This window comes from Sturnira hondurensis, unplaced genomic scaffold (genome assembly GCF_014824575.4).
Source record: "Sturnira hondurensis isolate 20B ecotype Veracruz unplaced genomic scaffold, ASM1482457v3 Scaffold0002039, whole genome shotgun sequence".
NCBI classification, from domain to species: Eukaryota; Metazoa; Chordata; class Mammalia; order Chiroptera; family Phyllostomidae; genus Sturnira; species Sturnira hondurensis.
In genome coordinates, this window is record NW_028074670.1 from 2,643,158 (window position 1) to 2,931,515 (window position 288,358).

Sequence of the window (288,358 nt, forward strand, 5' to 3'; positions counted from 1 at the left end):
TGTAGAAAAATTGGTGAGCACGTACAACAAAATCCTTGCCCCACTCTTCTGGGAAAATCAGTTTTAATGTTTTAGTGTGTTTTCTGCCTTGCAAACATTTAACATTTTTTTAAGGTAATACATTCTTTTTTGGTTTTGAAAAGATCTTATTTATTTGATATTAGAGAGGAAAGGGAGGGAGAAAGGGAGAGAAACATCAATGTGTGGTTGCCTCTTGCCCTCCCCTCACTGTGGGGTCTGACCTGCAGCCTAGGCTTGTGCCCTAACTGGGAAGCCAACCAGCCACCCTTCTGTTTGCAGCTGGCACTCAATCCACTGGGCCCCACCAGCCAGCACATTTTTTTCTATGCATATTAATTTTCTCCCAAATTAGAACCAGTTGGTAAATAGTTTTGTATCCCGTGGTTTAAAATTACTGTTATGCTATATACATTTTTTTAGTTGCTTGAAATCATTTTGTCAAAGCACCAGGCTAGGTGCTTTGTGGAGAGTGATTTAAAAAAATGAAATGCCCTGTCCTGGTTGGTTAAGGTATCTCCAGATAGGCCATGGTGCGGTTTCATCCCTGGTCAGGGTACATGCAAGAATCAATCAATGAATGCATCAATAAATGAAACAACAACAAAATTGATATTTCTCTCTTTCTCTAACAAAAAAAAATTTTAAAGCCTTGGTAGGTATGGCGCTGTTGGTCGGAGCGCTGTCCTGTGTGCCAAAGGGTCATGGATTTGATTCTGATCCAGGTGTATGCTTGGGTTGAAGTTTCTGTCCCCAGTGAGAGAGTCAGAGTATGTGCAGGGAGGCAACTGATCAATGTTTCTCTCTCTCCCCCTCCCTCTTCCTTCTTCCCTCTGTCTAGAATCAATAAATGTGCTAGGATAACGATTTTTAAAAAATAAAAAACAGCCCTGGCAGGTGTGGCTAAGTGGATTGAGAGCCTGCCTGTGAACCAAAGGGTCGCTGGTTTGAGTCCTAGTCAGGACACATGCCTGGATTGCAGGACTCCCCATTTGGAAGTATACAAGAGGCAACCACACATTGATGTTTTTCTCCCCCACTTTCTCCCTCCCTTTCTCAAAAAGTCAATAAATAAAATCTTTTTAAAAAAATAAAATAAATAAAAAATGATAGGCTCTAACTTAATGGAACATGTAATCTAGCGGGACTCACAAATATTAACTATTTACACAAATGTGTGTGTTCAAAGAAAAAAGTACAGAAGCTTGAACTCTGTTGAGGAAGGACCTTTGAACTGAGGTCTAAGGAGTGTAGGTATTTCCCAGGGGAGATAGAAGGGAGGAGGAGGATGAGCTTTCCTGGCTGAGTGTGCAGGATGTGCAAAGGCCTGGAGGCAGGTGGGAACCTGCTATTTTTGTGTAAGTCTTAAGAAGAGGGTAGGACTGTCAGACAACAGAAAACAAGGAGAATGACTCAGGGAGGGGGGCTGATTAAGAAGTAAGTGATCTGAGAGCTGTCCAGAGCATATGTCTTTATGGGACACTGACAGACCTAGGCAGGCCTAGGAGGAATGGAAAATCACCGTGGGAAACTGTACCATGGGAAACTGCCTGCCTGGGAAATGGCCTGTAGATCCTACCCAGGACAAACAGACACCCAGCTAAGATTGGGCTCTGAGCCTTGTAGGCAAGAGGGGGCTGGAAAGAAGTATTCCAAGTCATGAATGGCAGGGACCTACATCCAAGATTGCTCTATCCAGTCAAGCTTTCATTTAGAATGGAAGGGCAGATAAAGTGCTTCTCTCATAAGGCCAAGTTAAAGGAGTTCATCATCACCAAGCCCTTATTACATGAAATGTTAAAAGGACTTATCTAGCACTTCCGCCAAGATGGAGGCATAGGTGGAAACACTGTGCCTTCTCCCACAACCAAGTTTGAATACAACAAAGGTTTGGAGAACAAAGACACAGCAAAAAAAAAACAAACAGAAAACTGAGTTATACGGAAGTCCAACAACCACTAACCGTTCAATGGGGACGGTAAGAGGGGCGGAGCCGGCAAAGAGCAGGGTCGGGCAGGACAGATCCCCCGACCTAGGCGAGCAGGCAGCCCGGACCCAGTCAGGGTGTGGGGCAGACTGACCACGGTCGCACATTCTCACATAGTGAGACGGACCACGCAGGCCCCAGGGGGCGAGGGCTGACGGCGGTGGCACACTCGTGTGCAGTGGGACAAACGCTCGGGCCCGGTAACAGTAGCAGCTGCAGCACCTGTGGGGGCCACGGCGGGAGGCGGCAGATGGACGCCATAGTTCCTCGTTGACCCCGCCCCCACATACAACGTCACAACCCAGCGACTTAGTTGCCCTGTTCTAGTGAACACCTTAGGGCTCCGATCCTGCTATGGAGCAGGCACGAATAGCCCAAAAGATGGCGCAAGAAGAACTCAAAGTCCCAGAGCCAATAACTCTAAGCGACCAAGAAATCGCCAGCCTCTCAGAAGCACAATTCAAGACACTATTTATCAGGATGCTCACAGAACTGGTAGATTATAGTCACAAATTAGAGGAACATATGAAGGCTAAACTAACTGAAATGAAGGGAGATGTCCAGGAAACCAATAGCGATGGAAAGGAAACTGGGACTCAAATCAATGGAATGGACCAGAAGGAAGAACGAAACATCTGACCAGAAAGGAATGAAGAAATGAGAATTCAAAAAAATGAGGAGAGGCTTAGGAACCTCCAGGACATCTTTAAACGTTCCAACATCCGAATTATAGGGGTACCAGAAGAGGAAAAGAAACAGCCACGAGTGGAAAACGTATTTGAACAAATAATAAAGGAGAATTTCCCCAGTCTGGCAAAGGAAATAGACTTCTAGGAAATCCAGGAAGCTCAGAGAGTGCCAAAGAAGTTGGACCCAAGAAGGAACACACCAAGGCACATCATAATTACATTAGCCAAGACCAAAATGAAGGAGAGAATCCTAGAAGCAGCAAGAGATAAGGGAACAGTCACCTATAAAGGAGTACCCATCAGACTGTCAGCGGATTTCTCAAAAGGGACCTTACAGGCAAGAAGGGGCTGGAAAGAAGTATTTCAAGTCATGAAATCCAAGACCTACAGCCAAGATTGCTTTATCCAGCAAAACTTTCATTTAGAATGGAAGGACAGATAAAGTGCTTCTCAGATAAGGTCAAGTTCAAGGAGTTCATCGTCACCAAGCTCTTATTATATGAAATGCTAAAGGGACTTATATAAGAAAAAGAAGATGAAAAATGTTAACAGTGAAAGGACAGCAAACTCACAGTTATTAACAACCAGACCTAAAACAAAAGCAAACCAAGAGGTTTGATCAGGAGTGGAACCATAGAAATGAAGAACACATGGAGGGTTAGCAACAGGGGAGTGGGAGGAGGAGAAGGGGGGAGAAGGCACAGAAAATAGCATAGATAGTAGGTAGAAAATAGATAGGGGGGAGGGCAAGAATAGTGGGGGAAATATAGAATCTAAAGAACTTGAGACACGTGGTTATAAACTAGGGGGGGAGAATGGTGGGGGAGGGAGTGTGCGGGTGGAGGGGAATGAAGGGGGGGAATAGAACAACTGTAATGGTATAATCAATAAAATATATTTTTTTAAAAAACGGACTTATCTAAGAAAAAGAAGATGAAAAATACGTACAGTAAAATGACAGCAAACTCACAATTATTAACAACCACATCTAAAACAAAAACAAAAACAAACTAAGCAAACAACTTGAACAGGAACAGAAGCAAAAAATAATAAAGATCACATGGAGGGTTAGCAACAGGGGAGTGGGAAGAGAGAGGGGGAAAAGGTACAGAGAATAAGTAGCATAGACAGTAGGTAGAAAATAGACAAGGGTAGGGTAGGAATAGTATGGGAAATGTAGAAGCTAAAGAACTTATGACACATGGACATGAACTAAAGTGGGGGAATGTTGCGGGGAGAGGATGTGCCGGATGGAGGGAAATGAAAGGGGGGAAATGAGACAACCGTAATAGCATAATCAATAAAATATATTTTTAAAAAATTGGGATCTAGGCTCGGCCTATCTGGCATAACAGGATGCAACTTTAACCCGTGGCTGACAAGATGTAGGGTCAGTGGAAGTGGTACCGAGCAGCCAGCTCTAGCATATTAGACTCTAACACCCCAACCAGTTACCCTTCATGGGTTTTTGTGTGTAAAAACCCTGCCCTAAGAACAACCAAGCGAGTCTTAACCTCCCTTGGTTGGCTCCACTTCCCCTCTTATTCCCCGCTAAGAAACCCTGCTCCTTTGCTGCCTGCATCCGTCTGGTTTCTTGAGTGACTCCGACTTAAAGGGCACAAACACAAAAGGGCATCAGAAAGTATGCCCGTTAACTCAGACTGATGTGCAACTCCAACCAAAAAGGGCCACAGCTGCCAGGGGCAATTACGCTCCCCTGTAGCCTGTTGAGTACAATATTTGCATGCAGTTCTAGGTAGTTGAAATTCTGAAGAGACTGCTCATGGCATAAATACAGTTTTCAGGAGCAAGTACTTTATTTTGTTTTTTTTTTCAGTTTTATTTTTATTTTTTTAAATATTTTATTTATTTATCTTTAGAGGGGAAGGGAAGGAGAGAGGAAGGAAACATCAATGTATGGTTGCTTCTGGTGCATCCCCTGCAGGCAACTGACCCCTGCCGGAAACTGGCCTGCAACCCAAGCATGTGCCCTGACTGGGAATCGAACCGCGATCATCTGGTTCACAGGCCCGCGCTCAATCCACTGAGCTACACCAGCCAGGGCTTTTTTCAGTTTTATTTTTTTATTTAATTTTTTTATTATTTATCTTTTGTTCAAGTACAGTTTTCTTTCTTGTATTCCCAGTCCTGCCCCCCCAGTGCTCCCCACCCCCCTCCCATCTCTGCCCCCCATCTTAGTTATTGTCCATGTGTCCTTCATACTTATTCATGTGAGTCCATCCCCTTTTACTCTGTGCTTCTCTCCCCTCTACCCTCTGGACCCTGTCAGCACGTTCTGTATTTCAGTGTCTTTGGTTACATTTTGCTTGCTTGTTTGTTTTGTTGTTTAGATTCCTGTTAAAGGTGATATCATATGGTATTTGTCTTTCACTGCCTGGCTTATTTCGCTCACTGCCTGAGCATTCGCTCAGCATAATGCTTTCCAGTTCCATCCATGATGTTGCAAAGGGTAGGAGCTCCTTCTTCCTTTCTGCAGCATAGAATTCCATTGTGTAAATGTACCATAGTTTTTGGATCCAGTCATCGGCCAATGGGCATTTAGGTTGCTTAAAAATATGGATCGCATTTGCGAGTCATCCATGCGCAGGGGCCATGCTAATCTTCTCTGTATCGTTCCAATTTTAGTTTATGTGCTGCCGAAGCGAGCACTATTTTGTTATTTAAAAACTCTTTAATATGCTTCTCAATGTTTCTCTGTTGTAAGAAAATCTCTTCCTCACACCCCTGATTACTGAGGAGAGAATAAAGATCAGAGAAAAGGGCAAAATCTTTACCAAACTGCTTGAGAACTGTGATTGCCTTGGCCACAGGAAGTGAATTGGTAAACAAATCTGTGTCTAAAAATCCTCTCCAAGTCCCATAAGTATGTGACTAACATTAAAGGACAATGGTTTCGGGGCAGGTGCACGTGCAGGGGTAGGAAAAGGTGAGTCGTTCAGCCTGATCTCGAGTCCTCATTACTGGGCAGGACAGTAAACAAGGGTCCAGATTCTGAAGTTTTGGAGCCATACCCGGGGTTTTATATGTTTTATCTTAATAGTAATGAGAAATCATCAAAGAGGTTTAAGTAGAGAAAAGATATAATCCAAGTTGGAAATTTTCGAAGATTAATCCGGTTGTAGGGTAAAGAATCTACTCTTGGATGGGGAGGGAAGAGTGGATTTAGGAGTTAGTTGGTTAGGAGACTGTAGGATTAGCATAGGGACAGCGAGGCAGAAGGAAGTGGTAGGACTTAAGATACATTTGGGAGGTAACAGCAATAGCCCTTGGACATGGATTGTATATGGGGGGGTGATGGGGGTGTCTATGGGGGTGTGGAGCAACAACTTTCAACCTTTTTCATTTCATGGCACACAAAAACTAATCGCTAAAATTCTGTGGCACACCAAAAAATATGTTTTTTTGCTGACCTGACAAAAAATAGGTATAATTTCCATTCATTCATATAGGAAGGCTATTGTTGTACTGGCTGTTGTCATTTTTTAATTTGACCATCTAAGGGAAAAGAGGCCAGTGCCATTGACTAAATAGTCAGGTATGGCATGTTTTAAAATTTTTTGTGGCATACCGGTTGCAAATCGCTGATGTGAAAAAGCAGATTTGATGGGGGGAGGGGGCACAGTAAAGGAATCTGCTTCTGGTGTGAGCGAGAGTCACGGGGAGATGCAAGTGTGAACATGGAGTTCAAAAGTCAAATATAGGAACTGTTTTTCTAACTAATTTAAATATTGTTCAAAAAAACATGATTGATAATGATTTCATACAGAGTATTTTCAACCACTCAGGTGGTTGGGTGTTGTCCCACAAAGTGAAAAGTCAAAGGTTTGATTCCCAGTCAGGGCGCGTGCCTGGGTTAGGTCCAGGTTAGGGTCTGTGCAAGAGGTAACTGATCAATGCTTCTCACTCACATGGATGTTTCCCTCCCTCCCTTTCTCCCTCCTTTCCCCTCTTTCTAAAAATAAATAAGTCAAATCTTTTTAAAAAGTAATTTATGAATTGATCATAATTTTTGTGAGTTCCCTTGTTATTGGAGATCTGGGTTATTTTCAATGTTTCACTGTTAGTTATTTTTTCTCAGGTACTGTACTGGTTTGGTACATTTTAGGGTGAGACAGACCCTCAAAAATATTAAGCAGCTTGCTTAAACTCATGCTATTATCTTACTCAACCTCTGATAGCAGTGAGTTTTCTTTAAGGTTTTATTTATTTATTTTTAGATAGGAAGTGGGGGAGGAAGGGAGGGAGAGAAATATCAATGTGTGGTAGCCTTTCACATGCCCCCAAACAGGGAGCTGGCCAGCAACCCGGGCACGTGCCCTGACTGGGAATTGAACCGGCCAGGGCAGCAGTTGAGTATTTTTAACCTGCCAATTTGATAGGACAAAAATAGCCCCTGTTACTCTTTAATATTTATTGGACAAGTAATTCATATGACTTTGAGCAATTTACTTAAATGCTCTAAGTAGGTATCAATTTATTCATTATGAAATGGGAATAAAAGTGTTGAGAATTGGATAATTCATATAGAGTACTTAACACAGTAGCATGTAATTAAAGCTCCCCAAAGTTATTATTATTATAGTCATTATATAAAAATTAAAAATAGCCCTAGCAGGAGTGCCTCAATGAATTGAGTGCTGGCCTGTGAACCGAAGGATTGCCAGTTTGAATCCCAGTCAGGGCACATGCCTGGATGGCAGGCCAGGTCTGCAGTTGGGGGTGCACGAGAGACAACCACACATCGCTGTTTCTCCCCATCTTTCTCTTTCCCTTCCACGCTCTAAAAATAAATAAATAAAATATTTTTAGAATTAATTTATTTTTAGAGAGAGTGTAAGGAAGAGAGAAAGAGGGAGAGAACCATCAATGTGTGGTTGTCTCTAACACGCCCCCTAGAGGAGACCTGGCCTGCAACCCAGGCATGTGCCCTGACTGGGACTGGAACTGGTGACCCTTTGCTTTGCAGTCTAGCGGTCTATCCGCTGAGCCACACCAACCAGGGCAAATAAAATATTTTTTTAAGAAACTAAAAATAAAAATAAACCAAAGTAAGAAAATAAAAATATCCTGTAATCCAAAGCTATTATCACGAAAATTTTGGATCTTTTCTGAATAGGCATCTCTCTGCACATAACTTATTAACTGGAAAAAAAGTAAGTTATAAAACCACAAGTACAATTCTTATCTTACAAGCTTATTTGTAGCTTTGCCGGTACAACTAGTCACATCATTTACTTTCTGAAATAACCTTTTCTTTTTATTGTTTTTAAACTTTATATAAGTGGTGTTAGACTCCATATCCCATTGTGATTTCATTTATGAAGAAACATTGTTGTTCAAATCACTCGGTCCCAACACTGAATCAAAATACACCTCAATTTATTATATATTCCCCTTTCGGTGGACGTTTGTTTTGTTTTTAGAATTTGCTTTCTCTCTCTTTCTTTCAGATTTTATTTATATATTTTTAGAGAGAGGGGAAGGGAGAGAGAAAGAGAGGGAGAGAAAGATCGATGTGCACGAGAAACATCAATCCATTGCCTTACACACTCACCCAACTAGGGGCCAGCATGCTACTTAGGCATGTGCCCTGACCTGGAATCAAACCCACAACCCACCAATTGCAGAATCCACTGAGACACACCAGCCCAAGCTGATTTTGCTCTCTTAATGCTTCTGCAAACATCTGGTGTGTTGGTCCATGCAAGAGTTTCTCCAGAGTGAATATGCTTTGTTCCTCCGTGGTAGCTTCCTCCGTACACCTCTCACCACACCATCGGTGCACTCCTACTGTTTGTTCTGCAACAGAGGATACTGCACGTGGCCGCCCCGCTCCACCTCCTGATAGACCCTCCTGAAAGAGAAGTTATCTTTCACCTGTGTCTCAGGAAAAGCTGTTCTTGGTGACGGCACAGGTGATCCACAAGAGTCCATGGCATGTTGCAAAATATGTTACCATTTATCTGCTTTTGACAAGTGTGAGCCTCTATTTCAATGTGTGTTATGATTTCTATTCCTTGTGGCATCTTTAATTTTTCATCCAACAGAAAGCGGATTACAGGTTGGGAACTGGGTGGCCCTGGACTCTGGCAGAGGAAAGATGGATGGAAGCAAACTGGAGTATCGAGAGGAGACTGGGTAGTGTGGCCTCAGTTTTGTTGATATTCTAAGAGGCAAGGCGGTCTTTGAGAGTGAGGAAGTGGGAATTAAATTGAGGGCCTGAGACAAGAGTTGTTTAGAGGATTAGGAGAGGGACGTGACAAACAATGAGTGTGAAAACTGAATGGTATCGAAGGCCTGGCTGTTCGGCACCTGGATCTACGGTGGTACCTATTTCACGTGTGTGGTTTTTCTCCAGGCAGTGCTTTTACCTGGGATAGGAGTACAGAAGGCACATTTTAGCACTAACTTCTAACTCATACCAATAGTAGTTTAAGGGAGTAGTAGGAGGTAACTTGAATAAATATTAAAATTTCCTTACACCCCTGCCTGGTAAAAACACTCGACAGACTAGGGAAAGAAGGGTACTTCCTCAACCTGAAAGAAGGAATGTACAAAAACCTCACAACTAACATTATACTTAACGGTGAGAGCCTGGATGCTTTCTCCCTCAGATAAGGAACAGACCATGATGTCTGCCCCTACGACTTCTATTCACTTTAGGACTGCAAGTCCTGAGGACATTAAGGCAAGAAAATAAAATAAAGGCATCCAGATTGAACAGAAGAAGTAAAAGTATCTCCATTTGCAGATGGCATGATCCTGTGTCAAGAAAATCCTGAGCATTTGCTAAAAATTTATTTTAAATATATTTTATTGATTATGCCATTACAGTTGTTCCATTTCCCCCCTACATTCCCCACAACCCTGCACACCCCCTCCCCACTTCCCCCCTTTATTTCATGTCCATATGTCACAAGTTTTTTAGCTTCTGTATTTTTCATATTATACTTGCCCTCTCCCTGTCTATTTTCTACCTACCATCTATGCTATTTATTCTCTGTGCCTTCTCCCCCCTTCTCCTCCTCCCAATCCCCTATTGTTAAACCTCCCTGTGATCTCCATTTCTATGGTTCCACTCCTGATCTAGCTGTCCACTTAGTTTGCTTTTGTTTTAGGTGTGGTTGTTAATAACTGTGAATTTGCTGTCCTTTCACTGTTCATATTTTTCATCTTCTTTTTCTTAGGTAAGTCCCTTTAACACTTCATATAATAAGGGCTTGGTGATGATGAACTCCTTGAATTTGACCTTATCTGAGAAGCACTTTATCTGTCCTTCCATTCTAAATGAAAGCTTTGCTGAATAGAGTAATCTTGGCTGTAGGTCTTTGGATTTCATGACTTGGAATACTTCTTTCCAGCCCCTTCTTGCCTGCAAGGTCTCTTTTGAGGAAATCTGCTGACAGTCTGATGGGAACTCCTTTGTAGGTGACTGTTCCCTTATCTCTTGCTGCTTCTAGAATTCTCTCCTTCATTTTAATCTTGGCTAATGTAATTATGATGTGCCTTGGTGTGTTCCTCTTTGGGTCCATCTTCTTTGGGACTCTCTGAGCTTCCTGGACTTCCTGGAAGTCTATTTCCTTTGCCAGACCGGGGAAGTTCTCCTTTAGCATTTGTTCAAATAAGTTTTCCACTCATGGCTGTTCCTCTTCCCCTTCTCGTACCCCTATAATTCAGGTTTTGGAATGTTTAAAGATGTCCTGGAGGTTTCTGAGCCTCTCCTCATTTTTTTGAATTCTTGTTTCTTTATTCTTTTCTGGTTGTATGTTTAGTTCTTCCTTCTGGTCCACTCCATTGGTTTGAGTCCCAGTTTCCTTTCCATCACTATTGGTTTCCTGTGCATTTCCCTTCATTTCAATTATTTTAGCCTTCGTATGTTCCTCTAATTTGTGACTATAATCAACCAGTTCTGTGAGCATCCTGATCACCAGTGTCTTGAATTGTGCATCTGAGAGGTTTGCTATTTCATGGTCGCTTAAAGTTATTGGCTCTGGGGCTTTGAGTTCTTCTTGAGCCATATTTTGGACTGTTTGTGCCTGTTACATACGAGGAGCAGAGCCCTAGGTGTTCACGAGGGGGGGGCAACCCAGTCGCTGAGTGGTGACGCTGTATGTGGGGGCACGGTCAAAGGAAATCAATGGTGGGGCCCTTTTGCCTCCTCCCGCTGCAGGGGCCACACGGTCCATCTTACTGCTCACTCCTTTGCTGGGTTTATCTGCGCGCATGAATGTGCAACCACACTCAGGCTGCCCCGCACCCTCACTGGGTCCGAGATGCTACCCTGGCTGCCTGCGCGCCTGGGTCAGGGGATCTTTCCTGCCTGACCCTGCTCCGCTGCTGGCTCCGCCCCTCTTAATGGTCCGGGTTGAAAGGTTTGTTGTTTTCAGACTTCCGTATAGTTCAGTTTTCTGTTCTTTGGCTATGTCTTTGTTTACTAAACCTTTGTTGTATTCAAACTTGGTTGTGGGAGAAGGCAGTGTTTTCACCTATGCCTCCATCTTGGCGGAAGTCTATTTACTATAATTTAAAAAGATGCACTGATACATACTACAACATGGATGAACCATGGAAACACACCGAGAGTCAGTGAGAAAGAACCACATACTGTATTATTGTACTCAGACAGTATGTCCACAACACACAAACCCAGAGACAGAAGGTAGGTTAGTGGTTGCCCAGTTCTGGAAGAAATGGACGGTGACTTCTGAAGGGTATATATGGGGCTTCTTTTTGTGGTGATAAAAACATTCTAAAATGGACTGATGATAGGTACAAAACTCTGAACACACTAAAAACCACTTAAGTGTACACTTTAAATGAGTGAATTATGTGTTATATGAATTATAGGTCAATAGAGCCACTACAAAAAAACCAGCTGGTTGGTGTGGCTCAGTGGACTGAGCGCAGGCCTGCAAACCAAAGGACTGCCGGTTCAATTCCCAGTCAGGGCACACGCCTGGGTTGCAGGACAAGTCCCCAGTAGCGGATGCACAAGAGGCAACCACAGATTGATGTTTCTCTCCCTTCCCTTCTCTCTAAAAATTAATAAGTAAAATCTTTAAAAATTAAAAAAACTGTGGTGTTAGGCACTATGCAAAGCAGAGGAAGGTCGCCTCTCCCATCTCAGCAATTCTCGGACAAACAGAAGCAGAGTTCCTCCGTGCAGATCTCAAGTAATGCTGACCCGTTGCTGTACATTCGAGCGGGGCTGGATTCCTCTGGTGGTATCATGCCTTATATCCTTATCCAGTGAGTGCTGACCCTCTTTGCACGTCCACAAAAACGTAGCACAGGGCACAGTATGAAGAAGGGAGCTTCATTCAACAAAGGGATTAAAACACTCAGGAAAGGTCTTGCAACTGCAATTTTATTTTGTGAAAATAAACAGCTTATTGGGAGTTCAAATTGCTCCAAAAATCCCAAAAAACAAAAAAGAAATACACACAGAAGCATGTGAGGTGATGGGGGAGGGAGGATGGTCTTTAGAACTTTGGCAGACTGTGCCAGCATGGACCCAAGTGACAGGAGCCAGTCCTTGGAACAGGTCCTGGCCACTGCTCTGGGACTGTGGAGGGCTGACCTTGACTGGTAAAGGGGTGGAACACAGACTTCATCACTAAGGAAGTGGCAGGCACCTTGAGTCCCTTTAAATGCAGGGAAGAACCACTTCAGAGGACCTTTTCCCCCATCAAAGCTGGGGGCTGGAGGTTAGGGGCCACTGAGGGAGAGGGGGTGCTGGTGGAGACGAACCAGACAAAGTGTCTTCTCACATGGTACTCTGCCCTTACACTGGGCAGAGGACAAGGAAGATGAAGCCAGGAACCCGTGGAGCTGAGCAAAGGAGAAAAACTTGGGTGAGGTAAAAGCTAACGTCCAGGGACGGGGTCTAGATGAAGAAGCAACAGGCTAGAGCTTGCAGCAGCAGCCGCCATGCAGACCGGATGCGGGGCCGGGCACGTGGGGACAACGGAAGAGGGAGGAGGCAAGTACCAGAGGTAGAGAGAAGGGGATCTTTGCCCAGGTCCATCCACCACTGCACGTATGGGAAGAATGACGCACTACTTTTCAACTCTCTTTCTTTTAAAGATTTTTTTTGTGGGTTTTGTTTTGTTTTTTAAAAAAGCCTTACGATCAGCTACTGGTTACATCTACAAAATGTAAAGTACTGTGGTTACCAGTCACTTTACAGAACAGTCCAGAGTGGTCAAATATTGACCAATAAAGTTTCCTTTTTTTTCTCGCTTCTGAATCATTACTACTCGATGGGTCACTCAACAGCCTGCATAGGTCACAGGGCAGCTTAGTGAGCAGACTTGGTGACCAAGGAAAGAGGCTGGGCCTGGAGTACCGGGAGGGCCTGGTGGGCATGGAGCGTGGCGGGGAAGGAAGGCGGGGAAGTCAGCAGAGCTGCGGGCACAGACCCCAGGGGGAGGGGCCGGGAGAGGAGTGGGGGCTGGCTGCCCATCTGGGCAGAGGATGTGGCTGCAGCCTTAGCGGACAGGAAGGCAGCTGAATGAAGAGCCAGCTGGGCCCGGGTCTCTGGCTTGGTGGTGAGGGAGAGAGGCTGGGCTTGCTCTGAGTGGGTCGCAGCAGGGGCAGCCGGCGAGGCCAAGGCTGCGGAGGGGGTAGCCGGGGAGTCCAGCATGCTGCCATGGGAAGAGGCAGGGCTGTCACAGGGCTTCTCAGGGGGCAGGTACTGAACACACGGCTTCTTGCTTTTGGAGGCCAGAGTACCTAGGGGGAAAAAGACCACGAGAAAGTGAGCAGCTAGTAGCTCAGGTGAGGCAGAGGCTGCAGAAGAGGCCTGGCTGTACACATCTTCTCTGGAAACAAAAGAATCCTTCCAGGGTGGAAAGCGAGGAGCTGAAATGATGTCCAAGGCTTTCAGGACTAGAAAGTTGCATCCAAGGACAGCTAGAGTGCAGAGACGGGGCAAAGCCACAGTGACCAAGAATGATTCAGTGTCTGACTGGAGAAGACAGCTCATCACCTTCCTTGCCTAAATCTCATCCTTTTGAGGATGGAGCTCCACTCAACTGGCTTTAAAAATCTTTAGTTTATGGTACGATCAGAGATGGTGTAGCACCTGCTAAGCAGCATGCAGTACAGTGGATTTTGCATCATATACATTATTTGTGTGTGCTAATATGTAGATGAATACACAAATTATGTAGATACAAGAAAGAAAGAGAAAGAAAGAAAGAAAGAGAGACGAGGAGCCAAAGTCCTTTAGAGGGTAGCAGCAGCTTCACGCTTGTCCCGGAGTGAGCATGAGATGGAGGCGTGACCTAAATGCTTGTCAGAGCGGGAATACCTCCGCACCAGGTGCAATTCTGGTGTACGGATTTTTGGCACAAAGTGGCCCCTAAACTGACACAAACTATTCTTGTGTTTGACCAACCCAAAACACTGGAGGCAAAGGTGATTCTGTTGGACTCACTGCCAGGAGGTATGTCAGTCTCTAAGGTGCTGCCTTCCTAAGGGAATTTCAGCTACATTCAGTTTTTACCTCGTGCATTGATTTTTTCAAACCTCCCACTGAGACACAACTGAAGTGAACGCAAAAGCTCCTAAGCTTCAAAGTGAGAAAGTACTTGGGATCCAATCCTGCCCCCGCCATTTTGCCAGCACAGTGACTGGGAAAATTTCTTAACTTCTCTGAGTCTCTTAATTGGCCGTCTCTAAAAAGGCGGTTAATAGTAACACTCACTTGAGTACACGTGTGAGGCAGCAGCCCCGAAAAATGGCAAATGGCAGCTGTTGGAATCCAGCACCGTCCTCGCACCCACCACAGACCCGGGGACAACACGCGCGGGAGGGGGCGGATGTGACAGCGGGAAGGCAGAGAAAAGAGGCAGTGACCTCCTCAAGACTCACCCTCTGCCTCTTGGGCTTGCTGCTGGGACTGGGTCTGTGACAGCTGCTTTTCTCTCTTCCTCTTCTTTTTCTTACCCTAAAAAATATGGCCAAAGGAAGAGGTGCCTGAGACAGAGCAATTGGCTTTTCAGGGTGCTGTCCAGATAGGAAGCAGGGCACCACCAGATCAGACGGGCCCCGCCCAGGGGTGCCGCCCTCCCCACCCCCTGCGATCCTTCCTCTCTAATCCTCTCTAAGTTGGGTGTCCTGCTCTTTGGAGGGCCTCCCTGTCTCACTGTACTTCAGGCTTGTTTTTCCATCTCTCTCCCTAGCACGGTGGTTCTTGATCTTTTCTTGAGGTGTCCCTAGGTCCCACTGAAAAGTCTAATACAGCTACAAACCCACTTGCTGGAAAAAAGCAAACAAGAACACACATACAAAAACCTGCCTAGTTTCAGGGAATTATCAGACATGCCGGCTGAGGTGCATGCACTGGTCTCTAAGCCCCAAACTAGGAACCCCTGGCGGAGGACATTCCACCGCCGGAGCTAGCACACGGCTCACGCTGCTCCCTGAAGTAGGGAGTTGCAGGATGGGTCCAGGCCAGTGGAAGGGGCACCAACTTAAGTCTGTTGTCAGGACATCAAAACCATGCCCTCGTTGATCTCCCCAGAACTGAAATGCCTTCTGTATTTCTGTAGAAACACAGGCATCTCCCTGGCCTTAGGAGTCCTCCATCCATGTTGCGGATTTCCCTCTCCCCCTTCCGCGTGCCTGTGCCGCTCCTGGGGTCTGGGTGGGCACGTACGTAGTTGTCCCGGGCTGACCAGGTGGGGTAGAGCTGGGAGTGAAGCTGCCGCTCCTTCCGGGCCAGTTCGTAGTACTTGGCCTGCTCTTCTCGGGACAGGTTGTGCCACTGTGGGAGACAGGGCCAGAGAGGGCAGGGAGCAATGAATGCAGGGGACAAGGCCCATGCCACCTGGAGGGCTAGTGCAGATCTTACCTTTCTTCCCAGGATCTGGTTAATGGCTGCGCTTTCCTTCAGGGTGCACTCAGCCACCACCTTGGCCCTCATCTCCTTCATATACAACATGAAGGCATTAAGAGGCTTCTTCACGTGGGGTTTCTTCTCTTCCTCCTTTTTCACCGTGACGGGTGATTTCCTGGGAATAGGTTGGCACGTGTCAGCTGCCATCCAACTCCCCAGTCCCCCCCACCTCTGTGCTGCTAAGAGCCCACTGCTGGGAGGAGGGGAGATGAGCTGCCTAATGCTAATTCAGGTGGCTGCTCTCGGCACCTGAGCATCTCCCACTAGTAGCCCCAATTCTCTGGACCACCTAGGCCGTATTCTATGAAAGGAGAACTTCCTGAGGAAGGGGCAGAGGGTGGTGACGACAGCTGGGATGCACTGGCGATGGTGATGGAGAGGACGGGGCAGGACGCTTTGGCAGACGCAGGGGTGGGGCTTCCCTGCCCTTCACAGCCTGGTGCTCCGCTCAGCTCTGCCACGGGTCAGCCACGTGGCGGCGGGAAAACTTCTTTCTGCGGGTAGGGAAGCTAAAAGCTTTCTCTGACTCTCTTGCAGCCTCTAAATCCTGACTGTAAAACTTTTTCTTTGTCTCAGAGAGTCAAGGGGGACAGTTCCCAGGGGAAAGGATTTGGCTGAGGGAGGCTGCTGGGCCACCCTCTAAACGCTACTAGGAGAGAAAAATAAATAGCAACCGTCACCCAGAGACTGGCTACTCACGCGCTCACGGCTGGGCTCAGGCTGGGGGGTGCTGGCTCCTGCTTGACGATGGGGGAGACGATGGCGGGGTGGGGAATCCCTGAGGTGGGCAGACCAGGATGGGCCGGAGCCACCATGTGAGGGGAGAACCGACTGGAAACCAGGCTGTGCAGCAGGTTGAAAGGACACAAGAGGGATTCGGGCTGAACGTCTGTCACCCGGCAGAGGACGTGGGTGGCTCCCTGCCTTTAGCGCAGGGGCACGTATATACCTCTGCGGTGGCCGGGTTTGAGGAATGGACGGCCATTCACTGACCTTGCCGGACAGACCAGTTCAGGGAAGCACCCAACAAGCCTCCCCTTCCCCCGCAGGGTTCCTATTTCTGGTGCTGGAAGCCAGTAGGACGACAAACAGAAAAGAAGGTGTCACGGGTCAGAGATCACAGTACACAACGGGAAAACAAGGGCTCGTGTGGGCTGCATTTCTTTTGTCATCAGAAGTGCCGCTGTCAGGTAGAGCCGGCCCCTGTGGCAGAAGTCCCCTTCTGCTCCCCGCTCCCCTGACATCATTTCAGGAAAAATCAATCTCCCAGTCTCTGGCCTCAGCGACTATACTCAAAAGAGCTTCAGTGGACTTTCCACCGATTCCACCTTTTTTGGGGTCTATACACGTGTGTGTGTGCACAACTGCAAAAATCCAATGAGCTGTATTCCTCAGATGTATGTACTGTTATGTTTATCTTCAATGAAAAGCGGGTAATACGGTCATCTCCATGAATCGGACTGCACCAGAAACACTGAGATCCACAGGGCTTCCAAACTCAAAGGCAAGGCAGGTAGTGCAAGCAAGTAAAGCAGGCCAGATGCAGTACCATGGTCTGGTGGTGGGTTCTGGGAAAACTACAGAACCCCTAAGAAGTGGTTCTCAGAGTGTGTCCAGATCAGACACACCAGGAGTTAGGTAGGGGGAAAAAAGCTTTAGGGCATAAAGGCCAGCATGTGGGGCCACGTGACCAGAGGGTTGCATGCTAGGGCTTTGAAATTCTTCTCTTGGAGAGATCGGGAAAGGGTGACCCTGTGGGCATGAGAATCCTTCCCACCAGGGAGGTGGGAGAAAAGTCACGTCTGGGCCTCCTCGTTTGCTGCCAGGAGAAGGCCGTTTAACGGTCAGAAGTGGCAAGGACATTGGCAGACAACCATTCCCTGCACTGCCACTTTGTGTCACAGCCCGCCCCTGGACTCACCTGGACATTGAGGCGTTCATGGCGAGGGCAGGGTAGGGGTGCCGGAAGCCCCCGGGAGGAAGGGAGTACATGGGCTGTCCTTGCCTGCAGGGGTGAGGAGCAAGGAAATCTGGTCAGCATATTGGGTAAAATGGGAGTGTTCAGGACAGGGAAGGAGAGGGGCTGGGGAGAAAGATGAGAAATAAATGGCAGGAAGTGGGAGGTAAGGACTGGGAGGAACCTGGGGGGGTGGGGCAGCTGGAGGTCGAGCAGGCAGAACTGAGCAGGAGGAAGGCACGAGGTAAGAGAGGCCCCAAGTTTCCTTACTGTGGGACGAGCCAGCCGAGGGGGTGGGGGATCTGTCCGACAGCCCCAGGAGACAGTGGGTAATATGGAGACAGCTCAGACGGGTGAGGAGGCCTGGGGATTCCTGCTTCCAGAGAGAGACGTGTCAGACTGCTCCCTGGCCCTACCGAAGCACTTCACAATAACACCATCTGGCTCCTTGCCCCGGGTCCCCAGGTGCTCTGGAGCGCGGAAGACCCTTTCCTTCGTTATCCCCGCCCTGCCACCCCCTAGCTCTGCTGGCCAGCTGGTCAAGGACATATTCAGGAAGGCTGGACTAAGGCAGTCTCTCTGGCTACACGGATCCCATCTCTGTTGGCAGCATTAACTCCCAGCTGCTTACACGGGAGTCAGGATGGAAGAGCGGGGCAGGAAATTCTGCACGGACAGACCTGAGCTCACTACTTCTCTAGGAAACCTGCCTCATCTATGGAGAAACAAACTTTGGATTCCAAGCCTACACTTGTCCTCCTTTTTATCTGTAAGTTGCAGTAATTGTTTCTCTAAAGAAGGGCCCCCCAAATACTTTGATCCACAGTAACTCTGCAGGAATTTCATGAAGACTATGGCTCCCCAGGACAGATGGGTCTGGTGAACAAGTTAAAAAGGAGCTGACTCAGCCTTGCTGCTTTACAGCCTGGCTAGGCCCAATTACCTGAAACATTCAGGTTAGAGTAAAGGTCTTGGTCTAGGGAGGCACCGCCTGCAGTGTGCTAGACTTCAAGGAGAATAAAAAAAGACACTCCCCCGTCCAGCGGAGCTTGTTTCCCCCCCGAAGTGTTAAGAAACTCTAAAGTAAAAGAAACAAGGACTGGGAAACCCCAAACAGCTGATGAAGAGCCAGGTTCCATCTCACTTAATTCCCTTTCACCCCGACAATAACCCTGGGGTGTAGCAGAGGGGGCAAATGAGGAGAACCGAAGTGGCTGAAGTTAATGGTTAAGGCTACAGCCAACCGAGAGTTGGAGACGTGAGTCGAACCCAGGTCAAATGGGTGCTCCCCGAGGAGAGCGGCCCGCCCCCTGCCCCCCCTCTCGGAGCTCGGCCCAGGCCCGCCCCTGCAGCAGTAGACTCACCTGTTTTTGGATCAATCTCAGGGGAGAGGTGCGTGGGAGGGGAGCCGGGGGAAAAGTGGTCGTTGCTGTAGGTGATGAGGGGTGTCAACGGGTGCATGTGATGCGGGTGCTGAACAACAGGAACTTTATTCGACTGAAAGATGGAGAGAAAAAGACTAGGGACAGTTGCCAAGGACACGGAGAGTAAAATCAGCTGTTATTTACCACATCGAATTTGTGCCAGGGATTTTCCAGGCGACACCCCCCTCAATCCTCCTACAGCCCCTGAGAGACAGTCGCAGAGGAGGCATCACACCCACCTTCCAACCAGCCGGCTGTCACTTCCAGGCCGCACAGACACAACCCCAGGGCACTTCCAGTCACACCCCACTCCGCTGACCGAATCACCCCATGGTTTCATTTGAAACGCCAGTGAATGGAAGGGGTGCATACCGTTATTTATATAACTACTGAGAGAGAAAAAACCCTGGCACACCACGGACATATCCCGATTTCAGAAATGTTAACAATGGGAATAACCTGCATGTCCTAGAATCGGTAAACTGAATCGATTTTTGAAATGCTTTGGAGCAATCTAACAGTTAACAATAGGACCTTATAAAAATAGCTGTAATTTACCCTGCACTACAAGCACAGGGCTAGGCTAATGCCTGGTCCCTACTATATCCTACCCAAGGAGCTATGATTATGGCCACCTGAGGATGAAGAAACTGAGCTCGGAAAGCTCAAGTGACTTAGCCTGGGACACAGAGCTGGTAAGTGGAAGAACTGGATTCACATCACCATTTTCTCTGTAGTATCAGCTTCCCCCAAAGCCTGATCAAAACACCTTGGTCAGAGGGAAAGGCTAGACATATTTTTTTAATTCGTCTGTTTAACAAAGAGATTTGTAAAAAGGATGGTGATATGGAGGCAGCTGAAGGGCTTGAACTCCAAACTGCTGTCTTAAGTTTGAACTTTCCATGTCTTAGATTCCAGAAGCCCTTTTTCCCTTTCACGTGGTACCCACTTGGTACTCACAATGCAAACTCCAGTCTGTACACCTCCTAGACAGCTCTGTGCTGGCGGCAGTCATAGTCCATTTTTAGTATGTGAGGCAGAGATGAGAGGTAAGAGTCCTGGAGCAAGGCCCAGAGCCCAGGGCTCCAGACCTGCAGATGTGAGGCTGAGAGTTCAGACCTTCTCAACCACAGCCACTAGGTGGCGCTGGCACCGGGCTGGGCCCTGCAGGTAGCTGGTGTTGAACAACTTCCTATGGTTCTCCCCACAGATAGCTCAGAATTATAGAATGACTACAATGAGACAAAGAAACAACAAAAAACTCCTCCATGATAAAAAAAAGACTAAACAAAAGAATACCAAAATACAAAATATAAACAGTAGTTATGTTTGAGTGGTGGAACTATGGGTGATTTTGTTTTGTCTCCCTTTCTGTATTTTCTAACTTTTAACTATTATCTAGTTTTTTAAATATTTTATTTATTTGTCTTTAGAGGGGAAGTGAAGGAGAGAAGGAGAGAAATATCAATGTATGGTTGCCTCTTGCAAGTCCCCTGCTGGGAACTGGCCTGCAACCCAGGCACGTGCCCTGACTGGGAATTGAACCACGATCGTGTGGTTCGCAGGCCTGCACTCAATCCATTGAGCTACACCAGCCAGGGCTACTATTATCTATTTAAAATGTATACTTAGAACAAACACAAATTTTCTTAGAAATAAATAGAAACTATGTTATAAAGCATTAGAAACTGCAATCACCCCAGCCTTATCCAGTCACTATTAGCATTTTGGTGTGTCTCCATTAAGTTAGACATTTTATGCATGTTTTTACTTACATTTATTTATATTATTTATAACCATATTTTTAATTAGAAGATTTTTCAGCTTTACTGAGGTATAACTGACAAATACAACTGTAATATATTGGAAGTGTACAATGTAATGATTTGGGAGATATATATCCATTAAAAAATGCTGAATAGTATTATGAAATCCTGACTGCCTGTGTGCAGTTGATTTTGGCCTCATCAGGAGGTGGCAAGTGGCACTGAATGAGTGACAGAATCAAGTAACAAAGCAGGAAAATGTCAGTTCCATTTGAAAATGTAAGGTATCCTTACTTAAATGCTGTTACTACAGGCTTCCAGTAGGTGGCATCATTGTCCAGAATATGGAAAGCCGTACGCTATTCCTTGGTCATGGTGAGTTGGAAGATGTGGTTAGTAAGGGAGACTGGCGGGCTCTTTAGGGCTGATTCAGGAAAGGCTCTCCTTGGAGGCCACCATCCCAGCAAAAGTTCCAGCTCGTTTTCTCCTCAGCTGCCTTCAGGACAAGGATGTCCAGAGTAGGAAAGCTGGGAACCTCCCTCCACCTCACAGTGGATAACCCAGTAAACAGCACACACAAGCAAAGGCACAAGCGTTCACTCAGCAAGGCAGCTGAAGCCAGCTTTCTCCAAAGAGCATCTCAGAACCCTCTTGGACCTAAATCCTTTAGTCTAGTCAAGCACACCCAACTCTTCCCTAGTCTAAGTGCTTCGTGCGTCAGTCTGTTTCTAGATTTGGTCCAAGCCCAAGTTCTTTAAACTCCCATCCCAGAGGAAGCAACATATCCTTTCTCCCACTGATTGGAACTTACTTTAATTTTTTTAATTTATTGATTTTATAGGGAGGAAGGGGGGAGAGAAGAGAGAGAGACAGAGAGAAACAGACTAATCATTTCACTCATTTATGCACCCATTGCTTGATTCTTGTATGTGCCCTGACAGGGGATTGAACCTGCAACCTTGGTATATCTGGATGACACTCTAACCAACTGAGTCACCTGGCCAGGGCTAGGACTCATTTTCAAGCTCCAAGTAGAGCCAACAGCACTCAGCTCCACCACAGATCCAGGAGCTACCTCTCAGCAGCTTGTGTGAGGCCCTCACAAAGCCTCCTGGCTCCTAGTGTTCACTATTTGCTTTTCTTCCTGATTCTCATTTCAGAGATAAGAAGGGCAGGGTTTGCAGCAAAGGCAAAGATGAGTCTCACCTGGGTGGCATCACTTACAAAGCAGGCCCCGACTGGCTGGCAGACCGCCCATGAAACATATTTGGAGTTTCACTGGTTCACTAACTAGACCTAGATTTTATTTATTTAAGAAATCTTTTCTATCTTCAGTCGGTTATCTATCTACTGATAGAGGCAACCTTTTTTCGTGACTAGACGTGTTTTCAAGACTCTGCTTAAACACAGGGCTGGGGGGAAGGAAACTGGAATTGTTCCTAAAACACCAGCCCGTTCACAGAATTGTAACACATGGGAGATCGGGATCTGGAGTGGTTGGGGGCCAGCAGGGGACCCGTTTCCCACAGTCTGCTGAGAGTGCTCATCTGTGAAGGAACGAGCATTTCCCAGGGCTCCCGGGCCACAGCTGCTAGACTCAGGGTTTCTCTGGTTCTCATATCTGGGTCACATCGTCAGCTAGGCCAGGCGTCTCTCAGTGTTTTTGATCATGCAACTCAATCAATAAAAAATGTCAGTTTTGCCATGTTCTTGTTGGTCTGTGCTGTTATTAGTATTTTAAAAATTTACTTATTGATTTCTTTTTTGTTTTGAGAGAGAAGGAGAGAGAGAGAAGAGGGCAGAGAGGGAGAGAGAAGGGAAGACAGGGGAAGAGAAAGAGAGAGATATCAATTCATTATTCCACTTATTGATACATTCACCAGTTGATACTTCTTTGTCCCCTGACAGGGGATCGAACCCCCAACCCTGGTGTATTGGGGTGACAGTCCAACTTAACTACCTGGCCAGGGTAAAACTAAGTCGTCTGTGAATCCATGGAGCAGGGCTCAGGCGACCTGCCCTATATGCTGCCATGTGCTTTGAACACCAACACGTAAGTGAAGCCCCTGTGTAACTGACCCCCCCATGTTGCGAACAGTCAAGGGGGAGTTCTTAGATGAAAACATATAAAGGACAGTGTCCCCCCCCAACTCAATAGGACACCTATGTGTGTTCCCTTCAGACATAATTAGACTCACTGCTCAGACTACAACTTCCTTTGCATGTGCCCCATTCCAGCTCCTAGAAAAGTCTCACTTACACTCCTTAGCCATCTCCCTCCTATCCCCATACACTGGCACACCACTTCAGTAACTATTCCTTCCACCTCTCGAGAACTCATCAAGTACTGGAAGACAGCTACCTGGTTCTCCAAGGCCTTCTTTTTATTTTCCTCACATGCCACAGCTTCTGGGCTCCTCACTCTTTTCTGGCCACCTGTTCATGCCACAGGTACCAAGTTGCGCAGCCAGAAGGCCGCAGGCTGGCCAAGCAGACAACCGATTCTGCATCCCTGAAGGCATGACTCAACTGCTGAACTAACTGGCCCTCCAGAATACACACCCTATTTGCATATTTCAAAGTTGCTAAGAGAATAGTTCTTCAAAGTTTTCAACACAGGAAAAAAAATTCTGTAACTATGTGACCAGAAAAAAAATCCTGAGGTGCCTTAGATTACATTACATGAGGCTGAAGGGTGGGAGGAAGAGACGAGAGGTTAATCAGTTCACAACTGTGGGCCAAAACCGATAAAAGACGGCACCCACCCTGAACTAGCCCTGCTTCACCTTCTCCCACCCCTTTATCTATAGCAAAGCAACTTCCATCTTTCTTCCCCAAACTCACTGTATGAAAGAGCCTATCAGCACCGGGACGGCACTCACGTCTGCTCCATCAGGCCTGCTGCCCTGGTTCTGACTGCCCACCCCAGGGCCTGGCCTTCGTCGGCCAGCGTGTGGCTCGACAAAATCCTCTCTTTCGTAAAAATGTTCGGCTGTGAGAGTTTTTGTGTGACACATGTGTGGTGACGGACGTGCACCAGACTTACTGTGACGATCAGTGCACAACACGTACAGATACCCAGTTGCCGCGCCGTACACCTGAAACTAACGCAGCGCAGTAGGTCAGTGATACCTCAGTGAGTTTTTGTGATACCTCAAAGAAAACTCAGATAACAACAGTAAGAACAGCAAGTATTTGTGTTGTACTGACTGGGCCAGGCAGTGGTCTTGTGGATGCTCTGGAGAATCTTGTCTATTTAGACAAAACACCTGTCCTCACAGTACTTACATTCTAACGGAAGAGGCAGGCAATAGACTAACTGAATAAACAATATATTAAATAGTGAAAAATGCTTAAGGGGGAAAACTAAGCCAGGGATGGCAGATAAGAAATGAAGGGAGAATGGGTTGGAAGTTACACAGGTTGGCCAGGGAAGGCCTCAATGAGAAATAACTTTCGAACAAATGCCTAAAGAAGTGGGGAGCTAGATGTGTGGACAGGTGAGGGGAAGCATTTTGGAGAAGGAACACGAGTCGAGTGGTTTTGAGGTGGGCATATGCTCAGCACATCAAGGAACCACAAGGAGGTCAGGGGACTAGAGAGAAGGAGGAGCAGAAGAGGGTCTATATTAATATGTTAACAAGTATTTCTGGAGCTCCTAATACATGACAAGCAGCGTGCTACAGGCTATGAAAGATAGAAAGACCAGCCAAGAGCCTCCTCCTCAGGCAACAGTGGAGATAAACTGCTCGGGGCACTGGAGTGTGTTCCGGTCCTTCCAAGCAGCGGCACTTTGAGGTCTCTGCAAATGGGATGGGGCAGAGAACTCTGAGCTAGATCTTCCCCATCAAAGCTCTCTCTTTCTCACTGTTTGCTGACATTAATGTTGCAAAAGAGAACCTGACATTACCTTTGTTTTTGTTCCTTTGGCCCTGGCCATTCCCCCCCACCCCCCCCACCCCCCCGCGCTATCATAAGTGCTTGTGGGGAAAAAATAAATCCTTGCAATTCAAATTGTTGCTAGGTAAATGTCAATGTTCATTTACTTTGCAGAATTTGGGTAAGCTCTTCCAATCTATAAATTCAAGGCTTTGTTCCTTAAGTTCACTCTGACTTTCATCTGTTGCCTTCTTCATTTGCTTTGGTCTCTCCTCAAGAACATTGTTTGCAGACTTCCCTCCCGTTTTTCTCCTCTGTCATCTTTCTCCGTGTTATCAGTGCACAGATTCGATTTGCCAAAATGTCCATTCGGCTCCGCACTAAGATTAATAAGCTGGGAGACAGGAGTGAGGATTCCCCAAAGCTAAATCTCAAGAGCAGGAGCTAATGGAAGGAATGACGGAGGCAGGTAACCATCGACCCTTCCAACACTCTGGGTGAGCGTTTGGTGAGAAGTGGGACATTCACAGGGCTCCAAGGCCTCTCCTACAGAGCACTGCAGTGGGAAGGCATGCCGGACACCACTGGAACCCAGGGGTCACAGTGCATGTCACCGGTATGGGACAAATGGACACTGCAGGCTGCTTCCTGGTATGATGCGCTCTGCACAACATCAGTGCGGTGTGTTCTTGCCAAACACACCGAGGAAACAATCAGATAAACCCAAATTGAGGGACATCCTCAAAAAGCCAAGGTCAGGTCAGGAAAGACAAAAGCAAAGGAACTCTGCTAGGTACAGGAGACTTGAGAGGCTGCGCATCTAAATGCAATATGATTCCGGACTGATTCCAGAAACACACACACACACACACACACGGCTGTAACAAACAATTACTGGACCATGTACCCAAACTGGAATCTATATTGTGAGATAGCTAATAATACAAAATGTTACTTTCTTGATTTTGGTAACTGTACTGTGGTTGCCATAAGGGAATATGTATGTTTGGTCAAAGAAAATACATCTACAGTATTCAGGGCTAAAGGGGCATAATGTCTCCAACTTACTCTCAAATTACTTAAAAAACAAAACAAAGCAAAACCCAAACCAGCGTGTGTGCACAGAGAGAGAGCAGAGGGGAGCACTGGGTACAACTTTTGAATCTGGGTAAAGCGTATATGGGAGTTCCTTGTATTACTTTTGCAATTTTCCCGGATGTTTGAGATTACTTCCAAGTAAAAGGAACACCGTGCGTGCAGTAAGAACTGAAATCAGTACCGGAGGTAGGACAGAGCAGTAACGTGGTGAGCTCTGGAGTCATTTTGGGTCTGCACAGGTGCACTGGTAAGAAGACGGAGACACTACAGGTCTCAAGGGAAACTACAGCCAGGATTTCCAGGCCAGGGCGGGTGTGCCAAGCACTGGCTGCTCAGCCCGGCGGTGGAGCAGCGGGCCAGCCACTCGTGAGAAGGAGGGTTTGTAGACACTGGCTTGACAACCGCTCACGGGACACGGGGCTTCGTGACCTACTTCTGAACGTGGCCCAACGTGTAATGCCGAAACAGGGTGCTTGCCTTCACTGAAGGGAACGCTTGGTCATCATCCAGGAGCCAAGTTACAAGTGCACGTGCACAAACAAGATGGAAATGCTGGGTAACAGAAGGTTTGTGAGTTGTGGGGCGATAGGTCTTTTTCTTCACGCTTTGGCATTTCTCCAGGGGTTCTACACAGTTCGTGAACTACTTTCACGGTAAAAAAAGATTTAATTTAAAGATGTACGTCCTGAATGAGAAGTGGGATTGGACCCAGGAGTAGAGAGGGGTTTTAGGAGGGGTGTATCAATTCTTCCCCAAACCATTTATTCTTCTAGTCACTCACGAGTGTCCCCTGAGCACCTCACGTGCACCAGGCATCGCGGCAGGCGCTGGGTAACATGAATGTGAAGAAAACATGCAATCGCTTCTCAGAGTTGGCCACGTTCTGGAAGTGTGTCTGTTTGTCTTGCACGGCCGGGCAGAGCTCCAGGGAAGCCGTGGAGGGAAAGAGGGGCGGGGCACACGGGGCCGCGGCAAGGGGTTGGTTACATATAAAAGATCGTTGTTGCTTAGCTTTCAGAGCTTGTTTTGAAGGCACAAAATCCAAGGGGTAATGACACTTAACTCCATCCCCACACTGGCCCGGTGACAACTTGGTTAAACACGTCTCTGTGAGAGGTGGCTGCGACCTGACTCACTGACTCCCCACAAGTCTGCAGGCTGTTTGCCTCATGTGCCCTTCTCCCAGGTCAAAACTCATCGGAGAATAACTGGCTCATGGCTCCAAAATGAATTTAATAGTCAAGTCTTTTCATTTTTCTAATAAAAAAGCCAGTGTCCAAACTTCCATGACTATTTCAGTAACCTTCAAGTCCTGCTTTTGCCTCTGGCCTGGAGAATCCAGCCCCTGGGATTGTCTCTAGAACCCCTTCCCCCTTTAAGGCCTTCCATTTGCAGGCAGGGCAGTGTTTCTCAACGCCGCCTGCCCCTCAGAACCTCCTGGAGAGCTTAAAACACTAAGATGCCAGCCCCACCCCCGATTAAATCATAACCTGGGAAGAGTAGATGCTAAATTCCATAGGCTCATTATCTCTATTACCGTTGCAATCCATCCATTTGATCTGGCACCTAATTCAGGACCTCATCACCTCTTAGTCTGCTAATTAAATGGCATTTTAATTGTCCTTCCCCCTTTTAATAACAGCCGTGGTGGTGGTGGCAGCGGCGGTGGTAGCAGCGATAGCAAGCTAGCAGTTGCTCACGGCTTACTTTGTGCTAGGCACAATGGTAAACTCATTACAATGCACTGGCTCATTTTCGCACAACTCCAAGAGGTCAAGTCCTTTTCTAATGCCCATTGATGGGTGAGGAAACCAAGGTAAAGAGAGATGAGGTAATCTGCCTGACGCTGCACAAATAAAGGCGAAGCTGGAGTCTGAACGCTCCGTATCACACAGCTGCAGCATACACACTGTCCTTCCCCAGTACCCCAGGCACTGGAATGAGATGCTTGGACTCGAACGTCTGAAACGGTGCTCTTTTTCCAACCTGTAGAATTTCAAGTCAGTGATAAGGTTTCCCCCCATAAACGTTCCCTAAGTTTTTGAGTCCTGTTTCTGGTTTCCCACATGAGACTGCGGAATATGATAACAGGCACTTTACTAGAAACGTATACATTTTTCTATCTCTGAGGGACTTTATCAACCGTTCATGCTCTATTCAGGGAAAGTACGAAGCCCCGTGAGGCTGGATTCAGATCTGCAGAGCACACCTTTTCAATTTGGCAGGCAGAGCTAGGGGTATGGAACCTTGCTGAGAATTTAGGAATTTCAGATATTTTTGTGTCACACCAAGGTAATAAATGAGGATGAGCAGCTGACTTATTGAGGTAAAGAGTCTAGCCCTGGCTGGTGTGGCTCAGTGGATTCAACGCTGGCCTGCGAACCAAAGGGTCGAGTGTGGGATCCATTCCCAGTCAGGGCACAAGCTTCAGTTGCGGACCAGGCCCCCAGTAGGGGGCGCATGAGAGGCAACCACATAGTGCTGTTTCTCCCCATATCTTTCTCACTCCCTTCCCCTCTCTGTAAACATAAATAAATAAAATCTTAGAAAAAGAAAAAGAATCTATAAAGGATATGGAAGCTTAGAGAAGGCAAAGAACTGACACTGAAATTATAGAGGCAGAGGATTGTAAAATACTGTCAGGCGTCATGGAGAAGAGAGAGCAGGGAAAATGACTGGACTTGGGTATTAGACGGCAAGTGGAGAGGTGAGCCAGGCTACAATGGGTTGGCTGAATAAATGCCACAAGGATGGAGGTGGAAGATCTAACTCTTGTGTAAAAAGTTGGGTAGGAAACATGGGAGTGGGGTGCGGAAGGATAATGCTCACAGGTAGAAGCGAGCTGGACACAGGCCTCTTATTTTATCTATCACACATGGGCTGTTCTGTGTAACAGGAAGGATGGCAAACTCAAAGAGTGCACGTGCTGGTTTTAAAGGGAGCTCACTTCTCTAAAAGTAGATGGAGATTTTAGACAATGTGTAGAGAGATGGTATGTGGAAGAAAGAGAGGAGGGGGCCCTGCCTTCTCAAAGTCTGGAGTGGGCTGCAGGATGCTGCAGAATGGAGGTGGGGGGCAGCAAAGACTTGAAACGGTTAAAGAGAGCTGGGCTGGGAGAGAACAGCCAGGTCTGTGGTAGGGTGGATGTGGGATGTCAGGTCCTCTACTGTGACAGGCTCTCACCACTAGAGGGCACCTGTACTTTGTGCTCAGCCATGCGAAATAGGTATCTGGAGGGGCATTCACCACCCTGGCCCGTTTCTGGGATGTTTGTTCAGCTCCTGGGATGCTCAGCGGCTGCTCATGTCTGATGACTGGCCACAGAACCTTTCACGGGCAGCCCGCACCAGACGGCTGGTCCTGCCACTCACTGTTGCTTACACAGTCACTGGCCTCTCCTAGACAGCGTGCGGAACGGTGGTCCCCAGCTGTCTCCCCAGCGGAGGGCTATGACAGCCATCTGAGAACTACAAGATGGTGCTCTGTAAAACACCACGGGCTTTGCTCCCATAAGTGCCCTCATGATTACTGGAGATCAGAGACTCATGGCATCATTATCTATCTTTATATATACCTTCTTTCTCTTCAAGTAGATGCTAAGCTTATAATGAAAAAGAATTATCAGGACTATCTTGAAATGTCTCGAATGCAAAGAAATAATATAACTGGGATTTGCTTTAAAACCACCTCGTGTGCCAGGAGGGGAAGTGTGGGGGGGAGGGAAGAGGTGGAATTTTCCATAATAAAGTTTTGAAAAACATTGTGCACTCCCAGGTCTCCTTATCTGTAAATGGCTAGGACACGCCAACTGGGCTTCCTTTTCGCTGCGCCTGCTGTGACTCTGAGACTCACAGTACAGGGGCAACACCAGTTAGCTCATGGGGTCCGTAGTCTGAAGGCAAGGATTGCTCTTAAGAGTCCTAGAAAGGAATGCAAGATTCCAGGATCATCTCTTACTCGCTTTCCATTTCAGTCCGGTGCAAGTCCTGAGGTGGTCAGGAGACCTACTGGGGCCCCTCCGTTCCTGCCTCCCAGGACCATCCAGACTGCTCTCTGCAGCCTGTGTAGCCACAGGCCTTGGAGGAACCCTGGCTGCCCCATGGGTTTTTCATGTGCATGTGTCTTACTTCACTCTTCCCTAGAACACACTGTAGAGAAGAGTTGCTTCAACTGTTGCCTACAGCTTCTCAAGGGAGAAGCAGCGGCTGAATGAGCTCCCACAAGGAAGGACAAGCACCACTGCCCAGCATAAGGGCCAGGGTTACCAGCCAGGGCCAGACGGCCTTTCCAATCACACACGCCCCAGGTGGGATGCTGCTGAGGTGGAAGGGGCAGGGAAGCGCACAGCCTCGCTGCTATAGCCCTGACAGCTGGGCTGCTCACACACCTGAGGCAACACCACCAGGTTCAGAAGCTTCGGGAGGGCGGAGGGAGGCAGTGACAGACAAGGTGAGCGAGAGTGTTCGTTCCTTCAGCACTTTGAGAGACAGACTTACCAAGTGTGCCGGGGACGGTGACCTGGCGTCTTTGACTGTAGCACTGGAGGGGACATCCAGGAGGGGCCATTTCATCTGCAGGTACTGTACGGGAGACAGAAAACACGAAGCAGCTGGTGAGCAGAGGAGGAACCCTGTGGCGGGGCTGCTGGCGAGTCAGAGATGTGATTCGCTGTAACGGTACACGCCCCATGCTGCCCGAATGGCCCCCATGAGGCAGAACATACATGCGTAACCACCACTACCACCAACAGCTCCCTGTCATTTTGGGGAGCACACACAACCCTACAGTGACCAAAATGTTCAAAGAGCCTGTTGGTGACGGTCACGTCCTCCCTGCTGTAGTCCTGGGCAAGCAGGGCTCAGGAGGGAGGAAAGGGTCTCAGACGGTGTTCCTGCGCCGTCAGTTCCATGTCCTACGGTGTCGCACGCAATAAGAAATTGCCTCTCCAGAAGGACCCGGTGAGTGGAAGAATAAAAACCATCTGCCTGGCACTTGCACAGTCACGGGTAATATCTATTCACAGTCAAGGTGCAGAACTTACTCCATTACAGTGTTTCTCAACCTTGAAAAGATAATCCAGTCCACACCCTGCCTTTTACTATGCATTACTGCAGAAGATCCAAACCAAACAGTGAAACAGCACGCGCGCGTGCACACACACATCCTTTAAACAAACGAAGGCTTCTCCTCAACCCTGGCGTGGCAGTCTTTGGCAAGAGTCCGTGGAGAGAGAGGCAGGGAGGCCCTGGGAGAGCCCACCTGCACGCAGGGCTCTGGAGCCCAGCGTCCAAGGGTTTAGGTTCTCACTCTGCCAGGGCGAGTGGTGTGACCCCAGGCAAGCGCCATAACCCTGAGTCTCAGTTCCTAAATCTGTAGAGCAAGGCCATTGTCATTAACTTTACTGGTTGTTAGAAGGATCAGGGACAGTGTCAGGCACTGAGCACGCTGCTGTGCATATGAGAGACCTCTGATAAACGGCAGCTGTGATTTCCACAAGCAAACCGTCAGTCCCTGCCAGCAGCGAAAGCACGCGTGTTGTCTTAGTGTCACGCTGACAAGGCGCCGCTGGGCAGCAGACCGGCCATGCAGACTCGGCCGGATCCCTGAGGCTGCTTGGAAAATGAAATCTCTAATAGGAAATGGTGGCTCCAGCAAGAGTTTCACACAGAGACAAAAAGAAGTCTTCGAATCATCTCTTGCTCTGGCCACACAATTCCAGGAAAAGTCATAGTTTGGCCTTGACTACGTGCACCAGATTGGATGGAGGGAGTGGGGCGGGAAGAGGCCGGGCTTTCCAAAAAGCATCCACGGGCAAGAATGACAATCCAAGGACACGTCTGCCAGGGGCTGGGGAGTGGCAGGCAGTGGACGAGACTGGCCACGTGGGCTGGCTGCAGGAGGTCTGCGGTGAGAGTGCGTGAAGGTGTGGGGCCCAGGGAGTAGGGACGGTCTTCCCACCCTGGGTCCTCCAGCCTGCTGCAGCCCGAGCCTCGCGCAGGGTCTGACTGACCTGTGTGCCCGACCTCTGGTGGTCCGATCTACCTCCACCCTCCCCACCCCCACCCCCCTCCCTCTCTACCAGAGCTGAGCTGGGATTTATTTAAATGTTTATGGCAAGTTTAAAAATCCCAACAAATATTGCTATCATTAGTTAAAACTGATATTCTCGATGAATAACATTTTTGCCACACTGTCAGTTTTCAAAACCTTCTGACACACACACCCCAGGTCTCCACAGTCTCCTACTGTGGCAAGTTCGGCTGACTGTCCCAAGTTTGCAGGCAAGCTGAGGGAGGTAAACGCAAGGTAAGCAGCTTGGCCCAACTTCATGGCGAGAGCCCGGGCAGAGGTCTCTCAGTCTCAAATCCCATACTTTTCACTACAACATGGGTCTAAAGCTGTTCAACGACACCAGCTTCTTTTTAAAAATATTATATTTATTTATTTTTAGAGAGAGGGAAAGGGAGGAAGAGGGAGAGAGAAACACCAATGTTCGGTTGCCTCTCACGCAACCACCACTGGGGGCGTGGCCTGCAACCCAGGCACGTGCCCTAACTGGGAATCAAACCGGCAACATCTTGGTTCGAAGACCTGTACTCAATCCACTGAGCTACACCAGCCAGGGCACACCACCAGTTTCTTAAATACCTCACCCCGCCCCCACCCTCTACTCTGGTGGGCTTTTCTCTCTCCTTTTCTGCCTCAAACAAGGTTGGCCACCCAGGAGCTGAATGAAGACGTACACATCAATGATCTGTTGGGACAAATAAGGTGGCCAGAGCTTACCCTTGAGTGTTAAACATCACACTTATTTCCCTAGAAGCAACTACCAGAATATTTGTTTTTTGAAGTTGAAGTATAATCACAAATATCAGGCACTAAAGAAAAGTGTCCCCAACCCCCAACACTCCCCTCAAAGCACAGAAGGCTCCTAAAATCCATCAGCTCTATGGGCATCTGACTCGCTATTCAGAATCACAAAGACGCATGCTGAGCTCACGTTGCTCCTGTCGGCTTGCAAAGGCTGTTCTTACAGCATGAGGGGCGGCCCAAGGAGCCTGCCTACACCCTAGTTTGGGACACTGCTGGAGCGCTGGGTCTCACCACACGACCTCATGGACCATCAGGCACAGAGGCTCCTAGGGTTCTAACACAGGCTTTCTCAACCTTGGCTCTCCTGACATTTTGGGCCAAACAGTTCTTTGTGGGGGGCTGTCCTGTGCATTGTAGATGTTCAGCAGCATCCCTGGCCTCTGTCTACTAAATGCCAACACCCCCAATCCTCCTGTCCACTTGTGATAACCAGAAATGCTTCCAGACTTTGCCAACTGTCGCCCGGAGCAGCACAAATGCTCCTGGTGAGAACCGCTGCTCCTCAGGGTGGGGAGCTGGTACCCAGCATACTTTGTGTGGTGCGATGGCCTGTCTGCGGCGGCACTGGGGCTACCAAGGTACGAACGTGCGATAAACCACACACCACTCACGGTGAGAACTTCAGTAATAGCTACTGTTTGGGGTTGTCTAGCACGTGCTTAGGTTTCACCTAACTACCCAGAAGCGTGGAGTTCTGGTGGGAGAAGGAGGCCACATGGGCCTCACGGTCCACTCTCGTCCACTGGCTTTATTTATTTTTTAAAATTTTATTGAATTTATTGGGGTGGCATTGGTTAATAAAATCATACAGGTTTCAAGTGCACAAGTCTAAACCACATCATCTGTATACTGCACTGTGTGTTCACTCACTCACTCTGAGACCTGCAAGCTTCCAAGGTGGGTGTCCACCACGGAAGCCTGGGCCCCTTGCCGATCCGTCAGACAGCTGAGGAGAGCTGGTCCTGGGCATCCTGGGCACCTGTCTGGCCTAGGACCCCTCCCGCTCCAGCCCATCCTGGAGGCGGAGGGTGCGTGTGTGCAGAGGATATATTCTGGAGAGAAGTGAAATGGAGGGCTGTCACTTCCCCTACTGTACCTTTCTGCCTTTTTAAGATTTTGAAGTAAGTAATGAGGGTTGGGGGTGACATGGACCTATAGAGAACACTGGTGCCCCCTGCAGCTTAGCCATGGAATGCCTCTGGAGTGCCCTTCTGAGGGAGAGGAGCACTCTAAAGGGACAGCTTACCTTCCCAGAACCATGCACACCCCTGTTCTCCTCCCTGAGAAATCTGGAGGTGGCCGGGTGGTTCTGAATCCCTTGGTCAGGTACAGCTTAATGTTCAGTGGAAATAAACTTCTTGATTGCAATTCTCACATAAGCCAGGCCTAGGATACCCCAGGGGAGCCACTCATTGGTGGGAGCACGTCCTTGGGGATGAAGAGACATGTAGCTGAGATGAGGATGTTTTCACAATAATGGCACGCAGGCAAATTAAAACTGGTTTTCCTGAGGCCAGTCTGGGCTCTGTCAGCTGGGCCCTGACCGGTGTGTCGTGGGCAGGCTGCAGTCTGCAGGATGGTCCAGCCACCGCCCTCCTGCGGACGCTCCATGGAATGTGAAACACAGGACCTGGGTGGAAGCGGTGCATCCGATGGCCAAGGCACGGCGATGGCCACCGCTTGTGAAATGTCAAGGGGGTAAGGAATCTCCCTGATACTCAAAACCTGAAAAACACCCAGAACCACCCAAATGGCAAGTACACCACCCTTGATTTACACATGCTGCTTAATATGCTACCGCGTGCTGTGACTCTTGAGACAGGACAGGTATACAGTCCCCCAATCTTGCAGAACCTGGGAACTCTTTTTGGGAACAGGGGCCCATGGAACACACTTGGGGAGATGCCGCTCTTGCAGTCCACAGTGAGGTACTGGGAGGCTATGGTTTAGACCCTGATAAAAAGGCTTCAGCTCCTTTTCACTGGAGCCGTTTCTGAGTCTCCCCGCATCCAGGAGACGTGTGTGTGCCCAGTGACGGGGGTCCTAGCACTGAAGCCTCTGTGTCTTCCAGGTAAAACCTATTTGGTCAGAGTGGCTTGTTTGTCCCTGCAGTATTCTGCGGAATGCTAACCACGAGTGTTTTAAGATTTCTACTTCAACATTCCTACGAAAGAAGGAACAAAAGTTTTCTTTCTTATGACATCTTTGTCAAGTGTGGCTTTGGAAGTTATTTTGGCTTTATAATTTATAAGGGGAGCTGCTCTTACTTAATGTTCTGGGCCCCTTTCTGCATCCTGGACCCCTGTCCAGGCCCTCCTCGGGGTGGACGCTTGGCCAGGTGGGCTGGTTCTGCCCGACTCAGGCCTGGGGAAGGGCCTCGGTGAAGGGAGCTCCCAGCGGGAGCCAGAGCCCCCCCGCCCCCCACCCCCCAAGTCCTGCAGGGAGGCGGAGACTCGGTCCTACAGAATTCCCTGCTTAGCTTGAAGACTATACAGCAGATTAATTGCAGCTGTGCCCTGGAATTTCCCCAACACGCAAATCTTCATGATGTAAAACAGCTGGGAGGAAATCCCAGCATGCCCTGTACAGAGGCCGAACTGCCAATGAGCTACGGGGATTAACCCTCCGCCTCCCAGGAGGTAGGGTCGGCCCCTCCCCCAGCTTGCGTGTGTGTGGACAGGACTGTGGGTGAAGACGCCCGCATTCTCCCCATTCACACGGTCTCACAGAAAACCCTTTAAGTGAGGCCTAGGCAGGAGAGGAAGCAAAGCTTCAAGTTACAGAGTCAACAGCACTGCTCCCAGGAGGGGCGCACTGCAGTGGGAAGCAAGGAAACGTGTCATCCCCAAAAGCTTCCCAGGTGAGAACACCCCACCCCACAGAATCCCTTCTGCTGCTTCTTGGTGGGAGGAACAGGCCTGGTGCAGAAAGAAACAGCCCTTTTCTCTAGCTGTCCAGTCCTTCTTGCCTCTCTGGTCCCCGAACAGTAAACAGACTCTGGGACCCCAGAACCAGGACCCCTTTGATAAAGAGAAGCTTTCCCACGCTTCCCTCTCAGAAATCGTGCTGTGCACACAGCCGTAGGAGAAAACGTCCTAGGAACCCAAGCTTGCAGATGGACATCTGCCCACCACAGAGCCTGGAGGACACGGTACTCTCCACTTCTTCTTAAGGCAACTTTTAGCATTAGGAGTCGTTATAAATGGCAACGAACAGATGCTCTGTTTCTCCTTACTCTCTATTTTGCCACAATTGGTGATGAAATCATTTCTGGCCAAGAATCCTGTTAAGAGTTTAGACTCCTAAAAACCAGTCTACCATATCTCTCCCCTGCTACAAATGCTTCCTTGGTTGGTTGCTAGGTAAAGGGGTACGTACCAGTCATTCGGCCCACCTACCATTGCGCCTCAACCCTCCAGCGCCCACCCCCAGCACCAGCTGCACCGAAGTCCTTAGGGATGGAGCCGAATTGCGCAGCTGGTCCCCAGCCCAGTGTATGCTTTTACTGGTGGGAAACTAACTCATGCTCCAAAACCCAGGGTCTCAGTCACCTTCCTGGACAAGCCTTCTCCGCTCTCCACAGAAGTCAGTCGCTCTCCCCTCGGTGCCACAGCTGTGCTGGGCGTTCCTGTGGCACTCAGCATGCGGTGTTGTCATCCATTTATGCACTCTGTCCTCTGGAATGTAAGGTCCTCAAAGGTCATGCCCGCACCACCAATTCCTCACCCGGAAACCAACATTCACGACGTGTCTGTCCCTCCTTGAGCCCCAGCACGTTATCAGCGTGTGAGCCCGTCTGTAACAATGGTTTCCACGTCTGTAACAATGGACTGTCCGGCCTCGTCCGAATCCTTTCGTGATGTGGAGCGCATGCAACGGACCCCTTTCACTCTTGAGTGATATAGGTTCTCACATTAACTGGCTTAGCATTGCCAAGAATTTGTAAATGCAGCTCGGAGGCTGTGGTGCCCTTTCTCTGCCAGTTCCTGGAGTCCTGTTTTAAGATCTATTTTCTGTCAAAATGGACATGCGTTATTTTAAATTTGAAAACATACCAATAATGAACAATGAACTCATCAGTAAGGAGGTAGAAGGGTTCCCCAAGTGGGAACAAGTGTTTAGTTTGCAGGAGTCACTGAAGACAAACAAAGTATTAGGAGAACTGGTTCCCAAACACGAAGGCTTAGACAACGTTCCAGGAGCAAATGAATAAAAAAGGGTTTACACTCCTATCCTCTATCTCCTTTCCTAAAAAAGGCGAGTAGTTTCCGTGCTTCGTCTGGGGAAGGCGCTGAATCCCAGACACGATCACTCTCTTCGTTTCACTCAGGTGTAGAAGGTGGGTTCCTTCTTGGGCTTTCGTTGATTGGGGACTTGCTATAAATAAGTCCATAGACTGCCCTAAAATAAGCTACTTTTTGATTAAATATGACAGAAATCACTTTCTGTGGAAAAGTCATTTAGAACCACACTGTTTTTGCAGTCTTTTAAACCAAGGAAGTGACTTTTCTCTAACATCGGCCACAGCATGTGGCCACTGACGGCAGAGGGACTCACTCCAACAGGGCTTCATGGCTGAACAGTCAACTCAGAAAGAGGGGGTCGGCTGGGTTTCAGCTGCCCCACAAACACACATTTCCTCCTGTTTCTCCCAATAGCTCCCTTTCTTTCCCGGATGGCGTCCAAGTATTCTCTACCCTTCTCATTTCAGAGAATCTGTCACCTTTGCCTGCCAGAGTCGACCAAAGGTTTGTCTGTAAAAACTGGCTTCTCCCACAGGCCAGTTTCCAGTGTTGGAAGAAGGGAGCACAGGAGGCAAGAGACCAGGGTTCCGGGCTCTGGGCTTGATCCTCTCACCTCTAAAACGGGGATATTTTACTCTATCAGCCTGGTGGCCGGGACCGGACGGCCTCCTATGCAGAAAAGAAAACCAAATGCAGCTGCCTGCCTGCCTGCACCACAGTGGGTTCCTGGGAGAGGGGACTGGGCCGAGGTGTCAGCCAGCAGAGGATCGGGAGTCCTGGCTGATGCCTGTGCAAACTGTCTGCCTGAGGAAGTTACCGCGCCTTACAGAACTTCTGGCGTCTCCCCTGCAGCCTGAGAATAGCAGCACCTACCACCCGGCACAGTAATTATCTCAAGTATGTTGGCCACTTAGGAGAGAACCAAACACAGTGCTAGGCATGTGGTGAGCTCTTGAGAAATATGTGGTTAGTCAGTAAAAGCTATTTTAAAAAATATTTTATTTATTTTTTAGAGAGAGGGGAAGGGAAGGAGAAAGAGTAGGAGAGAAACATCAATGTGCGGTTGCCTCTCATGTGTCCCCTACTGGGCACCTGGCCGGCAATCCAGGCATGTGCCCTGACTGGGAATCGAACCAGCGACCCTTTGCTTCACAGGTCCATGCTCAATCCACTGAGCTATGCCAGCCAGGGCACTAAAAGTTATTTTTGTTCCACAAGCCTATGGCCTGCACCTGACCCCAGGACAGGGAAGAGCTGATTAGCATAGAGTTTGGCCACTCACTCATCTCTGGGTGCTTTCTGATGAGTGAGGTTCTGTTTAGCGGTAAATGCTTCTTCGTAACTGGCTCTTGAAGCAAAAACACAAACACAAACCCTGCTTTGTAGCACGTGCTGGTGTCCTTGGGGTAAATACTCCCACCATGGATGATTTCAAGCAATGCTGGGGAGTGGCTGATGGCAGTGCTGGGAAGGAGCTCTGCCCAGGGAGCAGCGGGAGCTGGGCTGGGCCTGGGTCCTGCGGCAGAGACTGCTGGCTCTGCTCAGACGGCTCTGGAAGGCTGACACGCAGGGCCTCGGGCTGAAGTTTCTCCATGGCTGCCTGGCCCTTCCTCCTCTCCGGTTGATTTGGGCCTTGTCACAGCTGTGTCTGGGGTATGAGGACAGCACGCCCCTCCCATCAGGTGAGCCCATCTGTCCTGGCCCCTACTGGCCTCTGCCCTGTTCTCTGGACCCCCCACACGCCCCCATCTTGTTCACCTAGCAACAAATTAGCGCTGATTCCACAGCAGTATACAGACGGCTGCCTCACTGTGAGAACAGCTGCGCAGTGTTCCTCCGCATGGAGGTGCCCGAGCTCTTGGACATTTCCATGTTCACAGACAGGTAGGTGCTTCCCACTCTTTCACTGCGACGAATATCCTCCAACACTCATCCTTTTGTTCGTGTATGAATCCAGTTGTGGGATATGTTAGGTTTTGAGAAGTATTACCAAATACCTCACAGTCTACACGGCCACCAACAGCACAAGAGAGCTTATTTCCCATAGCTATGCCCACCCAGTGGTATTCAACTCATTGATCTTTGCCAAATTGGCAGGTGGAAAACAGTAGCTCATTGTAGTTTCAATTCCCATTTCTTATTGTAAGTGAGGCTGGGAATTGTCAGATGTACATGTTCTAATTTGAAGGCCAGAAAAAAGATGTGTGTGGCCAAGAGGGAGTGGGCTTCCAGTCTCCCGGGGTCAGGGATGGGTGAGAATGCAGTCTGCGGGGGCAGAGGCAGCCAGGGCTGAGACATGCAGGGGAGGGATCCCTGTGGCTCCTCACACTTTCCACAGGACTGAGCAACCTCTACTGCATATGACCTTCGCTCAGACGGAAGAAGGGCAGACAGATAGGCGTGTATGAGTGGGGGGGTGGGGGGCGGGCAGGGCCCTGGCAGCCATGCGTGTGGCTGGGCAAACCGGGCAGCTGGTGCACAGCTGCACTTCCTTGCTCTCCCTCCTCCCCTGCCCCGTTCTGTAACAGGCAGCTTCCACCTTCTCATCAGCCGTCACCAATGGCTTCCATTCCAGCGCCTCTGCCTCCATTACTGCAAGGCCACGGCGGACTAAGGAAAAAGAATAAAGGCAACTGACCTTTATCTGCCAAATTCTACTGGCATCTCTTTGGCCTCATCTTGTTTGGCAGCTCTGGGGAAGCACGCTTCCTGCCTGGAAGCCCCCTCCTCCTCGTCTGCTGCGGTTTCAGGTTCCGTGGGTGGGCCCCCGGGTTGATCAGTGTTTATGGACCTGAATAAATGTCTTGGGCAAACTGTTCAGTGAGCAAAGCCAGTTGCAGAGCTAGGAATGGCAGTCACCGAAACGTGTTCACTGGGTTTTAGCACTGCAGGCAGTTTTCTTACTTTTTCCTTTGTGCTTCTCTGACTCATCTGAAATTTTTACAATGACCATCGCAACAGCAGGCAAAGCGATTAAAAGTAAACCTCAGATTAGTTATTTTCATTCCCCTAAACCGAGCCTTCCCTTTACCCAACTAGAAGCCTCCAAATCGACCCCAGTATCTTGGAGCTGCCTCCCTCACCAGCTGTTGGCCTCCACATTCTGTTTCTAGGGCCGAGGGGTTCACCCCTCCCTGTTTCACATCTGGGCCCCTGCAGCAGCCTTCTGTCTGCGTCTGGGCCCCTGACCCCAGACTTTCTATCCAGGAAGCTCTTGGGAGTTTGAAGGGGGTGGGTGGTGAGCTGCAGGTCACTTTGCCTCAGGATGACAAAGTGTCTGCGGTCCACACCTCAGAGAACAGGGTGGCAGGTGGGAAGTAAGGGGTCCCAAATCCTCTTCTGCACCGTCACCATGGCTCCTGTCTCCCTCCCCATGTGGGCGGCCCCTAGAAATACCTTTCCTAGAAATACCTTTTCCTAGAAATACCTTTCTACAACATCCAACTATGGTCCTTAGAGCTACTAGGTGGCTTCTGATTCTCACAGAAAGACCTGCCTGTACACAGAACTGATGAAGACACAGTGAGCGTGTGGCACAGGGCATTCCACGAAGGTTTAGGGGCACCTCCTACCTAAGGTGGTTGTCGATGTCTAGGACATCTCATGGGAAAGATTTTTAAGTGCATGAATAACTAGAACATAAGCCAGCAAATGACAGGTTAGAGAAGGGAAGGATTACAGTGAGTAGGATTCTCATGGGAAAACCAAAGATTTTATAAAGGGGCAGCACCTAAGCAGGGGAATACAGGCAGGGTCCACTTCTACAGTAATCTCACTTTTCAAAGCACTGTATGCTGATTGTCTCATTCGATGTAACTGACCCCGAGACACAGGGAAAGCAGGTATTATCATCCCCACCTTGGGGGAAAGGGAGCCTACTGGGAGCTCCTGGATTCACGCAAGGTCACGAACTAGCTGATGGTGTGGCTAGCAACAGAAAGCAGGGCTTTACTTTCATGGTATGATTTGAAGGGTATGGGGGGGGGCGCTTTTTGTCTTCTAGAAGCTGCAATCTTATCTTGGAATCTTGGGATAGCAAATATGGGGTGTAAGTGCTGCCACCCCCACCCGAACCCCCTGTACTTCTGACAGTCACTCTTTCCCAGGCGTGCTGGGAAGACTTCAGGATCCTCAACCCAGTATACGAGGCAGCCACTGACAGTTGGCTAAACTTGACCTGTATGGCACAGTTTATTTGTTCTTCCGATTCAAGCTGGAAGGTTGGGAGATACCCCCTCCGGCTGGTGAGCAGAGGCCACAAGCAGGCCTGGAGCACTCCTCCCCTGGTTGGCACACGGGGACCTCGTTCCTAGACAGATGCGAGGAGCCATAAGGAATGTGGCTGGACAGCGGAACCAGTTATGATTTGCAGCAAGCCCATTGACCAAAAGCGGGCCTGGGAATTCTGAAGTATATGGATTTTCCCCGTGGGAGGAGGAGCTGGAAAGCATCCCAGGTATTGAGGAGAAAGGAAGCAGGATCTGTGTATAATCAATGGGGAACAGGAAGTGCTTATCAAGGGCCAGTAAAATACACAAAGGAACTGCCAGGCGGCCTGGAGCTGCCTCCCAGTGCTGAGCTTGGAAGGGTCTGTCTCCAAACCCTTCTCCATCGGGCCGCAGGCCTATCAGTGGGCCAAAGTCAACAAATCCTGGGCACCAGGAAATGGGAAATGTCTGAGGAGGTCCCTCAATAGATGGGCAGTGCTGGGAGAGAACTCTGACCCGACAGGCAAGAGAGGACGCCAGGAATAGGGACACACCAGCCACTGCTACGCAGGGCCATCCCTCCTGAGAGAGAAGCCTTTTAGCACAGGTTCCTGCAACCTTTCCTAGAGTGTGTGGAAATGTGTGCACGCAAGGGGGTTAGTCACTCACAGGGAGCCGCAAAAGAATTCTGCACCCATACTAAAGTAAGGGCACAGGAAGCTAGGATAGGACAGTGGAAGAAAGACTAAGAAATTAACATTTACTTAGAGTATGTGGGCATTCTGAGTAGATACTTTATATGGATGATCATTGCACCACATTCCCAATTCCCATCTCAACTCTACTACATAACATCTGTTTTTTTAGTATTTAAACTATTCACTCTAATAGGCATTAAAACAAATAAACACACACACACACACACATACATAAAAGGACAACTTTGCTTGGATTTTTTGGATGCTGCTGCTTACAATGAAGCTTCATTAAAATTTTTTATTGATTTTTTTCAGAGAGAAATGTGGATTTTTCGTTCCACTTACTCATTCATTCATTCATTGGTTGCTCCTTGTACCTGCCCTTCCTGCGGTTGCACCTGCAACCTTGGTGTATTGAGATGATGCTCTAACGATTAGAGCTGCCCAGCCAGGGCCGAAGCTCCATTTCTTAAAAAGATTTTATTTATTTATTTTTAGAGGGGAAGGGAAGGAGAGAAGGAGAGAAATATCAATGTATGGTTGCCTCTCATGGGCCCCCTACTGGGAACTGGCCTGCAACCCAGGCATGTGCCCTGACTGGGAATCGAATGAAGGTCCATTTTTTTAAAAGTGAGAAAAAGTAAGTCAATTCAAATAAAAAATTTAAGCAAATAGTATAGTGCTGTGTGGCAAAGATGATGGAAATAGACGACCCCTGAGGACCACTATGGGAGAACCACGTGTTGATGGTTGTCCAGAGGCTGCAGTGAATTACAGGTGAGTGTACCTCTAAGAACCAGAAGAGGTTCTACACACAAACTCAACAGCCAACATGTCACTATGTTCTTCCCGTATGCATATTTCCACCCTCTTGTGCATTAGTCGGTGAAAACCTCAGAGTCTTTCCCTCCACCCTCTCCCTGTCTGCTGCCCAGCCAATCACCAAGTCCTGTCCACTGGCCGCCAGTGTTTTCTCCATCTCTGCTACCCCAGACCTTGCAATGGCTCCCTAACCCCTCTCTCCTTGTCTTAGCTCAGTCCCTCCTCCGTGTTGTTTGCACACTCTGCTTCCCCATGGCCTTCCTCCCCGCCTCTCCCTCTAAGCTTCTTGGCTGCAGGAACCGAATCTTATGTGTCCCTTGGGTCCCCACAGCCCTCAGCCCGGCACATCATTTGTGAGAGGTCCTTGATGACTATTGCAGGGTGTTCCAGAGTTTACTGAATCAGAGACATAAATGTCCTAGTCAGGTCCAGGTGGAGATGTAGCCGAAGACCAAAGGCCAAAAGCAATCAGTGGCCTTGTTCTTGGGGTTGTCACTGGAGACCCCCTATCTTGCTGGCCAAAAGTGAGAACAGTGAGAACCAGAGCCTTCTGGGAAGGCAACAAGTAGAATGAATAGGGCTGTCCACTGCCAGAGGGGTAACCTACCAGTCAATAGAGACTTCATTTACTTAAACAAACAAGATTGATCAAATCAAACACATATTCACTAATATCATATCTGCTTCCAACTGTTTAAATATTTCCCCCTACAGTTTATTTATTGATTACCAAAAAAAATAACCCAATATATACTAGCTCTTCTGTAGCTAAGGCCATGATGCTGGTACTGTGTGGCTCAGCCTTGCTGTGGGACAGAGTGTTTTTGAAGTTCACGTTCTGTCTAATATTGGCACCACCTCAGGCAAGCAAATAAATAGGTGCAAAAGCGACAGCACACTGTCTGCACAGAAGAGTGAACAGATTTCTTTAAATGTCATGTTTACTGATTAGTTGCCTTGTGCCAGGCACTGTACCAAGGTAGTTTCATGTGTTATTTCATTCTACCCTTGCAACCTTGTAAGTCAATGCTATTATCCTTTGGAGCGAACAGATGAAGAGACTAAGGTCCAGAGAGGTTCGGTGATGCACTGAGCACAGTCTCATCCCAAAGGCTACGCTAGTAACCCTTTCATGATACTAGTGCTGGAAGAGAAAAAACCCACATCATTTTTCCAGCCCATCCTGGCATTTCTCAGAGATGGGCACTCAGGCCACTGGCAGAGCTGGGATTAGAACAACCTAGGCATCCTGGACCCTAGCGGCATAAGAGCTGGATTGGATCAGGTGATATTTTGCAACCAACATATAAACTATCGGGTAAAATATAAAAATAATTGGAAGGAGGTGAAATATCACCCTAAGCAAATCAATATTATGAATGCCAATCTGCAACTCATATAACACACAACAAAGGAGTGATTGTATTATTCAAGACTTCCTTATGGAGAAACTGGAAGACCTGTGTGGCCATGGCTCCACATTGCCCCCTGGTGGTTCCCATGCATGCACCGGAAGCAGGCTAAACCAACGATGGGGGAACAAAGGCTCTGGATTAGGACACATGCCCTATTGCAAACCACATTAGGAAAGGCCTCGGATATCCTAGAGTCAGAGGCCTACTGGGTCAGACAGTGAAGATCCTGCAGGGCCAGGCACTTACCCAAACACTCAAAGACAATCTCTGGGCTCCACTTCCATTTGTTTGCAGAATTTAAGATAAAAAAGTTATAAACTCAGTCAAAAGTTAAATACTTTCTTTAGTCTGTCAAATTGCCAAAGACTTTTCTCCTCTTTAATTACCTTGGGCACTTACTTGTTCGTTCCTTGCTTGCGGGAGAGTCAATTAGCAAACCTTTCTTGTGCAATTTGGAGGTATGCATTCACTCTTCCAAAGGCTTACACCCCTGGAATGTGTCCTCAGGAAATAATTAAGGATGGGAGTGAAATACAGCTGCAAGAATGCTTAGTGAAGAGCTATTTTAAATAAATAGCCACAGGTGTTGAGTATATTATACTAGAGTTAGGATATCTGAATTTATGAAGTAAATGAATAGTTACAGACATGAAAAGGTGTTTACTACACACTTTGTGTAAAAAGAAAAAAGAAGATACAAAACATGTATAGAGTCCCACTTTTATAAAATTTTTATTTTTATAAATGTGTTGAACAGAGGTTTGGAAGGATATACACTAAGAAGTGAGCTGCACTGACTGACCTCTGACGACAAGATTTGGGTGCCCCCCCCATCCCTTGGTTAAACCTATATTGCTTTTAAAAACAAACATATACAATAGAAATCATTTTCACTTATTTATTTATTTTTAAAATCCTTACCCAAGGATAGGTTTACTGATTCTACAGAGGAGGGAAGGGCGGGCAGGGCAGGGAGAGAGAGAGCAACATTGATGGGTTGCCTCCTGAATGTTGCCTCTGTTGGGGATCGAACCCCTCACAACTGAGGTATGTATCCTGAGTGGGATTGAACTGGGATCAAACCCACAACTTCGTGGTATATGGGATGATGCTCCAACCAAGTGACCCACTCCGGCCAGGGTGGAAATCACTTAAAAAAAAGTTTATCGATTTTAGAGATTTTATGTATTTACTTTCAGAGAGAAGGGAAGGGAGGGAGAAAGAACGGGAGAGAAATGTCAATGTATGAGAGACACATCGACCGGTGGCCTCTCACACACCCCAAATCGGGGACTTGGCCCACAACCCAGGCACCTGGAGTACATGGCACTGGTCTGCTATGTGCCAGGCACCATGGTTTGCCACTACCTTAAACCTTGACCAGAATACTATGTTACAGAGGGATGATTGTATGGATAAGGCTCAAAGTGGAAGTTCCTGGTAAATATGGAGAATCCTCAATCTGAGAGCTGCGCTGGTGGTGTCTCATGAATTAGCCGTTAGAGGGGGACACAGGAAACATCTGCACTGTGATTGCTGCTGGTGTCATTGGGCACATTCACCATCACAGCCAGCACCTGTACATTCCTAATGGTGTCAGCACATTACAGGCTTCATTTCTGGGTTGGGAGACGGGCTGCAGTGCATTCCCCTATCTCTCCAACCAAATCCGGGGACTGGTCTTGGAGGAATTTCAAGCACCCAGGCTAGGCTAGTTGAGATGGGGAGCATAGATGGTGCATTTCAGAGAGCCCTAAAACCATTTCTTGAATCTCATGTTGTTTCCTGGGCGGCCTGGCAGCACATGAACTTAGGCATGGCCGGTGTACAAGCCTGGTTACAGAACCTAGCTTCCACCAGCAGCTGTTGGGGAGAGGGGTGGGAGGTGACCAGGCCTCCCTAGTGCCTGTGTCTGATGACCCCAAGATCCCACATCTCTGCCACTTTCTTCCAGAGACCCCGGTTCTTAACCACTGAGTCTGAATGGCAATCGCTGAACTGAGTGACAACTCCATTTTCACATCTAAGGCTGAAGAGCCAGACTGGGTAAGTGTGGCCCTTCTAAGATCACTGACCAAACTCTATTTGATCCCCTTTGATTTTCTATGCTGTATTAAATGCCCCAAACCACTCATCAATTTCAAGGTCAAAGATGCCTACTTAGAGTCAGTCACTCAAACACATGTTGCGTTAAACTCCAAGTCATGGTTTGAGTGGGTCATTAATTTGTTCCCCCTCAACCTCCACTTTTCCCCTTAAAGAAAATCAGTGCCAGACTTCCGGCCAAGATGGAGGCATAGGTGGAAACACCGAACCTCCTCACACAACCAAATTTAAGGACAACAAAGATTTAGAAACAAAAACACAACCAAAACAGGCAGAAAATTGAACTGTACTGAAATCCGACAACAATGAACCATTCATCAAAACCGGTAAGAGGGGCAGAGTCGGTGGCTGGCAGGGAGGGGTTTCGGCAGGAGAGAGCTGGTGGACTGACCCAGGTGCGCAAGCGGCAGTTGCCATATCCCAGGCGTGGGGTGGCAATAGGCAGACCCAGTGGGGGCTCAAGGCAGCTGGCTGACTGTGGTCACACATTCATGCGCAGATAAACCCGGTGAAAAAATGGACAGTGAGACAGATTGTGCAACCCCGGGCCCCAGTGACAGGAAGTAAAGCCTAAAAGCACCAACTGGAAAAACTTTCAGGGGTTGAGGTGCCAGGAGAGGCTCTCAGCCTCACAGAAGAGTTCGTTGGAGAGACCCACAGGGTCCTAGAACGTACACAAGCCCACCCACCCGGAAACCAGCACCAGGAGGGCCCAATTTGCTTGTGGGAGGTGGCAGAGAGAACGTCATTGCTCCCTGTTCGACCCCCCTCCATATACAGCATATTAGCCCAGCAACTGGGTTGCCCCGACCTGGTGAACACCTAAGGCTCCACCCCTCATACACAACAGGCGTAGCCAGACCAAAACATTATGGCTCAAGCAGAAGAACAGCTCAAAGCCCCAGAGCCAATACTTCTAAGTACCCAAGAGATAGCCAGCCTATCAGATGCACAGTTTAAACACTGGTGATCAGGATGCTCAGAGAACTGGTTGATTTTAGTCACAAATTAGATAGAAAAATGAAGGCTACACTAAGTGAAATGAAGGAAAAAAGAAAACTGGGACTCAAATCAATGGAATGGACCAGAAGGAAGAAAGAAACAACCAAACAGAAAAGAATGAAGAAATAAGAATTCAGAAAAAATGAGGAGAGGCTTAGGAACTCCCAGGACATCTTGAAACATTCCAACATCCAAATTATAGGGGCACCAGAAGGGGAAAAGGAACAGTAACAAGTGGAAAACGTATTTGAATAAATAATAAAGGAGAACTTCCCCAATCTGGCAAAGGAAATAGACTCCCAGGAAGTCCAGGAAGCTCAGAGAGTCCCAAAGAAGTTGGACCCCAGGAGGAACACACCAAGGCACATCATAATTACATTAGCCAAGATTAAAATGAAGGAGAGAATCCTAGAAGCAGCAAGAGATAAGGGGACAGTCACCTACAAAGGAGTTCCCATCAGACTGTCAGCAGATTTCTCAAAAGAGACCTTCCAGGCAAGAAGGAGCTGGAAAGAAGTATTCCAAGTCATGAAATCCAAAGACCTCCATTCAAGATTGCTCTATCCAGCAAAGCTTTCATTTAGAATGGAAGGGCAGATAAAGCACTTCTCTGATAAGGTCAAGTTCAAGGAGTTCATCATCACCAAGCCCTTATTATATGGAATGTTAAAGGGACTTATCTAAGAAAAAGGAGTTAAAAATATGAACAGTGAAAGGACAGCCAACTCACAGTTATTAACAACCACACCTAAAACAAAAGCAAATTAAACAGACAGCTAGATCAGGAGTGGAACCATAGAAATAGAGATCAGATGGATAGTTAGCAACAGGGGAGTGGGAGGAGGAGGAGAAGAGGGGAGAAGGTACAGAGAATAAGTAGCAGAGATAGTAGGTAGAAAATAGACAGGGGTAGGGAGAGTATAGTATGGGAAATGTAGAAGCTAAAGAACTTGTGACCTATGGACATGAACTAAAGGGGGAAATAGGGTGGAGGGGGTGTGCAGGGTGGAGGGGAATGAAGGGGGGGAATGGGACAACTGTAATGGCGTGATTAATAAAGTATGTATGTATATGTGTGTGTGTGTGTGTGTGTATATATATATATATGTATATGTATATGTATATATAAAAAAAGAAAATCAGTGCCATTGGCCAGAGTCCCACAGCTGGGTGGGGTGGGCCCCTGGCTGCTGTTATTTCTTCCTTATAGTCTTTTTACAAAAACCCAAAACACACACTGTGGTCCTTTCCCCCTCTTCTGATGCCTTGAGCCCCTGCACTCTGGCTTCCATTGTTTTTCTTAAGGTTACTGCTGATCTCCTAACCAGCAAATTCAATGTCATCTTTCAGGGCTCTTCCCTAGGAAGCCCCTCAGCTTCTGTGACACCCCTTCCAGCTGGTTTTCCACCCCCCGCCCCGCCCTTAGTGTCTTGGCCCCCCCTTGAAATGCTGGGGTCCCAGTCCGCCTCCGTGTGCAGTCTTGTCCACCCCAGGCTGGTCATTACCCACACAGGGCACTCTTATCCTTGAAGCTGGGCCCAGCTTCTCCCCTCACCCCTCATTTTCAATGGCCTCCTCTGCTGCCTGCGGCAGGCAGCTCCATCCCACGCATGCTCATCGAAACCCAGCACCGACCCTGTTTCCTAATATCCAACAAACCAGGACTCATTTGAAAGCAAACATGTTTAACAATTACCCTGGATGCGATGGTTAATATTATGCGTCAATTTGAATGGACCATGGAGTGTCCAGGTGTTTGGTTAACATTATTCTGGGTGTTTCTGTGAGGGTGTTCCTGGGTGGGAGTAACATCTGAACCAGCAGACAGAGTACAGTAGATTGCCCTCTAATGCAGGTGGGCCCATACAATAAGCTGAAGGCCTGATTACAACAAAAAGGCCGATCCTCTCCCAGGTAAGAGAGATTTCTTCCTGCCTCATGACCTTAGAACTAGGACATGGGCTTTCCTTCTGATTGTGGAGACAAACAAACAAACAAACAAACAAAAACCCCTGAATATCAGCTCTTCCTGGGTCTCAGGCCTGTTAGCCTTCAGAAGTCATTCTGTCCTGATTCTCAGACCTTTGACTAAAAATTAAGCCATTGGCTCTGCAAATTGTCAAGTTGTCCCACAGATGTTAGGACCAGCCCATAACTGCGTGTGTGGACACACACCTCACCACACACAAACCCCCACTGGTTCTCTTTCTCTGGAGAACCCTGACCAATACAACAGACAACCAGCGTGACCCAGGACAGGTGGTCACCGTGACTGCTGTGTAACTTGGGGATGATTTGGGTTTCCTCTCTCCTTCTTTCACCCCTACATCTGCTGGAAAACCAGGCCACTCATTCTAACTCTGAAAAGTCTCTCAACTCGCTCCCCACCTTCCATTCTCCTCATTAATGTCCTGACCTCCGCAGTGACTTTTGGCCCACCTTCCGCCTGCAGCCCTTCCCCAGGCCAGCCCATCCTCCATGCCGCTGACAGGGTCTGAGAGCGCCGGCAGCCCCCTAGTGCTCGCAGAATAAAACCTGCCCGCCCCGTGGACATTACTGCCCAGGCCTACCCTTTCCATCTCCAGACACCTGTCCCCAACCCCCAACAACACCCTCCCCCCAAGTTCCAGCCACCCCACAGTACTCTGTTCTCTGAGTGTTCCACTGTCCATGCCCCTGAGCTTTCTTGGCAAAAAGCTGCCGTGGTTTTGCTAGGGGCTGGACAACGCACCTTTGGCCAGTGTCCCAGGTGCCAGCAAGGGGCTCCTCAGGGACCTCAGCTCTCCCCAGTTGCATTTGGAAGATATATAAATATTACAATGTATGGGGGGGGAGAAGATAAATGGAGATAGATAGACAGACAGACAGACGCTAAGGCCTTTCTTACACAGAAACAAGGCCTCGTGGTGGAATCTCCGATTTCTGGGGTTGCACGTTAGGGGTGAGAACAGGGTATATGTGAAGCCACCGGAAGCAGCAAACACCGAGCGCTACTCTCCAGTTCCCTGCTCTCAAGCATAAAGCTCCCCCGGCCCCAGGCAGTTTAGTCACCCAAGGGAATACGCCAGAGGACTGGCTTCAGGATGACGCAGGCACCAACTAACTCCGGGTACCACAACCCACGGCTTCGCTCTCCAGTTGCTTCTGGTTCCCAAGATACCCCATGGCCGCTGGGTATCCCCCACGTACGTAAGGGCTCATTCTTCAGTTTCTTTTCTTTCCATTTTTGCAATATCTTTGGGGGAAAAATCTTCCCGGGAGACTCGGAACCTGGATTTTTAATGAGTCTTTGATGACAGTGTCTGGAACCGCCACATCTTTACTGGGGACTTGAGACACACACTTTCTTCCAAGCCACAGCTGCCGAGCCCTGCAGACAGCTCTCTCCCTCCCTCCACTTGGCTTGTCCAAGGCCCGAGGGAACCGAGAGACTTCCTCGGAAGAAGAGGCCCAGAACCTACATAATTCTCTGTTTAGCTTCAACAATATCTACTTCTACTCGCCCGGATTGCTTAGGCTGGCTTCTGGTCACAGCCAGAGCACATCATCTACCCTCACGATCTCCGTCTAGACCCACGAGTGTGGCAGCGTGCACTCCACACCTTCCTCTGCTGTGCCGCCAGGACCCAGGTAGGGCAGGCCCTCAGCAGGCCAGTTCCATGGGCCTGCGCTCCCAAGCCTCATAATCACAAAGCCACTGAGCATGCCCTTTCCTTTAAGGCCCACATGGAGAGTGGCCACAGAGCAGGGCATCCCAGTCTGGTGTGTCCGATGCATCTCCGTGGAAACCCAATGCCCCCACGTACAGACCTGTGGGCCTCCTGGCACTATAGTTAACCTTTATGGTAGGTTTCAGGGGCTTAAATAAGCCTACTAATATTATTAGAAGTAAACTTTAAAGCTCTGGCTTTGGAGCACACCCCCCACACACACACACACCAGCAATAATTTCGTACAAGTCAAAAACTGTAACAGTGTCCTTGAGTACGCATTCAACTACTGCACAGGGACTCTAAACAGCAAAGATACTAATTTAAAGTGGCAGAAAGATTACTGCAGGGGATCTCAGAAGACATAACAAGTAGATACAATGATCAAGAGTAAGCAAATGCTTGCTAATCGCAATAAACCCCCCAAATCCCAGCAGAACTACTTTTACATCCTGGCATTGAGGACCACTGTGTTAGAGGTTTGGCCACTTGGATGTAACTGTTCTTTCTTGAAAGAGCTGAGGTGATACCGAGCTTCCCGAAGGCAAGAGGGATTTAAAAACAAAACAAAACAGAAAACTTCTGTATCTGTGGCACAGGCCACAGCACAATAGTCAACACATCTGTTAAATGACCACTGAACCGTCTTAACAAATAGCCAGGCCTGAACTTCACATACAAGGTTCTTTAAATCACGAAACCAGGAACAGCAACATCCCTTCTTCAGTTTCAGTCCCAGCCTCCCCACCTGTAAGGTGGAGGCAGCCACTGAGCAGGGCTGTGCTGAGGCTCAGATGAGGAACAGCACAGGAAGGGCTGGCTCCTTGCGGGCACTCAACAGCCTTTAGCCATTATTACCATTTCTCCCTGTTGATGTTGTTATAACACTGTGGACAGAGCAGTGTCTGCCTTAACGAATGAGTGTGAGTTTGCAAGGACTGCCCCTCAGGAATGTCTTAGTTCCAGGTGTTCTGATCAGACTCCAGGAAACGGGGAAGTGAGCAAGTGGTACTTGGTGCAAGCCCCAGAAGTCTGCTGGGGTGCGTGTCCCTCTCCGAGGCCCCTGCTCAGAAACCCCCTCGGCCAGCTCTGCCCCTCCCCTTCTCCTCCTGATTCCCCCTCCCGGTGGTACCCCACAGTGATCTGCCAGCATTTGTTACTGTCCATTGTTCAGGAAAAAAAATGAATCAAGCTGTGACTTGAGACTCAAATTCAACTTAAAAAATTGTTAGGTTCTAAGGGTGTTATTCATCCAACTATTTTCCAAAAGATTATTCTCTAAGGAAAAAAGAAACAGAAAGGCTGGATCTCAAAAATTTTCAGTCTCCATTATCCCACGGACCTCTATACCCCTTGAGACACAATTTTCAATAGTAAACTGGGCTGAAGTTTGAGGGCAGGGCCTAGAGAAGCTGTGTAATTCCTATCACCAAAGACAAACTCAAATTCTTTCACAATGTTCCCTGGGGCCGGCCCTCTGCTTTCCAGGGCCAAACCACTGAAAGAATAAATGAATGCAAAAAATTTGCCTCACAGCAGCTGAACACTAAGATTTGCTACAGATAAATTCCCAAGCAAACCCACCCCAAAGATAATAAAAATGAGGGCTGGGTTTATTGGGCTTGTTAAAGGCTGGCTGCCTGACTTTCTTTGGGGTTTGGATATGTTCGCATGGAGGAAGGGCTTCCTGACGCAGCAGCTGGAGGACACCAACCCAGGCCCCCAGACACTAACTCATCTGCAGCCAGCATCGCCTCTCATTCTGCAAATACTCACTGTGCACCCAGTGTGCTCACGCACCGTGCGAGGTGACATGGGGGAGGGAGAGGCGATGTAGCTCAGGAGGTGGTTTCAGATGGGACTTGTGCCCATGTGGTAAGTGCCACCGAGCACATACGTTTGTGCAATGAGGTGGAGAGGTGGGGTTTGACGTGAGCTTTGAAGAATGGAGAGTCCAGGCTGCCACCCAGACAACTTACACAGCAGGGCTGTGTTCTAAAACCGATGTATTCATAAAGAAGCAAAGGTCCTCAACTGAAAGGATCTAGGACAATGTTTTCCTGGAAGCAGCCACGGAGTGGGTGCCGGGGTCAGTGCTTGTGCTTAGGGAAGGAGGGGCACACCAGTGGGCCCAGGACAAGAGCACAGATGTGAGCCCACATGCTGACGTATTGAGGGTAGCTCAAGCTAACCAACTGTTACATATACTCTTTCTCCCACCTTGACAAATATACCTTTCCAATAAGATGAAAAGGCTAGGGTCAAACTTAGAATTCCTAGACTTCTGAGTTCTGGACTACAATGTGCTTTCTGTACCTTTCTCTTCCATCCCCAGGTCCATCCTGTACACGAGGTCTCAGGACCACACATGGAAACAGCTCCAGGCAAGCCAAATGTCCCTGGTCATCCCTGAACCTAAGGGGACTTTGTCCATGTCCAGGAGAATAGAAGGCAGGAAGCGACTGGCGCAAGCCCCGGAGTCTCAGAGACCCATTCTTTGCCTCCTGGGCCCCTCGGATGCTCTATCCCGTGGGGAAGGCAGAGGCGGAGGGTGGCAGAGCAGGCCTCTGAAGTGAGGACCGCTCCTGCTCAGGCCCAAGAGCGACAGTGCACACAGGGAAGGGCTCCATTCACCGGATTGATGCGCAGTGCAGCGCTCTGCGGTTTTGACTACGCTAGTGCTGCAGGCTAACCTTTGCCCCAGATCGCAAGTACAACAGCATTAGTTTCCACGTAATCCTCTCGTCAAGCCTCTGAGTTTGGTGTTGTTGTTATTCCCATTTCATGTGTAAGGAAACTAAGATTAGAGAGATTTTAATTTAACCAAGGCCACACAGCTAGGATTTGAGTCTCGTGGCCTAAAAATACTCAGAGGAAAATAATTTCCTGATCCTGAGTCATGGAATCAGAGCCAGAAGGAGCCGTGCAAGTCATCATGTTGAATCCTCCCAACATGGACTTGGTGGTGGGCAGCGGAGCGGAGAAATTGGGGCTCTCTGCCTGCTGGGCGGACCCGCTGTGCAGTGGACACAGGATCCCTGGGGTGAGCCGAAAGCCACCCAGGGCAGGACGAGTGGCCAGGGCAGCCCCACAGCTGGTTCTGAGGGGTTCTCACCTAAAGCCCCTGCAGTGGGAGCTGCCTGACAACTTACATTCCAAAACCACGCAGAGCTCACAGACCCGCGCCTGTCGGGGCACTCAAAGATGCCCACGCCACTGGGCAGCCCTGTTCTCCTTCCCATGGCCGTGCTGGCCAGCAAGGCTTTGCTGGTTGGGAAAGAAGATACCTTTTCTTTCTTTTTTTTAGCTTTTTAAACAAAGGTATAAAACTTACATACTTAAGTGCACAAATCCTGTGCACATGTGGCTCAGTGAAGTTTCAACATGTACATATTATAACACAACCACTACCCAGACCAAGATAGACAACGTTTTAAAAACTGACCGCAGATTGTAGAAGTAACACACGAACACATTTTCCTTGGCAAAGCATTGACACACAACACACAAGCTGACCCCCCTTCAAAGCCCCTCCNGCCCCCCCCCCCCCCCCGCTCTCCAGCGAGGCCCCACTATTACAGTTCAGCGTGACCAGAAGGGGCTTCTCCCTCAGTATTCCCAGGCCTCCAGGCAGCAAGGCAGCCTGACCAAACAGGTTTGGGATCTTCAGGAACATTCATTCTCTTATGCCCACCCCTACCCCCATCTAATCTCTGCAGCAGATAGGGAGCTGTAGATTCCCACATGCACCCAGGAGAGCACAGCGGCCTCACTGAACATCCTTCTGAGGCCTGGGGTACAGGGAGTCCTCCCTTCCTCTCAACTTCGAGGAGTCTCTCTCTCTCAACATTTGACTGCTGCACACAAAGGGGGCCCCCGGGCGCCCAGGCTGCTGGGCCAGCACAAGGTACAGGGGACTGGGGGCACGCCTAAACCAGAAACTGCCCGAACTGGTTACATTCCAGCAAGATTAGCACAAGCCTGGCCTGCTCCTGAGCCCACCCTCCCTCCTCGCCCAGACCATGAACAGGATTTTTAACTATTTCCCTCCTACTTGCTGTCCTGCTTCACAAGCTGACAACGCTCCCTGCTGTTTGCACATTAACCTCCCATTTGCCAGGCAGCTTCTCAGGGGCTGCAGATTAACACCCACCAACCAGACAATGGACTCCAGACAAAGGCCCCAGGCGCCAGGCCCAGTCAGTCACCGTGAAGCAACCACTGCCCGAGGGACTAGCGAGGGCTGGCTGTGCTCCCTAACACCGCCCAGTCCAATTGGTGACTGAGTTCAGGCCTGAAAGGAACCCCTGGCTCCCAGGAGAGGCCTGCAGGGACCGGGATGACAGCGCAGGGATAGGGAGCCCTCGGGCAGGCCTGGGACACCACGTTCTTTTCTCCTTTCTCACCGCCTAATCGGGTCCTCAGGGGATAGAGCAGGAAGCAGGTGATGCTGGCCCCTGCCCTGAGGCTCCCGGGGAAAGTGCAGCCCCAACAGAAGCCACTGGTAGACAGGACCCCACTCCAGTGCCGTTTTCTTCCTCTTTTGCATGCAGGTGCACACGCATGCAAGGACTTGGTAAAAGCAGCGGCAGGTCAGGGCGGGGAAAGGGGAAACTGGAGCAGCACGACACAGGCCTGGGATTAGTGTTTAAAGAAGCTCCTCCAGGTGATTCTACCACAACCTTGGGCAGAAGCAGAGCCTCTCAAAGCAGAAAATTCATATGAATCTGACTGGGGCCTTATTAAAATGCAGATTCTAGGTCAACAGGTCGTTGGGGGCAGGGGGAGCCTCAGAGGCTCCCCGGTGAAGCCTGTCCAGGGCCACCTGTGTGGACCAGGACTGAGACAAAGGAGGCCCCCAGGAGGCTAGATGCTCTCCCCGCTCCAGGTGGTGGTCTGGCTCCAGTTTCAGCCCTTCCCTCCAGGCAGCCAGCCCCAGCTGTGCACCACTCTGCTGGGGGTCCTTCTTTGTATCAGGGCGACCCCCATGACAACCTGAAGTCCATCTTCTCTTGACCTGGAAGTTCTGGGCCCTTATGAGAAAACTTTCAGCTTCGTGCCTGCCTGTAACTCCTAGTTTAGGCCAACAAGACCATTTTTCTGATCCTCATTCTGTTCATGGTACTAACACCAGACGTGTGAGAGGGGGCGGGGTGCAGACTGAAAGGAGGCTATTGGGGGTAGGGGTGGGAACGGGCCCCAGCGGAAACAGAAACCAGAGTTCCAACCCTGGGGCAGTTAACATACAAGAAACTTAAGGGCAATTAAAAAGCAACCACCACAATTAATATGGTTTACACAGGCAAAACTCATTAGTGTGGGTCGGGGTGCTGGAGGTAGCCATTACAGGGCAAGCCCTTTCTTTACAGATAGTGCAAATTAATTGCAAACAAGACTGCAATGGGGATATTTAAAAGGCTGTGAAACAACCTTTGAGCCCACAGAGGAGGTGAGAGCGCCGCTGACCTGTGGTGGACACACACAGGCCCTTGCTCAGGGGGCCCTTGGCCAGCCTGGCTCAAATTCCTAGTGAAGTTCAGATGCAATAACCCGTGCTCCTTTAGAACGGTTTTATAACTTAGAAGACTCCCCAATTCACAGTGACGTCCACCCTACGTCAGAATGAATCGCCAGGGCCCCCCTGTGTGCTGCTCAGGGTGTCACTTCATAGTCATTGCTACAGAGGAAATCTGAGCGCGGGCTTATGTTTGCAGGGGCAGCAGGTCTACAAATGACAGCCCCACACGAGGTGCCGGAGGAGCAACCTCGAACAAAGCATCATGATGAAGGGCTTCTCCCCTTCACCTGCTCCGGGACCCTCAGTTTCCTCAAAGCTAGTGGACTCCCCCCGCCCTCCCCAGCGCCACAAGCTTCTCCAGGCTAAACTTCCAGAAGACCCAAGGGCTCCTGCCGCCACGCCCTGCCTCCTACCCCCTGCCCCCTGCCCCCTGCCTGGTTGCAGACCAGGGCCTGGCCAAACCAGGACTAATCCCAAATGTTCCCTTGGTAAAAGGCACCTTTCTTGAGCCTTGGGTTTTCACTTGTTAAAAAAAGTATTAGTATAACTCAGTGCATAAGGTTGTGTTGAGGTTTAACTGAGCTACTATTTACAAGCACAGGGCCTGAACTAGGTGAGCCCTTATCATGGTAACACGAAGTAGGAACTTTTTTTAAAGATAGGGGAGATGGTTTAACACCCCTCCCCCTCTTCTCTGAGGCTCCAAAGCACATCATGCTTCTCAGGAGACTGACCTTTCTCTGCCTTGAGGTCAGTTCTGCTACTGGTCTTGTTGCCCTGACAGAGGGGCAGGCAGACAGCACACAGTTATGGTTCTGGAACCTCTTGTGATGCTCCACCCACTTGCCCTCAATCAGTAGGAACCTGGTCAGTACCTGCATACTGGTTTTCCAGCATGGACAGTTGGCACGGGACAAAGCACAGACCACACCAGGTGGGTCCAGTGGCCTCCCAGACATGGCCTGTCCCCCACGGGAAGCAGGTGGCTTCTGCCCTTGGGAACAATGGTAAAGCAGGAATTGCATTTCCGACCTGGAGCCGGATTCTTCATGACAATTACCACCGACACCCTATTTTTAAAAATCTAACTAAACAATATGTTTGCCACTCCTGAGTAATCGCAACCCTCTGAAGTTCAGAGACCTCTGATTCTTCTTCAGAAACACAGACCCCTAACGTTTATATTCACTGCGACACAGGCTACGAACGCACTGTTCAAGAGTCTCATTGCACAGTCCACCAGGTCTACCTGGTTTTCGTGGAAGTGGGTCATCTTCCAGGTCGTGACATGCTTTGGTTGGACAATAATGGTCTCTTTTGGGGGTGGCGTAAGTCTAATTTTAGGCCTTCTGAGAAACTGCTGTGTTGTTCTCCCCAGGCCTAACTTGCTACCGTAGGCAACAAAGGTCAAGCTTGTAGGTTTCAAAATCAGAAAGCACCTCTATTTCCTTGAGGTGTCATCTGTTTAGCCCTAGAAGGTTCAGCCCGCCCTTTTGGGCCCCAGCAGTGTAGGACTAAGCCTCCCCGTGGAGCTGGAAGGGCTGAGAGGGGCCCGGTGAGGACTCCTGCACAGGGGTGACCCTTGGTGGAGGCCCAGGGTTTTAGGGGCACTTGTGCAGGCTACTAGGGACCCACTGCTTAGTGAGATCACACTGTTTGTGTGCAGACAGTTCTGGAACTGTTTTTCAGAAACGGCTGTAGGAACAGTAGCTCCATTCCACACACCACTCTTTCCTGGCTTCCCTCTTCCCCCTCTTGGCTCTGTTCTGCCACTACCTCCCTGCAGCCAGGGACTCCCCAACTCCCACGGGAAGAGCTGTGCTGGGGCCTCTTGGAGGGGTCACACTGAGACTCGGGTGGGGGTGTGGCAGGAAGTGAGCTCATTCTGTGTTGTCTGCCTGGGGAGCAGTCTGCGAATTGTAACAAGGGTGTAACTGCCTGCAACGTGGATGAGTTATATTGAAGCTCGGTGCCGGCGCAGAGGCCGGTCCGCACAGCTAGGCCATGGCTAGAGCTGCAATAGAAGGGAACCACTGGAAACCAGAGGCAGCCTACCCTGGGGGTGGGGTGGGGTGGGGACCAACCCCAGGGCTTCCTGTTTCCCTGGGTGATCACTCACTCTCCTTCAGGCCTTTGCTATACTACCTCCATCCAGCCCCTGGTCACTCGCCTCTCCCTGAAGCCACACACGAAACTGGAACACAGTGGAAAGCTTCTGGAGTTTTTCACTGCAACCAGAACCAGAACGGGAAACTCAGCTAGTTTAAGGGGCAAGCAGTACATAGCTTCTTCTTCTGGCATTTTTTTCAGATTTTTTTAATTTTTAAAAATATTTTCAAATATATTTTATTGATTATGCCATTACAGTTGTCCCAATCTCCCCCATTTATTCTCCTCTGCCCTGAACCCCCTCCCACCCACATTCCCCCCCTGCTTAGTTCATGTCCATGGGTCATACATTACAAGTTCTTTGGCTTCTCCATTTCCTATACTATTATTAGCCTCCTCCTGTCTATTTTGCACTTAAACTACTATTTATGCTTCTTATTCTCTGTACCCTTTCCTCCATTCTCACCCCTCCCCCCCTCACCGACAACCCTCCATGTGATCTCCATTTCTGTGGTTCTGTTCCTGTTCTAGCTGTTTGCTTAGTTTGTTTTCGTTATAGTTGTTAATAGTTGTGAGTTTGCTATCATTTTACTGTTCATTATTTTTATTCTTCTTTTTCTTAGATAAGTCCCTTTAACATTTCATATAATAAGGGCTTGGTGATGATGAACTCCTTGAACTTGACCTTATCTGAGAAGCACTTTATCTGCCCTTCCATTCTACATGGAAGCTTTGCTGGATAGAATAATCTTGGATGTAGGTCCTTGCCTTGGAATATTTCTTTCCAGCCCCTTCTTGCCTGTAAGGTTTCTTTTAAGATATCAGCTTACAGTCTTATGGGAACTGCTTTGTAGGTAACTGTTTCCTTTTCTCTCTCTTGCTGCTTTTAAGATTCTCTCATTATCCTTAATCTTGGCTAATGTAATCGTGATGTGCCTTGCTTGGTGTGTGCTTCTTTGGGTGCAACTTATTTGGGACTCTCTGAGCTTCCTGGACTTCCTGGAAGTCTATTTCTTTTGCCAGATTGGGGAAGTTCTCCTTCATTATTTGTTCAAATAAGTTTTCCAGTTGTTGGTCTTCCTCTTCTCCTTCTGGCACCCCTATAATTTGGACGCTGGAATGTTTAAAGTTGTCCTGGAGGTTTCCAAGCCCATCCTCATTTTTTTTGAATTCTTGTTTCTTCATTCTGTTCTGGTTGAATGTTTCTTTCTTCCTTCTGCTCCAAACCATTAGATTTTAGACCCGGTTTCCATCCTTTCACTGTTGGTTCCCTGTACATTTTCCTTTAATTAAATTTTCATAGCCTTCACTTTTTCCTCTACTTCGTGACCATATTCAATCAATTCTGTGAGCATCCTGATTACCAGTGTTTTGAACATCCGAAGGTTGGCTATCTCTTCTTCTGATAGGTTGGCTATCTCTTCATCGCTTAGTTGTATTTTTTCTGGAGCTTTGATCTGTTCTTTCATTTGGGCCATTTACTTTTTTGTCTTGGCACACCTGTTATGTAGTAAGGTGCAGAGCACTAGGTCTTCACCAGAGTGGGGCAACCCACGTTACTGCACTGTGACACTGCATGTGGGGGAGGGGTCCGAGAAGGAACAACGCCTCTTGCTCCACTCTCTGCCAGTTTTCAGTCACTTTGCCTGCTTCCCACAATCAAACTGGGCCCTTCTGGTGCGGACTCCTGGGTGGGTGGGTTTCTGTACATTCTAGGATCCTGTGGGTCTCTCCAACAAACTCTCCTGTGAGGCTGGGAGTTTCTCCCACTGTGGCAACGCTCACAGGTTTTTTCAGTCAGAGGTTTTGAGGCTTTATTTTCCTCTGTGCTGGAACCTTGGATTGCATGTTCTGTCTTGCTCCCCAGTTGTTCCTCTGGTTTATCCGCATGCAAATGTGGGATGGCCACAGCTCAGGTTGTCCAGCCACCACCTTGCTGCGCATCCTCTGCTATCCAGCTGCCTGTCTCCATTCCCCCATCACCTGGTCTGGATGAAATGTTTAACTTCTTCATTGTCAGACTTCCATACAGTTGAGGGGCTGTTCATTGTCAGACTTCCAAACACATGCTGAAGGGCTGTTCAGGGCAGCTGGAGAAGAGAGTTTTTTTCATGCAACAGGCCCCTTGTAACAACCACCCTGACCCTCACCTCTTCAATTTTCCGGCAGTTCTGGTTGATTTTTTGTTTTTAAATTTGTTCTTGTTCTTTTGATTGGACTGTGCGAGGAGGCACAGTGTGTCTACCTATGCCCTCATCTTTGCTGGAAGTCCCTACGGCATTTTTCTGAATCAAACACCAGTCATAGGGAACAATCAAGAAACAGGGACACGCAAGAGAGATGAAGGGCGAGTGTCTCATACGAAGCTATTGTCTGATCCTCCCCTGTTAGCTCTCTATCCAGCTGGCCCCTACGGGGCACTGAGAGAGGAAACCAGCACCAGGCAGGGGTCAGAGTCTTGGATCTGGCCAACTCTGCCCAGATAAGCAGTGTGATTTAGGCAGGTCTCTCCCCCTGTTGAGCACAGCCACTAGGAAAAAAACCTTTACTGAAACACATGCATTACCGTATTCTCAGACTATAAGATGCACAACCCCCAAGTTTGGGAGGAAAAGGGAGGTGAGTCTTATAGTCCGAAAGTAGCTTACCTGGGTCACTCTGTGTGGGGGTCAGCAGTGGTGGAGTGGGGTCTCAGGTTATTAAATATTTTACCACATTTTTTTCTTCAAAAATTTCCCTCTATTTTCCTCCTCTAAAACCTAGTGTGTCTTATGGTCCAGTGCATCTTACAGTCCTAAAAATATGGTAAGCACCCATTGTTTAAACTATATACACTGCACAATTAAAGGCAGAGATTTTTTAAAATTTCTTCTCCACAAGCCTTCTCATTCTGAGTGATGAGAATGAGGGTTGATGAGCATTCTACACAAAAATACTACCCAGATATGGGTCATTAAGTGGGGCAATGACTTCCCCACTTCTTACACTATCTTCTTCTTACATATTCCAAAACATTATTCAGATGCACAATAAATTTCTTAATTTTTCTTTCTGCCCCTAAATTGCTAAATTAGACCCAACCCACAAACCAACCAACCAACCAACCAACCACACAACCTCCTGACTACAAAGTAGGACATCTGTTTCACTCCTGCATGGGGGCTGGCGGAGCTTTCGCCCCCTGCTGGTGGCCTCAGGCCATGGTCTCTGCATTTGGCCCCTCACGCTCACCTCCTGTTTAATTACTTCTTCAACACCTTTTTGCTGCTCAGACTGAACAATGAGTAAGTACCCTTCAGAGATTCCAGTTTCTGCTTTCCATTTTGCAAGTGGCCCCGAAAGGTCTCTCAAAGGTTATTTATCTGTGGCCCAGATGTGCCCAAGTCCCTGCATTTAGAGCTTCCTTTGGAGAGGACAGCACAACTTGGGAGCTTTTACTACACATGCAAAACACAAAATCGTGTGCTACAAAGTTACCCAGGCTTATTAAAAACCCCACTTTTGAAGGAGGCTATGTTTAAGATCTTATCACTGAGTGTTTTTTAAAAGGCCAAACTACCCATTCACGGGTGCGGCAGGGGGAGGAGGCCAGGGGTGAGGTTGCCTGCTCTCACAGATACCTCTCGGGGGACTGGAGCACCCCGGCACTCGTTTTTTCAGCATCTCTTTCCAACCCGGCCTTCAGCACTGCCCTGTTGGTAGCTTGGAATGGGCCGCAGTGGGAGTGCTCAGACCATGAAAATGACAAACACCGCACAGTAGGACACCCTGCTCCCCCAGAACAGGCCGCTAAACATCTACTAGCCAACACTGCTTGTAACACCCCCATCACTGACTGAAAAGAAGCATTTATTGAGCATTCATTTAGACACTGGAACCCGAAGAAGAGCTGAGTAAGCTCAAAATATAGAAAAATAATGCTAATACTCCACAAAACCATCCTGTCTTGTACTGTCTTTGCACATGCAAACTCACTCAATCCTCACAACATGGTGGTGGGTACAGAATTCATGTGTTTCTTTTTCACAGATGTGGAAACCAAGGGCTCTGCCCTGTCCTGGGAGCCTATGGGTTCTCTATGAAAGGCCTGGGCGAGGCCCCTGTGCAGAAACCTCACAACAATGTGCCGCAGAGCTCTGACCCTGAAGTAAATGATTTTATGGGGGCTTTGTGCCAGGAAGGGTTCTTGGAAGTGGCAAAAATTATGTAGGCTCTGAGGAAGGTTCCCAAGACCCCAGAAAGGCAGCTGAGGGGCTGTTCAGGGCAGCTGGAGAAGAGAGTTTTTTTCATGCAACAGGCCCCTTGTAACAACCACCCCGACCCTGCCTGGCACACTTTGTCAAGCCAAGCCAGGGAAACCCCTTACACTTCTGGAGGCGAGAACAGGAAGGAGGCACGGTGTGCAAGCATGAGAAAACAATACATCCTTAGATTCTCACATCATGGTTTCCCTGAACCATCAGGGAAAACCCGACTCTTACACCCTCAAACATCAAGAACCTGGGTGTCACCAGAGCAAACACCCTGAAGGTCTCTGCTCACACTGCACAAGAAACGGGGCCCACTTTTCCCAAGCGTCATTTTCCTACTGGGATCCAAGTTGGAAATTCTGGAGGGAACTGCTTCCTGCCTTCAGCACCCAAAGAAAGAAACTGCAATTACTGAATAACAAAAATTAAACTTTTAATAGTTCAAATAAAAAAAAAATCCTCATCTGAGGATATGCTTATCACGTTCATAGATTTTAGAGAGAGAAGAAGGAAGAGAGGGAAAGGAAGCCAAGATGGGGTGGGGTGGGGCAGAAATTGTCATTGGGTCATTGGTTGCCTTCTGTACGTGCCCTGACTGGGGATTGAACTTGCAACCTTCTGGTGTATGGGATGACACTCCAACCAACCGAGTGACCAGGCTAGGACACAGAAATTAAACTTCTTAATGCTACTTCATAGGATGAAAACAGCCATCCTACAATCAGACATGAGGCTGGGCCTTGCCTGATTACACTTGGGAGACACAGAAACCCAAGTTCACTCCCCTTTCCCCTTCTTCCTCCTGCCCCCCTTTTCTGCCCAGGGAATGAGTCAAGTCAGTCAACAAGTATTTATGGAGCGCCCACAGGATTGCAGAGTCTGGGAGGAGACAGAGGTTGCTGGAAGAAGCCCAGGACCGTTCTCATTTGAGACAGTAAAAGGAAATGTCAGTCCTCAGGCCAGGTCTAAACAGGGCAGTAAAGAACTGACTGCCACCGGGGGTGGGTTTATTCTGGACCAGTCACTCACTCTAGGCTGAGTGGCCTCAGTTATCTTGAGGCCAAAGTGGGTGGATCTTCCATGAGCCATAATCATGCACATTTTTGGAGAAATGTAAGCACAATGCAACAATCTTGATGGTTTTGGGGTGGGAGTTGGGGGCCGACTGAGATGCTCCTTTTCCTCCAATTCCCAAAGGGCCCCCACAACAATCATAATTAAACAAATGTTGTCAGATGTTCACCATTTTCTCCTGTGCGAAGGTAAATGCGAGGGAGCTGGAGGGGAAAGGGCAGGAAAAATCTTGGGTCAACAGATACAGCCTTCTGGGGGGCCTGACCCCTGGAGTTTGGAGACTGGGTTGAATTACTTGGTCTACAGCCTTGTTCCTCAAAATGTGCCCCCTGGGGCAGCAGACTCCATGTCACCTGGGATTACGTTAGAGATGCAAAGTCTCAGGCGCCACCCCAGACCCACTGAAGCAGAACCTGCATTTCAGCAAGCTCCTCAGGTGACTCCCACGTACGGGCACGCACGACACAGCAAGCCAGATAACCAGACAACTGTTCATCATCAAAGCCTGTAGGTGCCCCGCAGTCACACTTGGGGAACACCTGTCCACCATATCACAGGGGACCAGCTAGCAGGATCCTAGATTTTCTGTTCACACAAAAAAGCAACCATCAGTAAAGCCTAAAGATTTCGAAATACGCCTCCTAACTTAAAAATAAATCACCTGGAAGGATCTGCATCAATTGCACATTTGTTTCATTATCATGGGAAGATACCTGGGAGTCCAACAGTACTCGAGGCAACCAGCCTCAAGGCAGCTGGTTTCACATCTACATCACCTTCAAATAACAGTGCACCCTGGCCTGGCCTAGATTTTCTTCTGCTTTAAATATTCAAGTAGGTTTGAACAAGCTTCATGGTTACAATTAGGATCACTGCACCTGGGGAAGTCACTGCAAACCCCTACACATAAATATGGTGATTTTAATAACAAATAACACATTTGGAGACTGGTATATAAGTCTGCAGGCAGGCAGAGGGAGCCACTGAAGATGTTCATTTGCATGTTCACAAAGGAACAGAATCCAGCTGCAACATTAATGCTTAATTTGCTGGAGTCACAGGGCACAGAGGCGCCACACCATGGGCACGCTCTAAACTTAACGCTGGTTTTCAAACCCTCGCCATGTCGACTGAAACTTAAATTTAGCTGCTTGACGAGACTGGATTTTATTTTAGTTTTTCCTGTGAAACAGTGCAAATAGAAAAAGTCCATGTTTAAGTTTTGCAAGTTAAATACAAGTATCTGAATAGATCTGGTGCAAAGGTTCTCAAAATATTCCCTTTGGCACAGGAAAAAATGAAAAAAAAATTGTCTAATTGGAAGAGATTTCTTTTTATCAGGCACTGGAATTTAAGGACTTGGTTCTAGCTCAGCTGTTGCTTTCTGGTCTCCTATATTTGTGTTCAGTGTTTAAGGTAAAATATGAGAAGCACCGTGGCCTTTAGGAAGGTAAATCTTCTGAAACAGGATGCATAGGGGTGAATATGTGTGTGTAGGGGGAGGGACTATAATAGTGGTCATATTCCTGTACTACAGTAATAGAAATCCTATAATGTTTTACATGCACTGTCCTATGTGTAATATGCTGTTATAGCAATAGTAGTGTGTGAACCTGGACGTTGGTTGTTGGGGAAACAGGGTCCTGGGAAGCTCTGCCCACTGCATCAGTTTCCCCAGGAACTGCTTGAAATACATGGGCTTGTGAAGTTCCCTGTGGGGGTGCAGACCTCGTGCAGGAGAAAGCAAAGAGAACTTGGTACTAGCACAGTTGACTGTGTGTTGTGAGGAAAACAGCTATCAAATCCTCTAACTTAAATGGCATGTACCTCACTGAAGGGCTGGCATTCACACCTATGGTGACGACAGCCACAGAGCAATGTTCCGGTCCTACAAGTGACCAAGAGGGAAGGAAGGCTGTTAGTCACCCGGATCTACGGAGCAGATGATGGCCCAACTCTTCTAGGGGAAGCACGTATCAGATAACAACTGGATGGCACGATTTCATGAGGTACAAAAATACCCTATTAAATGCTTGGGAGTCCTTAGGATTCCAGTTCTACTGAGTCTTTGGCCCATCTGTTATTAATAAATGCCAGTGGCAATATCTGTGAATATACTTGTCAAAGGGGCTACTTCCTTTCCTCTCCCCCCTGTAGCCCCCCGCCCCTGGCAAAGGCCAGATGTGGAAATGAGGAGACTGTGGTTGAGAGCCTGGCCCTGCCCGGGGCAAATCTGTTACCTCGATAAGCCTCAGTTCCTTGTCTATTAAACAGGAGCAATCAAACCAGCTTCACTTAATTCTTCAAACTTTTCTGAGGATCAAATGAGAGAACGGATTGAGTCCCTAGGTGTGTCAATCAGCCAATAGGCCAAGCATCTATGATATAATCTGGGACATCTGTGGGTGAGGCTGCACGTGGCGGGGGGGAGTTCCCTTCTTCACTGTCATAAAAGGCATGTGACACTCCTCATAGCACTCCCCCACCCCAGGCCCCCGAACAAGCTTGCCTTTAAACTTTTACACGTTTAGAATTCATTAAGCAATTAAATCCATTTTGATCTAACTGAATTTTCCTTTGAGGGCAGCCTAAGGTTCCTCTAAGCCTGTAAAGCTTATTTGTAATTGGAAGCCGAAACTCCACCCCCCTCCCTTGTGTTGAGGCGTCCATCATCAGTTTTCTTCCAAAGCATGATTTAAGCTCCCTGGATGGCTCTGTTACATCTGGAGGCCAGAACCAAGCCGGGCTCCACCACTAGCAGCAGCAATAATAACACCACTGCATGGAGTCAACAGTGCGGATGGTCCTGCCCTAAGCCACTAGTCAGGAGGAGCACCTGACTGCCATTCAGATGGCGAACTTTCTGTGGGAAGGCCAGCTGGCCAGTCACTCAGTAACCAAAGCCAGCCCTGCACTGCCCACAGGGGCATGGCTGCCCTCCGATGCTTTCCATCTGACAGACCCCCTTCAGCGTGTGGCCAACCATTGGTTCATATCAAAGAGGCCTGATTCTGCGACTCGAAGATTCGCCACTGCGGCTCCTTGTCCTCTATGGCAATGACTCTTGAGGATGGTGATGAACCTCTTTCATTAAACCCTCACCTCATGTGGCCCTCAAGCAGCACCTGGCTCAGGTGCTCCTTCCTTCTTCCTCCTTCAGGGGCTGGCTTCCTTGGCTTCAGGAATTCCCGGCCCTCCAAGTCTCCTCCTACTTCTGTAGCTGCTGCTTCCTGCTCTCCTTGGCCAGTTCCTGCTCTCTTCTCTGAGATGTAAAAGCTGCAGTGCTCAGGGCTCAGGGCTCAGCCCCAGGGCTTTCCCTCCCATCCATTGCTGATGACTCAAAAGTCTCTCCCATCCAGAGCTCTTCCCTGAAATCAACTCAGTCGCCCCACTGCCCATCACTGTACTCACAGGTGCCCCAAAGCAGCCCAAATGCTGCCAAGTCTCGAACGGAACTCCTTGCTGTTTTCTTCCCAAATCTGTTCCTCCCCAGCCTCCCTCTCTTCAGTTAGTGGTACCTGCATCCTTCTTGTAGCTCAGGCGATACCAGAGGATCTTCTTCCTCTTGCATCTCATCATCAAATCTCGCCACTTCCCCTTCGAAACAGATCCAGAATCTGACTTCTCCTACTTCTATTTCTACTGCCACCATCGAAATCACCTTGTCCCCCAACCTGTCTCCACTGTTCTTCCCTTGCCCCCATAGTCCATGGCTATCACAGCAGCCTCAGAGCTGTTAAAACGTGGATCAGATCACGCCCCCTCTCTGCGCAAACCCTTGAATGCTCCTCATCTCGCTCAGAGCACAGACGTAAGTCCTCACCCCATTCTGCGAGGCCTCTGTGACTGGCTCCCTGGTTCCTCTCTGACCACATTTCCTTGACTGTCTCCCCCACAGACCCTGTCCCCTCAGCTCCAGCCCCACTGGGTCCATTTGTTTCCTTGAACAAGTGGACCTGATCCTGAAGACCCTTGCACCTGCTGTTCCCTCTGCCTAGAATTTTCTTCCCCCAGGTGTCTAGACAGCTGGCCCCCTTTGGTTTTTACTGAATAGTCACCTCCCAGGGAGGCCTGTAAGTGTTAGTTAAATGAGTGAATAAACCAATGAAATGGCGGGCTTCATCTTGAGCCCTCAGTGGTAGGCCCAGTCCCACACTCTGCTCATCTGTTAGTTCTGGATCCTGAGCCCTCTGCCACTACATCGCACACCTCCAGGGGGTGCTGTTCACAATGGTCCACGATGAGCAATGTCGCATCTCTGGGGGCCGACTCTGCTGGCCTGTACACGTCCTGAGCACAGGGAGTGTATATGTGTAGTTGGCTCCTCATAGATGCAGGGCACACAGAGTAGGTGGTCAATATGTATCTACCGAATGAATGAGCGAACCAAACATGACCTCACCTTTCACACTGGACAAGAATCCTGCCCTCTCAGACCTGTATCGCTGGGCCTCAGGCCTGCCTCTTCGGCCAGTTAGCTCTCCTTGTCCCACCTCCACCCCAGACATCTTCCCTGGTCTCCCTCCCTGCCTTTCCTTGCTGAGTTCCCTTCACCTCTGAGGCTGTTCAGACACAGACAATGATTTCATAGGAGAAATGAGTTCTCTCTGCATTCAGTTTCAAAAACAACTGGATCCTCTGTGAGTCATGTATACACACAGCTTCCCCATGTAGAGTCACCGAGCCTTCCCCAATCCCTTCCCCTTGCATAGGTACAGACATGGGCACTATGTCGCATGACGCATTCCCATTAGTCAGGCACAACATGACCCTTAGGAACTCAAAGTGTGGAAGCCACATCTGAGTTATTAAAAAGCCCACATTTAGCTTCACCCTTCCCGGCAATGAGTTACAGTAACCGAATCTTCTGGATCGTCTGTGGGTGGTATCTGAAGATACCGCGTGTTCCCTTTCATCAAAACACAGAGGCAGCGAGGGCATCTCAGCACTTAACGCCACCAAGGAGTAGCCATAACACGTTATAAAATTAGTTCTTCTGAAACAGCATGCCAACTGTGAAAATAAGCTGAGGGTGGAAAAACTGGAGCTGAATGCACAGCAACTTTGCACATGTTAACCAAGATACACGAGGCTCATCGAGAAGCCAGCGCAAGTCACGGATTACGGCGTAACTACCACGTACTGACACTTGGCTGTGCTGAGGACTGTAAGGTTTGTAGGAGGTGCCGCCTCGAGAGGTCAGTAATCCAGACGGGGAAAGGGAAGAAAAACATGCCTGTTCACTCCAGTTTAAAAAAAAAATGCAGCAGGGTACCAGGAGAGTCTGAGGCAAAGTAGCTGCGTCTGACAACAGGGAAGCAGAGAAAGCGGGGAGATCAAAGTGTCAGGGGACACTTCTTGAAGAGGACGGAACTAGAGATTTGCAGAAAAGAAGTGGAGGAGGCGGCGCACCCCGAGGAGCCTGAGCAGAGGGTGCTGCGAGCCAGGAGGCTCAGGGGAGAATGTCTTCAAGAAGCTTGAGCCTGGGGAACAGCGCTGGCCTCATCACGCTTGCCATCTGCACACTGTCGTCACGAACTGCAACGCTGAGCCCTATTCCAGGAGAGGGAGGACGGCTGGAAACGAGCCTCAGTGGCCACTCCCTAGAGGAAAAGTGGACACAGAGCAGAGGGCAGCTCCTGAGGCCAAAAGAGATAGTGTTTGTCTCCATATTGTTATGATGGCCACGTTCAGGCTTGGATGAGGAAGCTGTCAAAACCTCAGGGCAATGTAGGATCAGATCATTCTTTCCTTTTTTTAGGCATCCCACAGAAAAAGGGAAAGAAATCCTTAAGTGCCAAGCACCCATGTGCTCACAAACGGACAAGTGTGCATTTGGCCGGGTGCTGACATTCTACTCGCTGGTTCTTTCTCTGACACGGGTTCTGCGCCGGCAGGTGGCAGCCCGGGGCCGGTGGGAATGCCCCGGGAAGGCAGCAGCCACGGTGCTTCCAGCCTCGTGGTACCCGTGGAAGAATTATGGGAACGGGTCAGGGCTGGAAAAGACTTGCTGGCGACATCTAGGTCTCTCTTCCCCTGGGGTTCTGTAGGGAAATGTTTGGTTTGATTTGAAATGGCCCAGATAGTGGAAGAAGTTTTCATCAGCTTCTTAAAGCTAGAGGTTTTTAGAGTCTAGGTAATGAAAAAGATTCCCTCGATGGGGGGTGGGGTGGGGGGGTGGAAAGGAAAAAGAAACCTGGAAGGAATATTTACAGAGAAATACAAACAATTCCTAGACCCATGTAGTTCATCAGGCCCTAAAGCACAACTAAGAGTCCTAACAGAAACTGTAATGAAAATACTAAAACAGTGGCTGTATTTAATTCTTTTTTCAAGTTTTTAAGGGAGCCAATAAAATAAAAATACACCTGGGGCCTGAATTATCTTACACGAACAAGATTACTTAAAAACGCGTCCAGTACTCTGGGCCAAAGAAAGGGACGAACACCCTCCCTCCTGCCCCCCTTCCTCCAGGCAGCTCTGTGAGCCGGTCAACAAACTTCCTCTGCATGCTACCACGCCGAAGGCCTGGAGGACAGGGCACTCACAGAGGCAAGTGAGAAAACCCTAGTGTTCCAACTTTGGTTCCCACACTGAAAAGAAAGACCAAAAAGTGCTGAGCTCCGAAAGATGTGCTATATAAAAACGTTGAAAAGGAAGACAAACCCTGTAAAGGGTGACCTTGGGCGTGCCCTTCCCAATCGAGTTAAATGTCACTGCCCTGAGAACTTGTACTTTCTGATTTCCTGATGTTGCAGAATCCAAAGCTGGCAAAACGAATTAAAACCCTCCAGCTTCCTTCCTTTCTCCGTTTCCTTAAAAACGAAAACAAAAGCCACAGATTTAATATCTCCATTAAAATACAACTTAACAAAAAGCATCACACACTTTTATTCTAACCACGGATAGAAGAAAATGACCTTTCTCTTTCATTTTTTGGCAGATTACTTTTTCAAATTTCAGTGAGACACTAAATTCTGCCAACACATCTTTATTTAGTCCATATAGTTCATGCGTTATTTTGAGCAATTTGTGTTTTCATGAAAACAATTGATTTCTTTGTTTCTAGTGAGAGGGGAAGGGAGGAGAGAAACATCAGTCAGCTGCCCCCACGTGCTCCCGACCAGGGACCTGGCCTGCAACCCAGGCACGTGCATCCTGATGGGGAATCGAACCAGCGACCTTTCCCTTTGCAGGCCAGCACTCAACCACTAACCACACCAGCCAGGGAAAACTTGTGGTTTTAAGTGTTGGCTGGGTTTCTCGACGATCTCTGTTGCTATTAGAATCAGGAGGGAAATTCCCTCATTGGCCCTTTTACTCCCAATCACACCTTTTGGGATGAGAACCTAAGGTTTATGACCCAATCTCCATCACAGCCTCCAGGCTACCTCTCCCATGAGCCCACGGGAGGGAGGGAGGGAGGTGCAGGCACACAGGTCTCCACTGTGCAGATGACCAAGGGGAGGCTCCCAGAGCCGTCACTCACAGGTGGTTTCTGAGCACTTGAACTGACAGCGCTGTGCGTGTAAAACATTCAGGAAACTTAGTATGGAAAAAGAATGCGAAGCTTCAGTAATAATTTTTATAGTGATTATGTTGATATAACATATTGATAAACTGGGTTAAATAAAATACAATATTAAATTAAGTTACTTGTTTCCTTTTCATTCTCTTTTTAATACGACTATCAGATAATTCAGAATTACCTTGGTAGCTCATGTCCTATTTTTATGGGACGGCACTACCCAAGAGGCGTTGATTCAGAATCACGCAGTGGGCCTGAGGCAGACTGGGGCTAAACCCATTGCTCCTGCTGTCTGGGAGACACAGAGTGTCCCAGAGCTTGGGGAACGGGCCGAGCTCTGCACACTGACAATGGCATACACAGCACCCAGGAAGGAGGGGAGGGGCTCTGCCTCTCCCAGCAGCAGGTGTGAGAAGGTATAAGGACCCCAGGGAGGGCAGGGCCCCCCACTGCGTGGATGCTGGGTGCGGTGGAGGAAGTGGGCTACACACACCTCCAAGCAGGCACACAGACCAGTTCCTGTGCTTTCCTTCCACCCCTTTTCTGTGCAGTAGCTGGAAAATGTTTTTAAATTTATGTCAGAAATCATACCTTGTCCCCTCACCCCAGCTGATAAATCCTCCAATCAGTTCACCTGTCCTTAGAATAAAATCCAAACCCACCATTTGATCGGGCCTCTTCCCCTCTCTCTGGTTTCATCTCCTACCTCTGCCCTTACTCCATGGCCTTCTAACTGTCCCCTCTGCAGGGACACCCTGGCCGTGGATCTCCCCACTGGTTGTCACTCCCATCTCAACTTTCCCATCTCCTCCTTGGCAGCCTCCCTGTCTCCTCAAATACTACCACGCCATCCTGTCATAGTTGTCTGTGTTGTTTTATTTTCATTTATCTTTTAAATCCTCACATAAACAGAGGGAAGGGAGAGAAAGAAACATTCGCTAAGGTGTCTTCCATACACACCCTGACAGGGGATTGAACCTGCAACCTTTTGGTTCACCGGACGATGCTCCAAAGACTGAGCCACCAGGCCAGGGCAGAGTTGTTTCATTTGTTCGCTGTCTATCTCCCTGGGGGCGAAGAGCTGGTCTATCAGGTTTCCCACACAGACCTCAGATCCTGTGTCAGTGAGTGGCTCCCAGAGGTACCCCTAAGCCAGTGCTGAATGAAGACTGAATAAAAGGGACCCTGGGGAGTGGCCCCTAGCAGTGCAGGTGGACTGGTCCCACCACAGGGGCTAGTCTTTGCTAAGATGCTGCATTTCACAGCCCACCCTAAGAGCAGTCCTCCTGATCTGCATTTCAGAGGAAAGTGAAGTTCAGCTCCGTAGTGCCTGTGAGGGCTGGGGTTCCAGCCCTGGTCTGGCTCCCAGGCAATGCTCCTCCCTCCACTGTTGCTGTGTGCAGCCTCTTTGCTCCAGCCCTTCCCCCAATACCTGGAAGACACCCCCCAGTGAAAGATCCTCAGCCCTCCTACCTCTCTAAGGCTCCTGAGGCTGCTAAGGCGTGACTTCTAGGCTCCGCCCCCTCCTCCCAAACCCCTCGTAGGACAGGAAGGGCCAAGACAGGGGCCATTTCTTCTCCACTGGCTGATGAACGCTTTGTAAATAGGGCCCAGTCTTACAAATTAATCTCCACCCACTTGCCTCTACCACTGCACAGGATGGTCCCAGGTTCACAGGAGGGACCTTGTAATCGTTTGCTGCTTGAACAAAGGACTGGGTCAGGAGGAAGAGCCTTTCTTCATGTCACCCCAATGGTGTCCAGGTGGAAAAAGTCTCACCTGGAACGCCACCACCTTTCCCGCCTTCCCATAGCACCTTTCCATCAGACAAGTAGGCCCAGACTGTTTACACTTTTCGCAACTCAGTATCACCCCTACTTTTGTAAAAAAGTGTGTCCTCTCTATGTGAAAAACCTGGTGGCCTGTATATGGCAGACCCCCACGCTCTTGCCTGCCCCTCCCCCAACCCCTGAGAATCCTCAGAGGGCTCTCATAGAGGCCCTAGGCCTCTGGGCAGCTCCTGCCCAGAGCACCCCCTCACCCCCCATTCTCCTTAGTTTCCACAGGGTGCCTCCCCCTGGACTGTTTACACAGCTGCAGAATGAAGGGATGCTCATTTCTCCCCTCCCCAAGCTCAGGGTTAATATGTGTATTTCCGGCAGCCCTACAGCTTAAGGCAATGGGAATGCTACCCCAACCCCAACCCAATTTCCTGTAAACAGTCCCTATACTGATAGCGGCAGTTTTGGGGGACTGGAAACGCACGCTGAACCGCTTCCAGTGAATGACCTCATGGACACCTCTGCAGGCTGCGTGGGGCTCTTCTGCAGCCCAGATGGGCGTGCAGCTCCACACTGCATGTGCCGCATCCAGCAAGTGCTGAACAGTGGCTACGTAGACTGCCAGGTGACAGGGGTTCCAACCAGGGACAATCACAATGGGCGTCCTTGTTTTGAGTATCCTAGAATCTAAGAAGATATAGTACTGTGGGCAAGTTGCAGCAGGGAAAAATCTCCTCTAAATAAACTGTCCAGTTCAAATAAATATCTTAGAACTAAAGACCCTGAAAGTATTTGCAGACCCTCCAGTCCTAAAAAGTGCCCTAAATGAATTACCTCTTTGACCATGCTCCAGGCCAGATGGGAAAAACCAAACCCAACATCGAGAAGCACCACGCATTCGCTGATGAGCGTAACTGGTGCCTCCCAGACTACTGTGGACTCCGTGAGATCAGATCACCTGCACTCATAACAAAGCTCACAGCGGTGCTGTGTCTGAACAACACAAGTAGGCTGAAGAGGACACTCTGCAGTCCCCATGGTGGTAACAGCTTTCGGGAACAAGCATTTGGGAATCTCAATCATTGCAAATGTTCCCAGAAGTCAGCGCCCTCCCCGCCCCCCTCTGCAATACCTGGAAAGCTATGGAACTTTTGAGGTTCTGTCTTTAAGGAAGGAACTTTACCTTTGCATTCTGACTAACTTTCTTCCAGGACCTCGGACTGGGGCTCTTGTTACCTGTGTTCGCACTCCTTCCAGAATGACATAGTGCCTGAAGTATATATACACAGAACACCCCCACAGGTGTTAGTGCTGCAGGAACCGAAGGTCACTTTCCTTTTCCACTTACGGAATGAAAAATACCCTGAGAGATTACCCCTGTCTTATAGGGTGGCCCCAGCCAGAAACCTGACAAGCCCAGCACCTGCCTGTCAGCTCACTCTTATACCCTGGACTCTAGTGACACACCAGCACATACCCTAACCCCACCCACACACCTTGAAGAGGAGCCCCAAGGTCGGACCCAGGCCAGGGGAGCCTCTGCGAGACAATGTGGGGAAGACAGATCTGATCTGGTCTCCGATGTCTTCACAGGGTCCAGGACAACCACGATGGCCTGGGTCAGCCCAAAGCAAAGGGTGGAGTCTGGAAAAAAGTCTACTTGTAGGGGAGAACAGGGACTAAAATAGCTGCTGATACAGACAGGGCCTGAGCTGAGAAATCCCTTCAGGGTTACTGAAGCCTCTGTGGCTGACCTTCGAGGTTGTTGTGTGGCCACGATTTTATCACTGCCAAGGGGCTGCACTTGGTGGAGAACCTCAGAGCTGCAACATCCTGGCCACATCTTTTCACCAACTGTCCCAGGCTCCCGGGTTTCAGGGCGAGCGCGCACTCTACTGTACAGAGAGGAAACGCACCCATGGCCATACCACAGCGGCTCCCAGTCTGGGTGACTATCCCCATCCCACACGGCCCCTGGGAACAGCTCCCAGATGGGCCCACCCAGCCACACGTGGCCAAGCTCCACACCACAGAGTAAGGGAAAGGCCTGGGGGGAGCAGGCGAGGATAGGCCGCACCTCTAATTACACCAAACTCATAATACCCAGTGTTGTGGATTCATATTAGTTAGTTCTAGTGTGGACCCAGGCCCAAACCAAGGGAAAATGAAAGCAACCTTGACAGCCATTTCCTTGCTTTCTTTCTCCACCCAAGAGGCACCAGTGGTTAACAGTATGGTGGCAACCAGTGGGTCAAAGGCCAGCCCCTCCGCAGGCACTGGTTTCCATGGAGACAGAGCCCATTCATCCAGCACACAGAGCCTCTTCACAGCCACTTACACACAATTGAGCTATTACTGAGAGCCCAGGAGAGCCGTGTCTGGAGCACAGTGCACTAGACAGGGCAGGGTTTAATGGAGCTGATTAAATGGTAGTGGGGGAATTATCCCAGAGGAGGATTTGGGAATGCCCTTCAGAAACAAGTAAATCCCCGGGCCTCATCCCACTCCCAACACCCCTCCCTTGTGATAGAATAATACCCACGTCTGCACACTCCTGTCCACCTCCCTGTTCTTCCCACGCATCCAGAGTTCAGAGGACAAACCCCGTTCTGAGATTCCTGAGCCTTTGCTCAGTATTGTATTTTTGTGCTTTAGAAAGATACCAACTCAAGGACACAGAATGAAAGTTTAAGTAGGGATATACTTCAGGCATAAAGTAAATTCCAATGGATGGAGAATATCATTCAAAACCAACATTCTTTGAGATGAGAAATTCTTTGCTATTTGCTTGGGAATTCCCAAAATCCCTTTTTTTCTGAAAGAATGAGGGCATTCCTTAAAAAAGCGCAGTGTCACCTGTCATTTATCAAACAGATTCTACCAAAATTCCCACAGCCTTTAAATCAGAGTGGAACAACAGAGGGGCACTGTATAATTACTAGAAAAATGAAAAGGCTCTTTCATATAAAAACATTAGGTGGATGTTTTATATAACCACCCCAAACTGGAAACAACCTAAGTCCTTTGGCAGGTAAATGGGTTGAAAAAGCGGGCTCATGCACACAACGGGACACCACGGGGTGACGGGAAGGAACTGTTGATACACGCAGCAATGAGGATGAATCGCAAATGCCTTTTACTGAGTGAGGGAAGCCAGACTCAAAAGGCTGCACACTGTATGAATTCACTCACATATGATTCTGGAAATGCCTAACTATAGAAATAGAGACCACATCAGTGGTTGTCAGGGTCTGAGACAGACTATAGGGGAGGGGGCTGGCTCCAGAGCAAATTCCAGGAGAACGGTGTGTGTGTGTGGGGGGGGGGCGGGGGTGACTGACTCTTTCTTTATCATGTCTGCAGTGGGTTCTATTTGCCCAAACCCACAGAAACTGTACTGCACAAAAAGTGAATTTTATGGTAGATAAAAAAATTATCTGAATTCACTTTTAGAGAGTGAGCAAGGAAACCATGTGCTGACCCTCTAGGCCAGGAAAGAACAATACAGAATCTGCTTTGTTCTCCTGAATTTACCTGCCAAGTTCCAAGTGCAGCCATTCCTTTCAGTCCCCGAGGCTGTGATCTCTAACCAAGNACGGTGTGTGTGTGTGGGGGGGGGGCGGGGGTGACTGACTCTTTCTTTATCATGTCTGCAGTGGGTTCTATTTGCCCAAACCCACAGAAACTGTACTGCACAAAAAGTGAATGTTATGGTAGATAAAAAAATTATCTGAATTCACTTTTAGAGAGTGAGCAAGGAAACCATGTGCTGACCCTCTAGGCCAGGAAAGAACAATACAGAATCTGCTTTGTTCTCCTGAATTTACCTGCCAAGTTCCAAGTGCAGCCATTCCTTTCAGTCCCCGAGGCTGTGATCTCTAACCAAGTTAAGGTAACAATGAGTATGTCCAAAAATTAAAGCACTGGGTGGGTAATGATAACTACTTTGATGACAACCAGATGGGTGAAGAACATCAATATTTGTATTTTTTGAGGCCTTGCTCTTTCTGAGTATACTATGGGAAGAAAAAAATAATAGTGGAGATGTTCCTTAATGAGTAGAAGAGAAAATAGTAGAAGGAAAGATGAAAAGATTGCCATTATGATTTCGCGTGGGTTCAATGCCCACGTGCTACACAGGCCTGAGCAAACTCGAGTTCTTCTGGAAACGGGTCACTGCAGCCTCACGGCGGACATTCAGACCGGGGGACGAGACACAGCCTTCACCCCGTGTGCAGTGTCACCAGGACACCCACATCGCTGCTGTGGCCCCCCCCCCCCCTGCAGAACAGGGGCTCCACAGGAGGGGCGGAACCAGTGTCTGTTGAACGACAAGTAAGTGTGAGGGTAGAAACTCAGAGGAGAGGGTCTGATTAAAGAGAAATGAAAAAGAAATACGTGGAGGATCTACTCAGATCATTTGGTCAAGCTGAGAATCACAAAGGTATGAGAGAGATTTAAAACAACACTTATAAAACCAAACACATGTCAAGTGAAAAACGAAAACACAAAACTCCCTACCAAAGTAGAAGACTGAAAGCCAGAACAAATGGCCCTGAAGCCTTAACTCTCCACCCTGTGCGGCTTCCCTGAACCCGTCTGCCATGTTGGCTGTTGATCGGGAAGCCTCCCTGGTCAGACCTGGAGGAAACACAATGAAGACCCCAAAGAACCTCAAAAGGGCAACGAGATCAGATAAGGGCCAACATGCCATGTCTTACATCACCAGGCACTGTTCTATCTGCTTGACTAACATTTACACAGTCCTCACAACCACCACCTGCAGTGGGGGCTGTTAACAGTCCCATTTTACAGAGGAGAGAACTGAGGCACCAGGAAGTTATCTGAGGAGCCCGGAGTAGGATATGAACCTACCCTAAACCTAGGGTCTGCATGTATAACCCCTACAGTACTTCAAAAAAACGGAGATAAACCCGTAAAGACAAAAGATAACAGAGAAGAAGTCCTGACAATCCAAAGACATCCCACCACTCAGGGTGAGCATGGGCATGGAAAGGTGGGGGATGGGGGTGGACGGGGCTGAACTGAAAGGCACACAAGTGATGGTATCTTTGGGGGAGTCAATTTTGCCCTGTGAGTACCTGAAAAAGAAGCTGCTTCAAGAGCCCACCTCTTCCACAAGGCCCTGCAATGCTGTTCTGGTCTTGAAGACACCCTTCCAGGCAATCTAGAGCGGAGCAGCAGGTTGAGGACATTCAGAACTACGCCATCTGGCGCCGCGCTGTGTGAAGAGAAGACAGCACAAGAAGGCCGTCTTCTGCAGAGTGAAAGGCTGTCACACGAACAGGCAGGAATTCCATTTGCTCTGGGCTGCCCTCCTCACTGCAGGTGTCCAGGCAGAGGCCAGACAACAAATTGTTGGACCAGATAGCCCTGTGATCTCAGCCAACGATGAATTATTCTCAGATGTGAAGGTCTCCAAGAGCAGTGTGGGAATGCAAAAGCACAGTTCCAACTCAAAGGAGAAACGCAAGCAAGGCTGCTGGGACAAAGCATTGACAGCAATACTGTGTGACTGGAACAGGCTGCAGCCCCGTGGCCCAAGGCACCCTAACAGGCCCCATTTCCCACAGGCAGGTGACCATTCCAGCTGGCCGCAAGAGCTGCTCCTTCTGGTCGGCTTAGCAACCTCGTCCATCAGCAAGATTCCTGCAGATGATTCAAAGGATTTTCAAGTACCCTATAGTGCTTCTTGGAACATTTATATATTCTCACCCTTTAAATAGAGCATTAATCCTGAGGGAACCAAGATTCAAAAGGGGGACTAAGCTGTGCAAAGTCTATGACAAGAGGAACAATGTTTATTCCTTTAGGACAAACTAACAGCAATTAAAAGGCAATCTACCCCCACCTCAGACTTTTCCACTAGCAACACAATCATGCTGACTGAATCCTATGTACGGTCTGGAAAAAGGTGATGACTTGAACCTGTTATTTATTTTTAAATATTTTGTTTATATATTTTTAGAGAAGGGAAGGGAGGTAGAAAGGGAGAGAAACATCAGTATGTGATTGCCTCTCGAGCGCTCCCTACTGGAGACCTGGCCTGCAATCCAGGCATGTGGCCTGACTGGGAACTGAACCGAGACCCTTTAGTTTGCAGTCCAGTGCTCAATCCACTGAGCCACACCAGCCAGGACCATTACTTTTCTTTTTAAAGGACTTATACTTCTATTGTTTCTGTCCCACAGAAGAAACAGTGCCATGAGGGGTACAGGAGGAATGAGTCCTCTACGATAGCCCTGGGTATGAACTGGTTCAGCCCAAAGCTGGGAAATTCCGTGATTTGATGAACAGTTTTAAATGTTCCTCACCTTTCACTCAATGAGTCCATGTCTGTGAATCTAAACTCAGAAAAAGCTTCATACATGAAAAACATGTACTGCACTATTATTTATGAAATAAAATATCAGAAAAACCCAAGTTTCTACAAATAAGGGAATAGTTAATATGTCAATTATAGAGAACACTATTATAGAATATCATGTGAAAAAGCAAGACATCAAATTATACCTCAATATGAAGACACTGATGTGTGAAAAGAGAAATGAGTACATAATTTACACGCCTGAAACAAGGTCTAGGAAAAACCGGACCAGTATGTTGAAATAGTTATCATTGGGTGGCAGGATGATTACGTGACCTAAAAAAAAAGTTTCTTCCCCCAATCTCCAAATTGTCTTTAACAAACATACTTCTCTCCCTTTCTCTCTTTTCTAGTAGTTCAATTAACACAAGAAAATATCCCCCTGTACCGCTTTCCACAGTCTGGTGTGAATCTTTCCCATCTCCTTTACAAAATTTTTTTATTCTCACCAGAGGACATGTTCCCATTGATTTTAGAGGGGAAGGAAGGGAGAAGAGAGAGAAGCAGCTATGAGAGAAACATCAAACACCCATCAGCTACCCCAACCAGCGATCGGAACCTGCAACCTGGGCATGAGCTCTGTCTGGGAATCCAAACTGCAACCCTTCAGGGCACAGGATGATGCTCCAAGCAACTGAGCCAAGCGGCCAGGGCTCCCACCTCCCTTTGAGAATGCACAGCCACATATAAACATACACGCGCATGTTCACATCTTTCTCTCCCTCCCTCCTCCCCTGTTACCTGGGCAGCCAATATTTCAACATCTTTCCTTGCTGCTTCTGACTAACTTCAAATGATTCTCAACTCTTTGAGAACCCCAGGTCAAGTAGCCCACCTTGGGGGGCCCCAACCCCATCTTCCCCACTTCTCTTCCTTCAAGGCACCCCTAGGAGCCAGGCTTCCCTAGCACCACGTCCTTAACTGTAGCTGGACACCGTCTCCATCACTTGAAACGTAGCCCCTCCAAGATGGGACCCTCTCTGTTTCTATACCTCAGTCCCCGAAACATTGACAGACTGCTAGGAACTGCTCAGTGATTATTTGTTGAATGAAAAACAAGTAACCAAATACCACCATACTGTTTATGACTTACTTGAAGCCAATAAAATATTTATTGAGAAATTTCTCAGTAAGGACATTCCACATGGAAACAACTGTATTTCAACAACAATAAAAAAATTAAATAAAAAAAAGCATTTTATAGTTGGGGGGAAAAGTAACAATGTATTCATATTCATTAAAAAAAAAGACATTCCAGGAACCCCAAGTGCTTACAGTGAAGATGGGAAGTAAGTCACACAGGTATTCAAAGGTGTGGCACTCACCAGTGGTTCCTGTTGAAATGGCAGAAAGAAGGACTAAGAGGCACAGTGTTCCTGAAGCTGAGCATACACAATTTGAGAAATCCAAAGATGCTCAGTAGATGAGTTTTTATACAGTGCTCTTATAAGAAAGATTCTGGAAAAGCAGCAAAACAGCTTTGGAGTGAAAATTATGCACTAACTCACTCTGGGGTCCATGAGCTTGTCTTGTCCTGGGCACCTGAGGCATGTCTTTTTGTCCCATCCCCCGCCCCGCCCCCCCCTGCCATTTGACCATTGTGGAGCTCCCATTTTATAGTGAGAATACCACGCATTAGGTTCAGGGTAAAAAAAAAAGTTGTACAAGTGGCATTTAAACCACATCCCTGATCGTTGTACTCGCTGCCTAAGAAGCGAGACCCTGGGTTCATTGTGTGGTCAACACAGATGCGTTGGAGGTTTGTAGGAAAAAGAAAGTAGTGCATTAGAAAGTTTTTTAAAAGAGGCCCCGGCTAGTGTGGCTCAGGGGATTGAGCACCAGCCTGCAAACCAAAGTGCTGCTGGTTGGATTCCCAGTCAGGGCACATGCCTGGGTTGCAGGCCAGGTCTCCAAGTGGGGACACAGGAGAGGCAAGACACACTAATGTTTCTCTCCCTCTCGTCCTCCCTCCCTTTCTCTAAAAACAAATAAATAAAAAAAATTTTTTTAAAAGAAAGGTTTCAAAAAGGGAAGAGCTGGAGTCGGGGTACCCCTGCAGTGAATCAGGCTTGAAGTCCACAGATGGAGGCTGCGTCCTGGAGAATCAGCGGGACCTGGGGAACAGGTGGTGATTATGGAGCAAGGGAGAAGAAGAGAAGCTGAAGACAGCAAGCTTGGGTGTCAGGACAGTGGGAAATATGGTAGAAGACCATACTCCTCAGTTGGGAGGAGAAACTTTCACAAGTCTTCCATTTCCACCAAAACACGGAAGCGGCACTGCCATCAAGAGGGGCCGCATAACGCAGTGGTCGAGAACCCAGACTGCAGGTTTGTCCAGGTTCAAAACCTAGGCTTGCTGCTCACCTATGGGTACTCCCAGGCAAGTAATTTATCTGTGCCTCAGTTTCACCAAGTGTCCAACAGGCCTTACACCAGCACATCCTTCGTAGAGGCTGCTTTAAGGACTAAAAGCCTTCATATTTGCAAAACCCTCAAAAGTGTGTGCTGCGTGGTGTTAAATCACAGTCTCCCACATTTCCCTGTCAGTGGTCCCTGTGTACTCTTCCCTGGGCTCTGCTTCCTTCCGGGCCCTCCTTCCCATTCTCAGCACACCTGAGCCCCGTTTCAATGGGGGAGCCCACGCCCACACACGGATCCTTGGAGACCCTTTTCCTGCCACTCCCCTCACTGGGCCTTCCCCCTCTGGCCCTGCTCTCTCCTCCCTCCCGGATCCTGCTGGGCGCTGTTCAAATACTCAACTGTTGTGCAAGTACTTCAACAACTTGGATTCTTGGATTCTTCCAGGTGAACAAAAGTAAAATATTTAAAGCTTTTTAATTTGGTAATTTTCAAACCACACTAAGGTAGAGAGAAGAATATAAGGGAGCTGGTTAGGCCCTCGCTCACATTCCATAGCTAATTCATGGCTGATACCGGTTCATCAAACCCGCATCTACTCCGAGCCCCAAACTACACTATGAGGCAAATTCCAAATGGCTTCATTGGTAATTATTTCAGTGGGTGTCTCTAGAAGATAGAAATTGTAAAAATTTCTGTGGAGTGGTTATCTTGTCTTTGTAACTTAACAATTCTCTATTATAAAACATCTGGTTAAGCCTTTACATTTATTTTCCTGATTATATTATAAATTAACTCCCCCCTACAATTTATTTCGATTAGGCTCCAAATGTGGTCCTGGCCCAGACCCTCATATAGGTCAATCTCGTTCTCTCTCTCTCGTCTTTTAATCTTTAGGGGGGTCTCTCACTTTTGTCCTTCCCTCCCCTCTCTCTGTATTATAAATCAATAATTAGGTCTAGAGGCTGACCAAGTTCAACTTTAGCATTATTTTACTTTATTTGGGGGAGAGGGAACAAGACTATTTCTCCCTCATTAGCTGGGATACTTCTGTAAAGAAAAACTTTCCCAACTATTTGGTGGCCCAGGGACAGAGAGCACATAGCTCAGCCAGGACAAACATCTGATCCTTCTCTTCACCAGGATTAAAATAATGAACTAATTCCCTGTTACCCTCCCAAGGAAGCCAGTATTACTGCTTGTTTGGCTTTGTTTTTTAGAGCCATTATGCACTTGAAGGTTTAAATAAACATGATGTTATTGACGCTCAATGATTTCACCTTTCCCTCTTAGGCTGGCTCTTGAGTTGTTCTGACCCAGTGGTCCTACCGCCCAAGCCCCAAGAGTAGACCAAGTCTCTCGTGGTCTTGGATCGCTTTCCTGCTTTCCTATGTAACAGTATACTCTAGGCTTGTCTTGTATAGTAAGTCATCGATCCCTCTTAGGAGCCCTGTTTTAAGTGGGAAATGGTATGAAGAGAGCGCAATGTGAGCACCAGGGTTGGTCATTGCTATGAGATTATTGTTTCTAGGCGTTTTCAGTAGAGGGAGTTAGAAAAAACTATCTTCCTACATATATACAATACATTATGAGTTTCTATTGGTCCTTCCAATTAGCATTCAGGACTAGGACAGTACAAGATTGTTGCTTAGCCTCCTTGATCGTCTATCTGCATCTTTTTTTCTCCCACATTGAAGATCCTCATTCTCAGTGACAATAACATAATTACTCATTTATTCCCTTCATAACACACACATACTCAGAAAACCATCATACCATCACTAAAATGGTTAATGAAAATAGTTTAAGTGGGTTTTTGCGGGAAGGGGGCATGCACACTTCTTTGTTATATAGTATGTCCCACTATCAATCTACAAATAATTGTGTTTTTACAACTGCGTTCTACCCAGCTCTCCTGACTTCCAGTCTAGATCTATCCTTGGGACTTACGCTTGCCCCGCCTTTAGCTGAGGCCTGACATCCTCCTGCTCACGTCCGGCTCCAACTCAGAGCTGGACCCAGTGCAAACCCAGGGCAGAGAGGTAGCCCAGACCACTGCCGACACCAGACTTCAGTCTTCACTCCTCTAGAAACTCCACACACTCAGACTGGCTTGGATCTGGGCTGGGACGAGGCCTGAGTGTGCCCTGCCCCTTTGGCAAAGACTTGGGTGGATGGCTGCTCCTCAAAGGGGCCAGGCCAAGAGCTGACTGGTTGCCCCATGGTCCTGTTCACGCCCATCTTGCCCTGGGAACCTCTGGAATCCCAGCATGCTGTGAGACAACGCCTAGTGGGCACCTGACATTGTGGCTATGGGACAGAAGGAGGTGGTCTGTAGTTCTTCAGGCACTGAAACACTTTCTAATAATAACTTTTAATTTAAAAGTGAAATAGAATCATTTAGCTACTTCTCTGTAGTTTTTAAAAATATTGTTTCATGGAACAAACTCCATAAATAAAACTATATATTTAAAAGTAAAGGACATAGATAGAAACACTAATGCACCCATTACTCATATTGGATAATTTAACATTTTCCCACAGTGATGTCAACTCTCCTGATACAACAAAGAAAGAAAGTATTGCCGACACAGCGGAAGAGCCTAATATCAGCCCTCCGTTTCCCCACCCTCCCCAGAGGTACCTATTGTCCAAAGGGGCTGTTTACCATGCCTCTGCGTGTCTCTGTACTTTCATTGCAGATGTATATCCACAAATTACAGACTCAATCTAAGTGTTGTCTCCAACTTTTTATTTTTCTAAAACTCCAAATTTACCAGACAGTTATAGAAGAACAATGAAAACCCATCTGTCTTTCAACCAGACTTACCATCATCATGGTCCCAAATTTGTTTTATGTTTATCTCCCCCAATATGTACACACACACACGCATGCACTTTTATTTTGGTGAGCCATTTGAAAGTAATGTGTGGCTATGGTGACACTCTACACTCTGGCACATAAGTACTAGAACATTCTCCTGTATGACCACAATACAACTATTTTCTTGAGAGTTTTAAACATTCATATGGGTGGTGATACATGTCAGATATTCTATAGCAACTTGCTTTTTCTAATTATAGTCACTCTGATTTTCAGAATTTATTCATGTTAACACACATAAATCTGATTAATTCACTGTATTCTACTGTGTGTCCGTACTGATTTGTCTATTTACATTAATATACTGATGGCCACAGATGCTGCTCCAGTTGAGGCCACTGCATGCGATGCAGCAATGACTATTCTTTTTTTTTTTTTAAGATTTTATTTATCTTTAGAGGGGAAGGGTAAGAGAGAAGGAGAGAAACATCAATGTATGGTTGCCTCTCATGCGTCCCCTGCTGGGAACTGGCCTGCAACCCAGGCATGTGCCCTGACTGGGAATGGAACCGCGATCCTTTGGTTTGCAGGCCCTCACTCAATCCACTGAGCTACACCAGCCAGGGCAGCAATGACTATTCTTGTTCATGGCCCCTGCGCTACGTGTAGGAGATTTGCTGGGTCGTAAGATATGTACATCTTCGATTTTACTAGATATTGCTAAATCATTCCTCAAAGCAGGAATCCTGAGTTAGGCATCACCAACACCTGTACTCTCAGACTTTAAATTCTGCCATCTCACTGCTCTTTAAATTAGCATCTCCCTGAAAGCAGAGAACACAGTTAACCTTTTGTGAACATCCTAGGTCACCGCTATGACCCTCCATGACAGAGCACCCTTCCTTCTGAGTTGTTACTTCATGTCGTTCCCTTGGGCTAGATGGGCAGCTGCTGCTTCATCTGCAGATGACCAGGCCATCCGATAACCAAACAGCCTAAAGCCAGCCCGACTATCCTGGTTAAAGGTTCAGGGATCCCTCCTATAAACAGCAAGAACTCTAATAAAGGACTACATGACCAATTCTTTCAGTGTGACAAGAGCCTATTTTAACTAACCAGTTCCTAGTTCTGGATTTTAATATGTATGTTTGAAACTGTTAGAAGTCTAATACCTAGATAAGTAGCACAGACTCCCAACTCTGGGAACCAGTAAAAAATGCACCCGACAGAGGTCTCACAGCTCATTGCCTTCGCTCAAGAGAAAGGTGAGCAGCTCCCAGCACGGCATTGGTCACCTGCAGGTGAAACAAGGCAGCCACACTTCAGTTACTAATGTGGACAGGGTGGAAGGAGGCAGCGGGCACGTGATGAGGGGCATGGATCCGGCTGCAAGTCAGACCTGGCCGCGGGTTCCAGCTCACTTTCTGGCTCTGGAAAAGGAACTAAACTAGACGGCTTACAGTTTTGGTTTTTTTCAACTCGAACATTTACTAGTTTTATGACATCATAAAAACTGATGAAAATTCATTTTGTTTCATGCCTACACAAACCGGGGTTCAAAAAGCTGACCCTGGTTATCAACGACAAAACGACATGAAACAAGACAGATGCTTACTTCGTTATTCAAGAAGTTAGAAAAGTGTAGGTTGCACTTTTGAATATTTCCACCAAAAGTGGCTAAAGTTAATTTTAGCCCCTGGAAAAGGGAGCATTTATTGTCTGGAAAGCCAAATTTCTTAAGAGATAAATGACACATACATAAAATTGTTACTCTCAGGTACCCTTCTAGGCATGGGGAGAGAAGAACACCATTTCTGATCCCAAGGGGTTCATGATCTAATGAAGGAGACAAACAAGAAAACACATGACTTAATATAAACTGGTTGGTGTGAATTTAATGCTGGTGTAGGGCACTGGGGAGAAGGACACATGACTGAGTCATGATCAAGAACAGGAAGTTCACGGGCTCCCATGGCCAAGTCATTTAGGAACATTTACTACTGAGTGGAAGTGCCCACAATGCATGAGTGTGTCCTAAGTTAAAGACATCAGGGTCTGGACATGGTTAGGGCAGGAGGCGTCTGCATCTCCTCCACACACTGGGGAACTCACCTTCTGCGCCGAAGATGGGTAGCCTCTGAAGACCTCTGGGACAATGGGGCCACTGGGAAGGCATCTCCCCTCCCCAGGGGGCTTCCAGGCACTGGAATTAAGGCAGGCTAGTGACTGTCTCCTGAGGTGAGGCTCAAACAGCTTCTTGGCAGGGCCTCCCCTCACTCCTCTGGGCTAGAGCTATTCTCTCCTTTCTCAGGTATTCCAGGTGATGTCCTACTCTGCTTTATTAGCCACTCATCACACGTATTGTATGTAAGTACTGCTTCTCCTGTTTGCTCCCCTGAATTTTCAGCTCCTGAGGGCTGAGATCCTATCATATTCTGCTTGGTAAACACAGAAGGTGTTCAGTTACTGTTCAATGGAAGGACGATGCATGCACGCCAGGCATTCTTCCAAGGCAGGCGGGGAGGGAGGGGGTTCGTAATGTTGGTCTGATTAATTTCACAATATGCAGGCATTCTAGAAGCAAAAAAAAAAAAAAAAAAGGCATGGAAAATGTGGGCTGGTATGTTTGTTTTGTTTTATTTTCTGAGGCAAAATGAAGCGGGTAGGATGAACCGAGTTAATTTAACATCACTAACCACTCACTGAAAGTTGTTTGGAATCCAGTTTCCAAAAACTCCAAGCACAGCAGGGCGCAAGGTTCCCAGATGGCAAGTGGGCTGTTGGGACTTCACGGGCAACTGAAACGGGCAGATTGCATTTTGCACACTCACATACCTCCTCAACTGACCCCAACTATTATTTCCACACCAGGCAAGTAATTCAGGGGTGGGAGTGGGGGGTCGATAAAGGTGCCTGGAGCCAGGGTGAGGGGAAGGCTGGGCAGAGGGGCCCCAACGTGTGTACACTTTGTTAGTTAACCTGCTTTCATCCTTTTTGAATAAAATCTGCATTTCTTCTCTCAGAGAAGGGCAGCCCGGCTCCCCACCTAACAGCCCTGAATGTGCCGGACTCAGTGGCCCTCAAGCCAGGCTCCCGCAAGGCAGCTGAACCCAGGCCAGCGTCAGCACAGGAGAAAAAGGGAGATTGTCCCCCTTGCCCAGCTCAAACATTTCATTCTCTTCCTAGGCCTCAAAACCCTAATTTGACCACAAAAACCTGGCCTCTGGTGTTTCTGTTATGAGTATCAGATTCCTTGGCTGAACTTGGCTGTTCACTGCCTGAACAAATTACATTAACAATACAGAGAAATGTATACAGGGCCTTAAAAACACTGCTGAGCAGGGACCAAAACAAAGACGGCGGTGTCCTAGCAACAAACCTACCCACCCCCCCACCCAAGCAGCCTCCAGCCCTGCCAGGGATTGTGAGCTATTGAGCTCCTCTCTTCTCTGCAAACAATTAGGGACAGAGAAGTCACAATTACAGATGGGATTTACAGCCAGAGGAGCAATCTATAAATCACGGGGCTCCCACCCCCGGCCATTCCCAGCCAGATAATCAGAGCCAGATGTTCACCACAGCTGCTTTAACGTGGGTACACTGTTGTCCAACTTGACCATGCCCCTACTCTGAGAACCAGCAGAGGCTCCAGCCAAAGCATCCCGCCAAGCCCGAGGGGGCCTCTGCACCCTGGAGCCAGCCCAACTGCAGGGAAAGTTGGGCCATGTGGGAACTGTGTGTTGGAGCCACGGCAGAGGTGCGAGGCGCCACCACTGGTGAGCCCTATGGACCCTGGGTCCCCTCGAGCCCCGCACGACAGATAGCAACAAGCAACGCTGACACTCGTTGAGAGGTACTAAGCAGTGAGCTGAGCACAGGCACTCCCTCGCTGAAGAACACTTTTAAGATATAACCCAATTCACAAAGAAACTGAGCCCTAGCGAGGTCAACAGTTTTCTAGAAGGTCAGTGAGGGTAAGCGGCAGAGCAGCAACGCAAAGCTGGGTCAGCCTGACCTTGATGCCCCAGTAATCTCATAATAATTAAACTGTGGAGCGGAGAGACTCTGATTCAGGACGGGGGGCTGGCAGTTTCTCAATGGCTCCCACGGTCAAACCTGGTGAAGACTTCTCATTCACTTATTTCTCCATAGGTGGCTGGCCTGACAAAGTCCGAGTTTTTCGGGGCCCATGGGGACAGCAAACTACAAGTGTGGTGAAATCTAGGCTATTCAAATACTGCCAAGGGGTTTCTCTTTGCAGACCTCCTTATTATGCACGAGTTCTTTATCTTTATTTACTCAGATATAACATACATACAATAGCATGCACACACCTAAACATACAGCTCCATTCATTTTTACACATGTACAAACCCATGCCAGGTCAAGATATGGAACATTCTAGAGGGTTCTTGCATGTGTCCTCCCTGTCGATACACCCCTGACCCTAAGGTATCCACTATTCTAACCTGTTTCACCACAGACAGTTTTGTTTGTTTTTGAGTGAAAAGAATCACACTAGTGTGATGTTGGCATGAAGACATGTTTGTGCAGCTCTGGTTAACTGCCGTGTCAAACCAAGGCTCTCAGATCAAAACTACCAACAACGACAACGTGAGATCGCACAACTAGTCCTGTAGGCTACATCAGCTTCGTGACACTACTCCACGACCTTCCTGACTCCCCTCCGCAGGCCCCTGTTCATGGTGTCTGGGACACCCTGTCCTCAAGGGGCGGCCAAGCCCCTGGCCATCTGTCTTCGAGCACGCCTGGTAATGGAATCTGGGAGTAACAAGCTGTGTTTACCCCACTTGTCACCCTCATCGTTGACCCGCTGACAGCCACCATCTTTCACTCCTCAGGAAGGGCAGCAGGGCACAGAGGATGTGACTGAGGCTCTTCAGGGGAGGAGGAGGATGACACAGGCTGGAATGCCTGGGCTTGGAGTGCTCTCCAGGTTCAGGTTCAGGCTGCTGAGGCAAAGCACTCCACTATCATCCCTAACACCCTGGGAGGACCCTGCCCTGGCCAGGGGAGGCCACCCACTCACCATCCATGCACAGCAGGACCCCCTGTTGTGCTGGGCCTTTCACTCAGAGATCTGGGTAGAAAGCTGTGCTAGGTAGGGGTGAGTTGGGGTCCCAACAAATTTTAGTTGAGGTGGTGAAAGAAAAAAACCAACCAACCAACCAACCAACCAGCATGATAGGAAGCGATTCTGAGAAAAGCAAACCTACTCCTGACAATGGGAGCGGGCAGGATTTTCTTTCCCTGGCTTTCTCCCTGGTCTTGACCTCCCCCTAAAGTGCAGTGCTGTTCACCTTAGCTCCCTGGCACCGCCCCAATTTCACTTCCCAGGGTGGCTATTTTTAGCTGCGCCCAGCACCTGTTTGTTTCCATGGCTGTCTTAAAATTCTAAATCTGCTAGCATATTATGACACAGGACACCTCCAAAGGATCTAATGCTACCAGCCGGAAGTGGAAGATCCTTAGGAATTTGTACTCTCATCTAAGTATTTACGACTGACACATAAATACAGTGACCCTACCTTCCAAACACAACATTGGGGCATGAGATTCCACAAAGATTATTTTTGGTTATGACTTCCGTATGGGAGAGACAATTGAAGAGGTGTTATTTGGATGTGGAAAGGGCCAGTTCTCAATTCTTGGGGCTACAGTGTGTCTCGATTAGAGCCAGTTCTCGATTCTTGGGGCTACAGTGTGTCTGTGATGAGGACTCCCAGAAAATTTCATAACTTGAAATTGACATAGACACAGGCCATGCCCAAGCTCAGCATTTCAAAGCCATAATGCAGTATCCTATCACTGCCACTAGGGTTCCCAAAGGAGCTGGGTCTGCTCTCACAGCCAGCCCTAGAAGCCTGCTCCTGCCCCGCTTACTGGGAAGCCCCGCATACAGGGAAGCTGGGGGCCTCTCCTTCCTTCTCTATGTTCTCCGCTTCAAGCCTTCTTCTGGGCTTTCGTTGGCTCACCCCCATTTCCCCAGTCTCAGCCTGTGTCCCCCTTTTACGTCACTACCTACACCTCACCAATTTCTAGAACTCTTCCATTCAAACTCCTGGGGGGTGTCTAAAGGGAAGCCTATTTTTAAAAAATATATTTTATCAACTATGCTATTACAGCTGTCCCATTGCCCCCCTTTTATTCCCCTCTGCCCCGCACACACCTTCCCACCTGCATTCCCCGCCTTTAGATCATGTCCATGGGTCATACACACAAGCTCTGGCCTCTCCATTTCCCCTACTATTCCTGCCCTTCCCCTGTCTATTTTGTACCTACCACCTATGCTACTTATTCTCTGTACCTTCTCCCCACTCTCTCCTTCTCCCATTTCCCTGTTGATAATGCTCCACCTGATGCTCCATTTCTGTGGTTCTATTCCTGTCCTAGTAGTTTGCTTAGTTTGCTTTTGTTTTAGGTGTGGTTGTTAATAACTGTGAGTTTGCTGTCATTTTACTGTTCATGTTTACAGTTTACAGTTTTGATCTTCTTCTGTTTCTTAGGTAAGTCCCTTTAACATTTCATATAATAAGGGCTTGGTGATGATGAACTCCTTGAACTTGACCTTATCTGAGAAGCACTTTATCTGTCCTTCCATTCTAAATGAAAGCTTTGCTGGATAGAGCAACCTTGGATGTAGGTCTTTGAATTTCATAACTTGTACTTCTTTCCAGCCCCTTCTGGCCTGTAAGGTCTCTTTTGAGAAATCAGCTGACAGTCTGATGGGAACTCCTTTGTAGGTGACTGTCCCCTTATCTCTTGCTGCTTCTAGGATTCTCTCCTTCATTTTAATCTCGACTAATATAATTACGATGTGCCTTGGTGTGTTCCTCCTAGGGTCCAACTTCTTTGGGACTCTCTGAGCTTCCTGGATTTCCTGGAAGTCTATTTCATTTGCCAGAATGGGGAAGTTCTCCTTTATTATTAGGTCAAATAACTTTTCCACTTGCTGTTCCTCTTCCCCGTCTGGTGCCCCTATAATTCAGATGCTGGAACGTTTAACGATGTCTTGGAGGTTCCTAAGCCTCTCATTTTTTTGCATTCTTGTTTCTTCATTCTTTTCTGATTAGATGTTTTCTTCCTTTCTTCTGGTCCACACTGTTAGATTTGAGTCCCACTTTCCTTTCCATCACTATTGGTTCCCTGTACATTTTCCTTCCCATCACTTAGTGTAACCTTCATTTTTCATCTAATTTGTGACCATATTTAGCCAATCCTGTAAGCATCCTGATCACCAATATTTTGAACTGTGCATCTGATAGGTTGGCTACCTCTTCATTGCTTAGTTGTATTTTTTCTGGAGCTTTAATCGGTTCTTTTGTTTGGGCCAGTTTTCTTTTGTTTTGATGTGCCTGTTAAGTAGTGAGGGGCAGAGCCTTAGGTGTTCACGAGGGCAGGTAACCCATGTCGCTGGGTTGTGATGCTGTATGCGAGGCAGGGGTCAGAGAGGGAACAATGGCGCTTGCTCTGCTCTCTCTGATTTCAGTCCCTTTTGCTGCTTCCCACAAGCAAACTGGGTCCTTCTGGTGCTGTTTCCCAGGTGGGTGGGTTTGTGTACGTTCTAGGCCCCTGTGGGTCTCTCCAACAAACTCTCCTGTGAGGTTGGGAGTTTCTCCTGGCACCTAAACCCCCACAGGTGTTTTCAATAAGTGGTTTGAGGCTTTAATTTTCCACGCTGACACCCTGGGTTGTGTGGTCTGTCCCGCTCCTTAGTTTCGCCTGGTTTATCTGCATGCGAATATGGGACCGACTGGTCTGCCAACCACTTTGTGTGCCACGCCCCCTCCACAATCCACCGCCTCGCTTGGTCCGCCTGCTGCCGCTTTTGCTGCGGGTCCTCCCTGCCTGGGCTGCCCAACTCCGCCCCTCCTACCAGTCTAGATGAATGTTTCTTCTTTAACTCCTTGGATGTCGGATTTTCATACAGTTCGATTTTCTGTCAGTTCTGGTTGTTTTTGTTTTTAAATTGTTGTTGTCCTTCTTTTGGTTGTACAAGCAGGCAGAATGTGTCTACCTACACCTCCAGCTTGGCCAGAAATCACAGGCTCTATCTATTTTCTGATCCTGTAAATGACACAGGAGGGTCTTCTGATTCTTCCCATGACTCTGTTTGGGCTCCACAGTGACCCCAACATCAGCCTGTTCAGCAGGGTAGTGCTGTGGTCCAGAGACCTGTACATGCCCAACCTTAAAGCAAGATCATCCTTCCACAGGGGCCGAAGATACAGTGTATACCGAGGCCCAAAGCTATCTGCAACTCACACCAAAGCATCTGGGTAGAAAACTCTCAACCAGCAATAAGAAGAGTGAAAACGGGGGAGGGAGTGTGCGGGTGGAGGGGAATGAAGGGGGGGAATAGAACAACTGAAATGATATAATCAATAAAATATATTTTTTAAAAAAAGAGTGAAAATGTTTGCAGCCATTTAAACTACCTCACACTTTCCTATGTCCCAGCTTTGCTCTTGGTGTTCCCTCTTCCTGGTCTTCTCTCTTGTCTCTCCTAGATCAGGTTCAATTAGAAAGAAAAACATCAAGACCCCAGACTGTGACGAGCCTTCATTCCTGGGTACCACCGTAAAACAAGTGAATGCTTCCTAGGGTCAGACAGAGAGCACTTGTGACAGTAATACCTGTACAGAGAGCACTTGTGACAGTAATACCTGCATGCTTCCTAAGAGGTGGGCCCTCTACCCATGCCTTTGCACAGGCTCACCTGTGAGATAGACACTGTCACCGCCCAGACTGTACAGAGGTCAGGAGCCTGCTCAAAGTCATGCCCACTGCTGAGTGGCTGGGCCAGGGTTTGAACCCAGCCCTTCTCTTTGCCACAACAGGATATAGCTCTCTAGGAGGGGAGGGTGCCGCCCATGGAGGGGCTGCTGTTACCCTGCAGGAATTTCAGCCCAGCTTTGCTATACCTCTGGTTTTCTTTCTCCCCGCCACCCAGAGAAGTGGGAAGTCGGATTTTTACCCGACCTTTTCTAATTTTGTAAAATCACTACTCCAGCCCCAAGCCACATCTGAAAGGGGCTTTGGCCAGTGGGCACAAGTCACACCTGCTTCACGCACCTGACCAAGGCACTGCTAAGTGGGGGTCTCTCCTTCCGTGGCCTGGAAGTATGATTTAAATGTCTGATTTCAGGCAGTCCTAAAATTATAAGCTAAGTGAGGACATGGAGCAGGTCTTAGAATTCATCATGTTTTGTGAAATCCTACACAGCTTCTTGGCCCCCTGGGAAGAATGGGACAGACTCACCTTCACGTAGGAGACACTACAACATGGCACCAATGTCCTAGAACTTTCCATCTATCAGCTCATTTAACCCTCACTTGCTGAGGTCAGTAGTACTGACCTAGCTTATTCTTTTTAAACACATGAAGATAGTGAAGGGTTAAAAGGAGTTAAGTCTCTTACTTAAGTCACGGACTTCGGAGGCGGCACCACGCACACTCCTTTCAGCTCACGGAGCCAGTGTAAATAATTGTTGATATGCTCTATCTCGGTAGTTCCAGGCAGGAAAATCAATGCTTAAATTAATTAATGAGGGAGCTGTTTATGTGTGAAAGGCTCTCGGTAAATAATAAAGCACTTGGATCCCTGGATACCTAAACTCACAGAGCTCTCAGGGCTGTTGTCTGTGGTGAAGACTGAGTGCTGCCCTAGAGATAAAGCTTATCCGTTTACCAAGTGCCCGCTGCAGGGGGCGGGGGGCGCTGCAGGGAGGCAAAGGTGAAGGCGGTGCTGGTCGTAAAGTGGAAAAAGCAAAGATGTCTCGGGGGACAGCCTGTCATGCTGGGTGGCAAGAGGCAGTAGAGCATGGGAGGGACTGGTGCAGACTCCTGGGCTCCACCGCTCACGAACTGTGTGACCCTTGGGCCAGGTTCTTGGTTCTCCACATTCGGGTTTGCCTACCTACAAAATGGGGAAGATGAGTATGGTACTAACAGAGGTCACTACCTCCCAGGGCTGAGGGGAGGATTAAATTAGCTGACATACATTGGCCCACAGCAAGCAAGCAAGCTGTAAGTGGCATTATTAGAACCCCAAGCTCTGGCTCCTTGGTCATTTCCCCACAGAAGGATGAGGTCCTAACAAAGACACAGAGCTGGGAACAGCCTGGATGAACCAAGCCCCCTACACTGTCACCTGAGCTTCCTCCACTGGCCTGGTGAAAACCACCCCTTCCCGGGAGGAGCCTCAGGATGTCTCATTGTTTATGGTGGGTTTTCACTGGAACTGCTTGGGTTTTCCAGGTAGACAATACGCAGTGATTGTTTTTCCTCTTCCAACCTCTGCCTTGGCTACTGAGACAATGCAAACCCCCTGCCCCTTCCTAGCCCTTTGCACTTGTCCTTTGCTGAAAAGAGAAGGCCCATCCATCTTATGTACCTGGCAATGACCTTGAAGCACTGCTAGAGATGCCTGCCAAGGGGGGAAACTGTAGGGCTCCAGCAGGGCCTGCAGCTGTGCTAGGCAAGGCCTCCCCAGCACGGCTGGTGGCAACCAGGAGAAGCTAGAATGGAGACAGTGATGCTCAGCAGGTACGGGAAAGGGAGCAGGTGGGAGAGAGGGCCTCTCGAGGGGTAAGGGGAAAGGTAGAGCTAGGGTCACTCTGAGGAACCAGAAACGGTCATATTACTGGGAGTGACCCCCATGAGGCCTGACACAAGGCTGGGACTGAAGAATATCAGAGTTGGCCTGTGAAGATTATGTCCTGTCCCCATGGGTACAACCTAGGACAGGCTTTTCCAGGTCCTCCTCCAGAACTTAACAAACATGGAGCTCCAAATGCTGGACTTTCTTACCAAGAGACACCCATGTCTCAGATGGAGGTCATTTCAAGAAGGTAAACAGTTTCCTGGTTCACTAATTTCCTTGTCTGGAACCACTATACATCGGCTGAATTAGACTCCTTGGGAGTAGGCATATAGGAGGCATCTGGGGGGCGGGAAATCACCCCATAATCTGAAGTGCACTATTTGCAGCAGTAGGTTTCTGTGCGGAGGTGCTGCCCCCATTAGAAGGGCCTGCTCCCCTGGGGGACAGCCCTTCAGTCCAAACGCTGCACTTGTCCTCGGGGGGACCCAGCAACGTGCATCTCAACAAGCGCCTGGGGAGATTCTGAAGCACAGCTCTGTGCAGCACTCTTGGAGACTCGCTGTCCTAACGCACTTCGAAGCTTCTGAGCCTCCTCCTTGTAGTTCCCCACTCCCTCTTCTGACCCAAGAAGTCTCTCTGGACATTCAGGGCTTGAGCAGCTCCTCTTAGGAGCACCGGCAATGGCAGCCACAGGACCAGCAGCAGGCTTGCCAACCACTCCTGGCACTGACCCCCTTGCCTGACTGTGGAGGGTGGGAAGGGGCTGCACAACAGCCAGTTGAGCCCCCGTTTCATTCATGTACCCAAATAGGACAAATGCCAATGGCCTCATGTGTATCTGTGTTCACAGCTTCCAGCAAAGGAAAGTGAAGATGTCACTTGGGTCCCTACACCTTGTGAGCCCTTCACTGCAGTCCCCAGTCACATTCCTCCTTCAGGCTGCTCCTGGGGACTTACCTCTTATTCATGATCTAGATCGGCCCTTCCAGGGCGGCCTGCCTGCTCTCTGATCTGGATGTGGACGTTCACCTGCCCCACCTGGAGAAACTCTCAACGGCAGACTACCCTACCGTGTCTCAACGTGGCAGCTTCTAAATGAAGAGAAATATTTGACCCTGTTATTCGATGACTACTGTAGGACTCTGGAAAAGATGCACAGCAAAAAGATGACTGACATGCAAATGCGCATAAACCCGCCAAGCCCAGACTATTCTGAAAAGTAACTTTGCTCTTCTTAATTTCATATTGACTCCTAAGGAAAAGAAAACCAAAATCAATTTTTTATGATTCATCACTTCCTCAAGATAAGACAAACGGAACTGAAGATACAAAAACCGTGAACATCCTTTTCTTTTCTTCCTAGAAGTGTCCCTTCCACAAAAAAGGCAGCTCCTACCAGTCCTAAGCACCCCCCCACCCCCGGCCTGGACTTGGAGTATTCAGCACCAGATGTGTGGCAAAAATGAAAACTGTGTGTATGACAAGATAAGCACATACCTAGAAATCAGCGTGAAAACATGGAATGGCAAGAATTTAGCCTTTCTGCCATGAATTAGATATGGCTCACTCCCTCACCTCCTTCAGGTCACTGCTCAGACGAGGCGGCTTTTCCTGACACCCACATACAATAGCCGCCGTTTCCTCTCTGTGCCCCTTGCTATGATTTATTCTCTTCATCGCCCCCCGACACATTGTCTCCCCCCAGCCAGAGGGTAAGCAGCCTGAGAGCTGACATTTTACTCACGGCCATCTGCCCAGTACCTTGAAAACACCTGTCATGTCCCTGTACTCAAGTATTTGTTCAGTGAAGGAGCCCATGCACCTGCCCATCTGTCTGTCAGTCCACAAGCCCACCCAAATATCTGCCTAGCATTTAGTTAATGCCAACCATGACCTAGCCCCCATGATGGATGCTCTATAAATGGGTAGAAGACCATGGGCATGGCTTTTGCTCCTGGAGAGACAGATACCAGGAGAATGTACGTATACAAAATACAAAGCTATGTTTGAGCTAAGGAGAGTGGGCAGAATGCTGTGAGAAGGGAAAAGGAAGGAACTGTTTAAGATTAGGGGCAAAGGGCCGCTCTCCTGAGTAAGTGACACTTAAGCTGAGACCTAAAGGCTGAGAAAGGGTTTCAAGGTGAAGAGTGGAGCAGACAGGAAACAGGCGGGAAGGCCCAAGGTGGGAAGAGCTGGGTGGATGGGAATGAGGGTGAAAACAGTATGAAAGACAAAGAGGAGTCAGACCACACTCGGCTTCCCATCACCACCATCATCATACTGAGCGCACAGCAGACAGGCAGGTAACCTGACATCGAATCAGTGGCAATCCAGCATCAACTTTGTTTACAAGATCTGTAGACTCAAGGGACAGACCACTTGAATGTCCATTCCCATACCAGTTACAGGAGTACTAAGAGTAACTATTAAAATATGGGTTAAAATCCCCATTTGTTTCTTTATCGATGAACATTCTTCTTTAAACATCTGAGAAAACTTTGGTAGGACTAAGTATAGCCAAAACATCTTTTGGTGGTAGAATACCTACCACACAGCCCCAACACTTGGTTCAGAATGGCATTTCTGACCACAGTCAGTATTCACCTTCAGGGGACTGGATTTAATGTGCACTGTCCTTAAGACAAAGAGAGAGGACTGAATTTTCTATTAGAGCAATAGATCTCGTATAACTTTGTTTCTTGGGATTTATTTTCTCCTCCCAAACTGACAATACAGGAAACAATTTTATGCTGCGTAAAACAAATGAGGGTCTCCCTGTTGAACTCCAAGCTCTTTGAAAGGAGGCGCCACCTTTGGGTCCCCAGCACTGAGGGCAGTGCCAAGCCCATAAGAGATCCCCAAAATGATGGGGGCTCAATTTAAAGATTTTGCTAGTCTAGTTTAGCACAGGCCCCACACCAGCAACCCCGTGTCCTCCATAGGCTATCTGTAGGATCACAGGCTCTGGAACTAACTTTCCAGAAAACTAAGTAAAATGATGATTTATGAAGAGTAGCCATTACAAAGCATAGGACTTGGCAGTCAGTCAGTGAGTGGCTGGGATTATCGGTTTGTGCCTAGAATGCAAGCATAACCTTCACTGTTCATATAGCTTTTGCACCGTCATCCTAACTGTCTTTTATCAGAATCTTAACTTGGCACAGAGCCGCTACCCCACTGACACATTCTGTGGTCACTCAGCCCCACAGGGCCAAAGAGAACTGCAGAGCCCGCCTGTCAAAAACCAACACAAGAGGTCTTGGGAATAAAAGGGCCATCAACAAGGCAAGGTCGGTGTTGTGTGGGTGGAAGAATGGCCACCAACCAACTTCTCCACAAGGTAGGTGGCACCCCAGCAGGGTAGGCCCTGCCCTAGGCATGGCCACTGCCTCAGCCCTCCAGGCAGGGAGCAGGGGCCCAGCAGGAGGGAGTTAATGCCCTCTGTGGCTGAACACTCACTAGGCGCCATCTTTCTATGTCAATAATAAAAGGTCAGCCCAGGAGTTACAGATGACATCATATGGAAAGTAGTGCTGGTCAGATCTGGGTAATAAGGCTCTGAAGAAAACATCCAAGGAGATGACAGTCTTTATCAATGACCTATTCAAATGGTAACATCGAATTTTCACATTATGTGCGCTGTTTTAAAAGTGCACAAGAGTGGAGGAAACCACTTGGGAGCTATCATACAGACAAACGTGAGCGAAGGCTGTTAGCTGACAGGGACTCTCGCCTGCCACCCCCACAGTCTTCTATCAATATATTGGTCTCCCCAGAATGCAGTGCACATAACAACCTATCTGCACTCGAATCCATCATTTCAAGACTCCAAATACTTGCCCTTTAGTTGACCACAGGCCTCATAGGTGTGGTGTCACTACTTCAGGAAAACAAAAGCCTGTAATACACACCCACGTGGGCCAGCTCTGTGCTGTAAGAGATCGGGACAGACAATAATGGCCCTTCAGAGATTTGTGTGTGTTTGTGTTAAAGATTTTCTTTTAAAAAATCCTGTTTTTCAATTTACAAAATCAATATATATTTATTATTTTAAAATAATCCAAAACATGATAGTAAAGGGGGCCAAAATCTATGGTGATGGAAGACGATTTGACTTTGGGTGGTGGGCACACAATGCAACGATGTATAGATCATGTACCATAAAAATGTACCCTTGAGTCCTGGCTGGTGTAGCTCAGTGGATTGAGCATGGGCCTGTGAAGCAAAGGATCACCGGTTCGATTTCCCAGTCAGGGCACATGCCTGGATTGCAGGCCAGGTTCCCAGTGGGGGACACATGAGAGGCAACCACACATTGATGTTTATCTCCCTCTCTCCTTCTCTTCCCCTCTCTCTAAAAATAAATTAATAAAATATAAAAAAAAAAAACGTACACTTGAAACCTGTATAATCTTTTTAATCAATGTCACTTCAGTAAATTTTTAAAAAGAAAAAAGAAAACAAGCCAAAAATTACTCAAATTTATAAAATGAAAAGTTCTAAAACCACTCCACATTTAGTTTTCTATGCAGAGATTATAAAAGAAAACCCCTAGCCCTGTCTGGTGTAGCTCAGTGGATTGAGCACAGGCCTGTGAACCAGACGATTGCAGTTCGATTCCCAGTCAGGGCACATGCCTGGGTTGTAGGCCAGTTCCCAGCAGGGGCTAGTTCCCAGCAGGGGATGCACGAGAAGCAACCATACATTGATGTTTCTCTTCCTCTCTCCTTCCCTTCCCCTCTAAAGATAAACAAATAAAATATTTAAAAAAACCCTAGGTAAAACCTTTCTTACAAAGCTTTTATTCTGCTTATAAAAAAAAAAAGCAAAAAACGAGGTTTATTTTTGCCCATTGCACGTAGAAAAGGCCAGTAAGGGTACGGTCGATGGTGCCGTACCTGAGGAGCTACTGCCTAATCCTACATTATGAGAATTTATGACTACGCTTCCTCTTAAGAGTTTTGTAGTTTTACCTCTTAAGTTGTAGGTCTTTGCTCAATTTTAAGTTAATTTTCGTATACAACATGAAGTAGATTACATAACCCCCCCAAATTAGGGGTCCAACTTCATTCTGTGCAAGATAATTTTATAATCTTAGCAGGCTATGAGACATGGGGACTCCAGCCCCCTTATTGTCATGGTGAAGAAGTTGGGATACTTCATGGTTTCAACTGAGGGGCAAATACTGACCCTACAGACCAAAGGGAACCTAAAATACTTCTCTCATGGAAGGTTCGAGTGGGTTCTCCATGGTTTCAGTTAATTGTAATAGCATTTCTAACATTTGAAAGCTAGAACTTATCTCTTACGTATTATGTACATTTTAACGCCAGACCCACTAAAATGTCAAGGATACTGAATGTCCCCACTACAGATGAAATGCCAACTCAGTATCATATTTTTAAAGACACTAAACTTTGAGTAGATAGTTGAGTATTTGAAAGGTGAGTTCAGATGATGTACACATCAGACTCAAACTAAACGGAAAATTGCCATGAAAGAAAATTAATTCCAAATGAATTCAAAAGTTAGGAAGTTAAAAAAATTAAGACACTTTTATGTCCACCGACTAATGAGTGGATAAACAAGTGGTATAATGGAATGTTTATTCAGCCATGAAAAGAAATGTGCGCTACCCTGATTGGGTAGCTCAGTTGGTTAGAATGTTGTCTGTACACCACGAAAGGTCTGTGGGTTCAATTCCCAGTCGGGGCACATATGTAGGTTGTGGGTTACATCCCTAGTCAGGGCACATACAGGAGGCAACCAACCAATGTTTCTCTTTCTCTCTCCCTCATTCCCTCCTTTCCTCTATCTCTAAAATCAATAAACATATCCTTGGATGAGAATTAAACAAAAATAGAAATGTGTACTGACTCATAAAGCAACATAAATAAACCTTGAAAATGTATGCTAAGTAAAAGAAACCAGTCACAAGAGGCTATGTGTTGTGTGCTCCCATTACATGAGATGTCCGGAATAGGCAACACCAGAGACGGAAGGATCAGTGGCTGCCAGAGGTTGGAGGGAGGAGGAGCCCAGGGAGAGTGACTGCTAATGGGTAAGAGCTTCCTCCTGGAGCGACGATGAAGTGTTTCGGATTAGAGTGGTGACGGTAGCAGAACTGTGAGGACCCTAAAACCACTGATGTTTAGTTTGACAAAAGGGTGAATTTTATGTATGTAATTATATCTAAATGAAATAAGTAAAATATATTTTTAGCCTCTAAAGGAGTAGGGAAAAACTGATTGCACAGTATTTCTGGAAATAAACCTGAATCTCGACTCCAACTGGCATGCCCCGAACAGTGCTTCCAACCCTGGCTGCCCTGTGGAATCGCCCCGGGAACTTTTAAAAACACACAGCTGCCTGGACCTCCTTCCCCGAGATTATGATTTAATTGGTCTGGGGTGGGGCTTGGGGACTCGTGTTTTTCAAAAGTTCCCCAGTGGATGCTAATGTGCAGCCAGAATTGAGAACTGCTGCCCTAGAATTTGAGCCTTTAAAAGAGTCCCTGGTGTTGATTTAGATATCTGTTATTTTATCCTTTCTCATAAACATGAGACAAACACAATTTTAACCGGCTCACAGTTTCTGGCTGCTAGAACTGGGATTTTGTTTTATTGTCTCTTCCACATTTTTTTACAAAAAGATCAGCAGGTTGCCATTTTATACACGGAGCATCTGAAATACAAAATGGCCAAGACGCACTCAGAGGTCACCACAGTTAGCTGGGGGGGAGGATCGAATTACACTCAGCCCCTGGGAACCTAACTCACTTCTCTCTGGTTCCTCCAGCTGAACCACTGGGAACATCCACGCAGCAGCAGCAGCAGAGGCAGCAGAGGCAGCAGAGGCAGCACGAGTGGCGCAAAGCAGCCAAGGGCCCAACAGGCAGAAAGGCTGGGTGGAGCCTCAGTCGGGGAAACGGCAACATCTCAGGCCCACTGGCTTCCCCTTGGACTTGGTAAAATGGGACCACCCGTCTACCTCCCCTCAACTTGCAAATAACAAACCTGTTTTCCTGACAGGGCTGGAAAGCCAAGGTTGATTTCGCCTCCTCATCTCAGGTAAGCCACCCCTCAAAGTGCTCACTCATCTAGAACACTGCTCGTCTGATTTTCACCATCTTCCTCTAAGCTGGTGAAACCCACATGGGGTCTGCATTAGCATTCACGTTCATTTTGGAGCCCCAAAGCTGTTTCCAATTGGCAAAGTCACGGCCAGTGCATGTTGTTCATTAGTATATTTGCAGGAGGCTGTCCGAGCCCCAATCCAGCCGCTGCCTGTGGGAAACTTTCCCCCAGATCAGACAGAGGACTCAGAAGGCCCTTAAGACCAGAAGTGAGGGAGCTACCAACACCTCTCCCCGGCTCCTGCTCTGCACGCCTTCCTGTACTTGAACACACACAGGCGGTGTTGTCTGGGTTCTGGTTTTGTTGCGTAATCTCTCAAAGATTTTCTATGTAGTTCCCTGGCTCCTCAATTCCACTTTCTTTCTCACTCAGCTGTTTTATAAACTGAATTCTAATCTGGGTTTCTTCACAAAGTCGCCTTTGACTAAAAGCTAATAAAACCCCAAACGGGAAATTCAGGAGTAGTGGAGATGCCACGTGACTGTAACCTAAGGTTGTTGGTCAACTGGATTTGGTTTTCAAGCTTGTGTACCACCTGGGGGCTTCAGTCCCACTGCCTTTCTGGTAATAAAGACGGTCTTTGTCTTTCTTCACGCATGCTGACTATGTGCGGCCGAACCTTTAGGAGGAGGCTTGAAGACAGCCTGACGTGGCTCCACAGGACTGCTGCAGGCCAGGCCCTGGGCGGAGGCGCCCAGCCCTGCTCACCAAGGCGGCCACTCCAGCCCCGGCAGCCTCCCTCACGGAGCTCTGCTTCCTACCTGCCCCGTAACCAGGCCGGGTCCCAGCGCTGCATAACCAGGAGGCTGCTCAAACCATGCGTGCAGGAAACCTTTCTGTTAATGAGCATACAAATCCTTGACATGAAAATCTGATAAATCAACGAGAAGAACAAAGGTGTTTTGCTGTATCCTGAAACCTGTGGTTATGGTTGAGGGCTGTCTTATATCAGCCACATCATCTGGTAATTGATTCCTGAATTTTGTTTTTAATTGCAGAGAACTGAGAAAAATCTTGATTTCCACAGATAAGTGGTAGCAAATGCTAACAGGCTTTGGGGAGACTGCCTTTTTATCTTCGGATGGTCTCTAGTTAAATCGGTGTTTCTTGCCTTTTTTTCAGTACTGCCCCCCTCAGGAGCATTGGTAAACATTTCTGCCTAACTGTGCTCTTGCCCCCACTGTCAAATCTTAATACCACAGATACCCTATGTCGGGACACTGACCCCTTGCAGGACTGCCCAGCACAGCCACAGCTAAACTTTTTGGGCCCCCTTCGGGAACAGTACCTCTCTGGTTGAGAATGCATGAGATCAATGCATCCAAAGCTTGAAATAGTTGTAGAAAATTTTTGTTTCAAAGTAGAATCATTAACATAATGTGAGAAACAACAATGGAAAATTCTTAGTGGTAATTATTTGTCAGAGACCTTTCTAAGCATTTTACCTATATTGACTCGCACAAGCCTCTCAGGACTATTATTACCCTCATTTTAAAAAGAAGCAGAGAGGTGAGCTGACTTGGCCAAGCCCACACAGGTGGCACATGACAAAGCTGGGGATCAGGTCTGCAAGCCACACCTACACGGCTGGGCAACACCACCTTCCCCTGCTACTGAAAAACTGACTGCTCGTTTCCTTATCACGAGCAAGATGCATCCAAAACTTGTGATAAGCCTGAAACCAGCCATCCTAACACGGTTCCACAAAGCGCGACATTAGCAAACTGGCCACTGAGCCATGAAGACACCCCAAGCCAGGCCCACGCGCGAGCATCTGGATAACGCCATGAAAGACTATGCACATCTGAATATTTAGCAAAACTGGTGCTGGGTTACAAGCTTCTTAAGCAGCACCACAAGGACACGAACCGCCAACCCGGGCAGAAAGTGGCGCGGGAGTTCCTCACACCCCAGTGTGAGCCACCCCAGCAGCTCCAGTTAGGTCACCGGTGGTCTCTAGGGTGTTGAAACGTGGGACATTGAATCAGACTTGTTTTATTTTGGTTGCACGTTTTTACATGGTGAAAACAGAATTAAAAACAAAATCAAGTCCAATATTTGAGAAACCCTCAAAGCGCTGGACCCAAAGTAGAGAATCACAAAAGACCTTTCCAGGCTCCTTGGGGGTGCCTCCTTGAGGGTGCCGCTCCCACAGTTGAGAGCCTCAGTCCAGCCTCCTGCAGCCTCCCACCCTTGCCCCTGACCGTTCAGCCCAGGTCCCTCAGCCTTACCCCCGCCTCCCAAAGGCCCAGTCCACCCAGTCGGCACCAGTTCTTTCGCTCTCTGGGTGATTCTGGTGTGCAGAGGCCTTGAGGCTGCCTTCTAGGCCTGTTTGCCGTCCCTGCTGTGAGATGGGAGCCCCAACTCTGAGCAGGGTCATGTCCAACCGGTCCAAGTCCCTGACTTGCACCTGAAAAATATGCCACTTTAAAAAAAATATTTTACTTATTTATTTTTTAAAGAGAGGGGAAGGGAAGGAGAAAGAGTGGGAGAAACATCAATGTGTGGTTGCCTCTCACATGGGCCCCATTGGGGCCCTGGCCTGCAACCCAGGCATGTACCCTGACTGGGAATCGAACTGGCAATCCTTTGCTTCCCAGGCCCGCGCTCAATCCACTGAGCTATACTAGCCAGGGCAAAATATGCCATTTTTATGTCTGTTCTTCCTCCCCGCCACTCTCAAAGAAGGGAGAGCTCCTGACTTCCCGCTCACACGTGTGCATTGTTCCTTTCTTCTCATTCATCTCTTACTTACCGCATGCCTACTATATGTGCCAGCAGCTGGGGAATCGAAGCAGATAAACACTGAACACATGCTGTTTCTAGCATTTCAAAGGAAAAAAGAACAGGGGCCCAATTTAGGGCAGGGCGGGCAAGTGGAAACCGAGTGAGGAGTGAACATTCTAGGCAGGGCAAACCCCAAGCAGGGCACCCGGAGCGGTGGACTTGGGGCCACCGGAAAGCAGGCCAAGGCCAAGGCAAGGACTTGCTTCTCCCGCCCCATCCAGGGAGGCAGCCGTGAAATCACCGTAGTTGAGGGACAGGCAGGGAGGTGAGAATGCCTCCTTCACTGCGACTAGGTTTCCTATCTGTGAATCAGGAACAATAAAAAATAACTGTAATCCCTAGGCCAGGTGGGGGTGGGGATGAACACAGCTCTCCTCTAGATGCCATGGTGCCCGCCCTTGCCTACAAAGGGGGCAACCACCCGACCGTTAAAGCTCCCCGGGTGATTCTGATGCACAGTTGAGGCAACAGCCACTGCCGCTGAACATGGCAGGACGACAGGCTCAGAAACACATGAACTATTACCAACAGTGGCGTCTCCAGTCCTCCCTCCCAACCGTCTTTTTTTTAAGGTATGTTTATTGATTTTAGAGAGACAGGACGGGGGAGGAAGAGGGGGAAAGAAAGGGAGATTCATTGATGTGAGAAAGCAACATCAATTGCTTGCCTCCCAGACATGCATGTCTCCCAGTTCAAGCCCCAACCAGGGATTGAACCCCCAACCTCTGGGTGTACGGGACAACACTCCAATTGAACCACACCAGCAAGGGCCCGCCCACCCATCTTCGCAAATGCTCCAGCTCCCAGTCAAAATCATTTCTTAGCCCTTCTACCGCATGACCACACAGGCAACTTCTGAGGTAAAACTATGAAACATGCTTGACAGTGAAATTCATAGAGATACAAAGAGGGAGAAATGGAGAATCGCTGTTTTTTTTTTTTAAGAAAAATATTGTTTTAGAGAGAGAGTGAGATGGAGGGAGGGTGGGAGGGAGGGAAGAGGAAAGAAACATCGATTTGTTGTTCCACTTATTTATGTATTAATGGGCTGACTCTTGTGTGTGCCCTGACCAGGGATCGAACCCACAACCTTGGTGTAACAGGATGATGCTCTAACCAACTGAGCTACCCAGCCAGGGCAGGAGTTACTGCTTAATGTGTACAGAATTTTAGTCTGGGAAGGTAAAGCCCTGGATATGGATTGTGGCGAGAGTCTCATAACGATTTGAATGCAATGAACTGAACTACTGTACACTTAGAATGGTGAAGATGGTAAATTTTATGTTGTGTCTATTTTGCCACATTTTTCTTAAAGCTGCTAAAAGTACTGTTTATTTATATTCAAAATGTCTTTCAGTTTCCACATGAAACAGGCATACCTCAGAGACTGCAATAAAAGCCAGAGGTAATCTTTTTGCTGGTGGAGGATCTTCTGTGAAGCATAATAAAGCAAAGAGCAACAAAATGGGGTATGCAAGAAGAAAAAACAATGTTAATCTGAAAAAAAAAAAGAATACATTGATACTCTCCCATTTCTAGGGATCTATTCAACAGAAGCACCACATCTGTTTAGAGATACACGTGTAAGTATGTTCAGTGAGGTATGTTGAAATGGGACAAAAAGCATAAACCACCTAAAAGTTCATCACTGGGGAAGTGGTTAAAAGTCAAGGTCCATCTTAGGAATTCCCTGTAACCACGAAGAGCGAGATAGTCTGTTTCTGCAGACACCGCCAGCTCACAGGAAGAACATCCTGCTTCAGGAAGAATCTGGCCCTGGGGCGTTGGGACTCCTTCCCCACGTTAAGGAATCATGCCTCTGTGGGTCCTGGTGGGAGGTAGGGGCCACCTCCCTTGCTGAAGCTGCCGCTCTCTCACCAATCCGGTTCTGCGGCACGGCTGAGGCCAGGGTCTGGGCTGCTCCCTGGATCCCACTGTCTGACTTCACAGCCTTCCCAGAGTCTGGGAGCCGCCCTGTCGTCCCTTCAAGGAATTCCTTTTCTGCTGTTATCAGTCAGCTGACATCTGTTGCTTACAACTAAGAACCCTACTGACAAAGCTGTTCTGATCTGGACTCTGGCTGTTGAAGAGAAAACAGGCCCTTATATGTCAATGGACCCCGACAGCTGACATTTCCTGAGCACGCACTATGTGCAGGCACTGTTCGAAACTCTTTTCTCTGAAAACGCATTTGGTCTCCACAACCCTGCCAGGCCTGTATGATCATTTCCATTTTACGGATGAGAAAATGAAGGCATAGAAAAGGGTAGATAGCTTGTCCAAAGTTATGAAGTTGGTAGGTAGTGGAAGTGGTTCAAGAACCCGGGAAGTCTGGTTCCAGAACCCACAATCCCAGCTACAGGCTAAGAGCATAATGCAAACACTTGGGAGAAGGACACAGGGAGACCAACTGTCCACTCCCATTCCCTCTGGGGTAGGGCTGGGGGTAGGGCTGAAGGAGGCCACTGCCCCCCCCCAATGCCTGGGGTTTCCTCCCGGTCCACCTCTGGGGTGTCTTCTGTGATGCGGCACACTTGGCTGGGCGAGGAAACCACAGGAGCTGTTACCCTGTGCTCACAGGCACCTGGGAGCCCACACTCCTCCAGTCTGACTGGCCTAAAGTGCCCTGTGTTCATGCCCATCCTCATAAGCTCCTCTGACCTCTCTACTGATCCATTTTCACTCTCCAACACCCAGAGTAGAGCTATTTCTCCTGGCAGCCTCCAGGAGAGGTTCTCAGCCCTTCTCGTTTCCTGAGCGTAATCCATTTTTGGTGGAACGGTACCTCCCCTGCCAGGAGCTATTTCTTTCTCTTCCACTCACCCTCTCTTCTCTTTTACTCAGCTGGTCTTCATCCTTCAACTCCTCGGGTCACTCCTGGGTGCTCGCTGCACCCCCCCATGAGCCCCGCCCACCACACACAGGGGCAAGTCTTCTGGAAACTCTGCCTTGACGACTAGTTTATTCTGCTGTAACTCTGCCACCAACTGTTCGTTTCACACAAGCCATAGCCACATGAGGATTTTTAAAAATCTTTTTAATTTGAAGCAATTTCAAACCTACAGAAAAGTTTCAATAGTAAAATGAACTGCCTTCACCTAAGTACCTCAAATGTTAACATTTAATTTGCTTTAAACTTCTCCCTCCATAGTTTTTTTTCTCAATCATTTGATACTACATTGCACACAAGATATCCCTTTACCTATAAATGCTTCAGTGTGCACTTCCTAAAAAAGACATTCTCTTACATTACAGGTTTAATTACCTGATCAGGAAATTAACATCGATACAATAATATCACCCAATCTACAGACTTTATTCAAATGTTGCCAATGGCACAGGAGCCAATCCAGCTGAACACTGCTTAGATTGAATCTACCAGCTGCCAGTCATGTCTGGAACCTTTGCTCTCATCTGTGGAAAAAGTCCTGGATAGAGAACTGTCCCATCCACCAAGAGTGGACAAGTCACTCTCCTCTCTGGGCTCCACCCACCATCACCCATGAGGATAAAATGACAGAACACTCTGTAAGGCGACCAGCCAGTGGGGTTCCAGCTACTGTGGAACCTTCAGCTTCCCCCAGGCATAGTCACGTTCATTCAGCTGGAAAAAGGACCTCGTTTCACAGCATGATTACCAGGTGTCAGAGCCCTACATGTTCTATATACTCCACCTCATTAAAGTCCCACAGTTTCCAACATTATCTCATTTTGCAGATGAGGAAACTGAGTCACTGGGGGTTAATTTGCTCAGGGTCTCTCCATTGCTTACATTCAGGATTAGAAATGAGGGTAGAAAACACACCTTGTCATCACAGTCCTGCCAGTCTCCTCTAGGCTGAAATAAGGCCCCTAGATCACAAGGAAACAGAAGCTCCAAAAGAGACCACTGAGCCACAGTGGCCACCAGGCACAGGGCCCACATGGCTGTGTGACCCTCCACACTCTGGTCTTATGCAGCACAGTCCCCTTAGCAGAGAAGTGGATTCTGCAACCACAGTAAAAACAAACCTGCACCAAGTTCCACACTGCAAACTGTTTTCTCTCCGTGGCCAGGAGTTTAATTTTTGTCCCCACCCTACGAGCTTTTGCTTATGGAGCTGAATATGAGTTCTGGTCCCTTTGTAGGACATGACCCTAGTCAATGAAGACATCAACCTCTCATGCACTAAATAACTGAGTACCAAGCACACATTGTATGTCAAGCACCAACTAACCCTCTGCAGGGTGACATCCCATTTCACCACTGAGTTCTGTGACTGGCCCCGAGCCGAGCTGATATCAGACCAGGTCTGCATGACCTTACGTGGCGCATGAACTTTATCGGAGAAGCTGCAGTGGCCGGATGCTTTTGTTAAGAAGCATCTCGTTAAGAAGCTCCTCATCCCTCCATGGAGCAAATCAACTCAGACCTTGTGGGTCGCGACCACCTCCCCAGGTGACGTGACACTGGGAAAGCTCTTGCCTTCTCTCCTCATTACAGAGGGTGATGCCACTCTGGAAACTGCTTCTATGTTTGTGTGTGTTGTTTCCCCAATGAAACTGTGAGGCTCTCAAAGACTTCCTAGGATGTCTACTCTCTGAATGCTGTGGCCCCAGTGAAGGTGTGCTGCCTTTTCTTCCTTTTTTCTTAACACTTAAAACTGAGGAAGAAATTAGGACAACTTGTTTCGCTACACCCGAGTAACGTTGGTGGCAGCCCCCAGCTTAGCCACTCAGAGCTTGTGCCCTTCTCCCCATGAAGCTCTGCCACTCACCTTGGGAAGCCACTCAGGTATTCCACCTGTGAATAATTCTTCCCACCATACAGTGCTTAAGGCACTTGTCCTGCATATGTGTGTACATTTTACAAATGTGTGTGTGTACAACAGTCTATGGCTTAAGTCAAATGAAGTGAGGACACAAGCCAAAGCTTCGAGCCAGAGGTTTCAAGGGCACTGGCTGCCAAATGACACAAGGAGCCGCGGCCATGCTCCCAAATCCACACCCACCACCAAGTGGCTCAAAGTCAGCCCAAGGTAATGAGCCTTCCTGCAAATGTAAGGCCAAGCTCTGCAGAGGCCTCAGGCACTCCCCACGCAGCCTTTCAAATTCCGGATGTGGGCCCTTCTCCACGGCCACTTCCCAACCTGAAAATGTCCTTTGTCCCTTCAGGGTCAAATCTATTGTCCTTCCGAACATGAGGTGATCCCACTTTTTTCAGTAGGCTGCCGGACCCTCAGAGGGGCCCACACCCCAGGAGAATACACTGTAGCCCCTTTGAAGGAACAGTAACGTATATTAGTATACCCTGGGCCTAAGTGGGAGGAGCAGCAATTTACTTCACTCAGTCACCAGCACTGAGTGCCTCGGGTATGTAGGACTATGAAGATAAAAAAGACAAGATCTCTGCTCTTAAGCAGGGCATCAGATGCATGGTACGCAAAACTGGAAGCTGAAGGTCAGAGTCAAAGATAAGCTGGTGCAAGCCCAAGTTTGCACATTCCTTCCTCCCCGTACAGAATTCCCATCCTTGCCTTCCAGAGCTCCCAAGTGCATGGAATGAAGGAGCCCCAAATGACTGTCCAGAGTCACCCCTCTGGGCTCACTCCTAGGCCCCAGGCTCTGCCAAACAATTGGGGGTTTCTGGAAGCAGGCCGAGCAGGCACATTCTCATGTGCGGGGCCCGCAACGCCCCTCTCAGCTGATTGTGTCCAGGCGGCCGGGGTCTCTGAGGCGCATGAATGCCCCTGAATGGGCCCATTCAGGCTGATGGACAGGAGCTGAAAGCTGCACACACACAAAAGGCACTGGGCAGCAGGGAGGGCTCCAGCCCGGGGTTCGCCCACGGGAAGGGGGGCCGTCCCACCACAAAGGGCAGTGTGAAGGCTTCTCTGCGTATTCAGTGGCATCCCCTGGGTGCCAACTGCTCAGCACCCCACACCCCAAAGGGGGAAACAGCAGCAGACAGTGGCACTACACGAAGAAGGCTGAGAGGACCAGAGGCAATTAAGATCCAACAAACAACATGCAAGCAGAATACCTTTTTCTTTCCAGTCAGATGCGGCTCTGGCCAAGGAGCTGATGGGTGCCTCCGTGCGCCTATCCAGTACATGATTAGGGCTGCATTCCCGACACCCATGGTGACCTGTAAGGACTCCAACTGACCTGAGATTGTTTAACATGCCACCAAGAAAAATGATCTTGAAAGGACACGGCCAATATTAAATGAGGGCTGGAGAGACATGGTCCCATTCTTATGTCACTCAGTATTTTCCAGGAAAAAAAATCACTGAAACGACATTTATATTTTTAAATAGAACCAGGAAGGGGAGAACCACCCACCTGGAATTGTTTTAACTGCTTCAAGGGGAGGGCAGGCTGGGCTGGTCAGAGGAGCGGAGAAGTCTACTCACACTGTGGCGCACAAGTATTTTAAGCTCACAGTCGGACGGCTACTTTGGAAAGGATGCTTCTCAGTCCAAGATCACACTTGAAAAACACCCCCCCAAAAGATAATTAAAGATAGTTCTTCCTCATAATGCAATAGTATAATGAGCAATTAAAGTTAAATTAGTTTGTCATAATAAAAAAGATGGATTAGGTTCTGAGGCCTCCCAACCCAGAGTCAGTAATTCATGGGGAGAAGCCTGTGACTGAGCACCGGCTTTACTGAAGAAATCCTAATGTCCAGAGCCATTCTGGGAGCAGACCGAGAGAGCATGGAGATACACGTGTACCCTGGCATGATTATTAGTTTTGTTTGTATTTATTTTATTGTAAATAACAGAACAATTTAAGCACATGAAAGGGGCAGAAAAAAGTATAAACATCAATAAATCCATCATTCACAAATGCTAACATTCTGTCATACTTGTTTCCGGCTCTGTTCTTTTTAAAGAAAATGTTATGGAACAAGAAGAAGCCACTGCCCCTTTATTCAGAGGCAACCACATACCCGTATTTCAGTAGGTTTGGCACTACTGATGTGACATAAATAGACTATAATGCCATTTTGTGTGTTGTATAAATTCTTTTATTTTGAAATAAGCATAGATTCACAGGGAATTGAAAAGAATGTACAGAAAGGTCCCACGAAGCCTTTACGTGGCCTCCCCTAGTGTTACCATTTTACATTTCTATCAAAAACTAGGCTACAGACATCAGCACAACCCACGCAGCTTATTCAGATTTTACCAGTTTTTCAAGCACTTTGTGCGTGTGCACACGCATGCACAATTTTATCTCATGTGTAGCTCTGTGTAACTACTATAGTCAAGATACTTACTACACTCTCCTCTCCCCACCAGGTTCTCCCATGCTACCCATTTAGAGATACTAATCCCTAACCCATGGCAACCACTAATTTCTTTCCCACCTCTACAGTTTCATTATTTCAAGACTATTATATAAATGGAACAGTGCAATGTGTAACCACTGGAGAGTGGCTTTCTTACTGAGCATAATTTCCTCAAGGCTCATCCATGTTGCTGCATGTACCCATACTGTGTTCCTTTTTCACTACTGAGTAGTATTCCACAGTGTGGGCGCACCAGTTTGTTCAACCATTCACCACTGAAGGACATCTGGGCAGTTCCTAGTTTGCAGCTATTTTGAATGTGCTATAAAAAAGCCCAAATAATTATGAAAAATAAAGGAATCCTTCCTCTCAATGTTAAGATTATACAGCTCCAGTAACTGGCAGCGTGGTACTGGCAGAGGGACAAACAACACACAGGACGAAGATACCTAATTCCTACAACTCACAGAACACCAGGAGGGGCCTATCCCACAGGACTGAAATTCCACTAGGGTCTCATCCAGAAAATTCCTTTGGGAAGAGATAAGAAATGAACTTTTAATCTTGGTGTAAATCTGAGTATCAAGTCCTAGTCCTCTCCAGCTGATAGCTGAGAGGAGGCAGGTTAAAGAAAAAGGCACTAAGCCCGCGAGAGGAGGGTGAAGAGGAGTGAGAGGAAAGATGTAACTCAGACCGGTTCCACCTACTGGATAACGCCGAAGTCTGTTCTTTCAAAACCTCTAATCGGTTCAGTACCACTGGCAGTGGTGGTGGTGATGGGGTTTCACCAAACTACCCCACCCAACATGAGCAGACAGTCACACAGGCTGCCAACCGACTGACATGCGAAGACAAGGACAGTGTGCAGGGAGGTCTGAGAGGATGTGAGGCTGTTGCTGCTTCATTAGTGTCTAGCTCAAAACAAAGAATTTATATGCCAAACAGGTGAACAGTATGAAAAATATATATTGCCTATCTAACATTTTCCTTCCTGGGTTTGTTATTTTTTATGTGAATGTTTTACGGACTACTTAGGCAAACACCTATTTTGAAACTCGTTTCTAACTCTGTGTGCAGCATGGTTGAAGAATGGAGTATTTTAGTTACAGACATATTGGGCATATTACCAAATTCCAAAGAATCAAAACCAATTAAAGGCTTTTAACTCTAAAACTTTGTAGAAACAAATTCATCTACGCTAACTGAGAAGGTGCCATGGAAGCCACGTGGTCACGTGATCAAATTTACCAAACCATAAATCTGTGTCACATAATCTGAGAAATAAGCATCACGGGAAAAACTGGAGTGAAACATTTAAATCCAGGCAGTGTGGTCCCATGGTATCTATGCTTGGTTTTCCCCATCCACGGTGTCAAGCTTAGAGAGGAGGCAGCGAGTCTCCACAGCGCCCCCTGAGGACATGGAGGAGCCATAGCAGCTTAGAGCAGCCCTCAGCTTTTCCGCGTTTTCAGTGAGTCCTTAAAATATTTTCCATTTTCTCTCCTGACTGGGAGCTAAACCTTTACCTCCTGGATGGGCTGCTCAGAGTTAAAACGAGGCAACATAACACACAAACAGAGCAGGAGGCAGGGCTTCAACCAGCCTGGGCCACACGTACAATGAAGGCCCTCCCAGTTCTGACAATCTTCCTTTTTCTAGCTCATCACAAAACCCACCACGGTCTTTGTTAAGGGTGGTACCTCAGGCTGAGACAGCCATTCTCTCACTCAAGGCAGCCTCCTGAGAAAACTCAAAAGCACAGACAGAACAGCTCTCTCCAGAGCTGAAGTCACACCGAGCCACGACGTGAGCTCCTGTGAGGTATGCAGCTGCCCCACGGTTAAGTGTGAGGGCTCCATCGTCTGCCTCCTGCTTGGGACTGGCAGCCCACTTGGCCTTTCTAGGCCTCACAGCTGTCTCTTCTGTAAAACGCAGTGACACAAATTCAGGAGTCCATTGGCAGGCCTGGTGGAGTAGACCTTCGGTATAGGCTGTTGTAACGATTTCAGTTCTCATTCCCAGTGCACAGTTACCTAAAGCCAACTTCCTGATTGTCCCTGTGCAGGCAGTCACATTCTTAAGGAACATAAAATTCTTTACCCAGAGCTATGTAAGATCCCGTATGCTGGAATGAGCTCCAGATGTGAAGTCAGAAAACAGACACGGGCAGAACCTGTCACTCAACTCAACTTCATGGTGACACCTTGGGGCAGGCCCTTGACCTTTCTGGGCGGTAAGAGTCTTTTGCCTCGGAGGGGTGCTGAGAGGATCAGAAAGGAGGACTCACGTGAGAGCCCAGCACAGCTGGCTGCAACAGGAGCTCACGGGCCGATCCAAACAGCAAAGGCCTGGTTTCCTGACATGGGCAGTCCAGGCAGAATAGCACAGGACTGGGCTCCCAAATGGGGGGAAGCGCAACTACTGAGCCTGTCTTGACACACCCTCATTCACAAGGACACAAAACAACAGGACAACCCTCTCGGTCCAGGCCGAGCAGCATCCACCGGGACAGGGTTCAAGTGCTGCGGCCTAGTCCTTACACTCGGCAAGTCAGGCCAAGAAAGGGATGGGCTGATGAGATCACCTTCCACTGGGATCTCCAGGGAAGGAGCTCCCTCCAGCCCTCAGGCTCGAGGCCTGGAGTTGCAGGGAGGCCTCTCACAGTCTCCACCACACAGGTGCCAGAACTACCAAGGACTCAACAGTTGCGGGACCTTCTTCCTGCAAGCCGGCTCTTAAGCGTGGCCCTTGCTCCACTCATTCTCCTCCAACACCCCGTCGGGGCACCCACCACCAAGCTTCTAAAACCACCTCCAGGTCACCCTCACCTTGGAAGGTTCCACAGTCCTCAGCCAGACTCCTTTCCAGAATGTGGCCTCTGCCAGGCCTGGTCCAGTCCCTCTTCTGGCTGCCAAGGCCTTACTCAGGCCATTCTGCGGGCCCGCTCCACGGTTCCCCACCCTCAGTGCCACCCTGGACTGGGGTGCCTTCCCCTGCTCTTATTCTCCCCAGCTACATTAGATATAACCAACACACTGCACTCTGTAGGTGGAATGTAGAACCTGATGGTAAATGCACATATGTACTACAAAACCCTCCCCTCCTCCGATCCACGCAGATCCAGCCTCGTCCTCCCAGCTGGGCCGAAGACCTGCTCCACACAAAAGGCCCCCCCAGACCACTAGCCCAGAGACACTCTAGTCAGTTTCTCTCCCAAAGGCACGTCCTTAACGTGGAATCTGCCAAACTCAGGTGACTAGTTATGGGAACTGAGCAAGGCAGGCATGCACTGTGCCTTTGGAATGTCAAAACACTCTCAAAGTTCTCCTTGCGCACTCCGAGTCAAAGACCCGCCTCAGTCCCTCTAGCAATATCCCCACCCTGGGAACCACACATAAGCTGGTTCTCTTGACTCTCTTCCCACACACACAGCCTAACTTTGCAGAGGTCAGGACGGCTGACACACCCCTTCACCCCCCCTTCGCCAGTGCAGTGTCCCCCCCAGACCACTCACTATTATATATGTATCTGTGTGCATATGTTTAGTCCTGGTGAAACTGCAGCTGCCAGAGCTAGGCCTAAAGCTCCAGAAGTGGGCTGAGTAGTACAGTTGTCAGGGCAACTCTATCTTGAGCTAGGCTCTCTAATTTGACAACTGGCCAAAACACTTGCAGTCCTTACTCAGCCCTCACGTGGGTTGCCTTGGCCTCTGCGACTAGATAAGTTCATCGAACATGGCCTGGAGCTGTGTTCTCTCGAAGCTTCTGTGCGCTGAAGACAGGCAGGCAGGCATACAACAAGTATCTGCTGACCGACCCACTGATTTTGCCCCAAGTCAGTCCTGAATTATATCACATTCCTGTTCACCACGGCCACGATTCTGATGGAAAAACCCCTCCTGCCCTACGTCAGTAGGCAGGGTTATCCGGCAACAAAGATGAAGAAAGACACCACCAAGAAGGAACTGGGAACACCCAAAACAAAGTCCATCACACACAATTATTTGACTCCTGTTTGCAGCTTTCGTCCCTAGGCCTGAGATACAAGGCTGGACCAGAGATACCACGGACCATCCATCACAGCAACCCGAGTCTCAAATGACTGCATCTGAACTATACAGGGGGACAAGTTGGAAACTGAGTAATGAGCTCCATTAAGGTCCTGCCTTCCTGAAAGGCGCGTCATGAGTAAATGCAAATCCTGGTTAACCTTCTCCACACATTTGAAATCTAGGGTTTCTGGCAGAAATCAGGTGCGACCAGGATCTGTGCTGCCTCTTTTCATTGTGGCAGAGACGATGCCTCTGTATCTTCCTCCTGGGCCGGCAAGAGATTCCCTGGGAGTTTGGTGGAACCACTGTGACTGAGGTCTGCCCTCTGTCTCCCCTCGTCTCCTGCTGGATGAAGCAGCGCCCGTGGAGAACTACAACGCCCCAGTACAGTGGATTCGCAGTGCAGCCCCTGGACCAGTGGCATCGGCAGCAGCTGGAACCTGTTAGAAATGCGGTACCTCAGGCCGACCACTGTGGGAGTGGGGCCCGCAATCTGTGTTTCAACAAGCCCTCGGGTGATTCAGATACCCACTCAACGCCGGGAACCACTGCTCGAGAAGATGGCAGAAGTCTTGGATAGAAAGATCTAGGTCCCTGAATGAATGGAGCAGCGCTGTGGACCTTCACTAAAGATAGAAGTAAACTTCTATTGTGCTCAGCCACTTGAGGGTTATTTTGAAAAACAGGCATTCTGTCCCAGCTAAAACACTAATAACCACTGGGCTCAAGTCTAGTCCACTCTTCATGGCCATTTCCCACCTGGGATTTTCCTAATGTCAAAGGCTGGCAGGGCAAGCTGTCTGGAGAGCAGCGAGCTGGGGTTATTTCATTCCGGCCGTGAGAGCCCACACAGGAACCCTTTCTACCCACTCATTCATTCGTTCACAGTCTGGTTGGTATGTTAACAATGGGGGAAGCGGAAGTCACCACGGGCCAGGATCAGATAGCAGCCAGCTGCTGCTGTTAACACATTCCTGCTGCCCTCCAGCACTCCCGCCTGCCGCGCAGGCTGCCAGGCCAGCACCTGCCTGCTTGTCAGTTAAGGGCGTCCAGAGCTGGCATCTGGGCCCGAACTCAGAATATCAGGGACCCTGTGCCTGAAGCTCCCACAGGGCAGCAGCTCTGGCGACAAAACAAATCAAGTCCCAGGCTGTCCTAATAGGTCCTAACGTCCATCTTTCCATCTGTGACACGCAGGTCCAGTTTTGAGGGCCTGTGTCTCCTTGCCATCTTCCCCTTTCCTCTCCAAATGAAACCCCACTTATCCCTCAAGCACCCTGCCCTGCATCCTGCCTCTTCCACAGCCCACTGACTGCTCCCTTCTCCTGTGTCCTTGGGCACTCTCAGTCTGAGATTCTCGGTGGGGCTGGACACCACAGGGCCCACGCCATGCAGGTTAACGGCTTTACACAAAGGTCTGGGCCTCCCATAAAAACACAGCTCTTAAGGCCAGGGGCTGTTTTACACACCCTCCGCATTCCCCTAGCCTTGGCACCAGACACGGGCACTTGTTACATTGGCACTGACTAAACGTTTGCTTACCGACTGGTGCGTGAGGGGCCTGAGAGGCCGCCCGCAACACCCAGCGAGCGCCCTAGTGATACTGCACGTACACCAGCCGGGCCGGCGGACCGAGATCTAAAACACAGCGACACAGACTGTCTTCTAGGCTGGGCACACACTGTGGCCCAGGCTCCCTCCTCCAAGCAGAGTTCCCTTCCCTCTCCTCTGGCCGGCCTGTTGCTACCACTGCGATCATTCAGACACAAAACAGAGCACTTCCCTCCCTCCGGGAGCACCTGGGTTGGCTTACTGTGTCGAACTCTCTGCCCACCACGTATTCTTTTGCCATGGGCCATTCCCTTTGCTGCCGCCCCCAGCAAGAAGGGCCCACAGCACAGCAGCACAGCAGCACAGCAAGACTTCTCGAGCTCCCCCACCTGCTACCTTCCAAAGCAGAGCCTTTCCCCAGGCGGCTTTAAAGATGTGGCTGACATAAACTTAGTTCTTGGCCACACACCCAACTGGACAAGGAACGAATGCCCCCCCATGTTCCCCTGCCCGCGGCCATGCTGGCCACTCCTGTTAGGCAGGTCTGCCCACCAGGTGACCTGGCCCTCTCAGATGCCCCCTGCTCATTGCTCCTCTCCCTTTTGTTAATCTCTCTTCCCCAACCCCTCCAAAGAAGCCCCAAGGCTGTCATGGCCACAGGTTTATGAAACCTGAAACCACCAGCCTCCCCTTCTCTCCTTTCAGCGGAAGGTGCGCGTCTGTCAGGAGCCCCCAGCAAACTGGGACCTGGGTTGGCCCGGGATCCTGTGCTTTACACCAGCAAGAGTGGAGGCAGTACAGCTAGCCACTTGTTACTTGTTGCCCACGTGGTGTTTAGAGAATCACAAAACTGCACAGCGCCTCAGTTTCTCCACCTGTAAACGGGGCTAATAGGTACTAACCTCCTAGGGCTGCTGTGAAGATTAGAATAGCAAATAACTACAGACACTGGGAACAAGCCCAGGTGCACAGGAAACACTCCACAGGGGTCAGCCCTTGCTATTATTACGGTGATTAGTTCCTCCAGCCTCACTTTGGGAGGTCCCTAACCTCTGAAGGACGTGCAACACCAGGAGCACAGACCATTGTGAGTTAGAAGATACAGGCCAAGACAGCCCAAGACCTCCATGGAAGAACACCCAGACACCCTGTGAATACGATGCGGGACAGAGCACAGTCCCACTGAGTCCCTCGCTGGGACCGATAGGGTGCTGACTACGCTCGCAATGATGGCCTCACACGGAGAAGCCATTTAAGGAAACATTAGATTTGAATAAATACTTATTCATTCAACGTTGCAGGTCTCTTTATTTCTAAAAATGTATGCATTTATATTCATACATGCATATTTTTTAGTGTAGTCGGTACTCTACAGGGTCCCTGCGAGGGACTCAGTGGGACTGAGCTTGGTCCCGCATCGTAATCACAAAGGTGTCCTGGTGTTCTTCCACGGAAGTCTTGGGCTCTGGAAGTTTCTGTGGCCCTGAGATCCCCCGGGCCTGTATCTTCTAACTCACAATGGTCTGTGCTCCTGGTCTTAGATGCTAAAAAACGCTACAGTCTGAGAGAAACCAAAGGACCTCTCTCCTTTGTTGGGGACACAGGGGACAGAGTTTCGAGGAAGGCCCGTTGAAGCGGCCAACACTTGTGACGGGTGGGCTAGAAGGGCTGCTGGCATCTAGCACAGAACCCCCCCACACTGTCAGCGTGCAACAAAAACACGAACCTTCTGCAGCAGGGAAAGCAGGGGAGTGGGCCAGGCTGAGGAAACAGTCTGAGCAAAGTCTGAGCGGAGTGAATGCATATGGTGGAAACAAGCAGGACGGAGTCTGGGCTGGCCGCACCGCAGGGGACAGGGAGGAAGGCAGCAGGGGAGGTCGGGGCAATCATGTCGGCCAATGTCGCACGTGAACTCAGCAAACACGTGCTGGGCTACTTCTACATGGCAGGCACTGGGGACCTGGTAATGAACATGCAAGGTAGGGTCCCTGCCAGGTGTGGCCAACGTCCTCCAAGGGGCACTAGGCAGACCAGCTGCATGAGGGCCCCAGACACGCGGATTTAGCAGGTCTGGACACACCTCAACCCCCAAAACACTGAATATTTTTATACCAACATGATTCTGATACACATTTGGAAAAAAACCACCTGGACCCATGCAAGTCTCAAGAGGGCCTGGATCCCTTGAATCCCAACATGCCCCCACGAACCTAAATCTTTCCAGAGAAGGAGGGCTACCACCTCACATGCCAATGAGCTGTAAACTGTAAAGTGCTGCACAAAAAATAAGCTTTATTATTCTGACATTGGGTTGTCACCCCACCTGAGGACAGATCTGACCTGTGGGCTGTTCTTGCACAGCTCGTCCCCTCCCTCTCTTCTTTCCCGTCTGAGCTCAGCCGAGTGCCACCTCCTCTGGTAAGGTTTAGGACCCCAAGGCGTCCTGACACGCCCACCCCCACAAATTCCAGTTGTCTAGGTCCCCTTAAGGCCTGACCCAGTGCCCCTCAGGCGATCTGCCGGGTAGAGGACACTGCAGCCCCTTCAACAGCCCTCCCAGACCCGGGCCCTGCTCCCTGCTCCAGTTTCCCTCCTTCACAGAGGAAGCAGAAACTTGGGAGGCTTCTGTTTTTTTCATCACCATGACATCATGGGTCCCAAGCATCGGGAACTCGTACTCAAAACAAAAAACTAAAGAGCCCATTTATTGTCTTCAGCTAAGTTTTTCAAACTCAACAGATCTTCTAGAGCTAAGGAAAGTCAGACAAAATTGTTTAGAACAGAACATTGACTGTCTTTTCATTCAGGATGTAATGATAGTTATAACTTAAGAGAAAAGTTATATTTCTTTCTCTCAAAAAAGGATAAGACATCTTTTTTATGCACTTACCAGGAAAAACACTTACTTTGTCAAAATCCACACCCAAAAAGGAGCTGTACGAACACTGCAGTGAGGCCCTGTCTGCTTGGGCAGTCTGCTCAGCCCGCTTGCTCAGCCCTGTTCTAATCCCTACGCAGGGCGGCAGGTATGGAAGGGTCCCTCGGGGCCAGGGACGGGCAGGGTTGGGGGCAAGGGCAACTCAGAGGTCTCTTGACAGGCTGAAAAGAAGTCCTCTCTAGACCACAGCTGCTTGTGGGTTCTGGGGGTGAAGACAGGAACAAAGGCTCACACCTGAGAGGTGCTCTTGGACAAAGATTCTCCAAGTACAGTCCTGGGCCACCGCACCGGCCAGCATCAGCAAGAACTTGTTAGACTTGAACATTCTCAAGGTCCCACCCCAGACCCACCAAATCTGAGGCTCTGGGGGTGGGGCCCAGTGGAGTGTCCCAAGCCCCACAGGTGACTTGGATGAATTTGAGCCCTTACTTCGGCATCGAGGCTGTGTTCCCTTTTAACAAAAATCAAAAATGGTTTTGTGCCCATTTGGCAGGAAACAAACTGCAGGTGTTCCCCATTTCGTTTGAAAAATCAACATCATTTTGAGTTCAAGGTGAGTGGTTCCACTGATTTCAACATGGCAATGAATACAACTACTCTTTTTGCTGTTACGGAGGCAAGAAGACAATGCAGAAGACGGGTGGCTTTGCAGGGAGCGCTCCAGGTGTTGGGGGTATCAGCGAGCCTTCTAGGACCCCTGCCTTTCCCAGCAGGGGCCCCACCCCAGCTGGTGGCCACTTAATCTCACCGGGGGGTTAACCAGCTCCTTTCTCTCCCCATCAACCCCCTCTTGACGGTCTCCTCCACCCAAGCTCCACCCACCCACAAAAGGCTGCAGCCAAGAGACCCAAACCCCAGCAGGGCCAGCTGAGGGCCTGAAGTAACCCCTGACATGAGATGCCCAAGACACCATATTTAAAACTGTGGCCCCGCCTGCCAGTCTCCGTGTTCTCCAAGCTCAGGCAGGATGGGTGGCAAACCACAGCCAAGCCAGGGTGTAGTGAGGTCACAGTGACCTCAACTAGGCCCATCTCCCTGTCTATAAAATGGACAAGTAACTATCCAGTGAGTGTTCATCAGATACCAGCCCTCCTGGCCTGGAGAGAGTGAATCCTCTGGGACAGCGGGTGGAAGCATCTAGATGCTGGGATTCCAGCACCCACTGCTCTCCATACATGGCCACCCCTTTCCCCTCAACCCCCACCCTCCTTCACAGCCCCTTCTGGAATCCTGAGTGCATAGCAGAAGCTCATTAAATAGAGTGAATTGAGGGGAGAGAGGCGAAAGGAAAGACACTCATGAATGAATGACTCAGGCAAAGGCAGAAATGATCAGTGACGGTATTTGAGGAAGATAGAAAATTGCTACACAAAACAAACTGTTTACTACCATAAAAGTAGCCAAAACAGAACCAGCTAATATGAAACACAGCAAATTCTGAAAAGGGTACAGAAAGGGCACTGTATTCTTTTTTTCTTCTAAAAGATTAAAACGGTTTAAAAACGAATTCCTTTCTTCTATAAAAAGCACCCTGTCCAACACTTGGAGAGGGTCCTGGGAGCACCAGAAGGTGGCCCTACCTATGTGCCACCACTTCCTTCCCTCTCCCCACGGAGGTCCTCTGCCTTCCCTCAGGGTAGGGGCTGGGGCATCACTGATCTATCTAGTGAGATCCAGGACTTGATCCAGGTTATGAACTGAGTCTACAACTGTCCACAGAACGAGGCACAACCACCCCAATGCTTACGGTAGCCCCAAGAAGTTTGTATTCTTTAGTCTTTGACTCACGGTGCCCAGAACTGGGGGAAGCTGTTGTACAGTGAGTGTGGCAACCACCATGACTGTATAGGTGTGCTCCCATTGTGACGACACTGTGTGGGCTCATCAGAACGAAGACAAAGGAAACGTTCGAACGAACATGGGTTTGTCAGGGGATGGATTATCACCTTTTTTGTATAGTGGGGTAGATACTGACTCTACACTTCAAAATTAAAAATACACACACACACACACAGGGTGTGGCAGAAGTAACACCTGCCTGACTGTGGTTTAGGGTAATAATATAGATGTGATAACTTATAGTTTTAATTTGAACACCTCACCCAAAATGTCATATGGTGTGCTTGAGTATGACATTGTTATGTCATAGAATTACATGCTTATGGTTTTATAATAAAAAGAGGGCATTACTTATGCTGGAATGGCTTCTAGGATCCACTGGTCATCCTTTGGAATATATATGTAACTTGCCAAAAGGCATTATTTTGCCAGAATGGTGAGTGGTGAGAAGTGCACAGCCCGTGGCAGGACCAGTTACCCTGAGACACCAGGGCCTGATAGCCAGGACTATGGAAGAGGGTGTGACGTACCCTGGGGGCTCCAGAGGGAGAAATGGGGGAGATGATAATAGCAGAATGTAAGGAAGGAATGTCCACAAGTGGACCTGTCCAATACCAGAAGTTAACTGCCAAGCTCTCTCGTCTCAGACTGCGCAGAAGTGTGGGGCGGGAAGTATTGAATAATCGTCCACCTGCAAGAACCAGTGAGCTCCAGTGCTTCCAGATCCCACTTCCTGACAACATGTGCTGCAAGATAAAGATGTGGTCAGCCCTGACTGGTGTGGCTCAATGGACTGAGCCCTGGCCTGAGAACCAAAGGGTCGCCAATTTGATTCCCAGTCAGGGCACATGCCTGGGTTACAGGTGAGGTACCAGATAGAGGCAACCACACACTGATGGTTCCCTCTCTCCCACCCTTCCCCTCTCTCTAAAAAATAAATAAATAAAATCTTAAGGAAAAAAAAAAAAAGATGTGATCAGTGGAGGATGGAAACCTCAAATCCAAATTGCCCAGGGCCTGGACCACCACACTGGAGCTTCCAATCCCACTGGCACTTCTCAGGCCTGGAAATGGCCCAAGATAAGTGAGGAGGCTGTCTCCAGCCTTTTCATACAGCCCAGTACGCTCTACAGATATCATCGTTTTACACCCCTGTCATGAGGGCGGAAGGAGAAAAGCACTTCTTCCAACAGCAAAGAGGAAGACACAGCTTCCTACAAAAAGTGGGAAATATTTGATCAGAAAAGTGTCTTCATAGGAATTGTCCCATCTAGCCTTCCAATCTCTGACGCTAGTTCTCAGAGATCCAGCTGATTGTGTTTCTTTTTCTTCAGGAACAAAAACGTGCCCCCCTCCCCCAGGACTGACCTAAACATGCTCGGTAACAGTGAGACAGGGAGATGAGCCAAGCCAAAGAAAGCGCTGAGGGCCTGCACGACAGTCAGAAGTACTTGGTCACGCTTCCATATCCTGGCTCATGTTACAGCCAACTTTTGTTTACTGGCCTACAGATTCCCTTCCTGCCCTTCCCAGCTTCCTATTTTCATTTTCTTCTTTCTCTAGTTACTATTATCTCAGCACACAATGAACACAGACAACAGAGAAGCAGTGAAAAACTCAACTAAGTTACCTGCTGATGTCGATCACCTGATCCACCTGGAAAACAGAGAATGACAAGCTGACAAAGAATGGGGTGTACCTCATTGCTACTGATTTGGTTATCTCAAGTCCCCCCCACCCCATTCCTCTCTGTGAAGGTTCAAGTCTGTGACCTATAGGGAAGGAACCAGTCCTCAACGGTCCCACTGAAGGGAGGCCAGGCACTGCACGCCACTCTGCATGTCATTCCACTCTGTGGAATTCTGATGCACACAGTCAGAAAGAAAACCCAGGATTTAATATTGGATCAAAAGTCAGGTTATTTTTCAGCCAGTTCAGCTACGCACTTTCAGGAATTAACAATGGGAGGTTAAAGCAGGATTCAAAACGATTTAAACCTGATCCCCCTCCCAAGACCATTGTACAGCTGAGCAGGTGCCTCCATTCACACATTCCACCCTCTCGAGTTTCATGGCAAAGGCCTCACAACTCCCACACGCCAAGCCAGCCAGCACTCAGAGAGCCCAGTGTGAGCTGCCCCGGGCGGGCCCGGGGACAGGGACGGTGGGAGACGCCGTGCTGTGTTGCAGTTCTGGTCTAGTTGAGGACATAAAGCAAGACAACATCAAAGAAGCAATAAAAAAGAAAACATACACGTACGCAGAAGTAGCGGTTTGAGGTGATAATTTCAAAAAGGCCTGAGGACCTGGCCTAACATGAAGGGTCCTGAGGAAAAGGTGGGTCTAAGAGGAACCAGAAGTGACGATGGAAGCCTAGGTCTAGCCCGGNAGAGGTGAAGTCCAGGAATCTGCATTTGAAAGCAGAATCCCTGCTCCCTGCTCCCTGAGGGAGAGGTGGGTCTAAGAGGGACCAGAAGTGACGATGGAAGCCTAGGTCTAGCCCGGCAGAGACAGCAGGCTGGGCTGGCTGCAGGTCTGGGAGGTAAACTGTGAAGAAACAAGTGGATCAAAGACTGGGGAGAGACGGGGGGCTACTGAGCTCAGACCAGACTCACAAGTCAGGAGGGGAACACTTGAGAGTCTCACACTGTACATCAGCACAGAAGGTCCACTCTCAGAGTGGAGGACAACCAGCTAGATGAGATGCCTGCACCTTCGCAGATCCTCACGCCCACTTGGGAGGTGGCAACATCGCCTCCATTTTAGAAGTGAAGAAACCCATTAGCATCGGGCCCTTCACTACATTTCACAATGACTCAATGGTGGCCAAAAAACAGAAAGAACCCAAATGTCCACCAGTGGATGAGCGGATAAGTGAAATGAGGCATAGCCACACGAGGCAATATTATTCAGCCATAAAAAGCAATAAAGTGCTGATCCATACCACACCATGGATGGACCGTGAAAACACTATGAGAGAAGCCTGCCATGCCAGCCACATATTGAGTAATTCCATTTATATGACATGTCCAGAACAGAGAAAGAAATCCGGTTAGTGGTTGCCCAGGGTTGGGGAAGGAAAGAATGGAGAGTGGCGATGTACAGGGTGAGGAACATGCATTCAATTTACATAGTGGCAATGGTCACACAGCTGTGTGAATACACTAAAAACCACTGACTGGTACCTTTAAAAGGATGGATCTTATGGCGCGGGAATTACATCTCAATAAAGCTGTTACTTTAAAAACTGCCTTGATGTAAATTTCTCTAAATATATTTGCTAGTCCCCCATTTTCCTATAGGAAGTAGATTTGATTCAACTCAATCCTTATCAATAATTCAAGGTCATCGTTTTCATTATCAGTCAATGGGCACCATTCATTAGAATTAAAGTCACATGCCCCTCACCGAAATGCTTCTGAAGACCCCACACGGGGCCCTTTTTTGTCTGTCTCCTGCCCGCAGTGCTCGCCGCCAGGCCGCTGGCCAGCACCTACCTGCTGCTGGGACGCCTGCGCCCCGCACTCAGCTGCGAGCCTGTGCTCGTGCCAGTGCTCTGGGGCAGCTGTCTCCGACAGGCACCTGGTGAGGCCCCGCTGCCGAGATCCAACAGAAAAAGGTGGGGAGAAGATAACTTTGTTATCTTCATTTCCCTTTTGAAAGGAAGATTTATTTGGTAAGTTTAATCTTTCTCTGGAGACAAGGTTTGTAGGGGGGGAAGTAGGCAAGTTTGGATGTAGGGCACAAAGAGGGCTGGGGAAGGGGGCCCTACAATTGTCAACAGGGTGCTCAGGGAAGGCCTCACTGCAGACAGTCAAACACAAGGAGGGGAGGGAACGAGCTGTGCGGTTACAGGAAGAACGTTCAAGGTGAAGGGACCACAGAACAGGTGCAAAGGCCACAAGAGAGCGAATGCCAAGTGAGGGAGCGGAGGCCAGAGGGGTTATGGGGAGGTCAGCTCAGGTAGTAACAACTCCGGCTTCACCCTGAGTGAGAGGAGGAGGACGATTACCTCGTTATTACTGCAATGTCACCTTGTTACTGGAACACCATTTATTATCTGGTGTATGTCACGTAACCCTGCTGGGTGGACTTAGCTGGACAGAGAGCTGAGTGTGGACACAGAGCTGCGGTGTCGTGGGGGTCTCCTGGTGGGTACATGCCTGGAATCCGCCTTCTGGAGGCAACATGAAGGAGATATTTCAAACAGCTTGTGAGGGGCAGCACTGCCCACCTCACAGGGTGGTGCAGGGGGACACAGAGAAGCAGCGAAGACTGAGAAACTGGTCTCCCCAAGGTACTCCCAGCACTCAGGCAATAATAAAGGATGTGTCTTAGAATAAGAAGTGGGGTGGGAGGAAATGGGAAGGTTACCCAACAGGGGAAAAACAGCAGCTACTGAGTACCAGAGACACGAATGTGGGATCTTCAAGCTTTCCAATAAGCTGGCAGAGGTGACGTCACAATCCTTGTTCTACGGCTGACGAGACGGAGACTTGGAAAGGCCTAGGAACTTGGCCAAAGCTGCAGAGCCAGCAGACAGGTGATGCTGAACTCCAAGCCCAGGTCCTGCCTCACTTCATTGCTCTTTCCATGGGTCCAATTGCGTGGAATTCCTGACAGCAACTACTTCTGAGGGACAACAACGGCTGCTTCGTCTGGACTACATGGAGGGGCCTGGCGCTCCTGGCATTACCCACAACAGAAGCTCTGAAGGTTCTCGATGGAAGCAGAACTTCTTGTTAAAGTCTACTGTGTCCCTGTGAGTCGGGAGCACACTACAAGGTTCCCAAGCCCAGCTGGTGTCAAAATCACCCCAGGATTCCTTACAGATGCCGAGTCCTGGCCTTTCGGGATCAGAATATCCAGAGGTGAAGTCCAGGAATCTGCATTTGAAAGCAGAATCCCTGCTCCCTGCCACATATCTTTCTGACACAATCCTTCTCACAAAGAAAGTCTGAAAAACCAACTGCTACACTACTCCTTTGGCAAATGGAAACAAAACTAATTTCAAGGTCTGCGTTTTCCAAAATGTTCCTAAGCACGAAAAGCCAGCGGAAGTCTCTGTGCACGGGCCACTTGCAAGCCCTCTGCTGAGGCTCCAGCCAAGAGTGACCACAGAAGAGCTACCTCTGTACCTACTGTGTGCAGGCTTCCTGCACAGGGAGAAAGGGGAATTTTCAAGGCTCCATTCTGGGCAAGTTTCCTAGACACCATTCTTATTTCTAGAGACATTCAGCACTTAGACCGGCATGAGAGAGAGGCTGCTCCGGTTACAGACAGAGAAAGGACGAATCAGAGACAGCGCTCTCGTTTATGAGAAGAAACGTCTGGAGGGAAGCAGGAAGGTGGTGGCAACAGCCACCAAGGAGGAGCCGCTGACTCTTAGTGGAAATCATGGCTTGTGTTAGAGCCGGGTTCGATGGTAGCCAGGAACAACCCAAGATTTGGCACTAAAGTCATGAGCAGAGTTATTTGCTTCTTTTTTTAAAAATGTCTCAATTCTCTTATGTTGCTCAATTTTCTTTTGATGATTATGACTCCCCCGCCCCACCCCAGCTACTACCTTAATCTTTAGTCAGGTTGCTGCTCACTTTGTTGAAAATGCTAGGCTCCGGGCTTCTGAAAATGAGGGCCACTTATGGAAACATGGTCTCTGCCTCAACCCTAAGACGGACAGCATGAATCTGCTCCCCTCTCCACATGGAAAGGAACACAGTGTGGGCACCACCACTCATTGGCTGAGGCAGCCCTTCTGAGAGCACACCCTTGGCCCTTGGGATCTCGTCCTCCTCTCTCTGAAATACTCATCTTTAAAGTCTGCCTTCTTAAGCTCTAGAAACGGTTTCAGCTACTTCAACTTTTTTAATAGTGTATTTTATGGATTATACCATAACAGTTGTCCCATTTCCCCCCTTCATTCCCCTCCACCCTGCACACCCCATCCCACCCAAATTCCCCCCCTTTAGTTCATGTTCATGTATCATAAGTTATTTAGATTCTACATTTCCCACACTATTCTCACCCTCCCCCTTGTCTATTTTCTCCCTACCGTCTATGCTACTTATTCTCTGCACCTTCTCCCCACTTCTCCTCCTCCCAGCCCCTGTTGCTAACCCTCCATGAGATCTCCATTTCTATGGTTCCGCTCCTGATCTAGCTGTCTGTTTAATTTGCTTTTGTTTTAGGTGTGGTTGTTAATAACTGTGAGTTAGCTGTCCTTTTACTGTTCCTATTTTTTATCTTCTTTTTCTTAGATAAGTCCCTTTAACATTTCATGTAATAAGGGCTTGGTGATGATGAACTCCTTGAACTTGACCTTATCTGAGAAGCACTTTATCTGCCCTTCCATTCTAAATCAAAGCTTTGCTGGGTAGAGCAATCCTGGATGTAGGTCTTTGGATTTCATGACTTGGAATACTTCTTTCCAGCCCCTTCTTGCCTGTAAGGCCTCTTTTGAGAAATCCGCTGACAGTCTGATGGGTACTCCTTTGTAGGTGACTGTCCTCTTATCTCTTGCTGCTTCTAGAATTCTCTCCTTCATTTTAACCTTGGGTAATGTAATTATGATGTGCCTTGGTGTGTTCCTCCTTGGGTCCAAATTCTTTGAGACTCTCTGAGCTTCCTGGATTTCCTAGAAGTCTATTTCTTTTGCCAGATTGGGGAAGTTCTCCTTTATTATTTGTTCAAATAAGTTTTCCACTTGTTGCTCTTGCTCTTCCCCTTCTGGTACCCCTATAATTCGGATGTTGGAACAATTAAAGATGTCCTGGGGGTTCCTAAGCCTCTCCTCATTTTTTTGAATTCTTGTTTCTTCCTTCTTTTCTGTTTGGTTGTTTCTTTCTTCCTTCTGGTCCACTCCCTTGATTTGAGTCCCAGTTTCCTTTCCATCACTATTGGTTTCCTGTGCATTTCCCTTCATTTAAATCAGTTTAGCCTTCATATGTTCCTCTAATTTGTGGCTAAAATCAACCAATTCTGTGAGCATCCTGATCACCAGTATTTTGAACTGTGCATCTGAAAGGCTGGCTATTTCTTGGTCACTTAGAATTATAGGCTCTGGGGCTTTGAGCTGTTCTTGAGTCATAATGTTTGGTCTGTTTGCACCTGTTACATATGAGGGGCAGAGCCTTAGGTGTTCACCAGGGCGGGGCAACTCAGTCTCTGAGTTGTGACGCTGTATGTGGGGGCAGGGTCAGAGAGGGAGCAATGGTGCTTGCAATGCTCTCTCTGGGATTTCAGTCCCTTCTGCCACTTCCCACTAACAAATTGGGCCCTTCTGGTGCTGGGTCCCGGGGGTGGGGGGTGGGCTTGTGTACATTCTAGGATGCTGTGGGTCCCTCCAACAAACTCTCCTGTAGGCTGGGAGTCTCTCCCAACACCCCAGCCCCCACAAGTTTTTCCAATCGGTTGCTTTTAGGTTTTATTTCCCATTGCTGGGGCCCCGGGTTGCGCAGTCTGTCTCACTGCCTGTTTTTTGCCTGGTTTATCTACACACGAATGTGTGACCGTGGTCAGCCAACCAGTCAGCCAACCGCCTTGTGCACCTCACTGGGTTTGCTGGTTTCCTCCCCGGCCCGAGGGCTGCTCACACCTCGCCACCTGCACATCGGGTCTGCCAGCCTCCGCCTTTTCCAGCCCTGACCCCTCTGCCCCAGCTGCTGACTCCGCCCCCTTACAGGTCTGGATGAATGGTTGTCGGACTTCCATACGGTTCAGTTTTCTGTCTGTTCTGGTTGTGTTTTTGTTTCCAAATCTTTGTTGTCCTTATTTTGGTTGTGTGAGGAGGCACAGTACTTCCACCTATGCCTCCATGTTGGCCGCAAGTCTACTTCAATTTTTAATTACAAGAAAATATTGTTATTTTTCTCCAATTCTGATCTTTCACAGTTATCTCAAAATGAGTTTAACTGACAATCTCATGCTAAAGTAAAAGCTAACCATTGGCTGTAATATCTTGACTGCGAGCCCTGTGCATTCCAGGCCAATGACTATTTATTGGGGAGCCGGTAGTAATAAACTCCAATCTGCGGTGGAAGGGTCTCAGAGTAAGAACCCTGACCAGAGCTGCCGGGTGTTTCACGACGGGAGCCAGCTGAAGCCACCCCTCAGCTGGTGCTGATGGAACACGCGCACGGCCACTCTGGGTGCCCAGGGTGGCCCTAGTCAGGGAGAAAAGGCTACACACAGAAACAGGGGACAACACAACATGTTTCACCTTGTTCACACATGGATGAGTAACCTGTAGGAGTGACAAGGCAATAATACCACCCCGAAACAAACCAATTGTGTGTGTGAGGGAAAGAAAGAAAGAAAGAAAGGAGAAACTGTGCTGGCAGGCTAATGTGGAGTTTGGGTCACCACAGCCACTGCTGTTAGAAAGGGGACGGACTGTGGTGGGGCACAGCAGGGAGGGGGAGCAGACACCCACTGGCACAGGGAAGGGGTAGGTTCATCCAGCGGGGTGAGGCCAGATGTGGGAGGCCTTGCGAACAGGATCTGGAAGCTCAGACCTGGTGTGTGACGGGAAAGGGACCAAGGGCTGATTCCCCAGGAGTGCTGGAAGTTATAAGATGATGGTGTCTTTGGAAGCTGAAACTAGTATTAATGGGCAGGGCAAGCTGAACGAAGGAAATGAAGGCAGGATGTTATCTCAATGAGATTTCTGTCTTAGGATGGTTGCAACCCTGGCCCCTTGACACAAGTTTAGTTTTAAAAATGGTATCTGCAAACAGATTTGAGGCCCTCTCCTCTGATAACCTGCCTGGGGTTCAGCTCCTAGGTTCTGCCTAAACCCCAGGTTGGCCAGTCACGAGCGGTGCTCACACCTGGCAGCTCCTAGGCTCCCCCAATGCTCCAGCACCATGCTGGCCTCCTCATTTGTGACCTACGTTCCCAGAGCCCCCCTTCCAGCCCCTGCAAGGACTGTGGGGCCTCCCAGGCTAAACCAGCGTTCCCTCCCTTCCTCTACATCTTCAGTCTCGTGCCCCAGCCCTTGCTCTTGGGAGCTGGTCTTTGTACCATGTACTAGCTCTTCCCACGAGGCAGCCCACGTGGCTGGAATCAGCCAGGAGCACGGGGAAGTGTGGGATGCGGGGTGACAGCAGGAATGAGGCGGGGTGTTATTTCTGACGTTAAAAGTTAAATACCTTGCTGAAAACCTTAATCAAAGAAACTGAGAAAACCAGAAATAAAAGATAAAAAGACATGTGCACCAACACCCCCAAACGAATAAAGCAGGCACGGTAAAGTGCGGTCATCTTGCGTGGTTGGAGATCGGAGTGTTCCGCTTAATCAGATGTCCTGGCTAACCATGAGATGGCAAAGACACAGTAAACACGTGACTGGCTTTAGGAAAAAAATCACCTTAGTTTTAGGTGTGCTCTGGGATTTGTATCAAGTATCTTCCCTTCTACCACGGTAATCGGACCTCACAACAGCACGGGCAGTGGAGCAGCTACCATCCCCACCTGGCAGCTGGAAGCCAGGCTCAACAGAGTGGATGCTCAGCACAGTACCAGTGCAGGGAAGGATGGGCAGGGACCCTGGGTACCTCTCCCCACCGGCCCCACCATGTCTGCCAGACCCAGGCCTGGCATTTCTACTCCCTATTTGTCCCCTCATTCATTCATTCATTCATTCATTCATTCATTCCTTTCTTTCTTTCTTTCGTTTATTTATGTCTCCTCATTTCTAATGAGGCCTCAAGCCTTGCCTGTCTCTTCACTCCCCTTCCTCACCCCAGAAAAACATTCTCATCCCAAGCCCTGGACACAGGGCGCATTCCTGCAGAATGCGAGCAACATCACCGCCTGGCACTCCTGCAGCAGGGCTCCCGGTCCAGACCAGACCTTGTGAAGGGCAACACCACAGCACCAGGGTCCAAACACTGCCCGGGCCTGTGAACTTGTGAGTTTGCTCCCCAGCCCTGAAGGTGACGTTCAGTGCTCTGACTAACAGAACAAGTGATGACAATTCGCCATGCTGCATGACTCATAACCAAGTTCAGAAATATGTTCTATAAACAGTTCTATATTGCAATTCTGGTGGTGGCTACACAAATCTCCACANTGGAAGCCAGGCTCAACAGAGTGGATGCTCAGCACAGTACCAGTGCAGGGAAGGATGGGCAGGGACCCTGGGTACCTCTCCCCACCAGCCCCACCATGTCTGCCAGACCCAGGCCTGGCATCTCTACTCCCTATTTGTCCCCTCATTCATTCATTCATTCATTCATTCCTTTCTTTCTTTCTTTCGTTTATTTATGTCCCCTCATTTCTAATGAGGCCTCAAGCCTTGCCTGTCTCTTCACTCCCCTTCCCCACCCCAGAAAAACATTCTCATCCCAAGCCCTGGACACAGGGCGCATTCCTGCAGAATGCGAGCAACATCACCGCCTGGCACTCCTGCAGCAGGGCTCCCGGTCCAGACCAGACCTTGTGAAGGGCAACACCACAGCACCAGGGTCCAAACACTGCCCGGGCCTGTGAACTTGTGAGTTTGCTCCCCAGCCCTGAAGGTGACGTTCAGTGCTCTGACTAACAGAACAAGTGATGACAATTCGCCATGCTGCATGACTCATAACCAAGTTCAGAAATATGTTCTATAAACAGTTCTATATTGCAATTCTGGTGGTGGCTACACAAATCTCCACATGGAATAAAACTGCATGGGAAAATACAAACACATGCACAGTGAAGGCACGTAAAAAACAGTGGGGACTGAACAAGGTCTGTGATCTAGGTAACAGTAATATACCATTGTCGACACTGAGCTGGAGCAGCCCCTGGGAAACTGTGAGGAGTTCCCAGGACTCTGATGTACTATTTTTGCAACTACCTGTGAGTCCAATTATTTCAAAGGACAAGTAAAAAGCAAACAAACAAACAAACAAAACCCCAAACCCATAAACCCAATCGTCTACACTCAGATCACTTTCACACCCACGAGGGCCTGTGAGCTGCGCGTTTCTCCAGGCCATCTGAAACTGGTCCTCGGAGCCCAGCTTTCATTCCTAACGTGGGCAGCTCAGGCACCAGTGCAAGGCTCGCACACTTCCAGAGTGACCAAGAAAAGCAAGTCCCAGCGCATCTGGCCCTGAGAGAAGCAGGTGGAAAGCTGGTACCAGTTTGCCCACAGAGAGCCCAACAAGATTGGAAAGGCAGACACAGGATGGGTTTCTTCTAAAATACCTCCTAATCTTCGACATCTTTGAAAAAAAGACATGTGCAAGTCCATGTGAGTACACATGCATGTATGTATAGGCACATGTATGCATGTTCAGACACACACAGAGAAACACAGCCTAGATCCAAGGAGAAAAAAAAAGTTACAAATATTAACTAAGTCAGTGATTTTCAAGACTGTAATCTGGAATTATCTCCATTTATGGGGACAGGAAAGGGCTATTACAAACCAAAGCTTCCTCTTCAGGGCCACAACCCCCTTGGCAGCCTGGGAAAGCGTATGGCTCCCCATCAAAATGCTATTAATGGCAAAAGTTAAATACAGAGCATTGCAAAGGAAACCAATTACAGTAAAATGTTGTTTTCAAAATATTTTTAAATGTGTTGCTATGGTAACACTTAACGAATGAAGCCCTAACAATACGTTTCACAAGCACCTTAATTCTGAAGAAGTGGGGAGGATAACAATACCTGAGACATCTACCACAACTCCTAACACGCTGTAGAAAGTCTCAGCATGTCCGTTGTTCCTACTGGTGGCCAGCACAGGTCCTGCTAATACAGTGTGCTTTGTTGTCTACATTCATAATCAAAGGAAATGCAAATTTTCAGTTGGGGAAAACTAAATGTAATTTTTTTCTGTTTTTGAAGCTCCCCCAAATTCCTTCTGTGGGTCGACTTATGTGAAAAAGGTGGGGAGCCCTGGCCGGTGTACTCAGTGGATTGAGTGTTGGCCTATGGACCAAGGGGTTGCCAGTTCAATTCCCAGTCAGAGGCACATGCCCGATGCAGGCCAGGTCCCCAGTTGGGGGCGTGCGATAGGCAACTGACTGATGTTTCTCTCCCTCCTTTCCCTTCTCTCTAGAAATAAATAAATAAATGCATACATACATACATACATACCTGGAGTTCAGCAGTCGATCTACAACTTCCATGGGAACAAAACCTGCTTCCTCTCCACATGTTACCAATGACATGCACATTCCAAAGAGGCACCATCACCTGCGCAGCACCCCCATCAGTTTTCACGAATCCACTCCAACGACGTTTAACATCAGTGCCTGACTCAGGCCTTCGTCTTGGGCAAGGGAGCCCCTCTTCATAGCTTACCTCTCCTTTCAGCCTCTCAGCAGCTCCTGCTACTGTGAGGGAATTAGGGGAGCTATATCCAACTCTAGAGGGCCCTGAACTTAAACAATCACCCTCTAAGTGGATCCAGAACCAGAGAGCAGATGTCAGCGTGGTGGCACATTGGTACTGTGTGCCGACAAGCAGCCGGCCCTGGACCCCACGCTCAGAGTGATCTGATGCTGGGAGTGGAAGCAAAGAAAAATCCAGCACGTAGCTCCACCCACTGAGGTGGGAGCTTAGATGGCTCTAGTGAGATGCTGAGTTGTACGCCCCCTAGTAGGTAATGTATGTGTAAGTCCTAACCCCCAGTTCCTCAGATTTGACCTTATTGCAAGACAGGGTCTTTACAGAACGAATCAAGTTAAAATGAGACATCATCAGAGTGGCCCTAATCTAATGACTGGTGTCCTTGTCATAAAAAGGGGAAACCTGGGCACAGACATACACAGAGAAAAGCAGATGTGAAGAGGACCAGGAGAAGACATCTACAAGCCAAGGAGAGGGGTCTGGAACAGAGCCTTCTCTTGAAGCCCTCAGAAGGAACCCGCCCTGCCAACACCTTGGTTTCAGACTTCTAGTCTCCAGGCTGTGAGAGAATAAATTTGTTATTTAAGCCACCCAATTTGTGGGGCTTTGTTACAGCAGCCTTAACCAAGTAATACAACATTTGAGGTCAAATATGTGGCCTGAAAAAAAAATACCTTTTTTCTCTTTTTTTACTCCTCGCCTGAGGATATGTGTATTGATTTTATGGAGAGAGGAAGGGGGGAGGGGTAGAGAGGCAGGGCGGGGGAGGAGAGAGAGAGAGCGGGAGAAACATCATCTATTGCCTACCATATGTGCCCCAACTGGGGAATCAAACCCAAAACCTTTTGGTGATGCTCCAACCAACTGATCTACCTGGCCAAGGCAAAAAAGATCTTAATTCAGACCCCATCATATGCTGTCTCCTTGTTTGCCACTCATCAGTTTAAAATTAGATCCTGTTCAGTCTGTTTCTGGCCTCTGGGCAGGAGGGATGGTCAAAGGCCAATTCTGTTAGATGATAGTCCTGGCTTAGAGAGTCCAAGGCGCGCTTTGGCAGCCCTACCACCAGCCCACGGTCTCATTGAGGGCCCAACACCTTACCAGGCAGGGGCATTTCAATTCTTTCATTCAAATATTCAGTGAGGAGCTCGGGACTAGAGCAGCACTTTGGCGCACAAACTTGGCTGCCTATCAAGAAGCCCCTGGGGAGCTTTAAGAAAATTCCACCCAAGCCTGAGCCCCACCCCAGGCCAGCTGGATCGAAATCTCTGGGGGTGGGGGCTGGGCATGAGCATTTTTTAAAAGCTCCCCAGATGATTCTAATGTGCAGCCGGGGTTGAGAGCCACTGGACCCTCTGACCTTTGAGAGCCTTGCCTTTTCAGAATTCGGCGAGAGTGCACTTTGTGTTTATGTTAGTGGTTCTCAGGAGCGTGCTGGGCGCTGCCTTGGTCTGGTCTCTTTCAGGTCCAGTCTACAGCGGCCTGGCCTGGAGATGAGTGGAGGAGTAATTCTGATGAACAGGCAAAACGACGGCAAAGAGGGGAGAGTTAAAAATGACCTTTGCCCTTTCACTACAACACCAACTGACTAAGCTTCGGTTCCAAAGTGCTAGGAATTCAAAGATGAACCAGAAACAAATACCTAGACCTCTGGAAGCTCAGTCTCAAAACTACAACTGAGGAATACACAACAGCAGGGAGTCAAGCCACCACCCCACAAGGCAACAGAAGGTGACCCCAGAGATGATCTTAAAGGAGAAATATGAATGCCTTACATGAGGCCAAAACAATGAGAAGGCTTGATACATGATGGACTGAAATGATTTTGTTCAGCTAGAAATAGATGATATGTCTGCAGAGACCAAGATCACATGAGAACCACTGTTCCATCAATCTGGTATTTAACAAGGGTGGCCGGCCTGGGTAAGGCAGTGCCCCACACTGCTCTCTAACCTTCCAGCTAGGGCTGGCTGGCTCCTGCCTGTGTCTGCAGAGAGCCTCCAGACCCCACTGCTGCTGCCACAGGCCAGGGGTGGGGGTGGGGGGTATGTCTAAATCCTAGCTACGCACCAACTTTTAAAAGGGAGATTTTAATAAATACATGTTCTGGGGCCCCACAACCTAGAGATTCTGGGCACAGGGGTCAAGCATGTGTACTTTAAAAAAGTTCAGGTTATTAGGATAAGTAATTCTCAACCTTTGGGGTACCCCCTGGGCTTTTATCTCCCAATCTGTTTCTGAGGGCTAGCTGGCCCACCAGCTCTGGTCTGTGCTCCCAGGCCAGGGTCCTGGGACCGACCTGGCCAAGGGGCCACCCTCAGAGTGCAGGGCCCACCACAAGTTAGTCACCACACGTACTCAGACTACAGTGTGGAAAGTCATTCTCACCCTTTCACATGGACTGAACATGCACAGGGTACAAACAGGGGCTCCTTTCATGTCCCACGTGCTTCATGTGTTAACCTCACTCTCCGGACTGAAGACCGCAACCAAAGGGTGTATTCATCCTCTGCACACAGCCTACGTCCTCATTCCCTTCCTCTTCAGTCAATGATCTGTGCCCAGGACACAGGATCGAGGCCAGCCTTGGGCCCCCCAAAGAGCGAACCAGCCGCACCCACCCAGGCGCACCTCCCCTCACAGCTCAGGATCGGGCTTCTCACCTTCAAGAAAACTGTGGCTTACAGACTGACTTCTGTTCCCCTCACAAGGGCCAATCACTTCGAGTTCTGGCACAGAAAACCAAGGACCCAAGTCACATTTTATAGACTTTATTTACCCTAAAAAATATCCTGAGTTCATTCACACCTCCAAACCACCAGAGAATCTGAAAATTTACCAGGAAACTGGGCAACTGTAACTTGTCCTGAAGACTCAGAATAAACACTTCATTAAAGGAGAAAAACCTCTCTCTCTCCTAGTCGAAGCTGTTACTGTACTCAGGAGCAGGTGGGCAGGAGAAGTGGATTTTTTCCTGAGGGCAGGGTAGATGGTGAACCCTCAGCTAAATGGACCCGACACAAGCCTCAAGCCAGCCCCACAGGGGCATCCGCACATCTGTGGGCTGGTGGACCCCATGTGTGTGGACCTAACTCTTCCACACCAGCAAGGGGAGCCCCGTCAGATCGCCATGACCACTGCTCCTACTACAGTTAAACAGGAACGATCTGTGGGTTCTTAATGATCAACTGGAACAAAAATTAAGCCTCTCAACTCTTTTTTTAAAAAAAAGATGTACCAAGACTTTAAAAGATGGGCCCAAATCCACTGTCAAGAGTGTCCTGTGCGCTTTTTTCCAACTCATCTTTCTCTCTCGGTAGGGTTGTTATTAAAGACAGCATTCCCTGAGACTTAGAATTCATCTGCTTCTTCCTCTAACACGTGGTTGTGAAGCGCTGGGCGAAGAGGAGCGTTTTCGCTACGAGCAGGGAAGTGGGGATGAAACAGGTGACCTACTGCACTGCAGACACAGCCAGGAGGCGCCGAGGAAGAACGCTGGTTAAGTCATGCCGACCCGCCCGTAATGACAGAGGCCTGAGGTGTCAGACCTCAGCACCGTTAGAATAACGGGTGAAGGAGTGTGGGAGGCTTTCAGGAGAGGGAACTTGATTTTTATGTTTTTACCTGACACTAACAGGTACCAACAAAAATTTCTGAGAAGATGACCATAATGTGGCCAACGAACCCTTGGGGAGAGTTGGAGGACACAGCCATGGCTGCCAAAGGACAAGAGGTGGGAGGAGGGGCATGACCACAGAGGGGTCAGGAATCTTAGGGACTTGAAACTATAATGGTAGTTATACAGATGTACATGTCAAAACTCATAAAACTGAGCACCAGAGTCAATTTTCCTGTATGTTCCTTTTTCTTTTTTCTTTTTTAGATTTAAAAGAAAAAAAATCAGCAATAAAGCCTTTAGAGGAAGAAAAGTGCTGACTGTAGACAGGACAGGGCGGCTAACGCCCTTTCTCCCTGTGACAATGTGGCAGTGTCCTGGGGCTCCACCTGGGCTCACTGGGCAAGGCCCTCCTCAGGGTGACGGGCTCTGACACCCAGAGAACCAAGTGACTGTCAGTCAAAGCACCTGGGCAGGACGGAGCCACGGTGACAGATGCGCTTTGGGAAGAAGCTGGGTCCCCGAAGCAGCAGATGGAGAGAGTGAGCAAAGAAAGACATTGTGAGGGGCAGAAGGAAACTGGCGTGACCAGCAGGATATTTGTTTCGGCACCTGGCCTGCTGCGAGGCGGCCTTGAAGAGCCAGATGTCACACTTCTCCTTAAGCATCCCCTTCATCAAGGCCTCCACAGGCCTTGGGCCAACAAGGCCTGAATATGGTCTTTAATTTCTTCAGGGCTCCTCCCATCTCTGATGCTGAAGGGCCTATGCGGGTATAGACCCCAGACCAGCCAGGCAGTGTATGGAAAGCAGTAGGAATGGTCACACCTGTCTCTCTCCACCTCCCACCAGATCTCCCAGAGAGTAGGCAGCTATAGATGCCCCTCATGGTCTCCAGGTTCATTCTGGAGAGGACATCACAGGGGTACCAGACAATGACCAACACATAAGGCGCTGAGAAAAGACGAAGCGGGGGGTGGGGAGGAGGGGGTTCCTGCCTGACAGGTTCCTGAATGACCAGAGAAACCAACAGCTAGACCTGGCAAGCTCTGAATGTGCCTCACACGGGGCAAAGCGAGTCTCTGTGGATGACGACAGGGGTGCAGACCTGGTTCCCGAGGGTCAGCGGCTGGTCCAGGGTGTTCTGGGAGTCAGGACAGCTCCAGGAGAACAGCGGGCTTGGCCGAAGGCCACAGAAAAGGACAACAGGGTAGAAGAAGCTGCAGAGGCTGCAGAAAAGCCAGGAAGAGTTTCCTGTCTTGAGCACCAGTCTCACTCATTCCAGGAATCCCCCTTTCCTGAAGCTAAAGCCTGCTGCTATTTATTTACACAAGGCTGAACCCCACCTTCCAGGGCACTTGCAAAGCCCTCCTCCGCCACAAAGCCCGATTGTACTACCACATCCTGACAGCCAACTCTGAGAGAGAAACTTGCCTGAGGGAAGACAATTTGTCCCGGAGATGGAAATGGTCAGATATAAAGGCCCAGCTGGTCAATAACTGGCACCTTTGTTAGGGTGGCAACAACCTTTCTAGGGACAGTCGGAAAGGCGTGGCAGGGGTTCCGGCCTGTCTTGGTGCCAGGAGGCCCTTCTGCAGGTGAGCTGTGGCTATTTGGTTTTGGACCATTTCCAAAGAACCAGGCCTTACTGCAGGCCCAACCAAGAGATACATCAGCCTGCTATTCTGCTCAATTATCCACTTACAGAGAACCATAACAACATTTTATCGAAGCAGGACACATGCGTAAAAGATACATCCACAGCAGAAAACCCCAGAATTTTTTTTTCCAAGGGAAGACAGGAAACTTTCTCATCCCTCTAAACTAATCTAGCCTAAACTATATGATTTTGGCACTTCAAACACAATTTTTCTTAGGACTTGAAATGTGGGCTTTCTTTCTATGTTCCTCAAACATTTCTTAGCAAAAGATTTGGTCAGACATTGTTTCTCAACAGGCTCCCTATCTCCCCACACCAAATGACATCTGAAATGTGCTAACACAGACCACAGGAAAGTGGGGCCTCAAAGCTCTGGACAGGTTTTAGGTGCACACGGAACATGTAATGGTCTCCAGGACACCAACCCAACAAGACAGAGGGGTCTCAGAGGGGAAGAGACTGCCCGTGTTCTAAGGGGCGCACAACAGAGCGGGTGTGGAAGCCAATGAAGTCCATCTGTTGGTCCGTTGGTGCCTGAGGTTTGGCTACAGGAGCAGGAGTCCTGCACTAGGCGGAGGGCGGCTCTGGGCCGAGGTTGTGGGCCATGCCTAGCTTTCCACAGCTCCCCCAGCTGTCGCCCCTGCCTTTGCTCACACAGCCAGGGCTTAGCTCACACGGCTGTGCGGCTGGTTCCATGTGTACACCTGGGGTATCTAAAGCTGACCTCCCTAAGAGGTGACTCAGCGCCTTCCCTCCGTCCCAAGGACCGCTCGCTTTCCTCTAGGCCCTCCACGCAACACTCTGATGAGTCCCCAGCCTCTCTCCATCCCAGAAAGCACTTCTAAAGCCATGCCTGCTGTCTGCACAAATGATGAGTAATTACCACTAATTGCCCCTCACCTCTTACTAACCCCAAGACCTCCCCTGAGCAGGGAAGGAGGGAGGAAGGAAGGGAAGGCAGGAAAGCCAGTCAGGGTCTCTTTAGTCCGGCCCCTCCCACCTCCCCCTGGGCTCATGCACGTCAATTTGCCACCACACTTCCTGCTCTCCATCCAGATGCCTCCTCAGCAGGTGCCATGGACTCTCCCGAGTTCAGTGGGGCCAGAAACTGCAGCTCCTATAGTTCTGGGCTTCTTAGAGACAAAGTTCAGGCATTACCCGCCATTTACAAAGTGCAGCCTAAGAACACAACTACTGAAAAGAATCTTCGGGTCAGCCAGTCCAGCATCTTCACCTGTGCAGGCCACAGCCCTCACTCACACAAGCCATCAGCGTGGCCCAGGGAGGGGCCCCATGGCAGCGGCTGGGCAAGTCTGGGGTCGACGCCTGTCCCCGCCCTGGACTGCTGAGTGAACGCAGGCGAGGGTCTTGGCCTCTCTGCGCCTCGATTTCCTCTAGAATAAGGCAGGAATAACCAGTCCACCTGCAGGGTCATTTGGCAGATTAAATGAGTTTCCGCACACAACACTCCTCTGGGACACAGACAAACACTCAAAGAATAAAACTGTTATCACTGCAAAAAGTACTGTTCAGAGAGAGGAGAGACTCAGGTATCAATTCTGCTGTTTCTCACTAGCTGGGTGACAGTAGACATTCTCTCCACCTTCTAGACCTCAGTTTCCTCAACTATAACTAAAACCTAACTAGTATCTCTAATGTCCCTTGTTTAAAAAGAAAAAGAGAGACACACGTGTCATAATATGATGCATACTGTGACAGAGTGAAGAGGTAAGCAGGGTGAGAACAGGGAAACTAAATTTCTGTGTACAGAGCCCTTGCAATGCGCTCCTGGAAACTTCACGGGGACTGAGACTACAAACATACACAGTACTTTTGAGCTTCTTGACATCTGTAAAACGGTTACTGTGCTCATAAAGACTGCCTGCAGACTTAATTTGGCTTACACATACAGAGTCCCATTTAGTGCCTAAACCTGCCAGGCCCCCGGCTCCCAGCTCCAGTCAAGAATGTGCTGGGGAACTTGGCCGGGGGAGGAGAACACAGGGGGATTCTGTGTGTGCTCCCTCCCCAGCACAGGAACCCTCGCCTGGAGCACTCAGAGGAAGGGGAGCGCCTTGGGCAGCGGCCGCTGGGGGTCATGCCTAAGAAGAGGGCATTTTGCCAAACGCGTTAGTGGATTTGACTAAACTGTTTTCCCAGTTCAGAAGACCTAGTGGCTTGGTGAATGAGGCTTGCGCACACGGACAGGAGACAACAGGTACGTATCTACCAACCTTGCTAATATAATTCAAAATGAAGAGTCATCATAAAGATGGAACACAGAGGTAAAGGGGAGATGAACATGTGCTTCAAAGACAATTCTGTTTACCTCGAGCTTTTAAAAACAAGACTCTTGAACTCCCTTTACATCTCATTATGACTTTCTTAACATTTGTTTTTAATTTATCCAAGATCATAATCTTCACTGAGGACACATATGAGCCAAGCTTGAACTTAAAAACCAAGCTGGGCCTTTTGTTCTGCCTTTGTTAATTAGTATACAAAGAGGCATCTGATTCCCCCTCCCCCAGTCTTAAACACTGGTTCCTATTTATGGAGAATGGGCTACAGCTGGGCCTCTGGGTAATGGGCCCTAGACAGGTATCAGGAAATTAAGGCCCTAATACTGGGTGATTCACTGCAGACCACTGAGACAAGTTATTTCAAGCACTTAGCCTCATCTTTAAATACACTGATGGTTTTCTGCTAGCTGGATGCACTGAGTAAATTAAGCAGAATTAGGAAGATCTACAGCATTCTAATTGTTCACACTGAAAATGAAGTACTAAGTACGGCAGTACCACAGACCAAAGCAAGATTCCCAAGCTGGGTTTTGTGGAGCACTCATCCCAGGAGATACTACTGGGAGATAAAGGGTCTAGTGTTCCTTCACTCATCCAACCAATATTATTAAGGACCTTCCGTAAGCCTGGTGCTGAGAATACAACAGAGAACAAAACAGACCCTCCCCTTGCCTTCTTCAGCAGGTTCAGGATCCAGAGGAAACAGAGTGTGTATCAGATCATTATTAGGCCATGTGTTTACCAGCAGTGAAATTTGCTCCTGTACAGGGAGCCGAGAATTTGCAGCAAGAAACTGCATCTAAACTGAGGGGCAAGGAGCATGAAGTGAGACTTCTCTACGGGTAGGGGCATGGGGTGGAGGGCAGTATTCCAAACACAAGAAAAGCTGAGGGGTCCTACACAGTACATTCCTCTCTAAGAGATTCATGGTGCGTGAGCAGCTCTGCAGAAATGAAGCCTAGGACGGCCCACCGACTGGGTTGGCTGAAAAGTTCCTTTAGTTTTTTTTCTGTAAATGACAATTTTCGTTTTCACCAATAACTTTATTGATTTGGATATTTTGAGTATGTCGGCTATCTCCCATGTTGTATAATGCTGATTGTTTTCGATTAATGTCTCAATTTGACCGTTATCAACTTCAACTGGTCCACCTGACTGTGGAGCATCGTGCAGCAAGAAGTCTCCAGCACAAACTTCACAAACCACTTTGGACACATTCGATCAGTCACAGCACCGTCTCCATACACTGCACAAATGGTTTTTTTGCATGTCAGTTGCGCTTTTACCTTTCTTGAAATAAAGAAAGCATAATATGCTGAAAACGTTGTATTTTTTCCACCTGTAATATTAAAATGGCTACACAAAAACTCACCAATTCTGATGTGTTTTTTTAAATGCACCCGGCAGGACTGCTGTCACAATACAATCTAACAAATCGTTCAGAATGAAGTTAAAGACAACTAAGCACTACTAGAACCATCTTACGGAAAAGCCAGATGGACTTTCTGGCCAATCCGATACAACATCCCAAGGATGTGTCTCTGGGAAACGCTGCAGGAAGCACACTATTCTCACAGCCTACATGAAACTTCTGTATAAAACGAAAGCTCTCGTTCGTGTAACCGGAAAACTATTGTTGAATCCACCAACCGCGAGAACAAATGTTGGAGACTTTCAGGGTTTCAAAGATGTTACTTTATTGGCCAAGTTTAACCTGCGCAGGGGTGAACTCTCAAAGTGTCCAGCGACACAGTGCCCACAAGGGCTGCAAAGGAGTCACACGCAGTGCTTACAGCTAAGTCCTTATATAGAGGCAAGCAAGCATTACACAGATGATGTGGCAGTTAGCTATTGGCTTACAGAGCCCGCGCGCGGGAACAGGGTGGGGTCTGTCTCAACTGAAAGGAAAATTTTGAAACTAAACAGATGGCAATCAACTTACAGGATGTTTGCTAGGGACGCAGGCTCCTTGGGGCTGAGACTATTTTTCTTGTTCCCAACACTATCACATGTCCTCTCAGAGCGGCCCAAATACCTTGGAGTTGCTAATGAAATCCTAAAGTGTTTTCCTTGGCACAGACCTCCAAAACATATGGCATCCACACCTCCCACTACCACAGATGAAATTAAGTCCACAGCTACAAACCAGCAGGCCAGATGAGAAGTTTTACCTCTAGCATAGACATCTACTTTATTTTTAAAAGTATGTATAAGCCTTAATATGGCATTAATTGAGAGAACTGTCATGAAAAGTAAAACAAAAATGATCAACCAACAATGATTAACTTATCAAAGATTATTCCTGGGGCGGGATGGGTTGGGATGGGAGTAAGACGGAAAACTGTACTTGAAAAATAATTAAGTAAATTTTTAAAAATTTTAAAAATTAAAAAAAAAATGTTCTCTAAAAGATACTAGAAGTAAACAATGACTTACCATGTTCCCCTAAAAATGTCCAAGAGGAAGACAGGTTTTTGATGTTTATTACATACTATGCATTAAAAAGGGGAATGTTGTAAATAATAACAAATATTCATACACATGCAGATTTTATGTGCAAGGCACTGTGCCAGGGGCAACAGCAAGCTAAAGAAAAATATAACAGTGGGCCCCAAAGCATATGGATTCCAGAGACCTAGAATTCCAAAACCGAATGTAAGTGCCCAGGGAATGGTGGAGTACAGAGACTAAACTTTAACGGGGCTAGGGAGATCCTGAAAACCCAGAACCACTACAGCAAATGATAACTTGACCCTAACGATACCCCTACTGTGTGCCAGACACTGTTCTACATGCTGTGTATAACCTTGATTAATCTTCGAAACTATGAGGTAGGTCCTAGGTGTATATCAAAATATGACCTTTGACTCAGCGTTCCGTAGAAATCTGTTACTCAATGATGGCTCCAACTTAAGAGACCTGGACTTCTGTCTGACCAATGAGCATGTGGTCAGAGGTGACCAACATACCTCAGAACGTGACCACATAAGAAATACGGAAACAAAGCGTGCTGGACTTGCTGTTGTTACCTCAACATGCCCTTTAAAAAATAGGCAAATATCCTACAAATAACTTGAGTGAAAATCCCATTATAAGGTTTATCTGTTTGAATGCTATCAGCTGGCAGAAGTATATATGTATATTTTAATTAAAAGAATAAAATATAAGCATGAAAGGTATTAATTTTATATAGAAAGTAACTATAATGTACAGTTATTAAATAAAGAGGATTAACGAACAGTACATTCAAAAAGATTATATACTTTTAGAGCAAAAAAATGTTCTTTTAAATTGCAACCGGCACATATTCTACAGTTGACTTGAACAATGCGAGTTCAAATGCGTATAAATAAGTAGGCCCGCCCAGTTCAAACTTGACTCTTGAACCACACAACTGTACTTCTAAACTCTACAGGAATGCTGAGTGTTCTCATAACAGTAAACAGAGTACCATTTAGGAGTGGTATAGGCACCCCTATGGTTCAGACTACTGTTTCTATGTAACCTATTTCACTAACAATGGAATCAGCCCTGGCTGGCGTAGCTCAGTGGATTGAGTGTGGGCTGCAAACCAAAGGGTCGTGGTTCAATTCCCAGTCAAGGAATATGCCTGGGCTGCAGGCCCGGTCCCCAGTGGGGGCCATGTGAGAGGCAACCACACATTGATGTTTCTCTCCCTCTCTTTCTCCTTCCCTTCCCCTCTCTCTCAAAAAAATAAAAATAAAGAAATCAAAATTTTTGAAAAAGCCACTCATTAAAAAAATAAAAATTAAAAAAATAATGAAAATGGAATCAGAGTTCCTTCTAGAGATGTCAGGCTCCAGGTCCAAGGCAGGAAATGCATGGGTGATCCTGGAACTACCTGCCACTCCAGTAAGCAGGAACATCAGAGACCACGAGGACTCTGAAGCCAACCTGAAGGGGCTTCCAGAGGCAATTTGAGTATCAGTAAGGATAATTATAAATGGATGGAAATATATTACATAGAGGTAGATACATCAGTTTATATTTCAAAAAATAACTTCATGGGTTACCTTTGATGGGTAACAGGAAACCAAATGAAAACCAGTAAGTAAATAAAGGGAAAGAATCAAGTACTTCCATTACTTTTTCCATATGATGATCTAGAGCACAGGTCAGAAAATGTTTTCTGTGAAGTTCCAGATCTTTTCAAACCTGTAGGCCACGTACAGCCTCATCGTAACTACTCAGCACAGCCCTTGTAGTGCAAAAGCAGCCACAGGCAAACTACAAATGAATGCATGTGGCCATGTTCTAATCAAACTTTACTTGCAGAAATAAAAGTTGGATTTAGCCTGTGGACCTTAGTTTTTGCTGACCTCTGATCTAAGGTAACTATTGGGTTGGCCAAAAAGTTCACTTAGTTTTTTTTCTTTCTTTTTAAAAATGTATTTTATTGGTTATGCTATTATAGTTGTCCCAATTTTCTCCCTTTGCCCCCCCACCCAGTACCCCCATTCCCTCCAGCAATCCCCCCTAGTTCATGTCCATGGGTCATGCGTGGCTACGCCATTCCCTATACTGTTCTTAACATCCCCTGTGTATTCTCTACCTACCAACTTGCACTTCTTAATCCCTGTACTTCCCCTCGTTCCCTCTCCTTCTTCAACCTGATAACTCTCCAAATGACCTCCACATCTATGATCTTGTTCGCTCAGTTTTTTAGATTCAATTGTTGATAGCTGTAAATTTATTGCCAATTTAATGTTCATCATTTTTATCTTCTTTTGTTTAAATAAGTCACTTTAACATTTCATATAGTAATGGCTTGGTAATGAAGTCCTTTAGCTTTTACCTTAGTGCTTCCCTATCGGGGAAGCACTTTTATCTGCCTTTTGATCCCAAATGATGGCTTTGCTGGATAGAGTAATCTAGGTTATATGTCCTTGTTTTTCATCACTTTGAAAACTTCTTGCCAGTCTCTTCTAGCCTAAAAAAAAGTTTCTTTTGAGAAACCATCTGATAATCTTACGGGAACTCCTTTATAGGTGACTGCTTCCAGATTCTCTCTTTATCTTTAACCGTTGGCATTTTAATTATGATGTATCTTAGTGTGGTCCTCTCTGTGTCCATCTTGTTTAGGACTCTCTGCGCTTCCTGGACTTGTATGTCTATTTTCTTATGAATTTAGGGCAGTTTTCTTTATTTTTTCAATTAAGTTTTCAATTTCTTGCTTTCTCTTCTCCTACTGGCACCCCTGTGATTCAAATGTTGGTATGTTTGAAGTTGTCCCAGAGGTTCCTTAGCCTTATCCTTGCTTTTTGGATTCTTTTTTTTTTCCTTAGTGTTCTTATTGAATTTTTTTTCTTTCTTATGTTCCAAATCATTGATTTGATTCTCGGCTTTATCCACTCCACTGTTAATTCCCTATAAATTTTTCTTTGTTTCACTTAGTGTGACCTTCATTTCTGTGTGGGTTTTTTTTATGTTGCTGAAGTACCCAGTGAGTTCCTTGAGCATACTAATAACCAGTGTTTTGAACTCTGCATCTGATTGATTGCTTATCTTACTTTCATTTAGCTCTTTTTTTGAAGTTTTTATCTGTTTTTTTTTCATTTGAGCCATGTTTCTTTGTCTCCTCATTTTGGCAGCCACCTTGTATTACATAGAGCTACTTTGATTCCATCTTTGCAGTACGGTCTTTTTTTAAAAAGTACATCAGCCCTGGCTGGTGTAGCTCAGTGGATTGAGCCAGGGCCTGCGAACCAAAGGCTCACGGTTCCATTCCCAGTCAGGGCACATGCCTGGATTGCAGGCCAGTTCCCAGCAGGGGACTCACCAGAGGCAACCATACATTGATATTTCTCTCCCTCTCTCTTTCCCTTCCCCTCTAGAGATAAATAAATAAAATCTTTAAAAATAAAACAAAATGTCTGCAGCAATAAAAAAAACTTACTAAAAAAAAAGGTGCATCACTAAGTTGGATGGGGCAGAGCCTTAGGTAAATAAATAGGCGGGGCAATCCACGAGAACACAAGTTGATGTAGTGTTAGATATGATCCCACAGCTCTGTGGCTTTGTGTAGGAGGAGGGCACAGAAAGGGGACAATGGCTGCTCCCTCACCTCTGGAGTTTTGTCCAGGAGGAAGCTGTCCCCTGCACTTGCTCTGATGCCAGACACTTCAATTTCTCCCTGTGTGCCACAAATGCTCTTCAAGCTCCTGCCTGTGCTGAAGCCCAAAGGGTGAGTCTACATGAGCCCTAAGTCTATTGTGGGTCCTTTACGAGGAGATTCCTGGGGCTCCTGCAGTTTCTTCTACCACCACCCCCCCCACCCCCACTGGTTTTTACATAAAAAAACTATGGGGACTTGTCTTCCTGGCACTGGAACCCTGGGCTGGGTGGTCTGGTGTGGGGCTGGGATCCCTCGCTCCTGAGGGATCCCTCCCCATTTTTATCTACCACAACTGGGTATGTGACTGCCCATTCCCCATCTCCACCCCTCTATCCATCCGGATGAATGTGACTTCTTTAATTCCTTGGGTGTCAGAGTTCCATACAGCTCGATTTTCTGATGATTCTGGGTGAAAGCTATTTAGTAGTTTAGTTGTAATTTTTGCTGTGGTTGTGCAAGGAGATGAGCCATATCCATGTATCTCTCTCATATCAATGTTTCTCTTCCTCTTTCCCCTTCCCTTCCCCTCTCTCTAAAAATAAATCAATAAAATATATTTTTAAAAGATTTTATTTATTTGTTTTTAGACAGGGGAAGAGGAGGGAGAAAGAGAGGGAGAGAAACATCTATGTGTCATTGCCTCTCGCATGACCCCCTATTGGGGACCTGGCCCATAGCCCAGGCATGTGCCCTGACTGGGAATTGAACGATGACCAGGTTCAAGCACTCAATCCACTGAGCCACACCAAGAGGGGTAAATAAAATATATATTTTTATAAATGGGTGAATTTTGTCTTGGCTGCTGTGGCTCTGTGGATTGAGCACCAGCCTGGGAACAGAAAGGTTGCTGATCTGATTCCCAGTCAGGGCACATGCCTGTGTTGTAGGATGGGTTCCCAGTTGGGTGTCTCTCACACACTGACATTTCTCTCCCTCCCTTCCCCTCTCTAAAAATAAATAAATAAAATCTTTTTAAAAATTGATGAATTTTTGTGCAGCAATTCTAATATTGAAGACTGAAGAAAATATGCAACATTTTTGCATATTATACTTTATTATTTCAAGAAAGGTAAAAATGCAACTGAAATGCAAAAAAAAAAAAAAAGATTTGTGCAGTGTATGGAGAAGGTACTATGACTCACCGAACAGGTAAAAGTAGTTTGCAAAGTTTCTTGGTACTATTGACATTTTGGCCAAATAATTCTTTGCTGTATCACTGTCGTGTGCATTGAAAGGTGTCTAGCAACACCCCTGGCCCCTTCCCACTAAAAGCCAATAGCAGGAGAGAGCTGACATAATCAAAATATCTAAATCAATAGTTACTGGTGAAAATAAAAAATGTCTTTTATTTTACAAAAAAACTAAACGGACTTTGTGGCCAATCTTGTACAATAAGAGTTGATGAGGGGTAGTTTCTCTTTTAAAAACATCACAAGTGACAGATGAAGAAGAATGATACAAATAGACTATCACCATTTTTGAAACTGCTAATGAAATAATGGATGTGAGTGATAATCATCAGTGGCTGCTAATATTACAGAGACAACCTGATGCTAAGAGTCTCCTGATGTAAGAACAACATCTATGAAAGTCCTGAAAAAAAATTAATGTGAAAGGAGAGAAAAAGAGAAGACCCTGAAGCTTGATCAAAAATAGAAGAGACACATTCCGGCGGAAAACCTGTCCTAGACAGAAGGAGACTAAAGAGACAATGAAGTAGAACCCGGGCCCCCAGAATCATCCTGCCTGGACCAGCCACCCCACCAAAACAGTTTGGATGTTTTCCTGTGCTACAAAAGACACTGGGAAGACAACTGGCAAAACCTGCGTAAGGTCTGCAGATGAGACAATAGGACTATCTGTGTTAATTTCCTGATTTTGATAACTATATTGTAGTAAATATCCTTGGTTTTGGAATATACACATGGGGGTTGGGGGTGGTAGGAAGGTAAAGGGGGGAACTTGACTTCGGGTGTTGATCACGATATACTATACAGATGATTATAGAATTGTACACCCCAATCTTACTAACTGATGTCACCCCAACAAATTCAATAAATAAAAATAAAAATAAAAAAGCCCTGGCTGGTGTGGCTCAGTGGATTGAGTGCTCGCCTGCAAACCAAAAGGTCACCGGTTCAATTCCCAGTCAGGGCACAAGCACTGATTGCAGGCCAGGTTCCCAGTTGGGGGTGTGCGAGAGACAACTGGTCAATTATGTCTGGCACACTGATGTTTCTCTCCCTCTCTCTACCTCCCTCCTCTCTCTAAAAGTAAATAAATAAAGTCTTTAAAAAAGAAAAAGGAGCAGATACATGAAGTAATCTAGGAGTAAAGGGGCACTGTGCCTGCAACTTATTCTGAAATTAGAAAGATAAAGAAAATGTGGTCAACATGAACATTCTGGGAAATCTAGAGAAAACTACATGGGGAGTCTTCATATTATTTCACATCTCTTTCTGTCTGAAATTGTTCCCAAATAAAAAGTTAAATTAATTCATATAGATTCAGGGTGGGGCACAAGTAGGTGTGCAGCTGTGAGTGTGCAAAAGTTTATTCTTGTGTTATTATTTAATAATTAGTGTATTGTTTTCCACACAGACAGCTGCACACCTACTTGTGCCCCACCCCTTACATGCACAGTTGACCCCTGAGCACGGGTTTGAAACGTGCAGGGGCAGCTGCACATGGAATTTTAAAAGTCTGTAGCTGTGGGTTTCCTATCTGAGGACTCAGCCAACTACTGACTGAAACCGGTATTTTCACATTCCAATCGCAGTTGTAAAGGACCAACTGTAGTTACGTTTCTGGAGAGTCAAACTTTATACCTGGACTTATGGATGTGTGGGGGCCTGAGCCCCTAACCCCCCATGTTGTTCAAGAGTCAAATGCACACAAGTTCCACATATATGAATTAATTGTGTATATATATGTATTATATTTATCATCCTGTTGGTAGTCATTTGACCAAGAACTCACAGAGCCCTGACCAGTGCGGCTCGGTTGGTTGGGCCTCATCCTGAAACACAAAAGGTGGCCAATTCAATCCTGGTCAGGGCACATGCCTGGGTCACGGGTTTAGTCAGGGACTGTGTGAGAGGCAACCAATGGATGTTTCTGTCCCTCTTTCTCCCTCCCTTCCCCTCTCTCTAAAAATAAGTAAATAAAAAACATTTTCAAAACTTGTACAAACTGGCCATTCTGTTCCAGTGATATGTACATCTTTGGGAAGGGAACTGATAACCAAATAAATTTAAAACCTGCACTAAGTACTGAGGCTGGTGCACCGATTACTTCTGTTCAAGCACTTCTGATTTCCCCTGACTATGCCACTCAATCGTTTCCTATAAAAACATTTTAAATGCTGCCAGGAAATATCCACTTATGAAAATATTGGCTTAAATTTGTTGGCCACCAAACATCTTAATAAAATGATAATAATTCTGAACATTATTTTGATGACATTTATTAATTTTTTATGCCCCAGAGATTTGTTCTATGATGTTGAGATTTGACGTTAGCCTTGGACAAATCCTGGTTTTAAAATGCAGCCCATACAGCCAAATATTCATTCAGTGACCCTCAAATTTTAACATTATCCCCATTTTGCAGAAGACAGCTCTGGGGCACAGGGGCACAGAGCCAGACCATGGCTGGCCTGGGATTCAAGGGCCCGTGGCCAAACCCGAGTCCCATACCCCTTGAACATACTGGCACCCCGAGGGGAAGCGATGGCCTGTCAGTGGGGTATGCTGTGCTCCTCATCTTCTCTCCACCCATTTCCACTCCCCTCTCTTTCAGTGCAACTGCTCGTCAAGGAGCCCCCCAACTCCAGCCCCCCACCGCCTGCTGCATTAACTCTCCTTAGGAGGGCCCGAGTCCACCCTTCTGAAGACAACCTATTTCCCATTCTGAACCTTCAGCACCAGTGTCTCTCTCCCTGGCAGGCATTTTATAACAGAAAAGCTTACATTGTAAAAGAAGTATAAAGTGTTATCTCACGTATCTCTAATATTCCTCCCATATGCATCTCACCTAGAAAACAGTTTAAATAGATAGTATAATTAATAAGTCTTATCCAATTTACATTTAAATAATATTCACACCTGTACAAGAAAGTGGGGCTGGTCAGGAGTAGGAAGTAGGCAATAGATCAAGTCAACAGATGCACATAGGATATTAGATATTGGCCCTGACTGGTGTTGCTCAGTGGGGTGGGTTTTGTCTCACAAATGAAAGGTTGCAGTTCGATTCCAAGTCTGGGCACCTGCCTGGGTTGCGGGCCAAGTCCCCAGTAGGGGGCGTGCAAGAGGCAACCTTTTGATGTTTCTCTTGGGAATCAATGTTTTTCTCCCTCTCTCCCTCCCTCCCCCTCTCTGAAAATAAATAAATAAAATCACTTAAAAATAAATAATATTAGATATTGTGGTATCTAGGGAACCAAGTTTGCCACCTCAAGATGTCACAAGAAAAACTAAAGGGAAAATACAGATTAAACAGAGCTGCAGAGCACAGAAAAGCAAAGAAAGATAAAGACTGCAATGATCACCATCTCTGAAACTGTAAAGAGACCAGCCATTAAAAAGCTCTGACTCTAGCCCTGGCCAGTGAGGCTCAGCTGGTTAGAGAGAGCATCACCTAGTAACTGAAAAGTCACAGGTTCGATTCCCGGTTAGCACACATGCCTAGGATGCAGGTTCACTCCAGACCAGCATGCATAGGAGAGGCAATCAATCCGCGTTTCTCTTTCACATTAATGTTTCTCCCCCCTCCCTTCTCCTCTCTCTAAAAATCAATAAACATGTCCTTGGGTGAGGATTACAAACAAAAAAGGGGGTCTGACAGGCAGAAGCAGCAGTGAAAAGTGCCTCCTAAGTCGAAGGGGTGGAAATGCCACAGAAAAGAATGAATACAGAGACGTTACTCAATTATTTGTCTGTTACTGTATGTGTACATGCCATTTCTTTGTGCAACTTTCAGTAGAGGGGAAACTGCATCATTGTGGCTGGAATGATGGCTCTGTCACCTTTTGGACAGGTGACTCTAGGTCCCTCACTCTCAGCTTCCCCGTGGGTAACGCAGATTGTCATTGCCGATGTGACTGTGTTCAATGTGGGAAACGGTTGTGCACGGTGTGATACAGTGCCCCGGAACACTGCAGGTGCCTGCAGGGCTGCTTTCAAAAACAATGATGTTTAAATATCCATGCTGGCAACATTCAACAAATGTCTGTGAATCACTTATCCCAGGTCATGTGTTACAGTTTAATAAAGTATTTTGTGGGGGGAGAGGAGTTTAAGGGGACCAAATGGTAATGGAAAAAATAATAAAGAGTATATATATATATTTTTAAAAGAAGTATTTTGCAGTGCAGTTTTTCTGCAGCACTGCTTTCTGCCAGGCTCACTGTGGGTTTCCCTAAGTGGTAGCAAGGGTAATGCTCCAGGGAGCACAGCTGGGCTCCAGTCCTGTTCCCACCACTCATAACTGTGTGGCCAGGGGCAAGGCCACGGTCTCCCTGAGCCTGTGCTCCTCACCAGTGGAGGGGTGGGGGTGGGCAGGGGGGCTGGACAGTCGCCCTTCTGCCTTTGAGAGCTACAGAGAACCCACACCGGGACCTTCATGGGACCTTGTATAAGACTCTCAGGAAGGAACATTCAATCCACCCTCAGGATGTGTTATAAAATCCAACTGATTTTAGTGACTATGATATATTCTTTTTGGAATTTACGGAGAAAAGCATAGTTCCAAACATCAGAAATCATTATAGCCAACAAATTTAGACTTGTAAATTGATCAGCTTTTCATACACCCCTCATTCTTACTTCTTTTGTTTTTCTTCATTATCATTAGACCCATCTATTTCTTTCTTTCCCTTTTTTTTATCCTCACCCAAGGATATTTTATTCATGCTATCACACCTGCAACCCAGGTATGTACCCTGACTGGGACTCGAACCCCCAACCATTCAATGTACGGGATGACGCTCCAACCAACTGAGCCACACCAGCCAGGGCAGTACTTATGTCTTTAGTAGTCAATTTACTAAAGTAGTTCTAAATGACTGGGACTGATTTTTAACTTAGAGAACTTTTAAAAAGCAACCAATTTATAAAATGTTTTATAAAATGAACAGTAAGGAAATATCTGCACACCTGGTTCCCCAGAGCTCGGCTTGTTAACCCAACTACGACACTATCCACACAGCCGAAGAAGAGAGCCGGCTGGCTGCTCCCACACGTGAGCCTTCTTCCAATGCACGGATTTCAACAAGGAAAAACAGTCCACAAGTTCAAAAGAGGGCAAATGTTAGTAGATAATCACTTATTCCTCTGAAAGAGGGTAATGTGGTGAAGTTCCTGGGGCCACCACCAAAGGTTACTTCGCTCCTCTGGAGTATAATAGTGGAAGAACAACTGAAACCACAGCCACTTGCTCACTTACACAACTGTTTATTTGGGAAGGTACATTTCCAGGTCGACTTTGTAAAGTTGGAACAAATTTACCCACCTTCCACCCCAACTGAAACTACACCAGGATTTCCGAACTGGGAAACAAAGGTCAGCAGCCCTTCTCCCAAAGAGGAGGAGGAGCTAGTTTTATCAGACATTTGTGTAAAGTCACAAGGGTGGAATGTGAAGACATAGATTTTGGCCTCACGACAAGTTCAAATCTATGTACCGTCAATTACCAGCAGTGTGACCTTGAACAAGATGCCTGACCTCTACAAGTCTATCTGCACAGCAGTGAAATGGGAATAAAAAGTATCTACTTCCTAGCAGGTCAGAAATAATGAAAATAATGTTTCAGTAGCAATGCATTGCCAAGTGCTTTCCAAAGAACTTGGCAACACATTGCTACAAGAACAGCAAACTCATTGCTACAAGAACAGCAAAGGAGAGCACCCACTTTACCAAACATTTGCCAGCATGCAAAAGTCTTAAGATAAACTCTTTTGTTAATTTGGTGGCCCAAAAAGTGATTCTCATCTTTATTAGCATTTTTTGATTACCTGGGAGATTGAACACAGTTTCAAGTATTCAGAAGTCATTCGCAGTTTCTTTTTTTGTGAACCTTTTGTTTATATTTTATGTTTACTTTCTACAAGTAGGGCGAACACTTAGGACCTTGTTTCTCCTCTGAAGATTTCTGAAATGCAGTAACAGCTCGGAAATGCTGTAACAACTCAAAATGAAATAAGTTAATTTCCTGTCCTGAGAACTCCAGGTAACTAGAGGTATCACCCCTCATCACTTCCACAAAAACTCTTAAAAAGGCCATGTTTAGGAAAACATTTTTATAACTGTCAAACTTTGAAGTGTATTTCTAAACTAAATGCTCATTTTCCCATGAAAATCTCTGGGCTATGCACAGGATGAAAAAGAAAGATTTAAAATTCTGAAATTTACTTTAGAACCTTAAAGGTATCTGTCAATTGAGGGAACTCATCACCTCCAACACCGAACTCTCCGAAGGAAGCTGTGCGGCACAGGGGACGCGGCCCGGCCCCCACCCCCCTCATGTTCTCTTCATTTCCGAATGCCAAGGTTTTGGAAACTGCATTTATTTCATTGTTCCCTAAGTCCGATCCAGCTTGAGAAAAGATAATAAAACAGGGGACATATAAAAACCTCCTCCAAAAATACATTATTACCCACTTTGGGGCAGTTTACTACATGCTTGTAAGCAGTCAGTCCTCCCTTTCCCACCCCGGATTACTTACCACGTCCCAGTATCTGCCGCTGACTGCACTCAAGTTGTATTTTTATTCCCATCTCCAACCACCTTCAAAATCAGCCAGCTCCAGACAATAAAAAGAGGAAAATTTTCCCAACTATGTCATATCTTTCAACCAATGCACAAGTGTTTGGTTATTTAACATGTAGCTAAGCGATTCCCACCATTTTCAGAGTTATAATGGGAGTACGGAGAAGGGGCCTGGAGTCCCCCTACAGCAAACAAAATTTCAAGACCCCCACCCACGCCAACATGGTTTTACTGGGAATCTCAAAGCCATCCAGCTATCCAGTGCATCCCCTCTTCAATTTCTGACAACTCTACCTCTGCATTTTTCTACACCGTCACCTTCCACTCGGGCTACTCTGCAAAACTGGCAGAACACCTACTGTCAAGCATCGTCATCAACGAAGGAAGATGACTTCCTTCTTTCCGAAGTTCTCGGTCTCCTCTCCTCTCCTTCCTATCGTTTTCTCCATTCACCTTCCATGCTACCCTACTGCCCCTACAAACTCCAGCCCAGCTTCCTAAATATACTTTGCAAAGCCTGTGGCTCCTCCCTTCCCCCTCTGCCACAGCCATTCTCCTTAAATGGTTGTCTGCAGTCTGGGTTTTCAACATCTTCCAGGTTATAATAGGACAGAAAGTGTAATGTGGAAGGTACACAGGGGTAGGGAGCAGGCTGCTCGCCACTGCGGGAGTCTGGTCTGGCTTTCTGGCTGAGAAGCGAGGGATGGTTTACACCAAGGACCATTCTAATGCACAGCGAGTGGGATGGCACTGGGTGGGGAAGCCCTAAGCTAGTATCTCTGCCTCCCTATCTTTATCACCACTACCTGCCTGGAATACTTCTCTTTGTGGGCACCAATAACTTCCTCATTAGTGAATTCCCAAAGCCTCTCTTGACCTCTCCCATCTTCTTGTCCCCTCTGTGGCATCTGTCACTGAGGACACCCCTCCCCTTTGCCTTCCCTCCAGCTCCCATGATGCCACAGTACCTAAGCTCTCCTCCCGTCTTGGCAAGTGCTCCTTTCCACCCTCCTTCAGTGACTTCTTTCTCTACTCTGAGCATCCTCTCCCCTTCTTCTCTTGTTCCCTGGCATCACCAGTTGCTGCAGTTGCAACTATTCCCTCAATATCCCCTCAAACCAGTGAGTCTCTAATGAAATTTAGCAGTTTCTCCAAAGTGAGAGCCTCTCACAGACCATGTGGGTGCCGACACTGCCAAAAGAGTCAAGAGCATCTGTCCAGCGCTGGGTAGGCAAAGATGGCAGGCCAGGGCCCCGCCTGCAAGAAGTCATTCCCCCAGGTCACTGGGACTCAGACCCCAGTTCACTGGGACAACAGCCACTTTCCACCTACAGTACTGCCCTGCACAAATTCAACCAACCACCCCAGTCTCTCTCATCCTTTCCATTTGGACACTCTGCAGCCGTTTTCATCTCACCTCCTGGACTCTTCTGAGTCTCGTAACTCTTCTAGCTCCTCCAAGTCCTCTCCCTCCAAACCCTATTACCTTTCTAAGCATGTACGAGTCGCATCACTTCCCAGCATAATTTTCAATGGTTTTCTGTTGCTTCTTGAATAAGACCCGATTCCAGCACTGGCATTCAAGGTCCGGCCCCTTATCCTTCCAGGCAAATAGGATGGGCTGTATTAACCCCTAATAACCCTGAACTTGCTTCCTCCCTCCCTACCTCTGCTCTCCCCATGCTGGTTCCAGCCTCGCTGTTCACCCGAAACACCTCTGCACTCTTTATGTGTTTTATGATTAACAAGAAGTATTTTTTAGCCCTGGCTGGTGTAGCTCAGTGGATTGAGCGCGGGCTGCAAACCAAAGGGTCGACAGTTTGATTCCCAGTCAGAGCACATGCCTGGGTTGCAGGCCAGGTCCCCAGTGGGGGCCACGTGCGAGGCAACCACACAATGATGTTTCTCTAACTCTCTCCCTCCCTCCCCCTGTGTAAAAATAAAAATTTTTTTTCTAGTAAAGTTGATATTCAATTTTATTTTATATTAGTTTTAGGTGCATAGCACAGTGGTAAGATGACCAATAACAATTACTCTGAATTAAAGAATGAGTGAGTTTGGGGACAAGTTTAAACAACTCCCTCTACCTGCTTTCCTTGATTTGGCTGGCCCAAAACAATCTTTCTATTCTCTTTATTCACAAAATTCTTCTCTAGACTCTTCATGGACTTTTAACGTACACTTCATATTACAGTGGTTTGTGCTAACATTACTTCCTCCTAACTCACTTTTTTTCTAGACTCTTGAGGATTTTTCTAGACAATCATGCCATTTTCTTAAATATTTTTTTATTTATTTTTAGACAGAGGAAGGGAGGGAGAAAGAGAGGAAGAGAAACATCAATGTGAGGTCGCCTCATGTGCACCCGCTACTGGAGACCTGGCCTGCAACCCAGGCATGTGCCCTGACTGGGAATCTAACCTGTGACCCTTTGTTTCACAGACCAGTTTCAATCCACTGAGCCACATCAGCCAGGGCTCCTAACTCATTTTTTAAAGTTGGGTTTAATGCGTCCCGTCTCCCACAGTCCTTTAGCCATTGACCATGATGGGTTCTCAATAAACATCACCTTAGGTTGAGGAGTTACACCTTAAAGATGCCAATCCAAAGTTCCCCAACTTAGTAAGTAAAAGTTGGCTCTAAGTTAGAATATAAGTAGGATCTTTGCATTGTAGATTTTTCTGATGAGTTAATTATTAAAATTCCTTCTTATGCACAACTTTTTGGTTAAGTTTGCACATCATTGTAGAGGCTGGGATACTCTGTTGAAGGTTAGCGTGTGTGCGTGCTAGCCTACTTTCTCAAGAATCCATAGAAGCGAAATCAATGAAGACTGAGACCAGCCTCTAACTTTCTAAAATTATAACCGAGTGAGCAGATATTCCCTGCCAGGTCCTCCCATCCAAATAAAAGAGACTGACAGGATCTGAGTCTCTCCACAGGGTTTGTCACCAATTGTCACCCCAGCAATCCAAGTGCCAAAACTTCAACAACGCAGGCTGGGCCCTCACAAAAGCTTGTTCCATGTGGAAAGCCCTCATTAAATCATGGGTTATATTTAGAAAAAAATGGAACAGAAGTTATATTTAGGTGAAATGGCTTAAAAGAATTTTTACCAAAAGCAGCCTGATCTTCCACAAGAAAAGGTTGGACTTAGCTTTTACATACAACTCCTAAAAACAGACAACTGCTTTAAACTAACACAAAGACTTCACCTCGGATTCTTTGTTAGAAGGAAATCAGAAGCACCCAGCACACCCGCAAGACTACCCACGAAAAGCAGTGAGACAGGAAGGACTGGAAAAGAAACGCAGGTCTGGGGAACAAAACCATTTCACACAGAAACTCGAGTTGAGATGGTCTGAGAAAGGTGCGAGCAAAGTGGTGCTTGAGCTGTGTGAGAGAAGCTCTTAAATTTATAAACTGGACACAAAAACTATCAATTTCCTTAGCAATCTACCTAGAAGCGGTTTGCTTTTCCAAAATGTCATTAGCACTCTCATTGTGGTCACAGACAAACTATCCTCCATCACTTTGTAGCTAGCTCACCGAACCACAGTCAACATTTTCTTTCTGGCTCTTATTAGTCAAAGTATTTTGGACACCCACTTTCTTCTGTGCTGACTTACATTTTCCTAACAGAATTCTAGTCAACAGAGCCGAGGTGGTTTCGTAAACTTACGAAGCCTTTTCAGGAATGAATGTTTCATTTCAGGATGGCCATTTGAAGAAGTAAAAGATGGTTTGTGACAGTTATTCCTCTCTTCCCAGGCCACAGGGTCCCCAGGGCTCCAGATGGGAAAGAATCACAGCTCTGAGGCTTGGCGCGCGCGCACACCCCCCGCTTAAGGGGACGTCTTCTCTAAAGAGCCTCAGGAAGAGGACACTTCCCAGCCTCCCAGCCAAACCAGAGTGGAGGGCAAAGGTAATGCCTGGGGAGGAGATGGCAGGACAACAGGACTGCCCAGCCCCCAGTCATCCCAGCAGGAGTTATGCCAGGGGTAAGGGTGTTGCAGCTCTGCTGCTTGTTATTCCCCGGGTCAATTAACACCCTGAAAACACTCCAGCTAATCCCCACTTTTGCTTCTGGCTTGGTATTTCCAGAAAGTGTTAGAGCAACAGAGAACTGAAGTCACCCAATTTTATACCATTCACAGGCCTTAGAGCAACAAAGCCTAAGGCTGTGAAATTTAGAGATGAAACAAACACAGACCTAGACACCAAAAGCGAGACTGTATTACATTTTCCCTCTCCCCCTTCAGTCACCCCCCTCCCCTTCTTCCACCCCATATCATACATCCATTTTAAGAGGATGGGACCCCAACAGAGGGCCTATAGTTTGCCTACAGTGAGAGTCTTATTAGTTACATTAATATAATCACCCAGAGGAAAGCATCACCTCAACCCTATATAGTCCAGACAAGTGCTTAAGGCTTTCCTCACTTGCTTTCGCTGCAGCCCATGATGCCCAAGGATAGGGTCAAAGAGCAGGCTCTATTGAGCTGACTGAATTGCAGAAAATGTCCCCATACATCAACGAACTTTGTAAGTAGGCAGGCCTAACACAGTGATAGGCATTTAAAGAGCACAGAAACAATGGGGGAATTGAACTTCTGCGACGACAAATCACCAGGGAGACAGAATGTAGGTATGAGAGTGGGCCAGGACATACTAAGTCCCTTATGAAGCGTCAACACAGAGAGAGTGAGTGTCCTCGGAGGATTGAAAGAGGGTTGGCTACATGGGCCAGGGCAGGGAACAGCTGCAGAGGTGAGCAGGCACGCACAGGGGAAAGGCTGGCTTCCCTAGGGAGGGCTCTGAAAATCCCACAGGGGCCTGGGTTTAGTAATCAGGCATCCTCCTCAGTATCACCAAGAATGGAAGTTCTTAGGCAAAAGGACATGTAAGGTGGTGGAAAGAAGGAAGGGTGGTAGAAGGAAGGAGGGGACTGACACAAACAGAGTATCTGTCCCACTGGATTTCGTCCCTGGACAGCAGCAGTTGTGAGAGTCACCACTCAAAGAGAAAGAGGCCAAATGCCCTAATGAGAAATGGGTAGGTTGAAGGAAGAGCCCGCTGGAGGGAAATAATCGGTCTTATCTGGGACTTGTCTAGTGACAAGTTTACCTGCACCAGGCCCTGGATCAGTGCTCCCCCATAGAGGCTAGTGCCTCCAGACTCCCCTTTCCAGACATCTAGTGGGAAATGGGAAAATGAAACTCTGGTAGCATAACCCCCGTCACACACAGATCGTCACACACAGATCGCAGGAACCAAAACTTTCAGAACTGAGCTACATCTGGGACACGTGAGGGAATCAGTGAAAACCTAAACAAAGTTGCTATAGCTTGTATCGCTCCATTTTTACTCGCACCTTTCTTCTTTGAATATGGACAAGAAAGACTAACAGCTAGAGATGCCCATATCGAAATTATATTCAGGACTTCTGGGACGCTCCAAAGCAGGGCCAAAGTCACAGGTTTCCCCTGCTTGACCCGTGAGGGCTGTGTCGTCCCACTCCCATTTCAGCTGGTCGGAGCCCCCCACCTCCGCTCCCACATCTCAATTGGCCAGTAGAGCGCACCACTGAATCCACCACAGAGGTGTCCGCTCTCCACCGACCGCGACGGCAGGGATCATCGTTTTAGCACCCGGCCTATCTCAGGCAGCCCTTTAATTCTGATCATCATTTAAAGACAACTTGAACATAAAATGATTTTTTCTGGCCCTGGTCCTAAAGCGCCAACACCTCCCGCCCCCGAATGCATAAAGAACTGGCAGGCACTGGGGAGTCTGGGCGGGAAGCAGATAACCACTACCGTACGCGGCGCCCAAGGGGCAGCACGCTAGAGACAACCGGCACGTAGTAGATAGGCGCTCACTGGACCCTAGCACCTGGGCAGAGGCACCCTGGGTGGGTGGCTCGGGGACACAAAGCCTAGTCAGCCCTGCGATTTGGCGGGCGGGAGTTCAGAGGCAGCGAGGGGGAGAAGGAATCCGCCCTCATTTGCACGGCGTCTGGGGCCGGGTCAATTTGCTTAATCACGGCTCTAAATGCCAGCGCGCAGCACACAATGCGCGCCCATTAACAGGTTTAAAGTGTCGCAGCGCTCGCTTTAAATGAGAAAAGTCGGCAACAAAGCGGGGGAAGAAGCCAAGTTCCTCAACTTCAAGAATGCTGCGCGGGTTGCTGTCGAGTTTAAAATCTCGAGCTCCACAGAAAAGTTGAGGCCACCGTGCCAGGGTTGATGGTGGGGAGAGGGGTGTGTGAATAACCGGCCACGAACACTGCGTTTCTTAGAAACCAACTCGCAGCGGCCTTGTGAAACTGAGGGGGAGGGGGGCAACGTCGCCAACCCAGCTCCCAGGGCCCATCGCCCAACTGCCAGGGAAAGCTGACCCACTTCCAGGAATGAAAACGAGACCCACCCAACCCCCCAACCCCAAAGCCGGCGAAATTCCAAGTTTTCCCTTAGTGGGAGAGAATTATTTTGGAAGTCAAGGAAAACCCCAGAAGAGCATTCCCAAGCCTCTCCCCAGAAAAAGGGGGAAATTTAAAAGAATTTTACTTTCATCCAGGCACTGGCAAGCGCAGCGCAAGCGCAGCCTAAAGTTCAGCCACCATGGACTCGTTCAACTCCGAAAAGAAGTTCTGGCCCGGATTCTCCCGGGACGAACCCATCCCCCCACCCCGTCGCCTAGCCGGGGGCGCATCCCGCCGGCCGGGCCTCCCATTGGCCCCGGCGCCGCAGGACTAGCGCTCACCGTGCGCGCTCCTCCGGGAGACAGGGGTCCGTTGGGGAGATACGGGCTGCTCAGGTCCGGGATCATCAGGAACGGGTATCCAGGGTACGGGGGGCCCTTAAAGAACGCGCCGTCCTGTGGCCTTCTCACTGTGGGCAAGACCAAGGCTGGGTGAGGCCAGGCCCCCACGACCACCCCGCGGCAGGGGCCCCTGGACGGGGACAGGGGACCTGAGCGCCCCCATGCGCACCCCAGGACGGCTGCCGCCTAGAGGGGCAGAGAGCAGGAGCACGGCTACGGGAGCGCGGAGAACCGGGAACTGCCTGAACTGAGGCTCAGGGCACCGCGAGGCCCGGGAATGGGGACTGCCTGGGCCAGCACCTACCTTCAGCAAAATAGTCCCGCGGCTTCGGGAACGCGTCCCGAGAGGGCTGCGGGCGCCTCTCCGCCTGCAGAGGAGACACAAAGACGAGGGCGGGTGAGCGGGAGCCGAGCCCGGGTCCTTGGGGTCGGCCGCCGGAACCACCTTACCTCCGAGTCTGAGCTGCTGCTCTGGTTCTCAGACTCGTTGACCAGGGACGACTTGACCTCATCCAGGTCCCGCTGCGCCGAGGCGCTGTCGCTGCTCGGCTCCTGCTCCTCGCCTCCTTCGTCCTGGAAGGGGATCAGCTCGTCGTTCGCCCCGAGGTCGTCCCCTCCGCCGGCCGTCCCGGCACCCGAGCCGCCACCGCCGCCGCCGAGCTGGGGCATGGTGGGGCCGCGGGCCGGGGCCGCCGCTCTCGGAGCCCCGCGCCGCCCGCGCACGGCCCGGCCCGGCCCAGCGCCCCTCCCTCCCGCTCGCCCCGCTGCTCGGCTCGCCGCCGCAGCGGCCGCAGCAACAAAGTTTGACAGGGCGTGGTCCGGCGGGAAGCGGGGCCGGCGCGGCCGGGCCGAGCGGGGGCGGCTCCGCTCCGGCCCCTCCGGCAGCGCCGAGCCCAGGGCTCCCCAACTCGCCGCCGCCGCCTGCTTCGCCGGGGCGTCCCAGCGCTTGGCCCGCCGGGGAGGGGCGAGCGGGGCAGGAAGGAGGGCCCGCGGGGCTGGGCAGGGGGGCCAGAGGGAGGAGCCCGGCTGCAAGCTGACACCCGAGTGGCGCTCGGAACCCCGCCAGCTCCGGCGCGCACACATTCACTGGCATTCACACTCGCACACCGCTGGCTCACACCTTCCGGGGGCTGCGCCTCCCCGCTTCGCGCCCCGCCCTCACCCCCAGACTCGCCCTGGTCTCCCTCCTTGGCGCCCCACCTTTGCACCCCCCAGCAACCCTCCCCCACCGGCCCGAGAACCGCTGGAGTCCCGCCCCAACCCTTAGGCAGCCCCTAACTTTCTGCCAAATAACCCCCAGAACTCCGCACAGATTCCATACCCCCTCCCACCGTAGCGGCGCGCTGGCGGGCGGCACTGCCCCCTGTGGGAAAGTTTGGGACACACAAACCGGCCGGCGACACTCACTGCTTGGAGTTTTGAGCCCAGGATACCAACCGGCCTAGTCGCCCTCGATGGATGCACAGAGCAAAGGATGAGGAAATTTTATGGCACTCCAGAATGTACAAGACGGTCTTCCGCTCCTCTTTCCTGTGGGGTTTCAACATGCACCCTGCCCCAGTACAGGTTTTTCACATTGTTCAGGTTGTCCAGAGTCACCTGAACCCAAAGACCACTTTCACCCCATCGTTCTGCACTAGGTCCTTAATCAAGTAACGCATGGTCTTGGCTTCAGAAAAGATTCAGATTTGGTTCTCTGAAAGCAAAATTCTCTGCCAGTGATCTCTGAAGCCATTCACAAAGCTGCCTCGGTAGCCAATGCGCATATGAAAAATGCCCAGCCAGCCTCATACTTAAAGAAACGCCTGCTACAACATTAAAACAACACCCCTCTTCAGCCAGTTTGGGAAAGTGAAAAAGTGGATTTTGTGTCATCCATAGCGAGGAACTATATAGGTGGAAACATAAAACTTAAAAGCAGACTGGAAGGCAATACAGGAATATGTAAAACTATTTTAAACACAAGTGGCAGAGGAGTTTTCTGTAGCGATCGCCCCACATATGGACAAAGTCACATACAAGAAAGTCCAAAGCAGCAGGAATGTCTGTAAAATGAATTCTGGGGCTTTCTTACTACTCCACAGGATGAGGCCCCTGTGCACACGGGTCCTGGAATGATGTTGGAAAGACCCTTTAAGGAAAGACAGCATATATGGCACCCACTCTTCCATTATTGTTTTTAATGATATACATTTGTTTCTGTATGGAAAAAATCTGAGAAGATGCACACCAAGTTAGTGTCCATCTTTCTGGGAAAGGGACAGACAGGTCAGAGGAGAGAGGCAGTTTTGTTTTCTATTTCCTCCTATTGAACAATAAGAAGATACGCCTTACTTAGTTTTTTACACAGCACATGAATACAGCTTTAGACAACTTTTTCAAGCAATATAAATGTATCTCAAGTAGAATCTTAAGCAAAAAGTAAAATTTCCTTTTCTCCTCCTCCTAATTCTCCCTCCAGTTGATCTCCCTCCTATTACTAGTTTGGTATATATCCTTTCAGACATTTTCCTATGCAGTTATCTACACATGTAAACACATACACATACATTCAAATTTACTTTCACATAAAGAGAATTAATTATACTGTTCATATTATTCTGTGATATTTCACTTATATAAATGTTTATAAAGCAAGCATTAGCTGGCCTCAGTGAGCCCCCAGCCCCGATACCACTTGCTAAGTGGCCTCAAGCCCAGCACTAGCAGTAGCCAGCCTAGGTTCACAGCTTGGCTTTGCCTGGGAACCTCCAATCCCAGCACAAGTAGCAGCCATCTGCGGATTGCTCTATATAGCACAGGCAGGGTGACTCTGGGCAAAATACAGGCTGGGGCTGACCTTGGCCAGCATCACCCAGGAAACCTCAGGGCCTGTGCACCTGGTGACAGCTGCAGACCACACAGAGCACCACCCCACTGCCCCTGCACAGCTGGTCCTCCACAGAGATGGAGGTTGGTGGTCAGTGGTCACAGCCAGTCCTTGCAGTTGACTGGTCTGAGTAAATCCCTCCCACTGACCTGCCAACAGAAACCAAGGCTCAACTACAAGAGGAGGATGAACTCAGCCCACAGGAAGATGCACCTTGAGTACCCAGGTTGGGTGATAGGGGAAGCTGTGCCACTGGACCCTACAGGACACCTACTACATTAAGCCATACTATAAAGAGAGAGAGTCATAGTAGCTCTACCTAATACATAGAAACAAACACAGGGAGGCTGCCAAAGTGAGGAGACAAAGAAACATGAAAGAACAGATTAAAACTCCAGGAAAATAACTAAACAAAATGGAGAAAAGCAATCTATCAGATGCAGAGTTCAAAACACTGGGTATAAGGATGCTCAAGGAACTTAGTGAGGACCTCAGCAGCATAAAATAGATCCAGTCAGAAATAATGGATTCACTAATTGAAATAAAGAACAATTTATAGGGAATCAACAGTAGAGTGGATAAAGACAAGAATCAACTCAATGATTTGGAACGTAAGGAAGCAAAAAATAACCAATCAGAACCATGAGAAGAAAAAAAGAATCCAAAAAATGAGGATAGTGTAAGGAGCCTCTGGAATAACTCAAGTGTACCGACATTCTCATCATAGGGGTTCCAGAAGGAAGATAAAAAGCAAGAAATTGGAAATCTATCTGAAAAAATTCTCAAAGAAAATTTTCTTAATTTGGTGAAGGAAACAGATATCCAAGTCCAGGAAGCACAGAGAGTCCCGAACAAGATGGATGCAAAGAGGCCCAATCCAAGACACATCATAATTAAAATGCCAAAGGTTAAAGATAGAGAATCTTAAAAGCAGCAAGAGCCCTGGCTGGTGTAGCTCAGTGGATTGAGCGCGGGCCTGCGAACCACACAATCGCGGTTCGATTCCCAGTCAGGGCACATGCCTGGGTTGCAGGCCAGTTCCCAGTTCCCGGTTCCCGGCAGGGGACACATGAGAGGCAACCATACACACTGATATTTCTCTCTCTCTCCTTCCCTTCCCCTCTAAGATAAATAAATAAAATCTTAAAAAAAAGAAAAAAAAAAGCAGCAGGAAAAAAGCAGTTAGTTATCCACAAAGGAGTTCCCATAGGACTGTCTGCTGATTTCTCAAAATAAATTTTTCAGGTTAAGAAGGATTGGAAAGAAATATTCAAAGTTATGAAAAGCAGTGATTCACAACCAAGATTTCTCTACCCATCAAAGCTATTATTTAGACAAAGAGATTCCCAGACAAGAAAAAACTAAAGGAGTTTATCATCACCAAATGATTATTATATGAAGTGTTAAAGGGATTTATTTAAGAAAAAGAAGATCAAAACTATAAACAATAGAATGGCAAATAATACATATCTATCAACAATTGAATCTAAAAACCAAACTAAGCAAACAAGAAGAACAGGGACAGAATCATGGATACGGAGGGCTTTTTGATGGTTGCTGGATGGGAGGGGGATGTGTGAGAACAGGTAAAGAGGTGAGGGGTTAAGAAGTACAAAATGGTAGTTTACAGAATAGCCATGGGGATGTAAAGTACAGTATAGGAAATGGAGAAGCCAAAGAACTTATACACATGACCCATGGACACGAACAGTGGCGTGGGGATTGCCTCAGGGAGTGGGAGGTGCTGGGTGGAGGGGAGCAAAAAGGGAAAATTGGGACAAGTGTAACAGCATAATCAATAAAATATAACTTTAAGAGATGACAACCCTGAAGCCAAGTTTCTAAAAAAAAATAAATTTTTTAAATTCAAAAGGCTTTTCCTGTATTCCATTATACATATGAAAAGTCTATTGTATTAGCTTCCCATCGTTGTTCTAACAAGTCACTACAAACTTGGTGGTTTAAAACACCAGGAATGCACTCTCTTACTGTTGTGGAGGCCAGAAGTCTGAAATGAGTTTCACTAAATCAAAATCAAGGCATTGGCTGGGCCATATTCCCTCCTGAGGCTCTAGGGAAAGTATATTCCTTGTCTCTTCCAGTTTCCGGTGGCTGCCAACATTCCTTGAGATCTCACCACTCCAATTTCTGCCTTGGTGGTCACATTGCTGTCTCCTTTGTCTATTAAAATCTCTCTGCCTTCTAATTTTAAGGAAGGATACTTGCACCGTCATTTAGGGCCCACCCAGATAATCTTGGATAATCTCCAAGAGCCTTAACTTAATCACATCTGCAAAGACCCCTTTTGCTTAGGTAGACTCCGAGAAAGAAGATACCTACCAAGAAGGACTCCTGGTGGCTAACTGGGTTCAAATTTTAAAAACAGAACGTAGCAGCCATTTCTACACAGGAGCCTGTCATAGGTACTGTACTTCAAGAAGCCTACCCTCAGCTGCCTGTCTCCTGCACTGAACTCCCTTCCCACACTGTTTCTGCAAGCTGAACCAAAAGGAGTTTCTGAAATTCTATTTCAACCAATAAGACTGAGTCTTTCCCCTTCCTGTTAGCTGTACATTATAGCCCTATTAGCACGTTTACAGATCAATCAGAGCAGCTCTATTCTACCATTCAAGACAGCGCCTTTTGACCAATCAAGCCGCAAGGTTTTGGAGTTCTCATTTGCATGAGGAAAACCAATCAGGGATCTGGGATAGGGACCTCTGCCTATGTAAGTGAGCTCCCCTGTGATGTGGGGAGCACACTTGCTCTTTCCACCAAAGATTATCTGCCTGGCTGGAGCCTAAACACCAAAGCCGTTTTGCTGGAGCAGAGGCAGAATCATCCTGACCCAGGGTCACCTCCTCCCAAGACCACCTTGCCTCAGGGCCAGTTAAGGCCTTCCTGTTTCACAATAGTGCTGCTTCATAATTGAGCTTTAACACTACTGTGCTGTTCCACAACTGTGCTGTTCTCACAGCTTGCTGTATCACAACTGAGCTGTTTGCACAGAGTTAAGATCCCTTTTTCACTGCACCATAACTTGGGGATTCCTGTTGGCACTGAATTGCCACCAAAAACTGGTGGCAATGGGTTGACATTTATGAGGTAACATTCACTGGTTCTGGGGATTAGTGCAAGGACATACCTTTGGAGGGAGCCATTATCAGTTCACCACATCTATCAACCTCGAAGAAATGCAAATTGAAACAGCACAGACATACCATTTTCCCATCTATCAGATCGGCAAAGGTATTGACAAATAGTGACACCTAGCATTGGCCCCTCTGCTGGGAAAAAGAAGCTTCTGGGCATGCCGTTGTGTAACATTTCTGAAGGAACGTTTGGCAATCTCTATGAAAAACCTCTCAAAGTGTGAATCTATGCACTTCCAGGATTTTATACTAGGAAATAAGCAGGTACTCAAGGAAACCTACAGATGTGTCTTCATCACAGTGAAAAGCTGGAAGCAATTTCAGTGTCCCCAAATAAGGAATTGTTTTTTTAAAATATCATGTGCATTCACATAGTGTGATGTTAATACATTAGGGCAAATTGGCATGATGGTAAGAGCAACATTAAAATGAGCGTACATAGACTTTGTTTTACATTCTGATGGGGAATGGAGGCAGACTGACCCTTCTACCGAGAACAGCTATGGGTGGGAGAGCCCTATAAAACAACAGCACCCAGCTAATCTGAAGGGCATTAGAATTGATCAAATCAGCCGGGATCTAAGGAGGCAAGATACAAAAGGGAAGGGAAGTGCACTGAAGCGAATTCTTGTTTACTGCTCTTTTGTCCCCACCAAACATTTGGTGACTTGCAACATCAGGCATAGTGGCTGAACAAGCAGCAACTGCCTGGAGCAGGCAAATCTCGCGAGAGCCTATCTGTAGGGCCTGTGAGCTGAGAATGTTTTTTACATTTTTAAAATTTTTTTTAAAGATTTTATTTATTTACTTTTAGAGAATGGAAGGGAAGGAGAAGAGAGAGGGGGGACAGAAGCATCAGGGTTTGAGAGATACATTGATTGGTTGCCTCTCAGACTCCCCCTACTGGGGACCTGGCCTGGAACACAGGCACATGCCCCGACTGGGAATCGAACTGACAACCCTTTGTTTCACAGGCCTGCCCTCAATCCTCGGAGCTACACCAGCCAAGGCTATTTTTCACATTTTAAAATTGTTCCCTGCAAATCAAAGAAGAATAATAGTTTATTGTATGAAAATCATATAAAATGCAAATTTCAGTATTGATAAATAAAGTTTTATTGGAAGATTGCCACACTCATTAGTGTTGAGTGTGGCAATCTTCCAATACACATTGGCTATGACTGCTTTAATACTACAATGTCAGAGTTTAGAAGGTGCAGCAGAGACTGTGTGTGCTGCATTACACCTCTGCTCACTGCGCTATAGATTGCAGTGATGCGGTGTTTTGAGTGCCGCATATATTACTGTATCATGACATTTTATGTTATTTCTTCTGTTGTCAGATGCCTACGCATCAAATCAGAACAAGAAAAGTGGACTATACATGTTGTGCTTTTAAGGTATAGTGGGTGTGGGTTATTTTATTACCAAAGTAGATGGTAAAGTATTTTGTTTGTTGTGCAACAACAACAGCTATACTAAAATAATATGTATCAACCCTGGCTGGTGTAACTCAGTGGACTGAACGTGGGCTGAGAACCAAAGGATCACTGGTTTGATTCCCAGTCAGGACACATGCCTGGGTGTGGGCCAGGCCCCCTGTAGGGGCCACATAGGGGACCACATGAGAGGAAACTACACATTGATATTTCTCTCCCTCCCTTCCTCTCTCTCTAAATATAAATAAATAAAATCTTTTAAAAATAAAACAAAATATATATCAATATTTAAAGATTAAGCACTCATCGCAATTTTTCCAACTGAAAATCAGAAAAATTAGAAAATTGAAAACAGATTTTTTTCACACAAAAATTTCCTTACAAAATAGGTTTCCTAGAGGCTAATTTGTTAGTCAAGCAAAGAAAGCTATTTACAAATGGTGAGTTCATTACATTGCATTTGGTTGCAGTAGCAAAAAAAAAAGATGTGTCTAGAGAAAATAAACTAGTGTACAACTATTAGCCTTCTAGTACTGTTTAGGGAGTTGAGGACCCTGGGAGAAACATCGATAGTCAACTAGAAAGCAAGACAAATGATTTCAAGTTCTCCTTGGCTCTTGATGAATTGACATATATTGACAATACTATTCAATTATCATTTATTTACAGAGTCAGTGACAAATCTGAAGTGACTAAAGAAGTAACCTTCATGAATAGTCTGTGTGAAATAGCTGCAAGTGAGAATATTTTCAAAGAAGTTGAGAAAACACTAATTCCGTGAAAACTGAAGTGGAATCCGCTAAAATGTATTACAACTAATAAGGGTGAAAATCTCTGTGGCAGAAAAAACGTACCTGGACAAATTTACAAAGCAAGTTTTTAAAAAAATATTTTATTTATTTTTAGAGAGGGGGGAAGAGAGGAAGAAAGAGAGGGAGAGAAACATTGATGTGGTCACATCAATGAGTAGCCTCTCACTCCAGCTGGGAATCTGATCGGTGACCTTTAGGTTTGCTTTGCAGGATGACTCCCAGCCAACTGAGTCACAGGAGTCAGGGCCAAAGCAAGGTACTTATAGCCTGTGGTGTTCATTATATCACTCACCAGCAAGTACTCTGCAGAATACTTGAATCTGTTACTTGTTACTGAACCAGTAGTATTAATGGTAAACTACATTTGCCCTGGACTTAACTATCAGTAATTTTGTGAGTTTTTGTCAGAAATAGAAGCTGAATATCCTGATTTGCCCCATCATACAGCAGCTTAATGGCTTAGCAGTAGTAAAATTTTATTGTGATTTTTTTTGAGCTCAAGACTGAGACTGAAATTTTTAAACACAAGAACTACTGCCCTCAAGTGTCATCAAACAGTAAATCACTTTGAAAAATACCTTTTGCTGTAGTCTTGATGTTACTAATAAATTAACCTGTAATTTGAAGGCAGAAAAGCCCTTACATGTGAAACTTACATTGCAGTGACGTCACCTGGATGAAACGAGCGCTTTTTTCAATCCTGAGTACTGTGGATCTGCTTTAAAAACTTCCTGTGTTGCCAGAAGTTGAAATGAGAAGTGAGCTCTGCATTTTCACGTAAGTTCGCACTTGATATAATATCATAAAATAAATACCACAAGCAGAAAAATAAAATGTTAATAAATTAGTTACCACCGAAATGAAGTTTTTTGTGCTTCAAAGCACATCATTAAGAAAGTGAAAAGATAACTCACAGAATGGGAGGAAATGTTTACAAATCGTTGTCCTGATAATTGCCTTGTATCCAGCATATATAAAGAATAATTATAAATTACTAATAAAAGGACAAATAACACAACTTTAAAATTAGCAAAAGATCTGAATAGACATTTCTCAGAAACAGATAAAGAAATGGTGAATAGGTCCATGAGAAGTTGTTTAACATTACTGTTTATCAGAGAGTCAAATCAAAACCACAGTGAGATACCACTTCACACCAGGAGGGTGTCTAAAAGGGAGGTAATAGCTCTTGCTGGCACAGCTCAGTGGATTGAGGGCGGGCCTGTGAACCAAAGGATCGCAGTTCGATTCCTAGTTGGGCACATGCCTGGGTTGCAGGCCAGTTCCCAGCAGGGGACACACGAGAGCCAACCATACATTGATGTTTCTCTCCCTCTCTCCTTCCCTTCCCCTCTAAAGATAAATAAATAATATCTTTAAAAAATAAAATAATAAAATAAAAAGGGAGGTAATAACAGGTGGTGAGGATGTAAAGAAATTGGAAGCCTTATACACTGCTGGTGATGATATAAAGTGGTATACCTGCTTTGCAAAACCATCTGGCAGTTCATCGAATAGTTAAACAGTTACCATATGACCCAGAAATTCCAGTTCTAGGTATACTCATATATCTAAAAGAGTTGAAAACATATGTCCACTCATATGAGGTCTGTTCAGGAGGTACCCTGTCAGGGGAAAAATAGAGACATTTACTGAAGAAGATACAAGATACAAGAAACATTGTACGTAGGACAATGACACATCAGCACCTTGGAACTTCACACAGTCTTCTCAGTGTCTCTGTAAAACTCTTTGCTGGAACTGCCATCAGCTACCCCATCATATTTTCTTGAATCTCATCAACAGTCTGAAATCTCTTCCCTTTCAAAGGTGATTTTAATTCTGGGGAAAGCCAGAAGTCACAGGGAACCAAATCTGGGCTGTAGGGAGGCTGAGTCACCTGGGTGATTTGATGTTTCGCCCAAAAACTCTACACAAAACATGATGTATGAGTGGCCATGTTGTCATGATGAAGCTGCCAATCATCAGTTGCCCATAGCTGCCTTCTGAATCATCTGAATAGGTTGTGCAGAGGAATGTTCAAGTTTAACACATAATTTGATGCAGATTCATTGCTGCACTAGTTCCGTCATTTTGAATGTGACAGCCACACAGTACACATGTTCACTCAGTGGTGTCCACAGCCCCCACTGACTAGTACAGTGAAGTCATCATTGTTCACACATGCACATTCCAGTCCACTCTCCATGGCTGCCGGTTTACAATGATATAGGGCAAACCATTCTCGTTATATTAACAATGGCTGGATCTTTTCCAGACTTACCTTGTATATAAGGTAACATAATCACAAGAGTAACCCTGGAAGACAAAGTTCATGGGAGCCATATTAAAATTCTACCTCAGTCAGTAGAAAATATCTCAGGTAGAAGCACAGAGAAAAAGAAGGAATGGAAAACCAAAAAAGTGTACAAGAGACATTTGAACACAGTGAAAAAGTCTAACTCACATTTGAGTCCAGAAAAAGAGAGATAAAATGGGGCAAAAATAATATTTGAAGAGATTCCATCTGGGAATTTTTCAACATTTACTGAAGACATTAAGACACAGATGATTTAGGAAGCTCAACAGATTCCAGGAAGAAAGAAAAAAAAACAAAACAAAAAACAAGCAAACAAAAACCAAAAACATAACCAGACATATGGCAGTCAAACTGCTGAAATGTAGAGGCAAAAAAGAAAATCTTCAAACAACTAGATAAAAAGACTCACAGTAAGAATAACAGCTAACTTTCCAAGGGACACATGGAACAGCATCTTTAAGTACTGAGAAACGTAACTGCCAACCTAGAATATCACGCCCAATGAAAACAGAGGCACCGAAATGAAGACAAAAGCAAAATCAAGGCAACTACAGATGAACAAAACTGTGAGAATTTATTGCCAGTAGACCTCCTTTGGAAGAAACATGAAAGAGAATTTTTCTAAGAGCCTTTAATTTTTTATCGTTTTGGAGAGAGAGAGGGAGGGAGAGAGAAAGAGAAATATTGACTTGTCCTTCCACGTTTTTATGCATAGATTGGTTGATTCTTGTATACGCCCTGACTGGGAGTGGAACCTGCAACCTTGGTACACTGGAAGGATGCTCTAACCTACTGACCTACTTGACCAGGGCTTAAAGGGATTTATTTAGGCAGGAGAACAATTCTGAGAAAGAGCCTGGTAAAGAGGAAATAATGAAGGACATCGGAATAGGTAAGTATATGGGTAAATATAAATTATTGTTTTAAACAATATATTTTTTGTGGTTTAAAAATATGTGGAATTAAAATACAGGACAACAATAGCACAAAAGGTAGAGGAAGGATAATGAAATTATCTGAGAAGTGGCAAGAATACTAATTTAAGCTATTCTCTTCTAAGTCAAGGATGCATGGTGTCATCTCTAGGATAATATACACCGAACAAAATTAAAGAATGTGTTACTAACAAACTAATGAGCAAGAAAGGGAAAAAACTGAAGAACAAATGAGACAAATAAAAACATTAAGATGATCAGTTAAAATCAAATGTATCACTAATTATATGAAATGTATGCTATCGAAACACTTCAAATTTAAAGATAAGATTCTTACATCGTACCTTTAAAAAGCAACTACAGGCCCTGGCTGGGTAGTTCAGTTGGTTAGAGTGTTGTCCTCACACAAGAAGTCTGCAGGTCCCATCTCTGGTCCAGGGCACGTACAAGAAGCAATCGATGAATGCCCAAATAAGTGAAACAGCAAATTGGTGGATTTTTCAGTCTTTCTCTCTCTCTTCCTTCCTTTCTTTCTAAAAGTCAGTCAATAAAAAAGTTTTTAAATAATAATAATTCAGAAAGCAACTATAGGCTGCTTATAAAAGTACACATGTAAAGTGAGGGTACAGTGAGTTGGAGTAAAAGGATGAAAGAAGGTAAACACAAAAGCAGGAACCTAAAAGCTGGATGTACTAACAGTAGACAGAGTAGACTTTAAAAAAAGAGTATCACCAGCCCTGGCCAGTGTAGCTCAGTGGATCAAGTGAGGGCTGCAAACCAAAGTGTCGCTGGTTCGATTCCCAGTCAGGGCACATGCCTGGGTTGCAGGCCAAGTCCCCACTTGGGGGCACACAAGAGGCAACCACACATTGATGTTTCTCTCCTTCCCTTCCTCTCTCTCTAAATATAATAAATAAATAAATAAACAAACAAACAAACAAATAAATAAAGAGTATTACCAGACGCAAGGGATACATTTTATAATTACAAAAAAGGAAAATATAACTACAAAAATTTATAATTTTCCTAATAACAGTTTCAAAATGTATACAGAAAAACACAGAATTAAATGGAGAAATAAACAAAACTACAAACATAGCTGGTCATTTTAACATATGTCTTTCTGTAATTGATAGAACAAACCACAAAAAAATCAAAGAGGATATAGAAGACTTGAGCGATGAAAGTCACAGACTTGACATATATACAAAACATTGGACTGACAACTCCAGAAACTGCATGCTTTTTATGTACACGTGTAAATTTCAAAGAATTACCACATAGAGTATGGCCCTTGACCCCAATAGAGATAAGCTAAAAATAATTTTTAAAGAGGAAAATAATCAGAAGAACTCTGAGTGTTTGGAAATTAGGCAATATAATTTTAAAAAGAGAATTTATAGTATAGTAATGAAAGGAGAACATCAGATGTTAAACATATTAGCATTTAAAATGTAAAAGAATATTATGAACAGCTATGCTAATAAACTTAAAAATTTAAATGAATGGGAAAAAGTCCTTTAAAAGCTCAACTTAACAGAACTGATATAAGATCTAAAAAATCTGAATACTATTAAAGAAATGGAACTTATCATTTAAAATCTTCCCACACTATAAACTATGAGCCCATATGATTTAACTGTTTCAAACTTTTAGGAAAAAGATAACAACATGCTAGGAGTTGAATTGTGTCTCCCCAGTTTCTCAGAATGTGACCTCATTTGAAAATAGGATCATTGCAAATGTACCTTGTTATAGATGAGGTCATAACTGGAGTAGGATTGGCCCCTAAGTGAATATTACTTGAATTCTTTTTAAATATATTTTATTGATTATGCCATTACAGTTGTCCCATTTCCCCCTCTTCATTCCCCTCCCCTGCACACCCCCTCCACCCACATTCCCCCCCTTTAGTTCCTGTCCATGTGCCACCAGTTCTTCAGCTTCTACATTTCTCACACTACTCTCGCCCTCCCCCCTATCTATTTTCTACTCACCGTCTATGCTACTTATTCTCTGTACTTTCTCCCCCCTTCTCCTCCTCCCACTCCCCTGTTGCTAACCCTCCATGTGTTCTTCATTTCTATGGTTCCACTCCTGATCTAGCTGTCCTCTTGGTGTGCTTTTGTTTTAGGTGTGGTTGTTGATAACTGTGAGTTTGCTCTCCTTTCACTGTTCATATTTTTCATCTTCTTTTTCTTAGAAAANGCCCCTTCTTGTCTGCAAGGTCTCTTTTGAGAAATCCACTGACAGTCTGATGGGAACTCCTTTGTAGGTGACTGTCCCCTTATCTCTTGCTGCTTCTAGGATACTCTCCTTCATTTTCATCTTGGCTAATGTAATTATGATGTGCCTTGGTGTGTTCCTCCTTGGGTCCAACTTCTTTGGGACTCTCTGTGTTTCCTGGATTTCCTGAAAGTCTATTTTTTTTGCCAGATTGGAGAAGTTCTCCTTTATTATTTGTTCAAATAAGTTTTCCACTTGTTGCTCTTCCTCTTCCCCTTCTGGTACCCCTATAATTCGGATGTTGGAACGTTTAAAGATGTCCTGGAGGTTCCTAAGCCTCTCCTCATTTTTTTTTAACTCTCATTTCTTCATTCTTTTCTGTTTGGTTGTTTCTTTCTTCTTCCTGGTCCACTCCATTGATTTGAGTTCCAGTTTTCTTTCCATCACTATAGGTTCCCTGTGCATTTTCCTTCTGTTTTCACTTAGTGTAACTTTCATTTTTTCATCTAATTTGCAACCAAAATTAACCAGTTCTGTGCGCATCCTGATCACCAGTGTTTTCAACTGTGTGCATTTGATAAGTTGGCTATCTCTTGGTCACTTAAAAGTATTGGCTCTGGGGCTTTGAGCTGTTCTTCTCCTTGAGCCATAATGTTTTGGTCAGGTCACGCTGCTTATGTATGAGGGGCGGAGCCTTAGGTGTTCACCAGGGTGGGGCAACCCATGTAGCTGGGCTGTGACCCTGTACATGGGGGCGGGGTCAGAGAGGGAGCAATGGCGTTTGTTCCACTCTCTGATCTCAGTCCCCTCTGCCGCTTCCCACAGCAAATTGGGCCCTTCTGGTGCTGGTTCCCAGGTGTGTGGGCTTGTGTACATTCTAGGACCCTGTGGGTCTCTCCAACAAAATCTCCTGTGAGGCTGAGAGCCTCTCCTGGCACCTCAACCCCTAAAAGTGTTTTTAATCAGTGCTTTTAAGCTTTAATTCCCATAGCTGGGTCCTGGGTTACACGGTGGTCTGTCTCACTGTTCATTTTTTTGCCTGGTTTATCTGCATGTGAATGTGTGTCCGTGGTCAGCCAGCCGCCGTGTGCCCTCACTGGGTCTGCCCATTGCCACCCCACACCTGGGATCTGCCAACCACCATCTGCATGCCTGGCTCGGTCCAGCAGCCACTGCTTTTTCCTGCTGTGACCCTCTCCCCTGGCCACTGACTCCGCCCCTCTTACTGGTCTGGATGAATGGTTCATTGTTGTCAGACTTCGGTACAGTTAAATTTTCTGTCTGTTTTGGTTGTGTTTTTGTTTCTAAATCTTTCCTTAAACTTGGTTGTGTGAGGAGGTACAGTATTTCCACCTATGCCTCCATCTTGGCTGGAAGTTCAATATGACTTGAATTCTCACAAGCAGACAGCCACATGATGACACAGACCCAGAGAATGCCATGTGAGGATGGAGGCAGAGATGGGAATGACTTGCCCACAAGCCAAGGAACACCAAGGACTCCTAGAAGTCATCGCTGGAAGCCAGGAGAGAGGTGAAAAGGAGTTTAGTCACAGTTCTCCAGAGAAACAGTTGGAGACCCAGGGAAGCTTGTGGTGTAGTTCCAATGCAAGTCTGCAGGCCTGAGAGCCAGGCAAGCTGATAGTGTAAACCCCAGTCCAAGGGCGGGAGAAGATGGATGTCCCATCTCAAGAAACCTGAAAGGAATGGATTCTCCCTCCATCTTTTTGTTCTATTCAAGCCCTCAATGGATTTGATCGTGCCCACCCACACTGGGAAAGGCAATCTACTCTGCTGAGTCCACCAGTTCAAACGCTGATCTCAACCAGAAACACACTCACAGACACACCCAGAAATGACGTTTAATCTGGGCACCTTGTGGCCCAGTCAAGTTAAAACATATAATTAACTTTCACATGACGAATGGGACAAATTCTCCCTCAGATCTTTCAAGAGGAGCTAACCCTGCCGACACCTTGATTTTGGACTTCTAGCTTTCTAAACTGTTAAAGAATACATTTCTGTTGTTTTCAACTACGCAGGTTGTGTTACTCTGTTAGGTCAGCCCTAGGATGCTACTACACAATCTTATATTAACTCTTCCAGAGAACTCAAAAAATAGAAATACTTACCAAGTCTACTTGCCAATTTAATGAGGTCAGTGTAATCTTGATACTACAACTAAAAAAGATGTTATAAGAAAAGTTAAAAGCAAACCTCTCTCATTATCACAGATGCAAAAATTAAAAATAAAATGTCACATACTGAATCTAGTTACATATTAAAATCATAATATGACCACTTGTATTATTCCAGAAATACAAGATTAGTTTATCATCCAAAAATTAAATCAACATAGCCTTGACTGGTGTGGGCTGGTTGGTTATGCATCATCCTTCAAAGTGAAAGGTTACCAGTTCGATCCCTGGTGAGGACACATGCCTGTGTTGAGGGCCCGGTCCCCCCAGTTGGGCAGGTGCGAGAGGCAGCTGATGGATCTTTCTCTCACACAGAGATGTTTCTCTCCCTCTTTCCCCTCTCCTAGAAATAAATAAATACAATTTTGATCAAATTAAATCAATATACTTAATAACAGTTACAGAATGAAGAAGAAAAATCATATATTTGTCTCAATTAATACCAGAAGTATTTTATCAAATTTAATAATCATTTATGATTTTTAAAAAAGCTCTGAGTGAAACTGGAATGAAGTCTGCATTCGTGCTGCCTGTCACTGCCAGAACCAACAAGTAGAGGCAAGGATTGAATCCCTATGGGCACTTTGTTCAGATGGCTGGTGACCCAAGAAGACAGGTTATGTATCTCAAAAAACCTTCTCAACATTTATTCTCAAGCCAAGCTTAATTATAAAGAGAAAAAAAGGGGAGGTAAGGGGTTTGGAATTCAGAGGAAAAACAGGTAAGGAGTTTGGAATTCAGGGGAAAAGGTTAGTCAGATAAAAGTTGCAGTCCAGCAACTTTCCTAGCATCCCAGCATTTTTTTACTGGCTTCCTGGTCATTGGAAATTCCTCCCTGGAACACAGTGGCTCAGATACCATCTTGATGGCTTTCAGTCCTCCTGGGACACAAAAGTGGAATTACCTGTGGGCATATGGAGTCAGGGTAAGTCCAGTCATACGTTCCAGTTCCCAAAACAACAGCTTTCTACATTAATCACTAAACTTATTAACTATAACTTAAAACTAAAAAATTTTAACTCTTGCCTTGACTAGTGTGGCTCAGTTGGCTGGGAATCATCCTGCAAAGCAAAAGGACACCACTTTGATACCTGGGCAGGGTACATAAATGGGTTGCAGGCCCAAACCCCAGTTGAGGCCCATACAAAAAGTAACTGATCAGTATTTCTCTCTCACATCGATGTTTCTCTCCCTCTCTTCCTCCCTCCTTTTTCCCATCTCTAAAATAAATAAATAAACACATCTTTAAAAAATCAATAAAAAAATAAAACTTTCTAACTGTTGAGTTTCCCCATCATTCCCTATTATTAGTGGTAACTATTTTATTTTTTATTTATTTTAAGTATATTTTATTGATTATGCTATTCCAGTTGTCCCATTTTTTTCTCCCCTTTATGCCCCTCCTCCCTGCGCCCCTCCTCCCTCCATCATGCCCCGCCCCACCATAGTTCACGTCCATGGGTTGACATGTAAGTTCTTTGGCTTCTACATTCCCTATACTATTCTTAAACTCCCCTTGTCTACTTTGTACCTACAAATTATAATTCTTATTCCCTGTACCTTTGCCCTCATTCTCCCCTCCCCCTTCTCACCGATAACCCCCTCCATGTGATCTCTACTTCTGTGACTCTGTTCCTGTTCTAGTTGTTTGCTTAATTTGTTTTTGTTTTTGTATTTTTTTATTCAGTTGTTGGTAGTTGTGAGTTTGTTGTCATTTTACTGTTCATAGTTTGGATCTTCTTTTTCTTAGACAGGTCACTTTAACATTTTATATAATAAGGGTTTGGGGGTGATGAACTCCTTGAACTTGACCTTACCTGAGAGGCACTTTATCTGCCCTTCCATTCTAAATAATAGCTGTGCTGGATAGAGTAATCTTGGATGGAGGTCCTTGCCTTTCATGACTTGGAATACTTCTTTCCAGCCACTTCTTGCCTGCAAGATTTCTTTTGAGAAATCAGCTGATAGTCTTATGGGAACTCCTTTGTAGGTAACTGTCTCCCTTTGTCTTGCTACTTTTAAGATTCTCTCCTTGTATCTCATCTTGGGTAATGTAATTATAATGTGTCTTGGTGTGTGCCTCTTTGGGCCCAACTTCATGGGACTCTCTGAGCTTCCTGGACTTCCTAGGAGTCTATTTCCTTCACCAGATTAGGGAAGTTCTCCTTCATTATGTTTTCTAATCAGTTTTCAATTTCTTGCTCTTTCTCTTTCTTCTTCTGGCACCCCTGTGATTCAGATGTTGGAATGTTTAAAGTTGTCCTGGAGGTTCCTAAGCCTCTCGTCATTTTTTTGAATTCTCCTTTCTTCATTCTGGTCTGATCAAATGTTTATTTCTTCCTTTTGTTCCAAATTGTTGATCTGAGTCCTGATTTCTGTCCCTTCACTGTTGGTTCTCTTTATATTTTTTTATTTCACTTTGCATAGCCTTCACTTCTCCCTCTATTTTGCGTCCATACTCACTCATTGCTATGAGCATCCTGATTACCAGTATTTTAAATTCTGCATCTGATAAGTTGGCCATCTCCTCCTCACTTAGCTCTTTTTCTGGTGTCTTGATCTGTTCTTTCATTTGGGCTATATTTCTTTGTTTCAGTGTGCCTGTTATGTTGGAAGGGGAGGAGACTTAGGTATTTGCCAGTGTGGGGCAACCCATGTCACTGCATTGTGGTGCTGTATGTGGGTTAGGGGTCAGAGAGGGAACAGTGCTACTTGCTTGGCTCTGGGCTGGCTTTCAGTCACTCCCCCACTACCCACAAGCAAATTGGGCCCTTCTGGTGCTGATTCCCAGGTGGGTGAACTTGTGTACATTCTAGGCCCCTGTGGGTCTCTCCAATGAACTCTCCTGTGAGGCTGGGAGTTTCTCCTGCCACCAAAACCTCCACAGACTTTTACAGCCAGAGGTTTTGAGGCTTTATATCCCCTCACTGAAACCCTGGGCTATTCTATCTGTCTCTGTCTCTGGTTGTTCCCAGGATTATCTGCATGCAAATGTGGGTCCATCAAGTCCTCCATCCACCACCTTGCCCAGCTTGCTTTGTTGCCTTGCTGCACATCCTCTCTACCCTGGCTGCCTGTCTCTGCCCCTCCTACAAATTATGTAGTCTGGATGAATGCTTCTTCTTTAACTACTTGGTTGTTGGACTTCCAAACAGTTTTATTTTCTGGCAGTCCTAGCTGTTTTTTGTTCTTAAAATTGCTGTTGTCCTTCTTTTGGTTGTGCAAGGAAGCAAAGCCTATCTAGCTATGCCTCCATCTTGGCCTGAAGTTTGGAAACAAATTCTAACTTTCCTATTTCTATGAGATAGAGAAATATATATATATTTCATATAGAAGTAATCATCCTGCTGCTGAGCTGTATCTTAGCATTAGAGAGTCTCATAGGGGGTCTAGGAATACACTTAGTTGCAGATCCACATAAGGGAGCACATGGTAGGCAATAATCAGCTCTGATAAAGCTACAAAGTGAAAGTTTGTTCAACATAGGTTCCTCTTGCAAGACAAAAATCAGAGATTTTAAGAACATTTTTCACTAAATATACCCAAATATTTTCATCTTGTTTCAAAGAAATACGTTCTCCACAATATTGGGTTAAACAAAAAGTAATAAAAAGAATATAACTCATTGTTTTTGAAAGATGACTTTCAGGTCTTCTCACTGTTCAGTGGTCCATTGTTCCTCCAGTGATTTCTTTACTTGGGTGTGATGAATCCAAGGTTTTATTCCTGCCAACTTCACTGCAGTGGGGGTGGTGAGGAGCATGACCCAAGGTCCAGTCTACTGCTCCCCTAGTTGATTCTCTGGGGATCCTGTCATCCAAGTGTTGAGTAACACCTTATCTCCAAGCTCAAAGGAATGTAGCGAATCTGTGGGGGAGAGTTCTGTAACTCAAGCAAAGTCATTAATTATAGCTAAGGTCTGACTTAAATGTTGTACGTAGGTCTTTATCTTCACATTTGATCTACATAAATATCTCCCAAACCCAACTGTAGCCTGAAATGGCTGCCCATATACAATTTCATAAGGACGCAATTGAATCTCACTTCAAGGAGCCACCCTTATCCTAAGCAGGGCAATAAGTAAAGCTTGATCCCAATGGAGATGAGTTTCTTGACACAACTTGAGGAGAAGCCCCACAGCTGGGGGAGAAGCCAGGTGTGCCTTCTGGGACTCAAAAGTCCAAGCCTACTTCTTTGTCCATTTTAAAGGGCTATAGTCTGGTCCTTTCACGGCTTTATACAATAGTTTAGCAGAGTCCAAAATTTGGAATCCAAATGTGGTAGTAGCCCACCACTCCCAGGAATCTTCCAACTGTTTCCTGGTATTGGGAGCTCTCATTTAGATAATGTTTTCTTTTTTGGTTCCAATAAGACTCCTTTTTGCCAGATTAAAGCAGAAACCAAGAAACCTTACTGTATGTTAGCAAATTTGGGGCTTCTGTGCTGATACTTTATACCATAAGATGCCAAATGGTTCAAAGTAGTTCTAGTATTAGTTAAACATTGATGAGGTGATGTCCTGGTAATTAAGAGGTAGGTCATGCATATGTTGTAACAGAGTTCCATTTTCTAGTTTTGGGTCCTTTAAGTTCTGGCTCAGGGTCTCCCCGCCAAATCATGGGGAAGATCATGAACTCTTGTAGTAAGACTGTCCAGCAATCTCGATTGAGTCTTGACCCAAGATTCTGGGTCCTGCCATTCAAAAGCAAACAACAGTTGAGACTCTTAATCAGTTGGAATGCAAAAGAAGACATCTTTTAAGTCCAATACTGAATACCAGAGGCTGTCCCCAGGTATATTGTTCACCGAAGTATAAGGACAGTGGAGTGAATGTCTTGTATAATGTCATTTATGGCCCTTAAATCTTGTGCAGATCAACACTCCTTTAAGTATGGTTTCTTAACAGGAAATATGGGTATATTGTATGGGGAGCAACAGGGCTGAATAAGTCCATATTCCTGAAATTTCTGAATTATTAGACATATTCCTTCTCAGATCTCTTTCCACAGAGGATATTGCTTGTTATTGGGAGTCCTCGCCCTTGGTCAGTTTTAACAGGGGAAGCTCTCTTAGGCCTCCCTGCTTTTCCAGCAGCCTACTGAATGGGGTTTCCCTGATTCTCAATTTCTTCTTGCCAGAGTTGTTTTCTTCTTCTTCTTCCCATGGTTTAATAAGCAACTGCCAGACATGCTATGGAGGGACCTCTGGGTGGAGCTGTTATTTTTCTGGTGAGAACATGAAGTTTAGACAGCAGGTCCCTTCCCAGAAGAGTAATTGGACACTCAAGAATATATAAAAATCTATGAGTTAAAACTGTACCTCCCACAGCACATTCTAATGGTTTCAAGAAAACCTGGCTTGCAGGGCTTACAGAAGTTCCAGTTCCAGTTGCAGACTGCCACAAGGACTCAGTTAGAGGACTATTGACTGCACAATATGTGGCTCTGGTATCAATCGAAAAGTCTTTTACCCAAAGCTCCTGAGCGATGACTTTAATAGGTTGTTTTAATAGTAGAACTTCTGGGCCCTGTCACTCCTCTCCTGCACTATTTCCTTTCTTCAGCATGACTCTTGATTTCTCAGACTCTGACTTTCTTTTCCTTTGCTTGGAGCACTCATTTTTCCTGTGCCACTTTCCTTTGCAATACATGCATTGGTCAGTGGCAAGCATTTTAGATGGAGGCCGGGCACCTCTTGCCCACTGATGGAATTGCCCTTAGACCTGTTCCAAGAAAATAGTGGCCACTTAGGTCTTTTTCTGTTCTCTGTGATTATAAACTTTGAAGGCAATGTCTATTAATTGAAAAGGATTCATGCCTATTCCTCCCTCTAACTTCAGAATTTTCTTTCTGATGTCAGATGCACTTTGAAAGATAAAGGTTATATTGGCCATTCTAATACTTTCAGGGGCTTGGGCTCCAAATCAGCCTATTTTCTATACTCCTGGTAGATTCTTTCAAGAAACTCAGAGGGGTCCTCTGTGAGCTTTTGTTGTACTTCCTGTACCATATTTAGACTTTTCTGCTTAGGAACTCCTTTCTTCAGTCCCTTAAGGATGCACCTCTTATAATATCTAAGAGAGGGTGGCCATTCCCATTAGGATCCCAGCTGGGCTTGATTAAAGGCATTGCTTTAGTAGGGTAGGGAGCACCTTCTAGATTTTCTTGGTGCAGCCTCTTCATTTACCTTATTCAATACCAACATCTGCTCATTCTTCATAGGCAAAATACTCAGTAAGGCTTGTATGTCTGCCCAATTGGGATGGTAGGTGGCGGAAGTTGACATAACTATGTCAGTCATTTTAGCAGGGTAATCCCTGTAAGAAGGATTTGAGTTCTTCCAGTTAAACAGATCCAATGTAGAAAATGGACTATGTGCCCAATAATATCCGACGGGCTGGTTCTCTGGCTCTACTCCCACTCAAAGTTTTCACAAAGGGTATGGCCTTGCCCCAGTAGGGGGCTTTTCCTCCACCGAATTTGGTTCCCTGATGGGTTTGGGACAGAGGACTCAGTTCAGGCTCACCTCCTGCAGCTCCCTCAGCTGAGTAAGGAGGAAGATCCTCCAGGGCTGGAAGGGCTGTGGGAACCTTGACCCTGCTTGCAGCAGTCATAACATCCTTATCTTCTTGGTCTTTCCCTTTGAGCTTCTATTACCTGCCACAGGCAAATGCCCTTTCCTCTGGACCATTAATCTATTTCCTTTTAATACTGCATCTTTATTATGTAAAGTCATAAAAGCCTATACAAACATATTTTGCCTAATTTCCCTGATCTTTGATAAAACAACTCTAATTGCAGAACAGTATAGTAATTTAAAGACCCATTCAGCAGCCAGCACTCTCCTGAGTCCAGAACACACATAAGTCAAGCACTAGTACCATAAAAAATCTTTTTTTGCCCTGGCTGGTGTAGCTCAGTGGATTGAACACAGGCTGCAGATCAAAGGGTTGCCAGTTCAATTTCCAGTCAGAGCACATGCCTGGGTTGCAGGCCAGGTCCCCAGTGAGGGGCACACAAGAGGCAACCACATATTGATATTTCTCTCCTCTTCCCCCTCTCTAAAAATGAGTAAAGTCATTTAAATGACTTTAAAAAGTCATTTTCTTTTTAGTTATAAGTCAATAAACGAGCTAAAATTTTCCCCACAGGGCTGCTTTCCAAAATGGAAGCTCCCCCAGACTCTACCAGAGCTCTGGTAATATCACACAAACCAGAAGGCACCTTAATTTCTGATGAATGATCTAACTCATAACCCATGAATATAATCCTGAACCAGAAAGCACAGTAGTTCAATTGAAAGTGAAGACAACGGGGAGTGCTGAGAGTCGGAGAAGGAGAGTCCCCAAGTGAAATCACTTGGCAGCTGCTAGGGAGCCTCCAAATTTGTACCTTGGGGGCCCCCCAGTTCAGCAGCAAACAGGACTCTCCACCAAATACCCAGACTCACTGTAGAGTCTTGAAGCTGTCCTGGAAGGAAGTCACCAGATATGAAACTGTAAAAGTCAGCATTCATGCTGCCGGTCACTACCAAAACAAATAAGTAGAGACAAAGATTGAATCTTCATAAGTGCTTTATTCAGGTAACTGGTGATCTGAGAAGATGGAGGGTTACGTACCCTCAGAAAACCATCTTAATGTCTCATCTCAAGGTGACATTTTTTAAAGATTTTTAAAAATTTATTTATCTTTAGAGAGGAAGGGAAGGAGAGAGGGAGAGAAATATCAATGTATGGTTGCCTCTCATGGGTCCCCTCCTGGGAACTGGCCTGCAACCCAGGCATGTGCCCTGACTGGGAATCAAACTGCCATCCTCTGGTTCACAAGCCCACGCTCAATCCACTAAGCTACACCAGCCAGGACTCAAGGTGACCTTTCTTATAAGGAGGAGAAAAGAGTAGGTAAGGAGTTTGGAATTTAGAAAAAAAGTAGGCAAGGAGCTTGGAATTCAGGGAGAAAGGTTAGTCAGATAAAAGTTGCAGCATGGTGATTTTCCTAGCATCCCAGAGATTTTTTTTTCTTGGTTAGGATTTTATTTATTTCTTGGAGATGGGAAGGGAAGGGAGAGAGGGAGAAAAACATCAATCAGTTGCCCCTTACATGCCCCCAAATGGGAATCTGGCCCACAACCCAGGCACGTGCACTGACCAGGAATTGAACCTGTGACCTTTTGGTTCACTGTCTGACCTGTCCCACTGAGCCACACCAGCCAGGGCCCAGGGATTCTTTATCAGCATCTTAGTAGGCAGACGTTCCCGTCCTGGAGCACAATGACTCAGATACCGTCATGGTTGCTTGCAGTCCTCCTGGGGCACAAAGGTGGAATTGCTTGTGGTTCTCCTGGAGTCAGGGTGCTTCTGGTCATACATTCCAATTCCTGAGACAACAGCTTTCTACCTGCATTAATCACTAATCCTGTTAACTATAACTTAAGGCTAAAAATGTCTAACTCTTGAGTTTCCCCATCATAAACAAGCTAGAAATATAAAAGAATTTTCTTAACATTATAAACACTGTCAATGAAAAAATTTACAGCAAGCATCATACTTCATGGTAAAATATTGGTAGCTCTCTCTTTATGACTGGGAATGAGAAAAGGATGACTGCTAATATCACTTCTACTCAGCATCCTAGACTACACAATAAGGCAAGCAAAAGAATTAAAAGGTATGTGAATTGGAAGGGAAGAAATAATATGATCATTGTTTTCAGGCAACATTATTGTGTATATAGGACATTTTGAAAGATTTTATAGAAAACTATCAGAATTAATAAGTGAAATTAGGAAGGTCACTAGCTGCAAAGTCAATGGAACAAAAAGCAATTGTATTTCTGCATATTAGCAATAAACAATGAGAAAATGAAGTAAAAGATACCATCAAAATATATCAAATACTTAGAAATAAGTTGAACAAAACAATGTGTAAGTCCTCTACATAGAAAACCAAAAAATAGAACTCATAGGAACTAAAGAAGATGTCAACTAAAAAGAAAAGGTGGAAATACTCTGGTTTCTTCAACTGGAAGACAATATTATGAAAAATATTAATTCTTTGCAAATTGAACTATAGATTTAATACAAAGCCAATAAAAACTTGTATTTTTTGGTGGAAATTGTATACAAAGCCAATAAAAACTTGTATTTTTTGGTGGATAAGCTGATTCTAAAATTGACATGCACATTAATGATGATTTTTATTTTCTGTATTTCATGATGCTTTATTGACATCCTGGGGGCCTTGCCACACCAGGAGATACAGCCACTCTGGTGACTAGAGATAGCAAAGGACTATATCTCTACTGCCCTGTGAATGAGCCTTTCATATGCAAACCAAGCAACCCAAAGTCCATACCTCCCAACTACCTCTTTTACTCAGCTCTCACTGGATGGGCTCTTATACTCTAGGCCAGCAATTTTCAACTAGGTGTGACACAATAATTATTTTATTTTAATTTATTTTTTTAAATTTTTTAATATTTTATTTATTTATTTTCAGAGAGAAGGGAGGGAAGGAGAGAGGGAGAGAAATATCAATGTGTGGTTGCTTCTCATGTGTCCCCCACTGAGAACTGGCCTGCAACCCAGGCATGTACCCTGACTGGGAATCGAACCGCGATCATGTGGTATTTTATTTTATTTTTTAAAAATATATTTTATTAGCTCTGGCTGGTGTAGCTCAGTGGATTGAGTGCCGGCCTGCAAACCAGACAATCACAGTTCGATTCCCAGTCAGGGCACATGCCTGGGTTGCAGGCCAGTTCCCAGCAGGGGACTCATGAGAGCCAACCATACATTGATATTTCTCCCTCTCTCTCTCCTTCCCTTCCCCTCTAAAGATAAATAAATAAAATATTTAAAAAATATATATATATTTATTAATTATCCATTACAGTTGTTGTTCTATTCCCCCTTCATTCCCCTCTACCCTGCACAACCCCTGCCCCACCATTCCCCCCCGTTAGTTTATTACCACGTGTATCAAGTTATGTAGAGTATATATTTCCCAGACGATTCTTACCCTNAAGGTCTCTTTTGAGAAATCCACTGACAGTCTGATGGGAACTCCTTTGTAGGTGACTGTCCCCTTATCTCTTGCTGCTTCTAGGATTCTCTCCTTCATTTTAGTCTTGGCTAATGTAATTATGATGTGCCTTGGTGTGTTCCTTCTTGGGTCCAACTTCTTTGGGACTCTCTGAGCTTCCTGGATTTCCTGGAAGTCTATTTCCTTTGCCAGACTGGGGAAGCTCTCCTTTATTATTTGTTCAAATAAGTTTTCCACTCGTGGCTGTTTCTTTCCCCCTTCTGGTACCCCTATAATTCGGATGTTGGAACATTTAAAGATGTCCTGGAGATTCCTAAGCCTCTCCTCATTTTTTTGAATTCTTGTTTCTTTATTCTTTTCTGGTTGGATGTTTTGTTCTTCCTTCTGGTCCACTCCATTGATTTGAGTCCCAGTTTCCTTTCCATCACTATTGGTTTCCTGTGCATTTCCCTTCATTTCAATTAGTTTAGCCTTCATATGTTCCTCTAATTTGTGACTATAATCAACCAGTTTTGTGAGCATCCTGGTCACCAGTATTTTGAACTGTGCATCTGAGAAGTTGGCTATTTCTTTTTCTCTTAGAGTTCTCCGCTCTGGGGCTTAGAGTTCTTCTTGAGCCATATTTTGGACTGTTTGCGCCTGTTAAGGGTGAGGAGCAGAGCCCTAGGTGTTCACCAGGGTGGGGCAACTCAGTTGCTGGGTTGTGACGTTGTATGTAGGGGCGGGGTCAAGGGAAATCAATGGCAGTGTCAGCCCCCGCCCCCCCCCCAGCAAGAATGTGCAACCACAGTCAGCCTGCCCCGCACCCTCACTGGGTTCGCTGCTGGGGCCTGCGGGTTCCGTCTCACTACTCACTCCTCTGCTGGTTTATTTGCATGCACGAATGTGTGACCGCGGTCAGCCTGCCCTGCACCCTCACTGGGTCCGCAATGCTACCCCGGGTGCCTGTGCACCTGGGTTGACTGGGTCGCCTGGGTTGCAGGATCCTTCCTGCCCGACCCTGCCCTGCTGCTGGCTCAGCCCCTCTTACCGTTCCCGGTTGAACTCCTTGTTGTCGGACTTCCGTATAGTATAGTTCATTTTTCTGTTCTTTGGCTATGTCTTTGTTCACTAAACCTTTGTTGTATTCAAACTTAGTTGTGGGAGAAGGCACAGTGTTTCCACCTACGCCTCCATCTTGGCGGAAATCCACAAGAATTTTTTTAAATATGCAGTACCTGACTATTTAGCCAGGGGCACTGACCTCTTTTCCTTTAGATTGTTAAATTAAAAAATAATAACAGGCCCTGGCTGATGTGGCTCAGTGGACTGAGCACGGGCCTGCGAATCACAGGATCGCGGTTTGATTCCCGGTCAGGGCACATGCCTGGGTTGCAGGCCACTTCCCAGCAGGGGACTCACGAGAGGCAACCATACATTGATGTTTCTCTTCTTCTCCCTTTCCCTTTCTCTCTAAAGATAAATAAATAAAATCTTTAAAAAAAATAATAACAGCCAACACAACAATTGTTGTCCAGTGTGAAGTAACCAAAATTATACTTATTTTTATGTCAAGTAGGCAAAAAATATAATTTTGGTGTGCTGCAAGATTTTAGTGATTAGTTTCTGTGTGCCATGAGATGAAAAACACTGAGAATCACTGCTCTAGGCCGACACTCCCCTGCCCTCATCTACCCAGGGCCAGGAGCCAGGCAACTCAAAACAGCTCCTGGAGTCTGCTCAAATCATTCAAACCACCAATCCTGAACCTTCTTAGCCTACTTACCCTGCCTCGCCCACTCCTTCCCATGAACACCACCAGAAAGGTTTTGCCTGTGCTTTCTCCTTGTTCCTCTGCCTCCTAATCAAGTCTGGCGTTTTCCTGTGTGTCCCTGCACAGCATAGCATGCCCTCTCCTCTTGCAACTGTGTGTGACAAGCTGTCTTTTCAGAGGAAGTCATCTCCTGATCTGCTGGCCTCACTATACTGCACTAATAAATAAAACCTACATTTTAAAACAATATGGCATTTAAGAGGCCAAACATAGCAGAGATGATCTTGAAGAAGTAGAAGGACTTGTACTGACAAATGTTAAATCTTACAATATGTCTATAATGTGTTATTGGTACTAGTTTAAACACATAGACCCACACTTATGATGAAGATGCCATTGCAGTGGGAAGGGTAACAATGGCATTGGCAACCACACATGTTTAATTGTATGGCTTGACCTCTAGTTCAAGTCATACAATAAAATATCTTTCAGATGGATTGTTGATCTAAACTTAAAATAAATCAATCAAGCTTCTAGAACATAATATAGAATGATATTTCCACGCCTGTGACATGAGCAGAGGTTTCTTAAATAGGACCTAAAAGCACTAACAATAAAAGGAAACCATGACAAACTGGACTATATTAAACATAAGAATTTCTATTCCTCAAATAATATTATTAGAGTAAGGTGGCAAGTCATGGGCTGTAAGAAAATATTTGCATTACACATATCTGACAAGATAGTCATCTAGAATATATGAAGAACTCATGTAAATCTGTAAGAAAAAAATCAGCTAACCCAAGAGAAAAATAGACAAATGACTTGAACAGATACCTCATAAAAAAGAACATCCAAATTACTAAGAAGCATATGAAAAGATAGTCAACAGCCCTGGCTGGTGTAGCTCAGTGGATTGAGCGAGGGCCTGCGAACCAAAAGATCGCGGTTCAATTCCCAGTCATGGCACATGCCTGGGTTGCAGGCCAGTTCCCAGCAGGGGACATACAAGAGGCAACCATGTATTGATATTTCTCTCCATCTCCTTCCCTTACCCTCTAAAGATAAGTAAATAAAATCTTTAAAAAAGAAAAGATAGTCAACAAAATTAGTCACTGGGAAAATATAAATTTAAACCATAATGAGTTATTGATATATACCCGTAGGAGTGACTAAAGTTATAAACATGTATTTTGGAAATAGCAATTATGGTCAAGAATGTAGAGCAATGGGACTATTGTACACCCCAGGGGAAGTGTAAACTGATATGACCATGTTGGAAAATTCACTGGAAATATCTGGTTGGGCTGAGCAAGTGCATATCCCATGAGCCAGCAGTCATATTCCTAGGTATATGCTCCATAGAAGTGGGTACCCAGTGATGTGGAGACCAGTGTTTCCAGCAATGTTATTTGTATTGGCCAGAAATATGAAACAACCCAAACATTCATCAGCAAAAGAGTAGATACATAAAAAATTGTGGTATGTTCATATGACATATTACACAGCAATTAACAAAACAAAAAACCCTACTACTACATGCAGTGACATGGATAACTCTTACAGAAATAATGTTAAGCAAAAGAAACAGACATAAGAGTACATGCTGTATGATTCCATTTGCATGAAGTTCAAAGGCAAGGAAAACTAGTCTATAGTGATAAGAATGAGAATCAGGACAACTCTTCAGGAGAGGTCAAGACTAGGAAGAGCACAGAAGCTTCTTAATATTCTAAATCTGCATTTGGGTGGGGATTACACAGATGTGCTCAGTTTGAGAAATTTCATCCAGCTGTGCACTTACATTTTTTGCACTTTTGTGTGTGCATGTTTGATGTCAATAAAAATTTACTTTACATAAGAACTTGCCTAGCATCTTAAAACCTTAAGCCTCCTCCTGGTTTTCTGTTCTCTCCGTCATCTTCGGCTTAAAAACTCAGAGTCATTCTAGATAATCCCCCCCGCCCCCGCCCCCGTCCTCAGTATGCAAATTTCCTTGATATCTTCAGTAAATTACCCTAAATCCCTAGATCCTTCCCTTCAATCCATTTCCACTGGCCCATCCTAGCTCAGATTAAACCAAAACAACCACATTAGCCTCTTAACTAGTCCCCTCTCTGTAGTCACTCCTGGCCAATCTATACTGCAGTGTCAAATCAGTTTAAGATTAGTCCCCAGAGACAGCATGTATGTACATGAAAATATGATCCATAGTTCAATGTTGCATATTGGTAAATGCCAAACCGGTAATACAGAGAAGGGGACAGGAGTTAAGAGGAACCATAGTAGGTCCCCAATCAAGTCTCCCCTCACTACAATGGAAGTTCTAGCAGAACAGTGGTGTTTTGTTTTACTTCGTCTTTTTCCTTGCTGTGTTTCCAGTGTCTCCTAGCTCAGTACCTGGAACATAGTAGGTATACACATTGAATGAATAAATTAATGGTATAATAGTGGTTATGATTGTTTCCACTATTCCACAATATCTCAAAACTCTCTCCAAGACAGAAGCTCATTTGTATACTTGCAGTAATTTAACAGCTGTTGACAGAGTGCTAACCATGTGCAGACTAAGATTTGTTCCCCAGGATAATTTGCCATCTAGCAGGGAGGTAGGCCGGGGACAGCCATGCTGCTGCAGCAGTGCCCGGAGACAGCACCTGCCTCTGTCCCATGTAGTTTCACTGCGGCTCCCAGAGAGACCTCACAGCCACCTCACCTGCTGCTCCTGCCACCCCAGGCACCCCTTGCCCCTGACCTCCTGGGCCTTCACATTCCCCTGACTTGCGTGGTCTGGAAGAAGGCAAATTCTTTCATCCCTTTCTTCTGCTCAGATCAGATGGGAATTACCTTAAAAAACCTTATTAAGAAATTACTTAAAATGCCTGGCTGGTGTAGCTCAGTGGATTGAGTATGAGCCTGTGAACCACACGATCGCGGTTCAATTCCCAGTCAGGGCACATGCCTGGGTTGCAGGCCAGTTCCCAGTAGGGGACTCACGAGAGGCAACCATTCATTGATATTTCTCTCCTTCTCTCCTTCCCTTCCCCTCTAAAGATAAATAAATAAAATCTTAAAAAAAGAAATTAGATAAAATGACAATAAAAATGTTCAAAAGACAAAAGCATAGAAATAAGAGTTTATAAAACCTGGACTTTCCACCCTGAAGTCTTGCCTCCGAAGTCTTGCCGCAATGGTGTTGTTTGAAAGGTTAAATAAATGCTTAATGACAGAACTCTTAAGCTGATGACCTTTTCTAATGTGACCTGGGGAGTAAGCCAAAGCAATATTCCTATTCTGAGTTTGAAAACTATAATCAAATTATAAATTTAGGAATATAAGTTGTATAATATACTATTATATATTATATGTAATATATTCTTATATGTAAAATGTTATATATAAGTACACCTATACTATATATTCCTATATAGAGAAATAAATATCTATATACAATATAGATATCTTTATTATATATTACCTATATGCCTGTATTATCCTATATATAGGTATGTATATGCTTAAAACCTTTTAAGATTCTGTTACGTCCTTTAAATTTCACAGAGATTTAAGAGAAGTACAGAACAACACAATACTAAGCAATAAATAGCCCAATACAAAACTGTTGGCACCAGATCATTACAACTATACATATAGACAGTCTCCAAGGAAAACAAAAATGTGTTCATGTGGTAGAGAAAGTGGTTGCCCTCCCCACCTGTTGTTCTCGTGATGATGCCGTAGCAAGACTTAGAAGTCCCACAAACACTTCATAGAGAATGAACACAGTGGAACACCAGTTTGAAACTGCTCCCAAGCCCAATTTTGTGCTGCTAACTTATGGAGTGTTTTCTCTAGTAAGTAGAAGATATCTATAAGTCTGCATTTCTTTTAGTCCATTTGATCACATATTTTATTTTTAAAGATTTATTCATTTTTAAGACAGGGAGAAAAAGATCAGTATTGAGAGAGAAACGTGGATTGGCTGCCTCTTGTATGCTTGCAACCGGGGACCAGGCCCACAACGCAGGCATGTGCCCTAACCAGGAATCAAACCAGTGACCTTTCGGACTGCGGGATGATGCTCAATCTGCTGAGCCACATCAGTCAGGGCTTGACCACATATTTTAGCATCATCTGCAAACTGACCAGTGAAGTGTAAAGCATAACAAGTGTTTTTTTTCTGACCTGGGTGACTTCTTGCAGCCATTGCTGGTGCTTATTCTGATGCTGCTACACTGTGAGTGGGAGCGTCGAGGGCAGCAGGCTCCAAAGTCCAAGGTTATTTACTTTTTTTGTTTTGGGTTCCTTTCGCACAGCATTAACTACCCAGAAAAGGTTTTTCCTAAATTGCATTTTGGGGATAACCATTTCTGGAGGAATAAATATTTGTTCCCAGGTGGTCCAAAGGTTTCCTGGCATGGGACACCAGCTTCATATACAGGTATGCATTTGAAGTTCTGTTCACACTTGCTGCATGTCTGCTCATGGCAAAACCGCTGTGGTCATTATGAATTTTCCCAGTTATGTCATTTAGTCTTTTAGCAAATACAGAGTTAAATCATTTTATGGATGGGTTAATATTTGAGTGAGAGTACACAGCCTACTCATTCCAGGAGTTAAAGAATTTTCCCACCTATAAAAATCCCATTGAATCATCCCAGTAAATGATTGGTAAGCATTCTTTGGATGTTGAAAACAAAATTGTGCAATAAGCCCACCTTTCCTATGGTTCTCAAGATGGAGAACATGGTTATCAAAGCCATGAGTGTTTGCATTTGCATTTGGGTTCTGATGATGACTTTGTGACTGCACAAGCCAACGGGGTGTCATGAAGCTTTGGTTTCTTCATCTATGAAACGGGGAAGGAGAACCACACGATGCCTTGTCTGGTCCTGATTGTACAGACAAACCCATCTGTGGAAATCTGAACATGGTTGAGATACAGAGGAGATGACAAATTATCAAAATACGTCTTACTTTTTAGTATTTTCCCTCCACTAGTTCACTTTCCATTTTCAGTTTACTATGGGCTTTCTGCCTTCTGATCATTTTGTGTTGTTTTTCCTGGCAAAATTACATATGCTTTATTTTCTTTTCTCTTTGATTTTGAAAGAGGAGATGACACTCTAGCACTTTCCTCTAATCACAGCTTAAAAAGTATTTTGGTATTTTGAAGTCCACTTCAAGTGGACACACCCAGTTTTGATAAAAGGAGTTAAATTTTGTTGCCGAGAACCCTGTGATTAACTGAATTCAAGTGTTAAGTTCCCAATCCTGTTTCTTGGCATCTTTTTGAAAAATTGTATTACTCTATTATTATTTATCCAAATTACAAAAGAAATATTGGTCACATAAAAAGGAAATCTGAAGTAATACTCACCGAGCAATGAACAGTGCTATTTGCTAAACATGAACTAATAGAGGACTTTTTACCTTCTACATTTCATATGTATTTGTACATATGTATGTATATATGTATAAGGTTCATTAACAAAAATATACACATTTTTCATATATTTTATTGATTATGCTATTACAGTTGTCCCATTTCCCCTCCTTTATTCCCCTCCACCCTGCACACCCCTTCTCACTCACATTCCCCACCTTTAGTTCATGTCCATGGGTTATATATGTAAGTTATTTGGCTTCTACATTTCCTATAGTATTTTTAACTTCCTCCTGTCTATTTTCTACCATTTATGCTACTTATTCCCTGTAATTTTCCACCTTTCTCCTCCTCCAACTCCCCTGCTGATAACCCTCCATGTGATCTCCATCTCTGTGATTCTGTTCCTGTTCTAGTTGTTTCCTTTGTTTTTGTTTTTGTATTTTTTAGATTCAGGTATTGATAGTTGTGAGTTTGTTGTCATTTTACTGTTCCTGTTTTTATCTTCTTTTTAAAAGATAAGTCTAAGGGCTCATTAACATTTCATATAATAAGGGCTTTAACACTTCATAATAGGAGCTTGGTGGTGATGAACTCCTCTAATTTGACCTTATCTGAGAAGCACTTTATCTGCCCTTCCATTCTAAATGGAAGCTTTGCTGGATAGAGCAATCTTGGATGGAGGTCCTTGCCTTTCATGACTTGGAATACTTCTTTCTAGTCCTTTCTTGTCTGTAAGTTTCCTTTTGAGAAATCATCTGATAGTCTTATGGGAACTCCTTTGTAGGTAACTGTCTCCTTTTCTCTTGCTGCTTTTAAGATTCACTCCTTATCTTTAATCTTGAGTAATGTAATTATGATGTGCCTTGGTGCATTCCTCCTCAGGTCCACCTTATTTGGGACTCTCTGAGCTTCCTGAACTTCCTGGAAGTCTATTTCCTTTGTCAGATTGGGGGAGTTTTCTTTTATTATTTGTTCAGATAAGTTTTCCATTTCTTGCTCTTCCCCTTCTCCTTCTGGCACCCCTATGATTTGGATGCTGGAATGTTTAAAATTGTCCTGGAGGTTCCTAAGCCCCTCCTCACTTTTTTGAATTCTTGCTTCTTCATTCTGTTCTGGTTGACTGTTTATTTCTTTCTTCTGGTCCAAACCATTGAGCTGAGTCCCAGTTTTCTTCCTCTCACTCTTGGTTCCCTGTATATTTTCCTTTAGTTGACTTTTCATAGGCTTCATTTTTTCCTCCATATTGTGACCATACTCAACCATTTCTTTGAGTGTCCTGATTACCATTGTTTTGAACTGTGCATCTGATGGGTTGGCTATCTCTTCATCACTTAGTTGTATTTTTTCTGGAGCTTGAATCTGTTCTTTCATTTTGGCCTTTTTTTTTTTGGTCTCATGGGACATTTACCTAGTAAGGGGTGGAACCTTAGGTATTCGCCAGGGCAGGGCAACCCAGGTCACTGCATTGAGGCTCTGTATGTGGGGAAGGTGTTTGAGAGGGAACAGTGCCACTTGCCCAGCTCTTTGCTGGCTTTCAGTCACTTCCCTCATTAGCCACAGAAAATTGAGTCCTTCTGGTGCTGATTCCCTGGTGGATGGGTTTGCATACATTCTAGGACCCTATGGGTCTCTCCAACAATCTCTCCTGTGAGGCTGGGAGTTTCTCCCACTGCCACGACCCGCACAGGTTTTTTCAGTCAGAGGCTTTGAGGCTTTATTTCACTGTGCTGGAACCCTGGGTTGCATGGTCTGTCTCACTCCTCAGTTGTTCCTCCTGGTTTATCTGCATGCAAATGTGGGACTGCCTGGTCCACCAGCCACTGCCTTGCCACAAGTCCTCTCTGCCCAGCTGCTCATCTTCTCTCCTCCTACTGGTCTAGATGAATGTTTCTTCTTTGACTCCTTGGTAGTTGGACTTCAACACAGTTTGATCTTCTGGCAGTGGTTTTTTGTTTCTAAATTTATTGTTGTCCTTGTTTTGGTTGTGTGAGGAGGCAAAGTGTACTAACCTATGCCTCCATCTTGGCCAGAAGTTGACATATTTTTAAAGTTTTGTGCTTATCATAGAAAATGGAGAAGTCATAGAATGTTGAAAGACCAGTGAAAGATAAAAAGATGCAAAAGCATTTTGCAGAATGGTGCAAACTAGGCCTTTGCCATGGCTGGCATTGTACACTAGTTTCCCCCCATATGTTACTGACTGTAAAAACTGGCTTGTGGTGCTGCCCTGATGCCTGGGAAAATTGCCAGGCTGCAACCATCAATGCACCAAAGACCATGTGTTATGGTTCTGCTTCTCTGCATCTCTAACTCCTGACTCAAAGTCCAAAGTGGATATGTCTGTTTGTCAAAGCCTAGTTCATATGTCCTGTATCATAGCTGCAAGGGAGAGTGGGAGAGTGAGAGCTGTCATAGCAGTTCTAGGTCACACTCCCAGGAAACAGGTTCTGAGACAGATTTGTTTGCAGGTTTATTGAGGAATGATGGTCTCAGGCACATCTGTAGGAGAGTGAGGGAGGCAGGGGATAGATGGAAAAGTTGAACTGTAGAGAAGTTGCAACAGAGTACTCAGTCGATCTAAAGGGAACTTTGGAGTTGGAATACTCCTTTAGACTTGCCCCACATTGAGGATAGGGGCCTAATGTTTGTGCTCCTCCAATGACTAGTCATTGACCATGGGCACCACCAGAGAGAGGGGCACAGTCTTGGACAAAACAACTCTCTTTCTCTTAGAGCAGCTTTTAGAGAAAGAGTCAGCCATGAGCCATTGGCAGCCAATACTCCTGGCAGCTGAGGAAATGAAGGGGGAATTCAGTGTGTGGACCACAGCATCCACCGCAGTCTGTCCCTTGCACCACTTAGATCAGCTTCCTTCGTATAGGCAGTCTGCTCCATCTGGGAACAATGCCAGGGCCGGAATAATCTCTTCTCTCAAAAAAACTTTTGAGAGAAAGGTTAGTGGGACAAACTATAGCCTTCACTGCGTCAGCTGGTCTCAAGCCACAGTCTCCCTGCCCTAATACACATTTTGGCCTAGAATTCCAGATTTCTCTTACCTTCAATCTAGATGGTCTGGAAGTACTGAGAGATTTCTTGGTGAATCATTGGGATGCAAAATGCATTCTTTCCTAACCTCACTGAGCAACAGCAATCTTATCTCCTTCTAATGATCACAATCAGTTAATCCCCCATGACAGTATGGTTATGCCTAGCTTTTCTTGCTTGTCTCTCCGCACAAGGAGCCCCAAGTGACTGGGCAGTAGCTGTAGGGAATTTTCACTCTGCCCCCTGGTGGAATCATTCCCCTTTGGGAACTGGGATCTCTGACACTTAAAATTGAGGGGATTGGAAGCTCAAATTCCCCAAGTAGACCAATGGGAGTGATGGTTAGAGAGGCCACTCCTGCTTACATCCTTTGGTTTCCAAACTCATGCAGTCTGTCTATTGTGGACACAATGCCATCTATTGGGCATTGATTTAGTGTGTATACTACATCCTAGAGGATGGTGTCCCGTGCTTGTTGACTACAACATTTACGCTGGTACCTCAACTATACCTTCAAAAGGCTATTCCATCACTCTATTAGTCCAGAAGCTTCTGAGTGATGTGGTATGTGATAGGGTCAGTGGATCTCATTATCATAGGGCCGTTGCTGCACCTCCCTCGCTGTAAGTTGGCTTTCTTGGTCAGAGATGATGTGATGCAGAATTCCCTGATGGTCAATAATTCTGTAAGTCCTCTGAGAGGATGTTGCCAAGGCAATGCAGGTAGAAAAGCAAGACTATATCTAGAACATGGGCTAATTCAAGATGAAATCAATGATCCTTCCAGAGTGTCTCAATAATCAGCTTGATACTCTGTGGCTGGCTGGTCTCCTTGAGCAATTGGGTCCCCACGGTATTGGGGACCCAGAATTGGCTTCTGCTGCTGGCAGGCTGAGCATTGCATAGCAGTATAGCTAGACCTGCTTTGGTGGGTGGGAGCTCATGCCCTGGGGCCTATTCAGAGCCTCCAACCTGCCACTATGACTGTTTCATTTCTGAGCCAGTCGTGCCAGCACTGGAATGGGTGATAACAAAGGTTGACTGCCATCAACTGGCTGAGTCAGTCTGACTGCTAGGTTGTCTGGTGGCTCTTCTGTGGGTGGACACTCTCACGTGATCATTGAAATGTAGCACAAAAATATTCACACTTTTTACTCACTTCCTTAGGTCCATCAATACAGGAGTCAGCAAACTAAAGCCCACAGACACAATCCACCCACTGCCTGCTTTATAAATCAAGTTTTATGGGAACAAAACCACACTCATTTATGTACATATTGTTTGTGACTGCTATTGATCTACAACAACAGAGTTGAACAGTTGCAACAGCAGCCAGATGGCTTACAATTCTAAAATATTTGTTCTCACCCTTTATAGAAAAAGTTTTCAGGTTATTTTTTTAATTCTCACCCATGAATATGTTTATTTATTTGAGAGAGAGAGAAAAAAATTAATTAATTGCCTCCCATACACATCCCAACCAGGCACTGAATCTGCAACCCAGGTATGTGCCCTGACTGAGGACTGAACCTGCAACATTTTGGTGTATGGAATGAGCATTGATGTGTGAGAGAATAGGTCGTCTCCTGCACATAACCCAGGCATGTGCCCTGACTGGTAATCCAACCGGAGACCTTTTGGTTTGCAGGCCAGCACTTAATCCACTGAGCCACAAAAGCCAGGCAAAATTTTCAGATTCTTGATTTACATGCCTCTTTCTAATACCTCTTTGTCCCCAATCTTCCCATCTTTTTTCTTTTAAGTCTTTGATCCATTAATCCATTTACCACTGCCTTTAAGTCTGTGTATAGTTTTATTTGGCCACTTTTCTCTCTATACAAAGCTGATGACCAGAGGTGCTGCCTAAAGGTCTGACCACTGGGAAGATTTCCCCTCAACACTGTTTCAGGGTCACTCCTAAAGGGGTCAGTACTGTAATAGCTAACACTCACATATCAAGGTAATTCATCTGAGATCAACCCTGGTCTTTTGCTCCTCTGTTAGCTTAGTAATCTCCAGGAGATGGCATCAATGCAACAGTGGAGGATGACTCCGTGGAGCAGGCCACTTGTTTGTGTACCTGCTGCTACAATAGGTTGATGCTGGGCTCACTCATCCTCACGACTAGGTAGGTCTGACAGAAACCAGCTCATGGCAGGCTGTGCTAGCCACACAGTTGCTTGATGTTTTATAGTCTGCTGATCCATCTCCATCATGGCCCAGAAGCATGCTGGGAGCTGTTTTTAGGTTTTTTTCCTTCTTTTTAAGAAATTTATTGCTGTTCCTGGTGGTACAGTTGTCCTACCTTTTTCACCATTGCTCACCCCAACCCCATACCACCCCCACTCCACAGTCATTTACCCACCATTTTCCATACCCAATGAGTCTTCTGTTTCTGTTCCTTTGCTCTCCCCTTCCACTTCTTTTCCCCATTATCCCTCTCCCCCTCCCCTCTGATCACTGTCAGTTTGATCTTTATTTCCAAGTCTCTGGTTCTATTTTGCTCATTTGTTCATTTTATTGATTAGGTTCCACTTTTAGGTGAAATCATGTGGTATTTGTCTTTCACCACCTGGCTTATTTCACGTATCATAATGCTCTCCAGTTCCATCCATGTTACTACAAAGGGTAGGAGCTCCTTCTTTCTTTCTGTGGCATAGTATTTTATTGTGTAAATGTAGCATAGTTTTTTGATCCACTTATTTACTGATGGGCACTTAGGCTGTTTCCAGCACTTAGGTATTATAAATAATGCTGCTATGAACATAGGTGTGCATAGGTTCTTTTGAACTGGTGATTCAGGATTTTTAGGGTATAGTCCCCACAGTGGGATTGCTGGATCAAAAGGCAGTTCCGTCTTTAATTTATTGAGGAAATTCCATACTGTTTTCCACAGTGGCTGCACCAGTCTGCATTCCCACCAACAGTGCACTAGGGTTCTCTTTTCTCCACAGCCTTGCCAGCACTTGTCATTTGTTGATTTATTGCTGATGGTCATTCTTACTGGTGTGAAATAGTATCTCACTGTGGTTTTAATTTGCATCTCTCTAATATCTAGTGATATTGAGCATTTTTTTCATGTGTCTATTGGCCCTCTGTACGTCCTTCTTGGAGAAGTGCCTGTTCAGGTCCTTTGCCCATTTTTTAATTGGATTGTTGTCTTCCTGGTGTGGAACCATGTGAGTTCTTTTTTAAATGGCATATAGTCATCTGGGTCTTGCTGTACACTCCTCACAGGTTTCTTTCTCACCACAGAAATGTCACCTATTACAAAGTCCCTTGGATAACATAGCCCAAGTGGCTGTGTTGCTTATAATGCCATGTGAACCAGTTGCAAAGCCTTTTCTTGCTCTGGGTTCCACTCAAAGTTGTCATGCTTCCATGTGATCCAGTAAATAGGTCAGCACTGTTTTCTCCAGTATGAAACATGATATCTACAGAACTCAAAGAGGCTGCCAAATATCATGCTTCTTCTTCAGTGTCTCCCTAAACACTTTACTGATGTGGTAGGCCCCAGAATCTTTCTAGGATTTATCTCCCATTGTCTAGAGAGCATGTGCAACATACTTGCCTCTTCTGGCTCATGTGGTCCAATTAATGTGATGTTATTGACTTAAAGAACCAATGTGATGTTCTTCAAGGTGTTCAGATAGTCCAGATCTATTTGGACTATATTGTACTGAACTTAAAATATATTCTCAAATTCTTTAATATTTCTTGCTTCAGGAGTTAGAGTACAATTTCTCTTCCTTTGTAGATCACTTGTTCCCAGGGCAGTTAGCTGCCATGCTGTAGGACACTCAAGCAGCCAATGCAGAGGCCCACGTGAGGCTTCTTGGCAACACCCACGTGAATGAGTCATCTAGAATGTGAGTCCTCCGGTGCCAATTAGGCAATTAGGCCTAAATGACTGAAGGAACTGTAGGTGTCTTGACTTAACCACACAAGAGATCCTGAGCCAGGACCACCCAGCTAAGTTTCTCCTGAACTTCTGACCTCGACTGTGAGATAATACATTGCTGTCTGCTCAGATCTTCTGTGACGTGGCACCATGGGATGCCTGCAGAAATCTTCTCAGCATTCATATGTGTGCAGCCCTGAAGTATGGGGTATTTTGATTAATAGGGAATAAAAGCTTCTCTCTTTCTTTACCTGACAACAGTTCATAAGCTTTCTCAAATGTCCCTCAGAATGAGCAGTAGTTATTCATAGTGATGGTCAATTTATTAACGCATCTTTGATCATTGGCTTTCCTTTTCCCCTGGTTCACTCTGTGTAATTCCTCACTCATATTCCCTGGGATCGCCTTCCCCCCAAAACTATGTACACACAATTGTTTGTCTACTTTCAGGGGACCCCACAAGACAATGCAAAAAAAGGCATGTGACATAACTCAAATCTGAGATATATATATATATATATTACCCACAGTTAGCATCTTATCTTACTTAATGTAGAAATATTGAAGTCAGGAATAATGCTGTTCTCTGCACTGTGATTTAACATCATTTTGCAAGTATTAGCCAATACATATATATAAAGAAAGCATATTAGATAAGAGATATAATAATTGAAAAGAAGAGATAAAAATGTCTCTTTTTTAGCCGTGTGCACAGCAGTCCTGATGATCTGATTCTTGCTTCAACAGTTTTTGGACAGAATAGACCTATGGACGCCCCTTCTTCAATAACAAGGCAAGACCCCCCACCAGCAAAAAAAACTTTAAAACTTGCTCAAGGCTCAGATGATGATTAGCATTTTTTAGCAATAAACTATTTTTAATTAAGGTGTGTACGTGGTTATTTTTTGACATAATGCTCTTACACACTTAAGAGACATAGTATAGTGTAAACATAAGTTTTGTGTGCACTGGGAAACCAAAACTTTATTTGTGACTCTTTTTATTACAACAGTCACTTCATTGAGGTCATCCGGAACCAAACCCGGAGTATCTCCAAGGCATGCCTCTGTGCTTTCAAAGGGCAGAAAGATCACCATAAATTTTCAAAAGGCAAATTGACTAACTGGAAAAAGGTATTTGCAACTTACATCTCAAAGGACTAATACTCCTAATATGTGAAGTGTTCCTGATTTTCAAAATGAAAAAATTATGTGAACATAGTAGAAAAAGAAATGCAATGGCAAAGATGCTCCATGTTTGTCATAATAATGGAAGTGCATATTAAAATGATGCCAAGATAACATTTCTCCCCTATCAGATTGGCAAAAAGCCCAAAGTGTGACAACATGCTCATATGGTGAGATGCAGGAGCCAACTCTCTCACCTGTCGCTCATGCAATGTAAAGTGACACAACCTTTATGGAAGGCAATTTGGCAATATCCAGCAAAGTTAAATATGTGTTTACCTTTGATTTAGCAATCCTACTTCTAGGAATCTATCCTAAAGTCTCAGGTAAAATTATGAAATAACATACAAACAAAGAGTTCATTGCATAACTATTTGTCACTTTTATTTTTATTTTTTATTGTTGTTCAAGTATAATTGTCTCCATTTTTACCCCACCACATCCCCCCACCCCACCCATCCCCACCTCCCCCACTGGAACCTATTCCCTTCAGCTTTGTCCATGCATCCTTTATACATGTTCCTTGATGGCCCTTCCCCTATTTTCCTCCATTATCCCCCCCCAACTCCTCTGGTTACTGTCAGTTTGTTTTTTATTTCCATGTTTCTGGTTATATTTTGCTTGCTTGTTTGTTTTGTTGATTAGGTTCCACTTATAGGTGAGATCATATGGTAAAAAAAGACTGTAAACACTGCAAATGTCCATCAAAAAGGGACTAGTTAAATGTTATAGCTGTTCAATGGAGTAATTTATTAACGTAAAAAGCAGTGAGAAGATTTCCTATTGCCATGGACTGAATCATTGCCTCTCAGAATTTGTATGTTGAAGCCCTAACCCCTAACATGGGGGTATTTGGAGATGGGGCCTTTGATAGGTATTTAGATGAGGTCATAAGTGTGGGGCTCTCGTGATGGGATTACTTCCCTTTTTAGAAGATACACCAGAAAGCTTACTCTGCCTCCCTACCATATGAGGGTATAAGGAGGAGACAATTTACAATATAGCAAGAGAGTCCTCACCAGAAACCATCCATACTAACATCTTTGTCTTGGACTTCTAGCCTCCAGAAATGGGAGAAAATTAATTTTTGTTTTATAAGCCATGCCGTCTGTGGTATTCTATTATGGCAGCTCTGGCTGCCTAGTATACCTAGATATCTGCCTCTATGGAGTGATTCCAGTGTATGTTGCTAAATGGAAGACAGAGGAAGGTACAGAATAGTGTGTAGTATGATATTCTTTGGGTAAGAAAAGTGTGGAAATACGAATATGCAAAAGTATTTGCTGATATTTTCATACAAAAAAATAGAAAAATAATAGTCTTCCCCAATCTATTTAGTCAAGAGGAACTCTTAAAATAAGTTTTTGGGCCCTGGCTGGTGTAGCTCAGTGGATTGAGCACGGGCCTATGAACCACACGATTGCAGTTCGATTCCCAGTCAGGGCACATGCCTGGGTTGCAGGCCAGTTCTCGGTTCCCGGCAGGGGACCCACGAGAGGCAACCATACATTGATATTTCTCTCCCTCTCTCCTTCCCTTCCCCTCTAAAGATAAATAAATAAAATCTTAAAAAATATAAGTTTTTGGTCTCAGAGAGCCATGCATAAAAATTACACCTACAGTAGCATGATTATTAAAGTGTAGATATAATCATCTGATAATAATTGCCAATGCTTTTTTGAGTAGAGAATGTTATTTTTTTCCTGTGGATTGTACATTTTACTGAACTTATTAGCACATCTTTTTTGTGTGTGTTTTTTTCCAACCCACGAAGGATAGCAACTTCAATGCAAGTTTGCAAGTTGTGTAAGTAAAGAAACTTTTAGTCTTTCATTAAACAAAACTTCTACTTGATTATTTTACATTACCCAAGACCTAAGGTCTTATTACAAATTCCTGCTATACAAGATGTTAATGTATGTGCTATATACAGGTTTTTCCCCACTGAAACCTAAAAATTACTTTTTAGCTAAACTTTCTTTAAAACAAAGTAGTTGAGCTTTCCTTTCTTGACATCAATTGCTTTCTTTTCTTTTTACAAAATTCTTTAACAGCTTTGTTGAGATAGCTGTTAGTTTCTTTGTAACTCACATACACCATGTACCTCTCCCATTGCAAGTGTCTGATTCAGTGGCCTTCAGTACATTCTCAGGTATGTGCAGCTATCACCACAGTCAATTACTGAACATTTATATCACCTCAAAAAGAAAACCCAGACCCTTTAGCTATGACCCCTTCTTCACCCAGCCTAAGGGAACCACTAGTCCCCTAAATTGAATCATATACTATGTGGTCTTTTGTGAATGCCTTCTTTTGCTTAGCACAATGTTTTCAGGGTTCATCCATTGTATCAGGACTCCATTCCTTTTTTAGTGCTTAATAGTATTCCATTGCATGGATATACCATTCTTTAAAAATTCATGACAATGGACATTTGAGTTGTTTCTATCTATTGTCTATTATGAGTAATGATGCTATAAACATTAATGTATATTTTTTGTTTTTTAATATATATTTTAAAATATTTTATTTATTTTCAGATAGAGGGGAAGAAAATGAGAAAGAGAGGGAGAGAAACATCAATGTGTGTCTGCCTCTTACATGGCCCCCACTGGGGACCCGGCCTGCAACCCAAGCATGTGCCCCAACTGGGAACAGAACCAGTGACCTTTTGGCTCACCACCCAAGCTCAATCCACTGAGCCACACCAGCCAGGGCTATATTTTTAAATTAATGTTTGAATACAGTTGTCTCCATTTTTCCACCATGACTTTCCCCTGACATGTATATGTTTTTATGTTGACACACATTTTTAATTCTCTTGGGTACATACATAGGAGTAGAATTGCTGGGTCATTTGTTAGCTTTATGTGTAGTCATTTGAGGAAGAGCCAAACTGTTTTCCAAAGCAGCTGAACCATTTTACATAATCACTAGCAGTATATGAGGGTTCTAATTTCTCCACAGTCTCACTAACACCTATCTATCTTTTTCACTGTACCCATAGTAGTGGGTGTGCAGTGGTATTGTATTAGTAGTTTTGTTTGCATTCCCCCCATGGCTAATGATGTAGAGCATCTTTTTTATGTGTTCCTCAGCCATTTCTGTATCTTCTTTGGAGAAATATCTACTCAGAAAAATTTGCCCACTGAAATTTTTTTAATTGCAGTATAATACACGTAAAACTTACCATTGTCACCATGTACACATCATGTTACAGTTCAATAGTGTTAAGCACATTCACATTGTTGTTCTTTGCCCATTTTTATATTGAATTATTTGTATTTCATTATTGAGCTAAGTTTCTCACTCCTCTAACTCACCCCCAGCTGAAGACCTGGACTGAAACCCAGGCATGTGCCCCTACAGGGAATCAAACTGGCAACCTTTGGATTCACAGTCCAGTGCTCAGTCTACTGAGCTACACCAGCTAGGGCTTGAGTTAAATTTTTATATGGTGTGAGGTAAGGTATAAACTTAGTTCTTTTGCATGTAGTTATCCAGTTGTCTTGGCATCTTTTTTTGAAATAGTTATTTCCCCATTGAATGATATTGGCACTTAAGTCAAAACTCAGTTGACTATAGACAAAGGGTCTTATTTCTGATCCCTCAATTTTATCCCATTGAGCAATATATCAGTCCTTATGCCAACACTATTCTACCTTGATTACTGTTGCCTTGTAGTAAGTTTTGAAATCAGAAAATGTAAGTCTTTCAACTTTGTTACTGTTTTTCAAGAATGCTGTTGCTGCCCTGGCTGGTGTAGCTCAGTGGATTGAGCATGGGCTGTGAACCAAAGGGTCGCCAGTTCAGTTCCCAGTCAGGGCACATTCCTGGGTTGCGGGCCAGGTCCCCAGTGAGGGCCATGTAGGAGGCAACCACACATTGATGTTTCTCTAACTCTCTCCCTCTCTTTCCCTGTCTAAAAATAAATAAAGTCTTAAAAAAAAAAGAATGTCATTGCTAACCTATGTCCCTTTCAATTTGAAATGAATTTTGGAATCAGCTTGTTAATATTTACAAAGAAGTCAGCTGGAATTTTGATTGGGGTTGCATTTAATCTGTGGATCAGTTTGGGAGTATTGTCATCTTCATAATATTAAGTCATCTAATCCATGAACATGCATTATATTCCCCTTATTTAGCTCTCTAATTTCTTTCAACAATTTTTTTGACTTTTCAGAATATAAATTTTATGCTTTTGTTCAATGAATTCCCAGAATTTAATTTTTATGATGGCATTGAAAATGGAAGTTTTATTAATTTCACCTTTAGATTATCAAAATGTATAGAAAAAACACAATTTTTTAATATTTCAATTTTGTATCCTGCAACATTGCTGAACTTGTTTATTATTTCTGATATTTTTTAGTGGATTCCTTAACATTTCTATATACAGTATCTTCAAATCAAGATAGTTTTATTTCTTTCTTTTAATCCAGATGCCTCTTATCACATTTTCTTACTAACCCTGGTTAGATCCTCCAGTACAATGTTGCATACAACTGGTGAGAGTGAACATCTTTGTCTTGTTCCTGATTTTAGAGGGAAAGCATCCAGTCTTTAGTCATTAAATATAGCCCTGGCTGGTGTAGCTCAGTGGGTTGAGCACGGGCCTGTGAAGCAAAGAGTTGCTGGTTCGATTCCCAGTCAGGGCACATGCCTGGGTTGCAGGCCAGGTCCCCAGTAGGAGACACATGAGAGGCAACCACGCGCTGATGTTTTTCTCCCACTCTTTCTCCTTCCTGTCCCCTCTCTCTAAAAATAAATAAATAAAATATTTTTTTAAAAAAAAGTATGATATTAGCTGTGGAGCTTTTGTAAATAATACTTTATCAGGTTGAGAAGATTCCCATCTTTCCCTAGTTTGCTAAGTGCTTTTATCATGAAAGGGTGTTGGATTTTGTTGGATGCTTTTTCTGCATTTACTGAGATAATCATGTGTTTTTTGTACTTTATTTTATTGATATGGTATATTATATAAGTTGATTTTCAAATATTGAACCAAACTTTAATTCTTGGGATAAGTCCCACTCAGTCATTGTGTATAAATTTTTTATATATTGCTGCATTTTGCTTTCTAGTGTCTTTATTATGGATCTTTGTGTCCATATTCATAAGGAATATTGGTCTGTAGTAATCTTTTCTTTGTGGTGTCTTTGGCATCAGGGTTACACTGGCCTGATGGAATGAGTTAGGAAGTGTTTCATCTCTTACTCTTTTGGAAGAGTTTGAAAGGGTTACTGTTAGCTCTTCTAAGACATGGTGGAAGTCAACAGTAAAATCATCTGGTTCTGGGCTTTTCTTTGTTGGGAGTTTTAAAAATTACTGACCCAATCTCCTATTATAAATTTATTAACATTTTCTATTTCTTTTTTAGTCTATTTTTACAGTTTGTAGCTACCTACAAGTTTGTCCACTCTGTGTAGGTTACCCAGTTTGTTGGCATGCAACAACTCATAGTGTCCTCTTAAAATTATTTTAATAATATTTTTGTAATATATTTACTAATGTCCCCCTTTTCATTAATAATTTTAGTAATTTGAAACTTCTTTTTTCCTTGCTCAGTTTAGCTAAATGTTTGTCAATTTTGTTGGTATTTTCAAAGAATTAATTTTTGGTTTTGTTGGCTTTCTGTACTTTAAAAAATTATTTCATTTATCTCCATTCTAAACTTTGTTAACTTCTTCCTTCTATGTGCTTTGGATTTAGTTTGTGCTTCTCATTCTGGTTTATAAGGAGGAAGATTCAGTTATTCATCTGAGATCTTTCCTCTTTCTGAAGCAAGCGCTGCTCTAAGAACTGTTCTCGCTGCATCTCACAAGTCATGGCACATTGTATCTTTGTTTTCATATATCTCATAGAACTTTTCGACTTTCTTTTTCATTTCTTCTTTGACCCAGTTTTTATATAGGACTGTGTTGTTTAATTTTCACCCACTTCAGAGTGCCCCAAATTTCTTTCTGTTATTGATTTCTAATTCCATTTCATTTTGGTTGGAGAATATATTATCTCTATCCTTTTAAATGCACTGAAATTTGTTTTATGGCCTAGCAGATAGTGTATCTTGAGACCGTCTCACATGTAGTGGAGTTTTGTTTGTTGTTGTTAGGTTTACCTAGTGTTCTGGAGTTGTCTTTGAGGTCTGGTTGGTTTGTAGTGCTGTTCAAATCTTCTCTTACTTGCTGATCTTCTGTTTAGTTGTTCTGTCTGTATTGAAAATTAAGTATTGATGTTTCCAAATGTTATCGTTGACTTGTCTGTATCTCTCTGCAATTCTATCACTTTTTGCTTCATGTTTTTTGGAATTTTGTTGTTAGCTTTGTACATGTTTATAATTATTATATCTCAATGAATTGTGCAGTAGCTCTGGACAACAGAAACAGAGGCCTCAAATTTACAAGTATCACAAATATTAAGGTGTGATATTTATTGGTGAAATCTGTTGGCTCATCAGTTTGTAGAGATATTATTGATCTCAGCATATTACACAAAACCTCTTTGGCATCACGTGATGTCATCAACACAGTGCCTCATTCTATTTTGGAGGAAAACAGCCTTTCTATTTTCTTGTTCATCTCTAATTTTACTTCCAGCATTATTAGAGTCTCATGAACTACACAACTTTTTCTTTCCTGGGCAATAAGTCTTACTACTAAATAATTTGCTTCATGAGCCTTTTCCAGTAGCCATTTACAATAATTACCTCCATTACTTGTCAAATGGCTATTATTTGTAGTGAAGCATCTTTTAGTTTTGGAGCCTGCTATGGCTAAATTCCCTCAAAATTCCTATACTAAATCTTAATGTCCAGTGTCCAGTTGGTATATGAAGGTGAAGCCTTTGGGAGTGATTACGTCATGGGAGGAGCCCTTATGAATGGGATTAACACCTTCATAAAAGAGACCTTTCCCTTGCCCCTTCTGCTATGTAAAGAGAGTTGACTGGGAACCAGGTTCTCACCAGACACTGAATCTGCTGCTGCCTTGATCTTGGACTTCCCTGCCTATAGTACTCTGTTATAGCAGTCCAAATGGAATAAGACAGAGTCACAGCTAAATGTGTAACTTGCTCACTGAAGATGATTCATAAGGAACAGAGCACCCCAAATTACTGGTTCACGTAAAATCTATTCATAAATATCTTTAACAATAAAGATGAATTTTTTCATCTTCCTTGTCCCTTAGTGCATTGAAATGACTCAGAAAACCAAAAATCTTCACTACTACCTTGACCAAAAATGTTTATAAACCACCCTGGCTGGTGTGGCTCAGTGGATTGAGCACTGGCCTGCAAACCAAAGGGTCGCTGGTTCAATTCCCAGTCAGGGCATATGCCTGGGTTGCAGGCCAAGTCCCCAGTAGGGGATGTGTGAGAGGTAATCACACATTGATGTTTCTTTCCTTCATTCTCCTTCCCTTCCCCTCTCTCTGAAAATAAATAAATAAAATAAAAGAAGTGTTTTTAAACCTAGGCCTAAATTCTTCCTTTTCTTTTTTATCCTATACCTTCAGAAATCACCATATTGGCTTTGTCCAGTGTGACTAAATTGGTTGGGCGTCATCCTGTGAAGCCAAGAGTCACCGGTTTGATTCTCAGTCAGGGCACATGCCTGGGTTGCAGGTTTAGTCCCGAACTGAGGTGTGCAGGAGAGGCAACTAATCAGTGTTTCATTCTCACATTGATGTTTCTCTCCCTCTTTCTCCCTCCTTCCCCCCTTCTCTAAAAATAAAATATTTTTTAAAAATCACCATATTGGACTGTCAAACATGTTTGTAAAACACAAATGCAAGTGCTAATATAACATAAACCAGAAGGATATATTAAACTACCTACATGAGAAAATTGAAAAAATAATGTATATATCATGATACATACCACTGCTAGCATGCAATATACATTTTTAAATATTTAAAAATACTGCAAAATGACAGGGGTGTACAGCTAAGTAGTTGCACTAAAAATTCTTCCTTCAGAATGAAGTATTCCATTTCATATTTTGTTAAGCTGGTAAGGCTTATTTGCCCTGTGAACAAGATAGTGGTGCATAAGGACAAGTTGGGAAAGGATATTTGGGTGGGAGAGTGTGGTGTTTTAGAATATGTCCACAAATTTTTTGATACTTTTTCCTTCAAAAGGTAGAGCCTAATCCTCCTCCCCTCAAGTGTGAGCTATTCTTAGTAATTTGCCTAACACATAGCACATGGCAGAGGTGACAGTGTGTGACATTCAAGATTAGGACATACAAGGCATCATGGCTTCCTCCTGGCTCAATCTTTTGGATCACACACTCTGGGAAAACTAGCAGCCAGGCTGTAAGGATGCTCAAACAGCCCTACGAAGAGTCCCACGTGATATGGAACTGAGGCCTCCTTCCAATAGTCAGGTGAGGAAGCTATCCTGAAAGTGAATCTTCTAGCCCCTGTTAAGCCTTCAGATGACTGAATCCCTGGCTGACATCTTGACTGCAACCCCATGAGAGACCCTGAGCCAGAACCACCTACCCAAGCTGCCCCACAGAAACTGTGACATGAGAATATTGTCAATTTCAGAGTGATTTGTAATGCAGCAATAGACAACAAATACAGGTTATCAGCAGCTTCCTCTATCTTGTGTCAAAATCGAGAGTGCACTCAGTCAAATGAACTTAGTATTACCACTACTGCCAAGAATGTCCCATTGACCAAAGCGTGGTCAAGCCCAGATCCAAAGGGAGGAGAAATGGACCCCACCTCTTGAGGGGAGGAGTTGCAAAGTCGTATTGCAAAGGGGCATGCATACGGCAGTGACCGGCACTTCTGATCATTTAAAAAGATCTGCCGCGGCCCTGGCTGATGTAGCTCAGTGGATTGAGCTCGGGCCTACGCACCAGACGCTCGCTGTTCGATTCCCAGTCAGGGCACATGCCTGGGTTGCAGTCTGGTTCCCTGCAGGCCAACTCCCAGCAGGGGACGCACGAAAGGCAACCATACATTGATGTTTCTCTCCCTCTCTCCTTCCCCTCTAAAGATAAATAAATACAATATTTTAATAAAAAAAAAAAAGATCTGCTGCAAGCAGGGACCTCATTATGTCAGAAAGCACAGTCACTATCAAAGACTAATGGAGGCGTTTCAAAAGGACGCAGGACACAACCTGAAGGAGCTTCCACTGCCTAAGGTGGGATGACTGGAGTTTGCTTTAAAATACCCCGGGGGGAAAGAAAAGTTGGTATGAATAGATGAAATAAGATTGGCAGAATGTTGAGAATAGTTGAAACAGACTGATGGACATATGAAGGTTCATTTTAGTAGTCTCTACTTTTGGTATATTTGAATTTTCTTTAAGAATTTTTTAAAATTTTTATTTATTTATTTTTAGAGGGGAAGGGAAGGAGAGAAGGATAGAAATATCAATGTATGGTTGCTTCTCGTGCATCCCCTGCTGGGAACTGGCCCCTGCCGGGAACTGGCCTGCAACCCAGGCATGTGCCCTGACTGGGAATTGAACTACGATCAAGTGGTTCGCAGGCCCGTGCTCAATCCACTGAGCTACACCAGCCAGGGCAAGAATTTTTTAAAGGTTTATTTTTACTCTCATTGGAGAGAGAGGGGGAAGAGAGGGAGGGAGAAAAAGACAGAGAAACAAAGAGAGAGACAGAGACAGGGAGAAGCAGAGAGAGAGAAAGCAACATCAATTGGTTGCCTCCCGCACTAGCATCACCTGAGGATGGAATCTGCAACCTAGGCATGCTCTGAGTCACTGACTGAGAGTCAAGCCAGTGACCTTTCAGTTACCTGATGACACTCCAACCAACTGATCCACCTAGCCAGGGCCTTAATAGGAATTTTTTGTTACATATATTAAGAATAAAAAATTAGAAAGCACATAACTATCGAAAATATAAAATTATTAGTTGATACCACCACTCAGAGGTATGATTGGTAATCCTGGATCACTTTTTCAGGCTGTTCCTACTCATACTTGCAAACCCTGACCCTTCCAGCTTTGCTCAGGAGTGTCATTGACTATTGGTAAGTGGACAGAGACCTCCACTACCCTCTGGGGCAATGCCCTTCATGGTTACCCATGAGAGAAGCAACTTGCTTGCATGCTGGCACCTGTGATCCAGAAGCTCTGACCTTGATGTTGTAGTTTTGCAGCCCATGTCTGGAACCATTTTTTTTGACACGACTCAGGATCTCCCTCGGGTAGGCCCCTTCTGGCCCTCACACAGGCCTCCCCTTGAACGTGTTTAGCTGCTTATCTCTGCACAGTCTGCCAGGCCCTCATACAGACAAAAAGAATCGTGAATATGCCATAACCCTTATTTGAATTCAGCCTTTCCTACGTATACACAGCACATTTGGAGAGGCCCTGTCCCTCCTTTTCATATTGTTGGGTAACAAGGAAACTGAACTTAAAGCATTTTTAAAAAATTTGGATTTATTTTGCAAACCTCACCAAATCAGGATCATATCTTATTTTTTTGCTTTACATATTCTGAAAATATTTTTGTGTGCCATGAAATATACTGTATAGTGTGATTTTTAGTGCTGGCATAATTTTCTGAAGTCTGTATGTTGTACATTCAAATGACTTTTCCACAGTATTTTTCACAATTCTAAAGAATGCCTCAGTGCCCTGGCTGGCGTAGCTCAGTGGATTGAGCACAGGCCTGCGAACCAGAGGATCGAGGTTCGATTCCCAGTCAGGGCACATGCCTGGGTTGCAGGCCAACTCCCAGCAGGGGACGCATGAAAGGCAACCATACATTGATGTCTCTCTCCCTCTCTCCTTCCCCTCTAAAGATAAATAAAATTTATAATAAAATAAAATAAATAAAGAATGCCTCAGTGAACAATCTTGTAAATAAGCTTTCCACCACCTATCCATTTCCTTAGGGCAGGTTTCAAAAAATCGGATTCCTGAATCAAGGCATTTGAACATTTAAAAACTCCTCATGGGCATGTGTGTGATAATTTTAAACTTTTATTTTGAAACGTTGTATTGAACAATACTATAACAATACACTATTGTTGATATGCTATGTGAAAATGGTATCTCCCTTTGAATTGCTTTTCTTTGCTGGTAAGCCATCAAAGCATTTTAATGATTTAGGGGAAAGGTCAGGAGACATGAAGGGAAAGATATTGTGGAAATTCTTTTGAAGGATGACACCTTTGACCTGTACCTCAGCTGCTTTAGGGCAGGCAGGTGTGAATGGTAGAGCATGGAGCCAAACGAACTTGGCCTTGAAGTCTTGCACCTTCAAGTAACAACCTTGGGCAATTTCTTGCCCATCTCTTCGCCTATAAGGTTGTAGTCATACGAGCCCTATACCTTCTTGTGTCCTGTGGAGATCTCATGAGGAAATCCCTGCCAGGCTCAGCTTTTGCCTGCCCTGGAGTAAACATTCAACAACGTCACTGCCAGGGTCATGACATGTATGGACATTTGGACATAGGCCAAAATGTTAACAGAGATTACTGCTGGATGGTAGTATTTTGTGTGATTTTTTGGTTGTTTTATTTTTCGTACCTTGCCTGGGTTTTTTTTTGAAGTTTTTTTATATTGATAGTGTGAAGTCAAAAGAATTTTTAAAATGTTTTTTCAAATGCAGCACCTTCTAGTTGAAAGCCCTTACTCCCCAAGATTTGTAAATGCACTCTGCACGAAGCTGTCCCCGCCCCAGCCAGCTGACCCTCGCCCCACCTGCAGCTGCCTGCCTGGGGGCTCAGTGGGCTGCATGAGGCAGTGTCTCAGGGCTGTCTGCCAAGTGCACAGCTATGACCCTTACAGCTTGAGCTGCTCTCACTACAGAGAATTGAGGGCCCGGTGGACTAGGGAGAGGGTCTTGCTGGAGCTGAGCAGAGATGAGGGAGCCAAGAACTGCTGTGGTAGACCCAGCCCATCCGGTTCCACCATCTGTTCCTCTGGCTTGGGAATCCCCAGCAGACCTTGGATTATTTTTAGAACTGATGGAGGCCTTCCAGATCACCTAGCCTTCGGTTCAACCTAGGCTGTACATGAGAATCATTCAAGAAGCATCTTAAAACAAACAGATGCTTGGGCCCCACTCCAGACCTATTAGCTCAGGATCTTGGGAGGTGGACCCAGCCATCAGCAGGTGACTGATGGGCTGAGGCCTGGAGGTCAAGCAGCATCACCTGGCACACTGTAGGTCCTGAAACCAGACCTCAGCTGTGAGTGTAGCATGAATCAACATTGTCCTCCCTTATATACTGGGAGAGGACTGAGTGATTTCCAAAGACTTCCTCAGACATCATCTCAGTCCACACACATGGACTGAGGAAGGCAGGCAGATATTATCTCTGCTTTGAGGACTAGGAAACTAAGGTCCAAAAGAGTGAACTGAATTGCAAGTCTGAGGCAGAGCCAGAGCTAACCTGAGTTAATTTCCAAGATACCCGGAGGGGGTGCCCTTCCGAGGGGAGCCACTCAGGTGGGAGTGCCTGGGAGGGCTTGCATTCCTGAGCCCTGGCCCAGACGCACTCTATCAGCACATCTGACTGTGGGAGAGGGTGTGTGCAGTTTTTGGAAACTCCTCGGGGATTGTAATGGGCACTAAAGGTTGAGTACCTCCACTGTGGTGACCTGAGGCTAAGTAGCAACAGTGTATACCTATGTAACATTTCACTTTAATTGTGGGAGTCAAGACTTCTAAGTGCAAGGTAGCTGAGCAAGAGAAAACCTCAAAGAAACTGTAATTAATATTCTTGGAGAAATAAGATACTACATTTATTATTAAGCTAAAATAGGATGGTGTTGGGAAACACTCTGCCCGGTTTCAGAAGCTGTAACTGCCCCCCCATGGCTAAGGGCTGAGTGAGCGACCTTGGGAATGCGAGCCACTAAGGAGGCAAAGCTTGTCTCTGGCAGCAGCGCTGCTTCTGCCTCAATCCCCTGCCCTCAACGCTTGGTCGGTTAGTCTATGATGGGTAAGACCCCTCAGAGGGGGGGCAACCTAAGCTAGACACAATCACTTAGGAGGCCATCAAGGAAGGACTTGGGGGCTGCAGCAAAGAGGGAGTGATGGACCCTTGCCACCCTGCTATTCTGACAGCTGGAGTCTTAATTTCCGTCAGGGAGAAGCGCTTCCTGGCTCTAATCCACTTAAGCCTAAAACCTATGATGGGGAAGGCAGTGCAGCCCTTTGCCAGCTAGAGCAGGATCTGGGGTGACTGGGCATAAGAAAGAATTCCTAAAGTCCTGTGAAGCCTGCTTTGCTAAGCGTGCTTTCATTCATATGATAAGGGTCTGAGCAAGAAATGAGTTTGTCTCCCAAAGTTTCGGCAACCCCCCTTACCTGACAGACACTGACTCAGACTAAGCCCTCAGACTTATTTGAAATGTTATCAAAGAAATGTTTGATCCTCACCACTTGTATTCCTGTGTATTACAACCCAGTAAAAGCTGTTGAGGAAGGGGCTCTTGGCTTTTCTCCTCTGAGAGACTGGCCACCTCTCCTCCCCAAGCAGATCATGTCTTCGTAGTTTCACTTTTATCCATGGAGGATGGGGGGACTTTGCAGGCAAAGTTGCCCCCACAGGATGGCATTTAATTAAAAAAAATAACATTGAGGGGGTGGGCTGGGATGGGAGTAAAAGGCAGAAAACTGTACTTGAACAATAATTAAAATGAATAATAATAATAATAATAATAACAACAACAACAACATTGGCCCTGACCAGTGTAGCTCAGTTGGCTGGGCATTGTTCCACAGAGTGAAGGGTCACCAGTTTGATTTCAGGTTGGGATACGTACTTGGGTCCCCCATTGGGATATATACAAGAAGCAACCGATCAAGGTTTCTCCCTTACATAGATGTCCTCTTCCTCTCTTTCTGCCTCCCTTCCCCTCTAAGAAAGAAGGATACAAAGAAAAAAAGGGAGAAAGAAAATATTGAAAAGTAAAAGGTAATGGAAATATGCTTACAAAACTCTAAGTGACAAGACTTTTTAATCCGAGAACCTGGCTGAGCCCAACTACCAATTATTAAATGTACATAAAACATAAAGATGTTTTTAAAATTTCAAAGTAAAAAATGAACCAGTCAGCAAATAAGCACACAAAGGAATGTGTCCTTTCTCAGAAAGCTACAGTGCATCACACCTAGAAACAACCAGGTCAGACTGGGGCAAGAAGTCAGAGGACAGAGGACTCCAGGAAGGTTCTGGGAGGAACAGTGGAGGAGATACATTCGACCCTGTGGGAAAGTCTCACTAAGAGGGGCTGCGTGGAGTTTCTGAAATGTAGAAGAAGTCTGGCCACAGACGTGGGGTAAGCTAAACAAATTTAAAAAATGAAGCAAACACAAAAATTTTATTAGAAAGGAAAAGCAATCATAACACTCTACCTGGCTGAGTTGTGAACAGGGTTTAATAGGGATAATAATGGAAAATATGATGACCAATTTCATTGAAAACTGCAATATATTTAAAGGCTAGAGGACTGAGGGGAAGCGTGGATTGAGAGGTCTAATGTCCTTTTCTGCCACAAGGGTAGGTCAGTGAATAATGAGTGAATAATGGTAAGTCAGCTAAAAAGAGACTGCAGAATGTGGGTGTTATTTAAAAATATAGAGGTAAATGCTAACAAAAAAAAGAAAAGAAAACTATTAAAATCATTGTCCCAGACCTGGCTGGTGTGGCTCAGTTGGCTGGAGTGTTGGCTAGAGTGTTTAACCCATAAACTGAAAGGTTGCCTGGTTTGATTCCCAATCAGGGCATATACCTACGTTATAGGTTCGATCCCTTGTTGGGGCACATACAGGAAGCAATTGACCAATGTTTCTTTCTCTCTCTCTTCCTCCCCTTCCCCTCACTCTAAAAATCAATGAACATGTCTTTGAATTAGAGTTTAAATAAATAAATAACGGTGGTTGCCACTAGGAAATTAGGGAGATGAGAAAAGGTGAGAGAAGCGGGGAGCAAGCAGACTAATTTTATCATAGACTTCTAGCTTTTAAAACTATATGCATGTATTACTTTTGTTTTAAAAAATTTCATAGCCTCCAAAATAATTCCAATGTTTGACCCAATAGCATCATTGCTTAGTTGAGTTTCAGAAAGAAAGAACATATTTGCATCACATACACCCAATCAAGATTTGTAGGGAGACTATGCAAAGAACTCTTATATATCAATGAGATGGGGCGGGGACCTGAATCCAAAAGAAAAATGAGCAAAATGCATAAACAGAAACCCATAAGTGGTTCATAAATACATGAAAAGTTACCTCTGAGTACTTCTAATGGAGCAAACCCCAGAGTCAGTAGTAGAAATGGAGTAAGTTCAGTCAGGAGAACAGTGTGGGGTGAGAGGACAATTGAGGTCCACCAACATCTCTGAAGGCTGACACTGTGAGGACTTGGTATATACGGTGTTTACAAATCTGCAGAAGAGAATTTCCAGAATGCTTGTGTAGGAGGCAGCTTCTGAAGTCGTTCCCAGTGACCCTGACCCCTGGTATGCATGCACTTGTGCAATAACCTCCCACTGAGCACAGGCTAGACTCAGTCACCTGATTCTAACAAAAAATATGGCAAATGTGACAGGATGTCACTTCCCAGCTTAGGTTACAAAAGAATGTGACTTCTGTCTTGTTTGAATTTTCTCTCTTTAATTCATCTCCTAGCTGGCTCTGATAAAGCAAGCTGCCATTTTGTGAGTTTTCCCAAGGAGTAGCCCGCATGACAAAGAACCGGGAGTGGCTTCCGACCGAAAGCCAAAGATGAACTGAGGTCCTCGGTCCAGCCCATGAAGAACTGAATTCCCTCAACAGCTACGTGAGGAAGCTTGGAAATGGATCTCTCCTTAATCAAGTCTTCAGATGAGACCATACCCTGGTCAACACCTTCACTGCAGCCTGTGATAGACCATGAGGCAGGGAACTCAGCTGAGTGACCCACAGCAACTATGCGGTAATAAATGTTATTGTTTAAAGCCACTAAGTTTTGGGCGATTCGTTATGCAGCAATGCACAACTAATGCAGAGTTTGATAACTGGGAATGGGGGAGAGGGGCTGCTGTACCTAATACCTGAGGATGTAGGAATGGCTTTGGAACCAACTGCTGAGCAAAGGCTGTAAAGGTTTTTGAGGAGCATATTAGAAAAGGCCTAAGCAACATTTTTACTGATATGTACCCTAGAGCAAGAAATATAAAGGAAAGAATAAACAAATGGGATCTCATCAAAATAAAAAGCTTCTGCTCAGCTAAAGAAAACAGCATGAAAATAAAAAGACAACCAACTGTATGGGAAAACATATTTGTCAATGATACTTCAGACAAAGGTTTAATCTCCAAAATATACAAAGAACACACACAACTTCACTCTAAGAAGACAACTAACCCAATTAAAAAATGGGAAAAGGACTTGAACAGACACTTCTCCAAGGAGGACATACAGAGGATCCAGAGACACATGAAGAGATGCTCAATATTGCTTGCTATCAGAGAGATGCAAATTAAAACCACAATGAGACACCACTTTACACCGGTCAGAATGGCTATCATAAACAAAGCAATAAACAACAAATGTTGGAGAGGGTGTGGGGAAAAGGGGACTCTGGTCCACTGTTGGTGGGATTGCAGACTGGTACAACCATTATGGAAAACAGTATGGAATTTTCTCAGAAAACTAAAATTGGACTTGCCTTTTGACCCAGCAATTCCACTGCTAGGATTGTATCCTAAGAACCCTAAAACACCAATCCCAAAGAACATATGCACCCCAATATTCATAGCAGCACACTTTACAATAGCCAAGAGTTGGAAGCAACCTAGGTGCCCGTCAGTAAATGAATAGATCAAAAAACTATGGTACATATACACAATAGAATTCTATGCCGCAGAAAGAAAGAAGGAGCTCCTACCTTTTGCAACAACATGGATGGAACTGGAAAGCATTATGCTGAGTGAAATAAGCCAGGTGTTGAAGGACAAATACCATATGATCTCACCTTTAACAGGAAGCTAAACAACAAAACAAACAAGCAAGCAAAATATAACCAAAGACACTGAAATGGAGAACAGGCTGACAGTGACCAGAGGGAAGAGGGGAGGAAATTTCAGGGGAAATAGGGGAGGGATTTAGAGGAACATATATAAAGGATACATGGACAACAACTGAGAAGGGTGGAAATGGGGGGGGGGCACAAGGGGGGTGGGATGAGATGGGAGTAATAGACAGAAAACTGTACTTGAAAAATAATTAAATAAATTTTTTAAAAAAAGAAAGAAAGAAAGAAAAGGCCTAGACTGCCTCAACAAGTTGTTAGTAGAAATCTGGACTTGGAGGAGGCTGCCAGTACAGGCTCTACAGGAAATGAGGATTATTATTGGAAACTAGAGGAAGGGGGCAGTGGTTACATAATGTCAGAGAGCTTAGTGAATTGTCATCTGCAATCGAGTGGAAGGTGGATTGTGTGACAAATAAACCTGACATGTAGCTGAGGAGACTCCCAAGTAAACTGTTGAAGGTGCCTGCTGATTTCTTGGTGCCGCTTATCATAAAATGCAAGAGTGAGACAAATCAAAGGAAGAAGTAGTAAACAGCTAGGACCTGATGGTTTTGCATGTTCTCAGTCTTTCTCGAGGGCAAACTGTGCTAAAGTTAAGAAATGACTGCATAAAAATATGGTCTGGCAGTAAAGACAATGGTGTGACTACACCTCCTTAAGACCTCAGTTGGATGAAAGGGGCAGAGAATTCAGTCACATAAAAGGCCCTTTCAAGAGACTAAGAGTGTTCCGCCCTGGCTGGCGTAGCTCAGTGGATTGAGCGCAGTCCTGCGAACCACATGATCTCAGTTGGATTCCCAGTCGGGGCACATGCCTGGGTTGCGGGCCGGTTCCCAGTAGGGGACTCATGAGAGGCAACCATACACTGATACTTCTCTCCTTCTCTTCCCCTCTAAATTTAAATAAATTTTTTTTCAATTTTTTTATTTAATTATTTTTCAAGTACAGTTTTCTGTCTATTACTCCCATCCCATCCCACCCCCCATCCTCCCCCCTCCCTCCCATTTCCACCCTTCTCAGTTGTTGCCCATGTATCCTTTATATAGGTTCCTTTAAATCCCTCCCTTATTTCCCCTGAAATTCCCTCCCCTAAATTTAAATAAAATTTTGAAAAATGTTAAAAAAAAAAGAGAGACTAAGAGTGTTCCTCCCAGGTCCTTTCTAATCAAACAGTAGGGCCCTCGAAACTTTAAGAGCTATGTACCCCTGCAGAACCCGAGGTACAACAGCACTCTGATCCTAAAGAGATCTTCAGAAACACTCTTGTTGAAGGGAGTGAGCCACAGTGAAATTCACAGGAGACCCACAAAGTTTTTGAGAACCATGTAAGTGGAAACACTGCCAGCTTGGCCTGAAAGGGGCAGAGATGTATAAAATGAAGAAAGGCTGTTGGACTTGGATTTTCCAAATTTTACTAGAAGGAAGCAGGCTGGGAAAACTATTCAGGTGCAAACACGCACTGCCTTTCACGATAAAGGAAAGAAGGGATCAGAGGCAGAACAAGGAGCCCGCAGAACACAGCCAAAGTCACAGGAATTATCCCCAGGCCTTGAAACATGACCGGGGAACTTGAGACATCTAGCCAGCTACATTTCAGAATTTCTGTGGACCATCGGTTTCCCTTTCCTCTCATTTCCCCTGTTTCTGAGCAGGGGTGTCGTAGGGGTTACCCTGTGTCTGCCCCACCGCTGCAGTGGGGTGGTAGTGGGGGGCAAACAGCTCATCTCTGGTTTCGCAAATCCACAGACGGCGAGAAACCGTATTTGAGAACTAGAACTATAGCTTTATTTGCACCTGGACCTGATTCAGATGATGAAATTCTGGACTTAGAGTTAATGCCATAATGGGAGCAGACTTTGGAGGCCTTTGGGAAGGAGTGAATGCATTTTGCATGTGACAGGGACATGAATCTTTGGGGCCAGAAGGTGGACTATGGTCAGCCTACGTGTTCATGTCTCACGTAATCCTTTCTCCTTGAATGTGGGCTACAGGACCTACTGACCCTTCCTGAAACCGAGAACATTTAAACACAGCACTGCAGACCAGGATGCTGTGGCTCATGGCATGACCCTGCAGCAGTGGGTTCCCCCAAAAGAGCCGAAGGCAGCAGTGCAAACCAGGACACACCCAGGAGGCTCTGGAGAGGCTGCTCCTCTCACCTCTTGAGGCTTCTTGCCTCCTCCCAGGTTCTCTTTGCTGTCTTGTGGCAGCACTTCCTGGTCTTTCCTTAGCCCCTAAGCTTCGTGCTCCCTCTCAGAAACCCCACACTCAGCGGGGAACCCTGAGTAGCGAAGTGTCAGTGAAGGAAAACAGTCTGATTGTTCAGGGGCCCTAGCTCTCCTTGGAGCCCAGGACTCTCATCCCCTGGGGGAGGGGTGGTGCCGACCTCTGCAACATTGCCCTTCCTCAGTCACCGCCCTCCTGGCCAGACTGGCTGCCACCAGGCCTGGCATCTTCGCTCACCAGCCTCCTCCTAATATAAAGGTTGTGCTGGGAGTCACCTGATTGACAGCTGGAGCTCCTATGGGGCTCATTAGGGAAGCTGGGTGGGGGATCTAGGAGATCTCAGGCTCCCATGCCAGGCCCAGAGCCAGCAGTGGGCTGGGAGCAGGGGGGAGACGGGGCAGCTCTTCCTGGGCTAGATGTCCTCTGTCTGCATTGTGCCAACTGCAGCCCCAGCTTTGCCCGCTGCCCAAGGTGAAGTGAGCTCCCAGAGGCCCAGCAGCCTGCCTGGAATATTCATAAGTGCCAAAGCCTCCCATCCCTGGCCTGTGGGTCTCCTCGGACCCTCAGCACATGCCCTTCGCCACCTGCCCTTCCAGACACCCACAAGTTACTGTGCACCACCCCAACTCCTCTTCCTCCCTGTGCAAAGCCTTCTTCCCCAGCTTCCCAGGACTACGACCCACTGAGCCTGGCTGTCCTCATTTTGACTTGCCATGTTAGGCTCCAAAGAACTGGTAATAATGAGAAGCATTGAAAACTAGGTGTAGACTCTATGTCTACACCTCTATGTCTAAACATGGTATAACTTCCCTTTTCTGTGTATACCCTTTTACCCTGTTCAAACCTGTTTTTAGCTCTTTAGTTACCTTCAAAATCAATAAAAACAACAGATATTTCCAATTTGGAGGGGAAAGGCGGGTGTTTTCGCTCCTGGTGACCGAGAGCGAGGACTGTGGAGCCAGACTGCGCCGACCCGAATCCCTGTGCTGGGTGGTGACCGTGGGCAAGACACTTAGCTTCTCTGCTTTAGAGTCTTCGTGTGTGAAATGGAACGGATCGTTATTCCTCCCCTCAGAGGGCTGCTGTGAAGACTAAATAAGTTAATGTGTGTAATGTGCTTGCTGATAAATGCCTAAATAAATATTCGTTAAATAAAAAATTTAAATTGAGCTCAGCAGCCTGCAGAAGGCAGAGCAGTCAAGTACCCAGAGGCTCTCGTCTGGGCCCCGCCTCCTGTTTCTGCCCACTCTCTTCTGGCCCCTCCTTCCCAGTGTCTGGGTGTCTCTTTGTGTTCGATGTGGCTGCCACTCCCATCGGGGCCTGTGGACAGGACACTCACACCCCAGCTGCCCTCCCACCAAACTTTCCCATGTCCCTGAATTCTTCTCTGTTTTGGGGGCCACCTTGGAACCCCGAGACTGTCTTGTCCATGAACCCCAACTGTAACTGCCTGGTTTTCCAACAGCACCAAGCGAAGCCTTTAGACTGACCAGCTGTGCCCACCCAAGTCTCAGCCACCCACAGCCTCCTTGCTTTTCTGGGTGCAAAGGCCGCCCGTCCCTGCCAGTGAAGCCTGCTGTTCCCTCCTAAGGGCCCACCAACCTTGATATCACCCTCTCCCAAACCCACCCTGATTCTGGTGGGACAGACATAGACTTGAGGATTCACTCAATACTTGACGGGGGCAGAAGGATCTGCGTTCCTGTGCTCTCAAGTAGTTGTCTTCAGGCTGTGGGACTGAGGGTCCCAGGTCGTCATGGGCTGTTGGCCAGAGGCCTGCTGCAGTTTTTTGCCATCCGAACTTCTCTGTAGAGCAGCTCACGGCACAGCAACTGGCTTCCTCCAGAGCAAGCAAGTGAGGGAGCAAGAGGGAGTCTTCAAGATGAGTCAGTTGTTGTAACCTGTGAAACAGTAAATGTATCTATTTGGTGTTTGTCTCCGGTTCCTGACACAGAGCTTCTAAATCCCTGGAAATTTCCTGAGTGATAGAAGAGACAGGAGCATCTTCTGTTAGTGAGGCAACTCTTGCTGGGCCTCTAGACAGCTTCAGATGGGTGCTGGTCACCAGAACGACCAACACGTACATGACTAGGAGGTTGGAACTTTCAGGCTCCTAGTCCTACCTGCTGCCTTCCAAGAAAGGGAAAGAGGCTGGACAGTGAGAGAATCACCACAACCAATCTTGTGTACATAAGAGAACCTCTGTAAAGCTCCTAAATGAGGCAGTTCAGAGCTTCCAGGTTGGTGAACACACGGAGGTGCTGGGAAGGTGTCGCACCCGGGGAAGTCCTGGAAGCTCCACACCCCTCCCCCACACCTTGCCCTGTGCATCTCTTCCATTCATCTGTCCTGAGTTGTATATTTTATAATAAATCAATAATGGTAAGCAAAGAGTTTTTCTGAGTCCCATGAGCCATTCTAGCAAGTTATCAAATCTGATAAGGGACATGAAAATGCTTGATTTGTCAGAAATACAGGTGGCACCCTGGGACTTGTGACTGGCATCTGGGGGAGGAAGGAGGAGCAGTTTTGCAGGAATGAGGCCTTAACCTGTAGGGTCTGCACTGACACCAGGTTGTTAGTGTCAGAGTTGAATTGGACTGTAGGACACCCAGTTAGTATCAGAGCTGGTTGTTCGTGTGGAAAAGATCCACACATTTGGTTTCTGAAGTGTTGTGAGTAAAAATGGCTCATAACCTAACCTTGGTTAGCAAGGAAAAGAAATAAAATGCATAAAGACTGGAAAGGAAGGAACAGAACTGTTCCCATTGTCAGATATCATGATGGCCTACATCACAAATCCCAAGTTCTTTATAAAAGAAACTCCATGAACTAATAAGTGAATTTAGTGAGGTCAACACACAAAAAGAAGCCATTTTCCCATGTGCACGTGATGTACAAGTAGAAATAGAAAAAATTAAATAATACCATTTATAATATTCAAAAACTGAAATGCCCAGCTATAAACCTAACAATATATGTAAAGGATCTATGTGCTGAAAAGTACACACTCTCAGTGATGGAGATTATTAAAGAAGGTCCACATGAGTGGAGAGGTGCGTCATGTTCATGGATGGGCAGGGTTAAACATAATAAAGGTGTTACTTCTCCTGAAATTTATTAAACTCAATACCAATAAAAATCCCACCAGGATTTTAAATAAATATAGACAAGATGATTCTAAATGGGTACAGAAAGGCAACAGCTCACACAATCTTGAAAAAGAAGAAGAAAATGGAAAGAACTACAACACCTATTTTGAAGCTAAAATAATCAAGACAATGTGATGTTAGTGAACATTTACATACACAGACCAATGAAACAAAATAGGATGCAGATACTGACCCACAGGAATGTGGAGATTTCCTTTTTGACACTGACGCAGTAGAGGTAGGGTAATGTTTTCAACAAGTGATATTGGCATTATTTCACATCCTTCTGAAAAAAACTTGGACTTAAACTTCATGCCGTATTGTTTTAATTAAGTTAAAATCACTATTGAGACAACATTTAAAACTTTTATGCATCAAAGGACACTATCAAGAGAATAAAGAGACAATCCACAGGATGAAAGACAATACTTGCAAATCATATACATGATAGGGGATTAATACTAAAAAGATATAAATAACTCCTACAACTTAATGACAAAAGAGATCAACCTAATTTAAAAAATGGGCAAAGGGCTTAACTAACCATCTCTCCAAAGAATGTACTACAGATGGCCCATAAGCACATGAAAAGATGTTTAATATTACCAGTCATTAGAGAAATGTAAATCAAACCCATAGTGAGGTAATACTTTGCATCCATTAGGATCACTATTATTTTTTAATGAAAATAGGAAGTGTCACTGAAGATGCGGAGACACTAGAATTAGAAGCCTGGTGTGCTCCTGCCACGAGGGTGAAATGCTGCCACGACTGTGGAAAATGGGACAGTGCGTCCTCATAAGTTAAACACGGCATTACCGTGGGATTCAGTCATTTCACTTCTAGATATATGAGGTTTGCATATATAATTTCTAGATGTATAATTTCTGGAAATTACGTGGAAAATAGAGACATCTATTGAAGAAGATACAAGAAATATTGTGCATAGGACAATGACATCTCAGTCCCCTTCAAAGTAGGCACCTTGGGACCTCACACAGTTCTCCCAATTGTCATCAGCTGTCCCATTGCATTTTCTTGAATCTCATGATGGTCTGAAATCTCTTCCCTTTCAAAGGTGATTTTAGTTTTGGAAAAAGCCAGAAGTTGCAAGGCACCAAATCTGGGCTGTAGGGGCTGAGTCACCTGGGTGATTTGATATTTCACCAAACAACTCTGCACAAGACATGACACGTGAGTGGATGCATTGTCATGATGAACCTGCCATTCACCAGTTGCCCATAGCTGTGGCCTTCTGAATAGTTTCCTTGGAGGAATGTTCAAGGTTCATGCAAAATTTTATATAGATTTGTTGCTCTATTCGCTCAGTCATTTCGAGTGTGAGGGCCACACAGTACACATGTTCACTCAGAGCATCTACCAGCCTCACTGACTGGCACAGTGAAGTCATCATTGTTCACTCATGCACGTTCCAGTCCACTCTCCTTGGCTGCCAGGTTACATCAATGTGGTGCAAACTGTTCTTATTATATTAACAATGGTTAGGCATTTTCTGGACAGGCCTTGTATACCCCAAAGAATTGAAAGTAGAGATTCAAACAGGTACTTGCTCACCAAATGTTCATAGCAGCATTAATGACAATAGTCAAAGATGGAAACAATACAAATGTCAATTGACAGATATGGACAAAATGTGGTATACCTATACAATGAAGTATTATTTAGCCTTAAAAATAATGAACTTGTGGACTTCCAGCCAAGGTAGAGGTGTAGGTAGGTATACTTTGCTTCCTCACACAACCAAAAGGGCAACAACAAATTTAAAAACAAAAATAACCAAAACTGCCAGAAAATTAAACTGTATAGAAGTCTAACAATGAAGAAGTTAAAGAATAAATGTTCATTCAGACTAGTAGGAGGGGTGTAGACAGGCAGCCCAGGCTGAGAGAATGCTTGGCAAGGAGGTGGGTGATCCCACATTTGTGTGCAGATAAACTAGAAGGAACAACTGGGGAATGAGACAGACCCCGAAACCCAGGGTTCCAGCATGGGGAAATAAAGCCTCAAAACTTCTGGCTCTAAAAACCTGTGGGGGTTGCAGTGATGGGAGAGAATTCAGGCCTCATGGAAGAGTTTGTTAGAGAGACCCACAGGGTCCTAGAATGTGTACAAGCCCCCACCACCGGAAATCAGCACCAGAAGTGCCCAGTTTGCTTGTGGGTAGCGCGGTAAGTGACTGAAAGCCGACTGAGAGCCAAGCAAGCAGCATTATTCCCTCTCTGACCCCTACAGTGCCGCAACACAGTGGTGTGGGTCAGGATCCTCACAGAAATGGTTGAATATGGTCACAAAAATAAAGGAAAAAGGGAAGGCTATACAAAGTGAAAAAAAGAAAAATATACAGAGACCAACAGTGAAGGCTAGGAAACCCGGACTCAAATCAACGATTTGGAGAACAAGGAAGAAATAAACATTCAACCAGAACAGAATGAAAAAAGAATTTTAAAAAAATGAAGAGAGGCTTAGGAACCTCTAGGACAACTTTAAATGTTCCAACATCTGACTCATAGGGGTGAATCAGAAGGAGAAGAGAAAGAGCAAGAAATTGAAAACTGATTTGGGACTTCCGCCAAGATGGAGGCATAGGTGGAAACATTGTGCCTTCTCCCACAACCAAGTTTGAATACAACAAAGGTTTGGAGAACAAAGACATAGCCAAAGAACAGAAACTTGAATTATACGGAAGTCCGACAAAAACGAACCGCTCAACCGGGACTGGTAAGAGGGGCGTAGCCAGCAGCGGAGCAGGGACGAGCAGGAAAGATCCTCCGACTCAGGCACGCAGGCAGAGTGGGCCGGGGTGCGGGGTGGACTGACCGCAGTCGCACATTCGTGCACAGTGAGACGGACCGTGCAGGCCCCAGGGGGCGAACCCAGTGGTGGAGGGCTGATGTCAGTGGCACACTCGCATGCAGTGGGATGAAACATGCAGGCCCTGGTGAGGGTGGCAGCTGTGGGGGCAGTGGTGGGAACCGACAGATGGAACCGCCATTGCTCCTCTTTGACCCCCGCCTCCACATACAGCGTCACAACCCAGCAACTTAGTTGCCCTGCTCTGGTGAACACCTAGGGCTCCGATCCTGATACATACGTAACAGGCATGAACAGTCCAAAAGATGGCTCAAGAAGAACTCAAAGCCCCAGAGCCGAGAACTCTAAGCCACCAAGAAATAGCCAGCCTCTCAGATGCACAGTTCAAAACACTGGTCATCAGGATGCTCACAGAACTGGTTGATTAAAGTCGCAAATTAGAGGAACATATGAAGGCTAAACTAATTGAAATGAAGGGAGATGTCCAGGAAACCAATAGTGATGGAAAGGAAACTGGGACTCAAATCAATGGAATGGACCAGAAGGAAGAACAAAACATCCGACCAGAAAACAATGAAGAAATGAGAATTCAAAAAAATGAGGAGAGGCTTAGGAACCTCCAGGACATCTTTAAATGTTCCAACATCCGAATTATAGGGGTACCAGAAGGGGAAAAGAAACAGCCACGAGTAGAACACTTATTTGAACAAATAATGAAGGAGAACTTCCCCAGTCTGGCAAAGGAAATAGACTTCCAGGAAATCCAGGAAGCTCAGAGAGTCCCAAAGAAGTTGGACCCAAGAAGGAACACACCAAGGCACATCATAATTACATTAGCCAAGATGAAAATGAAGGAGAGAATCCTAGAAGCAGCAAGAGATAAGGGGACAGTCACCTACAAAGGAGTACCCATCAGACTGTCAGCGGATTTCTCAAAAGAGACCTTACAGGCAAGAAGGGGCTGGAAAGAAGTATTCCAAGTCATGAAATCCAAAGACCTACAGCCAAGATTGCTTTATCCAGCAAAACTTTCATTTAGAATGGAAGGACAGATAAAGTGCTTCTCAGATAAGGTCAAGTTCAAGGAGTTCATCATCACCCAGCCCTTATTATATGAAATGCTAAAGGGACTTATATAAGAAAAAGAAGATAAAAAATATGAACAGTGAAAGGACAGCAAACTCACAGTTATTAAACACACCTAAAACAAAAGCACACCAAGAGGACAGCTAGATCAGGAGTGGAACCATAGAAATGAAGAACACATGGAGGGTTAGCAACAGGGGAGTGGGAGGAGGAGAAGGGGGGAGAAGGTACAGAAAATAGCATAGACGGTAGGTAGAAAATAGATAGGGGGAGGGCAAGAATAGTAGGGGAAATATAGAATCTAAGGAACTTGAGACATGTGTTTATAAACTAAGGGGGGGGAGAATGGTGGAGGAGGGGGTGTGCAGGGTGGAGGGGAATGAAGGGGGGAATAGAAAAACTGTAATGGTATAATCAATAAAATATATATATTAAAAAAAACTGATTTGGAAACATAAAGAAGGAGAACTTCCCCAGTCTGGCAAAGGAAATAGACTTCTTGGAGGTCCAGGCAGCTCAGAGTCCCAAAGAAGTTGGACCCAAGGAAGCACACACCAAGGCACATCATAATTATATCAGCCAAGATTAAAGATAATGACAGAATCTTAAAAGTAGCAGGAGAAAAGCAGACAGTTATCTACAAAGGAGTGCCTATAAGACTATCAGCTGATTTCTCAAAAGAAAACTTTCAGGCAAGAGGGGCATGGAAAGAAGTATTTCAGGTCATGAAAGGCAAGGCGCTACATCCAAGATTACTCTATCCAGCAAAGCTATTATTTAGAATGGGAGGGCAGATAAAGTGCCTCTGAGATAAGGTCAAGTTCAAGGAGTTCATCATCACCAAGCCATTTTTATATGAACTGTTAAAGGGACTTACCTAAGAAAAAGAAGAAGATCAAATCTATGAACAATAAAATGACAACAAACTCACAACTCTCAACAACTGAACCTAAAAATCAAAAACAAAAACTAAACAAACAACCAGAACAGGAACAGAATCACAGAAATAGAGATCACAAGGAGTGTTATCAATGGGGAGGGGGAGGGGAGAATTGGGGAAAAGGTACAGGAAATAGAAGCATAATTGGTAGATACAAAATAGACAGGGGGAGGTTAAGAACAGTATAGGAAATGGAGAAGCCAAAGAACTTATATGTATGACCCATGGACATGAACTAAGGCAGGGTGGGCAGGGAACAGGGAATGCTGAAGGGTGGGTGGATTCAGGGCAAGGAGGAGAAAGGGAAGAAAAAAATGGGACAACTGTAATAACATAATCAATAAAATATACTTAAAAATAGAAAGAAAAAGAGTTTATCAGTTCTTCAAAAAGCTAAACAGAATTGACACATGACTCAGTAATTCTGTTCCTACCTATTTACCCCAAATAATTGAAAACAAGAATTCAAACAATACTTGTGCACCCATATGCATAGCAGCATTATTTGCATCATCCAAAAGATGGGGACAACCCAAATATCCAACAATGAATAAATGGATAAATAAAATAAATTGTGGCATGCATATACATATATATATACATACAATTGAGCATTATTCAGCAATAAAATGAACTGAAATTCTAACATGTGTGTACAATGTGAGTGATCCTTGAAAACATGCTAAGTAAAATAACACAGGGTCACATATTTTAAATTCCATTTATATACAATGTCCAGACTAGGTAAATCTATAGAAACAGAAATAAGATTGTTGGTTGCCAAGGTTGTAGGAAAGGGAGAATGACTGTAGGTTATTGTTTGTTTTTTGAGTGCTGAAATGTTTTGTATTTAGAAGGAGATGGTGGGTTCACAACGTTTTGAATGTACTGAAAGCTGCTAAATTGTACACTTTAAAATGGTTAATTTTATGTAATATAAATTTAAGTTCAATAAAAAATTAATTGTATAGTTCTTGGATGATGTAATGGAATTTGGTGGTAAAATACATTTATTTATAGATATAAATGTATAAAGTAAAACTATACAAGTTTTAGAAGAAAATATAGAAGAAAATCTCATAACCTGGGGTTAGACAAAGAATTTTTAGCCATGATGCCGAAAACATTTTCTATAGAAGAAAAAAATAAGTTCTTCATAATTAAAGAACTTTGTCTGTGAAAGACAACACTGAATAAATGAAAAAATAAATCACACACTGGGATAAATTATTTACACATTATATATGTGATAAAGACTTTTATCAAAAACATATGAAGAGCCCTGGCTGGTGTGGCTCAGTGGCTTGAGTGCTGGCCTGAGAACCAAATGGTCGCTGGTTCAATTCCCAGTCAGAGCACATGCCTGGGTTGCAGGCCAGGTCCCCAGTGGGGGGTTCATGAGAGGCAACCACACATTGATATTTCTCTCCCTTTCTTTCTCCCTCCCTTCCCCTCTCTATAAAAATAAATAAATAAAGTATTTTTAAAAACATATAAAGAGCTAAACTCAATAACAAGAAAAACAAACCAATTAAAATATGGACAAAATAGACATTTCACCAAAGAAGATATACAAACATCTGCCCTGGCTGGTGTAGCTCAGTGGATTGAGCACAGGCCTGCGAACCACACGATCGCGGTTCGATTCCCAGTCAGGGCACATGCCTGGGTTGCAGGCCGGTTCCCAGCAAGGGACTCACCAGAAGCAACCATACATTGATGTTTCTCTCCTTCTCTCCTTCCTTTCCTCTCTAAAGATAAGTAAATAAAATCTTTTTTTAAAAAAGAAGATATACAAATATCTAATAAGCTTATTAAAAATGCTGAATATCATTAGTAAAAGTAAATTAAAAGCACATTGAGAGGGACTTATGGTCAAGATGGCAAAGTGGGTAAATGCTGGGCTTACTTGCCCCCATGACCACGTTAAAATTACAACTAAATTATAGAACACCCACATTTGAGAACCACCTGATGACTAGGAGAACAGAGGTCTTATAGCTAAGAATATAAGAAGAAGCCACTTCGAGATTGGAGGGAGAGACAGAGATGAGAAGCGGCTGATCCCACACCCACGGGTGGTGGTTAAAAATGGGGAAGGCCCTGACCAGTGGCTCATTTGGTTGGATCATCGTCCTGTGAGTGAAAGGTTTTGGGTTCAGCCCCTGGTTGGGTATATGATATTTCTCTCTCATATCAGTGTTTCTCTCTTTTTCTTCCTCTCTCCCTTTCTCTCATTCAGAAAGCAATGAAAACATGTCCTCAGGTAGAATAAAGAAAAGATGAATAAAGAGGGATATCTTGGATGTGGAGGTACTCCCTGAGGAGTAAGGGGTCCCAACCCCACACTGAGCTCCCCAGCCCAGAGCACCAGTGCCAGGAAGAGGAGTCCCCACATCTGGCTGGGAAACCAACCAGAGTGAGACAGAGCTGTTACGGACCCAGGTGTTTGTTTAAAGGGCCCAAGTGCTGACTCACAATGCTCACCTGAACCTCCAGAGAAGGTCGAAAAGTGCCAGGGACATATGGAGGGTAGGGAACTGAATGGTCTGGATTCAGGGCAAGGGCTGGAGAGTCAGCTCTTTTCAGGAGTGAAGTGCTGGCAGGTGCATTGTTCCTGTGTGCGCCCCCCCACCCCCCAGCCAACAGGCACAAGTGGGAACCAAATCTGAGTCTCTATCAATTAGGTAAATTAGGTAACACCTGGAGANAAGGTCGAAAAGTGCCAGGGACATATGGAGGGTAGGGAACTGAATGGTCTGGATTCAGGGCAAGGGCTGGAGAGTCAGCTCTTTTCAGGAGTGAAGTGCTGGCAGGTGCATTGTTCCTGTGTGCACCCCCCCCCCCCAGCCAACAGGCACAAGTGGGAACCAAATCTGAGTCTCTATCAATTAGGTAAATTAGGTAACACCTGGAGATTCCCTGAGACACTGCCCCACCCAGTTCACACCTGGTTCGAACCTCTTCCAGCAGCTTTGCACACAAGCAGTCCTCCTAACCTCATGTTGTGGACTTTCCTAAAATCTCTCAAAGGTCCAGAAAACCCAAACAAGCAGTGGCTGGTCTCAGTGTCCTCTTGGTAAGTGGTCCCAAGCCTGGCACTAGTGACAGATGGCCTGAGTGCACAGCACAGCTGCTTCCAGACACCTCCAAGCCCACCACAGGCAGCTACCAAACATATCATTTTGCAGCTATTACAAAACCCAAAGGTTTTGTAGCTATCCTCACACCAAAAGGTCACTGGTTCAATTACCGGACAGGGCACATGCCTGGGTTGGGGTTTTATCCCCAGTTGGGGTGTGTACAGAAGGCAACCAATTAATGTTTCTCCCTCCCCCACCCTCTAAAAATAAATAAATATATAACATTTTGACAAAGGAGGCAAGAATATACAATGAGATAAAGACAGTTTCTTCAATAAATGCTGTTGGGAAAACTGGACAGATACACGGAAAGAAAGAAAAGAAAGAAAGAAAGAAAGAAAGAAAAGAAAGAAAAGAAAGAAAAGAAAGAAAAGAAAGAAAGAAAGAAAGAAAGAAAGAAAGAAAAGAAAAGAAAAGAAACCAGACCACCTTCTTACACCGTATACAAGAATAAACTCAACATGGGATTAAAGACTTAAATTAAGACAAGAAAACACAAAATTCCTAAAAGAAAACAGGCAGCAAACTCTCCGACATAGCTCTTAATAGTATGTTTTTTGGATGTGTGTCCATGGGCAAGGGAAATTAAAGAAAAAAATAAGCAATGGGACTACATTAAACTAGAATGGTTTTGTACAGCAAAGGAAATTATCAACAAAACAAAAAGACAATTTAGTGAATGGAAGGACATATTTGCAAATAATACATCAAATAAGAGGTTAATGTCCAAAATTCATAAAGAACTCATACAATTTAATTTAAAAAATCTGATTTTTGGGGGGGGGGGGAGAGGACCTGAAAAAATTTCTTTTAAAAGCACATACTGAAAGCCAATAGACTAATGAAAAGATGCTTCACATCACCAATTGTCAGAGAAATGCAAATTAAAACCACAGTTTGATATCATCTCACACCTGTCAGAATGGCTACCATCAATAAATCAACAAGAACAAGTGTAGGCAAAAATGTGGAGAAAAGAGAACCCTAGTGCACCATTGGTGGGAATGCAAAGCGGTGCAGAAAATGTGGAAAACAGTATGAAGTTTCCTCAAAAACTTAAAAATAGAGCTACCATATAACCCAACAATCTCACTTCTGGATATTTAGCTGAAGAAACCAAACACACTAATTTGAAAAGATAGATGTACCCCTATGTTCACTGCAGCATTATTTATAATGAAGCAGCTCAATGGATAAAGAAAAATGGTATAGATATACAATAAACAGTTAATTGGCCATAAAAAACTAATGAAATCTTGCCATTTTCAACAACATGAATGGACCGGGAGGGTATTATGCTAAATGAAACAAGTCAGAGAAAGACAAATACCACATGATTTTACTTATATGTGGAATCTAAAGAACAAAACAAATAAAAAAAATTAAACAGGGCCCTGGCTGGTGTAGCTCAGTGGATTGAGCACTGGCCTGTGAACCAGAGGATCACAGTTCAATTCCCAGTCAGGGCACATACCTGGGTTGCAGGCTGGTTCCCTGCAGGCAGCTCCCAGCAGGGGACGCACGAAAGGCAACCATACATTGATGTTTCTCTCCCTCTCCTTCCCCTCTAAAGATAAATAAATAAATAAAATCTTTTAAAAAAAAAACTTAAACAAACTCATAGACACAGAGAACAAACTGATGTCTGGCTGCCAGATGTGAGGGGTTTGAGGGCTGGATGAAAAGATTAAGGGATTAAGAAGTGCAGATTGGCAGCTACAAAGCAGCCCAAGATCCTGGCTGGTGTAGCTCAGTGGATTGAGTACAGGCCTGTGAACCAAAGGTTCAATTCCCAGTCAGGGCACATGCCTGGGTCATGGGTCAGATCCCCAGTGGGGGGCATGTGAAAAGCAACCATGCATTGATGTTTCTCTCCCTCTTTCTCCTTCCCTTCCACTCTCTCTAAAAATAAATAAATAAAACCTTTAAAAATTTTTTAAAAAGAATGTGGTGAACCATATATGATTTAAAAAACAAACCACTTTATTTATAAAAAAAGCAATCACAGAGACGTGACTGCTTACGGAATAGTAGCTACGTAGGGAATAGAGTCAACAAAACTGTAATAACTATGCACGGTGTCAGGTGGGCACTAGACTCATCGGGAGAATCACCTCATAAGTTGTATAAATGTCTGAACACCATATTGTACATGTGAAACTAATCATATTGAATATCCACTGTAATTGAAAAAAAAACACTTTTAAAGCACATTGAGATACCTTTCCATACCCATCCAAATGGCTATAAGTAGAAGTACTGTAGGGAGTAGGCCTACTACCAAGTAGGTTTTGCCTAATACACACTGAGTGACTGGGAAAATGACCAGTGGGTAGTGTAAATGTTAATGGACCTGCTCTGAACTAGACTCCAGCCGTAAACCCATTTAATCACCATTTATTACCTAATCCTGTGTGCTTCCATTCTAACAAGGGCCCGCGGTTACAGTTTGGGTCTCAGGCAATCAACCGGTAGTCTATGACCAGCTGTCCTCAAAACGTTTAGGTATTTCTCTTTCCCCAACTCCCAGTCACCCAGGTGAGTGGTCCCCTTTGGTAGAAGACCAGCAGGAATGTTACCATGTTCAATTGCCACGTGCTGCAGGGGGCTTCATCCTGGAGTTCCAGCCTCTTCTTCCATCAGTGGATTTTGGGTTTGCAAATTGGTTCCATGTAGAAATCGGGCAAGAGGCTGTGACATTTTACCTTAGCAACTGGCCTCAGCTTCATCATCATCTTCCTTGATATCTTTTGATGGTTCAATTTGAGTAGCACCCCGGTTGGCTAACCAACTATCGAATATTTTGCCCGTGGTTTTTCTCAGTTCTATTAATCATCTGCAAAACATTTCTGCTCTGCTCTCGTCAGCCAACACTCCAGTCTTGCGGCTCCCTGTGATGATTGCAACACCCTGGCTTCCAACAGTCGGGTCCTCTACTGCTTCGGAGTCCCATCCAGCCCGTCGCAGCGTGAGCCTTTGCAGAGCAGGAAACAAGGTCCATCAGGATAAATAACTTCCTCAGATCACACAACTGGGAAATGATGGAGGCAGCTTCGATCCCAGGCAGGCGGGCCCAGACACCACACTTTCCCCCAATTTCCTCTATTGCCTGGGGAACCTGTAAAATAAAAGTTAAAACGGACTCCTAGGCGGCCTCCGGGACTGAGGGCGGGGCCGGGGGTGTCCTTTCCTTTTGTGTTGATCCACTGCCCCCACGTGGCCACATGGGAACCTCATCCTCGTTTGTTCCCGAAAACTGTCAGGCTCTCCAGCCACTGAGTAGAAGGCAGAGAAGTTGCTTCCATGATGGGAGGTCTGGCGCTGACCCCTCCCTGATTTTGAGACTTAGAAGTCCCTCACCAGACAAGCTCTGCTTCTCTTAAAGCTGGAAAGACCTACTTTCCCATGGTTCGGTAAGGAAAGTGTGGATTTTCCCCTGACATCTCCTCACTGGACCAGTTGTTAGAACTTTCTGGGTGTGAGAAGGTAGGTGCCTTCTGGACATGACTTCCTCCCACCAACACAGCCAGCCTGTGCGGAAGCACTCACAGAGCAGGTTGGGAATTGTTCTAACCTCACACTGCTGGCCTGGGCTGGAGCTGGGATTCTGTCTCAGAGCTAGCACCTCCAGGGTTTGGCCCCATGCTACTAGAGCAGGACTTCCCTGCCTCTTTGTCAGCATGGAACCCGCTCATGATGGCTGACCACCGGCCTCGCAGACCAAGAAGGGGAGCTCTGGCACTGCCCAGATGCTGCCATCACCGCCGAAGTGATGCCTTTGACCTCAGACACAAGCAGAAACTTTTCAGGACCTGCTGCCTCTGGTTCCCAGGAATTAGCCAAGCTTTTCCACCTCAAGGACAGAAGACGCAGCTGCAGGATCAGGGTGGTGACAGAGGCCTCGGTGAGGTACCATGACTCACGTGTTTCTGCTGAGTGTTCCTCCACCCTTTGGAAACTGCAGTGGCAATTTTGGAGACAAGGTTCAAATTTAGTCTAAAGGTCAGAAGTTTGATTCTAATCCTGAGGAAGAAATGTATGTGTACTCCTCAGCCAGCACTTCTAAAAGTTAATTGGCTTTGTGTCCTACCCAAAATTTTGCTAAGGATGACCGTCTAAATGCCCTAGAGAGACTTTGGAATTCTTGACTCCCCTGAGTTTGTTGTAGTTCTGAAGGCAGCAGTTCTGAAGGGTCAGAGAAGAACATTATTAGGACAAATCATCCTGTGTTTTCTAGAAATGTCCTAATTTTAATTTACCATCATATCGGATATCGTGCCAGATGGATTTTACTTTGTGTGATTTGAGTCAGCCCACCTGGGCTAGGATTTGGCTCTGGCAGTGGGGGGCCCTGGGAAAATTTATTTTGTCTCTGCGTCTTAGTGTTCAGCCTTCCCAAAGCAGCATTGTGGTGACCACTGGGGCTGGGAGGATCACCGCAGTGGCTGCGGGATGGCTGGCCCCACTTCGTAGATGGGCTGTAGATGGAGACATTGAACCCACAAGGATTCAGACAGGGAGTTATGTGCACAGACAGCCAAAGCAGAGTCAGGACAGTGTCAGCTCCTTGCATCCCTAATCCCATGGGATGACACTGAGCTGGAGGTCCAGATAACAGATGGTAGGGGCAGTGAGTCACTCTGCTGAGCAGAAGCTGACCCTCCCCTCCAGCCAGGCAACTCACAAGGCTGCTTACTTCCCTCCACTGCAGTCATGAGGACACGTGGGAGGTTGCCGGGCGGGTACTCTCCACGGCCCCTTCTGCCCAGCCCTGGCGACCATCAGTCCACTTTCTGTCTCTATGGGTTTGCCTATTTCTGTCACTTCATTTCAACAAAATCGTACAACATGTGGCCTTTGTTTCTGGCTTCCCCCACCTGCATGTTTTCAAGGTCCTTCCAAGCTGTAGCCTGTGTCAGCACTTCATTCCTTTTCTGTAGGGCCAAATGGCATTCCACAGATGGGATACACCATGCTTCGTTAGCCCGTCCATTGCTTGAACGACATTTGAGTTGTTTCCATTTTTTGGCTATTTTGAGTGATGCTGATTTGACTATTCATGTATGAATTTATGTGTGAACATGTTTTTTCTTTAATTTATTGTTGTTCAATTACACTTGTTCCCATTTCCCCCTGCTCTGTCCACCTCCCTCTCCCAATTCAATAATCTCCCCACTGTTGTCTTTGTTCATGGATCCTTTATACATGTTCCTTGAGTTCATCCTTCCACTTTTCCCCCTGTTATCTCCCTCCCCACTCCCTTCTGGTCACTGTCCATTTGTTCTATGTCTCTGGTTCTATTTTGCTCACTTATTTGTTTTGTTGATTAGGTTCCACTTATAGGTGAGATCATATGGTACTTGTCTTTCACTACTTGGCTTATTTCACTTAGCATAATGCTCTCCAGTTCCATCCATGCTGTCACAAAAGGTAGGAGCTCATTCTTTCTTTCTGCTGTGTAGAATTCCATTGTGTCAAGTAGCACAGTTTTTGATCCGTTCATTTACTGACAGGCACTTAGGCTGTTTCCAGCACTTGGCTATTGGAAATAGTGCTGCTATGAACATTGGGGTGTATAGGCTCTTTGAAATTGGTGTTTCGGGGTTCTTAGGGGATAATCCCAGCGGTGGAATTGCCAGATCAAAAGGCAGTTCCATTTTTAGTCTTCAGAGGAAATTTCCTACTGTTTTCTACAGTGGCTGCACCAGTCTGTATTCCCACCAACAGTGCACTAGGGTTCCCTTTTCTCTACAACCTTGCCAGCACTTGTTTGTTGATTTGTTAATGATGGCAATTCTGACTTGTGTGAAGTGGTATCTCATTGTGATTTTAATTTGCATTTCTGATGGCCAGTGATGCTGAGCATCTTTTCATGTGTCTATTGGCCCTCTGTATGTCCTCCTTGGAGAAGTTTGTTCAAGTCCTTTGCCCATTTTTTAATTGGGTTGTTTGTTTTCCTGGTATGGAGTCATGTAAGTTCTTCATATATTTTGGAGATCAAACCCTTGTCCGAGGTATTATTGGCAAATATGTTTTCCCATACAGTTGGTTCCCTTTCTATTTTGCTGAAGTTTTCTGTAGACATGCAGAAGATTTTTAGTTTGATGTAGTCCCATTTGTTTATTCTTTCCTCCATATCCCTTGCCCTAGGGGATGTATCTGTGAAAGTATTCCTGTGTGGAATATCTGAAGTTTTCCTGCCTATGTTCTCCTCTAGGACTTTTATGGTGTCGTGACTTATATATAAGTCTTTTATCCATCTTGAATTTATTTTGGTGTATGGTGTAAGTTGAGTGGTTGAGTTTCGTTTTTCTTTGGATGTAACTATCCTGAACATATGTTTTAAATTCTCTTGTGTATACCTAGGAGTAGAATTGCTGGGTCATATGGTAACTCGATGTTTAATTTTTTGAAGAACTGCCAAAATCTTTTCCACAGCAGCTAAGTGTTTCATATCGGTATGTACTTTTAAAATTGCTCTGAACATCCTGGCCCACAATATTGATTCTTTTGTAAGTACCTACAGAGCACCTACTATGGGCCAGACACTGTTGTAGACACACAGGGAGATAGTGGTGAATACCAGAAAGGTAGCATCCATATGTCTGTCTGAGTGTATGATGTGTGTATGTATGTAGATGTGTGTGAGGGGGGAGTCAGATGATGGTATGAATTATGGGGAAACAATAAAGTCAGGAAGGGCGCTAGGGAATTCTGGGAGGCTTGGGGGGACATGGGATCAATGTTTTTAATCGGCTCATCAGGGAAGGCCTTGTTGACACACAAAAGGAGGTAAAGGAACAAGGGCCTTCCAAGAAAAGGGAACTGCACCAGAGATGCAAGGATGGTTCAATATTCATAAATCAGTAAATGTAATACATCACATAAACAAAACCAAAGACAAAAACCACATGATCATATCAATAGATGCAGAAAAAGCTTTTGATAAGGTACAACACCCATTTATGATAAAGGTACTCAGAAAAATGGGAATAGAGGTAACATTCCTCAATATAATAAAGGTCATATATGAAAGACCTACAGCCAACATCATACTCAATGGGCAAAAACTAAAAGCTTTTCCACTAAGATCAGGAACAAGACAAGGTTGCCCACTATCACCACTTCTATTCAATATAGTATTAGAAGTTCTAGCCACAGTGATCAGACAAGAAAAGGAAATAAAAGGCATTCAAATCAGAAAGGAGGAAACAAAACTGGCATTGTTTGCAGATGACATGATAGTGTACATGGAAAAGCCTATAGCCTCTACCAAAAAATTGCTCGAACTAATAAATGAATTTGGCAAAACCGCAGGATACAAAGTCAATATCCAGAAATCAAAGGCATTTTTGTATACCAACAATGAAACAGAAGAAGCAGAAATCAGGAAAAAAATCCCATTCAATATAGCAAAAACAAAAATAAAATATCTGGGAATAAAAAAAAAAATCTGGGAATAAACCTAACCAAGGAGGTAAAAGACCTGTACGCAGAAAACTATACAACACTGAAGAAAGAAATCAAGGAAGACACGAACAAATGGAAACATATACCGTGTTCATGGATTGGAAGAATTAACATCATCAAAATGTCCATACTACCCAAAGCAATTTACAGATTCAATGCAATATCTATTAAAGTTCCAATGGCATATTTCACAGACATAGAACAAACACTACAAAAGTTTATCTGGAACCATAAAAGACCCCGAATAGCAGCTGCAATGTTAAGAAAGAAGAACAAAGTAGGATGGATCACAATACCTGATATCAAACTGTACTACAAGGCCACTGTAATCAAAACAGCCTGGTACTGGCATAAAAACAGGCACATAGACCAATGGAATAGAACAGAGAGCCCTGAAATAAACCCAATTCTCTACAGTCAATTAATATTCGACAAAGGGGGCAATAACATAAAATGGAGTAAAGATAGCCTCTTCAACAAATGGTGTTGGAAGAACTGGACAGCTACATGCAAAAAAATGAAACTCGAGCACCAACTTACACCATACACCAAAATTAATTCAAGGTGGATGAAAGACTTAAATATAAGCCATGACACCATTAAAGCCCTAGAGGAGAACATTGGCAGGAAAATCTCAGATATTCCACGCAGCAAGATTTTTACTGATACGTCCCCTAGAGCAAGGGACATAAAGGAAAGAATAAACAAATGGGATCTCATCAAAATTAAAAGCTTCTGCATGGCTAAGGAAAACAGTATCAAGATAAAAAGAGAAGCAACAACTTGGAAAAACATATTTGCCAATAATACCTCAGACAAAGGTTTAATCTCCAAAATATACAAAGAACTCACTCAACTCCACTCAACAAAGACGAGCAACCCAATTAAAAAATGGGCAAAGGACTTGAACAGACATTTCTCCAAGGAGGACATACAGAGGATCCAGAGACACATGAAAAGATGCTCGATATCGCTAGCTATCAAAGAGATGCAAATTAAAACCACAATGAGATACCACTTTACACCAGTCAGAATGGCTATCATAAACAAAGAAACAGCGCGGGCCTGTGAACCAGATGATTGCGGTTCGATTCCCAGTCGGGGCACATGCCTGGGTTGCGGGCCAGTTCCCGGCAGGGGCTAGTTCCCAGCAGGGGATGCACAAGAAGCAACCATACATTGATATTTCTCTTCCTCTTTCCTTCCCTTCCCCTCTAAAAATAAATAAAATATTTTTTAAAAAAAATAAACAAAGAAACAAACCACAAGTGCTGGACAGGTTGTGGGGAAAAGGGGACGCTAGTTCACTGTTGGTGGGATTGCAGACTAGTACAACCACTATGGAAAATAGTATGGAATTTTCTAAGAAAACTAAAAATGAACATGCCTTTTGACCCAGCAATTCCACTGTTGGGAGTATATCCTAAGAACCCTGAAACACCAATCCAAAAGAACCTATGCACGCCGATGTTCATAGAAGCACAATTCACGATAGCCAAGAGTTGGAAGCAACCTAGATGCCCGTTGGTAAATGACTGGATCAAAAAGCTATGGTATATTTACACAATGAAATTCTATGCTGCAGAAAGGAAGAAGGAGCTCCTACCCTTTGCAACATCATGGATGGAGCTGGAAAGCATTACACTGAGTGAAATAAGCCAGGCAGTGAAAAACAAATATCATATAATATCACCGTTAACAGGAATCTAAACAAAACAAACAAGCAAGCAAAATATGACCAATGACACTCAAATACAGAACAGGTTGACAGGGTCCAGAGAGGAGAGGGGAGAGAATCATAGGGGAAAAGGGGAGGGACTCACATGAATAAGTATAAAGGACACATGGCAATAATTAAGGTGGGGGGTGGAAATGGGAGGGAGGTGGGGAGCACTGGGAGGGCAGGGCAGGGACTATAAAAGAGAAAACTGTACTTGAATAAGAATTAAATAAAAATTTTTTAAAAAGAAAAGGGAACTGCAAAGGCAGAAGTCTCAAAACTGCAGTCTGCCTGAGTAACAGTGAGGTGGCAAGTGAGGCTGGGGTGAGGGGAATAAAGTAACAGGAGCTGAGCCCAGAAAAGTGCCAAGAACCACATCCTGCAGAGCCCTGGGGCCATGGTGAGAACTCAGGCCTCTGCTCAGATGGATGGGAAGACTGCAGGATCTGAGGTGAGCAGTGGCGGGATCTGACTGGGCTCTAAGGAGCCGGTCCAGCTGCTGTGTTGAGAAGAGATTGGGAAGAGACAGGAATGCTGGCTGGGGACGACGGCAGTGATCCTGGTGGGAGATGACTGAAGGTGGCCCGGCCAGGGTGAGCAGTGGGGATGGTGAGAAGGGTGAGTCAGGTCCTGGAGAAGTGGTGGTAATAATGCAGGTTTGCTGATTAGGCAGATGTGCAGTGTGAGGAAAAAGAAGAGTAGGAAATGATCCCAACAGGTTTTGGCCTAAGCAACTGAATGGAAACAGTGCCACGCCAGCAGAACCCAAGAACCTGGCACTTGGCAGGCACAGCAAACCGAGTAAAGAAAAGGTGGCAGGATCCCCTGTGAGGGGTCCATCGGTGATACCTACAATCACCTGAGCTAGGCTGGTACCTCTCCCCCCTTGATCTCACACTTCATTCAGATAAGAAAGAATCTCGGGTTTTCATGATGTTTACCAGGTCACTGATTCTCAGGGAGGTTTTTACCCGATATCTTAGATATGTCTGGAGGAGGGCAGGGTTTGCTGTTTTCTGGAGTTTGCTCCCGTGTAAATTTTCTGTTGTGTTTTCTGCCTTCTTTCCTCCACCTACCTCTTACTGAATGGTTACTTTGCACCAAACACACATTAACTCATTATTTAATACTTCCAGCTTAATTTAATAGTGAAACAGTAATTAAGGTTAATTAACTTGACCAAGATCACGCAGCTAGTGAGTGGTAACCCCTGCACTTCAGCTTCCCTCCGTTCTGGCTGGGTGTCCACTTGTCGCCAGCATTTCTGTGGGAACTGCATTCAGAGGACAACTGGGTGTTCCCAACTCTAAGCTTTAATTCCAGGTGTCTATTCCCCAGTTTTTTCTTAAACTTCACCTTTAACTCCACTTGATTTTGAGCCTCATCTACCGCCTTTACACAAAAACTGTGCATCTCTTCATCCTCATAATGAATTTTAAATTCTATCCTTTGATCAAGGAATAACATTGCCTCCTTTCTCTCTCCCTCGGGGCAAGCAATGTCAGTAACCCAGGGGATTCTGCAAATGCCACACTCCTGTCCAGAGCCGGCTGACCGGTTACTGCCCAGTACTTGCCTCCTAGTCCAGGCATGACTTGAGCACTGAGAGACAGTGAGGGAGAAGGGGAGACAGACTCACCTGTTCTTGCACTTATTTATTGGTTGTTTCTTGTATGTGCCCTGACCAGGGATCAAACCCACAACCTTGGTGTATTGGGATGACGCTCTAACCAGTTGAGCTACCCAGCCAGGATGATTTGGGCACTTTTGAGGTGGGAGAGGGGACCTCAAGATGATGAGCTGGACCCTAATTTGTAATATGAAATCCATATCACTCTTATCATTGCAATCTTTCCAACCTCTCTCTCCATTCTTTCTCCTGATGCCCATCTATTATGGCTGGTTACAGAATTTACAAACATCTAAAAGCTGAGCATTTTCCAAATACTTTACTAAATACTGCCCTAAAGTGTACTTGGAATGCCACATAACAATGTCCACCTTATAACATCGTAAGAGGTGAAAAGCAGTATTTGTTGCACCCTTTAAGAATCCTTGGTCCACCCTCGGCCGCACCAAAGGCAATTTGAAATAGAGTGCTATGAAAAGAACGTCGGCCTCCAGGACCCCTGGATGGGCTCCCTGAGGGTCTGCATGGTGGGTTTTGGTTTAATCAGATGGACTTGTTTGTGCTTTGTAACCATACAATGGTGACCGCTTGGGAAAAAACACTACAAATAATTAAGACTCCTTGAAATAATGCTAAAGGTGTTCTTAAAAGATACACTGCACCTTCCTTCAGAGCCTCCACTTCATCGCCTCAACCCCTAGAGTCCCGGGCTAAAGTGAAAGGCTGTTGTTCAGGATGCCAAAAATTGTGCTTTTCACCAATCTCTTTGAATTGTCATTCACTGAAGACAGCTGACTGCTGAAAGAGAAAAAAACCAACGACAACCAAGAAGCCGACAGAGACGCTGATGAGGAAATGAAATCGCAAAGGAGCAAGACTGGTTCCGACGCTGGTCCTTCCTGGGTGGAGCAAGCTCATCCCGACACAGTTCTGGAGGGTCTTTCCCATTCCTTTCTAGTCTCACTTGTCCTGTGAAGCTTAAGTCGAAGTATTCTAAAGTCCTTTTCTGGACTGAGGACAGAAGCCACACCTTCACTTCTCAGACTCCACATCCCAAATGCCATCAGCCTGGGTCTCAGGGTAACGTGGGTGGGTCCCAAAAATTCCACAGGCAAATAAAGCTAAAACTTCAGGTGTCGCTGGAAAGCATTAACGAAACATGCACGCAGACAGAAGAAAACAAGGTATTTGTGGGGCATTTAAAATTGTGGAAATCCCCTGTAGATTAGCTAAGACACGGGTACCACAGAGGTCCAAGTCTTCTGAGCATCACTTATATCTTATGATACAACACAGCCATTGAACTCAAGGATATCCACCCGGGTGGCAATGCAAAGTGATGTAACACAAAGCCTGTCTCTATATGTAACCAAAAATAGAGTCAAATAAAAAACAGAAGCTGGTTGGCCAAGTGATGATATTATAAAAGATAATCCGTACGAGGGTTCACTAAAGTAGTTGGGGAGCTTGTTCCAATGTCTGTAATTCACCAAAAAAATACCACGGCGTTGCCAGTGCGATCTTTCCCCAGGTAAGCCCTCATTTTAGCAGTGGTCTGCTAACGAGGTGGCCACTCTCCAACTGGGCTCAGCTCCCGGCACAGCTTTGACAAGCTCTTTGGCAACTGCAGACTTGAACTAGCACACTGTATATCAAAAAATGGGTTGTTGGTGAAGCTAGTGTCTTGTTTGTGGCCACGAGCAGCTCCCAGACAAAAGTAAAAGTATTCAAGCCTGGCCAGGATAGTTTATGTGGTTAGGGTGGAAGAGTCCATGAAGTCGTCATCCTCCAGGCAGTGGCTAGTGCCTGCTTCCCAGTTGGCGTGGTCCACTTGCGGATCTAGCAGTTTTACAAAATCTTAATTTAGGAATACTGATACTTTGACCTCAGGTCAACCTTTTATATAGGGTGTTGTCAGGACAGCTAAAAGCAGAGAGCTGGTACTTCAGCTTACAGAATGGGACGTATGGACTGTTTTCATGCCAGCTTTATTACTAACTGTGGACTGATGTTCTATGTGTAAAGTCAAGTCCTAAACACACACACAGTCTGGCAGTGAAATTTAAAGTAGCAGCTCACTCACTGGATCAGACGTCACCAGATTTCTCTACCAAATGCAACAGGCTTGGTGACCTTTGAAAACACTCCCAAATGGATGAGGGAGAAAGGCTTTTAAGAAATAGTTTCTGAAGAATTCTCTTGGGACACGGGTGGGAGATGGGAGAATGTTTGTGAAAACTGCAAGCTGTACATGATGCTTAGGCTTAGCCCAAAGCTCTGAACCTGCTAAGCTCAAAAAGAACGGCATGAAGAGAGATCAGGGGTGCGTGTGGTTTGTATAGACAGAGGAGCCAGCAAACCACAGGTCACATCCAGTCTGCAAAGGAAACAATGTGAACACTAGGCTCCTGTTGGTCGGTGATGGGTTAGTGCAGACCTCTCAGATTAGGGAGAAAAGCTGTGGGTGCAGGTCCCTGGAGAGCTGCACACATGGCCCACAGGGGTTTCCAAATCATCTGTGCATTCATCAGTGTCTGCACAATTTGGCACCAAGGGGAGTTAATCGGGGATGCAAAGTCATCTTTTTAACCAAACGCTTTTTAAAACCATCTGCTAAAAATTCAGCTGACTTTATAAAACCAGAGGACTGGAGGGGAACACCTTTGTAATCTGAGGAAACTGACAGCAACTGAGTACAAAGCCACGTGGATTTCAGGTTCTGGGCCAGCTTCTCTGAGAAAGGAACAACCTTTCAAACTGGAATCTGATAACCAAGTGGCAACATCTACATGCAACTGCTTGCAGCAGGGTTCCCTAAGGAATTCCCTAAGCTTGTATGTTTATTTGTAGAGCAATTATTTGACAGAGATGGGCAGGAAAAAAACAGCAGAACCGAAAGTTAACAAGTACTAACTAAGCAGAAACAAAGGCAAAGCATTGCTTAAGCATGGTTGAAATTGATAAGAACAAGAAATACATTTTTATTCCATTCTGAAAAAGTTACTCAAATGTGGCTTTGTACTAGTTATGAAATTATTCAGATAAGGCTATGTTTAAAGCCACAGAACTTCACAACATTGTCACAAACGACTAACCTGCAGACTCTTGCTCCATCTCAAATTCCAACTCTGACTTCTCCCCACTCCAACCAAGACAGGGTTACAATTTCATCCTGAGAGAACTGTTCTGGGTTTATAGTGTCTAGAGGAGCTGTAGAAAGAGCACAGAAAAGCATGCCCTTTGTGCCCGCATTAATGTCGACTTCAGCATAGAATTCTAGGAAGATTTCAAACCTGCTGTTTTAATACTGAAATAAATTGTCATGTGCCTGCAAAACTGCACATGCCAGTAATTTACAAACAGAATAGCTTCAGCTATGGGGCTTTCCCCTACAAAACTGTTCGTTAGAGCTTTTAGCAGCACCCACTGATCCATGTGGGTAGTTTCTTTACACTCCCGATTCACAGGCAGGGCTAAACTCACCAATTAGACCCTGGTGAGACTTTTTACCGAGTGCTTTTCAGTGGCCGGGATCCCATTCAGAAGACCCCTTTTCCCCAACCACCTCTTTCCACTATCTTTCCTCTTTATCACCTCCCTTCCCCACTGGCCCTTTCAGAGGTATGAACTGCTGACGTGTGCCTGGGCCCCACGAGCCATGGAGTCAAGTACACAGGGAAGTGCGATACTTGCTCTGAGGGGCCGTGAGAGCTGCCAGGCCCTTTCCTACTGTTTTCACTCGTGGCCTATGGCTCAGGACAGCGACCGCTGTGCACTACTGGAAAATGCAAACGTGGAGAGGATACCTGTTGGGTCTGAGGGGACAGTGAGAGGAATGAGGTGGGTTTTGGTGTTGCTCCTGTTATTCTAATAATGTCATCTGCAATCATAAAACACAATTCCTTGGGGGCTGGAAGGAAATGGGCTTTCTCTTAAATTACCTGAGTCTAATTATCAACAAGAATCCATTACTCTGGTAGTTAAAACTAGACTCCACAGTTCTGTGGGTTAAAAACTATACACACTAAATCCAAATATTTCACTGTAGCCAATGACAAAAATTTTATCCTGTGACTATTGCCATAAAAGTATAGGAACGTCTGTTCAGAGTTCAAATACTCTAGGAAACTAAATGAATGACAACATGAGGAAGCTGTCAGGTAGGTTCCACTATTTTGGTCAAATTGCAAATCCCATTGTTCTCCGTGACTCAACACCCAGGAGTGTGATACTCACGGACCCCTACACACAACAAGAGTCTGGCAGGAATCCCTCTGGAATTCTTGAACACACAGCACAGTCTGTTCCATAAATTACATGCACGGAAATAAACATTCTCTGCAGGTCTTCCTCTTTACTATAAATTTTTTTGTGGATTCTGAGTCATGACATTAAACTCTTCCAGAACATTTTGAACAGAAAGATTGCAATTATCAACAAACAGAAAGTAAAGACAAGCGCTGTAGAACACTTACAAACTTATTATACCCTAGACACTCAAACAAAACTAAACCTTTCAAAACCCAGGATCTGGTACTCAGAAATTTGAAGGTGTGGCCAAAATAAACAATGGTATATTGATTTTGTCTTCTCTACATCAAAGTTTTTGCAATGATTATTCCAAAAATAGGTTAATTCAGAAACTAAACAAAAAGGACACGAGAATTTGAAGGAGTTAAAATATATTTTTATATTGATAGTCTGTGTCTTTCTGTCCTAAGATAATACATCATTATTGATCACATACAGGACGAGGTGAGGTATCTGTAAAAGAGCTGGTAGAAAATAATAACAGTATTCGACATGAGATGGTAGCTTACGAAACTTGAAGTCTTCTGAAGTGTTAAATTCATCCCCTAAACCGCCCTAAATGAACTTACAGTTTCCTCAAACCACGTTAAAAGAAAGGATCTTACATTTTCCCATCATTTGTGCAGAAAAGGGAAAGAATATAATTGGCAATTTCTATTTCCCACATCCAAAGTAGTGCATTCACACAAAATCAGGATCTCTAAGTTTAGCATGAAAAGAAAAAAAAATACTGGATTAGAGATATAAAATCTCCGAGTAACGGTTAGGCTAATTCATCAACAGCAAAGAAATTCAAGTGGTCAACAGTCTTGAAAATGCTTTATTGAAATGTGTGACTTATGTGCAGAAGATGTGTTTGAAAAGACCACAGCTTGAAAACTGGTTTTTGAAACGTTTCAACAACCAATTGAGAAAAAGAAATCACTCCTGGACTTGACCTCTAGTAGAACTAGAAGCCTGCTGTAAAGTTCTCCATGAAACATTTTCTGTCACAGGAATTAAAGAAAACAAAGCTATTCTGGTTGGAAAGTGTTGGAGTCTGAAGTTGCAGAGGAGAAGCAACAGTTTTTAGACACGTGGGGTGAGTTCCTTTTTGGTTACGTTTGGATGAACATGGACTTCACAGTTCTCGGAAGAACACCGGAGGGTGCTCACGTCTGTATGCTTGTCATGTTGCAGAAACGGAGAAACGCACACGAGAAAGAAAAAGGGCTGAGGGAGAGGAGACTGAGAAAAGGGCTCAGAGAACTGAGAACTGGAACGAGACATGATTAGATTAAGTCTAGTTATAAATTTATCAGAAGCTGTGCGCACCTTTTTTTAAAAGTCCTAAATTTACATTCCAAAAACTGCCCCCCGAACCCCAAATACACTGTCCCTGCCTTGGAGCTATTGTGAAAGTCTACGCACAAAAACTGCAACAGAAAATAAAAAAATATCCCGGCCCATCTAAGTCCCAAAACAAACCCAAAAAGCTGTACATTTCTTTTTTACACATAAGATTAATAATATAGGCATATAGGTGGCATGATTCAATTAAAAGGCTTTACTTTTTATGCCAGAGAAAACCCAATAAATAAAAGGTGCTGAAGTTAGCATTAAGAATTTGGTTGTAATGTATCGACAAGATCTGGGAAGGCAAACCCTCAAAGCTCCCCTGATACTGATCAGTCTCAGCAAACCATGAAGCACATACATAAATAACACAAAATATGATTGAGAATGTGAGATTTTCAAGAACAAAGACAACATAATTCAGGTTAATTTTGTTGAACAGTGAATAAATGAAATTCATCTACACCCAAATAAGACATTTAACAATTGAAAAAATTTTAAACAACCACAAAAAGTAAAAACTCGAAACAGCTATGAACAGGATTTGTTTCCAGGGCGCACAAGCACCCTGCAGCAGATTCCGACAGTAGCTTTACTGGCGTGTCTTCTATAGATGAATTAACGAGACAGGCTGAGCTCCACGTGGGTAAGATAATTAACAGGGCGACAGGACAGTCACACAGGGCGGAGCGCGACACCTGCTACAACCCTCAGATTCCACTGCAGAGCCGGCTTTATGCGTAGGAGGCACACAAAGAAAGGTGATTCAGGCAGACATTATTCAAAAGCTACTTCATCAGGTAACTCTTTTGCCGCGTAACCATTGAATAATGTTTGGGAAAGCTTTGGGCTTTTATTTTTGTTTAAGTTTTACTCCTTGTATTTAATTTTTTAAATAACAAGGTCACTAAAACTCATGCACGCTGCAAAAAACCTCATGCAGTAGTTAAGGTAAACCATCCAAGCAGTTTTTATTCATTAATATTCATAAATACACACAGCAGCTTCATTAGAGATTTCAATTTTCCTCTTGTTGGAACGTGGAGTATTAGGAGAGCCTTTTGCATGTCAAGGTACAGGAAGCAGAGGTCACCCCTGCACTGCTACCTACATTTACCTGCTAGAAGTAAAAATTAGTTATGTGGAAATGATTATCATATATATTTTCTCTCTTCCTTTTGAATGTACACAATGTAACAAGATTGACAGACCTGAAATTACAATCACCAAACAAACCCAAGATAGTTGTTGTCCACTTTCATTGGCAAATACAGCACAGAGGACATTGTCTGCGAATTGGGATGTCATCAAAGAGGAGGTGGTGGAGGCTCATTTCCTTTATTACTCTCTCTTAAATTTAGGTTTTCTAAAGCAACATCTAAAGGCATAATATCTACACAGCCCATAGCACCAAAATCGGCCATCTCCCCCCGTTCATCCTCGTCCGAGGAGGAGCTCTCCTCGCGCACCAGAGTGGACAGAAGGAGCTCCTGCACAAACAGGCTGCGGTCTGCACGCTCGCTTTCCATGGACTGGCGCTCTGTTTCGGACATTTTAGGGTCGTTCAACCTGTGTAATTAAAGAGAAAAGACCTTATTGGACAAAAGTCAATGGACAATGGCACGTGAAATTTCTGTGATGCCCTGCAGGTGTGACGCTCAGAACCTGAGACACCCCAGAACACCCTGCTCTAATTTACCACCTGAGTTTTCTTGAGATTCATCCCACACTTGTAGTGACACTGTTACCCCTAGGTGCAGTCGGGGCTTTAATTAGATTCAATGAGACAAGTACCTTTAGACTTCTCATGTTCCTTTCAGAGAACACGTGGTGAGAATTCTTCTGAGGAAAACAAAATTTCTAACAGATTAGGTGCTTGGGGAAGAAGTGATTTCCTTAATCAGGATTTCAGCTGTGGGTAGTAAAAATGGGGAACATGGCAACCCTGGTCATAAAGACAAAATCTGTAGTAACTAGAATATTCGACCAAAAAGAATTCCTAAAGTTTGACTTTTCTCTATTCCATGTAATTCTTTCCGAAAAGCCCTTGAGGGCAAGAACCACCCTGCTCCCAGTCCCCTGCACACTTCTCCTACCGAGGACTTGGTAAGCAGGGCTGACCTGAGGTTTAACGGCCCAGAATGTTTATCTGCTTGGAGACAGGATAGATGTTTAGAGTTGAATTCTTATTACTAACCTCTTGAATGACTTAAGGAAAATTCTGCTTAGTTTCAGTACTGATTTTATTTCCTCTACGTTTTTATCAGCAAAGACAGACAGGAAAACTAGCAAAGCAATGGAATCAGGGAAATGAACAAAACATGGAGAAGACGGAGACAGTGAAGGAGGTCCAGTGGGCGTGCAGGACAGGAGCTTCTCCCAGAGAAGCCAGATGCCCTTGGAGCCCACAGATACAGCTGCTCCACGCTGCTCTACAGTTGGCACCTGCTCTCCATGGTCTTTCCCGAGTGAAAGGCACAGAGGCTTCTCAAAGTTAACAGGGGAGGGCACTTACAATGGGCCAGGCTCTGTTCTAAATGCTTTTTGTATTATCTCTTTTAACTCCTGTGAGTTAAGTCCTGTTATTATCACCATTTTACAGGAAGAGGAAACTGAGGCAGAGGTTAAGTTGACTTGCTCAAAATCTCATAGCTGTCAATTTCAAAACCACTAAAGTGACTAAATCTATGGCTCAGAAGACAAATTAAAAGATCCAAATTTCAGAATTTCAAGATAGCAAAAGGATGTAGAAAATAATTACATAAAAAGCCATTAACTCTACAATGGAAGAAAATGATTGATGACATTAATGGTTAAAACCAAACTGGGAGCCCTGGCTGGTGTGGCTCAGTGGACTGAGTGCTGGCCTGTGAACCTAAAGGTCCCTCATTCAACAGGGCACATGCCTGGGTTGCAGCCCAGGTCCCCACTTGGGGACGTGCAAGAAGCAATTGATCGAAGTATCTCTTGCTCACTGATGTTTCTCTCCCTCTCCTTCTCCCTCCTTTCTCCTCTCTCTAAAAAAAAAACAAAAACAAAACCCAACCCAAATTAAGAATATCCTAAGAAAATATCTAATAGAGTAGGAAACTAATGGGCTACTTATTTTCAATCAAAAACTGTAAAATTGTTAAGAATTGGAATATATTTCACATCCTTAGCTTTAGAAAAGGCCTCCAATAAGTAAAGAAAGGGGGGAAAAACCCCAACAAAACCCTAAAGTCAAAGCCACTATAGAAAAATAAAGGATATGTAGAGGACTTTCTATATAGCAAGCAGGAAAACTAGAAACATACAGGCTGAGGCTCCAACCCCTTGGAAAGCATATAATTTCAATATTACTCCTCTGATTTTTAGGAAACGACTGACAAAATGTCTCACGCCTGAGAAGCAGAGAGAATCTGGTAGTGGACTAGGACTGGGTTAACTTCATTTGGGATCTAGAGTTAACTGCAAAGCTGTTAAGGATCTTCAGACCAGGGTTAGCAAAACTAGCCGACTTCATTACTGAGACTGAAACCTGACACTAAATCTATGGCTCAGAAGACAAATTAATGGTCCCAGAAGACCAATCACTTTCTAAAAGGCCAATGATCTCCGAAAGACCGTGTCCTCACCATGGGTTCCAGGGCTGCACAGAAACTGCCCCTGGCCAAAGAAACCAAAGATCAGGCTCCAGCCGCACACAGATCACACAACAGCTGTGTGACCAGAGACTGGGAGTTCCCCTTGGGGACACTGCAGCCACTCCCTGCTGTGAGCATTCACAGTGCATGTTAATATGCTATCTGAAGTTCTGAGAAATTCAATGGTAAATAAACTATTTTTGTCACTTAGTTTTGCCCAAACTTACTCATCAGGGGAAACAGAAATGTACCTAAGTAACTACATTTATTCCTTAGAATACATAAAACACAGGGAAGAGTTTTTGGGAAATACTACCTTAGGTAAATCATATGAGTCAGAAACAAATGATACCACAGAAGACGTGGAAAGTGGCCTGCAAACTGCAAGGCAGTGTGCAATGTGAAGTGTCAGATGACAGAAGGGGGCCTCCAAGCAGGCACAGTCAGAGTCACCCACACAGCACACCCTGCGAGCTGGATATCTAGTGCAGAAAACTGCACAAAGAAAATTCGCCTGTTGAGCCCACCATTGTGGGGCTTACAAAACAAAACAACACAACAAACAAAACAACAACAAAACAAACAATGGGGCAAGGGATGGATGTCTTAAACAAACATTTTTTAAATTTTACTTTTGATTTTAGAAAGAGGGGAAGGGAGAGAGAAAGAGAGGGACAGAAACATTGATGCAAGAGAGAAACATCGATCAGTTGCTTTCCATACGTGCCCCAGCCAGGACTGAACCCGCAAACCCAGGCATGTGCCCAGAAGAGAATCAAACCCGTGACCTTTTGGTTTGCAGAACAACACCCAATCAACTGAGCTGCACTGGTCAGGGTGGAAGATGTCTTTTCTAATAAGCGCTGTCAAGACATTCATTCCACCCACAGGTCAGTGAGCTCTCAGTGGACATGCACATGGGTAGGACTCCTCTTTGAGGTAGGTACCTAGATCTGGCAAGTGATGTGCTTGCTGCTGGCCAGGCCCTACGGGTCCAGTTACATAGGTTTGCAGCAGGAAAATCTATCTGAAACATGTTCTGGTAATACCCAGGCACCATAACTGACTTTTGCAGAGATAATTCAAAGATAAATTCCCTACTTGAAACTCCCTGCTTAGATCCATAACAAATAATGAGTCCCATTAATTGGGCCTTTACTCTACGGCAGATACTGAGCCAGATCATACACACATGAGTATTACAATTCATCCTCAAAACAATTCTCTCCCCAGAGGCAAAACTCACAGGATACTGATGATAAAACTGAGGTTTGGAGAAGTTAAGTGACTTGCCCAAGCTCCCAACTACGTAAGTGGCAAAGCTGGGGCTCTAGACAGAGGTCCACAAACATTATGTAGTCTGCATCCACAGTATGTTATTTACAACTCTATAAATGTGCCAGAGACATTTAAAAGTATGAAGTAAAATAAATATACATAGAAATAGTATTTTCTTCTAACATCTGTCACACACATTGCATTATGGAGACAACTGATGTATTACACTAATTTTCTTCTTCACTTCACAGTTTTTACTTTATATTCCTCTCTATTCCATTAAAAGCCCAAATTAGACCAGATTTATTCTATTTTGAGCCAAAGTCTACTCATTATTAAAAGTCACATAAAATGCTTGTGAGGTTTTTGGCAAAGGAACACAATCAGTTGCTAATGGTAGTTTTCAGAAGCAAGTAAGAGCTCTACTCCATCCAGTAGAGCCACTTACTGAGTGCACCAAATATTTCTTACACTGTGGTAAACCCTTCTTTTAGTAGTTATTTTTGTGTACACCGACCGGGAGAATTTAAAAACTGCTTCTTTATAAAATTCTCAGGAGAAAACCAACACATTATGAAATCCTCTCTTGCATCTTTTAATATTTCACAGAAGAATAAAATTGGCAGAGAAAAAATTATGATAATAAATATCCCTAATACATCCCATATATATATGTGTGTGTGTATGTGTGTATGTATATGTATATAATGATATGGTGTTTAAGTTTTATGGGCAATCTGGGAAAAGAAATTCTTATTAGATGACATCTGTTAGAGCAAGACCACCAGCATTTGTACTTTATCTAAAACCAGAATTATTTTCCATGTTCTTAGGGAAATACTCAATATGCAGTTTTGATTAGAGATCTGTGGGCTTTAATGGTTTGGTCAAAGGCAGAGTTTTTAACAACATACATAAGCACAAGAGAGTATTTCAGACTGTGTAGTGCTAACAAACATTGCTTCTGAAAGTAATGTTAATAAATGGGCCACCTTGTTAAAAGAAACTGGGAATTCTGGACAGTTTGCTGGTTACTCTCCGTGCTCGCCGTGTTGGTTGTTGCTGTGGACTGCGTGACTGTAGTGGTGACGCTGCCCGTGTTAGTGCGCCGGCTCGCGTTGCGTGCGGTCTCCAGTTGCTGCCGGGCTGCCTGGGCGTGCTGCCGTTCCAGCTGCAGCTGCATCTGCAGTTGTTGTAACTGAGAAGCGGAAGGGCCAGAAGAATTAAGCTGTCCTCCTGCAGAACGTCTCACTCCTGACAACTGAGATAAAAGCTCTGCCAATGGAAACGAAGACCATTAGTGTCTACTTAAACACTGTGGAATACAAAATGGTGCACATCACCCCCCACAGGAACATTAAAAATGATGGCCGACAGGCAGGTACCCATGGCAGCACGTGGTTTCAGCTCAGAGCAATGCTTTTTAGAATATCTCCTGGAGGAAGGAATTATGCATGGGGACTAAGTCCTAGGCCTCCCACAGAGTTCCGGCCTGTCTGTGCTTGGGAGGCCTCCATCTCAGGCTACGGCAATTTTTTTTAAAAAATTAAGTTTACTTAGGTAACACTGGTTAATAACATTATAATTCAGTATCTGCATACTCTACTGTGTGCTCACCATCCATAGTCGACTTTCCTTCCGTTACCTGCAGTGATTTTTGATATTTTATTTTGACCCTCAACCCTGTGTCTGTGGCCAGCTTCCAGGATGGCTGCCCATTAAACCCTCTGACTTCCTAGAAACTCCACGTTCAAATGTTTTTCAGTAAGACTTTCCCAATTCTTACTGAAAAAAACATGCACTGAAAAAGTGCATTAAAAACATGCACTTTTCAGTATGTTCCAGAACAATATAGCTCTCAAATCAAGCCAAGAACAGAGAAATTCCCACTTTACTTTCTTGTATGAGAAGAGCTTAATTCGTTAGTCTTGTCAATTAGTTTTCTTATCTGTGTATTTGTGGAGGCTGAACCATGAAATTTTGGTGGTCTCTCAATCTCTCATGATTTTCCTGGGTTGCACTGCAGGTCACTAACAGAGCATAGAGCCATGTCTCACTTACCTTATGCCTCTGAGTGCTTAAAGAAACACCAGAATAATATGAACTACATTAGACTGTCTAGTTTAAAAATACCTCACACTTACAAAACTATGTAAAATTTTGTGAAAGAATGTAGGAGTATGATGAGAGATTAGGACCACAAATTCCACCCCAAAATTGAAAGGGTTCCCTGTCCCCAGCCATTCCCTTTATTAACATAAAACTAACTTACCAGCTATGGGATCCATGGCTTCCCTATTGCTTGGAGAATATGAACTCTGAGAAGAAGAAAGTCCACCAGTAGAACTGCTAGTAAAGTGCATGTTTGATCTACGAGCACGAGGACCTCCTAATCCCCGGCCAGGGTGAAACATTCTACGTACATGTCGAACGCCACTCGATTCATCATAACTCCAAAGTTAAGAAAAGACCCCAAGTATTTTATAGACATAAAAAAAATCACTTAAGCCCTTGCTAAATTTCCTAAATTATAAGCATTTTAAAATAGCACATTTAATTTAGAATACAAATGTCACAACTATACCTATAAGGGCTATTAACACTAAAGCAATGTTGAGAGTGTGTGTATACTGTGTTTTCAAAGAAATTTCCTCATGGTTCCAGCTAAAGTAACCAAAATAACACTGCTAGACAAGGAGAAAGGCATTGCCCAGTCAGATACCCAAGGGAAGACATTCCTTTACCATGATGCTCTCAGTATTGAATTTCTCACATGTTTAAACTGAATAAGCATCAATGAATAAGCATCAGTTCTGATACCTGTGGAGAGTGGACTAATACATAAGCTGACCAAATGTCAATTCAAGTCTAAAGAGAAAAGAATACTATGAATAATTTAAATTCAAGAGTAAGAGCCCTCTGGGTTACTAGTTTTAAACTGTGTTTAAGGTTCTTTTTCAATGCTGCTGCTGCTAAAAAAAAAAAAAAAGGTTCTGGTGCCCAGGAGGCTTGGAGAGAGGCCTCTCCCTCATGTCCAAGTTACCACAGAGCACCTGAAGTGCCTGAAAAATTCATATGCTTCCAGGAGACCTGTTATGCCAACATTTTGAACTTCATGGTAATACTTCTTTGGGGCCTAAAATGTAACAAATGCCTACTCTTATGCTTTTTTAAAATATATTTTATTGATTATACCATTACAGTTGTTCTATTCCCCCTGTCCATTCCCCTCCACCCGCACACTCCCTCCCCCACCCTTCTCCCCACTTAGTTTATAACCACGTGTCTCAAGTTCTTTAGATTCTATATTTCCCCCACTATTCTTGCCCTCCCCCTATCTATTTTCTACCTACCGTCTATGCTATTTTCTGTACCTTCTCCCCCCTTCTCCTCCTCCCACTCCCCTGTTGCTAACCCTCCATGTGTTCTTCATTTCTATGGTCCCACTCCTGATCTAGCTGTCCTCTTAGTTTGCTTTTGTTTTAGGAGTGGTTGTTAATAACTGTGAGATTGCTGTCCTTTCACTGTTCATATTTTTCATCTTCTTTTTCTTAGATAAGTCCCTTTAGCATTCCATATAATAAGGGCTTGGTGATGATGCACTCCTTGAACTTGGCCTTATCTGAGAAGCACTTTATCTGTCCTTCCATTCTAACTGAAAACTTTGCTGGATAAAGCAATCTTGGCTGTAGGTCTTTGGATTTCCTGACTTGGAATACTTCTTTCCAGCCCCTTCTTGCCTGGAAGGTCTCTTTAGAGAAATCTGCTGACAGTCTGATGGGTACTCCTTTGTAGGTGACTGTCCCCTTATCTCTTGCTGCTTCTAGGATTCTCTCCTTCATTTTAGTCTTGGCTAATGTAATTATGATGTGCCTTGGTGTGTTCCTTCTTGGGTCCAACTTCTTTGGGACTCTGAGCTTCCTGGATTTCCTGGAAATCTATTTCCTTTGCCAGACTGGGGAAGTCCTCCTTCATTATTTGTTCAAATAAGTTTTCCACTCGTGGCTGTTTCTTTTCCCCTTCTGGTACCCCTATAATCCAGATGTTGGAACGTTTAAAGATGTCCTGGAGGTTCCTAAGCCTCTCCTCATTTTTTTGAATTCTCATTTCTTCATTCCTTTCTGGTTGGATATTTTGTTCTTCCTTCTGGTCCATTCCATTGATTTGAGTCCCAGTTTCCTTTCCATCACTATTGGTTTCCTGGACATCTCCCTTCATTTCAATTAGTTTAGCCTTCATATGTTCCTCTAATTTGTGACTTTAATCAACCAGTTCTGTGAGCATCCTGATGACCAGTGTTTTGAACTGTGCATCTGAGAGGCTGGCTATTTCTTGGTGGCTTAGAATTATTGGCTCTGGGACTTGGAGTTCTTCTTGCGCCATCTTTTGGACTGTTCGTGCCTGCTACAGTATGAGGAGCGGTTCCCTAGGTGTTCATCAGGGTGGAGCAACTGAGTCTCTGGGTTGTGATGCTGTACGTGGGGGCGGGGTCAAAGAGGAGCAATGGTGTCCCGTCTGCCGCCTCCCTCCTCGGCCCCCACAGGTGTGGCAGCTGCCACCATCACCGGGGCCCGCTCGTTTCGTCCCACTGCATTCGAGTGTGCCACCGCTTTCAGCCCTCCACCACTGGGCTCGCCCCCTGGGGCCTGCGTGGTCCGTCTCACTGTGCACGAATGTGCGACCATGGTCAGTCTGCCCCACACCCTGACTGGATCCGGGAGACTTGCACGCCTAGGTCTGGGGATCTTTCCTGCCCGACCCTGCTCCGCTGCTGGCTCCGCCCCTCTTACCATCAGGTTGAACGGTTAGTTGTTGTCGGACTTCTGTATAATTCAATTTTCTGGGTTTTTTTTTGTTTTTTGTTTTTTGGCTGTGTCTTTGTTCTCCAAACCTTTGTGGTATTCAAACTTGGTTGTGGGAGAAGGCACAGTGTTTCCATGTATGCCTCCATCTTGGCGGAAGTCCTTACTCTTATACTTTACATAATTTAATCTTCTCTTGGTAACCAGAGATTCTTATAAAAATCTCACAGGAATGATATTGAACAGATGACATGGGACAGTCTACCGAATGGATACCAATTTCACTAGAGGTTCATGAATTTGTTGAAGAGTCAGGATAATGGCTTGGTTTTACATTATTTGCCTAGCTCCTTCATGCAGATGGAGTGAAGCATGGATCAAACATAGCCCTTCTGAGTATTGTTACAGGATTCTTTTATATGAAATGGAAAGGTTTAAGTATTTTTGGCCCATTTCGGTTTTCTCATGCTCTTAAAAAATAACTACTGCTTTCTTCCTTTTGCTTTCGGGGTCCCTGCACTTAGGAGAGAGACAGATGGCTTCCTCTACTTATTGAGTACTGCTCAGGTCGGGCTGGCAGTCTAGTACCTTTAGCTGGGTTTTTACCTTTACTGTCCACTGGTGTCCACTTCTCTTCCTGCAACTCTAAAGGGCCATGTTTCCAATTAGAAAATTAGGAACTGCGATCAAGGGATGGCTGTTGTAGGACTAGAAAACCACCACACCAGCATCTCTCTCATATGAACTACGATTGCCAAGAGGCATTCAAAAGAATTAAGAATAAAGTCTGGCAGAGAAAAAAGTTGTGATTTGCACTTGAATTGCTTCAAAGTGCAATGACACTGAAACCTTTACACGAGAACAAAGCCCTACGTTAATCAGTGGTAGTTTTAGAAAAACAATTCCTAACCTGAAACCAGAAGCACAGTGCCTACCAATTTAACTACTGTGGTGGGCTAGCAAATTTTTGGGAGATTACTGGGAGCACGCCAAGAACTCTCATGAGATACAGGCTTGGGAAAGGGAAGCAGAAATGGAAGTGGCAAAGGAAGTTAGAGCTGGACCTGACCGTATGCTATCCTACTCAGAGGCTGGGCAGGAGATGGCTTTCCCTGGAGGAGACTCCAAAAGGGAAGAGAGACCCGAATGCACATCTGCTCACCACCTCACCTGTAATAGGAGGAGGCAACAGAGAACAGAGAGGGGAAGAAAATAAACCTTCCTTATAGTCCATTAATTAGATTTTAATTTGGATCAGCATTTTCCTCTTTCATATGAAAAATTCTCCCGAAGACTTATAATCGGATCAAAATATCTTATAAAACTAACAATGATGAGCAAGTCAACTTTTACTTAATAAGCATGACTCATAAAAGTCATAGCATATGAAAAGAGAAGTAAGAAATTGCATCTCAACACTGAGTCGCTTTTAGAAAAACAGCAAATAAACTAAATAAAATAAAAGTAGAACTTAGTTTTTCTCTTTGGGGATACTGTTCTTAAAAAGACTCAAAATGACAATTGTTACAAACAATTTTCCTTTGTTGCATCTGGAAAGGATATTAAATCTCTAGGGGCTCTGTGTTCAAGTGTAAGATGAGCTGCAAAGTCATCCGTGACATGATTAGGATCACCTCCAGGTAATGCTGCACATATAGGACAAATCTGAAATGAAAAAGAAAGCAGATTTAATAAATGGACACTGATCAGGCATCTTTCTGGATGAATATTTCACTGTAAATTTTACTGCCACCAAGTGTTTACCCAGGCAGAAACGCAGCAAATCCTGCCCTACGGAAGGCAGGGGAGGCCTGATAAGCACCACAGCACGCTGGGGAAGGGAGCTAAGACAGTGACAGAGGCAAATGCGCTCGCCTCCTCACACAGCCACAGCAAAATTACAACTGAACTACACACAACAACCATATTCAGGACCGCCAGAAATCGAGATCAATGGAAGTNTGCCACCAAGTGTTTACCCAGGCAGAAACGCAGCAAATCCTGCCCTACGGAAGGCAGGGGAGGCCTGATAAGCACCATAGCACGCTGGGGAAGGGAGCTAAGACAGTGACAGAGGCAAATGCGCTCGCCTCCTCACACAGCCACAGCAAAATTACAACTGAACTACACACAACAACCATATTCAGGACCGCCAGAAATCGAGATCAATGGAAGTCTTACAAATACGGAACTGAAGCAGAAATTGCATTGAGACTGGCAGGGGGGGCAGTTGAGGAATGGGCTGGTCCCACCACCACGTGCTGTAGGTCAACACTGGAAGGGACATCTCAGGAGCGAGGGGCCCCAGGCCCCTAGACCAGGGTTCCAGTGCCAGAAAGTTAAGTCCCCACAACTGGCTGCATAAACCAATGGGGATTGAAGCTGTGGGACACAGAAACTCCTGGATTCACAGGCAACTCCTCTTAAAGGGCCCATGCATGAACTTACTCAGTCCCTCCGAGCTCTAGCATGGGGCAGCAGCTTCAAAGGCACCAGAGGCATATGGAGAAGAACTGAAGTGTCTGGCATCAGGTCGAGAACTGGGGGGACAACATTCTCCCCAACAGAACTGCTGGCAAGGCCACTGTTCTTTTTTTAAAAACCAGTAAAAAATGAAGGATACACTAACTGAAATGCATAACAATTTACAGGGAATCAACAGTAGAATGGATGAAGCCAAGATTCAAAACAGTGGTTTAGAATATAAGGAAGCAAAAACACCCACTCAGAACAGCAAGAAGAAAAAAGAATATTAAAAAAAATGAGGATACTGTAAGGAGCTTCTGGGATAACTTCAAGCATTTGTATCATGGGGCTGTTAGGAGAAGAGAGAGACCAAGAAATTGAAAACCTATTTGAAAAAATAATTACAAAAAACTTGCCTAATTTGGTGAAGGAAATAGACATATAAGTCCAGGAAGCACAGAGAGTCCCAAAAAAGATGAACCCCAAAAGGCCCACACCAAGACACATTGTAATTAAAATGCCAAAGGTTAAAGACACAGAATCTTAAAAGCAGCAAGAGAAAAGCAGTTAGTTACCGACAAGGGAGATATCATAAAACTGTCAACTGATTTCTCAAAAGACTAGAAGGGATTAGCAAGAAATATTCAAAGCGATAAAAATCAAGGACCTACAACCAAGATTACTCTACTCAGCAAAGTTATCACTTAGAATTAAAGGACAGATAAGAGCCTCCCAGACAAGTAAAAGCTAAAAAAGTTCATCACCACCAAACCAGTATTATATGAAATGTTAAAGGGTCTTCTTTGAGAAGATCAAAAAATATAAACAATAAAATGGCAATACATATCAATAACTGAATCTAAAAAACAAAATAAATGAACAAGTAGAACAGAAACAGAATCACAGATGCGGAGAACATATTGATGGTTGCCGGATTTGAAGGGGGGGGGTTGGATTTGGAAGACAGGGAAAAAAAGGTGAAGGTATTAAGATGGTCAAATTGGTTGTTACAGAATAGTCATGGGGATATAAAGGAAAGCATAGGAAATATAGTGGCCAAAGAATTTATATGCATGACACATGGAAATGGACAAGAGTGAGGGAACTGTCTGAGAGAGTGGGGAGTTTCTGGGTGGAGGGGGCAAGTGGAGAAAATTGGGACAACTGTAAAAGCATAGTCAATAGAATAGAATTTAAAGCTATCAGTGCTCTCACTCACAATGGAAACACATCTTAGAGCCAGACACACTGTCCGGACAGACAGTTCAAACGTGAGCTCCGACAAAGCCTCTTTGCGGTGTTCCAATTCATTCACATGTTCTAGTAAACTAGTTTCCATAAAAAAATTAAAATATGCTATTCAGTGCACATTATGCCTAAGTCTACTCTTGAATGATAAAGACTGAGACATAGTTTTTCCAAAGTAAGCTAGACTTGAGGGCCAACAGAAAAATAAGACAGCAAAGCTCTTACTTATATATTTTAAGTGTGATATGGTAAGACAAACAATGATTGCTCATCATATGCAAATGTGTCTATAACTTCATGAACTGGACTTTCAGGGAGAAATGACAATGGGTGGGACAAAAGCTTGAGATCAGGGCAAGGTCAAGAACTAGAAGACCAAAATCCACATGGACCTTAGAGCAAGGGATAAGAGGAAGTAGGAATAAAATGGTGTATAGGGAGGCAGAGGAGGCTTGATAGGTTGGAAATGAAGTTTCTGAAACAGCAGTTTCAACAGAAGTGGTGAAAGGAGGTAGGAGAGGGTAAGGGCAGAAATAATGAGGAACTGTAAGTGGAAAGGTCCCCACTCTTCCAAATGGACAGATGATAATCTAAGAATGGTAGCTAAGCCTTGAAATATGAAGAACTTCAATCTTAAAGAACACAGCTAAGCCCTGGCTGGTGTAGCTCGGTGGTTTGAACGCCAGCCTGCGAACCAGAGGATCACAGTTCGATTCCCAGTCAGGGCACATGCCTGGGTTGCAGGCCAGTTCCCAGCAGGGGATGCACGAGAGGCAACCATACATTGATATTTCTCTCCCTCTCTCCTTCCCTTCCCCTCTAAAGATAAATAAATAAGAAATCTTTAAAAAAAAGAAGAAGAAGAAAGAACACAGCTAAGAACACAAGACTGAAGCACAGGAGCATGATCAAAGGGAGCCCCTGGGAAATGTAAGGTTCAAGTTTTAGGCTTGTGCCTCTCTAAGGAAAAAAGAGTTAAGGATAGGACATGTGATTCACCTTGCCAACACATGTGTCCTGTGCTTCAACTCTTGCATGTGGAGAAAAATTCGGGCAATTGATGGTGACCTTATTGCCCTTATGGCAGTGTGGGAGAAGAGAGGAGCACTGGAGATGAGGAGGCAGAGAAAGGCAGTGAAGGGATAGAGAGGGAAAAATAAACTACTCCCATTTCTCGAAAGCAGAAGTCCCCTGAGAATTTGACTCTGTTGTGATCCCAGTTCTTCTCGTGCCTAAGCAGCCAGCTCTCCTGATTATCTGCCACAGGACTGAGAAAGAGCCTTGGGAAAACCTAAGCCTTTATCGGCATGGCTCAGTGGGTTGGGCACCATCCTGCAAACTGAAAGGCCTCTGGTTTGATTCCATTGAGGCACATGCCTGGACCGTGGGCCACGTCCCCAGTTGCAGGGCATGCAAGTGGCAACCAATGTTTCTCTTCCTTTCTCCTTTCCTTCCCCTCGCTCTAAAAATAAGTAAACAAACAAATAAATGAATGAAAACCTACGCTGCTTGTGAGAAATAATGTTTAAATGTGACTGTGGGGAAAAAACGTAGGGAGGTCATACAAGGATGTGCCTGTGAGGCAAAGAGAAGTAGACAGACATACATGTGCCTTTCTTAGAAGGTGCTAGAAAGGTGGTCGGGCACTTTTTTCTGTCGGAGAGAATATCGAGTGTTTCTGCTCACAAGTTTACAAAGCAAAAAGAATCAAGTGTCCCTTTACTAGGAATTTAGGTTTACTGCCTGTGCCGTTCCTGTGTGGTGACACTGAGCAACAGTGTTTGATATCCTTGTTCTACTTTTCATGTGTTTATGTCTTCCTTAACTAGATTGCAGCCTCTTTGAGAAATGCAGGACAGTGTGATTTGTTTCTTTTATGGGAACCATGACCAAGCTTGTTAAAGCAAAGAGACCCACAAGGTTTGGACAAATAACCTCCAGTTGTTTAAAAATAAAACAAACAAACTTAGATATTTTGAGACTCAGCATTCTGCAACAGTTGGTAGGTGCTGGACTACATATAGTATTATTATAACATCATAAGACTGTGTGTATAAGATTCTTATTCAGAGAGAAAATAACCACCAAAAGGGAAAAGCATCTTCATTTTTTAAGACAGGTCTTTGGGTAAAATCTATGTACAATTTGAATTATGAAAAGATAGTTGCAGAAGTTTCAGTACTTTGAGGATACATGTAAACATTCTTAGATGAGAAAAGTCTCCGCCAGAATATGCATTCTTGGAAGGAAGACAGTGGGAAAGTACAGATATCAAATGCACAATACTAAGAATGTTCTTTTTTTCTTTTTTTCGAGAGGGTAAGGGAGGAAAGGAGAGAGGGAGCAAAACATCCATGTTTGAGAGATACACTGATTGGTTGCCTCTTGCAACTGGGGAACCTGGTCTGCAACCCAGGCACGTGCCCTGACTGGGAATCAAACAAGTGACCTTTTGGTTCACAGGCTGGTGTGCAATTCACTGAGCCACAGTAGCCAGGGCAAGAATGTTCTAAGATTGAAAATCTCCTACAAACTAGAAAAGCACCTTTGAGATGAGAATGTAAAATAGACAATCAAGATCTTTAACACTATATATTGATTTCAGTTCTGTAACTCAATGTCTTTAGATTTCATCACAGTAAGTGAGCTAAGATGGCAAGAGGAAAGTATTCAGAAGTGCTTCATTCAGAGAGAAGTAACACAAAACAAATAAACTTCTATAATAACCAGAGATAAAGAATGAACTACCAACATAAGGAATTACTGGGGCAGAGGATCATCCGGGTTCCCAGTGCACACAGAAAAATTAAGAGAATAGGTTACAACCAAGTGGAAGACGTCAGCACACGTGGGCCAAATGAAGTTGACTAAGATGAGGACTTTTGAAAGGAAAACTAAGCTCCACTGTGGATGGGACCAGATGCCTAGATCACCTTTTAGGCTTTACACTAGGTACTAAAAGTAATTAATTTTTTAGATAAGAATTTGGTGACCTAAAGTTGTACTGTTTGAGAGGTAGCGGAGAAAGCAAGTAGAAAGCAAGTGAGAACAAAGTGGGGCGGGGAAAACAGGGACGAGGCGGGGCTGGGACGGGGACGGGGAGCGCTGTGCTGACGCTCAGGCACCCCATACGGGGGCACAAGTTTTGAGTGTGTCTTTCTGTCCCCACAGTGGTGTCCAATTCTTCTCACAGGACAAGAAAATCCCACACAAAGGATAAGCTACTGACCCTAAAAGTATGAGTTTGTCAACATTAGTATTTATTATACTTCTACTGCCACATGACACAGTAATATCTATTACTTGAACAAGAAAACTCCATGTAACACATTAACTTAAAATTACGACAACTTGTTAACATTAAGGGTTACTGAGTTGGCCTAAGTCAGTGTTTTCTTAATTTGACTAAAGATTTAAAAATTATAGTTCCCCATGCCTCTACCTGGAAACTGAATCTAGGAATTTAGAATCTGTATTTTTTGACAAGGGTCCAGTTATCTCATAACTGAATAAATCAGGCAAGTACAGCTCAAATGCACGATGGTACTGAGAAATAATATTTACTCTATTGTATGAAACACCACCTGTCACTGTTACTTACTACTCCCCTTCATCCTTATTCACAAATGTCCTTGACTGCTATCTTTGCTATTGCTCGAGTCTTCCCCTTCTGCTTCACCTTGCCAGTGAAGGTCAACAACAGTCCTTTTTACCTGCAATCCTTCTGGAAGCCTTTTTCAACATACTGACATCCCACGCTTGGACACAACAGAGTTTCCATTTCCCCACGTGGCCCCAGTTTATGATTCACAGCAAGCAACAGTCGGTGCATATTCTTAACACGGGTGGTGACCCATGTCTAGGGCAAGCCTTCTGACGTCCACACATAAACACCGAGTCACGGCTTAACTTGCACAACTTTTCCCCTGTGACAAGCTATGTCCACACACACACACAAGCACAAACTCGAAAGTCAGCACGTGTGGTTTTTGTTTTTAAACAAGAGCACCACACATTCATCTTCACACAAGTTATTAACCAGTCTAAAGCAATTTCAGGTTTCCTCCAGCCTCTTTCTTGAACTCATACACCCACACCAGACAGCACTGATTCTGGGTGGTGTATAGAGCTTTAAAAACAGCAGAGGAAGAGTTAAATTCCATATGATAAGTTCTTTTTTTTTGGAGGGGGCAGTATGCTTAATAAGTTTGCTCATTTTGTTCACTGCTGTAGCATAATGCATTTTTAAAAAAGTACCTATCTGCTCTACATACAACCTGGCTTTAACTGAAGCTAGACTGCAGCATTATACAGAGATTGGTTTTTCATCAACATCATTCAGTAGGTGCCGAAGAGCTATATTGGCTCTTTGTAACGAGGCTGATCCATTTTGACACATCATCCTTTCAGACCACATGGGCCACACCAGCAGCCATGGCACTAAACAGCAGAATTTAGAACATTTGGTAGTTTTTGTGATATACAAGTTTTGATTTTCCTTACATTTTAATACTTGATTTAAAAGTCCTAAATAGGAATGGCAAGAAGTATTCAAAGTGAGGAAAAGCAAGGACTTATAACCTAGATTACTCCACCTACCAAAGCTATCATTTCGAACGGAAGGGCAGATAAGCTGCTCCCCAGACAAGGTAAAGCTAAAGAGGTTCACTGTGAACCAGACAATCACGGTTCGATTCCCAGTCAGGGCACATTCCTGGGTTGCAGGCCAGTTCCCAGCAGGGGATGCACAAGAAGCAACCATACATTGATGTTTCTCTTCCTCTCTCCTTCCCTTCCCCTCTAAAGATAAATGAATAAAATATTTTTTAAAAAAGGGGGTCCATCATTACCAAGCCCTTATTATATGAATGTTACAGGGACTTAGCTAAGAAAAAGAAGATCGGAACTATGAACATTAAAATGGCAACAAGCTCACAACTATCAACAATTGAATCTAAAAAACAAAAGCAAAGCAAGCAAACAACTAAACAGGAACAGAATCACAGAAATGGAGATCTCATGGAGGGTTATCAGGATGGAAGGAGAAGGGAGAGAACTGGGGGTGGGGGGAAATGTACAGGGAATAAGAAGCATAAACAGTAGGTACAAACTAGGCAGAGGTTAAGAACAGTATGGGAAATGGAGTAGCCAAATAACTTACATGCATGTCCCATGGACATGAACTAAGCGGGGGATGGCTGGAGGGAAGGGGGTACCTGGTGAAGGGGGGCAAAGGAGGAAATATCGGGATAACTAATAGCATAATCAATAAAATAAAACTTTCACAAAGTTCTAAATAGTTAAGCTTTGTTTTTAAATGTGGTTCTTGGAAATTTAAATTATATATGTATGTTGATATCCTGGGATTCATGAAACTTGAAATAACATAATTTAGCCACAATAAAAAATGACTTCAAATAAGAGTCAGAGCTTTATCTTGTCCACAATCCACTCCATACATGAGCATCCACATTCACCCTGAAGAAAAAAATCCAATGTAAGCCTTACTTTTTCTATCATCCCAAGGGTAAGCTAGACATTTTATCTGTGGACTTTAAGATAAGGAAATGGACACCTCTTAATGCATAATGGTATCAATAGGAACTCAGGTTCTTATTGACACCAATGGGACAGGAGTGGAGGCAGGGCCCCAAAGCTGGCAACAATTTTAGTGAAGAACCAGCGATAAACTCCACCTAGTGAGTGGGTTTATACTGCTTATAAGGTTTTTAAAAATTAGAGTCTAGTGATGACAGACACTGTATGTGTTACTCTTCTCACGGGTATTAACAAGTTTGTCAAGTGGGCTGAGTTTGCCAGGGCTTCTTAAAAAAAAAAAAGACCTCAGCTTGAATATGTAGATTATCGTCTTAAAATAATTTTCCTGACCAGTTTTATTTGTTTTGTTTTAACATGAGAGTCATAGTGAGAAAAGAGGGTGTGATGGGAGAAGAGAATGCTGAAAAGTGCATAGTACCTTACAGCTTGCCGACAATCACCAAAGAGCTTCCTTCGTTATTTATACTACCCTCCCTACAGATCGTCCTGCAGGCCCTGCAAAACATTCCTATGCACTGATCTGAAATCAGCTGTCTGTCCACTGAACTAGACAGACCAGTATTTCACAGGGCAAAGAAGACGCCAGACTAGTGAGCAAAGAAAAAAGGAATTCAAAATGAAATGTCTCTAATAGTTACATGCTGCTGCTCTTACCTAGTACTTTGTTTCACATTAAGTGTTCTTCCTGTTCTGAAAACTGCCTGTTGACCTTGCCCTACACGAGTTTAATTCAACACAGAGGGAAATGCAGAACAATGAAAACCCTGCCCAGAGATAACAACATACCCTCAATAGTAGGCACAGACACCTTCCTAGAAAAGCTACTATTACCTTATTTTCATGATAATCTAAATGATTCCCCTTTTGGTTTTCATATCATTTCCGGAAACTGTTTTCTTATAGAAGTATCTTTAAAAATATCATGATACACACACTAGGATTATTCCAAACAAATCTGAAATATCCAAAGCATCTCCTACCATTTTCTTCCCTCACATGAACTCAAAAATCTGCTGGGGTACCAATGGTTGCGTCACCGTTAAAATAAAAACTCTATTTTCTGATTTTAACTAAGTAAATGTGCTAAAAATAACTAAAGAATATGCAAAGACAGCCAAATTCTAAAGAGAAAAAAGTGACCTACTCTATGTTGAGTCAAAAGTAATGAAAAGCACAAATGGTAAAAGTACCAAATCCCGGCAATCTACAACCTCCAGCTAAATGGAGTTGAGATTTGGCAGTATGATTTTGCCTGTAGCAACAGCACTTTTCAAGTCCTGTTTCCCACTAATATTAAATAAAGTACTGCTGTGAGTTCACAGAAAAACATATGGAATCCAACTGCATTCTTTGATAAAGAATACATGTATTAACTATTTTTTCATGTATATATATATATTTTAATATATTTTATTGATTATACCATTACAGTTGTTCTATTCCCCCCCCTTCATTCCCCTCCACCCACACACTCCCTCCCCCACTTAGTTTATAACCACGTGTCTCAAGTTCTTGAGATTCCATATTTCCCCCACTATTCTTGCCCTCCCCCTTATCTATTTTCTACCTACTGTCTATGCTATTTTCTGTACTTTCTCCCCGCTTCTCCTCCTCCCACTCCCCTGTTGCTAACCCTCCATGTGTTCTTCATTTCTATGGTCCCACTCCTGATCTAGCTGTCCTCTTAGTTTGCTTTTGTTTTAGGTGTGGTTGTTAATAACTGTGAGATTGCTGTCCTTTCACTGTTCATATTTTTCATCTTCTTTTTCTTAGATAAGTCCCTTTAGCATTCCATATAATAAGGGCTTGGTGATGATGCACTCCTTGAACTTGGCCTTATCTGAGAAGCACTTTATCTGTCCTTCCATTCTAACTGAAAACTTTGCTGGATAAAGCAATCTTGGCTGTAGGTCTTTGGATTTCCTGACTTGGAATACTTCTTTCCAGCCCCTTCTTGCCTGGAAGGTCTCTTTAGAGAAATCTGCTGACAGTCTGATGGGTACTCCTTTGTAGGTGACTGTCCCCTTATCTTTTGCGGCTTCTAGGATTCTCTCCTTCATTTTAGTCTTGGCTAATGTAATTATGATGTGCCTTGGTGTATTCCTTCTTGGGTCCAACTTCTTTGGGACTCTGAGCTTCCTGGATTTCCTGGAAATCTATTTCCTTTGCCAGACTGGGGAAGTCCTCCTTCATTATTTGTTCAAATAAGTTTTCCACTCGTGGCTGTTTCTTTTCCCCTTCTGGTACCCCTATAATCCAGATGTTGGAACGTTTAAAGATGTCCTGGAGGTTCCTAAGCCTCTCCTCATTTTTTTGAATTCTCATTTCTTCATTGTTTTCTGGTCGGACGTTTCGTTCTTCCTTCTGGTCCATTCCATTGATTTGAGTCCCAGTTTCCTTTCCATCACTATTGGTTTCCTGGACATCTCCCTTCATTTCAATTAGTTTAGCCTTCATATGTTCCTCTAATTTGTGACTTTAATCAACCAGTTCTGTGAGCATCCTGATGACCAGTGTTTTGAACTGTGCATCTGAGAGGCTGGCTATTTCTTGGTGGCTTAGAATTATTGGCTCTGGGACTTGGAGTTCTTCTTGCGCCATCTTTTGGACTGTTCGTGCCTGCTACAGTATGAGGAGCGGTTCCCTAGGTGTTCATCAGGGTGGAGCAACTGAGTCTCTGGGTTGTGATGCTGTACGTGGGGGCGGGGTCAAAGAGGAGCAATGGTGTCCCGTCTGCCGCCTCCCTCCTCGGCCCCCACAGGTGTGGCAGCTGCCACCATCACCGGGGCCCGCTCGTTTCGTCCCACTGCATTCGAGTGTGCCACCGCTTTCAGCCCTCCACCACTGGGCTCGCCCCCTGGGGCCTGCGTGGTCCGTCTCACTGTGCACGAATGTGTGACCATGGTCAGTCTGCCCCACACCCTGACTGGATCCAGGAGACTTGCACGCCTAGGTCTGGGGATCTTTCCTGCCCGACCCTGCTCCGCTGCTGGCTCCGCCCCTCTTACCATCAGGTTGAACGGTTAGTTGTTGTCGGACTTCTGTATAATTCAATTTTCTGGGTTTTTTTTTTGTTTTTTGTTTTTTGGCTGTGTCTTTGTTCTCCAAACCTTTGTGGTATTCAAACTTGGTTGTGGGAGAAGGCACAGTGTTTCCATGTATGCCTCCACCTTGGCGGAAGTCCAATTTTTTCATGTATATTTGGCCTTTAAACGCTAACCTTTCTTAACTACCTGATTATATGGGTAAACAGGTAATTATAATATTCAAGAAAGCGTACAAGATTAGAGTTAAAAGATTTGGAAAAATTGTGGGTTCACCCCACTATCATTGCTCCTGATAAGGAAATGTATGTGTTGGGAAGTTAGATCAAATGAATCTAATTATTTACACACAAAATGTCATAATGAGTTGATAATTTCTATTCTGTCCTCTATGGCTCCTTATCTTAACAGACACCTTGACAACTGCTTAAATACTACACATTATCTACTAAAACTGATTACTATAAATCCTTAAAAAAGATTTATATATCCTTTTACACAATCATTTTCTCTGTAAGATTTATTATTCAAAATAAGCCCTAGCTGGTGTAGCTCTGGATTGAGGGTGGGCCTGCAAACAAAAGGGTCATGGGTTTGATTCCCGGTCAGAGCACATGCCTGGGTTGTGGGCTGGGTCCCTGGTGGGTGGCTTCTGAAAGGCAACCACACATTGATGTTTCCCTCTCTTTCTCCCTCCCTTCCCTTCTCTCTAAAAATAAAGAAATAAAATCTTCAAAAAATCCCCACAAAATAAATTTGCCCGTCAGATTGTGGAAAACTTCTAAAATAATTTTTCTCTTTGATTTGCACCCCCCAAAATTTATTTATTTTTTTTTTAGAGAGGGAAAAGGAGAGAGAGAGAGAGAGAGAGAAACATCCATGCCTGGCTGCGTCTTCTGCATCTCCTACTGGGGACCCAGCCCACACCCAGGCATGTACCCTTACTGGGAATTTAACCGTCAACCCCTTGGTTCGCAGGCCAGCCACTCAATCCATAGAGACACAGCAGCCAGGGCTCTTCCTGATTTTTATTTCTTATCCAATTTGCATAACTGTAAGAAAATACTACCATGCTATTTCAAAATTAAACTTAATTTGTTACAAACACATCTAGGTCTTCGTTAAAAAGGGAATGTATCACTAACATATATGAAGCCTCTATAAAAAAAGGACACCCCCCCAACCCCTTTTCTCAAGAGTACAAAAGCAAAGAGCAAATAAATCAAGAAAAAAAAGTTGAAAACAGAAGTTCCCAGCAGTGAACTACTGAAGGACTGTTGTAATTATGTACAAAATAATACAACATAGATTTCTAGAAGTGAGAAAAGAATGTTGGTAAACCAAAAAGTGCTCTACCTTTCAAGCATAATGTTTGCACAAAAATTATAGGAGATTTACTAAACAAAGAACTGAAAGGTTAATTACACATCATTAATTAAAGGTGAAGGCATATTCCATTTAAAGATTTTATTTATTTATTTTCAGACAGAGAAGAAGCGTAGGAGAAAGAGAGGGAAAGAAACATCAACGTGTAGTTGTTTCTTGCGTGTCCCCTATCAGGGACCTGGCCCGCAACCCAGGCATGTGCCCTGACTAGGAATTGAACCAGTGACCCCTTGATTTGCAGGCCAGTGCTCAATCCACACAGCCGCACCAGCCAGGGTGGCATGTTCCATTTAAAAACAAAACCAAAAATCCCTGAAGGCTTTCTAATTAGCTGCAGTACAAGTCAGCTCAAATGTAAGATTTAAGAAAATTTTCAGGAGTCAGTCTTAATACCTTTTTATGTTCAAAGAAAAGTTTTCCCACCATGTTTCTTTCACAATCCAAACATATCCTCAATAGATTCCTCTTCTCTGCAATTCTAGGTTGATGGGTTCTAATAATTACATACAGTGCTACTTAAAGCCCTCTTAAATCTTAAAATTTTTATTTTACTTATTTCCATTTATTTTTAAAAGAGGGAAAGGGAGAGGGAGAGAGGGAGAGAAACATCCATCAGTTGCCTCTCTCATGCCCCCAACTAGGGCCCTGACCCAGAATCAAACCTGACCACCTTTCGTTTTGCGAGATGACGCCCAACCCACTGAGCCGTCCCAGTCAGGGTCCTCTTAATTCTTTCCACAGTCAGAATCCAACTAGTTGTTGCAATCTACTAAATCTCACGATAACTAGGAAGGTTTTTAAAAACGTATACTTAATTTCAAAATCGCATTGTTTATATTTGGTATTTACATAAAGACCCCCAAAACTACACCAAATCTGCTGTTTAAATTTTAACTAATAATTGCCTTCACTATGCATTCTATTTCAGATGTTATTTTTCACAGTCTGGATCTGAAGGGTCTTCCATACCCTCAAAATTAAAAACCTCTGAAGTAATCTTACATTATTCTTAAGAAAGGAGACAAATCCTCAGGCTGGGGCCTTAGCTGAATTCCTAGCTGAAAAGGGAAACAAAAATATATTCAAGGACTACCAAGCTGTTTTCAAAATTAACCTTCACACGATCACAGTTCGATTCCCAGTCAGGGCACATGCTTGGGTTGCAGGCCAGTTCCCAGCAGGGGACTCATGAGAGGCAACCATACATTGATATTTCTCTCCTTCTCTCCTTCCCTCCTCTCTAAAGATAAATAAATTTTAAAAAATCTTAAAAAAAAATTAACCTTCAGTAGGCTTTCTCACTGGCCATGTCAGGTACCAGTAAATCCTTATGGGTGGTGACAGCTAGTATCTGTGATGATATATCTGGTTAGAGGAGTGAGACCCTTAAATCCTATTGGCAGGTATAAGGTGATGGGTCTTGAGGACACATGCAGGGCAAAGCCAAATAGCAAACTGAGCATTTAGAAGGAAAAGGAGATCTAGTCAGTTATTATGTGAATATAATCCTCCACCAAAATGGCATGAGTCATGCAAACTCCAGAACTGAAAAATGTTTGATTAACGCTGACTTTGCCAAATACTGGGGGTGGGGTAAGAGGGGACACACAGTAGTATCGCTAGGGCATTTTCATGTAACTACCATATTAGAGCTGACAACATGCTTCACATACATACAGAAAGGCATTCAAAATACTTAACGACTGGTATGGTGCAGGCACCGATCCTTCAGCACGACGCACTCACTGGCTTCCACTCTGAAGGACCGGTGCCTGTGCCACAGCAGCCCTGATCTGGGACGTGACTTACATGATGCAAAGAAAAACCCTGCACCTTCACGTCAAAGACTCTTGTCTGTATACCATTTTTCACTTTGAAATGTCTGAGTATGTTACGGGTGGGAACAAAGGCAGATGAAGTGCTCATGCAGACTAAGAGTTGATGGGGGCGGGGGAATTTCTTAAAATATTCCACAAGTAGACTTCTGCCAAGATGGAGGCGTAGGTGGAGGCACTGTGCCTTCTCCCACAATCAAGTTTGAATACAACAAAGGTTTGGTAAACAAAGACGCAGCCAAAGAACAGAAAATTGAACTATACGGAAGTCCAACAACAACGAACTGTTCAACCGGGACCGGTAAGAGGGGCAGAGCCAGCAGCAGAGCAGGGTGGGGCAGGAAAAATCCGCCAAGGCGCTTCGCAAGCAGCCAGAGTAGCAGCGGGTGGCAACGCAGACCCAGTGAGGGTGCGGGGCAGGCTGGCCACGGTCACACATTCATGCGCAGATAGGCCAGCAGAGGAGTGAGCAGTGAGACGGACGCACAGGCCCCAGCGGGTGAACCCAGTGAGTGCGCAAAGCGGCAGGCTGACCGCGGTCGCACATTCGAGTGCAGTGGGACATATGCGTAGCCCTGGCGGAGGGAGGGGGCAGACCGAACCACCATTGCTTTCCTTTGGCCCCGCCCCCACATACAGTGTCATAACCCAGAGACTGAGTTGCCAGCGACTGAGTTGCCCCACCCTGGTGAACATCTAGGGCTCCACTCCTCATATGTAACAGGCACAAACAGTCCAAAATGTGGCTCAAGAAGAACTCAAAGCCCCAGAGCCAATAACTCTAAGTGACCGAGAAATAGCGAACCTCTCAGATGCACAGTTCAAAATACTGGTGATCAGGATGCTCACAGAACTGGTTGATTATAGTCACAAATTAGAGGAACATATGAAGGCTAAACTAATTGAAATGAAGAGAAATGCACAGGAAACCAATAGTGATGGAAAGGATACTGGGACTCAAGTCAAGGGAGTGGACCAGAAAGAAGAACAAAACATCCAACCAGAAAAGAATGAAGAAACAAGAATTCAAAAAAATGAGGAGAGGCTTAGGAACCTCCAGGACATCTTTAAACATTCCAATATCCGGAGTATAGGGGTACCAGAAGGGGAAAAGAAACAGCCACGAGTGGAAAACGTATCTGAACAAATAATAAAAGAGAACTTCCCCAGTCTGGCAAAGGAAATAGACTTCCAGGAAATCCAGGAAGCTCAGAGAGTCCCAAAGAAGCTGGACCCAAGAAGGAGCACACTAAGGCACATCATAATTACACTAGCTAAGATTAAAATGAGGGAGAGAATCCTAAAAGCAGCAAGAGATAAGGGGACAGTCACCTACAAAAGAGTTCCCATCAGACTGTCAGTGGATTTCTCAAAAGAGACCTTACAGGCAAGAAGGGCTGGAAAGAAGTATTCCAAGTCATGAAATCCAAAGACCTATAGCCAAGATTGCTTTATCCAGCAAAACTTTCATTTAGAATGGAAGGACAGATAAAGTGCTTCTCAGATAAGGTCAAGTTCAAGGAGTTCATCATCACCAAGCCCTTATTATATGAAATGTTAAAGGGACTTATCTAAGAAAAAGAAGATAAAAAATATGAACAGTGAAAGGACAGCAAACTCACAGTTATTAACAACCACACCTAAAACAAAAGCAAACCAAGAGGACAGCTAGATCAGGAGTGGAACCATAGAAATGAACATCACATGGAGGGTTAGCAATAGGGGACTGGGAGGAGGAGAAGCGGGGAGAAGATACAGAAAATAAGTAGCATAGACAGTAGGTAGAAAATAGATAAGGGGGAGGGCAAGAATAGTGGGGGAAATATGGAATCTAAAGAACTTGAGACACGTGGTCATAAACTAAAGGGGGGATGGTGGGGAGGGTGTGCAGGGTGGAGGGGAATGAAGGGGGGAATAGAACAACTGTAATGGTATAATCAATAAAATATATTTTAAAAATATTCCACAAATACCAATATGAAAAACAGTATAGCCACTGCCTTGAGCTACATTCCAAAAGCACAGAAACTTAATGAAGGCCCATAATTGAACATAGCTTTAAGAGCCGGACCACAAAATCACTTGTAGATGGTCAGTAATTAGTTTTCAAACTATGTACCAGGTATGAAGGAGTATAAAATTATATTTACTTTCAGGAAAAAAAAAAGGCCAAGCTGGTGGGGATTACTTCTTATTCTAAAAAACTAATAGCTTTTTATTCAAGGATAGGACTTAAATTTCCACTAGAGTTTCTAATTTTGGATGTGAAAAACTGAGCCCTGGTAGGTTGATGAAAGTACAGTAGGGCCTGTTGGGTAATAATAATTTTAAGAGTGCCTAGTTTACAATAAGGGAAACCTCTCCTTCACTGTATTTGGGTAAATAAAGTACCTAAGTTTGACAGAAATGAATCAAAGACAACTTATCCCAGGTTTTGCACAACTAGAATGAAGATGCAATCAAGTCAGCATTGTTCATACTGGTACCTGGAGCTGCACCAAAAGGAAGCAGAGTCGCCTTTACAGAACAAGAAGAACGAAATAAGAATAGCAGTGGAATGTCAAAACAGTGTTTTGAGGCTCCCCAACACGCAGGATAAGAGCATTTCTGAGCCATCAGACAATAAAATTTGGCTCAGAAAATGAACTTTGGACTATATAATGTAAATTTACCACCTAGCTGATAAATCTTTAACAACTTTAGGCATCAAAGTAGCAATGTAATTGGGAATGAACGTGAACCTGTACCACTCACAGCTGTAATGGCAGAGCTGTAGGGGAGACAAAACAGGACTGTGGTTAAGTGGAGCTCTGCAACTCAGAGGGACTCTGGCTGAGTTCAAACACTTGGCTCTGCCCCTACTAGCTGTATGTCTTTGGACATACTACTTTATTTCTCTTCAGTTTCGATTCATTTGTTTTGAGTTCATTTAGGGGCTTATTAGTTGATGCAGTGTGCAAAAGCATGTGCTGAAATTCTCCAAATTCCATACCAACAGTTCCATTTTTCACCTCTTTATTATTCTTTTAATCCCCACCAGAGGAGATGCTTACTAATTTTAGGGAGAGGAGAAGGGAGTGAGAGAGAAACACTGACTGGCTGCCTTGCACATGTGCCCCAACTGGGGACCGAACCCATAACCTAGGTATGTACCCTGACCAGATATTGCACCCATGACCTTTCAGTTTACAAGATGATGCTCTAACCAACTGAGTCACACCAGCCAGAGCTCTCACCTGTTACATTATCATTAACAATGGTAAAGAGGGGGAGGGAACTGCTGAATGTACTTTATCATCTATTGAAGTTGGATATATGCGAAATCAGATGTCAAGCAAAATATCCAAAAAGCTTTCAATGCAAGACTTAAAAAAATATTTTATTTATTTGTTTAAAGATTTTATTTATTTTTAGACAGAGGGGAAGGGAGAAAGAAAGACAGGGAAAGAAACATCAGTGTGTGGCTGACTCTCTCATACCACCTGCTTGGGACCTGGCCTGCAATCTAGGCATGTGTCCTGACTGGAAATTAAACTGGTGACCCTTTGGTTCACAGGCCGGCACTCAATCCACAAAGCCACACCAGCCAGGGCAAGACTTTGTGTATTATTCCTTGTCTTTGGCTTTTAGCCACTGGAAAAGATCAGAGTACAGGGAACTTCTAGGGACCTCAGAGCTTTGAACTATGAAGCAAGAGATTTGATCTGATGAAAACCAAGTAAATCAGTGAGATGTGACAATGGATTACTACTTAATATGTGACCAAAGATTTGTTCTTTGCTTATTTTTTTAGAGAGGGGGAAGGATAAAAAGAGGGAGAGAAACATCGATCAACTGCTTCTTGCACGCCCCCAACTGAGGACCTGACTCACAACTCAGGGATGTGCCCTGACTGGGAATTCAACCAGCAAATTTTGGTTCGCAGGCTGGCACTCAATCCACTGAGACACACCAGCCAGAGTGTGACCAAAGATTTTTAAATTTCCTTTGAAGGTTTCTTTATAGAAAAAAAAAATTAAGCGGGTAGCAGGAGTACTATAAAAAGAGCTGTGCTGCAGGCTGAAGTGCTTTGAATCTTTTCACAGTGTGTTTACTGAAAACTCTGGATTTGGTTAAGATTCTACACTCTGCTTTTTAGCAATAATAGTGCAAAAATGAATAGTGTAGACAAATGAGGGGCATTCATTATCTTGCACACATGCTGCTTCCTAAGATGTGTAAAACTGCTGTTAAAAGTTAACTCTAGTAATATGCAAACTTAGAAGACACATGATAGTGACATAGCATTATTTACTGTTAGAAGTGATGTCCTTTACCGCATCATTTTAGATACAAGGCTGCTTTACTTACCACTTCTGTTGACGTTTCTGCGTGTTCAGACGTAACATGTTCTTGAAGAGATGTCTCCGTATAGCCCATTTTTCCACAATAGGGACAAGTAAAAGACTGTGGCTGCTCTACAGAGAAAGCTTCCCCACCATAGTACAAATCTGAAAAATAAAGTAGAGTTGAACTGAGAAATAACTGTTATTAGTTTTTTAAATATGTAAAGATGTAATCAATGGCTCGAAAGCTTTTTTTAAAGCATGCCTGAAACCTCCACCGACAACCGTGCTGTTGGCGAGAGCTCAGATACCTCCCTGTCTACATCTACAACACCCTTACTCTCACAAGGGTTCCACAACAGCCCTCCAACTTCCTGCTCCATACAGCTATTACAACCTCCAGAGAAAAACAAAGCAAAAAGCTTTTTAATCCCTTCATTTAATGTCAAAACATCTCTCATTTCACATCCAGTTCTAATTTCACTGTAGTTTACTTTTCCTCTGTGTACACTATGGCAATACCAATGTCAACACAAAGAAGTCAGCAGGGCGCATCATATACAAAAACACAAGAAGTAACAAGCACGACTGATACGCCAACTCCCAGGTGCAGTTTTGTTTGTAGAACATACAGCATTCGTGCAGCAGGAAGGACCCCCGGCGTTCAGTTCTTTTTAGTGCTAACTTGATTGAGTACAGCATTACTGTAGCAGCACACACTGCTCAGCTTGGTTAGTGAAGAGCCAACCAATTAGTGAGAGTCTGGGAATAACCAGTTTGCCTCACTAGTACATCTCAAGGATTAAGTCTGCTTTCCTCCATTAGTAGTACACAAAAAGTGTAATGGAAAGTATTATATTTAGTAGGTTATGTTGCTGCAATACAAAGAACTATCTCATTACTTAACACAAAAAATAAAAAGCCTAAATTTAAGAGGGTATGATCATTTTTGTAAGAAGAGAAAAGGGAAGGAAGTGTTCACTACATGATTTGTTCACATTCATTTTTAGGGAGATTTAGACTATCTTAAAAATATGTACCTGCTACATATATATTGTTCATTAGACTTGCCAGGTGCATTTGGGTATGTGGGGATAATATAAAAAAATAATAGAACTTCTTCACCTTTCAAGGGCATCTACAAAAAAGTCACAGATAACGCTGTACTGGCGGAAGACTCGATTCTTTCCCTCTAAGACCAGAAACGAGACAAGAATATCCACTCTATGTTTCATATGTTTATATGAAACAGAAATCATAGAAATGAGACATAGTAGAACAAATTTCAGTGTTTTACTGCAGGATCTAACCAAAGTAATTAGGCGAGAAAATGAAACGAGAGCAATCAAGATAGAAAGAACAAAGTAAAACTATCTCTATTAGCAGATGATGTGACATATATACAGAAAATCCTACAGAATCCACTACAAAACTATTAGAAGGAATAAAAGAGATCAGTAAGGCCACAGGATACAAATTCTATATACAAATACCAGTTGTTTTTCTACATGTTTTCAGGAAATAGTACAAAAATAAAATTTTAAAAATTTCACTTAAAATAGCAAAAAGTGAAATACTTAGAAATATATTTAAAGAAAGAAGTATAAAATTTATTCTCTGATATAACTAGAAAACATTGTTGAAAAAAACTGAGATGACCTAAATGAACAGAAAGATATCCCATGTAGAGGGACTGACAGACTTCAATATTGCTACTCTCCAAAGTGATCTACAGATTCAAAACAATCCCTATCAAAATCCCAATGGCTTGCCCTGACTGGTGTAGCTCGGTGGATTGAGCGCGGCCTGCGAACCACACGATCGCAGTTCGATTCCCAGTTAGGGCACATGCCTGGGCTGTGGGCCAGTTCCCAGCAGGGAACTCACGAGAGGCAACCATACATTAATGTTTTTCTCCTTCTCTCCTTCCTTTCCTCTCTAAATGATAAATAAATAAAATCTTTAAAAAAAAATCCCAATGGCTTATCTGCAGAAATGTGACAAACTGATCCCAAAATTCACACAGAAACTCAGGGATCTAGAATACCCAAAATAATCTTGTAAAAGAACCAGGCTGGAAGATTCACACCTCTCCATTTCAAAGCTTACCACAAAGCTACAGTTACCAAGACAGGGTGGTACCGGCATGAAGACAGACATATAAATCAATGAAGTAGCTTAAGAGTCCAGAAATAAACACTTGCATTTATGACAGACTTTTTTTTAAACCAGCATTATTGAGATAACTTTGACATATGAAAATTGTATATACTAATAGTGTACAACTTGGAGTTTTCATTTTTGTATACACTGTGGAAAGACTATCACATTCAAACTAATTAACATACCCACCACCTCTATACAGTTACCATTTTGTGTGTGTGTGTGTGTTGATACAGAACATAATATTGCTAACTACGGTCACCATGCTGTGCATTAGAACTTACTCATCTTGCATAACAAAACTCTGTACCCTCTGACCTACATCACCCTATTTCCTCCTTCTGGCCAACTGGTTTCCAATAAGGATGCCAAAACAATTCACTGGGTAAATAACTGTCTTTTCAACAAGTGATGCTGGAACAACTGAATAACCACATGCAAAAGATTAGAGTTGAACCTCTACCTCATTCCATATACAAAAATTATATCAAAGTGATCAAAATCTAAATGCAAAAGCTAAAAAACATAAAACTTAGAAGAAAACATAGTTTTAAATCTTTGTCATCTTGAATTAGGCAATAGGTTTCCTAGATGTGATACCAAAAGCACACCGTAAGGGAAAAAAACACATAAACTGACATCAAAATTAAAACTTGTGTACTTCAAAACACACCATCAAGAAAGTGTAAGGGCAACCCATGGAATGGAGAAAACTTCTGAAAATCATTCACCAGATAAGGAATTTGTATACAAAATATACAATGAGCTATTAAAGCTCAGTGATAAAGAGATATATTCCCCAATTTAAAACTTTGCAAAGGATCTGAATAAACATTTCTCGAAAGTAGATAGATATACAAGTGGCTTTTCAGCACAAGAAAAGATGGTCAACATTAGCCATCAGAGAAATGCAAATTCAAACCACACGAAATACCACCACTTCACACCCACTAGGATGACTATAATAAACATTAAGACAGATAATAACAAGTGCTGACTGTGTAAGAGATTATATCAATGAAACATTTTCTTATGGCTGACAATACTTTCTTCCCATCAACTGTAGAAATAATCTGCTTCCTGATAACGACAGCAAGAACACCAGTGTACTATCAGCAAGAACAGTCAGTTTAATTTCACCCCTCTTTTACTGAGGTTCTCTTCCATTTTATATCTTATCAGTTATGGAGATTTCATGTATAGATTTATATATGGATGACCTTCATAAATAAGTAAACTACGAGTAGGAGAAAGAATTACTCAGAATTTATAAAAGTAAAATTCATGTTATTTTTAATAAATTTGGAGCCTCGTCCACACTAGAGGGGATATAGTATCAGAACATTCTGCCTTTACTTCTTCATACACATACGCACAAGATTTTCAACGATAACAACCCCCTAAAACTTTATGAAATACGTACCAAAATCTACCCTTGTTAATATACACTGCATTGGGTGGTCAGTTGTATGCCTTGTTGTTGTTGCACCACTTTCATAACAAGACGCACAAAGATCGTAATCGTAGCAAATTAAACACTTATATCTGCGACCTCGGAAATTTCCTTTTAAACATGCATCACAGCTGACACCTATAAAAAAGAAGAAATATTGTTAATTAGTAGCTGTAAAAAGCTATTCTCCATTTCATGTTTACAAATTTTTAAGCTGCTCACTTAATCCCATATTAGCTTTCCCAAATGACTAGAAACACCATAGTAAAATGATACAGGAATATCCAACAATATGGTAATTTTGTTACCCTGATTTACACTTAATGAAAATACTTAAAATGTTTGACAAAATGTTAAAAAACTAAACTCACAGACACAACAGATGGGTGGTTATCAGAGGGAAAGGAGGTGAAATGGGTAAATGGAGCCAAATATATGGTGACAGATGGAAGGTAGACTTTTGGTGATGAGCGTGCTACAGTGTACACAAACATCAAATTATAATTTTGCACACCTAAAACTTATGTTATAAACCAATGTTACCTCAACTGAAAAAAAAAATGCTTTGATGAGCTAGCAAGAGGGTAAAAACCAAGTGAAAGAGGAAATGGTAACTGGAATCACTAAAGTGGACAGGTGGGCATTTATTTGCCAAAGCAAGTAAAAATCTGAGCTTAGATTCCCATAGCATTGTAAGACAAAAAACAGGAAGCAAAGACCAAGATCTGCTAAAGGTAGAGTATCTAGCAGGCAATTCCTCATAGAGCCGAGCCTCTTATTTGTCAGGTCCTTGAATAATGCCATGTCATTCTAACACTCCCGAGAAAAAAACAAGATTGATTCCGGGCGGGGGCCACTGCCTGTGTGGAGTGGGCTGACACCTTCTGCTCGCGTCCACGCAGGTTTTCTCTGAGGACTCCGGTTTCCTCCCACTTCCTAAAGATGTGCATGTGAGGTGAGCTGGCGTGTCCTTGCCGTCCCAGTCTGAGACAAGGGTGGGTGTGAGTGGCTCTGCAGTGGAAAGGGTTCGGTCTGGGCTCAGCTCCCACCTTGCATCCTGAGGTGCTGGGAGAGACTCCAACCACCACCAACCTGAACTGAGATCAATAGGTTGGGAAAGATGACCATACTTGTTTGTATTCATCCTTCTTAAATGTCTGTGCAGCTCGTGTTTATTTCAGTGTTTAGTATTACAAGTATTTGGGGTCTTTATTTAGGTTTGGTGATGTTTGTGTGATAAAAAAAATAAGCCACAGCTTAATCTTTGTTTCTATCAATTAGCCTCTGATAAAACTGACTTCGCTGCAGCTTTAGAACCCATGGATGACATGAAGTGATGACTTGATTTATACCTTCAGTGTATGAGTGAGCTAGAAATTCTCTCTATAGGGTTACAGAATTTGCCTTAGTAAAATTTCTCCTCGCCCACAGCATAAAAGAACATAAATCTCCGAAAAGACAGAATCACAAATCAGGTGAGCCATCTACTAAGTGGACCGCCCAAGTTCAGACTACCAAATGATTCCCAAATGGTTCTCGAGTCAAGAATTTAGTCTGGCCCTGGCTGGTGTAGCTCAGTGGATTGAGCACGGGCCTGCGAACCAGACAATCGCGGTTCGATTCCCAGTCAGGGCACATGATTGGGTTGCAGGCCAGTTTCCGACAGGGGCCAGTTCCCTGCAGGGGATGCACAAGAAGCAACCATACATTGATGTTTCCTTCCTCTCTCCTTCCCTTCCCCTCTAAAGATAAATAAATAAAATGTTTAAAAAAAAAATTTAGTCTGGTTCGCAGGCCCACACTCAATCCACTGAGCTACACCAGCCAGGGCAGAAGAATTTAGTTTACACACAAAGAACAAAACACTAGGAGAAAGCAGCAGCAGAAACAGACAGCAGAATTAGTCTGCAAAGAGTGGCTCAGTCCCTGTATCAGATGTGTATCAAATAATACTTCATAGGTTAAAAGAAATAAAAGAAGTGTGAAAAGAGGCAACCAACACGTGGGGAAATGACCCCTAAAACATATAAATATTTAAAAATAACATGAAAATTTAAAACTCGACAGGCAGATTTTTTATACGAAAAGCCTTTTTTACTCACATATGACATGCTTGTTTACAGTGAAAACCCAAATAAAGCTAAATTATTAGGCTAAGTATTTTAAGCAAGGTTGCTAAATATAAAAACCAATTTAATAAAATAAGTATCACTAAAAACTACACCATTTATGATTCCACTTATAGGAGGCATTTAGATTAGTCAAACCATACAAAAGAAGAAGAAGAACAGTGATTACCAGGAGTATGAAGGGAGTACTGTTGAATGGGCACAGGGTTTCAGTTTGGGGTGGTGGAAAAATTCTGGAGATGGATAGTGGTGATGGCTGCACAACAATGTAAATGGACTTCATGTCACCAAATTGTACATGCAGCCCTGACTGGTGTGGCTCAGTTGGTTGGGCATTGTCTCATGTACTGAAAAGCCACTGGTCCAGGGCACATGCCTAGGTGGTGGGCTTAGTCCCCAGTGAAGGAGCAAATGAGAGGCAACCATTTGTAACAGTATTGTTAAAAAGTGCCTATGAATCAATCTAACAAAAAGTTTTGACTGGATGGGGAGGAGTTAAAAAAAATTTTAGGAAAGCAAATTAGTTCACAAACTAGAAGCTTCAACTAACAAAATGTCCTTCTCCCCAAACTGATCTGAGGATTCAACACAATTCCAATCAAAATTACAATATAACTGTTTGTGACATATGGTGAGCTGACTCGAATTTTTGTACAAGTTGCAAAGGGCCAAGAGCAGCCAGGATATTCCTGAAGAAAAGCAAGATGGAGGAATTTGCTTAAGGTGTCAAGAGCTATTACAAATCTACAGAAATTAAGACAGAATAGCATTGGCAAGGAGACAAACTGACCTATGGAACAGAACAGACAGCCCAGAGACAGAGCACACAGGCTGGAATCTGTTATATGTCAGTAAGGTCACTAGAGGCCAGTGGGGAAGAGGGAAAGAGGCAATAAATGGTGCTAGGACGGGGGGTTATTCATATGTGGGGAAAACAAAACTGAATCTCTTCTACAGAATCTCACACACAAAATCAATTCCAGACAGTTAAAGACAAATGTGACAGGAAAAAAAGTCTCTGGAAGACAATATAGAGGAATATTTCTTATGGGCTCAGAGTAGAAACTATTTAAAACTATTTCTTAAAACATACACATAACACACACACAGTCCATGCAATTCAACCACATCTGTATTAAGTGTGTTAAAAAAATATGTACTATTGGGTGTTCTAGGTGGTAGGGATACAGTGAGGAGCAAAACAAACAAAGCTGTGTCCCCATGAAGCTAATAGTTTAGTGGGTGAAAACAGGAACAAAAACTAAGTTATAAAGCAATTTAGAAGTACTATGGAGAAAAATAAAGCAGAAAAGGATACACTGTGGAAAAAGAAAGCTTCACTGAACAAACATTTGAGTAAAAAGATAGGACACTTCAAAATCTGCTTATTCAACATAGC

General features: G+C 45.3%; 2 protein-coding genes and 1 pseudogene across 3 annotated transcripts in view; all 3 read right to left on the reverse strand.

Moving 5' to 3' along the window:
• Window positions 1–5,264: 5,264 nt before the first annotated feature.
• On the reverse strand, window positions 5,265–5,364 carry LOC118982756 (uncharacterized; annotated as a pseudogene).
• A 7,592-nt stretch (window positions 5,365–12,956) lies between these two features.
• On the reverse strand, window positions 12,957–164,464 carry TCF7L1 (transcription factor 7 like 1). 2 transcript variants are annotated; one of them, XM_037039537.1, is made up of 12 exons: window positions 163,959–164,464; window positions 163,813–163,876; window positions 163,449–163,576; window positions 30,240–30,323; window positions 18,941–19,073; window positions 17,847–17,949; window positions 17,541–17,624; window positions 16,319–16,462; window positions 15,575–15,734; window positions 15,380–15,487; window positions 14,593–14,668; window positions 12,957–13,449 (listed from the first exon to the last, which is right to left on the reverse strand). In XM_037039537.1, exons 1-12 carry the CDS (start codon window positions 164,175–164,177, stop codon window positions 13,016–13,018), a joined length of 1,737 nt encoding a protein of 578 aa, XP_036895432.1. In that variant the 5' UTR covers window positions 164,178–164,464; the 3' UTR covers window positions 12,957–13,015. The 2 variants fall into 2 exon arrangements, with proteins under 2 accessions (XP_036895432.1, XP_036895440.1); XM_037039545.1 differs by lacking the exons at window positions 163,449–163,576; window positions 163,813–163,876; window positions 163,959–164,464 and adding an exon at window positions 36,168–36,275.
• Window positions 164,465–251,112: 86,648 nt separating this feature from the next.
• The window catches only part of KCMF1 (potassium channel modulatory factor 1), a 78,352-nt gene continuing 41,106 nt past the window's right edge, over window positions 251,113–288,358 (reverse strand). Inside the window, exons 2-7 of the mRNA XM_037039553.1 lie at window positions 284,801–284,968; window positions 281,240–281,379; window positions 262,915–263,016; window positions 258,822–258,996; window positions 257,542–257,824; window positions 251,113–253,214 (exon numbers count right to left, since the gene is read on the reverse strand). Of these exons, the coding sequence (XP_036895448.1) occupies window positions 252,953–253,214; window positions 257,542–257,824; window positions 258,822–258,996; window positions 262,915–263,016; window positions 281,240–281,379; window positions 284,801–284,831 (993 nt within the window). The 5' untranslated portion in view covers window positions 284,832–284,968 and the 3' untranslated portion in view covers window positions 251,113–252,952. The remainder of the gene's footprint in view (window positions 253,215–257,541; window positions 257,825–258,821; window positions 258,997–262,914; window positions 263,017–281,239; window positions 281,380–284,800; window positions 284,969–288,358) is intronic.

Coding starts and splice junctions, on each gene's coding strand:
- TCF7L1 (XM_037039537.1), bottom strand. CDS start 164,177: ATGCCCCAGCTCGGCGGCGGCGGTGGCGGCTCGGGTGCCGGGACGGCC. Junction 30,324..163,448: donor CTCCCGGAGGAGCGCGCACG/GTGAGCGCTAGT, acceptor TCTCCCGTACAG/TACCTGCAGATGAAATGGCC. Junction 15,735..16,318: donor CTGAGCCCAGCCGTGAGCGC/GTGAGTAGCCAG, acceptor ACCTATTCCCAG/GAAATCACCCGTCACGGTGA.